The sequence below is a fragment of the Carcharodon carcharias genome, chromosome 18, assembly GCF_017639515.1.
Source record: "Carcharodon carcharias isolate sCarCar2 chromosome 18, sCarCar2.pri, whole genome shotgun sequence".
Lineage (NCBI taxonomy): Eukaryota > Metazoa > Chordata > Chondrichthyes > Lamniformes > Lamnidae > Carcharodon > Carcharodon carcharias.
In genome coordinates this window covers 24,075,914-24,364,271 of record NC_054484.1, presented here as the reverse complement: position 1 = coordinate 24,364,271, position 288,358 = coordinate 24,075,914, and the positions used below count along the sequence as shown (strand labels likewise).

The following is a 288,358-nucleotide window of genomic DNA, read 5'->3' as shown; positions in this document are numbered from 1 at the left end:
GCAGTACTCATCATGTTAATTCCACAGAGTAAAATGTAAGCAATCACTATGACGACAAGGAGGTAAATGGGCAGGGCCACAGCCCAGTATCTATGAAAAAAGTTAGCAGTGGGTTAAATCATAAATAAATGTACATTGTGATGTTAGAATTCTAAGAAGAAAATCTCTGCATATTTTGTTAAGAAAAATGTGAAATTATGAATTCTGGGAAGATGGGTTTTAACATTAAAATAGTTAATTTTATTACCAATTCATATCTGGTTTATTCCCATTTCCATATTTATACTTGCTATGGATTTCCAGAGAAACATATTTCAGGCAAAATAATAACAGAAGCTGAGACATTTCGAAACTACTAGTACATTTTCCTTCTTTTCACTTAGGAGAGTGGGAATGTTGATACATACCAAGAAGTAAAGAAAATAACTTGCACTTATATAACATCGTTCTTGTCCTCAGGATTTCCCAACACACTATCAGCCAGTTGAAGTGTTACCCTTGTTTGTGTACAGCAAGGTCCCAAACAGCAGTATGTGAAGCGGAAACAACTGTTCCCTCCCACACACAAATGTTATTGTTAATTTTGTGTTAAATTGCTGCTCAATGCTATGCTAAATAGAGATGAGACATTTTGATTTAATGTAATATATTTCTGCAGCTGTTTTAAACTATCTATGCTGGAAATTCCTAAGGGAAGAAAACCCTTATGAAAACACTTTTTAAAATAGTGGAGCCTGGGATCTTTCAGGTTCAGATACTCAATTAATAAATACACAAATATAGAGACAACCTTGAGAAAAATGTTCTACGCTTTAATGTGGAGCCCCAATTATTATTAATTTAATTTTCATTGATACTTACTTCTGTGGCCAGTAAGTGAGACCCACCGAGTGTAGCCAAGGTTCTGGAACATAGGCCCATACTAAATACAGAACTGTTAAATGGAAGAACAAATAAAAGCTATTGCAAAAAGAGAACAAGTGCCATGGTAACAGCCTGTTTCACCAACTGCTGCTTACTTAAGGTTTAAACAAATTTCATTCTGCATTGTTAAATGGTTTGTGTAATTTTAAATGACCATTAATTAGCACTATTAGCACCTGCATGACCACACCATGCTGGCTAAGGCCAAAGTTACATTCCAGACCTGTTTCAGTTCTATGAGGTTGCCAAACTAGACTTCAGACCCAAGCTGCTCTGATCCTAGAGATACCAAAAGAGCAAGCATTTCGTAAATGAACTGATTAAGCCTGCTCTTCTCTCAGGGTGCAATTGTACTACATTACAGTATTGATTTTGATTCATACCAATACTGCAAATATATATTAAATACAACCTGAATCCAGAATTAGTGATAGCATAAATCTGACCCAAATGAAATGAGAAAATTCCATTACAAGGGAGCAATTGGCACAATGGTTGTTATTAGTAATTGAGAGGCCCAGACTAATAAGTTTTTTCAGCAAGTTGGTGCCAGTAAAGTGACATCAACATATCAGATTATCATAAAAACTGGTTCAGTATTTTCCTTTAGTGAAGGAAATCTGCCATCCTTACCAATTCTGATCTAAATATAACTCCTGAACTATACCAATAATGTTGACTCTTAACATCCACCTAAAGTGGCCTAGCAAGCCGTCAGGAAGGCCTACCACCAACTTCAGCCCTCTGGGAATCAGGATGGGCAATAAAACTTTGGTCTTACAAGCAACAAAAAAAGGGCAACTAGATTTGCAATAACCAATTGCTATTCCTTAATCCCTGGAGGCATTAATGACGTTGGATCAGTCAGCATTGGTCTCAGCTGTGAAGCTCCTTATGGTCAAATAATCTGCCATGGTTATGAACACTTTTTTGGTAGAAGGGAAAGGGAAATCAAAGGGCAACTAATTGTACCCAACAAGGAATCAAACCCTTTGGAAAAGTTAGGGGAGAAATTGAAGACAAAAAAGTATACCACCTCACTCCTCCACTCCAGATCCTATTGGTATTAGTCATAAACTCCATCAGTACTTGTATTTTGCAGTCAGCTCATGCCAGATAAAGTATCTTGTAGAACAAAATCATTCCCGAACATTCTCCAGTTATAGCTTTTGCGTGAGTTATAGCTTTTTTAAGTCCGAGGTTTATTTCGCTAGGACCCTCTCTCAGGACTTACATGGTCAGCAGGAACTATTTTTATAACACTGACCAGAATTAAGACAGGGAGAGCAACAGCTTAAATTGAAACATGGGAACTATTCTCTGCTATTCATACCAGTACTAAAATGAAGGTATTTTAATTTAGTACACTTAATATTACTTACTGAATGCAAACTTTGAGGCGAGGAACAAGACAAATCCATAAATGGCTCTTTCAGGTAATGGTGAAGGGGAGTTTACCACCATTGTTCATTTCTGAGAAAGATGAGTTGGCTTTCACTGGGAACACTAAAATATCCTTTGGAGAGATCCTGGAACATCATAGGGGTGAACAGCTACAATGCAAATTAATTCATACATTATACTGGGATTCCTTACTTAACATTGTAGTTGTGTTCCTGAAAAGGGCGACTTTCAGCAAAACAGCATTAAGCGAATCAGATTTTTCCATAAGAACTAATGTATAAACTGGAGTTAGGTTCTTTTGAGAACATTTACAAAATATGGTAGATACAATATTTATTGCTGTGATTATGTGCAATAATAATCCAGTAAAAAAGCAGAAGTACAATTATGGCCACAGAATACTGCTTGTTTGCAAGCTTGCTTATTGCCACCAGAGAAAAAAATGATAGTGCAATGTTTTGTTGTTTATCTTACAAAGGCATAATAGCCTCTCTGTAACACCCTTCAAAAAATTCACTAAGTTTTAAGGTTTATGCTTAATATTCAATCCCAGCTTTTTAACTCTTATTGCAACTCGATACTCCTATTCCACGAGCCTCTACTGGGACCAACATCAGACTCAAAGCTTACAGGATCATCCACTTCCACACCAATATGTTTCATTTCCCAGATTAAACATCCCTAAGGCCACTTTGTGATTACATTTATTTTAAGAGCACATAGAGGCTGACAGTTTTATTTAACCCATCAGTCTGGATTCAATTCAAATCAAAATCACAGAAGTTGAAGCTTTTTCAGTATCCATTCTCTTCTTTCTTTTATTTAAATATATACAGCAGGTCGGTTTTGTTTTAATTCCTCCATTTTTTTTTTTCTCTCTAGGGCTATAAGACAAAAATAAGGCGATATGCTTCCCAAGACAAAACGATAGCAACGTCAATTCTATCATCATAATACCATGGGGCTGTTGATCCCCAGCTCAGTTGGCATGTTGACTTCAATTAACCATCCAGACGGCTGACAGAAGCCCAGCCTTCCTGTTAAAACAGCTGATCCCAATGGGAAACCATTTTAATAAATACCAGGAGCGCGCTGGACTGATTAAAACCTGGATTCCTCGAGCAGGTCTCAATGAATCTTCAAGGTAAACATCAGAAGTCCAACCTCCGGCAGACCCATTCATTCCGCCCCCTGCCCCAAGATTTTAAGTTGGCAAAATCTGAGACACCGAGTGCAATTGATGCAACATCCCCCACCCCCCCAACTTCTCCTCCCCTCCCCCCTTCAATTTCGGTTACAGATAACAATAAATTATTGATAAGTCATTGGCGACCCCCAACCTTATTCTGACAACCCGCTCCTCCCTCTCTCTGACTGAAGCTCTAACGGTCATTTCCGAATGGGCGGAACCAAATTCCTACATCGCCTCAACCTTGTTCACCCCCCACCTACAAATACTTCGGATTAGTGGACGGAGTGAGACCAGGCGCGCGTATTTGGAATCGGAGTCGGTTCCCCAGTATCAACGCCAGCAAAACGCCGCATACCAACATCAAAATTTGTCCCGCACCAACATGGCGGCGCTTCCGGCACAGCACGCATGCGCCAGCCTGCACCACCTCGCCCACCCCCACCCCCGTTACAGGTCTCAGTCGGCAGCTGGAATAGGCATATACAGTGGGTAGTGTGGAGCATTCCAAACTCTGCAGATACTGTACAGTGTGGAGCATTCCAAACTCTGCAGATACTGTACAGTGTGGAGCATTCCAAACTCTGCAGTTACTGTACAGTGTGGAGCAATCCAAACTCTAGGTACTGTACAGTGTGGAGCAATCCACACTCTGCAGATACTGTACAGTGTGGAGCAATCCAAACTCTGCAGGTACTGTACAGTGTGGAGCAATCCAAACTCTAGGTACTGTACAGTGTGGAGCAATCCACACTCTGCAGATACTGTACAGTGTGGAGCAATCCAAACTCTGCAGGTACTGTACAGTGTGGAGTAATCCAAACTCTGCAAATACTGTACAGTGTGGAGCAATCCAAACTCTGCAGATACTGTACAGTGTGGAGCAATCCAAACTCTACAGGTACTGTTCAGTGTGGAGCATTCCAAACTCTGCAGGTACTGTACAGTTGGAGCATTCCAAACACTGCAGGTACTGTTCAGTGTGGAGCATTCCAAATTCTGCAGGTACTGTACAGTGTGGAGCATTCCAAACTCTGCAGGTACTGTACAGTGTGGAGCAATCCAAACTCTGCAGGTACTGTACAGTGTGGAACATTCCAAACTCTGCAATTACTGTACAGTGTGGAGCATTCCAAACTCTGCAGGTACTGTACAGTGTGGAGCATTCCAAACTCTGCAGATACTGTACAGTGTGGAGCATTCCAAACTCTGCAGATACTGTACAGTGTGGAGCATTCCAAACTCTGCAGGTACTGTACAGTGTGGAGCAATCCAAACTGCGCAGGTACTCTACAGTGTGGAGCATTCCAAACTCTGCAGATACTGGACAGTGTGGAGCAATCCAAACTCTGCAGATACTGTACAGTGTGGAGCAATCCAAACTCTGCAGATACTGTACAGTGTGGAGTAATCCAAACTCTGCAGATACTGTACAGTGTGGAGCAATCCAAACTCTTCAGATACTGTACAGTGTGGAGAAATCCAAACTCTGCAGATACTGTACAGTGTGGAGCAATCCAAACACTGCAGGTACTGTACAGTGTGGAGCAATCCAAACTCTACAGGTACTGTACAGTGCGGAGCATTCCAAACTCTGCAGATACTGTACAGTGTGGAGCATTCCAAACTCTACAGGTACTGTACAGTGCGGAGCATTCCAAACTCTGCAGGTACTGTACAGTGTGGAGCATTCCAAACTCTGCAGGTACTGTACTGTGTGGAGCAACCCAAACTGCGCAGGTACTCTGCAGTGTGGAGCATTCCAAACTCTGCAGATACTGGACAGTGTGGAGCAATCCAAACTCTGCAGATACTGTACAGTGTGGAGTAATCCAAACGCTGCAGATACTGTACAGTGTGGAGTAATCCAAACTCTGCAGATACTGTACAGTGTGGAGCAATCCAAACTCTGCAGGTACTGTACAGTGTGGAGTAATCCAAACTCTGCAGGTACTGTACAGTGTGGAGCAATCCGCACTCTGCAGATACTGTACAGTGTGGAGCAATCCAAACTCTTCAGACACTGTACAGTGTGGAGCAATCCAAACTCTGCAGATACTGTACAGTGTGGAGCAATCCAAACTCTGCAGATACTGTACAGTGTGGAGTAATCCAAACGCTGCAGATACTGTACAGTGTGGAGCAATCAACGCTCTGCAGATACTGTACAGTGTGGAGCAATCCAAACTCTGCAGGTACTGTACAGTGTGGAGTAATCCAAACTCTGCAGGTACTGTACAGTGTGGAGCAATCCGCACTCTGCAGATACTGTACAGTGTGGAGCAATCCAAACTCTGCAGGTACTGTACAGTGTGGAGTAATCCAAACTCTGCAGGTACTGTACAGTGTGGAGCAATCCGCACTCTGCAGATACTGTACAGTGTGGAGCAATCCAAACTCTTCAGATACTGTACAGTGTGGAGCAATACAAACTCTGCAGATACTGTACAGTATGGAGAAATCCAAACTCTGCAGATACTGTACAGTGTGGAGCAATCCAAACTCTGCAGATACTGTACAGTGTGGAGCAATCATAACTCTACAGGTACTGTACAGTGTGGAGCATTCCAAACTCTGCAGGTACTGTACAGTTGGAGCATTCCAAACTCTGCAGGTACTGTACAGTGTGGAGCATTCCAAATTCTGCAGGTACTGTACAGTGTGGAGCATTCCAAACTCTGCAGGTACTGTACAGTGTGGAGCAATCCAAACTCTGCAGGTACTGTACAGTGTGGAGCATTCCAAACTCTGCAGGTACTGTACAGTGTGGAGCATTCCAAACTCTGCAGATACTGTACAGTGTGGAGCATTCCAAACTCTGCAGATACTGTACAGTGTGGAGCATTCCAAACTCTGCAGATACTGTACAGTGTGGAGCATTCCAAACTTTGCAGGTACTGTACAGTGTGGAGCATTCCAAACTCTGCAGATACTGTACAGTGTGGAGCATTCCAAACTCCGCAGATACTGTACAGTGTGGAGCATTCCAAACTCTGCAGGTACTGTACAGTGTGGAGCAATCCAAACTGCGCAGGTACTCTACAGTGTGGAGCATTCCAAACTCTGCAGATACTGTACAGTGTGGAGCAATCCAAACTCTGCAGATACTGTACAGTGTGGAGCAATCCAAACTCTGCAGATACTGTACAGTGTGGAGTAATCCAAACTCTGCAGATACTGTACAGTGTGGAGCAATCCACACTCTGCAGATAGTGTACAGTGTGGAGCAATCCAAACTCTGCAGGTACTGTACAGTGTGGAGTAATCCAAACTCTGCAGGTACTGTACAGTGTGGAGCAATCCAAACTCTGCAGGTACTGTACAGTGTGGAGCAATCCGCACTCTGCAGATACTGTACAGTGTGGAGCAATCCAAACTCTGCAGGTACTGTACAGTGTGGAGTAATCCAAACTCTGCAGGTACTGTACAGTGTGGAGCAATCCGCACTCTGCAGATACTGTACAGTGTGGAGCAATCCAAACTCTTCAGATACTGTACAGTGTGGAGAAATCCAAACTCTGCAGATACTGTACAGTGTGGAGCAATCCAAACACTGCAGGTACTGTACAGTGTGGAGCAATCCAAACTCTGCAGATACTGTACAGTGTGGAGCAATCCAAACTCTGCAGATACTGTACAGTGTGGAGCAATCATAACTCTACAGGTACTGTACAGTGTGGAGCATTCCAAACTCTGCAGGTACTGTACAGTTGGAGCATTCCAAACTCTGCAGGTACTGTACAGTGTGAAGCATTCCAATTTCTGCAGGTACTGTACAGTGTGGAGCATTCCAAACTCCGCAGATACTGTACAGTGTGGAGCATTCCAAACTCTGCAGGTACTGTACTGTGTGGAGCAACCCAAACTGCTCAGGTACTCTGCAGTGTGAAGCATTCCAAACTCTGCAGATACTGGACAGTGTGGAGCAATCCAAACTCTGCAGATACTGTACAGTGTGGAGCAATCCAAACTCTGCAGATACTGTACAGTGTGGAGTAATCCAAACTCTGCAGATACTGTACAGTGTGGAGCAATCCAAACTCTGCAGGTACTGTACAGTGTGGAGTAATCCAAACTCTGCAGGTACTGTACAGTGTGGAGCAATCCAAACTCTGCAGATACTGTACAGTGTGGAGTAATCCAAACGCTGCAGATACTGTACAGTGTGGAGCAATCAACGCTCTGCAGATACTGTACAGTGTGGAGCAATCCAAACTCTGCAGGTACTGTACAGTGTGGAGTAATCCAAACTCTGCAGGTACTGTACAGTGTGGAGCAATCCGCACTCTGCAGATACTGTACAGTGTGGAGCAATCCAAACTCTGCAGGTACTGTACAATGTGGAGTAATCCAAACTCTGCAGGTACTGTACAGTGTGGAGCAATCCGCACTCTGCAGATACTGTACAGTGTGGAGCAATCCAAACTCTTCAGATACTGTACAGTGTGGAGCAATACAAACTCTGCAGATACTGTACAGTATGGAGAAATCCAAACTCTGCAGATACTGTACAGTGTGGAGCAATCCAAACTCTGCAGATACTGTACAGTGTGGAGCAATCATAACTCTACAGGTACTGTACAGTGTGGAGCATTCCAAACTCTGCAGGTACTGTACAGTTGGAGCATTCCAAACTCTGCAGGTACTGTACAGTGTGGAGCATTCCAAATTCTGCAGGTACTGTACAGTGTGGAGCATTCCAAACTCTGCAGGTACTGTACAGTGTGGAGCAATCCAAACTCTGCAGGTACTGTACAGTGTGGAGCATTCCAAACTCTGCAGGTACTGTACAGTGTGGAGCATTCCAAACTCTGCAGATACTGTACAGTGTGGAGCATTCCAAACTCTGCAGATACTGTACAGTGTGGAGCATTCCAAACTCTGCAGGTACTGTACAGTGTGGAGCATTCCAAACTTTGCAGGTACTGTACAGTGTGGAGCATTCCAAACTCTGCAGATACTGTACAGTGTGGAGCATTCCAAACTCCGCAGATACTGTACAGTGTGGAGCATTCCAAACTCTGCAGGTACTGTACAGTGTGGAGCAATCCAAACTGCGCAGGTACTCTACAGTGTGGAGCATTCCAAACTCTGCAGATACTGTACAGTGTGGAGCAATCCAAACTCTGCAGATACTGTACAGTGTGGAGCAATCCAAACTCTGCAGATACTGTACAGTGTGGAGTAATCCAAACTCTGCAGATACTGTACAGTGTGGAGCAATCCACACTGTGCAGATACTGTACAGTGTGGAGCAATCCAAACTCTGCAGGTACTGTACAGTGTGGAGTAATCCAAACTCTGCAGGTACTGTACAGTGTGGAGCAATCCAAACTCTGCAGGTACTGTACAGTGTGGAGCAATCCGCACTCTGCAGATACTGTACAGTGTGGAGCAATCCAAACTCTGCAGGTACTGTACAGTGTGGAGTAATCCAAACTCTGCAGGTACTGTACAGTGTGGAGCAATCCGCACTCTGCAGATACTGTACAGTGTGGAGCAATCCAAACTCTTCAGATACTGTACAGTGTGGAGAAATCCAAACTCTGCAGATACTGTACAGTGTGGAGCAATCCAAACACTGCAGGCACTGTACAGTGTAGAGCAATCCAAACTCTGCAGATACTGTACAGTGTGGAGCAATCCAAACTCTGCAGATACTGTACAGTGTGGAGCAGTCCAAACTCTACAGGTACTGTACAGTGCGGAGCATTCCAAACTCTGCAGGTACTGTACAGTTGGAGCATTCCAAACTCTGCAGGTACTGTACAGTGTGAAGCATTCCAAATTCTGCAGGTACTGTACAGTGTGGAGCATTCCAAACTCTGCAGGTACTGTACTTTGTGGAGCAATCCAAACTCTGCAGGTACTGTACAGTGTGGAGCATTCCAAACTCTGCAGGTACTGTACAGTGTGGAGCATTCCAAACTCTGCAGATACTGTACAGTGTGGAGCATTCCAAACTCTGCAGATACTGTACAGTGTGGAGCATTCCAAACTCTGCAGTTACTGTACAGTGTGGAGCATTCCAAACTCTGCAGATACTGTACAGTGTGGAGCATTCCAAACTCTGCAGGTACTGTACAGTGTGGAGCATTCCAAACTCTGCAGATACTGTACAGTGTGGAGCATTCCAAACTCCGCAGATACTGTACAGTGTGGAGCATTCCAAACTCTGCAGGTACTGTACTGTGTGGAGCAATCCAAACTGCGCAGGTACTCTGCAGTGTGGAGCATTCCAAACTCTGCAGATACTGGACAGTGTGGAGCAATCCAAACTCTGCAGTTACTGTACAGTGTGGAGCAATCCAAACTCTGCAGATACTGTACAGTGTGGAGTAATCCAAACTCTGCAGATACTGTACAGTGTGGAGCAATCCAAACTCTGCAGGTACTGTACAGTGTGGAGTAATCCAAACTCTGCAGGTACTGTACAGTGTGGAGCAATCCGCACTCTGCAGATACTGTACAGTGTGGAGCAATCCAAACTCTGCAGATACTGTACAGTGTGGAGCCATCCAAACACTGCAGGTAATGTACAGTGTGGAGCAATCCAAACTCTGCAGATACTGTAAAGTGTGGAGCAATCCAAACTCTGCAGATACTGTACAGTGTGGAGTAATCCAAACGCTGCAGATACTGTACAGTGTGGAGCAATCAACGCTCTGCAGATACTGTACAGTGTGGAGCAATCCAAACTCTGCAGGTACTGTACAGTGTGGAGTAATCCAAACTCTGCAGGTACTGTAAAGTGTGGAGCAATCCGCACTCTGCAGATACTGTACAGTGTGGAGCAATCCAAACTCTGCAGGTACTGTACAGTGTGGAGTAATCCAAACTCTGCAGGTACTGTACAGTGTGGAGCAATCCGCACTCTGCAGATACTGTACAGTGTGGAGCAATCCAAACTCTTCAGATACTGTACAGTGTGGAGCAATACAAACTCTGCAGATACTGTACAGTGTGGAGAAATCCAAACTCTGCAGATACTGTACAGTGTGGAGCAATCCAAACACTGCAGATACTGTACAGTGTGGAGCAATCATAACTCTATAGGTACTGTACAGTGTGGAGCATTCCAAACACTGCAGGTACTGTACAGTTGGAGCATTCCAAACTCTGCAGGTACTGTACAGTGTGAAGCATTCCAAATTCTGCAGGTACTGTACAGTGTGGAGCATTCCAAACTCTGCAGGTACTGTACAGTGTGGAGCAATCCAAACTCTGCAGGTACTGTACAGTGTGGAGCATTCCAAACTCTGCAGGTACTGTACAGTGTGGAGCATTCCAAACTCTGCAGATACTGTACAGTGTGGAGCATTCCAAACTCTGCAGATACTGTACAGTGTGGAGCATTCCAAACTCTGCAGATACTGTACAGTGTGGAGCATTACAAACTTTGCAGGTACTGTACAGTGTGGAGCATTCCAAACTCTGCAGATACTGTACAGTGTGGAGCATTCCAAACTCCGCAGATACTGTACAGTGCCGAGCATTCCAAACTCTGCAGGTACTGTACAGTGTGGACCAATCCAAACTGCACAGGTACCCTACAGTGTGGAGCATTCCAAACTCTGCAGATACTGTACAGTGTGGAGCAATCCAAACTCTGCAGATACTGTACAGTGTGGAGCAATCCAAACTCTGCAGATACTGTACAGTGTGGAGTAATCCAAACTCTGCAGATACTGTACAGTGTGGAGCAATCCACACTCTGCAGATACTGTACAGTGTGGAGCAATCCAAACTCTGCCGGTACTGTACAGTGTGGAGTAATCCAAACTCTGCAGGTACTGTACAGTGTGGAGCAATCCAAACTCTGCAGGTACTGTACAGTGTGGAGCAATCCAAACTCTACAGGTACTGTACAGTGTGGAGCATTCCAAACTCTGCAGGTACTGCACAGTTGGAGCATTCCAAACTCTGCAGGTACTGTACAGTGTGGAGCATTCCAAATTCTGCAGGTACTGTACAGTGTGGAGCATTCCAAACTCTGCAGGTACTGTACAGTGTGGAGCAATCCAAACTCTGCAGGTACTGTACAGTGTGGAGCATTCCAAACTCTGCAGGTACTGTACAGTGTGGAGTAATCCAAACTCTGCAGCTACCGTAGAGTGTGGAGCAATCCACACTCTGGAGATACTGTACAGTGTGGAGCATTCCAAACTCCGCAGATACTGTACAGTGTGGAGTAATCCAAACTCTGCAGGTACTGTACAGTGTGGAGCAATCCAAACTCTGCAGATACTGTACAGTGTGGAGCAATCCAATCTCTTCAGATACTGTACAGTGTGGAGAAATCCAAACTCTGCAGATACTGTACAGTGTGGAGCAATCCAAACACTGCAGGTACTGTACAGTGTGGAGCAATCCAAACTCTGCAGATACTGTACAGTGTGGAGCAATCCAAACTCTGCAGATACTGTACAGTGTGGAGCAATCCAAACTCTACAGGTACTGTACAGTGCGGAGCATTCCAAACTCTGCAGGTACTGTACAGTGTGGACCAATCCAAACTGCGCAGGTACTCTACAGTGTGGAGCATTCCAAACTCTGCAGATACTGGACAGTGTGGAGCAATCCAAACTCTGCAGATACTGTACAGTGTGGAGCAATCCAAACTTTGCAGATACTGTACAGTGTGGAGTAATCCAAACTCTGCAGATACTGTACAGTGTGGAGCAATCCACACTCTGCAGATACTGTACAGTGTGGAGCAATCCAAACTCTGCAGGTACTGTACAGTGTGGAGTAATCCAAACTCTGCAGGTACTGTACAGTGTGGAGCAATCCAAACTCTGCAGGTACTGTACAGTGTGGAGCAATCCAAACTCTACAGGTACTGTACAGTGTGGAGCATTCCAAACTCTGCAGGTACTGCACAGTTGGAGCATTCCAAGCTCTGCAGGTACTGTACAGTGTGGAGCATTCCAAACTCTGCAGGTACTGTACAGTGTGGAGCATTCCAAACTCTGCAGGTACTGTACAGTGTGGAGCAATCCAAACTCTGCAGGTACTGTACAGTGTGGAGCATTCCAAACTCTGCAGATACTGTACAGTGTGGAGTAATCCAAACTCTGCAGCTACCGTAGAGTGTGGAGCAATCCACACTCTGGAGATACTGTACAGTGTGGAGCATTCCAAACTCCGCAGATACTGTACAGTGTGGAGTAATCCAAACTCTGCAGGTACTGTACAGTGTGGAGCAATCCAAACTCTGCAGATACTGTACAGTGTGGAGCAATCCAATCTCTTCAGATACTGTACAGTGTGGAGAAATCCAAACTCTGCAGATACTGTACAGTGTGGAGCAATCCAAACACTGCAGGTACTGTACAGTGTGGAGCAATCCAAACTCTGCAGATACTGTACAGTGTGGAGCAATCCAAACTCTGCAGATACTGTACAGTGTGGAGCAATCATAACTCTACAGGTACTGTACAGTGCGGAGCATTCCAAACTCTGCAGGTACTGTACAGTTGGAGCATTCCAAACTCTGCAGGTACTGTACAGTGTGAAGCATTCCAAATTCTGCAGGTACTGTACAGTGTGGAGCATTCCAAACTCTGCAGGTACTGTACAGTGTGGAGCATTCCAAACTCTGCAGATACTGTACAGTGTGGAGCATTCCAAACTCTGCAGATACTGTACAGTGTGGAGCATTCCAAACTCTGCAGTTACTGTACAGTGTGGAGCATTCCAAACACTGCAGATACTGTACAGTGTGGAGCATTCCAAACTCTGCAGGTACTGTACAGTGTGGAGCATTCCAAACTCTGCAGATACTGTACAGTGTGGAGCATTCCAAATTCCGCAGATACTGTACAGTGTGGAGCATTCCAAACTCTGCAGGTACTGTACAGTGTGGAGCCATCCAAACACTGCAGGTAATGTACAGTGTGGAGCAATCCAAACTCTGCAGATACTGTAAAGTGTGGAGCAATCCAAACTCTGCAGATACTGTACAGTGTGGAGTAATCCAAACGCTGCAGATACTGTACAGTGTGGAGCAATCAACGCTCTGCAGATACTGTACAGTGTGGAGCAATCCAAACTCTGCAGGTACTGTACAGTGTGGAGTAATCCAAACTCTGCAGGTACTGTAAAGTGTGGAGCAATCCGCACTCTGCAGATACTGTACAGTGTGGAGCAATCCAAACTCTGCAGGTACTGTACAGTGTGGAGTAATCCAAACTCTGCAGGTACTGTACAGTGTGGAGCAATCCGCACTCTGCAGATACTGTACAGTGTGGAGCAATCCAAACTCTTCAGACACTGTACAGTGTGGAGCAATACAAACTCTGCAGATACTGTACAGTGTGGAGCAATCCAAACTCTGCAGATACTGTACAGTGTGGAGCAATCCAAACTCTGCAGATACTGTACAGTGTGGAGCAATCATAACTCTACAGGTACTGTACAGTGTGGAGCATTCCAAACTCTGCAGGTACTGTACAGTTGGAGCATTCCAAACTCTGCAGGTACTGTACAGTGTGGAGCATTCCAAATTCTGCAGGTACTGTACAGTGTGGAGCATTCCAAACTCTGCAGGTACTGTACAGTGTGGAGCAATCCAAACTCTGCAGGTACTGTACAGTGTGGAGCATTCCAAACTCTGCAGGTACTGTACAGTGTGGAGCATTCCAAACTCTGCAGATACTGTACAGTGTGGAGCATTCCAAACTCTGCAGATACTGTACAGTGTGGAGCATTCCAAACTCTGCAGATACTGTACAGTGTGGAGCATTACAAACTTTGCAGGTACTGTACAGTGTGGAGCATTCCAAACTCTGCAGATACTGTACAGTGTGGAGCATTCCAAACTCCGCCGATACTGTACAGTGTGGAGCATTCCAAACTCTGCAGGTACTGTACAGTGTGGACCAATCCAAACTGCGCAGGTACTCTACAGTGTGGAGCATTCCAAACTCTGCAGATACTGGACAGTGTGGAGCAATCCAAACTCTGCAGATACTGTACAGTGTGGAGCAATCCAAACTTTGCAGATACTGTACAGTGTGGAGTAATCCAAACTCTGCAGATACTGTACAGTGTGGAGCAATCCACACTCTGCAGATACTGTACAGTGTGGAGCAATCCAAACTCTGCAGGTACTGTACAGTGTGGAGTAATCCAAACTCTGCAGGTACTGTACAGTGTGGAGCAATCCAAACTCTGCAGGTACTGTACAGTGTGGAGCAATCCAAACTCTACAGGTACTGTACAGTGTGGAGCATTCCAAATTCTTCAGGTACTGCACAGTTGGAGCATTCCAAGCTCTGCAGGTACTGTACAGTGTGGAGCATTCCAAACTCTGCAGATACTGTACAGTGTGGAGCATTCCAAACTCTGCAGGTACTGTACAGTGTGGAGCAATCCAAACTCTGCAGGTACTGTACAGTGTGGAGCAATCCAAACTCTGCAGATACTGTACAGTGTGGAGTAATCCAAACTCTGCAGCTACTGTAGAGTGTGGAGCAATCCACACTCTGGAGATACTGTACAGTGTGGAGCATTCCAAACTCCGCAGATACTGTACAGTGTGGAGTAATCCAAACTCTGCAGGTACTGTACAGTGTGGAGCAATCCAAACTCTGCAGATACTGTACAGTGTGGAGCAATCCAATCTCTTCAGATACTGTACAGTGTGGAGAAATCCAAACTCTGCAGGTACTGTACAGTGTGGAGCAATCCAAACACTGCAGGTACTGTACAGTGTGGAGCAATCCAAACTCTGCAGATACTGTACAGTGTGGAGCAATCCAAACTCTGCAGATACTGTACAGTGTGGAGCAATCCAAACTCTACAGGTACTGTACAGTGCGGAGCATTCCAAACTCTGCAGGTACTGTACAGTGTGGAGCAATCCAAACTGCGCAGGTACTCTACAGTGTGGAGCATTCCAAACTCTGCAGATACTGTACAGTGTGGAGCAATCCAAACTCTGCAGATACTGTACAGTGTGGAGCAATCCAAACTCTGCAGATACTGTACAGTGTGGAGTAATCCAAACTCTGCAGATACTGTACAGTGTGGAGCAATCCACACTCTGCAGATACTGTACAGTGTGGAGCAATCCAAACTCTGCAGGTACTGTACAGTGTGGAGTAATCCAAACTCTGCAGGTACTGTACAGTGTGGAGCAATCCAAACTCTGCAGGTACTGTACAGTGTGGAGCAATCCAAACTCTACAGGTACTGTACAGTGTGGAGCATTCCAAACTCTGCAGGTACTGTACAGTGTGGAGCATTCCAAGCTCTGCAGGTACTGTACAGTGTGGAGCATTCCAAACTCTGCAGGTACTGTACAGTGTGGAGCATTCCAAACTCTGCAGGTACTGTACAGTGTGGAGCAATCCAAACTCTGCAGGTACTGTACAGTGTGGAGCATTCCAAACTCTGCAGATACTGTACAGTGTGGAGTAATCCAAACTCTGCAGCTACCGTAGAGTGTGGAGCAATCCACACTCTGGAGATACTGTACAGTGTGGAGCATTCCAAACTCCGCAGATACTGTACAGTGTGGAGTAATCCAAACTCTGCAGGTACTGTACAGTGTGGAGCAATCCAAACTCTGCAGATACTGTACAGTGTGGAGCAATCCAATCTCTTCAGATACTGTACAGTGTGGAGAAATCCAAACTCTGCAGATACTGTACAGTGTGGAGCAATCCAAACACTGCAGGTACTGTACAGTGTGGAGCAATCCAAACTCTGCAGATACTGTACAGTGTGGAGCAATCCAAACTCTGCAGATACTGTACAGTGTGGAGCAATCCAAACTCTACAGGTACTGTACAGTGTGGAGCATTCCAAACTCTGCAGGTACTGTACAGTGTGGAGCATTCCAAACTCTGCAGGTACTGTACAGTGTGGAGCATTCCAAACTCTGCAGGTACTGTACAGTGTGGAGCATTCCAAACTCTGCAGGTACTGTACAGTGTGGAGCATTCCAAACTCTGCAGATACTGTACAGTGTGGAGCATTCCAAACTCTGCAGATACTGTACAGTGTGGAGCATTCCAAACTCTGCAGTTACTGTACAGTGTGGAGCATTCCAAACTCTGCAGATACTGTACAGTGTGGAGCATTCCAAACTCTGCAGGTACTGTACAGTGTGGAGCATTCCAAACTCTGCAGATACTGTACAGTGTGGAGCATTCCAAACTCCGCAGATACTGTACAGTGTGGAGCATTCCAAACTCTGCAGGTACTGTACAGTGTGGAGCAATCCAAACTGCGCAGGTACTCTACAGTGTGGAGCATTCCAAACTCTGCAGATACTGTACAGTGTGGAGCAATCCAAACTCTGCAGATACTGTACAGTGTGGAGCAATCCAAACTCTGCAGATACTGTACAGTGTGGAGCAATCCAAACTCTGCAGATACTGTACAGTGTGGAGCAATCCAAACTCTGCAGGTACTGTACAGTGTGGAGCAATCCAAACTCTGCAGGTACTGTACAGTGTGGAGCAATCCAAACTCTGCAGATACTGTACAGTGTGGAGCAATCCAAACTCTGCAGATACTGTACAGTGTGGAGCAATCCAAACTCTGCAGGTACTGTACAGTGTGGAGCAATCCAAACTCTGCAGATACTGTACAGTGTGGAGCAATCCGCACTCTGCAGATACTGTACAGTGTGGAGCAATCCAAACTCTGCAGATACTGTACAGTGTGGAGCAATCCAAACTCTGCAGATACTGTACAGTGTGGAGCAATCCAAACTCTACAGGTACTGTACAGTGTGGAGCAATCCAAACTCTGCAGGTACTGTACAGTGTGGAGCAATCCAACTCTGCAGATACTGTACAGTGTGGAGCAATCCAAACTCTGCAGGTACTGTACAGTGTGGAGCAATCCAAACTCTGCAGGTACTGTACAGTGTGGAGCAATCCAAACTCTGCAGATACTGTACAGTGTGGAGCAATCCAAACTCTGCAGATACTGTACAGTGTGGAGCAATCCAAACTCTGCAGATACTGTACAGTGTGGAGCAATCCAAACTCTGCAGATACTGTACAGTGTGGAGCAATCCAAACTCTGCAGATACTGTACAGTGTGGAGCAATCCAAACTCTGCAGGTACTGTACAGTGTGGAGCATTCCAAACTCTGCAGGTACTGTACAGTGTGGAGCATTCCAAACTCTGCAGGTACTGTACAGTGTGGAGCATTCCAAACTCTGCAGGTACTGTACAGTGTGGAGCATTCCAAACTCTGCAGGTACTGTACAGTGTGGAGCAATCCAAACTCTGCAGGTACTGTACAGTGTGGAGCATTCCAAACTCTGCAGGTACTGTACAGTGTGGAGCATTCCAAACTCTGCAGATACTGTACAGTGTGGAGCATTCCAAACTCTGCAGATACTGTACAGTGTGGAGCATTCCAAACTCTGCAGATACTGTACAGTGTGGAGCATTACAAACTCTGCAGGTACTGTACAGTGTGGAGCATTCCAAACTCTGCAGATACTGTACAGTGTGGAGCATTCCAAACTCCGCAGATACTGTACAGTGTGGAGCATTCCAAACTCTGCAGGTACTGTACAGTGTGGAGCAATCCAAACTGCGCAGGTACTGTACAGTGTGGAGCATTCCAAACTCTGCAGATACTGTACAGTGTGGAGCAATCCAAACTCTGCAGATACTGTACAGTGTGGAGCAATCCAAACTCTGCAGATACTGTACAGTGTGGAGTAATCCAAACTCTGCAGATACTGTACAGTGTGGAGCAATCCACACTCTGCAGATACTGTACAGTGTGGAGCAATCCAAACTCTGCAGGTACTGTACAGTGTGGAGCATTCCAAACTCCGCAGATACTGTACAGTGTGGAGCAATCCAAACTCTGCAGGTACTGTACAGTGTGGAGCAATCCAAACTCTGCAGGTACTGTACAGTGTGGAGCATTCCAAACTCTGCAGATACTGTACAGTGTGGAGCATTCCAAACTCTGCAGATACTGTACAGTGTGGAGCATTCCAAACTCTGCAGATACTGTACAGTGTGGAGCATTCCAAACTCTGCAGGTACTGTACAGTGTGGAGCATTCCAAACTCTGCAGATACTGTACAGTGTGGAGCATTCCAAACTCTGCAGATACTGTACAGTGTGGAGCATTCCAAACTCTGCAGGTACTGTACAGTGTGGAGCAATCCAAACTGCGCACGTACTGTACAGTGTGGAGCATTCCAAACTCTGCAGATACTGTACAGTGTGGAGCATTCCAAACTCCGCAGGTACTGTACAGTGTGGAGCAATCCAAACTCTGCAGGTACTGTACAGTGTGGAGCATTCCAAACTCTGCAGATACTGTACAGTGTGGAGCAATCCAAACTCTGCAGGTACTGTACAGTGTGGAGCAATCCAAACTCTGCAGGTACTGTACAGTGTGGAGCAATCCAAACTCTGCAGGTACTGTACAGTGTGGAGCAATCCAAACTCTGCAGGTACTGTACAGTGTGGAGCATTCCAAACTCTGCAGGTACTGTACAGTGTGGAGCATTCCAAACTCTGCAGGTACTGTACAGTGTGGAGCATTCCAAACTCTGCAGATACTGTACAGTGTGGAGCATTCCAAACTCTGCAGGTACTGTACAGTGTGGAGCATTCCAAACTCTGCAGGTACTGTACAGTGTGGAGCATTCCAAACTCTGCAGGTACTGTACAGTGTGGAGCAATCCAAACTCCGCAGGTACTGTACAGTGTGGAGCATTCCAAACTCTGCAGGTACTGTACAGTGTGGAGCAATCCAAACTCTGCAGATACTGTACAGTGTGGAGCAATCCAAACTCTGCAGATACTGTACAGTGTGGAGCAATCCAAACTCTGCAGATACTGTACAGTGTGGAGCAATCCAAACTCTGCAGATACTGTACAGTGTGGAGCAATCCAAACTCTGCAGGTACTGTACAGTGTGGAGTAATCCAAACTCTGCAGGTACTGTACAGTGTGGAGCAATCCGCACTCTGCAGATACTGTACAGTGTGGAGCAATCCAAACTCTGCAGATACTGTACAGTGTGGAGCAATCCAAACTCTGCAGATACTGTACAGTGTGGAGCAATCCAAACTCTGCAGATACTGTACAGTGTGGAGCAATCCAAACTCTGCAGGTACTGTACAGTGTGGAGCATTCCAAACTCTGCAGGTACTGTACAGTGTGGAGCATTCCAAACTCTGCAGGTACTGTACAGTGTGGAGCATTCCAAACTCTGCAGGTACTGTACAGTGTGGAGCATTCCAAACTCTGCAGGTACTGTACAGTGTGGAGCAATCCAAACTCTGCAGGTACTGTACAGTGTGGAGCATTCCAAACTCTGCAGGTACTGTACAGTGTGGAGCAATCCAAACTCTGCAGATACTGTACAGTGTGGAGCATTCCAAACTCTGCAGGTACTGTACAGTGTGGAGCATTCCAAACTCTGCAGATACTGTACAGTGTGGAGCATTCCAAACTCTGCAGGTACTGTACAGTGTGGAGCAATCCAAACTCTGCAGGTACTGTACAGTGTGGAGCATTCCAAACTCTGCAGATACTGTACAGTGTGGAGCAATCCAAACTCTGCAGATACTGTACAGTGTGGAGCAATCCAAACTCTGCAGATACTGTACAGTGTGGAGCAATCCACACTCTGCAGATACTGTACAGTGTGGAGCAATCCAAACTCTGCAGGTACTGTACAGTGTGGAGTAATCCAAACTCTGCAGGTACTGTACAGTGTGGAGCAATCCAAACTCTGCAGATACTGTACAGTGTGGAGCAATCCAAACTCTGCAGATACTGTACAGTGTGGAGCATTCCAAACTCTGCAGATACTGTACAGTGTGGAGCATTCCAAACTCTGCAGGTACTGTACAGTGTGGAGCAATCCAAACTCTGCAGATACTGTACAGTGTGGAGCAATCCAAACTCTGCAGATACTGTACAGTGTGGAGCAATCCAAACTCTGCAGATACTGTACAGTGTGGAGCAATCCAAACTCTGCAGATACTGTACAGTGTGGAGCAATCCAAACTCTGCAGGTACTGTACAGTGTGGAGCAATCCAAACTCTGCAGGTACTGTACAGTGTGGAGCAATCCAAACTCTGCAGATACTGTACAGTGTGGAGCAATCCAAACTCTGCAGATACTGTACAGTGTGGAGCATTCCAAACTCTGCAGGTACTGTACAGTGTGGAGCATTCCAAACTCTGCAGGTACTGTACAGTGTGGAGCAATCCAAACTGCGCAGGTACTGTACAGTGTGGAGCATTCCAAACTCTGCAGATACTGTACAGTGTGGAGCAATCCAAACTCTGCAGATACTGTACAGTGTGGAGCAATCCAAACTCTGCAGGTACTGTACAGTGTGGAGCAATCCAAACTCTGCAGATACTGTACAGTGTGGAGCAATCCAAACTCTGCAGATACTGTACAGTGTGGAGCATTCCAAACTCTGCAGATACTGTACAGTGTGGAGCAATCCAAACTCTGCAGGTACTGTACAGTGTGGAGCATTCCAAACTCTGCAGATACTGTACAGTGTGGAGCAATCCACACTCTGCAGATACTGTACAGTGTGGAGCATTCCAAACTCTGCAGATACTGTACAGTGTGGAGCATTCCAAACTCTGCAGATACTGTACAGTGTGGAGCAATCCACACTCTGCAGATACTGTACAGTGTGGAGCAATCCAAACACTGCAGATACTGTACAGTGTGGAGCAATCCAAACTCTGCAGATACTGTACAGTGTGGAGCAATCCAAACTCTGCAGATACTGTACAGTGTGGAGCAATCCAAACTCTGCAGATACTGTACAGTGTGGAGCATTCCAAACTCTGCAGATACTGTACAGTGTGGAGCATTCCAAACTCTGCAGGTACTGTACAGTGTGGAGCATTCCAAACTCTGCAGATACTGTACAGTGTGGAGCATTCCAAACTCTGCAGGTACTGTACAGTGTGGAGCATTCCAAACTCTGCAGGTACTGTACAGTGTGGAGCATTCCAAACTCTGCAGGTACTGTACAGTGTGGAGCAATCCAAACTCTGCAGGTACTGTACAGTGTGGAGCAATTCCAAACTCTGCAGATACTGTACAGTGTGGAGCATTCCAAACTCTGCAGATACTGTACAGTGTGGAGCATTCCAAACTCTGCAGATACTGTACAGTGTGGAGCAATCCAAACTCTGCAGATACTGTACAGTGTGGAGCAATCCAAACACTGCAGATACTGTACAGTGTGGAGCAATCCAAACTCTGCAGATACTGTACAGTGTGGAGCATTCCAAACTCTGCAGATACTGTACAGTGTGGAGCAATCCAAACTCTGCAGATACTGTACAGTGTGGAGCATTCCAAACTCCGCAGGTACTGTACAGTGTGGAGCAATCCAAACTCTGCAGGTACTGTACAGTGTGGAGCATTCCAAACTCTGCAGGTACTGTACAGTGTGGAGCAATCCAAACTCTGCAGGTACTGTACAGTGTGGAGCAATCCAAACTCTGCAGATACTGTACAGTGTGGAGCATTCCAAACTCTGCAGATACTGTACAGTGTGGAGCATTCCAAACTCTGCAGATACTGTACAGTGTGGAGCATTCCAAACTCTGCAGATACTGTACAGTGTGGAGCATTCCAAACTCTGCAGATACTGTACAGTGTGGAGCATTCCAAACTCTGCAGGTACTGTACAGTGTGGAGCATTCCAAACTCTGCAGATACTGTACAGTGTGGAGCATTCCAAACTCTGCAGATACTGTACAGTGTGGAGCATTCCAAACTCTGCAGGTACTGTACAGTGTGGAGCAATCCAAACTCCGCAGGTACTGTACAGTGTGGAGCATTCCAAACTCTGCAGATACTGTACAGTGTGGAGCAATCCAAACTCTGCAGATACTGTACAGTGTGGAGCATTCCAAACTCTGCAGATACTGTACAGTGTGGAGCAATCCAAACTCTGCAGATACTGTACAGTGTGGAGCATTCCAAACTCTGCAGATACTGTACAGTGTGGAGCAATCCAAACTCTGCAGGTACTGTACAGTGTGGAGCAATCCAAACTCTGCAGGTACTGTACAGTGTGGAGCAATCCAAACTCTGCAGATACTGTACAGTGTGGAGCAATCCAAACTCTGCAGGTACTGTACAGTGTGGAGCATTCCAAACTCTGCAGATACTGTACAGTGTGGAGCATTCCAAACTCTGCAGGTACTGTACAGTGTGGAGCATTCCAAACTCTGCAGATACTGTACAGTGTGGAGCATTCCAAACTCTGCAGGTACTGTACAGTGTGGAGCAATCCAAACTCCGCAGGTACTGTACAGTGTGGAGCATTCCAAACTCCGCAGGTACTGTACAGTGTGGAGCAATCCACACTCTGCAGATACTGTACAGTGTGGAGCAATCCAAACTCTGCAGACACTGTACAGTGTGGAGCAATCCAAACTCTGCAGATACTGTACAGTGTGGAGCAATCCAAACTCTGCAGGTACTGTACAGTGTGGAGCAATCCAAACTCTGCAGGTACTGTACAGTGTGGAGCATTCCAAACTCTGCAGATACTGTACAGTGTGGAGCATTCCAAACTCTGCAGATACTGTACAGTGTGGAGCAATCCAAACTCTGCAGATACTGTACAGTGTGGAGCATTCCAAACTCTGCAGATACTGTACAGTGTGGAGCATTCCAAACTCTGCAGGTACTGTACAGTGTGGAGCAATCCAAACTCTGCAGGTACTGTACAGTGTGGAGCAATCCAAACTCTGCAGGTACTGTACAGTGTGGAGCATTCCAAACTCTGCAGGTACTGTACAGTGTGGAGCATTCCAAACTCTGCAGATACTGTACAGTGTGGAGCAATCCAAACTCTGCAGATACTGTACAGTGTGGAGCATTCCAAACTCTGCAGATACTGTACAGTGTGGAGCATTCCAAACTCTGCAGGTACTGTACAGTGTGGAGCAATCCAAACTCTGCAGATACTGTACAGTGTGGAGCATTCCAAACTCTGCAGATACTGTACAGTGTGGAGCATTCCAAACTCCGCAGGTACTGTACAGTGTGGAGCAATCCAAACTCCGCAGGTACTGTACAGTGTGGAGCATTCCAAACTCTGCAGATACTGTACAGTGTGGAGCAATCCAAACTCTGCAGGTACTGTACAGTGTGGAGCAATCCAAACTCTGCAGGTACTGTACAGTGTGGAGCAATCCAAACTCTGCAGATACTGTACAGTGTGGAGCAATCCAAACTCTGCAGGTACTGTACAGTGTGGAGCAATCCAAACTCTGCAGGTACTGTACAGTGTGGAGCATTCCAAACTCTGCAGATACTGTACAGTGTGGAGCATTCCAAACTCTGCAGATACTGTACAGTGTGGAGCATTCCAAACTCTGCAGGTACTGTACAGTGTGGAGCATTCCAAACTCTGCAGATACTGTACAGTGTGGAGCATTCCAAACTCTGCAGGTACTGTACAGTGTGGAGCAATCCAAACTCTGCAGATACTGTACAGTGTGGAGCATTCCAAACTCTGCAGATACTGTACAGTGTGGAGCAATCCAAACTCTGCAGGTACTGTACAGTGTGGAGCATTCCAAACTCTGCAGGTACTGTACAGTGTGGAGCATTCCAAACTCTGCAGGTACTGTACAGTGTGGAGCATTCCAAACTCTGCAGGTACTGTACAGTGTGGAGCAATCCAAACTCTGCAGGTACTGTACAGTGTGGAGCATTCCAAACTCTGCAGGTACTGTACAGTGTGGAGCATTCCAAACTCTGCAGGTACTGTACAGTGTGGAGCAATCCAAACTCTGCAGGTACTGTACAGTGTGGAGCATTCCAAACTCTGCAGGACTGTACAGTGTGGAGCATTCCAAACTCTGCAGATACTGTACAGTGTGGAGCATTCCAAACTCCGCAGATACTGTACAGTGTGGAGCATTCCAAACTCTGCAGATACTGTACAGTGTGGAGCAATCCAAACTCTGCAGATACTGTACAGTGTGGAGCATTCCAAACTCTGCAGTACTGTACAGTGTGGAGCAATCCAAACTCTGCAGATACTGTACAGTGTGGAGCAATCCAAACTCTGCAGATACTGTACAGTGTGGAGCAATCCAAACTCTGCAGTACTGTACAGTGTGGAGCAATCCAAACTCTGCAGATACTGTACAGCGTGGAACAATCCAAACTCTGCAGATTCTGTACAGTGTGGAGCAATTCAAACTCTGCAGGTACTGTACAGTGTGGAGCAATCCAAACTCTGCAGGTACTGTACAGTGTGGAGCAATCCACGCTCTGCAGATACTGTACAGTGTGGAGCAATCCAAACTCTGCAGGTACTGTACAGTGTGGAGTAATCCAAACTCTGCAGATACTGTACAGTGTGGAGCAATCCAAACTCTGCAGATACTGTACAGTGTGGAGCAATCCAAACTCTGCAGGTACTGTACAGTGTGGAGCAATCCAAACTCTGCAGATACTGTACAGTGTGGAGCAATCCAAACTCTGCAGATACTGTACAGTGTGGAGCAATCCAAACTCTGCAGATACTGTACAGTGTGGAGCATTCCAAACTCCGCAGATACTGTACAGTGTGGAGTAATCCAAAATCCGCAGGTACTGTACAGTGTGGAGCATTCCAAACTCCACAGGTACTGTACAGTGTGGAGCAATCCAAACTCTGCAGGTACTGTACAGTGTGGATCAATCCACTATCTGCAGGAACTATACAGTGTGGAGCATTCCAAACTCTGCAGGTACTGTACAGTGTGGAGCAATCCAAACTCTGCAGATACTGTACAGTGTGGAGCAATCCAAACTCTGCAGATACTGTACAGTGTGGAGCATTCCAAACTCTGCAGATACTGTACAGTGTGGAGCAATCCAAACTCTGCAGGTACTGTACAGTGTGGATCATTCCAAACTCTGCAGGTACTGTACAGTGTGGAGCATTCCAAACTTTGCAGGTACTGTACAGTGTGGAGCATTCCAAACTCTGCAGATACTGTACAGTGTGGAGCATTCCAAACTCTGCAGGTACTGTACAGTGTGGAGCAATCCAAACTGCGCAGGTACTCTACAGTGTGGAGCATTCCAAACTCTGCAGATACTGTACAGTGTGGAGCAATCCAAACTCTGCAGATACTGTACAGAGTGGAGTAATCCAAACTCTGCAGATACTGTACAGTGTGGAGCAATCCAAACTCTGCAGATACTGTACAGTGTGGAGCAATCCAAACTCTGCAGATACTGTACAGTGTGGAGCAATCCAAACTCTGCAGGTACTGTACAGTGTGGAGCAATCCAAACTCTGCAGGTACTGTACAGTGTGGAGCAATCCAAACTCTGCAGGTACTGTACAGTGTGGAGCATTCCAAACTCTGCAGATACTGTACAGTGTGGAGCATTCCAAACTCTGCAGATACTGTACAGTGTGGAGCATTCCAAACTCTGCAGATACTGTACAGTGTGGAGCATTCCAAACTCTGCAGGTACTGTACAGTGTGGAGCATTCCAAACTCTGCAGATACTGTACAGTGTGGAGCATTCCAAACTCTGCAGATACTGTACAGTGTGGAGCAATCCAAACTCTGCAGTACTGTACAGTGTGGAGCAATCCAAACTCTGCAGATACTGTACAGTGTGGAGCATTCCAAACTCTGCAGGTACTGTACAGTGTGGAGCATTCGAAACTCTGCAGGTACTGTACAGTGTGGAGCATTCCAAACTCTGCAGGTACTGTACAGTGTGGAGCATTCCAAACTCTGCAGATACTGTACAGTGTGGAGCAATCCAAACTCCGCAGGTACTGTACAGTGTGGATCAATCCACACTTTGCAGGTACTATACAGTGTGGAGCAATCCAAACACTGCAGGTACTGTACAGTGTGGAGCAATCCAAACTCTGCAGATACTGTACAGTGTGGAGCAATCCAAACTCTGCAGATACTGTACAGTGTGGAGCATTCCAAACTCTGCAGATACTGTACAGTGTGGAGCATTCCAAACTCTGCAGGTACTGTACAGTGTGGAGCAATCCGAACTCTTCAGATACTGTACAGTGTGGAGCAATCCAAACTCTGCAGGTACTGTACAGTGTGGAGTAATCCAAACTCTGCAGGTACTGTACAGTGTGGAGCAATCCAAACTCTGCAGATACTGTACAGTGTGGAGCAATCCAAACTCTGCAGATACTGTACAGTGTGGAGCATTCCAAACTCTGCAGGTACTGTACAGTGTGGAGCAATCCAAACTCTGCAGGTACTGTACAGTGTGGAGCATTCCAAACTCTGCAGGTACTGTACAGTGTGGAGCATTCCAAACTCTGCAGGTACTGTACAGTGTGGAGCATTCCAAACTCTGCAGGTACTGTACAGTGTGGAGCAATCCAAACTCTGCAGGTACTGTACAGTGTGGAGCAATCCAAACTCTGCAGATACTGTACAGTGTGGAGCAATCCAAACTCTGCAGATACTGTACAGTGTGGAGCATTCCAAACTCCGCAGATACTGTACAGTGTGGAGCATTCCAAACTCAGCAGGTACTGTACAGTGTGGAGCATTCCAAACTCTGCAGGTACTGTACAGTGTGGAGCATTCCAAACTCTGCAGGTACTGTACAGTGTGGAGCATTCCAAACTCTGCAGGTACTGTACAGTGTGGAGCAATCCAAACTCTGCAGATACTGTACAGTGTGGAGCAATCCAAACTCTGCAGATACTGTACAGTGTGGAGCAATCCAAACTCTGCAGATACTGTACAGTGTGGAGCAATCCAAACTCTGCAGATACTGTACAGTGTGGAGCAATCCAAACTCTGCAGATACTGTACAGTGTGGAGCAATCCAAACTCTACAGGTACTGTACAGTGTGGAGCATTCCAAACTCTGCAGGTACTGTACAGTGTGGAGCAATCCAAACTCTGCAGATACTGTACAGTGTGGAGCAATCCAAACTCTGCAGATACTGTACAGTGTGGAGCAATCCAAACTCTGCAGATACTGTACAGTGTGGAGCAATCCAAACTCTGCAGATACTGTACAGTGTGGAGCAATCCAAACTCTGCAGATACTGTACAGTGTGGAGCATTCCAAACTCTGCAGATACTGTACAGTGTGGAGCATTCCAAACTCTGCAGATACTGTACAGTGTGGAGCAATCCAAACTCTGCAGGTACTGTACAGTGTGGAGCAATCCAAACTCTGCAGATACTGTACAGTGTGGAGCAATCCAAACTCTGCAGATACTGTACAGTGTGGAGCAATCCAAACTCTGCAGATACTGTACAGTGTGGAGCAATCCAAACTCTGCAGATACTGTACAGTGTGGAGCATTCCAAACTCTGCAGATACTGTACAGTGTGGAGCATTCCAAACTCCGCAGGTACTGTACAGTGTGGAGCAATCCAAACTCTGCAGGTACTGTACAGTGTGGAGCAATCCAAACTCTGCAGGTACTGTACAGTGTGGAGCAATCCAACTCTGCAGATACTGTACAGTGTGGAGCAATCCAAACTCTGCAGATACTGTACAGTGTGGAGCAATCCAAACTCTGCAGATACTGTACAGTGTGGAGCAATCCAAACTCTGCAGGTACTGTACAGTGTGGAACAATCCAAACTCTACAGGTACTGTACAGTGTGGAGCAATCCAAACTCTGCAGGTACTGTACAGTGTGGAGCATTCCAAACTCTGCAGATACTGTACAGTGTGGAGCATTCCAAACTCTGCAGATACTGTACAGTGTGGAGCATTCCAAACTCTGCAGGTACTGTACAGTGTGGAGCATTCCAAACTCTGCAGGTACTGTACAGTGTGGAGCATTCCAAACTCTGCAGATACTGTACAGTGTGGAGCAATCCAAACTCTGCAGATACTGTACAGTGTGGAGCATTCCAAACTCTGCAGGTACTGTACAGTGTGGAGCATTCCAAACTCTGCAGGTACTGTACAGTGTGGAGCATTCCAAACTCTGCAGGTACTGTACAGTGTGGAGCATTCCAAATTCTGCAGGTACTGTACAGTGTGGAGCATTCCAAACTCTGCAGGTACTGTACAGTGTGGAGCAATCCAAACTCTGCAGGTACTGTACAGTGTGGAGCATTCCAAACTCTGCAGGTACTGTACAGTGTGGAGCATTCCAAACTCTGCAGGTACTGTACAGTGTGGAGCATTCCAAACTCTGCAGATACTGTACAGTGTGGAGCATTCCAAACTCTGCAGGTACTGTACAGTGTGGAGCATTCCAAACTCTGCAGGTACTGTACAGTGTGGAGCAATCCAAACTCTGCAGATACTGTACAGTGTGGAGCAATCCAAACTCTGCAGATACTGTACAGTGTGGAGCAATCCAAACTCTGCAGATACTGTACAGTGTGGAGCAATCCAAACTCTGCAGGTACTGTACAGTGTGGAGCAATCCAAACTCTGCAGATACTGTACAGTGTGGAGCATTCCAAACTCTGCAGATACTGTACAGTGTGGAGCAATCCAAACTCTGCAGGTACTGTACAGTGTGGAGCATTCCAAACTCTGCAGATACTGTACAGTGTGGAGCAATCCAAACTCTGCAGATACTGTACAGTGTGGAGCAATCCAAACTCTGCAGATACTGTACAGTGTGGAGCAATCCAAACTCTGCAGGTACTGTACAGTGTGGAGCAATCCAAACTCTTCAGACACTGTACAGTGTGGAGCATTCCAAACTCCGCAGATACTGTACAGTGTGGAGCAATCCAAACTCTGCAGGTACTGTACAGTGTGGAGCATTCCAAACTCTGCAGGTACTGTACAGTGTGGAGCATTCCAAACTCTGCAGATACTGTACAGTGTGGAGCATTCCAAACTCTGCAGGTACTGTACAGTGTGGAGCAATCCAAACTCTGCAGGTACTGTACAGTGTGGAGCATTCCAAACTCTGCAGATACTGTACAGTGTGGAGCATTCCAAACTCTGCAGATACTGTACAGTGTGGAGCATTCCAAACTCTGCAGATACTGTACAGTGTGGAGCAATCCAAACTCTGCAGGTACTGTACAGTGTGGAGCAATCCAAACTCTGCAGATACTGTACAGTGTGGAGCAATCCGCACTCTGCAGATACTGTACAGTGTGGAGCATTCCAAACTCTGCAGATACTGTACAGTGTGGAGCATTCCAAACTCTGCAGATACTGTACAGTGTGGAGCAATCCACACTCTGCAGGTACTGTACAGTGTGGAGTAATCCAAACTCTGCAGATACTGTACAGTGTGGAGCAATCCAAACTCTTCAGACACTGTACAGTGTGGAGCATTCCAAACTCCGCAGATACTGTACAGTGTGGAGCATTCCAAACTCCGCAGGTACTGTACAGTGTGGAGCAATCCAAACTCTGCAGGTACTGTACAGTGTGGAGCAATCCAAACTCTGCAGGTACTGTACAGTGTGGAGCAATCCAAACTCTGCAGGTACTGTACAGTGTGGAGCATTCCAAACTCTGCAGATACTGTACAGTGTGGAGCATTCCAAACTCTGCAGATACTGTACAGTGTGGAGCATTCCAAACTCTGCAGGTACTGTACAGTGTGGAGCATTCCAAACTCTGCAGATACTGTACAGTGTGGAGCATTCCAAACTCTGCAGATACTGTACAGTGTGGAGCATTCCAAACTCTGCAGATACTGTACAGTGTGGAGCATTCCAAACTCTGCAGGTACTGTACAGTGTGGAGCAATCCAAACTCTGCAGGTACTGTACAGTGTGGAGCAATCCAAACTCTGCAGATACTGTACAGTGTGGAGCAATCCACACTCTGCAGATACTGTACAGTGTGGAGCAATCCAAACTCTGCCGGTACTGTACAGTGTGGAGTAATCCAAACTCTGCAGGTACTGTACAGTGTGGAGCAATCCAAACTCTGCAGATACTGTACAGTGTGGAGCAATCCAAACTCTGCAGATACTGTACAGTGTGGAGCAATCCAAACTCTGCAGGTACTGTACAGTGTGGAGTAATCCAAACTCTGCAGATACTGTACAGTGTGGAGCAATCCAAACTCTGCAGATACTGTACAGTGTGGAGCAATCCAAACTCTGCAGATACTGTACAGTGTGGAGCAATCCGCACTCTGCAGATACTGTACAGTGTGGAGCATTCCAAACTCTGCAGATACTGTACAGTGTGGAGCATTCCAAACTCTGCAGATACTGTACAGTGTGGAGCATTCCAAACTCTGCAGATACTGTACAGTGTGGAGCATTCCACCTCTGCAGATACTGTACAGTGTGGAGCATTCCAAACTCTGCAGATACTGTACAGTGTGGAGCATTCCAAACTCTGCAGATACTGTACAGTGTGGAGCATTCCAAACTCTGCAGGTACTGTACAGTGTGGAGCATTCCAAACTCCGCAGGTACTGTACAGTGTGGAGCAATCCAAACTCCGCAGGTACTGTACAGTGTGGAGCATTCCAAACTCCGCAGATACTGTACAGTGTGGAGCAATCCAAACTCTGCAGGATACTGTACAGTGTGGAGCAATCCAAACTCTGCAGATACTGTACAGTGTGGAGCAATCCAAACTCTGCAGGTACTGTACAGTGTGGAGCAATCCAAACTCTGCAGATACTGTACAGTGTGGAGCAATCCAAACTCTGCAGATACTGTACAGTGTGGAGCAATCCAAACTCTGCAGGTACTGTACAGTGTGGAGCAATCCAAACTCTGCAGGTACTGTACAGTGTGGAGCATTCCAAACTCTGCAGATACTGTACAGTGTGGAGCATTCCAAACTCTGCAGATACTGTACAGTGTGGAGCAATCCAAACTCTGCAGATACTGTACAGTGTGGAGCATTCCAAACTCTGCAGGTACTGTACAGTGTGGAGCATTCCAAACTCTGCAGATACTGTACAGTGTGGAGCAATCCAAACTCTGCAGATACTGTACAGTGTGGAGCAATCCAAACTCTGCAGATACTGTACAGTGTGGAGCAATCCAAACTCGGCAGATACTGTACAGTGTGGAGCAATCCACACTTTGCAGGTACTATACAGTGTGGAGCAATCCAAACACTGCAGGTACTGTACAGTGTGGAGCAATCCAAACTCTGCAGATACTGTACAGTGTGGAGCATTCCAAACTCTGCAGATACTGTACAGTGTGGAGCATTCCAAACTCTGCAGATACTGTACAGTGTGGAGCAATCCAAACTCTGCAGGTACTGTACAGTGTGGAGCATTCCAAACTCTGCAGATACTGTACAGTGTGGAGCAATCCAAACTCTGCAGGTACTGTACAGTGTGGAGCAATCCAAACTCTGCAGATACTGTACAGTGTGGAGCAATCCAAACTCTGCAGATACTGTACAGTGTGGAGCAATCCAAACTCTGCAGGTACTGTACAGTGTGGAGCAATCCAAACTCTGCAGATACTGTACAGTGTGGAGCATTCCAAACTCTGCAGATACTGTACAGTGTGGAGCATTCCAAACTCTGCAGGTACTGTACAGTGTGGAGCAATCCACACTCTGCAGATACTGTACAGTGTGGAGCAATCCAAACTCTGCAGACACAGTACAGTGTGGAGCAATCCAAACTCTGCAGATACTGTACAGTGTGGAGCAATCCAAACTCTGCAGATACTGTACAGTGTGGAGCATTCCAAACTCTGCAGGTACTGTACAGTGTGGAGCATTCCAAACTCTGCAGATACTGTACAGTGTGGAGCATTCCAAACTCTGCAGATACTGTACAGTGTGGAGCATTCCAAACTCTGCAGGTACTGTACAGTGTGGAGCAATCCAAACTCTGCAGATACTGTACAGTGTGGAGCAATCCAAACTCTGCAGATACTGTACAGTGTGGAGCAATCCAAACTCTGCAGATACTGTACAGTGTGGAGCATTCCAAACTCTGCAGGTACTGTACAGTGTGGAGCATTCCAAACTCTGCAGGTACTGTACAGTGTGGAGCATTCCAAACTCTTCAGATACTGTACAGTGTGGAGCAATCCAAACTCTGCAGGTACTGTACAGTGTGGAGTAATCCAAACTCTGCAGATACTGTACAGTGTGGAGCATTCCAAACTCTGCAGATACTGTACAGTGTGGAGCATTCCAAACTCTGCAGGTACTGTACAGTGTGGAGCATTCCAAACTCTGCAGATACTGTACAGTGTGGAGCATTCCAAACTCTGCAGATACTGTACAGTGTGGAGCAATCCAAACTGCGCAGGTACTGTACAGTGTGGAGCATTCCAAAATCTGCAGGTACTGTACAGTGTGGAGCAATCCAAACTCTGCAGATACTGTACAGTGTGGAGCATTCCAAACTCCGCAGGTACTGTACAGTGTGGAGCAATCCAATCTCTGCAGATACTGTACAGTGTGGAGCAATCCACACTCTGCAGATACTGTACAGTGTGGAGCAATCCAAACTCTGCAGATACTGTACAGTGTGGAGCAATCCAAACTCTGCAGGTACTGTACAGTGTGGAGTAATCCAAACTCTGCAGGTACTGTACAGTGTGGAGCAATCCAAACTCTGCAGATACTGTACAGTGTGGAGCATTCCAAACTCTGCAGATACTGTACAGTGTGGAGCAATCCAAACTCTGCAGATACTGTACAGTGTGGAGCAATCCAAACTCTGCAGATACTGTACAGTGTGGAGCATTCCAAACTCTGCAGATACTGTACAGTGTGGAGCATTCCAAACTCTGCAGATACTGTACAGTGTGGAGCATTCCAAACTCTGCAGATACTGTACAGTGTGGAGCATTCCAAACTCTGCAGATACTGTACAGTGTGGAGCATTCCAAACTCTGCAGATACTGTACAGTGTGGAGCAATCCACACTCTGCAGATACTGTACAGTGTGGAGCAATCCAAACACTGCAGATACTGTACAGTGTGGAGCATTCCAAACTCTGCAGATACTGTACAGTGTGGAGCAATCCAAACTCTGCAGATACTGTACAGTGTGGAGCAATCCAAACTCTGCAGATACTGTACAGTGTGGAGCAATCCAAACTCTGCAGGTACTGTACAGTGTGGAGCAATCCAAACTCTGCAGATACTGTACAGTGTGGAGCAATCCGCACTCTGCAGATACTGTACAGTGTGGAGCAATCCAAACTCTGCAGATACTGTACAGTGTGGAGCAATCCAAACTCTGCAGATACTGTACAGTGTGGAGCATTCCAAACTCTGCAGATACTGTACAGTGTGGAGCATTCCAAACTCTGCAGATACTGTACAGTGTGGAGCAATCCAAACTCTGCAGGTACTGTACAGTGTGGAGCAATCCAAACTCCGCAGGTACTGTACAGTGTGGAGCATTCCAAACTCTGCAGGTACTGTACAGTGTGGAGCAATCCAAACTCTGCAGATACTGTACAGTGTGGAGCAATCCAAACTCTGCAGACACTGTACAGTGTGGAGCATTCCAAACTCTGCAGATACTGTACAGTGTGGAGCAATCCAAACTCTGCAGATACTGTACAGTGTGGAGCAATCCAAACTCTGCAGATACTGTACAGTGTGGAGCATTCCAAACTCTGCAGGTACTGTACAGTGTGGAGCAATCCAAACAATGCAGGTACTGTACAGTGTGGAGCAATTCAAACTCTGCAGACACTGTACAGTGTGGAGCATTCCAAACTCTGCAGATACTGTACAGTGTGGAGCAATCCAAACTCTGCAGATACTGTACAGTGTGGAGCAATCCAAACTCTGCAGGTACTGTACAGTGTGGAGCATTCCAAACTCTGCAGATACTGTACAGTGTGGAGCATTCCAAACTCTGCAGATACTGTACAGTGTGGAGCAATCCAAACTCTGCAGGTACTGTACAGTGTGGAGCAATCCAAACTCTGCAGATACTGTACAGTGTGGAGCATTCCAAACTCTGCAGATACTGTACAGTGTGGAGCAATCCAAACTCTGCAGGTACTGTACAGTGTGGAGCAATCCAAACTCTGCAGATACTGTACAGTGTGGAGCATTCCAAACTCCGCAGGTACTGTACAGTGTGGAGCAATCCAAACTCTGCAGGTACTGTACAGTGTGGAGCAATCCAAACTCTGCAGGTACTGTACAGTGTGGAGCAATCCAAACTCTGCAGGTACTGTACAGTGTGGAGCAATCCAAACTCTGCAGGTACTGTACAGTGTGGAGCAATCCAAACTCTGCAGATACTGTACAGTGTGGAGCAATCCACACTCTGCAGATACTGTACAGTGTGGAGCATTCCAAACTCTGCAGGATACTGTACAGTGTGGAGCAATCCAAACTCTGCAGATACTGTACAGTGTGGAGCAATCCAAACTCTGCAGATACTGTACAGTGTGGAGCATTCCAAACTCTGCAGGTACTGTACAGTGTGGAGCATTCCAAACTCTGCAGATACTGTACAGTGTGGAGCAATCCAAACTCTGCAGTACTGTACAGTGTGGAGCATTCCAAACTCTGCAGGTACTGTACAGTGTGGAGCATTCCAAACTCTGCAGGTACTGTACAGTGTGGAGCATTCCAAAATCTGCAGGTACTGTACAGTGTGGAGCAATCCAAACTCTGCAGATACTGTACAGTGTGGAGCATTCCAAACTCCGCAGGTACTGTACAGTGTGGAGCAATCCAAACTCTGCAGGTACTGTACAGTGTGGAGCAATCCACGCTCTGCAGATACTGTACAGTGTGGAGTAATCCAAACTCTGCAGATACTGTACAGTGTGGAGCAATCCACACTCTGCAGATACTGTACAGTGTGGAGCAATCAAAACTCTGCAGGTACTGTACAGTGTGGAGCAATCCAAACTCTGCAGATACCGTACAGTGTGGAGCATTCCAAACTCTGCTGATACTGTACACTGTGGAGCATTCCAAACTCTGCAGATACTGTACAGTGTGGAGCATTCCAAACTCTGCAGGTACTGTACAGTGTGGAGCATTCCAAACTCTGCAGATACTGTACAGTGTGGAGCATTCCAAACTCTGCAGATACTGTACAGTGTGGAGCAATCCAAACTCTGCAGATACTGTACAGTGTGGAGCATTCCAAACTCTGCAGATACTGTACAGTGTGGAGCAATCCAAACTCTGCAGATACTGTACAGTGTGGAGCAATCCAAACTCTGCAGGTACTGTACAGTGTGGAGCAATCCAAACTCTGCAGGTACTGTACAGTGTGGAGCAATCCAAACTCTGCAGATACTGTACAGTGTGGAGCAATCCGCACTCTGCAGATACTGTACAGTGTGGAGCAATCCAAACTCTGCAGATACTGTACAGTGTGGAGCAATCCAAACTCTGCAGATACTGTACAGTGTGGAGCATTCCAAACTCTGCAGATACTGTACAGTGTGGAGCATTCCAAACTCTGCAGATACTGTACAGTGTGGAGCATTCCAAACTCTGCAGATACTGTACAGTGTGGAGCATTCCAAACTCTGCAGGTACTGTACAGTGTGGAGCATTCCAAACTCTGCAGGTACTGTACAGTGTGGAGCATTCCAAACTCTGCAGATACTGTACAGTGTGGAGCATTCCAAACTCCGCAGGTACTGTACAGTGTGGAGCATTCCAAACTCCGCAGGTACTGTACAGTGTGGAGCATTCCAAACTCTGCAGGTACTGTACAGTGTGGAGCAATCCAAACTCTGCAGATACTGTACAGTGTGGAGCAATCCAAACTCTGCAGATACTGTACAGTGTGGAGCATTCCAAACTCTGCAGGTACTGTACAGTGTGGAGCAATCCAAACTCTGCAGATACTGTACAGTGTGGAGCATTCCAAACTCTGCAGATACTGTACAGTGTGGAGCAATCCAAACTCTGCAGACACTGTACAGTGTGGAGCAATCCAAACTCTGCAGATACTGTACAGTGTGGAGCAATCCAAACTCTGCAGTACTGTACAGTGTGGAGCAATCCAAACTCTGCAGGTACTGTACAGTGTGGAGCAATCCAAACTCTGCAGATACTGTACAGTGTGGAGCAATCCAAACTCTGCAGATACTGTACAGTGTGGAGCAATCCAAACTCTGCAGATACTGTACAGTGTGGAGCAATCCAAACTCTGCAGATACTGTACAGTGTGGAGCAATCCAAACTCTGCAGATACTGTACAGTGTGGAGCAATCCAAACTCTGCAGATACTGTACAGTGTGGAGCAATCCAAACTCTGCAGATACTGTACAGTGTGGAGCATTCCAAACTCTGCAGGTACTGTACAGTGTGGAGCATTCCAAACTCTGCAGGTACTGTACAGTGTGGAGCAATCCAAACTCTGCAGATACTGTACAGTGTGGAGCATTCCAAACTCTGCAGATACTGTACAGTGTGGAGCAATCCAAACTCTGCAGATACTGTACAGTGTGGAGCATTCCAAACTCTGCAGGTACTGTACAGTGTGGAGCAATCCAAACTGCGCAGGTACTCTACAGTGTGGAGCATTCCAAACTCTGCAGATACTGTACAGTGTGGAGCAATCCAAACTCTGCAGATACTGTACAGTGTGGAGCAATCCAAACTCTGCAGATACTGTACAGTGTGGAGCAATCCAAACTCTGCAGATACTGTACAGTGTGGAGCAATCCAAACTCTGCAGGTACTGTACAGTGTGGAGCAATCCAAACTCTGCAGGTACTGTACAGTGTGGAGCATTCCAAACTCTGCAGGTACTGTACAGTGTGGAGCAATCCAAACTCTGCAGGTACTGTACAGTGTGGAGCAATCCAAACTCTGCAGGTACTGTACAGTGTGGAGCATTCCAAACTCTGCAGATACTGTACAGTGTGGAGCATTCCAAACTCTGCAGATACTGTACAGTGTGGAGCATTCCAAACTCTGCAGGTACTGTACAGTGTGGAGCATTCCAAACTCTGCAGATACTGTACAGTGTGGAGCATTCCAAACTCTGCAGATACTGTACAGTGTGGAGCAATCCACACTCTGCAGATACTGTACAGTGTGGAGCAATCCAAACTCTGCAGTACTGTACAGTGTGGAGCAATCCAAACTCTGCAGATACTGTACAGTGTGGAGTAATCCAAACTCTGCAGATACTGTACAGTGTGGAGCATTCCAAACTCTGCAGTTACTGTACAGTGTGGAGCATTCCAAACTCCGCAGGTACTGTACAGTGTTGAGCATTCCAAACTCTGCAGTTACTGTACAGTGTGGAGCATTCCTAACTCTGCAGGACTGTACAGTGTGGAGCATTCCAAACTCTGCAGATACTGTACAGTGTGGAGCAATCCGCACTCTGCAGATACTGTACAGTGTGGAGCATTCCAAACTCTGCAGATACTGTACAGTGTGGAGCATTCCAAACTCTGCAGATACTGTACAGTGTGGAGCAATCCAAACTCTGCAGATACTGTACAGTGTGGAGCAATCCAAACTCTGCAGGTACTGTACAGTGTGGAGCAATCCAAACTCTGCAGATACTGTACAGTGTGGAGCAATCCAAACTCTGCAGATACTGTACAGTGTGGAGCAATCCAAACTCTGCAGACACTGTACAGTGTGGAGCAATCCAAACTCTGCAGATACTGTACAGTGTGGAGCAATCCAAACTCTGCAGATACTGTACAGTGTGGAGCAATCCAAACTCTGCAGATACTGTACAGTGTGGAGCATTCCAAACTCTGCAGATACTGTACAGTGTGGAGCAATCCAAACTCTGCAGATACTGTACAGTGTGGAGCAATCCAAACTCTGCAGATACTGTACAGTGTGGAGCAATCCAAACTCTGCAGGATACTGTACAGTGTGGAGCTATCCAAACTCTGCAGGTACTGTACAGTGTGGAGCATTCCAAACTCTGCAGATACTGTACAGTGTGGAGCATTCCAAACTCTGCAGGTACTGTACAGTGTGGAGCATTCCAAACTCTGCAGATACTGTACAGTGTGGAGCATTCCAAACTCCGCAGGTACTGTACAGTGTGGAGCATTCCAAACTCTGCAGGTACTGTACAGTGTGGAGCATTCCAAACTCTGCAGATACTGTACAGTGTGGAGCATTCCAAACTCTGCAGGTACTGTACAGTGTGGAGCAATCCAAACTCCGCAGGTACTGTACAGTGTGGAGCAATCCAAACACTGCAGGTACTGTACAGTGTGGAGCAATCCAAACTCTGCAGATACTGTACAGTGTGGAGCAATCCAAACTCTGCAGATACTGTACAGTGTGGAGCAATCCAAACTCTGCAGATACTGTACAGTGTGGAGCAATCCAAACTCTGCAGATACTGTACAGTGTGGAGCAATCCAAACTCTTCAGATACTGTACAGTGTGGAGCAATCCAAACTCTGCAGATACTGTACAGTGTGGAGCAATCCAAACTCTGCAGATACTGTACAGTGTGGAGCATTCCAAACTCTGCAGGTACTGTACAGTGTGGAGCATTCCAAACTCTGCAGGTACTGTACAGTGTGGAGCAATCCAAACTCTGCAGATACTGTACAGTGTGGAGCAATCCAAACTCTGCAGATACTGTACAGTGTGGAGCAATCCAAACTCTGCAGATACTGTACAGTGTGGAGCAATCCAAACTCTGCAGATACTGTACAGTGTGGAGCAATCCAAACTCTTCAGACACTGTACAGTGTGGAGCATTCCAAACTCTGCAGATACTGTACAGTGTGGAGCATTCCAAACTGGCAGGTACTGTACAGTGTGGAGCAATCCAAACACTGCAGGTACTGTACAGTGTGGAGCAATCCAAACTCTGCAGATACTGTACAGTGTGGAGCATTCCAAACTCTGCAGATACTGTACAGTGTGGAGCAATCCAAACTCTGCAGATACTGTACAGTGTGGAGCAATCCAAACTCTGCAGATACTGTACAGTGTGGAGCAATCCAAACTCTGCAGATACTGTACAGTGTGGAGCAATCCAAACTCTGCAGATACTGTACAGTGTGGAGCATTCCAAACTCTGCAGATACTGTACAGTGTGGAGCATTCCAAACTCTGCAGATACTGTACAGTGTGGAGCAATCCACACTCTGCAGGTACTGTACAGTGTGGAGCAATCCAAACTCTGCAGATACTGTACAGTGTGGAGCAATCCAAACTCTGCAGATACTGTACAGTGTGGAGCAATCCAAACTCTTCAGATACTGTACAGTGTGGAGCAATCCAAACTCTGCAGATACTGTACAGTGTGGAGCAATCCAAACTCTGCAGTTACTGTACAGTGTGGAGCATTCCAAACTCTGCAGATACTGTACAGTGTGGAGCAATCCAAACTCTGCAGATACTGTACAGTGTGGAGCAATCCAAACTCTGCAGATACTGTACAGTGTGGAGCATTCCAAACTCTGCAGATACTGTACAGTGTGGAGCAATCCAAACTCTGCAGATACTGTACAGTGTGGAGTAATCCAAACTCTGCAGATACTGTACAGTGTGGAGCATTCCAAACTCTGCAGGTACTGTACAGTGTGGAGCAATCCAAACTCTGCAGATACTGTACAGTGTGGAGCAATCCAAACTCTGCAGGTACTGTACAGTGTGGAGCAATCCAAACTCTGCAGATACTGTACAGTGTGGAGCAATCCAAACTCTGCAGATACTGTACAGTGTGGAGCAATCCAAACTCTGCAGGTACTGTACAGTGTGGAGCAATCCAAACTCTGCAGATACTGTACAGTGTGGAGCAATCCAAACTCTGCAGATACTGTACAGTGTGGAGCATTCCAAACTCTGCAGATACTGTACAGTGTGGAGCATTCCAAACTCTGCAGGTACTGTACAGTGTGGAGCATTCCAAACTCTGCAGGTACTGTACAGTTGGAGCATTCCAAACTCTGCAGGTACTGTACAGTGTGGAGCAATCCAAACTCTTCAGATACTGTACAGTGTGGAGCAATCCAAACTCTGCAGATACTGTACAGTGTGGAGCATTCCAAACTCAGCAGGTACTGTACAGTGTGGAGCATTCCAAACTCTGCAGTTACTGTACAGTGTGGAGCATTCCAAACTCTGCAGATACTGTACAGTGTGGAGCAATCCACACTCTGCAGATACTGTACAGTGTGGAGCAATCCAAACTCTGCAGGTACTGTACAGTGTGGAGCAATCCACACTCTGCAGATACTGTACAGTGTGGAGCAATCCAAACTCTGCAGATACTGTACAGTGTGGAGCAATCCAAACTCTGCAGATACTGTACAGTGTGGAGCAATCCAAACTCTGCAGATACTGTACAGTGTGGAGCAATCCAAACTCTGCAGATACTGTACAGTGTTGAGCAATCCAAACTCTGCAGATACTGTACAGTGTGGCGTAATTCAAACTCAGCAGATACTGTACAGTGTGGAGCATTCCAAACTCTGCAGATACTGTACAGTGTGGAGCATTCCAAACTCTGCAGATACTGTACAGTGTGGAGCATTCCAAACTCTGCAGATACTGTACAGTGTGGAGCATTCCAAACTCTGCAGGTACTGTACAGTGTGGAGCAATCCAAACTCTGCAGATACTGTACAGTGTGGAGCAATCCAAACTCTGCAGATACTGTACAGTGTGGAGCATTCCAAACTCTGCAGGTACTGTACAGTGTGGAGCAATCCAAACTCTGCAGATACTGTACAGTGTGGAGCAATCCAAACTCTGCAGATACTGTACAGTGTGGAGCAATCCAAACTCTGCAGATACTGTACAGTGTGGAGCAATCCAAACTCTGCAGTACTGTACAGTGTGGAGCATTCCAAACTCTGCAGATACTGTACAGTGTGGAGCAATCCAAACTCTGCAGATACTGTACAGTGTGGAGCATTCCAAACTCTGCAGATACTGTACAGTGTGGAGCATTCCAAACTCTGCAGGTACTGTACAGTGTGGAGCATTCCAAACTCTGCAGATACTGTACAGTGTGGAGCATTCCAAACTCTGCAGATACTGTACAGTGTGGAGCAATCCAAACTCTGCAGGTACTGTACAGTGTGGAGCATTCCAAACTCTGCAGATACTGTACAGTGTGGAGCATTCCAAACTCTGCAGGTACTGTACAGTGTGGAGCAATCCAAACTCTGCAGATACTGTACAGTGTGGAGCAATCCAAACTCTGCAGATACTGTACAGTGTGGAGCATTCCAAACTCTGCAGATACTGTACAGTGTGGAGCAATCCGCACTCTGCAGATACTGTACAGTGTGGAGCATTCCAAACTCTGCAGATACTGTACAGTGTGGAGCATTCCAAACTCTGCAGATACTGTACAGTGTGGAGCAATCCACACTCTGCAGATACTGTACAGTGTGGAGCATTCCAAACTCTGCAGATACTGTACAGTGTGGAGCAATCCACACTCTGCAGATACTGTACAGTGTGGAGCAATCCAAACTGCGCAGGTACTGTACAGTTTGGAGCATTCCAAACTCTGCAGATACTGTACAGTGTGGAGCAATCCAAACTCTGCAGATACTGTACAGTGTGGAGCATTCCAAACTCCGCAGGTACTGTACAGTGTGGAGCAATCCACACTCTGCAGATACTGTACAGTGTGGAGCATTCCAAACTCTGCAGATACTGTACAGTGTGGAGCATTCCAAACTCTGCAGATACTGTACAGTGTGGAGCAATCCAAACTCTGCAGATACTGTACAGTGTGGAGCAATCCAAACTCTGCAGGTACTGTACAGTGTGGAGCAATCCAAACTCTGCAGGTACTGTACAGTGTGGAGCATTCCAAACTCTGCAGATACTGTACAGTGTGGAGCATTCCAAACTCTGCAGATACTGTACAGTGTGGAGCAATCCACACTCTGCAGATACTGTACAGTGTGGAGCAATCCAAACACTGCAGATACTGTACAGTGTGGAGCAATCCAAACTCTGCAGATACTGTACAGTGTGGAGCATTCCAAACTCTGCAGATACTGTACAGTGTGGAGCATTCCAAACTCTGCAGATACTGTACAGTGTGGAGCATTCCAAACTCTGCAGATACTGTACAGTGTGGAGCAATCCAAACTCTGCAGATACTGTACAGTGTGGAGCATTCCAAACTCTGCAGATACTGTACAGTGTGGAGCAATCCAAACTCTGCAGGTACTGTACAGTGTGGAGCAATCCAAACACTGCAGGTACTGTACAGTGTGGAGCAATCCAAACTCTGCAGATACTGTACAGTGTGGAGCAATCCAAACTCTGCAGATACTGTACAGTGTGGAGCAATCATAACTCTACAGGTACTGTACAGTGTGGAGCATTCCAAACTCTGCAGGTACTGTACAGTGTGGAGCAATCCAAACTCTGCAGATACTGTACAGTGTGGAGCAATCCAAACTCTGCAGATACTGTACAGTGTGGAGCATTCCAAACTCTGCAGATACTGTACAGTGTGGAGCAATCCAAACTCTGCAGGTACTGTACAGTGTGGAGCAATCCAAACTCTGCAGGTACTGTACAGTGTGGAGCAATCCAAACTCTGCAGATACTGTACAGTGTGGAGCATTCCAAACTCTGCAGATACTGTACAGTGTGGAGCATTCCAAACTCTGCAGATACTGTACAGTGTGGAGCATTCCAAACTCTGCAGATACTGTACAGTGTGGAGCAATCCAAACTCTGCAGATACTGTACAGTGTGGAGCATTCCAAACTCTGCAGATACTGTACAGTGTGGAGCATTCCAAACTCTGCAGATACTGTACAGTGTGGAGCATTCCAAACTCTGCAGGTACTGTACAGTGTGGAGCATTCCAAACTCTGCAGGTACTGTACAGTGTGGAGCAATCCAAACTCTGCAGATACTGTACAGTGTGGAGCATTCCAAACTCCGCAGGTACTGTACAGTGTGGAGCAATCCAAACTCTGCAGGTACTGTACAGTGTGGAGCAATCCAAACTCTGCAGGTACTGTACAGTGTGGAGCAATCCGCAGTCTGCAGATACTGTACAGTGTGGAGCAATCCAAACTCTTCAGACACTGTACAGTGTTGAGCATTCCAAACTCCGCAGATACTGTACAGTTTGGAGCATTCCAAACTCTGCAGGTACTGTACAGTGTGGAGCATTGCAAACTCTGCAGATACTGTACAGTGTGGAGCATTCCAAACTCTGCAGATACTGTACAGTGTGGAGCAATCCAAACTCTGCAGATACTGTACAGTGTGGAGCAATCCAAACTCTGCAGATACTGTACAGTGTGGAGCAATCCAAACTCTGCAGATACTGTACAGTGTGGAGCAATCCAAACTCTGCAGATACTGTACAGTGTGGAGCAATCCAAACTCTGCAGATACTGTACAGTGTGGAGCAATCCAAACTCTGCAGATACTGTACAGTGTGGAGCAATCCAAACTCTGCAGATACTGTACAGTGTGGAGCATTCCAAACTCTGCAGATACTGTACAGTGTGGAGCATTCCAAACTCTGCAGATACTGTACAGTGTGGAGCATTCCAAACTCTGCAGGTACTGTACAGTGTGGAGCATTCCAAACTCTGCAGGTACTGTACAGTGTGGAGCAATCCAAACTCTGCAGGTACTGTACAGTGTGGAGCAATCCAAACACTGCAGGTACTGTACAGTGTGGAGCAATCCAAACTCTGCAGATACTGTACAGTGTGGAGCAATCCAAACTCTGCAGATACTGTACAGTGTGGAGCATTCCAAACTCTGCAGATACTGTACAGTGTGGAGCAATCCAAACTCTGCAGGTACTGTACAGTGTGGAGCAATCCAAACTCTGCAGATACTGTACAGTGTGGAGCATTCCAAACTCTGCAGATACTGTACAGTGTGGAGCAATCCAAACTCTGCAGATACTGTACAGTGTGGAGCAATCCAAACTCTGCAGATACTGTACAGTGTGGAGCATTCCAAACTCTGCAGATACTGTACAGTGTGGAGCAATCCAAACTCTGCAGGTACTGTACAGTGTGGAGTAATCCAAACTCTGCAGGTACTGTACAGTGTGGAGCAATCCAAACTCTGCAGATACTGTACAGTGTGGAGCAATCCAAACTCTGCAGATACTGTACAGTGTGGAGCAATCCAAACTCTGCAGATACTGTACAGTGTGGAGCAATCCAAACTCTGCAGATACTGTACAGTGTGGAGCAATCCAAACTCTGCAGATACTGTACAGTGTGGAGCAATCCAAACTCTGCAGATACTGTACAGTGTGGAGCAATCCAAACTCTGCAGATACTGTACAGTGTGGAGCAATCCAAACTCTGCAGATACTGTACAGTGTGGAGCATTCCAAACTCTGCAGATACTGTACAGTGTGGAGCATTCCAAACTCTGCAGATACTGTACAGTGTGGAGCATTCCAAACTCTGCAGATACTGTACAGTGTGGAGCATTCCAAACTCTGCAGATACTGTACAGTGTGGAGCATTCCAAACTCTGCAGGTACTGTACAGTGTGGAGCAATCCAAACTCTGCAGATACTGTACAGTGTGGAGCAATCCACACTCTGCAGATACTGTACAGTGTGGAGCAATCCAAACTCTGCAGGTACTGTACAGTGTGGAGTAATCCAAACTCTGCAGATACTGTACAGTGTGGAGCAATCCAAACTCTGCAGATACTGTACAGTGTGGAGCAATCCACACTCTGCAGATACTGTACAGTGTGGAGCAATCCAAACTCTGCAGGTACTGTACAGTGTGGAGCAATCCAAACTCTGCAGATACTGTACAGTGTGGAGCAATCCAAACTCTGCAGATACTGTACAGTGTGGAGCAATCCAAACTCTGCAGATACTGTACAGTGTGGAGCAATCCAAACTCTGCAGGTACTGTACAGTGTGGAGCAATCCAAACTCTGCAGATACTGTACAGTGTGGAGCATTCCAAACTCTGCAGATACTGTACAGTGTGGAGCAATCCAAACTCTGCAGGTACTGTACAGTGTGGAGCATTCCAAACTCTGCAGGTACTGTACAGTGTGGAGCAATCTAAACTCTGCAGATACTGTACAGTGTGGAGCAATCCAAACTCTGCAGATACTGTACAGTGTGGAGCATTCCAAACTCTGCAGATACTGTACAGTGTGGAGCATTCCAAACTCTGCAGGTACTGTACAGTGTGGAGCATTCCAAACTCTGCAGGTACTGTACAGTGTGGAGCATTCCAAACTCTGCAGGTACTGTACAGTGTGGAGCATTCCAAACTCTGCAGATACTGTACAGTGTGGAGCAATCCAAACTCTGCAGGTACTGTACAGTGTGGAGCAATCCAAACTCTGCAGATACTGTACAGTGTGGAGCAATCCAAACTCTGCAGATACTGTACAGTGTGGAGCAATCCAAACTCTGCAGATACTGTACAGTGTGGAGCAATCCAAACTCTGCAGGTACTGTACAGTGTGGAGTAATCCAAACTCTGCAGGTACTGTACAGTGTGGAGCATTCCAAACTCTGCAGATACTGTACAGTGTGGAGCATTCCAAACTCTGCAGATACTGTACAGTGTGGAGCAATCCAAACTCTGCAGGTACTGTACAGTGTGGAGTAATCCAAACTCTGCAGGTACTGTACAGTGTGGTGTAATCCAAACTCTGCAGATACTGTACAGTGTGGAGCAATCCGCACTCTGCAGATACTGTACAGTGTGGAGCATTCCAAACTCTGCAGATACTGTACAGTGTGGAGCAATCCAAACTCTGCAGATACTGTACAGTGTGGAGCAATCCAAACTCTGCAGATACTGTACAGTGTGGAGCAATCCAAACTCTGCAGATACTGTACAGTGTGGAGCAATCCAAACTCTGCAGGTACTGTACAGTGTGGAGCATTCCAAACTCTGCAGATACTGTACAGTGTGGAGCAATCCAAACTCTGCAGGTACTGTACAGTGTGGAGCAATCCAAACTCTGCAGATACTGTACAGTGTGGAGCAATCCAAACTCTGCAGGTACTGTACAGTGTGGAGCAATCCAAACTCTGCAGGTACTGTACAGTGTGGAGCAATCCAAACTCTGCAGATACTGTACAGTGTGGAGCATTCCAAACTCTGCAGATACTGTACAGTGTGGAGCATTCCAAACTCTGCAGGTACTGTACAGTGTGGAGCAATCCAAACTCTGCAGGTACTGTACAGTGTGGAGCATTCCAAACTCTGCAGATACTGTACAGTGTGGAGCATTCCAAACTCTGCAGGTACTGTACAGTGTGGAGCAATCCAAACTCTGCAGATACTGTACAGTGTGGAGCATTCCAAACTCTGCAGGTACTGTACAGTGTGGAGCAATCCACACTCTGCAGATACTGTACAGTGTGGAGTAATCCAAACTCTGCAGATACTGTACAGTGTGGAGCAATCCAAACTCTGCAGATACTGTACAGTGTGGAGCATTCCAAACTCTGCAGATACTGTACAGTGTGGAGCATTCCAAACTGGCAGGTACTGTACAGTGTGGAGCAATCCAAACTCTGCAGATACTGTACAGTGTGGAGCAATCCAAACTCTGCAGACACTGTACAGTGTGGAGCAATCCAAACTCTGCAGATACTGTACAGTGTGGAGCAATCCAAACTCTGCAGATACTGTACAGTGTGGAGCATTCCAAACTCTGCAGGTACTGTACAGTGTGGAGCAATCCAAACTCTGCAGATACTGTACAGTGTGGAGCAATCCAAACTCTGCAGATACTGTACAGTGTGGAGCAATCCAAACTCTGCAGATACTGTACAGTGTGGAGCAATCCAAACTCTGCAGGTACTGTACAGTGTGGAGTAATCCAAACTCTGCAGATACTGTACAGTGTGGAGCATTCCAAACTCTGCAGATACTGTACAGTGTGGAGCAATCCAAACTCTGCAGATACTGTACAGTGTGGAGCAATCCACACTCTGCAGATACTGTACAGTGTGGAGCATTCCAAACTCTGCAGATACTGTACAGTGTGGAGCAATCCAAACTCTGCAGATACTGTACAGTGTGGAGCATTCCAAACTCTGCAGGTACTGTACAGTGTGGAGCAATCCAAACTCTGCAGATACTGTACAGTGTGGAGCAATCCAAACTCTGCAGATACTGTACAGTGTGGAGCATTCCAAACTCTGCAGATACTGTACAGTGTGGAGCATTCCAAACTCTGCAGATACTGTACAGTGTGGAGCATTCCAAACTCTGCAGGTACTGTATAGCGTGGAGCATTCCAAACTCTGCAGGTACTGTACAGTGTGGAGCATTCCAAACTCTGCAGGTACTGTACAGTGTGGAGCAATCCAAACTCTGCAGGTACTGTACAGTGTGGAGCAATCCAAACTCTGCAGATACTGTACAGTGTGGAGCAATCCAAACTCTGCAGGTACTGTACAGTGTGGAGCAATCCAAACTCTGCAGATACTGTACAGTGTGGAGCAATCCAAACTCTGCAGGTACTGTACAGTGTGGAGCATTCCAAACTCTGCAGATACTGTACAGTGTGGAGCATTCCAAACTCTGCAGATACTGTACAGTGTGGAGCATTCCAAACTCTGCAGATACTGTACAGTGTGGAGCAATCCAAACTCTGCAGATACTGTACAGTGTGGAGCATTCCAAACTCTGCAGATACTGTACAGTGTGGAGCAATCCACACTCTGCAGATACTGTACAGTGTGGAGCAATCCAAACTCTGCAGATACTGTACAGTGTGGAGCATTCCAAACTCTGCAGATACTGTACAGTGTGGAGCAATCCAAACACTGCAGGTACTGTACAGTGTGGAGCAATCCAAACTCTGCAGATACTGTACAGTGTGGAGCAATCCAAACTCTGCAGGTACTGTACAGTGTGGAGCATTCCAAACTCTGCAGGTACTGTACAGTGTGGAGCAATCCAAACTCTGCAGATACTGTACAGTGTGGAGCAATCCAAACTCTGCAGATACTGTACAGTGTGGAGCAATCCAAACTCTGCAGATACTGTACAGTGTGGAGCAATCCAAACACTGCAGATACTGTACAGTGTGGAGCAATCCAAACTCTGCAGATACTGTACAGTGTGGAGCATTCCAAACTCTGCAGATACTGTACAGTGTGGAGCATTCCAAACTCTGCAGGTACTGTACAGTGTGGAGCATTCCAAACTCTGCAGGTACTGTACAGTGTGGAGCATTCCAAACTCTGCAGGTACTGTACAGTGTGGAGCATTCCAAACTCTGCAGATACTGTACAGTGTGGAGCAATCCAAACTCTGCAGATACTGTACAGTGTGGAGCAATCCAAACTCTTCAGATACTGTACAGTGTGGAGCATTCCAAACTCTGCAGATACTGTACAGTGTGGAGCATTCCAAACTCTGCAGGTACTGTACAGTGTGGAGCATTCCAAACTCTGCAGATACTGTACAGTGTGGAGCAATCCAAACTCTGCAGATACTGTACAGTGTGGAGCATTCCAAACTCTGCAGATACTGTACAGTGTGGAGCAATCCAAACTCTGCAGGTACTGTACAGTGTGGAGCAATCCAAACTCTGCAGATACTGTACAGTGTGGAGCATTCCAAACTCTGCAGATACTGTACAGTGTGGAGCAATCCAAACTCTGCAGGTACTGTACAGTGTGGAGCATTCCAAACTCTGCAGGTACTGTACAGTGTGGAGCATTCCAAACTCTGCAGATACTGTACAGTGTGGAGCAATCCAAACTCTGCAGATACTGTACAGTGTGGAGCAATCCAAACTCTGCAGGTACTGTACAGTGTGGAGCATTCCAAACTCTGCAGGTACTGTACAGTGTGGAGCATTCCAAACTCTGCAGGTACTGTACAGTGTGGAGCAATCCAAACTCTGCAGATACTGTACAGTGTGGAGCATTCCAAACTCTGCAGATACTGTACAGTGTGGAGCATTCCAAACTCTGCAGATACTGTACAGTGTGGAGCATTCCAAACTCTGCAGATACTGTACAGTGTGGAGCATTCCAAACTCTGCAGGTACTGTACAGTGTGGAGCAATCCAAACTCTGCAGATACTGTACAGTGTGGAGCAATCCAAACTCTGCAGATACTGTACAGTGTGGAGCAATCCAAACTCTGCAGATACTGTACAGTGTGGAGCAATCCAAACTCTGCAGATACTGTACAGTGTGGAGCATTCCAAACTCTGCAGATACTGTACAGTGTGGAGCAATCCAAACTCTGCAGATACTGTACAGTGTGGAGCATTCCAAACTCTGCAGATACTGTACAGTGTGGAGCAATCCAAACTCTGCAGGTACTGTACAGTGTGGAGCAATCCAAACTGCGCAGGTACTGTACAGTGTGGAGCATTCCAAACTCTGCAGATACTGTACAGTGTGGAGCATTCCAAACTCTGCAGATACTGTACAGTGTGGAGCAATCCAAACTCTGCAGGTACTGTACAGTGTGGAGCAATCCAAACTCTGCAGGTACTGTACAGTGTGGAGCAATCCACACTCTGCAGATACTGTACAGTGTGGAGCAATCCAAACTCTGCAGATACTGTACAGTGTGGAGCAATCCAAACTCTGCAGATACTGTACAGTGTGGAGCAATCCAAACTCTGCAGATACTGTACAGTGTGGAGCAATCCAAACTCTGCAGGTACTGTACAGTGTGGAGTAATCCAAACTCTGCAGATACTGTACAGTGTGGAGCAATCCAAACTCTGCAGATACTGTACAGTGTGGAGCATTCCAAACTCTGCAGATACTGTACAGTGTGGAGCAATCCAAACTCTGCAGGTACTGTACAGTGTGGAGCAATCCGCACTCTGCAGATACTGTACAGTGTGGAGCAATCCAAACTCTGCAGATACTGTACAGTGTGGAGCAATCCAAACTCTGCAGATACTGTACAGTGTGGAGCATTCCAAACTCTGCAGGTACTGTACAGTGTGGAGCATTCCAAACTCTGCAGGTACTGTACAGTGTGGAGCATTCCAAACTCTGCAGGTACTGTACAGTGTGGAGCATTCCAAACTCTGCAGATACTGTACAGTGTGGAGCATTCCAAACTCTGCAGATACTGTACAGTGTGGAGCATTCCAAACTCTGCAGGTACTGTACAGTGTGGAGCATTCCAAACTCTGCAGATACTGTACAGTGTGGAGCATTCCAAACTCTGCAGATACTGTACAGTGTGGAGCAATCCAAACTCTGCAGGTACTGTACAGTGTGGAGCAATCCAAACTCTGCAGATACCGTACAGTGTGGAGCAATCCAAACTCTGCAGATACTGTACAGTGTGGAGCAATCCAAACTCTGCAGATACTGTACAGTGTGGAGCATTCCAAACTCTGCAGATACTGTACAGTGTGGAGCAATCCAAACTCTGCAGGTACTGTACAGTGTGGAGCATTCCAAACTCTGCAGGTACTGTACAGTGTGGAGCAATCCAAACTCTGCAGATACTGTACAGTGTGGAGCAATCCAAACTCTGCAGATACTGTACAGTGTGGAGCATTCCAAACTCTGCAGGTACTGTACAGTGTGGAGCAATCCTAACTCTGCAGGTACTGTACAGTGTGGAGCATTCCAAACTCTGCAGATACTGTACTGTGTGGAGCAATCCAAACTCTGCAGATACTGTACAGTGTGGAGCAATCCAAACTCTGCAGATACTGTACAGTGTGGAGCATTCCAAACTCTGCAGTACTGTACAGTGTGGAGCATTCCAAACTCTGCAGGTACTGTACAGTGTGGAGCATTCCAAACTCTGCAGGTACTGTACAGTGTGGAGCATTCCAAACTCTGCAGATACTGTACAGTGTGGAGCATTCCAAACTCTGCAGATACTGTACAGTGTGGAGCAATCCAAACACTGCAGGTACTGTACAGTGTGGAGCAATCCAAACTCTGCAGGTACTGTACAGTGTGGAGTATTCCAAACTCTGCAGATACTGTACTGTGTGGAGCAATCCGCACTCTGCAGATACTGTACAGTGTGGAGCAATCCAAACTCTGCAGATACTGTACAGTGTGGAGCAATCCAAACTCTGCAGGTACTGTACAGTGTGGAGCAATCCAAACTCTGCAGGTACTGTACAGTGTGGAGCAATCCAAACTCTGCAGGTACTGTACAGTGTGGAGCAATCCAAACTCTGCAGGTACTGTACAGTGTGGAGCATTCCAAACTCTGCAGATACTGTACAGTGTGGAGCATTCCAAACTCTGCAGATACTGTACAGTGTGGAGCATTCCAAACTCTGCAGATACTGTACAGTGTGGAGCATTCCAAACTCTGCAGATACTGTACAGTGTGGAGCATTGCAAACTCTGCAGATACTGTACAGTGTGGAGCATTCCAAACTCTGCAGATACTGTACACTGTGGAGCATTCCAAACTCTGCAGGTACTGTACAGTGTGGAGCAATCCAAACTCTGCAGATACTGTACAGTGTGGAGCATTCCAAACTCTGCAGATACTGTACAGTGTGGAGCATTCCAAACTCTGCAGGTACTGTACAGTGTGGAGCAATCCAAACTGCGCAGGTACTGTACAGTGTGGAGCATTCCAAACTCTGCAGATACTGTACAGTGTGGAGCAATCCAAACTCTGCAGATACTGTACAGTGTGGAGCAATCCAAACTCTGCAGATACTGTACAGTGTGGAGCAATCCAAACTCTGCAGATACTGTACAGTGTGGAGCAATCCAAACTCTGCAGATACTGTACAGTGTGGAGCATTCCAAACTCTGCAGATACTGTACAGTGTGGAGCATTCCAAACTCTGCAGATACTGTACAGTGTGGAGCATTCCAAACTCTGCAGATACTGTACAGTGTGGAGCAATCCAAACTCTGCAGGTACTGTACAGTGTGGAGCAATCCAAACTCTGCAGATACTGTACAGTGTGGAGCATTCCAAACTCTGCAGATACTGTACAGTGTGGAGCATTCCAAACTCTGCAGGTACTGTACAGTGTGGAGCAATCCAAACTGCGCAGGTACTCTACATTTTGGAGCATTCCAAACTCTGCAGATACTGTACAGTGTGGAGCAATCCAAACTCTGCAGATACTGTACAGTGTGGAGCATTCCAAATTCTGCAGGTACTGTACAGTGTGGAGCATTCCAAACTTTGCAGGTACTGTACAGTGTGGAGCATTCCAAACTCTGCAGATACTGTACAGTGTGGAGCATTCCAAACTCCGCAGATACTGTACAGTGTGGAGCAATCCAAACTCTGCAGATACTGTACAGTGTGGAGCATTCCAAACTCTGCAGGTACTGTACAGTGTGGAGCAATCCAAACACTGCAGGTACTGTACAGTGTGGAGCAATCCAAACTCTGCAGATACTGTACAGTGTGGAGCAATCCAAACTCTGCAGATACTGTACAGTGTGGAGCAATCCAAACTCTGCAGATACTGTACAGTGTGGAGCATTCCAAACTCTGCAGGTACTGTACAGTGTGGAGCATTCCAAACTCTGCAGGTACTGTACAGTGTGGAGCATTCCAAACTCTGCAGATACTGTACAGTGTGGAGCATTCCAAACTCTGCAGGTACTGTACAGTGTGGAGCAATCCAAACTCTGCAGATACTGTACAGTGTGGAGCATTCCAAACTCTGCAGATACTGTACAGTGTGGAGCAATCCAAACTCTGCAGATACTGTACAGTGTGGAGCATTCCAAACTCTGCAGATACTGTACAGTGTGGAGCATTCCAAACTCTGCAGGTACTGTACAGTGTGGAGCATTCCAAACTCTGCAGGTACTGTACAGTGTGGAGCAATCCAAACTCTGCAGATACTGTACAGTGTGGAGCAATCCAAACTCTTCAGACACTGTACAGTGTGGAGCATTCCAAACTCCGCAGATACTGTACAGTGTGGAGCATTCCAAACTCAGCAGGTACTGTACAGTGTGGAGCAATCCAAACACTGCAGGTACTGTACAGTGTGGAGCAATCCAAACTCTGCAGATACTGTACAGTGTGGAGCATTCCAAACTCTGCAGATACTGTACAGTGTGGAGCATTCCAAACTCTGCAGGTACTGTACAGTGTGGAGCATTCCAAACTCTGCAGGTACTGTACAGTGTGGAGCATTCCAAACTCTGCAGGTACTGTACAGTGTGGAGCAATCCAAACTCTGCAGGTACTGTACAGTGTGGAGCATTCCAAACTCTGCAGATACTGTACAGTGTGGAGCAATCCAAACTCTGCAGATACTGTACAGTGTGGAGCATTCCAAACTCTGCAGATACTGTACAGTGTGGAGCAATCCAAACTCCGCAGGTACTGTACAGTGTGGAGCATTCCAAACTCTGCAGATACTGTACAGTGTGGAGCAATCCAAACTCTGCAGGTACTGTACAGTGTGGAGCAATCCAAACTCTGCAGATACTGTACAGTGTGGAGCAATCCAAACTCTGCAGATACTGTACAGTGTGGAGCAATCCAAACTCTGCAGATACTGTACAGTGTGGAGCAATCCAAACTCTGCAGATACTGTACAGTGTGGAGCAATCCAAACTCTGCAGATACTGTACAGTGTGGAGCATTCCAAACTCTGCAGATACTGTACAGTGTGGAGCAATCCAAACTCTGCAGATACTGTACAGTGTGGAGCAATCCAAACTCTGCAGATACTGTACAGTGTGGAGCAATCCAAACTCTGCAGATACTGTACAGTGTGGAGCAATCCAAACTCTGCAGATACTGTACAGTGTGGAGCAATCCGCACTCTGCAGATACTGTACAGTGTGGAGCATTCCAAACTCTGCAGGTACTGTACAGTGTGGAGCATTCCAAACTCTGCAGATACTGTACAGTGTGGAGCATTCCAAACTCTGCAGATACTGTACAGTGTGGAGCATTCCAAACTCTGCAGATACTGTACAGTGTGGAGCAATCCAAACTCTGCAGGTACTGTACAGTGTGGAGCAATCCAAACTCTGCAGGTACTATACAGTGTGGAGCAATCCAAACTCTGCAGGTACTGTACAGTGTGGAGCAATCCAAACTCTGCAGATACTGTACAGTGTGGAGCAATCCAAACTCTTCAGACACTGTACAGTGTGGAGCATTCCAAACTCCGCAGATACTGTACAGTGTGGAGCATTCCAAACTCAGCAGGTACTGTACAGTGTGGAGCAATCCAAACACTGCAGGTACTGTACAGTGTGGAGCAATCCAAACTCTGCAGGTACTGTACAGTGTGGAGCAATCCAAACTCTGCAGATACTGTACAGTGTGGAGCAATCCAAACTCTGCAGATACTGTACAGTGTGGAGCAATCCAAACTCTGCAGGTACTGTACAGTGTGGAGCATTCCAAACTCTGCAGATACTGTACAGTGTGGAGCATTCCAAACTCTGCAGGTACTGTACAGTGTGGAGCATTCCAAACTCTGCAGATACTGTACAGTGTGGAGCAATCCAAACTCTGCAGATACTGTACAGTGTGGAGCAATCCAAACTCTGCAGATACTGTACAGTGTGGAGCAATCCAAACTCTGCAGGTACTGTACAGTGTGGAGCATTCCAAACTCTGCAGATACTGTACAGTGTGGAGCAATCCAAACTCTGCAGATACTGTACAGTGTGGAGCAATCCAAACTCTGCAGGTACTGTACAGTGTGGAGCATTCCAAACTCTGCAGATACTGTACAGTGTGGAGCATTCCAAACTCTGCAGATACTGTACAGTGTGGAGCATTCCAAACTCTGCAGGTACTGTACAGTGTGGAGCATTCCAAACTCTGCAGATACTGTACAGTGTGGAGCATTCCAAACTCTGCAGATACTGTACAGTGTGGAGCATTCCAAACTCTGCAGGTACTGTACAGTGTGGAGCAATCCAAACTCTGCAGGTACTGTACAGTGTGGAGCAATCCAAACTCTGCAGGTACTGTACAGTGTGGAGCAATCCAAACTCTGCAGATACTGTACAGTGTGGAGCAATCCGCACTCTGCAGATACTGTACAGTGTGGAGCAATCCAAACTCTGCAGATACTGTACAGTGTGGAGCAATCCAAACTCTGCAGATACTGTACAGTGTGGAGCAATCCACACTCTGCAGATACTGTACAGTGTGGAGCAATCCAAACTCTGCAGATACTGTACAGTGTGGAGCAATCCAAACTCTGCAGATACTGTACAGTGTGGAGCATTCCAAACTCTGCAGATACTGTACAGTGTGGAGCATTCCAAACTCTGCAGGTACTGTACAGTGTGGAGCATTCCAAACTCTGCAGGTACTGTACAGTGTGGAGCATTCCAAACTCTGCAGGTACTGTACAGTGTGGAGCATTCCAAACTCTGCAGATACTGTACAGTGTGGAGCATTCCAAACTCCGCAGGTACTGTACAGTGTGGAGCAATCCAAACTCCGCTAGTACTGTACAGTGTGGAGCAATCCAAACTCTGCAGATACTGTACAGTGTGGAGCATTCCAAACTCTGCAGATACTGTACAGTGTGGAGCATTCCAAACTCTGCAGATACTGTACAGTGTGGAGCATTCCAAACTCAGCAGGTACTGTACAGTGTGGAGCAATCCAAACACTGCAGGTACTGTACAGTGTGGAGCAATCCAAACTCTGCAGATACTGTACAGTGTGGAGCAATCCAAACTCTGCAGATACTGTACAGTGTGGAGCAATCATAACTCTACAGGTACTGTACAGTGTGGAGCATTCCAAACTCTGCAGATACTGTACAGTGTGGAGCAATCCAAACTCTGCAGATACTGTACAGTGTGGAGCAATCCAAACTCTGCAGGTACTGTACAGTGTGGAGCATTCCAAACTCTGCAGGTACTGTACAGTGTGGAGCAATCCAAACTCTGCAGATACTGTACAGTGTGGAGCAATCCAAACTCTGCAGATACTGTACAGTGTGGAGCATTCCAAACTCTGCAGATACTGTACAGTGTGGAGCATTCCAAACTCTGCAGATACTGTACAGTGTGGAGCATTCCAAACTCTGCAGGTACTGTACAGTGTGGAGCATTCCAAACTCTGCAGATACTGTACAGTGTGGAGCATTCCAAACTCTGCAGATACTGTACAGTGTGGAGCATTCCAAACTCTGCAGATACTGTACAGTGTGGAGCAATCCAAACTCTGCAGATACTGTACAGTGTGGAGCATTCCAAACTCTGCAGATACTGTACAGTGTGGAGCATTCCAAACTCTGCAGGTACTGTACAGTGTGGAGCATTCCAAACTCTGCAGGTACTGTACAGTGTGGAGCATTCCAAACTCTGCAGATACTGTACAGTGTGGAGCATTCCAAACTCTGCAGATACTGTACAGTGTGGAGCATTCCAAACTCTGCAGATACTGTACAGTGTGGAGCAATCCAAACTCTGCAGGTACTGTACAGTGTGGAGCATTCCAAACTCTGCAGATACTGTACAGTGTGGAGCATTCCAAACTCTGCAGGTACTGTACAGTGTGGAGCATTCCAAACTCTGCAGATACTGTACAGTGTGGAGCATTCCAAACTCCGCAGGTACTGTACAGTGTGGAGCAATCCAAACTGCGCAGGTACTGTACAGTGTGGAGCAATCCAAACTCTGCAGGTACTGTACAGTGTGGAGCAATCCAAACTCTGCAGATACTGTACAGTGTGGAGCAATCCAAACTCTGCAGATACTGTACAGTGTGGAGCATTCCAAACTCTGCAGATACTGTACAGTGTGGAGCATTCCAAACTCTGCAGGTACTGTACAGTGTGGAGCATTCCAAACTCTGCAGATACTGTACAGTGTGGAGCATTCCAAACTCTGCAGATACTGTACAGTGTGGAGCATTCCAAACTCTGCAGGTACTGTACAGTGTGGAGCAATCCAAACTCTTCAGATACTGTACAGTGTGGAGCAATCCACACTCTGCAGATACTGTACAGTGTGGAGCAATCCAAACTCTGCAGATACTGTACAGTGTGGAGCAATCCAAACTCTGCAGATACTGTACAGTGTGGAGCAATCCAAACTCTGCAGATACTGTACAGTGTGGAGCATTCCAAACTCTGCAGGTACTGTACAGTGTGGAGCAATCCAAACTCTGCAGATACTGTACAGTGTGGAGCATTCCAAACTCTGCAGATACTGTACAGTGTGGAGCATTCCAAACTCTGCAGATACTGTACAGTGTGGAGCAATCCGCACTCTGCAGATACTGTACAGTGTGGAGCATTCCAAACTCTGCAGATACTGTACAGTGTGGAGCATTCCAAACTCTGCAGATACTGTACAGTGTGGAGCAATCCACACTCTGCAGATACTGTACAGTGTGGAGCAATCCAAACACTGCAGATACTGTACAGTGTGGAGCATTCCAAACTCTGCAGGTACTGTACAGTGTGGAGCAATCCAAACTCTGCAGGTACTCTACAGTGTGGAGCATTCTAAACTCTGCAGATACTGTACAGTGTGGAGCAATCCAAACTCTGCAGATACTGTACAGTGTGGAGCAATCCAAACTCTGCAGATACTGTACAGTGTGGAGCAATCCAAACTCTGCAGATACTGTACAGTGTGGAGCAATCCAAACTCTGCAGGTACTGTACAGTGTGGAGCATTCCAAACTCTGCAGGTACTGTACAGTGTGGAGCAATCCAAACTCTGCAGGTACTGTACAGTGTGGAGCAATCCAAACTCTGCAGATACTGTACAGTGTGGAGCAATCCAAACTCTGCAGATACTGTACAGTGTGGAGCAATCCAAACTCTGCAGATACTGTACAGTGTGGAGCATTCCAAACTCTGCAGGTACTGTACAGTGTGGAGCATTCCAAACTCTGCAGATACTGTACAGTGTGGAGCAATCCAAACTCTGCAGATACTGTACAGTGTGGAGCATTCCAAACTCTGCAGATACTGTACAGTGTGGAGCATTCCAAACTCTGCAGATACTGTACAGTGTGGAGCATTCCAAACTCTGCAGGTACTGTACAGTGTGGAGCATTCCAAACTCTGCAGGTACTGTACAGTGTGGAGCATTCCAAACTCTGCAGGTACTGTACAGTGTGGAGCATTCCAAACTCTGCAGATACTGTACAGTGTGGAGCAATCCAAACTCTGCAGATACTGTACAGTGTGGAGCAATCCAAACTCTGCAGATACTGTACAGTGTGGAGCAATCCAAACTCTGCAGATACTGTACAGTGTGGAGCAATCCAAACTCTGCAGATACTGTACAGTGTGGAGCATTCCAAACTCTGCAGATACTGTACAGTGTGGAGCAATCCAAACTCTGCAGATACTGTACAGTGTGGAACATTCCAAACTCTGCAGGTACTGTACAGTGTGGAGCATTCCAAACTCTGCAGATACTGTACAGTGTGGAGCATTCCAAACTCTGCAGACACTGTACAGTGTGGAGCAATCCAAACTCTGCAGATACTGTACAGTGTGGAGCAATCCAAACTCTGCAGGTACTGTACAGTGTGGAGCATTCCAAACTCTGCAGATACTGTACAGTGTGGAGCATTCCAAACTCTGCAGGTACTGTACAGTGTGGAGCATTCCAAACTCTGCAGGTACTGTACAGTTGGAGCATTCCAAACTCTGCAGGTACTGTACAGTGTGGAGCAATCCAAACTCTTCAGATACTGTACAGTGTGGAGCAATCCAAACTCTGCAGGTACTGTACAGTGTGGAGTAATCCAAACTCTGCAGGTACTGTACAGTGTGCAGCAATCCAAACTCTGCAGATACTGTACAGTGTGGAGCAATCCAAACTCTGCAGATACTGTACAGTGTGGAGCATTCCAAACTCTGCAGATACTGTACAGTGTGGAGCATTCCAAACTCTGCAGATACTGTACAGTGTGGAGCATTCCAAACTCTGCAGGTACTGTACAGTGTGGAGCATTCCAAACTCCGCAGGTACTGTACAGTGTGGAGCAATCCACACTTTGCAGGTACTGTACAGTGTGGAGCAATCCAAACTCTGCAGGTACTGTACAGTGTGGAGCAATCCAAACTCTGCAGATACTGTACAGTGTGGAGCATTCCAAACTCTGCAGATACTGTACAGTGTGGAGCAATCCAAACTCTACAGGTACTGTACAGTGTGGAGCAATCCAAACTCTGCAGGTACTGTACAGTGTGGAGCATTCCAAACTCTGCAGATACTGTACAGTGTGGAGCATTCCAAACTCTGCAGATACTGTACAGTGTGGAGCAATCCACACTCTGCAGATACTGTACAGTGTGGAGCAATCCAAACTCTGCAGTACTGTACAGTGTGGAGCAATCCAAACTCTGCAGGTACTGTACAGTGTGGAGCAATCCAAACTCTGCAGGTACTGTACAGTGTGGAGCATTCCAAACTCTGCAGATACTGTACAGTGTGGAGCATTCCAAACTCTGCAGATACTGTACAGTGTGGAGCATTCCAAACTCTGCAGTTACTGTACAGTGTGGAGCATTCCAAACTCTGCAGGTACTGTACAGTGTGGAGCATTCCAAACTCTGCAGGTACTGTATAGTGTGGAGCATTCCAAACTCTGCAGACACTGTACAGTGTGGAGCAATCCAAACTCTGCAGATACTGTACAGTGTGGAGCAATCCATACTCTGCAGGTACTGTACAGTGTGGAGCAATCCAAACTCTGCAGGTACTGTACAGTGTGGAGCATTCCAAACTCTGCAGATACTGTACAGTGTGGAGCAATCCAAACTCTGCAGATACTGTACAGTGTGGAGCATTCCAAACTCTGCAGATACTGTACAGTGTGGAGCAATCCACACTCTGCAGATACTGTACAGTGTGGAGCAATCCAAACACTGCAGATACTGTACAGTGTGGAGCAATCCAAACTCTGCAGATACTGTACAGTGTGGAGCAATCCAAACTCTGCAGATACTGTACAGTGTGGAGCAATCCAAACTCTGCAGATACTGTACAGTGTGGAGCAATCCAAACTCTGCAGATACTGTACAGTGTGGAGCAATCCAAACTCTGCAGATACTGTACAGTGTGGAGCAATCCAAACTCTGCAGATACTGTACAGTGTGGAGCAATCCAAACTCTGCAGATACTGTACAGTGTGGAGCAATCCAAACTCTGCAGGTACTGTACAGTGTGGAGCAATCCAAACTCTGCAGGTACTGTACAGTGTGGAGCATTCCAAACTCTGCAGATACTGTACAGTGTGGAGCATTCCAAACTCTGCAGGTACTGTACAGTGTGGAGCATTCCAAACTCTGCAGGTACTGTACAGTGTGGAGCAATCCAAACTCTGCAGGTACTGTACAGTGTGGAGCATTCCAAACTCTGCAGGTACTGTACAGTGTGGAGCATTCCAAACTCTGCAGGTACTGTACAGTGTGGAGCATTCCAAACTCTGCAGATACTGTACAGTGTGGAGCAATCCAAACTCTGCAGATACTGTACAGTGTGGAGCAATCCAAACTCTGCAGGTACTGTACAGTGTGGAGCAATCCAAACTCTGCAGGTACTGTACAGTGTGGAGCAATCCAAACTCTGCAGATACTGTACAGTGTGGAGCAATCCAAACTCTGCAGTTACTGTACAGTGTGGAGCATTCCAAACTCTGCAGATACTGTACAGTGTGGAGCAATCCAAACTCTGCAGATACTGTACAGTGTGGAGCATTCCAAACTCTGCAGGTACTGTACAGTGTGGAGCAATCCAAACTCTGCAGATACTGTACAGTGTGGAGCATTCCAAACTCTGCAGATACTGTACAGTGTGGAGCAATCCAAACTCTGCAGGTACTGTACAGTGTGGAGCAATCCAAACTCTGCAGGTACTGTACAGTGTGGAGCAATCCAAACTCTGCAGATACTGTACAGTGTGGAGCAATCCAAACTCTGCAGATACTGTACAGTGTGGAGCAATCCAAACTCTGCAGGTACTGTACAGTGTGGAGAAATCCAAACTCTGCAGGTACTGTACAGTGTGGAGCAATCCGCACTCTGCAGATACTGTACAGTGTGGAGCAATCCAAACTCTGCAGATACTGTACAGTGTGGAGCATTCCAAACTCTGCAGATACTGTACAGTGTGGAGCATTCCAAACTCTGCAGGTACTGTACAGTGTGGAGCATTCCAAACTCTGCAGATACTGTACAGTGTGGAGCATTCCAAACTCTGCAGATACTGTACAGTGTGGAGCATTGCAAACTCTGCAGATACTGTACAGTGTGGAGCATTCCAAACTCTGCAGATACTGTACAGTGTGGAGCATTCCAAACTCTGCAGGTACTGTACAGTGTGGAGCAATCCAAACTCTGCAGATACTGTACAGTGTGGAGCATTCCAAACTCTGCAGATACTGTACAGTGTGGAGCAATCCAAACTCTGCAGATACTGTACAGTGTGGAGCAATCCAAACTCTGCAGATACTGTACAGTGTGGAGTAATCCAAACTCTGCAGATACTGTACAGTGTGGAGCAATCCAAACTCTGCAGACACTGTTCAGTGTGGAGCAATCCAAACTCTGCAGATACTGTACAGTGTGGAGCAATCCAAACTCTGCAGGTACTGTACAGTGTGGAGCAATCCAAACTCTGCAGATACTGTACAGTGTGGAGCATTCCAAACTCTGCAGTACTGTACAGTGTGGAGCATTCCAAACTCTGCAGGTACTGTACAGTGTGGAGCATTCCAAACTCTGCAGGTACTGTACAGTGTGGAGCATTCCAAACTCTGCAGATACTGTACAGTGTGGAGCATTCCAAACTCTGCAGATACTGTACAGTGTGGAGCAATCCAAACTCTGCAGGTACTGTACAGTGTGGAGCAATCCAAACTCTGCAGGTACTGTACAGTGTGGAGCATTCCAAACTCTGCAGATACTGTACAGTGTGGAGCATTCCAAACTCTGCAGATACTGTACAGTGTGGAGCATTCCAAACTCTGCAGATACTGTACAGTGTGGAGCATTCCAAACTCTGCAGGTACTGTACAGTGTGGAGCATTCCAAACTCTGCAGGTACTGTACAGTGTGGAGCATTCCAAACTCTGCAGATACTGTACAGTGTGGAGCAATCCAAACTCTGCAGATACTGTACAGTGTGGAGCAATCCAAACTCTGCAGATACTGTACAGTGTGGAGCATTCCAAACTCTGCAGATACTGTACAGTGTGGAGCAATCCAAACTCTGCAGATACTGTACAGTGTGGAGCAATCCAAACTCTGCAGGTACTGTACAGTGTGGAGCATTCCAAACTCTGCAGGTACTGTACAGTGTGGAGCATTCCAAACTCTGCAGGTACTGTACAGTGTGGAGCATTCCAAACTCTGCAGATACTGTACAGTGTGGAGCATTCCAAACTCTGCAGGTACTGTACAGTGTGGAGCATTCCAAACTCTGCAGATACTGTACAGTGTGGAGCATTCCAAACTCTGCAGATACTGTACAGTGTGGAGCATTCCAAACTCTGCAGGTACTGTACAGTGTGGAGCATTCCAAACTCTGCAGATACTGTACAGTGTGGAGCATTCCAAACTCTGCAGATACTGTACAGTGTGGAGCATTCCAAACTCTGCAGGTACTGTACAGTGTGGAGCAATCCAAACTCTGCAGATACTGTACAGTGTGGAGCATTCCAAACTCTGCAGATACTGTACAGTGTGGAGCAATCCAAACTCTGCAGGTACTGTACAGTGTGGAGCAATCCAAACTCTGCAGGTACTGTACAGTGTGGAGCAATCCAAACTCTGCAGGTACTGTACAGTGTGGAGCAATCCAAACTCTGCAGATACTGTACAGTGTGGAGCAATCCAAACTCTGCAGATACTGTACAGTGTGGAGCAATCATAACTCTACAGGTACTGTACAGTGTGGAGCAATCCAAACTCTGCAGATACTGTACAGTGTGGAGCAATCCAAACTCTGCAGATACTGTACAGTGTGGAGCATTCCAAACTCTGCAGATACTGTACAGTGTGGAGCATTCCAAACTCTGCAGATACTGTACAGTGTGGAGCAATCCAAACTCTGCAGACACTGTACAGTGTGGAGCAATCCAAACTCTGCAGATACTGTACAGTGTGGAGCAATCCGCACTCTGCAGATACTGTACAGTGTGGAGCAATACGCACTCTGCAGATACTGTACAGTGTGGAGCAATCCAAACTCTGCAGATACTGTACAGTGTGGAGCAATCCAAACTCTGCAGATACTGTACAGTGTGGAGCAATCCAAACTCTGCAGATACTGTACAGTGTGGAGCATTCCAAACTCTGCAGGTACTGTACAGTGTGGAGCATTCCAAACTCTGCAGATACTGTACAGTGTGGAGCATTCCAGACTCTGCAGATACTGTACAGTGTGGAGCATTGCAAACTCTGCAGATACTGTACAGTGTGGAGCATTCCAAACTCTGCAGATACTGTACAGTGTGGAGCAATCCAAACTCTGCAGATACTGTACAGTGTGGAGCAATCCAAACTCTGCAGGTACTGTACAGTGTGGAGCAATCCAAACTCTGCAGATACTGTACAGTGTGGAGCATTCCAAACTCTGCAGATACTGTACAGTGTGGAGCATTCCAAACTCTGCAGGTACTGTACAGTGTGGAGCATTCCAAACTCTGCAGGTACTGTACAGTGTGGAGCATTCCAAACTCTGCAGATACTGTACAGTGTGGAGCATTCCAAACTCCGCAGATACTGTACAGTGTGGAGCAATCCAAACTCCGCAGGTACTGTACAGTGTGGAGCATTCCAAACTCTGCAGATACTGTACAGTGTGGAGCAATCCAAACTCTGCAGATACTGTACAGTGTGGAGCATTCCAAACTCCGCAGGTACTGTACAGTGTGGAGCAATCCAAACTCTGCAGGTACTGTACAGTGTGGATCAATCCACACTCTGCAGGAACTATACAGTGTGGAGCAATCCAAACTCTGCAGGTACTGTACAGTGTGGAGTAATCCAAACTCTGCAGATACTGTACAGTGTGGAGCAATCCAAACTCTGCAGATACTGTACAGTGTGGAGCAATCCAAACTCTGCAGATACTGTACAGTGTGGAGTAATCCAAACTCTGCAGATACTGTACAGTGTGGAGCATTCCAAACTCTGCAGATACTGTACAGTGTGGAGCAATCCAAACTCTGCAGATACTGTACAGTGTGGAGCATTCCAAACTCTGCAGATACTGTACAGTGTGGAGCATTCCAAACTCTGCAGGTACTGTACAGTGTGGAGCATTCCAAACTCTGCAGATACTGTACAGTGTGGAGCAATCCAAACTCTGCAGATACTGTACAGTGTGGAGCAATCCAAACTCTGCAGGTACTGTACAGTGTGGAGCATTCCAAACTCTGCAGGTACTGTACAGTGTGGAGCAATCCAAACTCTTCAGATACTGTACAGTGTGGAGCAATCCACACTCTGCAGATACTGTACAGTGTGGAGCAATCCAAACTCTGCAGGTACTGTACAGTGTGGAGCAATCCAAACTCTGCAGGTACTGTACAGTGTGGAGCAATCCAAACTCTGCAGATACTGTACAGTGTGGAGCATTCCAAACTCTGCAGATACTGTACAGTGTGGAGCATTCCAAACTCTGCAGATACTGTACAGTGTGGAGCATTCCAAACTCTGCAGGTACTGTACAGTGTGGAGCATTCCAAACTCCGCAGGTACTGTACAGTGTGGAGCAATCCAAACTCTGCAGGTACTGTACAGTGTGGAGCAATCCAAACTCTGCAGATACTGTACAGTGTGGAGCAATCCAAACTCTGCAGGTACTGTACAGTGTGGAGCAATCCAAACTCTGCAGATACTGTACAGTGTGGAGCAATCCAAACTCTGCAGATACTGTACAGTGTGGAGCAATCCAAACTCTGCAGATACTGTACAGTGTGGAGCAATCCAAACTCTGCAGATACTGTACAGTGTGGAGCAATCCAAACTCTGCAGATACTGTACAGTGTGGAGCAATCCAAACTCTGCAGATACTGTACAGTGTGGAGCATTCCAAACTCTGCAGGTACTGTACAGTGTGGAGCATTCCAAACTCTGCAGATACTGTACAGTGTGGAGCATTCCAAACTCTGCAGATACTGTACAGTGTGGAGCATTCCAAACTCTGCAGGTACTGTACAGTGTGGAGCATTCCAAACTCTGCAGGTACTGTACAGTGTGGAGCATTCCAAACTCTGCAGATACTGTACAGTGTGGAGCATTCCAAACTCTGCAGATACTGTACAGTGTGGAGCAATCCAAACTCTGCAGATACTGTACAGTGTGGAGCAATCCAAACTCTGCAGATACTGTACAGTGTGGAGCAATCCAAACTCTGCAGATACTGTACAGTGTGGAGCAATCCAAACTCTGCAGATACTGTACAGTGTGGAGCAATCCAAACTCTGCAGATACTGTACAGTGTGGAGCAATCCACACTCTGCAGATACTGTACAGTGTGGAGCAATCCAAACTCTGCAGATACTGTACAGTGTGGAGCAATCCAAACTCTGCAGATACTGTACAGTGTGGAGCAATCCAAACTCTGCAGGTACTGTACAGTGTGGAGCAATCCAAACTCTGCAGATACTGTACAGTGTGGAGCAATCCAAACTCTGCAGATACTGTACAGTGTGGAGCAATCCAAACTGCGCAGGTACTGTACAGTGTGGAGCATTCCAAACTCTGCAGATACTGTACAGTGTGGAGCATTCCAAACTCTGCAGGTACTGTACAGTGTGGAGCAATCCAAACTCCGCAGGTACTGTACAGTGTGGAGCATTCCAAACTCTGCAGGTACTGTACAGTGTGGAGCAATCCAAACTCTGCAGATACTGTACAGTGTGGAGCAATCCAAACTCTGCAGATACTGTACAGTGTGGAGCAATCCAAACTCTGCAGGTACTGTACAGTGTGGAGCAATCCAAACTCTGCAGATACTGTACAGTGTGGAGCAATCCAAACTCTGCAGATACTGTACAGTGTGGAGCAATCCAAACTCTGCAGATACTGTACAGTGTGGAGCATTCCAAACTCTGCAGATACTGTACAGTGTGGAGCATTCCAAACTCTGCAGATACTGTACAGTGTGGAGCATTCCAAACTCTGCAGGTACTGTACAGTGTGGAGCAATCCAAACTCTGCAGGTACTGTACAGTGTGGAGCATTCCAAACTCTGCAGATACTGTACAGTGTGGAGCAATCCAAACTCTGCAGATACTGTACAGTGTGGAGCAATCATAACTCTACAGGTACTGTACAGTGTGGAGCATTCCAAACTCTGCAGGTACTGTACAGTTGGAGCATTCCAAACTCTGCAGGTACTGTACAGTGTGGAGCAATCCAAACTCTGCAGATACTGTACAGTGTGGAGCATTCCAAACTCTGCAGATACTGTACAGTGTGGAGCATTCCAAACTCTGCAGATACTGTACAGTGTGGAGCAATCCACACTCTGCAGATACTGTACAGTGTGGAGCAATCCAAACACTGCAGATACTGTACAGTGTGGAGCAATCCAAACTCTGCAGATACTGTACAGTGTGGAGCATTCCAAACTCTGCAGATACTGTACAGTGTGGAGTAATCCAAACTCTGCAGGTACTGTACAGTGTGGAGCAATCCAAACTCTGCAGATACTGTACAGTGTGGAGCAATCCAAACTCTGCAGGTACTGTACAGTGTGGAGCATTCCAAACTCTGCAGATACTGTACAGTGTGGAGCAATCCAAACTCTGCAGATACTGTACAGTGTGGAGCAATCCAAACTCTGCAGATACTGTACAGTGTGGAGCATTCCAAACTCTGCAGGTACTGTACAGTTGGAGCATTCCAAACTCTGCAGGTACTGTACAGTGTGGAGCAATCCAAACTCTTCAGATACTGTACAGTGTGGAGCAATCCAAACTCTGCAGGTACTGTACAGTGTGGAGCAATCCAAACTCTGCAGATACTGTACAGTGTGGAGCAATCCAAACTCTGCAGGTACTGTACAGTGTGGAGCAATACAAACTCTGCAGATACTGTACAGTGTGGAGCATTGCAAACTCTGCAGATACTGTACAGTGTGGAGCAATCCAAACTCTGCAGATACTGTACAGTGTGGAGCATTCCAAACTCTGCAGATACTGTACAGTGTGGAGCAATCCAAACTCTGCAGGTACTGTACAGTGTGGAGCAATCCAAACTCTGCAGATACTGTACAGTGTGGAGCATTCCAAACTCTGCAGATACTGTACAGTGTGGAGCAATCCACACTCTGCAGATACTGTACAGTGTGGAGCAATCCAAACACTGCAGGTACTGTACAGTGTGGAGCAATCCAAACTCTGCAGATACTGTACAGTGTGGAGCAATCCAAACTCTGCAGATACTGTACAGTGTGGAGCAATCATAATTCTACAGGTACTGTACAGTGTGGAGCATTCCAAACTCTGCAGGTACTGTACAGTGTGGAGCAATCCAAACTCTGCAGATACTGTACAGTGTGGAGCAATCCAAACTCTGCAGATACTGTACAGTGTGGAGCAATCCAAACTCTGCAGGTACTGTACAGTGTGGAGCATTCCAAACTCCGCAGGTACTGTACAGTGTGGAGCAATCCAAACTCTGCAGATACTGTACAGTGTGGAGCAATCCAAACTCTGCAGACACTGTACAGTGTGGAGCAATCCAAACTCTGCAGATACTGTACAGTGTGGAGCAATCCAAACTCTGCAGGTACTGTACAGTGTGGAGCAATCCAAACTCTGCAGATACTGTACAGTGTGGAGCAATCCAAACTCTGCAGATACTGTACAGTGTGGAGCAATCCAAACTCTGCAGATACTGTACAGTGTGGAGCAATCCAAACTCTACAGGTACTGTACAGTGTGGAGCATTCCAAACTCTGCAGGTACTGTACAGTGTGGAGCATTCCAAACTCTGCAGGTACTGTACAGTGTGGAGCATTCCAAACTCTGCAGATACTGTACAGTGTGGAGCATTCCAAACTCTGCAGGTACTGTACAGTGTGGAGCAATCCAAACTCTGCAGATACTGTACAGTGTGGAGCATTCCAAACTCTGCAGATACTGTACAGTGTGGAGCAATCCAAACTCTGCAGATACTGTACAGTGTGGAGCATTCCAAACTCTGCAGGTACTGTACAGTGTGGAGCATTCCAAACTCTGCAGGTACTGTACAGTGTGGAGCATTCCAAACTCTGCAGGTACTGTACAGTGTGGAGCATTCCAAACTCTGCAGATACTGTACAGTGTGGAGCATTCCAAACTCTGCAGGTACTGTACAGTGTGGAGCATTCCAAACTCTGCAGGTACTGTACAGTGTGGAGCATTCCAAACTCTGCAGATACTGTACAGTGTGGAGCATTCCAAACTCTGCAGATACTGTACAGTGTGGAGCATTCCAAACTCTGCAGATACTGTACAGTGTGGAGCATTCCAAACTCTGCAGATACTGTACAGTGTGGAGCAATCCAAACTCTGCAGATACTGTACAGTGTGGAGCAATCCAAACTCTGCAGGTACTGTACAGTGTGGAGCATTCCAAACTCTGCAGATACTGTACAGTGTGGAGCAATCCAAACTCTGCAGATACTGTACAGTGTGGAGCAATCCAAACTCTGCAGGTACTGTACAGTGTGGAGTAATCCAAACTCTGCAGATACTGTACAGTGTGGAGCAATCCAAACTCTGCAGATACTGTACAGTGTGGAGCAATCCAAACTCTGCAGGTACTGTACAGTGTGGAGCATTCCAAACTCTGCAGATACTGTACAGTGTGGAGCAATCCACACTCTGCAGATACTGTACAGTGTGGAGCAATCCAAACTCTGCAGGTGCTGCACAGTGTGGAGCAATCCAAACTCTGCAGATACTGTACAGTGTGGGAGTAATCCAAACTCTGCAGATACTGTACAGTGTGGAGCATTCCAAACTCTGCAGGTACTGTACAGTGTGGAGCAATCCAAACTCTGCAGATACTGTACAATGTGGAGCCATCCAAACTCTGCAGATACTGTACAGTGTGGAGCAATCCAAACTCTGCAGATACTGTACAGTGTGGAGCAATCCAAACACTGCAGATACTGTACAGTGTGGAGCAATCCAAACTCTGCAGATACTGTACAGTGTGGAGCATTCCAAACTTTGCAGGTACTGTACAGTGTGGAGCATTCCAAACTCTGCAGATACTGTACAGTGTGGAGCATTCCAAACTCCGCAGATACTGTACAGTGTGGAGCATTCCAAACTCTGCAGATACTGTACAGTGTGGAGCAATCCAAACTCTGCAGATACTGTACAGTGTGGAGCAATCCAAACTCTGCAGATACTGTACAGTGTGGAGCAATCCAAACTCTGCAGATACTGTACAGTGTGGAGCATTCCAAACTCTGCAGATACTGTACAGTGTGGAGCATTCCAAACTCTGCAGATACTGTACAGTGTGGAGCATTCCAAACTCTGCAGATACTGTACAGTGTGGAGCAATCCAAACTCTACAGGTACTGTACAGTGTGGAGCATTCCAAACTCTGCAGGTACTGTACAGTGTGGAGCATTCCAAACTCTGCAGATACTGTACAGTGTGGAGCATTCCAAACTCTGCAGATACTGTACAGTGTGGAGCATTCCAAACTCTGCAGATACTGTACAGTGTGGAGCAATCCAAACTCTGCAGGTACTGTACAGTGTGGAGAAATCCAAACTCTGCAGATACTGTACAGTGTGGAGCATTCCAAACTCTGCAGATACTGTACAGTGTGGAGCAATCCAAACTCTGCAGATACTGTACAGTGTGGAGCAATCCAAACTCTGCAGATACTGTACAGTGTGGAGCAATCCAAACTCTGCAGATACTGTACAGTGTGGAGCAATCCAAACTCTGCAGATACTGTACAGTGTGGAGCAATCCAAACTCTACAGGTACTGTACAGTGTGGAGCATTCCAAACTCTGCAGGTACTGTACAGTGTGGAGCATTCCAAACTCTGCAGATACTGTACAGTGTGGAGCATTCCAAACTCTGCAGGTACTGTACAGTGTGGAGCATTCCAAACTCTGCAGGTACTGTACAGTGTGGAGCATTCCAAACTCTGCAGATACTGTACAGTGTGGAGCATTCCAAACTCTGCAGGTACTGTACAGTGTGGAGCAATCCAAACTCTGCAGATACTGTACAGTGTGGAGCATTCCAAACTCTGCAGATACTGTACAGTGTGGAGCAATCCAAACTCTGCAGGTACTGTACAGTGTGGAGCAATCCAAACTCTGCAGATACTGTACAGTGTGGAGCATTCCAAACTCTGCAGATACTGTACAGTGTGGAGCATTCCAAACTCAGCAGGTACTGTACAGTGTGGAGCAATCCAAACACTGCAGGTACTGTACAGTGTGGAGCAATCCAAACTCTGCAGATACTGTACAGTGTGGAGCAATCCAAACTCTGCAGATACTGTACAGTGTGGAGCAATCCAAACTCTGCAGATACTGTACAGTGTGGAGCAATCCAAACTCTGCAGATACTGTACAGTGTGGAGCAATCCAAACTCTGCAGATACTGTACAGTGTGGAGCAATCCAAACTCTGCAGGTACTGTACAGTGTGGAGTAATCCAAACTCTGCAGATACTGTACAGTGTGGAGCATTCCAAACTCTGCAGATACTGTACAGTGTGGAGCATTCCAAACTCTGCAGATACTGTACAGTGTGGAGCAATCCAAACTCTGCAGGTACTGTACAGTGTGGAGCATTCCAAACTCTGCAGATACTGTACAGTGTGGAGCATTCCAAACTCTGCAGATACTGTACAGTGTGGAGCAATCCAAACTCTACAGGTACTGTACAGTGTGGAGCATTCCAAACTCTGCAGATACTGTACAGTGTGGAGCAATCCAAACTCTGCAGATACTGTACAGTGTGGAGCAATCCAAACTCTGCAGATACTGTACAGTGTGGAGCAATCCAAACTCTGCAGATACTGTACAGTGTGGAGCATTCCAAACTCTGCAGATACTGTACAGTGTGGAGCATTCCAAACTCTGCAGGTACTGTACAGTGTGGAGCATTCCAAACTCTGCAGATACTGTACAGTGTGGAGCATTCCAAACTCTGCAGATACTGTACAGTGTGGAGCATTCCAAACTCTGCAGATACTGTACAGTGTGGAGCATTCCAAACTCTGCAGGTACTGTACAGTGTGGAGCAATCCAAACTCCGCAGGTACTGTACAGTGTGGAGCAATCCAAACTCTGCAGGTACTGTACAGTGTGGAGCAATCCAAACTCTGCAGGTACTGTACAGTGTGGAGCAATCCAAACTCTGCAGATACTGTACAGTGTGGAGCAATCCAAACTCTGCAGGTACTGTACAGTGTGGAGCAATCCAAACTCTGCAGATACTGTACAGTGTGGAGCAATCCAAACTCTGCAGATACTGTACAGTGTGGAGCATTCCAAACTCTGCAGATACTGTACAGTGTGGAGCAATCCAAACTCTGCAGATACTGTACAGTGTGGAGCATTCCAAACTCTGCAGGTACTGTACAGTGTGGAGCATTCCAAACTCTGCAGATACTGTACAGTGTGGAGCATTCCAAACTCTGCAGATACTGTACAGTGTGGAGCATTCCAAACTCTGCAGGTACTGTACAGTGTGGAGCAATCCAAACTCCGCAGGTACTGTACAGTGTGGAGCATTCCAAACTCTGCAGGTACTGTACAGTGTGGAGCAATCCAAACTCTGCAGATACTGTACAGTGTGGAGCAATCCAAACTCTGCAGATACTGTACAGTGTGGAGCAATCCAAACTCTGCAGGTACTGTACAGTGTGGAGCAATCCAAACTCTGCAGATACTGTACAGTGTGGAGCATTCCAAACTCTGCAGATACTGTACAGTGTGGAGCAATCCAAACTCTGCAGATACTGTACAGTGTGGAGCATTCCAAACTCTGCAGATACTGTACAGTGTGGAGCATTCCAAACTCTGCAGGTACTGTACAGTGTGGAGCAATCCAAACTCTGCAGGTACTGTACAGTGTGGAGCATTCCAAACTCTGCAGATACTGTACAGTGTGGAGCATTCCAAACTCCGCAGATACTGTACAGTGTGGAGCATTCCAAACTCTGCAGGTACTGTACAGTGTGGAGCATTCCAAACTCTGCAGGTACTGTACAGTGTGGAGCATTCCAAACTCTGCAGATACTGTACAGTGTGGAGCATTCCAAACTCTGCAGATACTGTACAGTGTGGAGCATTCCAAACTCTGCAGGTACTGTACAGTGTGGAGCATTCCAAACTCTGCAGGTACTGTACAGTGTGGAGCATTCCAAACTCTGCAGATACTGTACAGTGTGGAGCATTCCAAACTCTGCAGATACTGTACAGTGTGGAGCAATCCAAACTCTGCAGGTACTGTACAGTGTGGAGCAATCCAAACTCTGCAGGTACTGTACAGTGTGGAGCAATCCAAACTCTGCAGGTACTGTACAGTGTGGAGCAATCCAAACTCTGCAGATACTGTACAGTGTGGAGCAATCCAAACTCTGCAGATACTGTACAGTGTGGAGCATTCCAAACTCTGCAGATACTGTACAGTGTGGAGCATTCCAAACTCTGCAGGTACTGTACAGTGTGGAGCAATCCAAACTCCGCAGGTACTGTACAGTGTGGAGCATTCCAAACTCTGCAGATACTGTACAGTGTGGAGCAATCCAAACTCTGCAGGTACTGTACAGTGTGGAGCAATCCAAACTCTGCAGATACTGTACAGTGTGGAGCATTCCAAACTCTGCAGATACTGTACAGTGTGGAGCATTCCAAACTCTGCAGTACTGTACAGTGTGGAGCATTCCAAACTCTGCAGGTACTGTACAGTGTGGAGCATTCCAAACTCTGCAGGTACTGTACAGTGTGGAGCATTCCAAACTCTGCAGGTACTGTACAGTGTGGAGCAATCCAAACTCTGCAGGTACTGTACAGTGTGGAGCAATCCAAACTCTGCAGATACTGTACAGTGTGGAGCATTCCAAACTCTGCAGGTACTGTACAGTGTGGAGCATTCCAAACTCTGCAGATACTGTACAGTGTGGAGCATTCCAAACTCTGCAGATACTGTACAGTGTGGAGCAATCCAAACTCTGCAGATACTGTACAGTGTGGAGCATTCCAAACTCTGCAGATACTGTACAGTGTGGAGCATTCCAAACTCTGCAGGTACTGTACAGTGTGGAGCAATCCAAACTCTGCAGATACTGTACAGTGTGGAGCAATCCAAACTCTGCAGATACTGTACAGTGTGGAGCATTCCAAACTCTGCAGATACTGTACAGTGTGGAGCAATCCAAACTCTACAGGTACTGTACAGTGTGGAGCATTCCAAACTCTGCAGATACTGTACAGTGTGGAGCAATCCAAACTCTGCAGATACTGTACAGTGTGGAGCATTCCAAACTCTGCAGATACTGTACAGTGTGGAGCATTCCAAACTCTGCAGGTACTGTACAGTGTGGAGCATTCCAAACTCTGCAGGTACTGTACAGTGTGGAGCATTCCAAACTCTGCAGATACTGTACAGTGTGGAGCAATCCAAACTCTGCAGATACTGTACAGTGTGGAGCAATCCAAACTCTGCAGATACTGTACAGTGTGGAGCATTCCAAACTCTGCAGATACTGTACAGTGTGGAGCATTCCAAACTCTGCAGGTACTGTACAGTGTGGAGCATTCCAAACTCTGCAGATACTGTACAGTGTGGAGCAATCCAAACTCTGCAGATACTGTACAGTGTGGAGCAATCCAAACTCTGCAGATACTGTACAGTGTGGAGCAATCCAAACTCTGCAGATACTGTACAGTGTGGAGCAATCCAAACTCTGCAGATACTGTACAGTGTGGAGCAATCCAAACTCTGCAGATACTGTACAGTGTGGAGCATTCCAAACTCTGCAGGTACTGTACAGTGTGGAGCAATCCAAACTCTGCAGATACTGTACAGTGTGGAGCAATCCAAACTCTGCAGATACTGTACAGTGTGGAGCAATCCAAACTCTGCAGATACTGTACAGTGTGGAGCAATCCAAACTCTGCAGGTACTGTACAGTGTGGAGCATTCCAAACTCTGCAGATACTGTACAGTGTGGAGCATTCCAAACTCTGCAGGTACTGTACAGTGTGGAGCATTCCAAACTCTGCAGGTACTGTACAGTGTGGAGCATTCCAAACTCCGCAGGTACTGTACAGTGTGGAGCAATCCAAACTCTGCAGGTACTGTACAGTGTGGAGCAATCCAAACTCTGCAGATACTGTACAGTGTGGAGCAATCCAAACTCTGCAGATACTGTACAGTGTGGAGCAATCCAAACTCTGCAGATACTGTACAGTGTGGAGCATTCCAAACTCTGCAGGTACTGTACAGTGTGGAGCAATCCAAACTCTGCAGGTACTGTACAGTGTGGAGCAATCCAAACTCTGCAGGTACTGTACAGTGTGGAGCAATCCAAACTCTGCAGATACTGTACAGTGTGGAGCAATCCAAACTCTGCAGGTACTGTACAGTGTGGAGTAATCCAAACTCTGCAGGTACTGTACAGTGTGGAGCAATCCAAACTCTGCAGATACTGTACAGTGTGGAGCAATCCAAACTCTGCAGATACTGTACAGTGTGGAGCAATCCAAACTCTGCAGATACTGTACAGTGTGGAGCAATCCAAACTCTGCAGATACTGTACAGTGTGGAGCATTCCAAACTCTGCAGGTACTGTACAGTGTGGAGCATTCCAAACTCTGCAGGTACTGTACAGTGTGGAGCATTCCAAACTCTGCAGATACTGTACAGTGTGGAGCAATCCAAACTCTGCAGATACTGTACAGTGTGGAGCATTCCAAACTCTGCAGATACTGTACAGTGTGGAGCATTCCAAACTCTGCAGATACTGTACAGTGTGGAGCATTCCAAACTCTGCAGGTACTGTACAGTGTGGAGCAATCCAAACTCTGCAGATACTGTACAGTGTGGAGCATTCCAAACTCCGCAGATACTGTACAGTGTGGAGCATTCCAAACTCAGCAGGTACTGTACAGTGTGGAGCAATCCAAACACTGCAGGTACTGTACAGTGTGGAGCAATCCAAACTCTGCAGATACTGTACAGTGTGGAGCAATCCAAACTCTGCAGATACTGTACAGTGTGGAGCAATCCAAACTCTGCAGGTACTGTACAGTGTGGAGCAATCCAAACTCTGCAGGTACTGTACAGTGTGGAGCATTCCAAACTCTGCAGGTACTGTACAGTGTGGAGCATTCCAAACTCTGCAGATACTGTACAGTGTGGAGCAATCCAAACTCTGCAGATACTGTACAGTGTGGAGCAATCCAAACTCTGCAGATACTGTACAGTGTGGAGCAATCCAAACTCTGCAGATACTGTACAGTGTGGAGCAATCCAAACTCTGCAGATACTGTACAGTGTGGAGCAATCCAAACTCTGCAGGTACTGTACAGTGTGGAGCAATCCAAACTCTGCAGGTACTGTACAGTGTGGAGCAATCCAAACTCTGCAGATACTGTACAGTGTGGAGCAATCCAAACTCTGCAGATACTGTACAGTGTGGAGCATTCCAAACTCTGCAGATACTGTACAGTGTGGAGCAATCCAAACTCTGCAGATACTGTACAGTGTGGAGCATTCCAAACTCTGCAGGTACTGTACAGTGTGGAGCATTCCAAACTCTGCAGATACTGTACAGTGTGGAGCAATCCAAACTCTGCAGATACTGTACAGTGTGGAGCAATCCAAACTCTGCAGATACTGTACAGTGTGGAGCATTCCAAACTCTGCAGGTACTGTACAGTGTGGAGCATTCCAAACTCTGCAGGTACTGTACAGTGTGGAGCATTCCAAACTCTGCAGATACTGTACAGTGTGGAGCAATCCAAACTCTGCAGATACTGTACAGTGTGGAGCATTCCAAACTCTGCAGGTACTGTACAGTGTGGAGCAATCCAAACTCTGCAGGTACTGTACAGTGTGGAGCATTCCAAACTCTGCAGGTACTGTACAGTGTGGAGCATTCCAAACTCTGCAGATACTGTACAGTGTGGAGCATTCCAAACTCTGCAGGTACTGTACAGTGTGGAGCATTCCAAACTCTGCAGATACTGTACAGTGTGGAGCAATCCAAACTCTGCAGGTACTGTACAGTGTGGAGCAATCCAAACTCTGCAGGTACTGTACAGTGTGGAGCAATCCAAACTCTGCAGATACTGTACAGTGTGGAGCATTCCAAACTCTGCAGGTACTGTACAGTGTGGAGCAATCCAAACACTGCAGGTACTGTACAGTGTGGAGCAATCCAAACTCTGCAGATACTGTACAGTGTGGAGCAATCCAAACTCTGCAGATACTGTACAGTGTGGAGCAATCATAACTCTACAGGTACTGTACAGTGTGGAGCATTCCAAACTCTGCAGGTACTGTACAGTGTGGAGCATTCCAAACTCTGCAGATACTGTACAGTGTGGAGCATTCCAAACTCTGCAGGTACTGTACAGTGTGGAGCATTCCAAACTCTGCAGGTACTGTACAGTGTGGAGCATTCCAAACTCTGCAGGTACTGTACAGTGTGGAGCATTCCAAACTCTGCAGGTACTGTACAGTGTGGAGCATTCCAAACTCTGCAGATACTGTACAGTGTGGAGCATTCCAAACTCCGCAGGTACTGTACAGTGTGGAGCAATCCAAACACAGCAGGTACTGTACAGTGTGGAGCAATCCAAACTCTGCAGATACTGTACAGTGTGGAGCAATCCAAACTCTGCAGATACTGTACAGTGTGGAGCAATCCAAACTCTGCAGATACTGTACAGTGTGGAGCAATCCAAACTCTGCAGGTACTGTACAGTGTGGAGCAATCCAAACTCTGCAGATACTGTACAGTGTGGAGCAATCCAAACTCTGCAGATACTGTACAGTGTGGAGCAATCCAAACTCTGCAGATACTGTACAGTGTGGAGCAATCCAAACTCTGCAGATACTGTACAGTGTGGAGCAATCCAAACTCTGCAGATACTGTACAGTGTGGAGCAATCCAAACTCTGCAGATACTGTACAGTGTGGAGCAATCCAAACTCTGCAGATACTGTACAGTGTGGAGCATTCCAAACTCTGCAGATACTGTACAGTGTGGAGCATTCCAAACTCTGCAGGTACTGTACAGTGTGGAGCATTCCAAACTCTGCAGGTACTGTACAGTGTGGAGCATTCCAAACTCTGCAGGTACTGTACAGTGTGGAGCAATCCAAACTCTGCAGATACTGTACAGTGTGGAGCATTCCAAACTCTGCAGGTACTGTACAGTGTGGAGCAATCCAAACTCTGCAGGTACTGTACAGTGTGGAGCAATCCAAACTCTGCAGGTACTGTACAGTGTGGAGCATTCCAAACTCTGCAGGTACTGTACAGTGTGGAGCAATCCAAACTCTGCAGGTACTGTACAGTGTGGAGCATTCCAAACTCTGCAGGTACTGTACAGTGTGGAGCAATCCAAACTCTGCAGATACTGTACAGTGTGGAGCAATCCAAACTCTGCAGGTACTGTACAGTGTGGAGCAATCCAAACTCTGCAGATACTGTACAGTGTGGAGCAATCCAAACTCTGCAGATACTGTACAGTGTGGAGCAATCCAAACTCTGCACAAACTGTACAGTGTGGAGCATTCCAAAATCTGCAGGTACTGTACAGTGTGGAGCATTCCAAACTCCGCAGATACTGTACACTGTGGAGCATTCCAAACTCAGCAGGTACTGTACAGTGTGGAGCAATCCAAACTCTGCAGGTACTGTACAGTGTGGAGCAATCCAAACTCTGCAGGTACTGTACAGTGTGGAGTATTCCAAACTCTGCAGATACTGTACAGTGTGGAGCATTCCAAACTCTGCAGATACTGTACAGTGTGGAGCATTCCAAACTCTGCAGGTACTGTACAGTGTGGAGCATTCCAAACTCTGCAGATACTGTACAGTGTGGAGCAATCCAAACTCTGCAGATACTGTACAGTGTGGAGCATTCCAAACTCTGCAGATACTGTACAGTGTGGAGCATTCCAAACTCTGCAGATACTGTACAGTGTGGAGCATTCCAAACTCTGCAGGTACTGTACAGTGTGGAGCAATCCAAACTCTGCAGGTACTGTACAGTGTGGAGCATTCCAAACTCTGCAGATACTGTACAGTGTGGAGCAATCCAAACTCTGCAGATACTGTACAGTGTGGAGCAATCCAAACTCTGCAGATACTGTACAGTGTGGAGCATTCCAAACTCTGCAGATACTGTACAGTGTGGAGCAATCCAAACTCTGCAGGTACTGTACAGTGTGGAGCAATCCAAACTCTGCAGATACTGTACAGTGTGGAGCATTCCAAACTCTGCAGATACTGTACAGTGTGGAGCATTCCAAACTCTGCAGGTACTGTACAGTGTGGAGCAATCCAAACTCTGCAGGTACTGTACAGTGTGGAGCATTCCAAACTCTGCAGGTACTGTACAGTGTGGAGCATTCCAAACTCTGCAGATACTGTACAGTGTGGAGCATTCCAAACTCTGCAGATACTGTACAGTGTGGAGCAATCCAAACTCTGCAGATACTGTACAGTGTGGAGCATTCCAAACTCCGCAGGTACTGTACAGTGTGGAGCAATCCAAACTCCGCAGGTACTGTACAGTGTGGAGCAATCCACACTCTGCAGATACTGTACAGTGTGGAGCAATCCAAACTCTGCAGATACTGTACAGTGTGGAGCAATCCAAACTCTGCAGGTACTGTACAGTGTGGAGCAATCCAAACTCTGCAGATACTGTACAGTGTGGAGCAATCCAAACTCTGCAGATACTGTACAGTGTGGAGCATTCCAAACTCTGCAGATACTGTACAGTGTGGAGCAATCCAAACTCTGCAGGTACTGTACAGTGTGGAGCAATCCGCACTCTGCAGATACTGTACAGTGTGGAGCAATCCAAACTCTGCAGATACTGTACAGTGTGGAGCAATCCAAACTCTGCAGATACTGTACAGTGTGGAGCAATCCAAACTCTACAGGTACTGTACAGTGTGGAGCATTCCAAACTCTGCAGATACTGTACAGTGTGGAGCATTCCAAACTCTGCAGATACTGTACAGTGTGGAGCATTCCAAACTCTGCAGGTACTGTACAGTGTGGAGCATTCCAAACTCTGCAGATACTGTACAGTGTGGAGCATTCCAAACTCTGCAGATACTGTACAGTGTGGAGCATTCCAAACTCTGCAGGTACTGTACAGTGTGGAGCAATCCAAACTGCGCAGGTACTGTACAGTGTGGAGCATTCCAAACTCTGCAGATACTGTACAGTGTGGAGCATTCCAAACTCTGCAGATACTGTACAGTGTGGAGCAATCCAAACTCTGCAGGTACTGTACAGTGTGGAGCATTCCAAACTCTGCAGATACTGTACAGTGTGGAGCAATCCAAACTCTGCAGGTACTGTACAGTGTGGAGCAATCCAAACTCTGCAGGTACTGTACAGTGTGGAGCAATCCAAACTCTGCAGATACTGTACAGTGTGGAGCAATCCAAACTCTGCAGATACTGTACAGTGTGGAGCAATCCAAACTCTGCAGATACTGTACAGTGTGGAGCATTCCAAACTCTGCAGATACTGTACAGTGTGGAGCATTCCAAACTCTGCAGATACTGTACAGTGTGGAGCATTCCAAACTCTGCAGATACTGTACAGTGTGGAGCAATCCACACTCTGCAGATACTGTACAGTGTGGAGCAATCCAAACACTGCAGATACTGTACAGTGTGGAGCAATCCAAACTCTGCAGATACTGTACAGTGTGGAGCATTCCAAACTCTGCAGATACTGTACAGTGTGGAGCATTCCAAACTCTGCAGGTACTGTACAGTGTGGAGCATTCCAAACTCTGCAGGTACTGTACAGTGTGGAGCATTCCAAACTCTGCAGATACTGTACAGTGTGGAGCATTCCAAACTCTGCAGATACTGTACAGTGTGGAGCAATCCAAACTCTGCAGATACTGTACAGTGTGGAGCATTCCAAACTCTGCAGGTACTGTACAGTGTGGAGCATTCCAAACTCTGCAGATACTGTACAGTGTGGAGCATTCCAAACTCTGCAGATACTGTACAGTGTGGAGCATTCCAAACTCTGCAGGTACTGTACAGTGTGGAGCAATCCAAACTCTGCAGATACTGTACAGTGTGGAGCATTCCAAACTCTGCAGATACTGTACAGTGTGGAGCATTCCAAACTCTGCAGGTACTGTACAGTGTGGAGCATTCCAAACTCTGCAGGTACTGTACAGTGTGGAGCATTCCAAACTCTGCAGGTACTGTACAGTGTGGAGCAATCCAAACTCTGCAGATACTGTACAGTGTGGAGCAATCCAAACTCTGCAGGTACTGTACAGTGTGGAGCATTCCAAACTCTGCAGGTACTGTACAGTGTGGAGCAATCCAAACTCTGCAGATACTGTACAGTGTGGAGCAATCCAAACTCTGCAGACACTGTACAGTGTGGAGCAATCCAAACTCTGCAGATACTGTACAGTGTGGAGCAATCCAAACTCTGCAGGTACTGTACAGTGTGGAGTAATCCAAACTCTGCAGATACTGTACAGTGTGGAGCAATCCGCACTCTGCAGATACTGTACAGTGTGGAGCATTCCAAACTCTGCAGATACTGTACAGTGTGGAGCATTCCAAACTCTGCAGATACTGTACAGTGTGGAGCAATCCAAACTCTGCAGGTACTGTACAGTGTGGAGCAATCCAAACTCTGCAGATACTGTACAGTGTGGAGCAATCCAAACTCTGCAGATACTGTACAGTGTGGAGCATTCCAAACTCTGCAGGTACTGTACAGTGTGGAGCATTCCAAACTCTGCAGGTACTGTACAGTGTGGAGCATTCCAAACTCTGCAGGTACTGTACAGTGTGGAGCATTCCAAACTCTGCAGATACTGTACAGTGTGGAGCATTCCAAACTCTGCAGATACTGTACAGTGTGGAGCAATCCAAACTCTGCAGATACTGTACAGTGTGGAGCATTCCAAACTCTGCAGGTACTGTACAGTGTGGAGCATTCCAAACTCTGCAGATACTGTACAGTGTGGAGCAATCCAAACTCTGCAGATACTGTACAGTGTGGAGCATTCCAAACTCTGCAGATACTGTACAGTGTGGAGCAATCCAAACTCTGCAGATACTGTACAGTGTGGAGCATTCCAAACTCTGCAGATACTGTACAGTGTGGAGCAATCCAAACTCTGCAGGTACTGTACAGTGTGGAGCAATCCAAACTCCGCAGGTACTGTACAGTGTGGAGCATTCCAAACTCCGCAGGTACTGTACAGTGTGGAGCAATCCACACTCTGCAGATACTGTACAGTGTGGAGCAATCCAAACTCTGCAGACACTGTACAGTGTGGAGCAATCCAAACTCTGCAGATACTGTACAGTGTGGAGCAATCCAAACTCTGCAGGTACTGTACAGTGTGGAGTAATCCAAACTCTGCAGATACTGTACAGTGTGGAGCAATCCGCACTCTGCAGATACTGTACAGTGTGGAGCATTCCAAACTCTGCAGATACTGTACAGTGTGGAGCATTCCAAACTCTGCAGATACTGTACAGTGTGGAGCAATCCAAACTCTGCAGATACTGTACAGTGTGGAGCAATCCAAACTCTGCAGATACTGTACAGTGTGGAGCAATCCAAACTCTGCAGGTACTGTACAGTGTGGAGCAATCCAAACTCTGCAGATACTGTACAGTGTGGAGCAATCCGCACTCTGCAGATACTGTACAGTGTGGAGCAATCCAAACTCTGCAGATACTGTACAGTGTGGAGCATTCCAAACTCCGCAGATACTGTACAGTGTGGAGCATTCCAAACTCAGCAGGTACTGTACAGTGTGGAGCAATCCAAACACTGCAGGTACTGTACAGTGTGGAGCAATCCAAACTCTGCAGATACTGTACAGTGTGGAGCAATCCAAACTCTGCAGATACTGTACAGTGTGGAGCAATCCAAACTCTGCAGATACTGTACAGTGTGGAGCAATCCAAACTCTACAGGTACTGTACAGTGTGGAGCATTCCAAACTCTGCAGGTACTGTACAGTGTGGAGCAATCCAAACTCTGCAGATACTGTACAGTGTGGAGCAATCCAAACTCTGCAGATACTGTACAGTGTGGAGCAATCCAAACTCTGCAGATACTGTACAGTGTGGAGCAATCCAAACTCTGCAGATACTGTACAGTGTGGAGCAATCCAAACTCTGCAGATACTGTACAGTGTGGAGCAATCCAAACTCTGCAGGTACTGTACAGTGTGGAGCAATCCAAACTCTGCAGGTACTGTACAGTGTGGAGCATTCCAAACTCTGCAGGTACTGTACAGTGTGGAGCAATCCAAACTCTGCAGGTACTGTACAGTGTGGAGCAATCCAAACTCTGCAGGTACTGTACAGTGTGGAGCATTCCAAACTCTGCAGGTACTGTACAGTGTGGAGCAATCCAAACTCTGCAGATACTGTACAGTGTGGAGCAATCCAAACTCTGCAGATACTGTACAGTGTGGAGCAATCCAAACTCTGCAGATACTGTACAGTGTGGAGCAATCCAAACTCTGCAGGTACTGTACAGTGTGGAGCAATCCGCACTCTGCAGATACTGTACAGTGTGGAGCAATCCAAACTCTTCAGATACTGTACAGTGTGGAGCATTCCAAACTCCGCAGATACTGTACAGTGTGGAGCATTCCAAACTCTGCAGGTACTGTACAGTGTGGAGCAATCCAAACTCTGCAGATACTGTACAGTGTGGAGCATTCCAAACTCTGCAGATACTGTACAGTGTGGAGCATTCCAAACTCAGCAGGTACTGTACAGTGTGGAGCATTCCAAACTCTGCAGGTACTGTACAGTGTGGAGCATTCCAAACTCTGCAGGTACTGTACAGTGTGGAGCATTCCAAACTCTGCAGATACTGTACAGTGTGGAGCATTCCAAACTCTGCAGATACTGTACAGTGTGGAGCAATCCAAACTCTGCAGGTACTGTACAGTGTGGAGCAATCCAAACTCTGCAGATACTGTACAGTGTGGAGTAATCCAAACTCTGCAGGTACTGTGCAGTGTGGAGTAATCCAAACTCTGCAGATACTGTACAGTGTGGAGAAATCCACACTCTGCAGATACTGTACAGTGTGGAGCAATCAAAACTCTGCAGGTACTGTACAGTGTGGAGCAATCCAAACTCTGCAGATACCGTACAGTGTGGAGCATTCCAAACTCTGCTGATACTGTACACTGTGGAGCATTCCAAACTCTGCAGATACTGTACAGTGTGGAGCATTCCAAACTCTGCAGGTACTGTATAGTGTGGAGCATTCCAAACTCTGCAGATACTGTACAGTGTGGAGCATTCCAAACTCTGCAGATACTGTACAGTGTGGAGCATTCCAAACTCTGCAGATACTGTACAGTGTGGAGCAATCCAAACTCCGCAGGTACTGTACAGTGTGGAGCATTCCAAACTCTGCAGGTACTGTACAGTGTGGAGCAATCCAAACTCTTCAGATACTGTACAGTGTGGAGCAATCCACACTCTGCAGATACTGTACAGTGTGGAGCAATCCAAACTCTGCAGGTACTGTACAGTGTGGAGTAATCCAAACTCTGCAGGTACTGTACAGTGTGGAGCAATCCCCACTCTGCAGATACTGTACAGTGTGGAGCATTCCAAACTCTGCAGATACTGTACAGTGTGGAGCAATCCAAACTCTGCAGATACTGTACAGTGTGGAGCATTCCAAACTCTGCAGATACTGTACAGTGTGGAGCAATCCAAACTCTGCAGATACTGTACAGTGTGGAGCAATCCAAACTCTGCAGATACTGTACAGTGTGGAGCATTCCAAACTCTGCAGATACTGTACAGTGTGGAGCAATCCAAACTCTGCAGATACTGTACAGTGTGGAGCAATCCAAACTCTGCAGATACTGTACAGTGTGGAGCAATCCAAACTCTGCAGATACTGTACAGTGTGGAGCAATCCAAACTCTGCAGATACTGTACAGTGTGGAGCAATCCAAACTCTGCAGGTACTGTACAGTGTGGAGTAATCCAAACTCTGCAGATACTGTACAGTGTGGAGCAATCCAAACTCTGCAGATACTGTACAGTGTGGAGCAATCCAAACTCTGCAGATACTGTACAGTGTGGAGCAATCCAAACTCTGCAGATACTGTACAGTGTGGAGCATTCCAAACTCTGCAGATACTGTACAGTGTGGAGCATTCCAAACTCTGCAGGTACTGTACAGTGTGGAGCATTCCAAACTCTGCAGGTACTGTACAGTGTGGAGCAATCCAAACACTGCAGGTACTGTACAGTGTGGAGCAATCCAAACTCTGCAGATACTGTACAGTGTGGAGCAATCCAAACTCTGCAGGTACTGTACAGTGTGGAGCATTCCAAACTCTGCAGATACTGTACAGTGTGGAGCATTCCAAACTCTGCAGGTACTGTACAGTGTGGAGCAATCCAAACTCTGCAGATACTGTACAGTGTGGAGCAATCCAAACTCTGCAGATACTGTACAGTGTGGAGCAATCCAAACTCTGCAGATACTGTACAGTGTGGAGCAATCCAAACTCTGCAGATACTGTACAGTGTGGAGCAATCCAAACTCTGCAGATACTGTACAGTGTGGAGCATTCCAAACTCTGCAGATACTGTACAGTGTGGAGCATTCCAAACTCTGCAGATACTGTACAGTGTGGAGCATTCCAAACTCTGCAGATACTGTACAGTGTGGAGCATTCCAAACTCTGCAGATACTGTACAGTGTGGAGCATTCCAAACTCTGCAGATACTGTACAGTGTGGAGCATTCCAAACTCTGCAGGTACTGTACAGTGTGGAGCATTCCAAACTCTGCAGGTACTGTACAGTGTGGAGCATTCCAAACTCTGCAGATACTGTACAGTGTGGAGCAATCCAAACTCTGCAGATACTGTACAGTGTGGAGCAATCCAAACTCTGCAGGTACTGTACAGTGTGGAGCAATCCAAACTCTGCAGGTACTGTACAGTGTGGAGCAATCCAAACTCTGCAGATACTGTACAGTGTGGAGCAATCCAAACTCTGCAGGTACTGTACAGTGTGGAGCAATCCAAACTCTGCAGATACTGTACAGTGTGGAGCAATCCAAACTCTGCAGGTACTGTACAGTGTGGAGCAATCCAAACTCTGCAGGTACTGTACAGTGTGGAGCAATCCAAACTCTGCAGATACTGTACAGTGTGGAGCAATCCAAACTCTGCAGGTACTGTACAGTGTGGTGTAATCCAAACTCTGCAGATACTGTACAGTGTGGAGCATTCCAAACTCTGCAGGTACTGTACAGTGTGGAGCATTCCAAACTCTGCAGGTACTGTACAGTGTGGAGCATTCCAAACTCTGCAGATACTGTACAGTGTGGAGCAATCCAAACTCTGCAGTTACTGTACAGTGTGGAGCATTCCAAACTCTGCAGGTACTGTACAGTGTGGAGCAATCCAAACTCTGCAGATACTGTACAGTGTGGAGCATTCCAAACTCTGCAGGTACTGTACAGTGTGGAGCATTCCAAACTCTGCAGGTACTGTACAGTGTGGAGCATTCCAAACTCTGCAGGTACTGTACAGTGTGGAGCAATCCAAACTCTGCAGATACTGTACAGTGTGGAGCAATCCAAACTCTGCAGATACTGTACAGTGTGGAGCATTCCAAACTCTGCAGGTACTGTACAGTGTGGAGCATTCCAAACTCTGCAGGTACTGTACAGTGTGGAGCAATCCAAACTCTGCAGATACTGTACAGTGTGGAGCATTCCAAACTCTGCAGATACTGTACAGTGTGGAGCATTCCAAACTCTGCAGGTACTGTACAGTGTGGAGCATTCCAAACTCTGCAGGTACTGTACAGTGTGGAGCATTCCAAACTCTGCAGGTACTGTACAGTGTGGAGCAATCCAAACTCTTCAGATACTGTACAGTGTGGAGCAATCCAAACTCTGCAGATACTGTACAGTGTGGAGCAATCCAAACTCTGCAGATACTGTACAGTGTGGAGCATTCCAAACTCTGCAGATACTGTACAGTGTGGAGCATTCCAAACTCTGCAGATACTGTACAGTGTGGAGCATTCCAAACTCTGCAGATACTGTACAGTGTGGAGCAATCCAAACTCTGCAGATACTGTACAGTGTGGAGCAATCCAAACTCTGCAGATACTGTACAGTGTGGAGCAATCCAAACTCTGCAGATACTGTACAGTGTGGAGCAATCCAAACTCTGCAGATACTGTACAGTGTGGAGTCAACTCTGCAGTACTGTACAGTGTGGAGCAATCCAAACTCTGCAGATACTGTACAGTGTGGAGCATTCCAACTCTGCAGATACTGTACAGTGTGGAGCATTCCAAACTCTGCAGATACTGTACAGTGTGGAGCATTCCAAACTCTGCAGATACTGTACAGTGTGGAGCATTCCAAACTCTGCAGATACTGTACAGTGTGGAGCATTCCAAACTCTGCAGATACTGTACAGTGTGGAGCATTCCAAACTCTGCAGGTACTGTACAGTGTGGAGCATTCCAAACTCTGCAGGTACTGTACAGTGTGGAGCATTCCAAACTCCGCAGATACTGTACAGTGTGGAGCATTCCAAACTCAGCAGGTACTGTACAGTGTGGAGCAATCCAAACTCTGCAGGTACTGTACAGTGTGGAGCAATCCAAACTCTGCAGATACTGTACAGTGTGGAGCAATCCAAACTCTGCAGGTACTGTACAGTGTGGAGCAATCCAAACTCTGCAGGTACTGTACAGTGTGGAGCAATCCAAACTCTGCAGATACTGTACAGTGTGGAGCAATCCAAACTCTGCAGATACTGTACAGTGTGGAGCAATCCAAACTCTGCAGATACTGTACAGTGTGGAGCATTCCAAACTCTGCAGATACTGTACAGTGTGGAGCATTCCAAACTCTGCAGATACTGTACAGTGTGGAGCATTCCAAACTCTGCAGATACTGTACAGTGTGGAGCATTCCAAACTCTGCAGGTACTGTACAGTGTGGAGCAATCCAAACTCTGCAGATACTGTACAGTGTGGAGCAATCCAAACTCTACAGTTACTGTACAGTGTGGAGCATTCCAAACTCTGCAGGTACTGTACAGTTGGAGCATTCCAAACTCTGCAGGTACTGTACAGTGTGGAGCAATCCAAACTCTTCAGATACTGTACAGTGTGGAGCAATCCAAACTCTGCAGGTACTGTACAGTGTGGAGTAATTCAAACTCTGCAGGTACTGTACAGTGTGCAGCAATCCAAACTCTGCAGATACTGTACAGTGTGCAGCAATCCAAACTCTGCAGGTACTGTACAGTGTGGAGCAATCCAAACTCTGCAGGTACTGTACAGTGTGGAGCAATCCAAACTCTGCAGATACTGTACAGTGTGGAGCAATCCAAACTCTGCAGATACTGTACAGTGTGGAGCAATCCAAACTCTGCAGATACTGTACAGTGTGGAGCAATCCAAACTCTGCAGATACTGTACAGTGTGGAGCAATCCAAACTCTGCAGGTACTGTACAGTGTGGAGCAATCCAAACTCTGCAGATACTGTACAGTGTGGAGCAATCCAAACTCTGCAGATACTGTACAGTGTGGAGCAATCCAAACTCTTCAGATACTGTACAGTGTGGAGCAATCCAAACTCTGCAGATACTGTACAGTGTGGAGCAATCCAAACTCTGCAGGTACTGTACAGTGTGGAGCAATCCAAACTCTGCAGGTACTGTACAGTGTGGAGCATTCCAAACTCTGCAGATACTGTACAGTGTGGAGCAATCCAAACTCTGCAGATACTGTACAGTGTGGAGCATTCCAAACTCTGCAGGTACTGTACAGTGTGGAGCATTCCAAACTCTGCAGGTACTGTACAGTGTGGAGCATTCCAAACTCTGCAGATACTGTACAGTGTGGAGCATTCCAAACTCTGCAGGTACTGTACAGTGTGGAGCAATCCAAACTGCGCAGATACTGTACAGTGTGGAGCATTCCAAACTCTGCAGATACTGTACAGTGTGGAGCATTCCAAACTCCGCAGGTACTGTACAGTGTGGAGCAATCCAAACTCTGCAGATACTGTACAGTGTGGAGCATTCCAAACTCTGCAGATACTGTACAGTGTGGAGCATTCCAAACTCTGCAGATACTGTACAGTGTGGAGCAATCCAAACTCTGCAGGTACTGTACAGTGTGGAGCAATCCAAACTCTGCAGATACTGTACAGTGTGGAGCAATCCAAACTCTGCAGATACTGTACAGTGTGGAGCATTCCAAACTCTGCAGATACTGTACAGTGTGGAGCATTCCAAACTCAGCAGGTACTGTACAGTGTGGAGCAATCCAAACTCTGCAGATACTGTACAGTGTGGAGCAATCCAAACTCTGCAGACACTGTACAGTGTGGAGCATTCCAAACTCTGCAGATACTGTACAGTGTGGAGCAATCCAAACTCTGCAGGTACTGTACAGTGTGGAGCAATTCAAACTCTGCAGGTACTGTACAGTGTGGAGCAATCCAAACTCTGCAGATACTGTACAGTGTGGAGCAATCCAAACTCTTCAGATACTGTACAGTGTGGAGCATTCCAAACTCTGCAGATACTGTACAGTGTGGAGCATTCCAAACTCTGCAGGTACTGTACAGTGTGGAGCAATCCAAACTCTGCAGATACTGTACAGTGTGGAGCAATCCAAACTCTGCAGATACTGTACAGTGTGGAGCATTCCAAACTCTGCAGATACTGTACAGTGTGGAGCATTCCAAACTCTGCAGATACTGTACAGTGTGGAGCATTCCAAACTCTGCAGGTACTGTACAGTGTGGAGCATTCCAAACTCCGCAGGTACTGTACAGTGTGGAGCATTCCAAACTCTGCAGATACTGTACAGTGTGGAGCAATCCAAACTCTGCAGATACTGTACAGTGTGGAGCAATCCAAACTCTGCAGGTACTGTACAGTGTGGAGCAATCCAAACTCTGCAGATACTGTACAGTGTGGAGCATTCCAAACTCTGCAGATACTGTACAGTGTGGAGCATTCCAAACTCTGCAGATACTGTACAGTGTGGAGCATTCCAAACTCTGCAGGTACTGTACAGTGTGGAGCAATCCAAACTCTGCAGATACTGTACAGTGTGGAGCAATCCAAACTCTGCAGATACTGTACAGTGTGGAGCATTCCAAACTCTGCAGGTACTGTACAGTGTGGAGCATTCCAAACTCTGCAGGTACTGTACAGTGTGGAGCATTCCAAACTCTGCAGATACTGTACAGTGTGGAGCATTCCAAACTCTGCAGATACTGTACAGTGTGGAGCATTCCAAACTCTGCAGGTACTGTACAGTGTGGAGCAATCCAAACTGAGCAGGTACTGTACAGTGTGGAGCATTCCAAACTCTGCAGATACTGTACAGTGTGGAGCAATCCAAACTCTGCAGATACTGTACAGTGTGGAGCAATCCAAACTCTGCAGATACTGTACAGTGTGGAGCAATCCAAACTCTGCAGATACTGTACAGTGTGGAGCAATCCAAACTCTGCAGGTACTGTACAGTGTGGAGCAATCCAAACTCTGCAGGTACTGTACAGTGTGGAGCATTCCAAACTCTGCAGATACTGTACAGTGTGGAGCATTCCAAACTCTGCAGATACTGTACAGTGTGGAGCATTCCAAACTCTGCAGGTACTGTACAGTGTGGAGCATTCCAAACTCTGCAGATACTGTACAGTGTGGAGCATTCCAAACTCTGCAGATACTGTACAGTGTGGAGCATTCCAAACTCTGCAGGTACTGTACAGTGTGGAGCAATCCGCACTCTGCAGATACTGTACAGTGTGGAGCAATCCAAACTCTGCAGATACTGTACAGTGTGGAGCATTCCAAACTCTGCAGATACTGTACAGTGTGGAGCATTCCAAACTCTGCAGGTACTGTACAGTGTGGAGCATTCCAAACTCCGCAGGTACTGTACAGTGTGGAGCAATCCAAACTCTGCAGATACTGTACAGTGTGGAGCAATCCAAACTCTGCAGATACTGTACAGTGTGGAGCAATCCAAACTCTGCAGATACTGTACAGTGTGGAGCAATCCAAACTCTGCAGGTACTGTACAGTGTGGAGCAATCCAAACTCTGCAGATACTGTACAGTGTGGAGCAATCCAAACTCTGCAGATACTGTACAGTGTGGAGCATTCCAAACTCTGCAGATACTGTACAGTGTGGAGCATTCCAAACTCTGCAGATACTGTACAGTGTGGAGCAATCCAAACTCTGCAGATACTGTACAGTGTGGAGCATTCCAAACTCTGCAGATACTGTACAGTGTGGAGCAATCCAAACTCTGCAGATACTGTACAGTGTGGAGCATTCCAAACTCTGCAGGTACTGTACAGTGTGGAGCAATCCAAACTGCGCAGGTACTGTACAGTGTGGAGCATTCCAAACTCTGCAGATACTGTACAGTGTGGAGCATTCCAAACTCTGCAGATACTGTACAGTGTGGAGCATTGCAAACTCTGCAGATACTGTACAGTGTGGAGCATTCCAAACTCTGCAGATACTGTACAGTGTGGAGCATTCCAAACTCTGCAGGTACTGTACAGTGTGGAGCATTCCAAACTCTGCAGATACTGTACAGTGTGGAGCATTCCAAACTCTGCAGATACTGTACAGTGTGGAGCATTCCAAACTCTGCAGGTACTGTACAGTGTGGAGCAATCCAAACTCTGCAGGTACTGTACAGTGTGGAGCATTCCAAACTCTGCAGATACTGTACAGTGTGGAGCATTCCAAACTCTGCAGGTACTGTACAGTGTGGAGCAATCCAAACTCTGCAGGTACTGTACAGTGTGGAGCATTCCAAACTCCGCAGGTACTGTACAGTGTGGAGCAATCCAAACTCTGCAGATACTGTACAGTGTGGAGCAATCCAAACTCTGCAGATACTGTACAGTGTGGAGCAATCCAAACTCTGCAGATACTGTACAGTGTGGAGCAATCCAAACTCTGCAGGTACTGTACAGTGTGGAGTAATCCAAACTCTGCAGATACTGTACAGTGTGGAGCAATCCACACTCTGCAGATACTGTACAGTGTGGAGCATTCCAAACTCTGCAGATACTGTACAGTGTGGAGCATTCCAAACTCTGCAGGTACTGTACAGTGTGGAGCATTCCAAACTCTGCAGGTACTGTACAGTGTGGAGCAATCCAAACTCTGCAGATACTGTACAGTGTGGAGCATTCCAAACTCTGCAGATACTGTACAGTGTGGAGCAATCCAAACTCTGCAGATACTGTACAGTGTGGAGCAATCCAAACTCTGCAGGTACTGTACAGTGTGGAGCATTCCAAACTCTGCAGATACTGTACAGTGTGGAGCATTCCAAACTCTGCAGATACTGTACAGTGTGGAGCATTCCAAACTCTGCAGATACTGTACAGTGTGGAGCATTCCAAACTCTGCAGATACTGTACAGTGTGGAGCATTCCAAACTCTGCAGGTACTGTACAGTGTGGAGCAATCCAAACTCTGCAGATACTGTACAGTGTGGAGCAATCCAAACTCTGCAGGTACTGTACAGTGTGGAGTAATTCAAACTCTGCAGGTACTGTACAGTGTGCAGCAATCCGCACTCTGCAGATACTGTACAGTGTACCCTGACCTTCCCCTCTCCGACGCTGAATGTTCAGTGCTTAGCAAAGGACCTAGTTTCATACCCTTACGCCCTCATCTCAATGAATTTCGGGCTCGGCACGATGCTGAACTCTTCTTCCGCCGTCTTCGTCTCCGGGCGTACTTCGGGCAGGAGTCCTCTCCCCATTCAACGGATCCTTTTACCCACCTCCAATATTCTCCCTCCACCTGGACCCATCCATCTGGATTCTTACCTTCTCTTGATCTTTTCATTGAGAACTGTCAGCGCGACATTAGTCGTCTCAATTTCTCTGCTCCTCTCACCCATTCTAATCTCCCTCTCACTGAACTTACTGCATTCCGTTCTCTCAGGTCCAACCCTGACATTGTCATCAAACCCGCTGACAAGGGTGGTGCTGCTGTTGTCAGGTGCACTGACCTCTACCTCGTGGAGGCTGAGCGTCAACTCGCAGACACTTCCTCCTACCTCTCCCTGTACCATGACCCCACCACTGAACATCAAGCCATTGTTTCCAGGACTGTCACTGACCTCATCTCCTCTGGGGATCTTCCTCCCACAGCTTCCAACCTGATGGTCCCCCAACCTCGGACGCCCCGCTTCTACCTCCTACCCAAAATCCACAAACAGAACTGTCCCGGTAGACCGATCTTGTCAGCTTGCTCCTGCCCCATGGAACTCATTTCTCGTTATCTTGACTCCCTTCTCTCTCCCCTTGTCCAGTCCCTTCCCACCTATATCCGTGATTCCTCTGACACCTTACGTCACATCAACAATTTCCAGTTCCCTGGCCCCAACCGCTTCCTCTTCACCATGGACGTCCAATCCCTCTACACCTCCATCCCCCACCAGGATGGTCTGAGGGCCTTTAGCTTCTTCCTCGAAAAGAGGCCCAAACAATCCCCATCCACCACTACTCTCCTCCGTCTGGCTGAACTTGTTCTCACAATGAACAATTTCTCCTTCAACTCCTCTCACTTCCTCCAAATAAAAGGTGTGGCTATGGGTACCGGCATGGGCCCCAGCTATGCCTGTCTCCTTATGGGGTATGTGGAACATTCCTTGTTCCAGTCCTACTCCGGCCCCCTTCCACAACTCTTTCTCTGGTACATCGATGATTACTTCGGTGCTCCTTCATGCTCTCGTCGGGACTTGGAAAAATTTATTAATTTGGCTTCCAATCTCCACCCCTCCGTCATTTTCACGTGGTCCATCTCTGACACATCCCTTCCCTTCCTTGACCTCTCTGTCTCAATCACTGGTGATAGACTGTCCACCAATATCCATTACAAGCCTACCGACTTCCACAGCTACCCCGACTACAGCTCCACACACCCCGCTTTCTGTAAGGACTCCATCCCATTCTCTCAGTTCCTTCGCCTCCGTCGCATCTGTTCCGATGATGCTACCTTCAAAAACAGCTCCTCTGACATGTTCTCCTTCTTCCTTAACCGAAGTTTTCCATCCACGGTCGTTGACAGGGCCCTCAACTGTGTCCGGCCCATCTCCCGCGCATCCGTCCTCACGCCTTCTCCTCCCTCCCAGAAACATGATAGGGTCCCCCTTGTCCTTACTTATCAGCCTCCACATTCAAAGGATCATCCTCCACCATTTCCGCCAACTCCAGCATGATGCCACCACCAAACACATCTTCCCTTCACTCCCCCCTGTCGGCATACCGTAGGGATCGTTCCCTCCGGGACACCCTGGTCCACTCCCCCATCACCCCCTACTCCTCAACCCCCACCTATGGCACCTCCCCATTCCCACGCAAAAGATGTAACACCTGCCCCTTCACTTCCTCTCTCCTCATCGTCCAAGGGCCCAAACACTCCTTTCAAGTGAAGCAACATTTCACTTGCATTTCCCCCAACTTAGTCTACTATATTCATTGCTCCCAATGTGGTCTCCTCTACAATGGAGAGACCAAACGTAAACTGGGCGACCGCTTTGCAGAACACCTGCGGTCTGTCCGCAAGAATGACCCAAACCTCCCTGTCGCTTGCCATTTTAACACTCCACCCTGCTCTCTTGCCCACATGTCTGTCCTTGGCCTGCTGCATTGTTCCAGTGAAGCCCAATGCAAACTGGAGGAACAGCACCTCATCTTCCAACTAGGCACTTTTAAGCCTTCCAGACTGAATATTAAATTCAACAACTTTAGGTCTTGAGCTCCCTCCTCCATCCCCACTCCCTTTCTGTTTCTTCCCCCTTCTTTTTGTTTTTTTTCCAATAATTTATATAGATTTTTCTTTTCCCACCTATTTCCATTATTTTTAAATCTTTTATGCCCCCCACCCCCACTAGAGCTACACCTTGAGTGCCCTACCATCCATTCTTAATTAGCACATTCGTTTAGATAATATCACCAACTTCAACACCTCTGTGTTCCTTTGTCTGTGACATCTTTTGATGATCTGCTCCTATCACTGCTTGCTTGTCCCTACAACACCCCCCCCCCCCCCTCCACTTCTCCCTCCCACCTTAAACCAGCTTATATTTCACCCCTCTCCTTGTAAAGAAAAATCAGTTCTGTTGAAGGGTCATGAGGACTCGAAACGTCAATTCATTTCTTCTCCGCCGACGCTGCCAGACCTGCTGAGTTTTTCCAGGTAATTCTGTTTTTGTTTAGGACTCCGGGAGACTTGTTCTTCGGGTAATGTTTTCTGATCTTCTAAATCCACATTAATAGGATTTAGTCTAATATCACATCCAAAGAACATCACACCCAATGTATCTAGCCCCCGGTGAGGCGCGGAAATACCAGCCGAGACTCATGCGACTAACTGGAAGTCGAAGCCATAACTTTCTGTCTCCAAAGCTGGAAGCTCACCAAAACAGAAGGTACGGAGCGAGAGGGGAGTAGGATAATCTATTAATGAAAAGACTTTTGATATCCAGGTTACCGCCCTAGAAACATCCAATCACCCTATGCAGAATCCCACATATGACACCCAATTCTCAGAATTGTCATCTTGTTCCAGTTCCTACTCATTGACGTTGACATACAAGATGTGATTCCTTTTAGAAGTTTGACTAATTTCAAATAATCTGCGATATCAGTGGCCGTTTGCTAAAACTACAATTTGAATACTCCCACTGTATGGGCAGCACTGCTCTCGCCTTCAAAGAGCATTGTCTTCGAGAGAACCTCTTGCAATTCTGACAATTACGCAATGTGTGCAACGGACAGAACCGAAGCTGCTGCTGGGCTGGGGCGGGGGGAGAGGGTGTAATAAGTAGCGGTCAAGTTGTTCAAGTGAAGGTGGGACGAGCCATGTCTGGAGTCCAATTGTACATCTCTAGCGTGTCAGCATCGAGAGAGGTAAATGTGGCGCAGGGCGATGGACACAAGCAGCCTTCAGGCGGCGGCATAGCTCGTTACCAAACCAAACTTTCACCAAGTGTCAGTTTAATATTCTAGAAATATTGTTAATATAATTAATTTATTCGAAATACCTTGGGTATGAATTCTGATAGAATTATTTATATATAATTAATTATTCGGTGTAACCAGCTCCCTATTTAAGTATATATATATATATATATAAAATCAAGATTTCCCAATTTTAGTCATTGGAGATCATTCATGATCGTTTTGGAGACTATTATATCTCATAAAATGTTGTGAGTGATCGCTAAGATAGTGAAGAGAAGCACGAATTACATTCGTAAGATATTTCGACGCAAAATCATTTGAAAGCAGCTCCCCAGATCCGGTGGAACTTTCCCGCATTTAAAACTAAACAAAGGCTCTGGTGAAAGGTCATGAGGACTCGAAACGTCAACTCTTTTCTTCTCTGCCGATGCTGCCAGACCTGAGTTTTTCCAGGTAATTCTGTTTTTGTAAAGGCTCTGGGATCTCTGGCAGTTAATGAAAGCCCGCGCTTTAACATATAACACCCCATTGTCTCAGTCCACCACATTGACACACCTACTATTATTTCAAATACTGGCAGACTTCACCCATTCTTGGGTAAGTGGAACCTGTGGCGCACTGACCCATCAAACCTAGAAATCCCGCTTCTGATTCCTAATCTGTGAGGCTCATCGATTTCAGCCGGAGCAAGATGATAGGCCTGTCCGGAGGCAGCAAGGGATTCTGTCCCGATTTCTGTCCAGACTTTCAGCACATTTGGGCAATCACACTTGTGTCACTCTTTGAAAGAGCTATCCAATATTTTCCACTCCCTTCTCTTTTCACAATGTCCAGCAAAGGTTTCCCTTTCAACTATTTGCCCAGTCCCCTTTTAAAAGTGATTATTGAATCTGCAGACAGTGCAATCCAGCTGACAACTCGCTTAATATTTTTTTCCCCACTTGTTGCCTCTAGTTCTTTTGCTACTTACCGCAAATCTCAGTTGTCTGGGTTACCCTTCTCCTTATTTACTGTATCCAAACCCTTCATGATATTAAATATTCTCTGCTGCTGTAAGGAGAACAATTCCACTTTCTCTAGTCTCTTCGTGTAACAGGCATTTCAGCCCTGATACCATTCTAGTAAATCTTCACTGCACCCTCTAAGGCCTTGAAATCCTTCCTAACGTCTGGTGCCCAAAATTATGTCACCTAGCCAGTATTTTATATAGGTTTAGCATAACTTTCTTGCTTTTGTACTCTTTGTGCTAGAAATTCATCTCAGTCGGTGACATGGAACAAGTGGTATCAGATCTGCTGCCTATTATATGCAGTGCCTGATATTCAGTTACATTGCAGTCAGTAGAACTAAATATCAGGAGTTGTATAGAACAGGTGGCCGGATCATATATTGCCTGTGACAAATTTCTTCTAGCCTGTTGTCTATAAATTAGACCAATGATTTTGTATCCCTTTTTAATCAGCCTTCTCAACATGCCCTGCCACATTGAAAGACTAGTGTCCGTAAATGCTCTAGGTGTCATTCTTACCACCAAAATGAATCATTTGACAATTCTCCATGTTAATTTTCATCTGCAATAGGTCTGATCATTTCACCAGCTTGTCTATGTCCTCCTAATATCTGTTTCTATCCTCTTCATTGTTCACTACTTTTCTGAGTATTGTCATCTGCAAACTTTAATAGTATGTGCTGTAACCACAAATCCAGGTCATTTATATCAAAAAGGAGCAGTGATTTCAATATTGGCAACAAAGGAACACCATTGCGCTCTTGACTCCTGTTTAAAAAATAACAATTCACTGTGGTTCTGAGCCAACTTAGTGTCCATGCAGCAACTGCCTTTGTTACCTAGTTCAATTTGCTAATGCCTATTACAGTGGTACATCTTCAATCAGAAGTGCAGACTGGATAATCCTTATCAACATCCTACTGAAATCCCTACCCATCACAGATGCCAGTCTTGTCATTTCAATTCACTCCACCTGATTTCAAGAAACAACTGAATGCATTGGATATAGCAAAGGCTTTAACTACTTCCAAACCATAGTGCTGAAGACTTGTGCTCCAGAACTAGCCATTCTGCTATCCAAGTTGTTCCAGAACAACTATAACACTAGTATCTACCTGGCCAAATGGAAAATTGCCCAGGTATGTCTTGTCCTCAAGAAAGACAAATCCAAACCAGCCAATTACTGCCCCATCAGTCTACTCTCGATCATCAGAAAGCTGGTGGAAAGGATTTTTTTTAAATTAGTGCTATCAAGCAGTACTTACTCCCCAATAACCTGCTCAGCTTGGGTTCCACCAGGACCACTTGACTCCATATCTCATTATAGCCTTGTTCCAAACATGGACAAAAGCGCTTAATTCCAGAGGTGAGCTTACAGTGACTGTCCTTGACATCAAGGCATCACATCATTGGCTCTCTTGAATTGAGGATGACGTTGACTCCAGGTTGCAAGCTTTTGCCATGGGTCTTCAAGTAACTGAACAGGCCAATTCTCAACTTACAGGTCTCTGAGCACAAGGCAGGATGTCACACGAAGTAGTGGGATCCTGAGTGGGCAGGGTTTGTTTCCTTCTCTGCCACCACTCTGCCTCATCATTAAGACAATATGACTCAAAGCGTGATGGAGCTTAATGGGCAAGTTGTTGCTGTTCTGAATGACTGATAGCAAGCTGTTCCAGTCATTAATGTCAATGCTGCCACTCTTCAAGGAGAGATTCCGAGTGACTTTAAAGGGTTTTCTTCGTCCTCTCCTGGACCGTTGGTCATTTGAGAGTTGAGAAAACAGGACCTGGCAAACTATGGTAGCAAACATTCGACAACAAAGACCTTCACAAGTCAACAAAAGTCCTAGTATGCAGACCAGTTGTTGTCACACTCTCCTACTGCAATTTTTTAATTCATTCATGGGATGTAGCTGTTGCTGGCTAGGCCAGCAGTTATTGCCCATCCCTAATTAGAGAAGGCGCTGATGAGTTGCCTTCTTGAACCACTGCAGTCATGTGGTGTAGGTACACCCACAGTGCTGAAAATTGTTTACAGCCATCCAGGCACACTGTCCAGTCCATCAAAGTTGATTTTGTAGGAATATTGGCTGAATGCTAGAAGGAAACTAGCATTTGTTCGATGGTCCACCCATTGAATCCAGAGGATGTGGCAAAGGCATTGCTGTTGGAATTTCTCTAGTGCCCTTGTGTTGCTAATACACAGTCCAGGTCTCACTACCTCCCTAACAGCACTGTGGTTGTACCTATACCACATGGACTGCAGCAGTTCAAGAAGGCAGCTCATCACCACCTTCTCAAGGGTAATTAGGAATAGGCAATAAATGCTGGCCTTGCCAGTGACACCTACATCCCAAGAATAATTTTTTAAAAATTGCAGTAGGAGGGTGTGACAACAACTGGTCTGCATACTAGGACTTTTGTTGACTTGTGATGGTCTTTGTTGTCAAATGTTTGCTGCCATAGTTTGTAGAAGGCTGAGCTGGTGCAGCTAATCAGGTGCTGGATCACATCAATGGTGGCCTTTTGAGAGGTGGTTGCCAAGGTATGGGAAGCGATTGATGTATCCCGGAATCTCTCCTTCAACATATATGGGAGGTGGAATATTTGACTGACCGGTTGATATGTATTTTGTTTTGGCGATAATCACAGAGAGGCTGAGTTTCTTGTATGCAGGATTGCAGAAGTTGAGAGTGGCTTGTAAATCTGGTGTGAAGTGGGCAATGACACTGCAGTCATCTGCGAACTGTAAATCATGTATATCTATGGTGGTCAGTTTAATTGTGGCACAGAGAACATCAAGGCAGCATTTAACTGAAAGCAGCATCAAGGATCTCTTGGAAAATTGAAGTCAATGAACATCAAGGGGAAATTTCTCCATGGGTTTACTTATACCTAGCAGAAAGGAAGGTGGTTATGTTTGTTGGAGGCCAATTATCTCAGCCTTAGAACGTTGCTGCAAGAGTTTCTCAGCAGCTCATCAATATTCTTCCTTCCATCATAAGGTCAGAAGTGGGGATGTTTGCTGATGATTGCATAGTGTTCAGTTTCATTCGCAACTTCTCAGACACTGAAGCAGTGTGTATCCATATGCAGCAAGACCTAGACAACGTTCAAGCTTGGGTTGTAATTAACAAGTTTAATATGTGCCACAAAAGTGCCAGGCAATGACCATCTCTAAAAAGGAGGAGAAAAACAATCTCTCCTTGAATCACTGAATCCCCCTTCAATATTCTGGGGTTACCTTTGACCAGAAACATGACAGGATCAGCCACATAAACACCGTAGCTACAAAGAGGTCAAACAGGAAATTCTGCAGGGACTAACTCATCTCCCAACTTCCCAAAAGCCTTTCCATCATCTATAAAAAAACACATCAGGAGTGAGATGGAACACTCTCCATTTGCCTGGATGTGTGCAGTTCCAACAACACTTAAGAAGTTCCACTCCATCCAAGACAAAGCAGCCCATTTAACTGGCACTTCATCCACCACCAGCAGTGCATCTGGGCTGCAGTATGCATCATCTACAAAATGCACTGCAGCAATTTGCCAATGCTACTTCAACACCACCTTACAAACCTGTGACCTCTACTACCTAGAAGGGCAGCAGGTACATGGGAACACCACCATGTACAAGTTCCCCATGAGTCACACAACATCCTGGCTTGGAAGTATATTGCCTTACTTTCATTATCACTGGGTCAAAATTCTTGAATCTCCTCCCTAACAGCGCTTTGGGAGTAAATACACGACATGGACTTCTGTGGGGTTTTTTTGATTCATTCTTTCATCGTTTATGTGCGACACTGGCAAGGCCAAAATCTGTTGCCCATCTCTAACTGTCCCTGAACTGAGTGACTTGCTAGGCCATTTCAGAGGGCAGTTAAGTGTCAACCACATTGCTGTGTGTCCGGAGTCACATGTAGGCCAGACCAAGTAAGGATGGCAGATTTCCTTCCTTAAAGGACATTAGTGAACCAGATGGGTTTTTACAACAATTATTTTTATGACCAGCTTCTAATTCCAGGTTTTATTAATTGAATTTAAATTCCACCACCTGCTGTGGTGGGATATGAACCCACGTCCCAGAGCATTAGTCTGGGCCTCTGGATTACTAGTCCGCTACACCACCATCTCCACTGAAGGTTCAAGAAGGTGGCTACCAGCTTCCTGAGGGCAATTAAGGGTGTATAATAGATGCTGGCCTTGCCAATAATATTCACATCCCATAAACAAATAAAAATAAGTTTTAGCAGATCCCTTTTGAAAGTCCATCTAATCAATCTTTTACTTGATCACAGTCCAATTAGTCAAACATGACTATGTTAACTCTCCACAGATGCTGCTTGATCTGTTGAGCAATTTCAGCATTTTCAATTTTTCTTTCAAATTTCCAGCATCTGCTGTGTTTTGCTTTTGCATATTATATTAGTCAAACATGATTTGTCTTTAACATACCCATGCTGGTTTTCATTCCAAACCCATATTTTTCCAAGGGTCAATTAATTTTATCTTGGATTAATGACTTTAAAGCAGGTCCCCACCACTAACATTGGACTATTTAACCCGCAATTTCCAGGTTCATCCCTCTCCCTCTTTTGAACAGGGGTATAACATTTGCCAGTCCTCTGGCATTGCTCCCATATCTAAGGTGGATTGGAAGATTATGACCAGAACCTCTGCCATTTCCATTCTTGCTTCCCGCAATGACCTAGGGTACATCCCATCTGGACCAGGTGGCCTGTCTACTTTAAGCACTGCCAATCCTTCAAGTACCTCTTCCTCCTCATCTATTTTTATCCTATTGAATTTTTACACAGGGAGGTCAAGTCCATGTCTCTGAGCCAGAAGCTCTGGGTTTAAGTTGCACTCCAGGACTTGACAGTCACGGAAGTTCCATTCATAATGTGGCCAAACAGGTTAATTATCAACCTGCAAATCCTTCCAAGCAGGTGATGAGGGGAGTGTCTCTTGGTAAGCTATACTTGATGTAGAGTGTGCCCCTCAAGCAATAGCTGCTGGTGACAAGCTACCGACCTGTTCCAAGAAAAACTAGTTATGGAAACAGATATTAGCATGTGTCTTGTCTGCCTCATGCACCCCTAGGTGTGGGAAGGGACTGAAGAATTTTTCTACTACTTTCTCCTTCAATGTCATTGGCAGCATCCTCTTCTTTAGTGAAGACAGGTACAAGGTACTCATTTAATAACTTGACCACCTCTGCCTCCATAAGGTCATCTCTTTGATTTCTAATCAGCTCCATCCTTTGACTACCATTTTGCTATTTTCACAATAATAAAACACTTTTGGGTTCCCTTTTGTTACCCACCAATCTATTCTCATACAAATTCTCCCTGTATTTCTTATTTCCTTCAGTTCTGCCCTGTATTTTTTGCATGCAATTTGTTCTTTGCTGTATTATGAACACAGCATTTATCACAAGTTTCCTTGCAGCTGAAGTGGGCGTATGTGGACATCAGATTAGAAATGTAGGCCCTTGTCTTCTCAACTCCAAACTGCAAGAGCCTGCTGACACTTGCTCTCCAGGTTTTGACCTCTCAACAGAAGATTAACTGGTAAAATACATGGCTGATTGTGGAAAAATGTGTCAGCCTTGATGTTTTTTCCTAATAGTGACCTGTAAAATTTGCTATAAATGCATAAGTTCACAAAAATAAGATTCTGTCTGACAATCAGCTTGAAATATCTCAAAACCTGTCACCCAGTAAATCCCACATCATTCATCAGAAACAAGTGGGAAACATACTCCAGCATGTCCAACAGTTCACATTTATCTGCGTTGAATATCATCTGTCCACTTGCAAAATCTATCTTGATCTTCCTGCTTTGCTTCACTAGATTTAATTGCATACACTCCCCCATTCTCCACAAGTTCATATCATCTGTGAATTTGTCCATTTTGCACTGTATATCTGAATCTAAATCACATATTTAGTGAGAAAGAGTCAAAGACCCCATCAGCAGTCTTGATATCACTCCAGGTTTTTCTCTACTAGCAAGCATCTCCTATCAGTAGTTGCCACAAAAGTTTTTTTTTTAAAAGTGGAGCATTACTACAGCAACTGCGTATGAATGCAAGTAGGTTTAGAAGTGGTGGGGTGGTGAGAGGTAGTGGTTGTTGGAAGGCAATAGAAATTGTTTTTGTTTTTTCCTCATAACCCTGACAACATTCATTGCCAATCAGACCATTTCCATACATCCATAATTCTGAACCTATTACTGAAACATTTGTGTTCCCCACGTCCACCATGATAAACCATTGGTAACTAAAAAGGGAGTAATTTATCTACAAACACTATAGTCCCTGCGGTTTAACATACATACGTTGTTGCTTTCTTTGACATGGGATATTCTCCCATTGACTGGTTCAAAATATTCCTTTCTTCAATAAAAAGATATAAGTTTTGTGGGCTGCTCCCAATGTGGTCTAGTCTAGTTACAGGGCCTAGCAGAATAAATCCTGGGCAGGCTGTCTTCCACATGGACCCTTGAGGCAGTAACACAATATTTAGAGCCAATATTAGAAACAAGACAACATAATCCTCGCAAACTTTTTTTGCCTGCCAAGAGCTGACTTATTTGTTTTTAATTATGATGTACTTGCTTGTGATGGTTATTGTTTCCCAGAAACCAGCCATTATACCCACTCTTTGAACAGATGTCAGAACTGTCTAATGGTTTTCTTGCCTTCCTGCATATAAATAGGGATATGTACTATCAATAGATTGTCACTGGCAGCAGATGCATGGTAATTCCTACCCACTTTTGGGAAAGATGAGCTCTATACCCTTAATTGTGATTGGGCTCCAGTTCACCACAGATCCAAACTGCAGTGGCTGGAGGCACAGAAAACAACTATGTCTTTTCACTGTCCCTCCAACAAGGTCAAGAGAGAATTGGTGCAAAAAAGGCCAGATGGGGTAGAGGTACCAGCTTCCCTTTGTTTTGAAATACAAATGTGAACCAGTTGGATTTTTACAATAATCCAGTACTTCTAAGTGGCAACATTTTTCTGGTGTCAGCCACAAATTTACCAGAATGACTGCATTCAATTTTATAATTATGGTGAGTTTTTGAGCTCGAGCAAAAAGGTTACTGCCACAATGCTACCATATTCTCAGTCACATCTACAACTGGCTAACCATCAGCCTCTCACATGGCAACACTACAACACACTAGCTAAATGTATCAAAACGATCCTCATTTTAAATCAGCTTGCATTGGAAAGAGGCAAAAAGGCTCAGTGGATAATTGCATCTGCCAGTGTTGTGCTGAGTTATTCTCACCAGGAAGATCCCATGTTTGGTTCTCCCATCAGGCTGAGCTCCAACAGATTTGAATTCAATATTGCATATGTTAAGACTACATAAAACTTGCAGCATATCCGAGATGTATTTTGTACTAGTGACGCCAGAGATAGCACTCCAGGAAATCTTGCTCCATAACAAGCCCATCTGCCTTGAATTACATTTTTAAGGGTTTATGGTCCAGTACAGAATTTAAATACTTTAATACTGCTAGTGAGAAGCTGTATACAAGAGCAACTTCTGGCTGACAAGTGCCAAAGATGGCTTTCTATTTTAGTTCTTAGTGGATTCTTCGCTGTTCCTAGGTCAGGTCTCAACAGTCAGAAGTGGAAAGGGTTTTGGAAGTAAAAAGAATAAAATACAAACGGATCGATATCTCAGTCAGTGAAACACTTCTGGAAGAAATGAGAAGCAGGGCAGGCAACCCGATTGCTCTTCCACCACAAATATTCAATGATAACAGCTATTGTGGGGTAAGAGATCTTTAATTTGGCATTATGACCAGTGAAATAGAACATAATTTTCATTAAAATCATACGTTTAATGTTGGATAAAATATCAGATCTCAGCTTAACATTCTCCAGTCAATTTGTCATCCATCAGGAGGTGGTAGTAGAGAAATTGACAGGATGAAAAGACTTAAAAGATTGGCAGAATTCAAAGCAGAAAAGTCACCAGGTCCAGATAGATATTGAGAAAAGTAGGTGTTGAGATTGTGGAGACTCTGGCTGCAAAGTACCAATCCTCCTTAGATGCCAGAAGATTGGAGGATTACAAATGTTACACTCTTATCCCTCATTTTTTTTGATAGAACTGGTTATTGCAGGTCAGTCAGCCCAGTGTTAGTGGAGGAGTTTCATATGTGTTAAGTTTGCAGATGACACAAAACTCAGAAATGGTGAGGATGGTAGCTACAAAAACATGTAAGCATGATGGTCTGCTGACCTAAAGTTAAAACTTTTAAGCACATCACCTAGCTCTGCCCTAATCACTCAATTGATTAAGTATTTCACCTAGATCGTAATGGAACCACATACAGCAAGAATGCTTCAAGCTCAATTACTGGTCTATGCTATTAGCTGATCTTCACAATTGACCTCAACCTTCTTGATGGGAAGAAAAAAACCAAACATGTTTCAGTCCTTAAGTGACTCCTGTTTAAAGATGTATGTGTTTTAATGTCACTTGAGGCCAGATTAAACTTAGCTCTAATATTCACAGTTCTTGAATGTCCTGCAGATGTCCATTACTTAAGCATATAACAAATGGTTACACTGTCAAAGTGAAAACAGGCCCATATTATCAGCTTCAGATTTTGGGGACAGTGCCTTTCATCGAGAATAGGTCAATGAAAATACAGTTGACTGCTATGTGCTATAAACCGTGGGAGGGAACTGTGGAAGGCTGAGTTTTATTTATCTTTCATATTATGAAGTTTATGAATTGATGTGTTTTAAAGCTGCTCCAACAGATTAACTATTATGGCTTAAAATGGTGCTGTACAAACACATGTGGGCATTATTCTACCAGCTGAGAAACACACATTTGTAATTCATCCCCCTACTGGTACATCTGTTAGGCATTTTCACACATACTTCACTACCAATTTGTGGCAGGTTGCTGATGAAGCACCAATTGGAATAGAGATATTGCTGGGCAGGAACAAACAGGATTGTACCTCGGGTCATATGAGGGAGTGTCACTACCAGCTATGGAAATCTTCACATGTCCTTGTCCCTTTGTCTATTACAAAACTCTGGATCCTTGGCAAACAAAAGGTTCTGGTAGCCAGAGCCCCCATATGTATCAATAGATAGCACTGTCTCTCCCTCCCAGAGTCCACCACACCACATCACCCAATTGACAAGCAGTGAAATGTTTATTTGAATAATTTATAAAGTATCATAGCTTATATAAACTAAAATGAATTTAATTCACAAATCTTTAAACAAAAACCTCTGTAGGATTACTGGCAGTTTTATGATGCTGTGGAAAATGAAGAGATTGATCACTTCTTAAAATTGGAACAGAAAGAGCAACATGGCTGTGAACTTTCAACAGACTCCAATCAAAATTTTACTGCAGAAAGCTGATTCCATGGATGCAGTGCTGCTCATTTGTGATCCTTCCCTGCTATATATTTTGAGAGTTGTGATAAAACAGTGTATTTTAAATCACAAAAGTTGGTCTTTAGCTGTAACTGATAACCAGTTAAAAACTGCAGCAATTGTTTTTTAAAAATGTAGAAAGGTGGTAAAGTTCTGATGGCAGCACTGGACTCTCAAAAGATTTAAAATGCAGATCCTTTTGCTTTTTTTTTACAATGGTACTCCTAAATTCAGATGTTTGAGTTGCAGACCAGGCAGTGAGGGAGAAAAAAAGACATACATTAAGGTAAGGCACAAAGAAGTCCATGACTCAGAAAATCCTGTCTTTCAGTTTGGAGAAAAGCAATCGACTTACATTTATAAAGTGACTTTAAAGTAGTAAAATAGGCCAAGGTGCTTTGCAGGAGAATAACCAGGCAAACATTAGCATCAAACTTAAACAGGAATCAGGGCAGCTGGCCAAATGCTTGATCAATGAGGTGGTAAGTTTTAAGCAATGTCTTAAAAAGAGACAGAGGGGTGAAGAGGTTTGGAGAGGACTTTACAGAGCTTAGACAGCTGGAGCATGGCCATCGATGGAGCAGCAAAGGAAATGGGGATGCACAAGAGGCCAGAGTTGGAGGATCAAAGCTCTGAGGGCTGTAGGAGCCCTCCCAAACAGCAAGTTTAAGAAGGGCTTTATTAAGAGTCACATGCAAGGAATAATGTACATTTTACCAGTAGCAATAGCAGTTGGGCTGCGGTTCTGGAGTGCTTGTTAAACACTGGTACCATCTTTAGTAGGATTGGCGATGGCTTAGGGAGACAGTATGCCAATAATCCATTAAGAAAGAAGAATGGGAAACTGAATTAATAAGATTATTGAGAAATAAGAGGCTTTGGTTCTCTGTTTTTTCATGCATAAAAGATACAGCAGCTTCAGATGAGACAAAGATGTGTGGGTAAACTCAAAAGCTCCTGTCCGAGTTGCGCCACTCTGCCATTAGCTTTGCAAGAAAGGCATTGCAATGCCTGTCTTCACTGCTGAAAAGTTTTGGAGTTGCTGTATTTGCATGGTAGATATTAACTATACTCATGACATGAAGTTGAATTTTGCCCATTTCCATCTAAGTACCCTTTTAATGACGTGATGTGTCAATTACTACCACTAAACCTCCCTGGCACTGAAAATTAACTTTTACAAACGTAGAGTCTCATTCCTTCAAGTTTTAATCTTGCTGGAGATTTTTTTAAAGTGAAATTTAAACCATTTTTTACTTTTCCTTCCCATTTCTCTCTCTCAATTCTATTGTTCTTTGCCTCTCTGTACCCAATTTGGCATTAAATTCATCCGCTTTAAATTACAACTCCTTCCCAGTCCTTGCAGTTTATTTCACAGTTCTCCAATCGGATTCGTTAGGTGATGCACAGTTGCTTTCCCTGTTCACTCAAGTTCCAGAAGCCCAGTTTCCCTCACTGCATTATCAACTCTCACTCTCAGCATCTAACATGTAAAAAAAAAAATTAATTAAATTTAAATGTGCAGGGGCATGTCTCGCTAATGGCAGACACTGGTAGATGCCTTGCAACAGCAACTAATATCTTTGAACACAGATAATAGAGCTTTAAGAACTAAATCTACAAGTTAGATCTTGTGGACAAACAGAAATATCAGCTATGATTTTCAACCTGATTTGCAGAAAAAAAACCATAAAAAAGGAGAAAAATGCATCTTCCTTAAAACCGATTAGAAATGCTGTTCCAAAATAATGTACTAGAGAAATAGTTCTTGTTCTTGTAAAGGTTGCATGCAATCATCTATAAATAACTGCATGATTCACCAAGATTTAATTAAGACTATCAAGTTGCAGTGGTATTACTGGCATGAATCCTCTACACTGTGAACAAATAATAGCCTGGTGATTTTACCATGCCAGAGATTGCATCTGCACAAGGGAAGGCAGAAATCTAAAACAACTGCTACTAGTTCAATACCCACCCCAGAAATGCTTATAAAAACAGATTCACATTCCTGCTCTACCAAAGATCAGTTAGCTCCCTGTCCTATGATATTATTTACCTTCATTTGTGAAAAGCATTAGATTTCTTTTGTGTGCATTTTCAAGGCTGTTAAAGTTCCCCTTATGGCTCAGTGGGTGAAGGTAATTCTTTATGCAAAATTGAGAATCGAGGCAGGATATGGAGTTTGGCGAGCGGGGGGGGGGGGGGGGGGGCCCCACGCCAATGTGTAAAATGACGCAGGATAACGCCGGGCGGAACTGCTGTCACCCCGCGTCATTTCAATTTTCAGGTCAGCGGGGGCGCAGCCGAATCAGCTGTGCGCCTGCCGACCTGTCAATGGCCAATTGAGGCCATTTAAAAACTAATTGAAGTACTTAAAGGACCTGCCCGTCCAACCATAAGGCTGGCGGGCAGGCCGGGAGCCCTAGTGGGCTTCAGAAGAAGCATGAAACTTCATCCACGGGCGGGAGGGTGCTTCATGAGGGTTTTTAAAAATTTAATAGAAGTTTAATGAAAAGTGATGGATATGTCCCAACTCATGTGACAGTGTCATGAGGGGACATCAGGGAAATTTTATTTTTCTATATTTCATACTTTTGAATTTGGCGCTGATCTCCCTGAGGTAGCACTTAGCCTCAGGGAGATGAGTGCGCTCTTTCGTGCGCATGCGCAAAAGAGCGCACGCTCAGCTTAGGGAATTCCACCCGCCCCCCCCACCCGCCCACACAGGGAGTGCATAGCGCTTCCTGGCAGACGTCATGATGGGCGGGCATTAATTGGCCAGCCCACGTAAAATGGCAGCGCGTCCCCAGTCAGGGGCGCCGATCGGAGGCGCGTCCACTCCTGAACTTCCCCCTCGGCCGGGGGGGGGTGTGGGTGTGTGTGTGTGTGTGTGTGTGTGCAAATTTTCCTCCGGTGTTCATAGGTTTCATTCCCACGATATGCTAAAGTAAACAGCCTCTATCACGGCAGCACTGGTTTGCTACAATTAGCCTCATCACCTTAGGTCAACGAATGGAAAGATCTACCAGTGTGTTCTTGCATCCAACTGCTATCCAGAGACTCTTATTTGTATGCTTGATATTGCCTGAAGACCAGAACGGGCACCGCTGTGATAATCTCTATGTAAAATATTCTGACCACATTTACATATTAGGAACTGTTACTACAATTTAATAGGCCTTGGGACATACCATGTTAATTTAGATTACAGAAAATGTGTGTTTTACCGGCAGCGAAAGCCAAATTTCACACGTGGTACGGAATGTATTATAAATGGATATTTGAGTTGCTCTAAATGGATCGCGACGTGAAATTGGAACAGGGATAGCTGGAAGAAAGAGTGTATGGAGGGGCTAATTGAAATTTGAAACTGAATGATCAAAATGTTAAATGTCCATCATTTTTCCTTTGCTACAATTTGCATAGAGAGAATATTACCTGAATCCAGAGATCGAGCCTTTTGTCACCAAGTGGATGGTCATCTGAAAACATCCTGTAGGTCAGGATCTCTTCACACAAGCACACTGCCCCATAATGACCCCAGTGAAGTAAGGCTATTGAAAAATGCTGACATCTGTAACTTGTTATGCAAGTATTTTAAAAAAACACACATACAAAGACACACTGATGGGTACAACATAAATATAATTGTTGGGTGCAAGGGAATTCATAAAGCTTTGAGTGATCACATTTTTTTGGTGATAGCACTGAAGGAACAGGACTTTATTATTACAGCTGTTAGACATGGGCAGTAAAGAGTATTTTGGCTAAATTCCAGAAGAAGCTAACGGGGTAGAATCATTAACTGTGCGAGGGTTGTTCCACCAGTTCAAATTAGCAGGTCTTCCAGCCCTATACCTCCCACAAGGAGCACACTTTTAATACTGCACCTTTTAGTTACATTCCATTATGGAAAGAGGTAATGTAATGTGGTCTACTTTCTATACATAGCAAATGGTACTGAGATTCAATAAGGGCCAAAAATCCTATCCATGCTGTAAGTTCCTAAAAAACACTGAAAGCAACCAAATTCTTTCAGTTGTGACTATTTAAAGAATGTAGCCATAGCACTGGATGTCTCTTGCTTTTAATTTGCTTTTAAAAGATAGTGGCTGCATTCCCATCAATTTTAGAAGGCCTCACAGGTCATTATTTTGAAAATTGAGATGAAGAGCCATTTGCCCCGGAATCATGGAGAAAACCCGAGAGACATGAGGTGTTGCATTACAGGGCTAATTCACGTTTGCGTTGCTGCTGTTCAGGATCCTTTACATTTAGAGACTAAACTGACACAAAAAGGCACAAGAGACACGAATCAAGGGACAATTCTAACTTTCACTGCTGGGCAGTAAATGCAGTCTTGTGGATGCAACCCGCTTGATTTCCTTTTCTATTTAACTTCAACGCAATGGACAAGTAAGCAAGAGGCACAACCAGTGGCTGATCCACAATGCCATATTTATTGTCCAGCAATGAAAGTTAAAACCAAGTTTAAACACTATCCACCATGACACTGTCACCTTTAATATTAGACAAGGGGAAAACAAGTAGGCAACACAGGCAATCATATACCTTGGGGATTCAAATTTACACACTTATCCTTCCTTTAATGTAAACTGACAAAAAAAAACTTTTGGTAAGAATATAGGGTGAGACATTTACCTCATATACTGAAAGGAGTCCTTTTCTCAAATAAGCAGACTGACATTTACAACTCCTGCATGAGTATCACTACAGTACTACACGCTAAACACCATGAAACAGAGAACAGCCCAGCTGTCTGCTTTAAGACAGAATGTGCACCTGATAATCTAGACCCAGAATAAACACTATCCAAATCTGGGGATGGACATTTGAATGCCTAAGAAAATAAGAGATGAAAATTTTCCATTGGATGGTGCAAGTTTAACCTAACTATTTTCTTCTGTTTAAAAAGTTGATGTAACACCAAAATGCTCTATTAAAATACATCATTAAGAGGAAAAGGAAAATAAGGAGATTTTTAAAAAAGAACTTCACCGCATCGTTTATCAGTAATTACTCTCTCCAACATTCACAGCAATTGATTTTCAGTGAAGGGAACAGTGGCAAAAATTAATAGGAAACAGAGGCAACTTGGCATAATTAAGGAGGAGGCAAAACTTTGCAAAAATTGGCAGTTCTTATCCTGGAGGCAAACTTTGATCTAAGGCTTTCACTGGCAGCTCCAAGGACAAAAGTTTCGGGTGTTAAAGAATTTAACAATGCCATGTTGTCACGAGTGCTTAGATCAGCTTCCAAAAACCTAATTTTGCTTCTACAAAGCTCACTGGCTCCAAGCATAACAGCAGCTAATCATCTACAAACAGAAAGAAAAGGTTGATTGCGGCTCAATATTTGCAAAAATAGGAGATGTTTGAAGGCTACTCCTCTGTTGAAATCCATGTTTTCTTTGAATTGAAGAACTTCTTGGGCAGTGCCAATGTTTTTACTGAGGTTATTATGGGTGGTGCAATGTTCCTGGGTCAAGTTCTTACACTTGCTTTTGCTCCGCAAGGGCTTCTGCTTCCTGAAAAAAAAAGGGGGAAAAGCAGAAAGAGGGGATTAATGAAAGGCCACCACTGAATCACAGAAATCAGTGTAGTTTCTCCCAAGGTCAACGTGCTGTGCAGTAAACTCTTCAATAAATGTGAAATGTATACTCCCAGTAAAGCTGGAATTAAAATCTAATCTAACAGAGAGCAGTTCATAATTTGAGAGCAAACACTTTTGGTTGTTTTACATAGCAACAGTAGTGGCCATTTTTAGATTTCACATTTAATTAGATCCAAATATCCAGCCTAGTTGACATATTGCTTGGCTCTGGGTGCAGTGGGAAGGATAAAAAGGAGGCAACATCCTCTGACCAGATGCTCACTCCAAGTAAAAAGTTCCTCATTGGTGTTAGATCACTATTATAAGGCCACAAAAATTTCTAGTCTTCAAAGTTGGAAGTAAAAAAACATTTCATGAGATGTTGCATTTCACACAAAGGTTTTACATTATCCATTTTAACTTTCTTGTGGTGACCGAGTTTAAACAGTGTCACTTTTCACAGTAAAATACATCGTTGAGAGGAAATCATAAGATTTTTGGCTTATGGTGATAAAAAGTGACATTGAATAATTTACCTAAAAGGCAAAAGACTTCAGCCACAAGTCAATAGTGACAGCTTCTCAAGACAGATTAAAACAGTCATTAAGCAGATAAGGCGGCTGAAGAACAAAGTTCTGTTATTCAGTACTAAAAACCTACTTCACTGAAACCTTGGAAATGAAACTGAGAAAAGAACACAACATTTTTCAAATTAATGTACAAACTTCAGTCAGTTGAGTGCAGACGTAATATGCAATACAAGCGTAACACACCATGCAAGGCCCAATTTAATGCTTTACACAGTAAGAGGTTCTTCAAATATCAAAGTGATGTTAAATGAAGAGAAATAGACGTACAGCCAAACAGCCATGTGCAATTAATTCCAAGTGGTCCATTCCAGTAGACTAGTCCAGATATGATGCAACTTAATGTAAATAGCTCACCTACAGTACAACTTTCAGAATAAAATAGAATTCTTCAAATGGAGGATGCTTGGGGAAATTATATATTTTACATATTATTACTGACTAATCAGATCACTATTCATGTTATAGTGATATACCACCCACTGAGGATAGTTATGTCTCAAGCCCAAAAAGCAGCAGTGTCAACAGGCACGATGTTAATTCTGTATGCTTAGTCTGAATCAGGATTAGGTGGTCAGGTGAGCATTCTCTCTCATTACCTTAAACCCTTGCAGATGAAATCATATAAAAGCAAAATCATATTTTTAAGATTCATCCACTTCATCCTCATCCTAATCAATAAGAAATAAAGAAAAAGAGAAGGAAAATGAGCACAAGCAAACAGATTGTAGTAAAACTAGTGGAACATAAAACAATAACAAAGGAGAGCATAGTTACCAACACTATCCATTCATATCAGCTGAGTCACTTAGATGTTTAGGCAAAGATTCAACAATTTTTATAATCTAATGATTCGCTATCTTTTTAAAATTTAGACTCACCTCCCTGTAAAAATTTTAGCCATTTAAAATAAGCTTTTTAAAAAACACAAAAGAATTGATGGATCTTTCTGAATGCAAGGTTACATCATCTAAAAAGTTATCAAGCCACCTTTAAAGTTAATGAAATTTCCATTTGTCATAAACTAATAATTATTCAACTTGTATTGTGGAAAATATTTTAGTGAATAATCAGGTCACACAAAGGTTTAGCACGTCAAATTAGCTTGTTTAGGTGCATTTACAACCAGTCACTCTTAGGCATGGTGAGAAAGAGGCTGCTCATATATAAACTGCTCTTATATTAAAGTACCTCAGTCACTGGTTCTTCTTCATCCTCCTCCTAAACATATTAAAAAAACGAGTGGGTGTGGAGGGAAAGAGAGAAAGGAGGGACAAAGCTTAATGAAAAAGGGAAAAATAGCAATATAGAAGAAAAAAATGCAGAAAACATCCCACAACAGAACCAAAGGACTGAAGAGGTGAAGAATAATGGTGAAGTAGTAATGGATGAAGCTGTAGCAAAAGGAAATAATGGATGTGGTTAGAATATTTGGAAATTCCAATTATTCTCATTAGGAAGAGACTGATACCTCAAACACCTACTTCCATCTTTTTTTCCCCAAAGGCATGTTCAACCTTTCCATGTTGAAAACAGGGAAGGGCAGGACTGAGCATGGATGAGTGTTTACAATGTTCAATTGTTCAAATTTCCTTTTTTTTTCAGACTGGACGGTTTATTGGCAACGGCTCATGTTTTAATTTTGAAGAGCCGTTATTCAGGGATGTTTAGAGCTCAGTCACGCTATCAACTTATTAAGTTTGTTAGCTGCCAATGTGGAAAAGAGTTACCCAATAATCAACAGCAGGCAATCCCTAGCTACCCCAGAATTGTAAAACCAATAATTGCTATCCAAGTACATTTATGCCATTTTTTTGTGATACTGGCAGTGGGGGCCACTAACGGGGGTGCAGGATCCATTATTGTAATAGAAAAGTTTAAGATATTTGTAGTTTAAAGTTTGATTTATATATAATTTTCTCCCTCTCTCAAATAGTGCAAACTGTCTGCTTAGATATGGTTCCAAACCCAGCTAGTATCCTTTCCTTCGTGACCATGATTCATGTGCGACTCTTGCCAATGGGTGTTGACACATTGTTCAAGCAAGACAGGCATCAGAGCAGAGTCTGAATGTGCCATTTGTTGATATGTACTTTGTGGGATTTATTGGTGAGCAATTAAAAAGAACCTTATATGATTTTTCTCTCATCAGTTCAGGATTGCTGAGCCCAACTCCAGCAACGTAACAGCCAACTGCCTGAGATCAGCTGAAATCAAACCTCAATCTTTGCTAGTCTGTACAGAGTAGCAGTTAAATGTATATGGTTGTGGAATCAGAGGATTTAAAATTATACTTCTAATTCTAAACTCGCTCCATTGTAGAATCCTGCTTACATACCCTAGGATCCTGCTGGGGTAAAAGGAGTTGATGATGGACATTTCAAAGGATTTTCCTTTGTAATCAATGACTGGTCACTTTACTCATTGTTGACATGTTCAATGGCCAACTCAGGAATGAAAATTTAGGATTTGGAATAAACATCCTTCCTACTAAGCCAAAAATAAAGTATGCTCTTACTCCTCCTGCATCTTCGCACTGTTGAAATGAAGACTCTGTAGTGATCTATTCCAACTCTCTTTTGGAGTGGCTCAGTCTTTTCTTCCTGAGGCAACCTAATACCCAAGTTTGTCATCACCTGCCATCTACTCCATGATTTACCTCAACTTCTCGCCTGTTATCAACCTTAGCAACAGTCAGCACCATGAACCCTAGTCTATCCAGTAGGTAAAGCCCATCACAAGCATTAAGGCTTTTAAGTGAACTGCCTGCACAAAAACTGTTTTCAAAAGTATACTTCATGCGAATCCATGCAACAATGTGATTGTCAGACTGTTGATTGTAAATACTCTTTCCCTTAAAGAAGTAATCATAATTTTGCTTATATCCAAGACACTTGTGACTAGAAGAGCCATTTATAGACATGGCACAATCCCACAAATGCACCAAATTTCTCGACAGCCTGGATGTTATCTGGCAACAGTCAATTCCAGTTCAAAAAAGTCAATAATTGGTCAATGAAGAATATGACAATGAAATGGAAACAACGAAATGGAAACACTACAAAAAAAAAGGATGATTAGTTAGCATGAGATGACAAAGACTGATGAGCCATTGTAACAGATTATCTACCTCAGTTACAGGCTGCTCTTCTTCATCCTAAACAAGGAAATGAAATTATAAAACAAAAGGAGTTGGCTAATTACAAATAAAAAGTGTGAAATATGTTGGTTAGTTATAATGAGAAATCGGCAAAATGATATGTAATCTGTACAAAACTAATGAGAACAACTTCAAGCAGTTTGAATCTGAAATGCCAGGACATGCAGGAAAACTGCAATTGTTACAAAAGATTATCAATTAGTTTCTGAATCACCAATGGCTTTTAGATGCCTAAAGAATCTATTGATCGAACCTCTGTAACTGGCTCCACTTCTTCTTTTTCCTAGTAAAATTATAAATAAAAACACAAGAAAAAAAAACAAGGATGATATGGGCAAGTTAAGTGTAAAAGCACACAACCTCTTAAGAACTTTCTGACCTGCTCTAACTCCCACTATGGCTCAACATCTACTCCATTCATCTAATTATTCTTTTTCCTGTCAACATTATTTACTTAGGAAAGGCCAAATACACACGCTTTTTTTTGTTAAACGTGCGTGGCAGATACAAGTTACTGCTGGTGCAGAGCTCATGGGAATACAGTTGGGAGTGGGGAGTGAGGAGGGAACAACATGGTGATTCTAAAATGCGAAGCCAGGAAAGAAATGGGAGGAGAATGCAATCTAGGTCAAGAAAATTTTGAACTGGGGAGAGAAGATAAAAAAAAGTTCCCCAACTCTACCCAAACAATAATTTGTATTGGAAGCGTTTCCCCCTTACATTTTACTATCAATATATTACAGCATCACACACATTTATAATTTGTTCCAATAAATCCTTAGGAAAAGAAAAACACACTACTGGCCCAACCTTTGATTCTGGTTGTTCCTCTTCTTTTGCCTGGCAAAGTCATGAAAACAAACAGATGAGACAGAAGAGTGGGAGACAGGCAAACCTCTGCATTCTTGTAATTAAACCAACGCTTTAAGAACCGATTGCTCACTTGAGACGATCATGGTTATTTCTATTGAATGGAAAGAGTAATTTCCTGTGACATTGCTCAGAGGTAGTCTGGGATCTAGGAACATGCTTAAAGTAGTTCGCTGTTAACATAACCCATTCCTGTGGGACCCCTGCTCAGGTATTCCCTGTGGGGAACTGATCGAAGCCCTGGACCCCCTCTGTGGAACTAACTCCCTGACTTTTCCCCTTCGTCCCTCCCCACCTGCCCACATCTGCTCTTCTTGCTTCACCTTTTAAGAGCTTTATTAAAGCCCACCTTTGCAATGAACCTTATGGTCACCTCTCCTAACTCTTCCACCATGGCCTAACGTCCACAGCCTTTTTACTTTTCTCTCTCGTAAAGCATCTAAAAATGTTTTTCTACATAAATACAAGTTGTTGTTTTACAAATGCTGCAGTACAAGCACTACACACTAAGTACCGCTCTTTCCCCCTCATTCGCCTTCAGGACTAGTGTCCTTAGTGAAGGAAATTGGAATCAACAAAGAAACTAAAGTAGAAAACATGTATTTTTTAATACAATTTCAATAACAAGAGGTTTCAAATATGTTAGAAGTTTAGAAGAAGCATATCTGTTGAGTAGAAAGATGAACACTATAAATATTAACATGTTAGATTAATGGATAATGTGTTAGTCATGTGCCCAAAATGGTGAAGTATTCATTCCACACCATCTTAAAAGGTAAGAGTCAATACAAACACACAAACTAATGCAATATGGCAGACAGAGCAACTCTTTGATACTGGTACAGTGTCTCAAAAGCTTGGGACTGAGGCAGTGCAGGATTTCAGAGTTTGCTCTATTTCAGGTTATGGATGGTTTGGTTCAGGTCAAGCCAGGTTGGGTGGGGTTAAGGGTCGCTCACTCATGGGAGCAGACTGGCACATAAGCGGTGAAGGGGATACAAGTCAGGTGACATACCACACCAATGGAGTGCCTAGCCAAATTGTCTAGGCAAGTTCTTTATAACTTCACTCAATTAAAATTGATGTATGGCACATTCTAAAAATGTCCAGTTTTCAGACAAATGTAGTTTTTGGACAGCCAGATTTGAGACACAGTAACTGTACAATGGAAGCCTACACTCAACCTGCCACCATTATGGCCCTTCTACACACTACATACTACGATTGTGATTGAAAAGAGTTATGTGTTGATCCTAGAACTCTAACAATAAACATATTCATTTGGTTAAATATTAGCACTTGGTGCTTTTATTGGAGAGAGATCTTCCTTTTGTGTTTTCTCACTAACATGCAATGACGCAGTCTGGTCTTTTCCAGGGGTGTTAAGACAAGGAGGAACAAGCCACTATGGTGTTTTCGGCATGTTAAATCCTTTTTAACTCTTCACTTGATTTAAGGAGCAAGAAAGTGAAGTTGACAAGCTATAACAATTCCCTCTGACAATACAGTTACAAGAAAGCTCCAAAGTTATCCAGGCATTTTGGGCAATACAGATCAAATTATACTAACTGCATTTGGAAGCAGTCAAAAACAGCAAATTTACCATCGCCCAATATAATGACCAGAACTACCCACCAGCCCCCCACCCGAGTATGGCATCCTAGGAGCTTTTCAGTGAATGAGAAATCTACATAAGGAGCTTGGCAAGTTCAATACTTTTGCCAATAAACCAGGTTCACAACTCCAGAAAAAACATAGCATCAAAAGCATTATGCTCCAGAAGTACAACTTACTTTAAATATTATATTCAGGTTAACTTACATTCCTGATTAGAGAAAGAACAATATTCTATAACACTATCTCCCAGTCTTACAAATCTTACCTCAACTTTAAAATTAAAAATCAATGTTCATACTTCCTCCCAATCCTATTTAAAATGCCTAATCTGATCAACTGGATAGCTGTAATTAGACTGATTGCTGGCTTGAACATTAGGTGCTTATTAAGTGACCTGTGAGTTATTAGTTTGCCTTGTTAATTGAAATGGTTTAAAGTAAGGATTAACACGGAGAACAAAATGATTAAGCCACTCAAATGAAAAGAAAGGACCGTTTACAGGTTTGTGAAATTCTCTTACAGCCTCTGCTGGTTCAATAGCTTGATGAACAGATTCCTCAACTTTCACAGCTTCATTCTCACCAATGTTTTCCTGCACACATCAACATCAATGTTCAAAGGAAAGCAAAGTGCAAAAGAAAAAATAATCTACCAGGTTCTAGAAGTTTGGATAAAAAAAAAAACAAAACTAGAAGCTGGAAATTCAAAACAAAACAGAGAATGCTGTAAACACTCAGCAATAGCGGAGGAGAAAACAGATATGACATTTCATCAGTACTGGAAGCTATTACTAATGAACACCATTCAAAAAGGAACAAAACCAAATGGATGAAAATTGGTGCACATACAGAATATAAAGTGGTTGAGTGGAAAAAACAGGAGATGGTTAAATGTCGGAGGTGATATTAGCATGAACACATATCTCTTCCTTTGATGTAAGGAGCAAAAAAAAATCTCATCCTATTACTCTCTTCTCTCGTGCTATTACTATATTCCCACAAGACAACAATCGATGTTGGATCAATTATTAATTTTAAATCTGAGATCGACAGATTATTGGTAACCAAAATAAGTACAAAGCACAAAGTTAGGCTGCATATCAGCCATGAGCTCACTGATTGGAAAAATAGGCTTTCGGAGCTAAATGGTCTACAGGTGCTGTGAGCTGATGTGAGCATGAGACACTGGCTTACCTTCCCTTCACAGATGCACCCTGGGACACAAGTGCTCCAGTATTTTCCATTTTTGTTTCTAGCAGTTATGATGCAGTTTGACAAAAGGTTAAAAGCTAACAGAATTGATATTCAGGAATGGTTATCAGATAGTAATTTTATCAAGGGGTTTAGATACGAGTTTCAAATTAAAAGGATGAGAGATGTAGCACTATTACCTGAACCCCCAAACCAAACTTACTACCTTGAAGTTACTGCATTGAAATGATTGCGTACATGTATTTTATGCCAATTGAAAGTGAAATGTAAGTGATAGAAATGGCAACAGAAGTCACATTTCTTCAATAAATGTTATGGTCCACCTTTGGCACGTTGTAACGGTCTACAAATAAAAGTTCTACCAAAAGGTCCTTTGATGGCAGCTACAAAGTATTTAAGTTACAAAACGCCTGAAGCAATTCAGGCTACTATACAAAATAGTATACTGCACTATACAATTATTTTGTGGGCCACAAAATATTGAGATTAGAATTGAACAGTCCAGTACAATACTTTAATGTTGAACTGTATTAACACAGAACTAATTTTTGACAATCCTTCACTTCATTTACTACTGCTCCCAAGGAACTCGCTCTCTTTACAGCTGTTAATTGTTTGTCTATGAGACATCCGTTGTAGCTTAAACCTCCTTACGTCAAAAAAGAAATCAAACTTGAATTATTTTAAATTTATATTGACCCAGGACTGTGCTTGCACAACTTGATGACTTCCACCCACACACAAAATTATAAGTCAAAGTGAAAAACAGAATTAAAGAGTTGAAAAAAAAGCAGGCACAAAAACATACACCACACGCACACAAAAAGCAACGCAAGCAAATACATAATTACATTTATATCTGTTGACTGTTCAAAATGATTATGCAACATTTCAATATTTTCTTCAAGCTGATCTTCTGCAGCTATATGCAAATGCTGCTCATTGCCCTACCAAAGTGAAAAATCAAGATAAGAGAAAACAGTTGCATCATGCGAAGATGTTGCAGACAAGATAAATAATTGAGACAGAGAGCAGGAGAGCAGTATTCTTTTCTGTTAACCAAGCTAAAAATGATTAGAGACAAAAAAATGCACATAGCATCCTGGCCTTTTCTGTATTCCAGTTTTTACAAATGTCTATGATTAGGGTAATTGAAAATTTAGTTTTACTGATTATCACTGATAATTCCACATTTCTTTTGTGGCATGGTGATTTGGTTAAATCCAGTTTCCCCAATTTGAAATACACAAGCTTTCTTAATTTCCCAGCATGTTCTTACCAAAAATTGCAGCTGGAGATTGCACAGGATTTACAAACCAGAAAGGATAATCCCTGAACTTACTCACGTTGATATTTGTCCGGTGTGTAAGCAATAATCCTATCCTATGTACCTGTTTCCAAATTCCTATACTTCTCTTTCCTTCGATCACCCATCTTAAAAGTTCACATTGTCTCTATTCTAGGAGTGTACCCACAGCCTCAGAAGCCACAAAGGTCTTTCATGTTCTCTCCTGAATCTTCTACATTTAAATGTTTCATCTCTTATACACTTTCCCATTTTAGACACCTCAATCAACGGAAGGGATCCATTTCTACCTACTTTATCCCTGCATAAATTTTAAACACCTGCAACAAGTCGCCCTTTAATCATCTCTGATGGGGAAAACTATTGATGTGATCTTGTAGCTCAGAAGCATTCAGCATATTGTGCCAATGTCATCCCTCTGAAAGAACTATCCAATCAGCCCCATTTCCTTATTCTTTCCCCACAGACCTGCAAGTTTTTCCTGTTCAAGAATACATACAATTCTCTTCTGAAAGCTGCTGGTGAATTTGCTTCCAAAATGCTTTTGGGTAGTGCATTCCAGATCAGAACTTGCTGCGTAAAATAAAATTTACATTTCCCCTCTGAGTTTTTTTGCTGACCGTTTTATGCTGGTATCCTCTGGTTGCCAACACACTTGAGTGGAAACAATTTCTCCTTCATAAGCTTGAACACCCCCATTAAATGATCCTTTCAGCTCTGCTCCAAAACAACCCCACCTTCTCTAGTTTCTACAGGTCAGAAATTCCTCACCCGTGGCACATCTCCACTGCACTCTGCAAGTTCTTGATACCTTTCTGAAAATTAAGTGGTCAAAATTGGACATAATACAAGTGGAGACCCAACCAGTGACTCATAGAAAAGGGTTAGCATAACTTTCGTTCTTTTTTAATCATTTCCCTTTTTGTAATAACAAAGAACAACAGTGATCAGCTCTTAATCAAAGATCTCGGATAGCTTCTCTTTTTAGCAGCTTTATTAACTTGCCCTGCCACCTTCAAACATTGGTGTATGTAAATTTCCAGGGACAGAACATAACCCTCGACGGGCAGACAGCTGCCCTACCTGACTGAGCGTAAAATAATGCGTGATGACGTCGGGCGAGGGTCCCGACATCGCTGCGCACTCACGCGATATTTCAGTCAGTGGGCACGCGCCGGAATCTGCAGCGACAATTAAAAGGCCTATTAAGGCCATTAAAATTATAATTGAAAAGAATTTTTTGCTGCCTGTCCAACCTTACCAGTATTGGACATAATACTAGTGGAGACCCAACCAGTGACTCACAGAAAAGGGTTAGCATAACTTTCGTTCTTTTTTAATCATTTCCCTTTTTGTAATACCAAAGAACAACAGTGATCAGCTCTTAATCAAAGATCTCGTATAGCTTCTCTTTTTAGCTTCTCTTTTGTGGTGCAGGCAGGCAAAAAGGCCAAGCGGCCTTTGCATTTTTTAGGAAATCTCATCCACGGGCGGGATGAGGTTTCCAACAGCAAGTAAAAATAGAATTAAAATTTTAACATTTCGTTAATAATATGTCCTCCCTGCTCATGTGACAGAGACAACTCACCTAATTGCACCCCTCGTAACCCTGCAAATTGTTTATCTTCTCTTTTGAAGGCCTCACTTGAACCTGCCTGCACCACACCCTCAGGCAAGGCATTCCAGGTCCTAAACATCGGCTGCATAAAAAACTTTTGCCTCATGTCACCGTTGTTTCTTTTGCCAATCACCCACCGTAAATACGTGCCCTCCAATTCTCAATCCTTCAGCCAATGGGAACAGTTTCACCCCATTTACTCCATCCAGGCTCTCATGATTTTGAGCACCTCTATCAAATCTCCTCTTCTCCGAGGACAATAACCCCAACTTTTCAAACCTATCCATGTAACGGAAGCTTATCATCCCTAGAATCACCTAGTGAATCTTTTCCACATTATAACACTTCCTAAACCGTGGTGCCCAGAACTGGGCACAATATTCTGGTTGAGGCTGAAGCAGTATTTTACACAGATTTCCTTATTCTTGTACTCTTTGCTCCTATTTATAAAGCCCAGGATCCTATATGTTTTATAAACCATTTTCTCAACCTTCCCTGACACCTTTAATTACTTGTGCACTTATAAGCCCAGATCCCTCTGCTCCTGCATCCTCTTTAGAACTGTACCCTTGTACTTATTGTCTTTCCTTGTTCTTCTTACCAAAATGAAGAACTTCACACTTCTCTGCATTAACTTTCGTCTGCAATTCCACCAGCCCATCTCCTCTAAGTTTATCACTATCGTCCTCACAGTTCACAATGCTTCCAAGTTTTGTGTCATTGCAAACTTTGAAATTGTGCCCTGTACACTCAAGTCTAACTCATGAATACACACCAAGAAAAGCAGGGGTCCTTACACTGACCACTGGGGAGCCCCACTGTATACCTTGCTTCAGTTCAAAAAGCACCATTCATAACTACTGTTTCTTGTGTCTCAGCCAATTTCATATCCATGCTACCACTGTCCCTTTCATCCCATGGATTCTAACTGTGCTGACAAGCCAGTTATGTGACACTTCATCAAACTTCTTTTGGAAGCATGCACACTTGTTCACTTTGGCAGGAATAATGGAGAAGTGGTATATTATTTAAATGCGGAGAGATTGCAGAATTTGGTGGTATGGGGAGATTTGGGGGGTCCTGGTACATGAATCACAAAGTTAATATGCAGGTACAACAAGTTATTAGGAATGTTAATGGAATATTGTTGTTTATTGCAAGGGGAATGGAATATAAAAGCAGGAAAAGTTTTACTGCAGCTGTACAGGGAATTGGTGAGACCACATCTGGAATACTGTGTAAAGTTTTAGTCTCCTTATTTGAAAAAAAAAATAGCCAATTGCATTAGCAGCTCAGAGAAGGTTCACTCAACTCATTCCTGGGATGAAGGGGTTGGTCTTATGAAGAAAGGTTGAACAGGTTGGGCCGTTACCCTTTGGAGTTTAGAAGAATGAGAGGTGGTCTTATTGAAGCATAAGATCCTGAGGGGACTTGATTGGGTGGATATTGGAAGGATGTTTCTCTTGCGGAAGAGACTAAAACTAGGGGACATAATTTAAGAATAAGATGGCGCCCTTTAAAGACTGTGATAAGGAGAAAGTTTTCTTCTCAGAGGGTCATTAGTACGTGGAATTCCCTTCCCCAGAAGGCAGTGGAGGCTGGGTCTGTGAATTTATTCAAGCTGAGTTAGATTTTTGATCGAAGAGGGAGTCAAGGGGTTATGGGGGCAGACAGGAAAGTAGAGTTGAAACCAGATCATTCACAATCTTATTGTATGGTGGAGCAGGCTCGACCGGCTAAATGGCCTACTCCTACCTTCCTACATCAACCACATTACCCTCATCAACCTTCTCTATTGCCTCATCAAAAAAACTCAAGTGAGTTAGACATAAATTGCTCAAAAAATTCATGTTGGTTTTCCTTAATTAATCCACGCTTGGTGAAGCAACTGTTAATTTTGTCCCAGATTATGTTTCTAAAAGCTTTCCCACTACTAAGGGAAACTGACTGCCCTGTAACTGCTGGGCTCATCTTTACACACTTTTTTGAACAAGGGTTTAACATTTGCAATTCTTCAGTCTTCTGCCACCACCCTGTATCTAAACAGTAACATATCAGCTCCGCAATACAAATAACAACATGGTTACAACATGATCATTGTGAGAAAACTGATGTTTGTAAAAACTGGAAACTTGAGCTGCAACATTGCTTCAGTTGGACAAGTTTACAGTTCAAATAACACCTCCATTTTGCTCTATCAATTGTCCCATATGGTTAGTAGTTGTAAAACATGTCGTAAACAGATCCAAATTCTGTCCTATTACTATGTGCCAACCAAGAAGCAATTATGCAGCTCCTGAACAGAGTTCTAACCAGAAAATGATCTGCATTGCGTACTTCAAAAGCACCAAAGAAACACACTGACAGTTGGATAAGTGTTAATTCAAATGAGGAAGTGGAGCAAGACAGAAAACATAAAAGAGAAAGAAATTTAAGGCTTAATTACTAAGTCTCCTTTATCACTTTCTGGAACTTCGCCGTTCTGGATGATTATAGCCTGATGTGCTTCCTGTAGCGGAGCAAAAGCAAACAAAGGAAACCCAGAATTGTATATAAACTATTAACTAGCAGGCAAGAGGAAAATATTTCATTGAACTCCCCCGTCTCAGATTCAGTGTAATAAAAACGACAAAACTGACATTTAGTAAGTTTGAGTGTTGGTCATCGTCCATTAAGAATTTAAGTCTTCATAAGGTTCAGAAACCAATTTTTTTGAAATTGCCCCTCATGTTTTAGATTAGACCAAAAAAAAGCATATCAATGAAGAAGCATTTATCTTAAGCTATGTACAAAATACCTACAACAGGACTCAAAAGCCCAACTCTTCCAATACACTGTATCTGAAATATGATTATAATGTGCAAGGTAAACATGAAAGCAAAAAATAAACATGGCATTATAAAAGTCATTTATCTATCTTACACATTGCAAAAATAGCATTCCTACATATGCTGTTAACAGCAATATGCAAGAGCTTGCATTGTGTAATCCAACATTTTGACCTGAATTAATTGCTAAAACTCTTTCTAGTTACTACATTCAAGAAATTGATTAAAACAACATGTGCCTTGTGAAGATAGTAACATTACTCTCATTTCTGGAATCTAGGCTCAAATGCAGTTCAGACTAATGGGATGAAAGTGACTTCTTTTGCTTGCTACCAAGTGAATTGTATTGGGTAATTCTCAACTTAGTTCCTGGTGGTTGTTGGCCCAGTGTATGTACTGGCACTTTGCTGGCAATCTCACTCAGGCAGGTCATAAAAATGACCGGCACTCTAAATAGAAAAGTGTTATACTGGTGCAGAAGATGGCTCTCTTCTGAGGCTGGGCTTAAGGTGGAGATAGAAAAAGCTTACTTTTGCATCCAACCACCCTGTCACCAAATGGAAGTAATCAATGCTCACACCAGGTTCCCACAACTAAAATAGCATTGCTTCTCCTAGCCCCCAAATCACACATGATGAACAGAGAAAGTGCATGGGGCAAAAAAAAAAAAGAAAACCGGATTAAAGAAAGCAATCTTTTTTTTCCTCCTACAAATTGGACAAATAAAAACATAAAACTTTGGTCTCCATTTTTAAGAACATATAAATGAATGAGTGGTACAGTGCACTCTGGCCCCTGGAGTCTTGATGTAGGGGGAATGCCAATTTCATTCCAGAAACCTGTACATCATTCTGTAGTGTGTCTACTGTCGATTTTATAGAGAAATATCTGATATTCGCCCTTTTTAATTTCCCCTGCTCCAACCATTTCACAGGTTGACTTTTCATTTGTTTATAGCCTGGGAGTAGGGTTCCCACTGGTTGGAAAGCACAGAAATCCTTTATAAGTAAAAGTGTATAACTCTCAAAAAATAGATTTAAAGCTTTTGGGCTGGGAGTTTCCATTAGGTTGTGTTATTTTAATTCAGTACAATTTGCCCAAAATAGGCCAACGGTATCAACATTGCTGAGAAAACACTAACAATAAATTGGGAGCAACTGATAACCAGAACTGTACTTGACCAGCCACATCAACAATGGCGACAGGAGCAGGGCAGAAATTGACTATTTTGCTTCCTGATCCTGCAAGCTTTAACCACATTCTACAAGGTCCAAGTCACGAGTGTGATGGAATACTCATCATTCACCTGGATGGCTAAAGCCTCAATAACACTCATGAAATTTAGCGCACTCCAGAACAGAGAAGTTAATTTTGATTGGTGTCCCTACCATCAGATTCAACATTCACCCCCTCCTTCTATCAATGGCACACTGTGGCTACAAAATATACAATTTAGAAGTTACAATGCAGCAACTTACCAAGCCCACCTTTACCATAAGAACATATCCAAGCTCCCTTCCAAGCAACCACACCAACCTAATCTGTACACAAATTGCACCTTTCACCATAGTTGAATCAAAATCCTAGAAATTCCTACTCCACAATTGTAGGAGCAACTGTGTATCATGCAGTAACTCTAGTAAAAGGCCAAACACCACAAACTAAGGATCATCAATAAACTTAGATTTGCTAGCATTTTCCACATCTGGAGAGCAAACATAAAAAGCCAGCTCTGTGCTTAGGGTGAGACCACCAGTTAGTACCCAGAGATACAAAAAAAAAAGATGCTGCAGACTTGAACACACCAAGTACTTAGCAGAATACTCAAACTAAATCCACAATAGAACCCTTGGAGCTGGCAGAGATTAAAATGTCATCCCATCAGTCTGTTTAGTTCTCACCTCAAGTCTCAGGGGTGCAAGGAGATGTACTAACCCACTTTCTTCCCAATCCACTCAGGAAGGATTATTTTAATATTTAAAATGTTATAATTTTACTAACATTAAAAATTTAAACTTACTTTATCTAGAGATGAATGCGTATGGTGTTATCAGATAGGCAATGGATTTTTTAAAAATCTCAAACTGTACACAAGTGAAATGCAAGGGCATACCTTTGAACCAGGTGGTGGTGCCAGGCCAAGAAATGTATAAACTCCATTATCTTCCTTGGCATTGAAGAAAGCCTCAAAGTCCTACAGTGTCAAGATAATCAATGACTTAAAAATCTGGAACATGTTTGCATTGCATCAACAAAGAGGCATTTAGATAACACTGGAAATGTCAATAAAAGATCATTACAATAAGATCTGATGTGCAAGTCTCAGGAAGAAACCAGAAAATCATTCTTCATTTAAAAAAAAAATCTTAGTCTTTTGTTCACATTTTTTCTTCACAATAATGCCCAATTTGATGGACCCAGATGAATGACACCTAATAACAGCAAATAACAAAGTCCCTATATCTTTGCAAGGTAGGCCTAAATTTAGAGGTTTCAGAGGCAATTGCCTTGAGTAAGTTTTAATGTCAGGCTTGCCAGGGGAGGCAGGAAGTATGCTTGAAATGGCATGGCTCCGTTACACAAGGCCTTGCTTTTTACTAAAAATTGGGTGGTGTCAAAATTGCTTCTGGTAATCAAGCAGGTTTCAATGCTAAAGGTTCAATAGCAGCCTGCATCAATTGGATGAATGGTAATAAAGTATCACAAATATGCTATAGCCAAGTAAGAGGGCATGCATACAGTAATGATAAAGTCATAATACTACTACAATTATAACAATAATTAACCACACCAATCTCATTTGGAGCTTAGGAGTTAAAAATAATCAGAGGGATGTGACATGGGAAATAATAGGCTTGCACACATCACCATCTCACGACCAACTATCCTCTAGCTCAGGAATAATTGTTAACAGAAATGCAATCATATATAAGAGATGGGGGTGGAAGAACATGAACTCTAAAACTTTTATCAGAAGGAAAATATCGGTTTAAAAACAAACTCACCCCACAATAGAGTTCATCGTTGAAGATTTGTGGAGGGAGAGGAATGCCATTTTGTGGGCGCTTTTCTCCTGGAACATTTTCCCGCATCCACTTTCTGTTATCTTCATTTGCTGCTATGTCCATTTCTTTAAAGTCAATTTTGTTGGCTTCTAGGAAACCCAGAACATCCTGCTGTTTCTTCTTGATCTGTGAACAGGATCACTGTTGAGTTGTGTACGTGGAAATAAGCCAAATGAGGCAATAAATAAAGCCGAGGAAGAGGTGACAGACCTATTATAATTTTGCTTATTAATCTTATAATGTAAATACATGAATTCCACGAGCAGTTTATTGCTGGATGGCCATTCCTTCCAATAGCACAGTTAAGGATTTGTTAAATGCATTGTACATATAGATGGTGAATGAGACGTCAGTTAAAGGACACTAGATATACATTTCAATTTACCCAACCACTTTCTCAACTGAAGCAATGATAGTTGGTGATTACATGCAATCCAAATAACCTATTGCCAAATACCCAATACCGATGAGTACGTTTAATGAGGGGTGTTGCGGGGTAGGGGTTGGGGGGGAGGGGTGAGGAAGGTGGGGGATGGTAGTGGAGATTCGGTCCCAGTTTTCCAGGTTTCCCTAACATGATGCAGAATTTTGATTTCACACAGTATGCAATTTACTTTAGTATGAGACCTCCACCTGGAAGTCAACCCATATAACAAGCTTGACTTCTAGTCAGGCGGGGAGTACTCTGAGGCAAATCACAGTTAAGGAGCCTGAAGCTACTAGCGGGAGCAATTCTAGGGAGGAAGAGAAACTTGTTGGGCTTTGAGGAGGCATGGGGTGTTTAGGGGGAGAACCTCAGGTTCTCCAGGCCCTCAGCAGTGCTGTGAGGGCACTTAGCTTTTCCCCCAAAGGTGTCCTCACCACCCTTGAGTTGCTTGGTTTCCTGCTAGGGTTAAACCTGGAAACCTGGACCAAGAGCTGGAAAGTAGGTTCAGGCTGAGTAGCTCATTTTCAGCTAGCAGAGACATGATGGGCTAAGTGATCTCCTTGTGTGCCATATTTTTTTCTGTGCTTCAATGGATGCAAATCACATTAAAGTGAGGCTTCCACATCTGGTAACAGGTTAGGTATCACCAGTGTCATCTCTGCTAAACACTGAAGTGAGTGAATTGGAAGCTGGATGGATTGGATTTCAGATTTTAAAAGGGCTTCACATCTTATCTGACCCCAACCAATCAGTTTTGCACTGGGAGGTTAACTCTCACCAAAGTGTCTGAAAGGCAATTGTTTTTTTGAATGCCTACCATCAACAGTACCCTACATAAATCTCCCAACTTTGCAGCAAACCCCAAGTGTCAGACTCATTTCCACTCCCACTATTGAACTTAAAAATTATGCTCATCAAAACAGGCATTACACTTTCCACAGACCATAAATCCTATTCACAAAACCTGAACTAGAATACAGTGCTAGCGACATCTTGATCAGGTGGTGAGAATTATAAATAATTTTAAAGTTTTGGAATGTACAGGTAAATTAAAGATTAAGGAAGGCACGACCAGAAATTTAGCATGGTAGCAAACTGTGTAGTAAAGAGAGAATGACAGTTACATTTTACAAAATCTTGAAAGAGGAGGTGTACAAAACAAAGAACATGATTAAATATAAAACAGATAAGAAACATCAAGTCTTTAAAGAATTGCCATAAGTTAAGAGAATTCTAAAGTTTCTTATATTAGCACAAATGGTCACGACTAAATGGTCACAAGGTTTTGAAGGAAACCTTTAAATTTCCATTCAGAAATTCTCCAAAAGGAAGAACTAGGGAAAAAAAATAAGTCAGCAAGCTCAGATGAACAATAAATAAGTCAGAAAACTCAGATCAACAATAATTTTGACCTCCATTGTATATTTTAGGAAAGGGACAATCAGGGGCACAAACAGGAAATCTTTAATGACTACTTCTTGCTTTTATGAAAACTGTTAGTTATCAGATTTAATACAATAATTAACACATCTCAAAAAGCTCGAGTCAAAATAGACTTTGAGACTTGAGTGGACCTGCTTTTTGTACTCGTAAGGTCATTGGTTTACAGCAACTGAACAAGCCAAATTCAGTTTCGACTACAAGAGGTTCCAGTTTTATTAGTGTTCTGGAAAGCAAATTCTGAGGATTTATTATTAGTCCTAAATATATTTGACGACTAAATGTGTAATTTTTTTGTTTATAAAGATTAGGATTTTCATCACAGGTTTGAGGATCGCCTTTCGCAATTTGCATCTTTATGGAGAATAAAAATGCCATCAGCAGTCTTGGTTAATATTTATGTCGGAGCTAAAAGTGAGAAATTTAAGCAAATTTAAGTCTATAATTCTCTACAGTGTTGGCGGGATTCAGTTGATTGTATTCTCATCTGTGAATTAGGAATTGTTGGCTCAATGTATAAACTGGTAATTCAGAGAAAAGTGAACATGTGCAATTTTACTGCAGTTGCCAATATTTGAACAAGATACTGAAGGCCAGTTATCTGCTTCGCTTGACATGGGGACATTAAAGATCCCATGGCACTATCCAAAGAGAAGCAGAGAGCTCTCATCATAACCGAGTCATATTCTTTTCTCAGTTAGCACCACCAGAAAAACTGATGACCTAGTCATGCTACTTATGCAATCTTGCTGTGTGCAAAATGGCTGCTGAATTTACCAAGTCAATATTCAGCACATTTATAATTAACTTATTTTTTTATTCATTCATGGGATGTGGACATTGCTGGTTGTGCAAGCATTTATACCCATCCCTAATTGCCCTTGAGAAGGTGGTGGTGAGCTGCCTTCTTGAACCGCTGCAATCCATGGAATGGCAATATATTTCCAAATCAGGATGGTGAGTGGCTTGGTGGTGGTGTTCCCATGCATCTGCTGCCTTTGTCCTTCTAGATGGTAGCAGTCGTAGGTTTAGAAGGTGCTACCTAAGGAGCCCTGGTGAGTTCCTGCAGTGCATCTTGCAGATGTTACACACTGCTGCCACTTTGCGACAGTGGTGGAGGGAGTGAATGCTTGTGGATGGGGTTCCAATCAAGTGGGTTGCTTTGCCCGGAATGCTGTTGAGCTTCTTGAGCATTGAGGGAGCCGCACTCATCCAGGTAAGTGGAGTGTATTCCATCACACTCCTGACTTGTGCCTTCTGGATGGTGGACAGGCTTTGGGGAGTCAGGAAGTGAGTTACTTGCTGCAGGATTCGTAGCCTCTGACCTGTTGTAGTCTCAGTATTTATATGGCTAGTCCAGTTCAATTTCTAGTCAATGATGGTTCCCACAATGTTGATAGTGGGGGATTCAGCAATGGTAATGCTATTGAATGTCAAGGGGCAATGGTTAGATTCTCTCTCATTGGAGATGGTCATTGCCTGGCACTTGTTTGACGTGAATGTTACTTGCCACTTGTCAGCCCAAGCCTGGAAATTGTCCAGGTCTGGCTGCATTTGGACATGGACTGCTTCAGATCTGAGGAGTTGCAAATGATGCTGGACATTGTGCAATCATCAGCGAACATCCCCACTTCTGACCTAATGATAGAAGGAAGGTCATTGATGAAGCAGCTGAAGGTAGTAAACCTGAGGAACTCCTGCAGTGATGTCCAGGAACTGAGATGATTGATCTCCAACAACCACAACCATCTTCCTTTGTGCTAGGTATGACTCCAACCAGCAGAGAGTACCCCAGAGAGTACCCCCTCTCACAACCCCGATTCCCATTGACTCCAGTTTTGCTAGGGCTCCTTGATGCCACACTTGGCCAAATTCTGCCTTGATATTAAGAACAGCCACTCTCACCTCGCTGATGAACTCCATTCTGATGGAGAGTCACACGGACTCGAAACGTTGACTGTCTTCCTCTCCACAGATGCTGTCAGATCTACTGAGTTTTTCCAGGTATTTTTGTTCTTGTTTCAGATTTCCAGCATCCTCAGTATTTTGCTTTTATCACTCTCACCTCACCTCTGGCATTCAGCTCTTTTGTCCATATTTGAACTAAGGCTGTAATGAGGTCAGGAGCTGAGTGACGCTGGTGGAACGCAAACTGAGTGTCAGTGAGCAGGTTATTGCTAAGCAACTGCCGCTTGATAGCACTGTTGACGACCCCTTTCATCACTTTGCTGATGATCGAGAATAGAATGATGGGGCGGTAATTGGCCGGATTAGATTTGTCCTTTTTGTGTATAGGACATCCCTGGGCAATTTTCCACATAGCCAGGTAGATGCCAGTGTTGTAGGAACAGCTTGGCTATGGGCGTGGCAAGTTCTGGAGCATGAGTCTTCAGTACTATTGCTGGAACAGTGTCCAGGCCCATAGCCTTTGCAGTATCCAGTGTCTTCAGCCATTTTTTGATATCACTTGGAGTGAATGGAATTGGCTGAAGACTGGCATCTGTGATGTTGGGGACCTCCGGAGGAGGCCGAGATGGATCGTCCACTCGGTACTTCCGGCTCATGATTGTTGCAAATGCTTCAGCCTTACTTTTGTACTAATGTGTTGGGCTCCTCCATCATTGAGGATGGGGATATTCATGGAGCCCGCTCCTCCAGTGAGCTGTTTAACTGTCCACCACCATTCATGACTGGATGTGGTGGGTCTGCAGAGCTTAGTTCTGATCCGTTGGTTGTGAGATTGCTTAGCTCTGCCCATCACTTGCTGCTTACGCTATTTGGCACACAAGTAGTCCTGCACTGTAGCTTCACCAGGTTGACACATCATTTTTAGGTATGCCTGGTGGTGCTCCTGGTATGCCCTTCTGCACTCTTCATTGAACCTGGGTTGATCCCCTGGCTTGCTGGTAATGGTAGAGTGGGGGATATGCTGGGCCATGAGGTTACAGATTTTGGTTGAGTACAATTCTGTTGCTGTTGATGGGTGCCCAGTCTTAAGTTGCTAGATCTGTTCAAAATCAATCCAATTTAGCACGGTGGTAGTGCCATACAACACGATGGAGGGCAGCCTCAATGGGAAGACCGAACTTCCGCTCCATAAGGGCTGTGCAGTGGTCACTTCTACTGATACTGTCATAGGCAGGCAGAACTGCGGTAGGCAGATTGGTGAGGATGAGATCAAGTATGTTTTTCCCTCTTGTTGGTTCCCTTACCACCTGCCGCAGACCCAGTCTAGCAGCTATGCCCTTTAGAGCTTGGCCAGCTCAGTTAGTAGTTGTGCTACCGAGCCAATCTTGGTGATAGATATTGATGTCCCCCATCCAGTGTACATTCTTTACCCTCATTACCCTCCCAAGTGGTGTTCAACATGGAGGAGTGCTGATTCATCAGCTGAGGATAGCAGAAGCAATCCACTTAGGAGAGTTACTGACCAATGTGAAAGGCACTGTAAAATTTCAACTGTTCCTTCTTTATTTCAAGAACCTCTCTGGTAATTCCACTACAATAAATTGATCCACAATACTCACTACAACTGTTTAACAGTTTAGGATTAAGCCTCAAGAGACTTGAGTCTACTGAATTGGAATTTCTAGAATAACAGATAAGAGTAGCTCTGTTAATGGATGACATTAGTATAATGGTAAGAGATGTCCTTAGCTCTAAAGATCAAGACGTAGAATCTGTTTGAGTAGAGATAAATAGAGAAAGGTAAGAAGTCACTTGAGAGAGTAGCTTATTGGCCCCCTAACAGTAACTAGATTGTAGGACGCTATACAGGAGGAAATAATGGGGGCTTATAAGAAAGGCACAGCAATATGCATAGGTGATTTCCATCTACATATAGACTGGATGATCAGACTGGCAATGGTAGCCTGGAAGATGGGTTCATGAGTGTTTTCAGGACAATTTCTTAGAGCAGCACCTTCTGGAGCCAACCAGAGAGCAGGCTGTTCTAGGCTTGGTAATGTGCAATGAGATGGGATTTAATTAATGACCTCATATTACAGGAGCCTCTAGGTAGCAGTATGATTGAACTTTGCATTGAGTTTGAGGAAGGAAGACTGGTTCTAAGACTAGTGTTTTAAGCTTAATTAAAGGCAATTAAAAGGGTATCAAGACAGGGCTGGCTAAAGTGAACAGAGGAATTAAGTTAGGGGGTACGTCAGTAAGGATGCAGTGGCAGACATTTGAGATATTTCCTAACTCAGCAAAAATTATGTTCCAGTGAGAAAAGACTCTAGGAGAAGGATGAACCATCTGTGGCTAACTAAGGACGTTAAAGATAGAATAAAGATCAAATTGAAATAAAAAGCATACACTTCTGCAAAGGTTAGTGGTAGGTCAGAAGATTGGACAGAATTTAAAAGCCAGCAAAGCATGCCTAAAAATATAACAAGGGGGAAATTAGTATATTAGAGTAGGAAAGCTAGCTAGTAATATAAGAATAGATACTAAGAGTTTCTAAAAGTATTTAAAAAAGTAAAAAAGTAAGTCTTGGTCCTCTAAGACTGTGTGAGTCTGGGGAATTAATAATGGAAAATAAGGAAATGGCAGAAGCATTGAACAGATCTTTTGTGTCTGGCTTCACGGTAGAAGATAGAAATAACAGCCCAAAAATACTTATAAGTCAAAAGGTTAAAGGAAGGGAGGAACTTAAATCATTTACAATCACTAGGGAAAGGGTACTGAGAAAACTATTAGAACTAAAGGCTGACAAGACCCCAGGACCTGATGGAATTCATCCTAGGGTCTTAAGAGAAATGGCAGTGGAGATAGTAAATGCATTGGCAGTAATTTTTTTCAAAATTCCCTAGATTTTGGAAAGGTCCTATCTGATTGCAAAGTAGCAAATGTGACTCTTCTATTCAAGAAAGAAAGGCAACAGAAAGCAGGAAACTACAGGCCAGTTAACCTAACGTCTGTCACAGGGAAATTGCTAGTATCTATTATTAAGAAGGTTATAGCAAGGCACTTATACAATCTTAATGTAATCAGGCAGAGTCAGTATGGTTTAGTGAAAGAGAAATCATGTGTGACCAATTTATTAGCATTCTTTGAGTTTGTAACAAGCAACATGGATAAAAGAGAACCTGTAGATGTGGTATACTTAGATTTCCAAAAGGCATTTGATAAGTTGCCACATCAAAGGTTACTACACAAAGTAAGAGCTCCAGGTGTAAGGGGTAACATATTAGCATGGATAGAGAAACAGAAGCAGAGAATAAGGATGAATGGGTCATTTTCAGATTGGAAAGATGTTTTACAAGTGGAGTGCCACAGGAATCAGTGCTATGGCCTCAACGACTTATGTTCTATATAAATGACTTGGATGAAGGGACTGAATGCATGATTGCTAAATTTGCTGATGACGCAAAGACAGGTAAGGAAGTAAGGACAAAGCAGTCTGCTTGGTTGGCACTCCATTCACTACCTTCACCACTGACTCCCTCCACCACTGATGCATAATGGTAGAAGTGTGTACAATCTACAAGATGCACCACAGCAACTCACCGAGGCTCCTTTGACAGCACCTTCCAAACCTACGATCTGACCACCTAGAAGAACAAGGGCAGTGGATGCATGGGAACATCACCACCTGGAAGTTCCCTTCCAAGCCACACACCATCCTGACTTGGAAATATATTGCCGTTCCTTCACTGTCGCTGGATCACAATCCTAGAACCCTCCTAACAGCATTGCGGGGGTACCTGCACCACATGGACTGCAGCGGTTCAAAATGGCGGCTCACCACCACCTTCTCAAGAACAATTAGGGATGGGCAACAAATGCAGGTTTAGCCAGAGATGCCCACATCCCATGAAAGAACTTTTTTTTTTTAAATTGTGAACTGTACATGAGGACATAGATGAGTTAAGTGAATGGAAAAAAAAAATTGGCAAATGAGTATCATGTGGGAAATTGTGGACTTGTACATTTTAACAGGAAGAATAGAGAAGCATAATATTTAAATGGAGAAAGATTGCAGAATTCTGAGGTACAGAGGGATCTGGGTGTCATGGTACATGAATCACAAGAAGTTAGTATGCAGGTACAGCAAGTTATTAGGAAGGCAAATGGATTGTTCTCATTTATTGCAAGGGGATTGGAATATAAAAGTAGAAAAGTTGTATTACAGTTGCACTGGGCATTGGTGAGGCCATATATGGAGTACCTAGGTACAATTTTGGTCTCCTTACTTGAGAATATAATTGCAATAGCAGTTCAGAGAAGGTTCACTCGACTGATTTCTGCGATGAACGGGTTACCTTATGAGGAAAGTTTGGACAAGTTGGGCCTGTATCCGTTGGATGTTAGAAGAATGAGAGGTGATCTTATTGAAAAACATAAGATCCTCAGGGAAGTTGACTGGGTGGATACTGAGAGGTTGTGCGAGACTAGAACTAGGGGACATAGTTTAAAAATAGAGGGTTTCCCATTTAACACTGATATGAATAGAAATTTTTCTTCTCAAGTCTGTGGCATTCTCTTCCCCAGGGAGCAGTGGAGGCAGGGTCAGTGAATATTTTTAAGGCTGAATTAGACAGATTCTCAATTGCCAAGGGAGTCAAAGGGTATCAGCCATGATCTTATCTCATGGTGGAGCAGACCTGAGGGTCTGAACAGCCTATTTGTGCTCCTAATGCGTATGCTCGTACAACTATTCTTTGTTATGCAATCAATACCAAAACTAACCTATTTACAAATTCATCCTGACATTCGCATCCTCATCCCAACCTCACAAATTCTTAAAACGGTCATAAAGATCTAACTTGTATAATATGCCCACTTCCATATACTTTATATAAAAATGCTCCAGACTCAATCACTGAGTTTGCACTAAACTGGGTGGGCAGGGCCATTTAACTTTGCAATTTTTTTTAGATTCAATGAGGTCATGCAAAAAAAATCTAATTACATGCTCTTGGAATAAAGACAGCCACACAAGGTAATGGTAGATTGTTCTATATTCGCCACCCAGTAAATCTTAATGAACTTGTCACTATCCATATATTTTCCCCATTATTTAAGTTCCAGGAAAATTCAGTTCATTTGCACATCACAGCTATATATAAAAAAACTGCAAATGGAAGTCTACTTTAATTTCCTGCACAATTCAGAAAAGCATTGAGCAACATACCAGCTGTATCTGTAACACAAGAATGCAAGTCAGCTCGTCTCCTTGTCAAAATGTAACATGCCCACAGCAGAAGAATCTCTTGTGAACCACTGCTGACACCCCAACCCCCCCACCGGCAGTGAAACATGAGCTACTGTATGAGGAGAAATGGCATTCTAACCTACTGCCCTGCACTTCAAGTTGAGTACTTACACATTGCATCTATAGGATATTATAATCAGCAAAGTACTACTGAAGTAATTTCACAAGCTTTAAAACATCTAAATTGTTGGCCCCTTTTGCACTATCAAGATTATCACAACGGTAGAGTTTGAGATTACACTGTACCAAAGACCCATATAGATTTGGACGTTTTGCTTCACAGAAGTATTTTTCTTGCACAAAACACAAATCAGCTTTAACAAATTAGCTTCCTGTATTATGAAATAAAATAAAAATTGATTAATTGATTAGTTTTCACTCTACATTGGCCTGGATTTAAAAAAAACACTACCTCTCCCAGTCACACAAAAGCTGCAGATACTATTTTTATATGACACAAAACTATTATAGTTGTATCAACTTCTTGAGGGCAGCTCTCAAAACCACTGCAATGAAAGAAGATGAACTTAATCTTTGGCTTTACCAAGCTCCATCTAGCAAACACAGCTAAAAAGTAGCTATTCCCATAATACAGGCAAGTGCACAAGGCCCATTCATAAGAACTTAGTATGAGGGATATTGACCTGCAGGATAGCCCATCGTTGCTTTGGGCTCACAAATAAAATGCACAAAAGCTTTTCAACTTCAAGTCAGTTGATGTATCTGCTTATGCCTATCTTTAAGCCTATATATCTAAGTTCTAAAAATTAACATAGCAAATTAACATCCATAACTCATTTTTTAAACCAGGAAAATAACTATCAAAGCTACATAGTAATAAACTACATTTATCTTATGGTCACTAATGTTTTGAGAATTAAAACTTACAGAAGAAGGAGTTAATAACATTTTAAGATCAGAGTTTTTTTTAATTAATAAGACAGGACAACCAGTTACTCTTAATAAAAATACTATGGAGCTCTCAGTTCAATTCAGTGGTGGTCTTTCACGTCTGAATCAGACGATTGTGACTTCAAGCCCCAGATCAGAATCTGAGTTCATAATCTAACTTCCGCACTGCACTGGAGAAGTGCTACGTTGTCAAAGGTGGCGCTTTCTGATGACATATTACACAAAGATCTTGCCTACCCTGTTCAAATGGAAATAGGACTATTGAAAGAAGAGCAGGGAATTTAATAACGTGTAAATTGTTGGTTTCCTACAGAAAGAGACAGATACCTTACTTAAAACCAAAAAACACAGGCAAAATAGTAGTTTTAGTGACATAAAAGATATTTCTTGATCTTCGTATCAACGTATTTTACAAATGATAAATGGGATGTTTCTACTTCCAGTTAAAGACACCATTCTAATACAGTACTTGAACTAGAGACCCAATAGTAACGCAGATCATTAAGCACCAAAGGAGGCAGGGGGAACAGCATCTTTGGGGATTAAGGGCTATGTAAACTGAAAGAACTTTAGTATATGATAATTAAACAAGGCATTTGAAACTGACAGGAAGCCAGGAAGCCACAATTTCAGGAAGTGGCTATAGCAAGCCCAGAAAATAGAACACAGCCTTGCAAAGAACAAACCAATATTTTACTTGAACCTCCATCTACTTTGTTTCATGCTTAAATTTATGCTATAGCCCTAAAAGACTGGATAAAGAATAGTGCAAGATGTCACCTAATTCATTTATTGGGATTTCCACTTAAGAGCCACAAAATGCCAAACATGTCTCTTCAGCATTATAAAACATTACACGCTTCACCTTGGAAGGAGTAATTTGATAAGGAGCATGACACTAGGAAGTTCTGAGGAACAAAGGGACCTTGGCGTGAGTGTCCATAGATCTGTGAAGGCAGAGGGGCATGTTAGTGGGGTGGTGAAAAAGGCAAATGGGACACTTGCCTTTATCAATCGATTACAAAAGTAGGGAGGTCATGTTAGAGTTGTATAGAACCTTGGTGAGGCCATAGCTGGAGTACTGTGTGCAGTTCTGGTCGCCACATTATAGGAAGGATGAAATTGCACTGGAGGCGGTGCAGAGGAGATTCACCAGGATGTTGCCTGGGATGAAACATTTAAGTTATGAAGAAAGATTGGATAGACTTGGGTTGTTTTCGTTGAGCAGAGAAGACTGAGGGGCGACCTGATCGAGGTGTACAAGATCATGAGGGGCAAGGACAGGATGGATAGGGAGCAGTTGTTCCCTTTAGTTGAAGGGTCAGTCACGAGGGGACACAAGTTCAAGGTGAGGGGCAGGAGGTTTAGTGGGGGATGAGAGGGGAAACTTTTTTTGCGCTGCCTGGGAGGGTGGTAAAGGCAGGTTGCCTCACATCCTTTAAAAAGTACCTGGATGAGCAATTGGCACATCATAACATTCAAGGCTATGGGCCAAGTGCTGGCAAATGGGATTAGGTAGGTAGGTCAGGTGTTTCTCACGTGTCGGTGCAGACTCGATGGACCAAAGGGCCTCTTCTGCATTGTGTGATCTGGGGCACAACTTCCAAACTCCATGCTTAAAATGCAACAAAAGGTCTAACACTGACTGGCAATATCTGGCAGATTGAAATTCAGAGAGCATCATTAAAGCTAAAACACAATCAATGCTTTTACCTTCCTACCACAAGGAGTGGTTGAAGCCAATAATATAGATGCATTTAAAAGGGAGGCTTTTAAAAGGGAGAATGGAATAGTGGTTAATGCTGATAGAATTAGGTGAGGAAAGACGGGAAGAGCGGCGCATTGATGCTGGCTTGGACTGATTGGGCTGAATGGCCTGTTTCAGAGCTGTATACCCTATGTAATTTTACTTTACAGCAGGATGATCACAAAGTATTCCAATAGCGAACATTAAAGCTGCAAGGGTAGATTGGAAGGCAGGGAGTACAAAGGTTTCATACCTTCAGACCTTGAAAGTATAACAGTTCGATACCTTGAAAGCCTCAATCTGTACAAATCACGACAAATACTGCCACACCTGACACTGCCAAAACTGGTCTGAAGGGATCCATCAAGGAGGTATATGGGAGAGGTAATTGTCCCTAATTAAACCAATAAATTGCACAAATTGTTGGCCGGGTTTTATATGATAGTAGTAACTGAACTCCAAAAGTACCACCTGGACCCCTCCCTCTGGATTCTTACCTTCTCTTGATCTTTTCATTGAGAACTGTGGCGTGACATTAGTTGTCTCAATTTCTCTGCTCCTCTCACCCACTCTAACCTGTCTCTCTCTGAACTTGCTGCACTCCGTTCTCTCAGATCCAACCCTGACATCTGTTCTGATGATGCACTTTCAAAAACAGTTCCTCTGACATGTCTTCCTTCTTCCTCAACCGAGGTTTTCCACCCACGGTGCTTGACAGGGCCCTCAACCGTGTCCGGCCCATCTCCCTCGCATCCCCCCTCACACCTTCCTCTCCCTCCCAGAACCATGATAGGGTCCCCCTTGTCCTCACTTATCACCCCACCAGCCTCCACATACAAAGGATCATCCTCCACCATTTCCGCCAACTCCAGCATGATGCCACCACCAAACACATCTTCCCTTCACCCATCTGGCAGCATTCCACAGGGATCGTTCCCTCCATGACACCCTGGTCCACTCCACCATCACCCCCTACACCTCAACCCCCTCCCACGGCACCTTCCCATGCAACCGCAGAAGATGCAACACCTGCCCCTTTACTTCCCCTCTCCTCACCGTCAAAGGTCCCAAACACTCCTTTCAGGTGAAGTAGCATTTCAGTTGCACTTCCCTCAATTTAGTCTACTGCATTCGTTGCTCCCAATGCGGTTTCCACTACATTGGAGAGACCAAACGCAGACTGGGTGACCGCTTTGCAGAACACCTTCGGTCTGTCCACAAGCGTGACCCAGACCTCCCTGTCGCTTGCCATTTCAATACTCCACCATGCTCTCATGCCCACATGTCCGTCCTTGGCTTGCTGCAATGTTCCAGTGAAGCTCAACGCAAACTGGAGGAACAGCACCTCATCTTCCAACTAGGCACTTTACAGCCTTCCAGACTGAATATTGAGTTCAACAATTTTAGCTCATGAACTCTCTCCTCCATCCCTACCCCCTTTCCGATCCCCCCTTTTTTTTCCAATAATTTATATAGATTTTTCTTTTCCCACCTATTTCCATTATTTTTAAATATATTTCCATCCATTGTTTTATCGCTACCTTTTAGCTTATTTTGATCCCTTCCCTTCACCCCACCCCCACTAGGGCTATCTGTACCTTGCTTGTCCTGCTTTTTACCCTTAATTAGCACATTCCTTAGATAATATCATCACCTTCAACACCTCTTTGTCCTTTTGTCTATGACATCTTTTGGCTATCTCCACCAATCACTGGCCCTCTATCCAGCTCTACCTATCACACCCCCCACCCCCCTTAAAGCAGCTTATATTTCACCTCTTTTCTATTTTTACTTAGTTCTGTTGAAAAGTCATACGGACTCAAAACTTTAACAGTGTTCCTCTCCGCAGATGCTGCCAGACCTGCTGAGTTTTTCCAGGTATTTTTATTTTTGATTTGGATTTCCAGCTTCCGCAGTTTTTAGCTTTTATCCAAAAGTACTTGATTGGCTGTAAAGTTCTTTGGAGTGTTGAGCTTATTAAAGGTGTTATGTAAATTGCGTCTACCTGCCTGGAGTTAAAATTGAGCCCACAGTTTTCTGATTTGAGCTTAGAATGAAACAGAACAGACCTGAAACAAACTGGCATTTCGGAACTTGGTTCTGTGGGGATTAGGAATCTGCAAGTGGATTCATAAAAGTCATTAGATTTCTGAATTGCTCTGTATTTGCTGACTACCATGTGACTTTTATTGCTATGTACAAACACATTGCAGCTAGAGATCTGTCCTGATAGCATTGTTTGCATTTTGATGGCTGGCATTGTCTTTTGGTAGTTAAGGCCACGATGTTCCCTGGAGTGTGTTAATATTTGCATGATATTCCCAGTAACATGTAAACACTGGAACGATGTAATCGCTTGCTGATCAGGTGCCAAAATGGCAACTGAGCTAATAGTATGAGGGAGCAGCTCATCAAAATATACTCAAAGCAACTTTTCATGATTGTTACTGTAGAATGAAGCTTTCTGGTGGAACCATTAAATGTTAACAGAACAAGGTCAGGGTGGCTTTCACAAGCCCCCTATATCAATCCAAGTCTTCTGCTTGCTCCCTATATCTATAACTTTTCCTCTTCAAGCAACTCTCCAATTCAATTCAAGTATGCGCATCTATGTTCGCTGTTGGATTAACAACACCTATCCCCCCAGAGGTGCAGAGTGGCATAAGGATTTGCGATTGGTCTTCCCAAACTAGACAGCGAGACCCATCATGTCCATATAGACCCAGCATGTCCATACAGACCCAGCATCCAAAAATCTGTAGTTCAGCAGAAGAAAGGAATGGTGCTAAATTGGAGTAGGAAGGGGAGTCAGGAGTACAGTGGGTGGCAATATTAGGCACCTTGGCTTGTGCATTATCTAAAATATCTTAAGCTTCTCTTGCTGATAGGCAGGGAGTTCCTTCGTGACACTTCAGCTTACATCAGCAGATTGAGGTAGAATCATAGTGCAGCCTGATTCTGATTCTTCCCATCAGCAACAATACCAACACAGCCACGACAAAGCAGTACCGTACTCACCTTGCCTCAAAAATGCAGAACAATACCTCAAATCCAGGAAATTGCTCAAACTCTTCACCTGTTACTGCAACAAAAACAGAATTACCTGGAAAAACTCAGCAGGGCTGGCAGCATCGGCGGAGGAGAAAAGAGTTGAAGAAAAGAGTTGTTTTTACACCAGTTACTGCAACAGTTTGACTTTAATGACATGTTGGAGCCCTCAAAGTAAAGCTGGAGAATTTGGATAAGACATAAGAACTAGGAGCAGGAGTAGGCAGTTCAGCCCCTTGAGCCTGCCCCGCTATTCAATATCATGGCTGATCTCATTTCAGCCTCAACCCCAATTTCCCACCATTTCCCCATAACCTTCCAACCTGTTACTAATTAAAAACCTGTCCATCTTCTCAAATTTATTCGGCACCCTGGCATCCACTGGTCTGAGGTAATGAATTCCACAGATTCACGACCCTTTGAGAAAAGTAAATCCTCCTCATCTCGGATTTAAATCTACCACCCCTTAGCATAAAACTATGGCCTCTGGTTCAAGACAATCACATAGAATTTAAATGCACAAAAATGAGTCATTTATCCCAATAGGTTCGTGCTATTATTTATGCTCCACACAAGCCTCCTCCCACCTTACTTCATGTCACCCTTTCTCCCTCAAATACTTGTCTACTGGCCCCTTAAAAGATTTTGCGACTATTTGTCTCAAAACACTCCATGTGTTAAGAAATTTCACATTCTAATCACTCTGTCAATAAGTTATTTACAAATGGAAGACAGCAGATTTCCTTCTCTAAAGGACATTAGTGAACCAGATGGGTTTTTACAACAATCAACAATGGCTTCATGGTCATCATTAAACTTTTAATTCCAGATTTTTATCGAATTCAAATTCCACCATCTGCCATGGTGGGATTCAAACCCGGCTCCCCAGATTGCCAGTCCAGAGACAATACCACCACACCACCGCCTCTCCGGCACGTTTCACAATTGTACATAAGCGAACGTGCAACCGGTGAGCTGCACTACTCTCAGGACTTTGAGGTTTATTTGGCCTTCGGGCAGCACTGGCAGTCATCAGCGCCAGGCTTCGCAGGCAGCACCACATCACTTTTAGGGGGCTCACGGGCAGGTCTCTACCTACCAGACGAGCTGTAAGGCGGGGTGGCTATTCAACGACTACAGGGCGAGGGCTTTTTTGACAAAGGTAAGTGGTGGCCTCAGGCAAGGGAAGAGGCTGTAGGGTGAGGGCAGAACGGGAGAAGGGGGGTATCCCAGGGTGTGTGTAGGGGGGCAGATGTTGATCTGTGCAAGTGGCCTCAGGATGGTGAGGGCTGAGGAGACAGTCTTCAGAGGAGATGAGGCCAGATGGAAAAGTGAGGGTGTGTATGAGAGAGTGAATGGTGATGGCCCTTGAGCTGGCAGTGAGATGCCAGTGAATGTGTGATGGCCTTGTGACTGAGAGAGTTTAGAGTGATGAGATGGTTGCCTTACCCAGGCAGCACAGATGAGATCATTCACCCGTTTTCTCCAATGGATGGCTGATCTCATGTGCAGCTGGGGCACTGACCACCTCTGCCACCGCCTCCCAAGCCCGAGCGGTGAGATTGATGGGCCTCCTGTGGCCAGAGCAGGGGTACAGGCCATTGTGATGGGATTCCAATGGCATTCAGAAATCCAGAAGGCGTCCCAGGGATGTGTCACTGAATCGGGGTCGGGGGGGGTGCACTCTTCTTGAATTTTTTTGGGGCCATGTCTTCACCGGAGCTGTTGTGGGCTGCAAGCATTGAGAAGTGTGCACGCGTGGCTGCAGTTCAGAACTGCACCCTGTGAGGAAGCAGCAAGGCAACTGTGTGATGCACAAATTGGAGGCCGCCTGCCAGTGAGACAGTGTGTTTCCTGTGGCTGCATAATTAATGAGGCTGGAATGGGGCAATACGGTGCGAAAACCCACTATTGTGCCCAGCAGGCAAAACCACTTTTTCCCCGCCTGCTGCCACATTCTGTGCAAATCTGGGAGGATTCTGCCCTGAGGACATAGTTGGTCTGCCTCTTCCCTTTGACTGCTGAAACACACTGTAGACTTTCAGCATCATTCATACTTAGTATGGTAACTATGTTTACATTACAACGAAAGAAGAAAGCTCCCACTTAAATTGCTATTATAGCAATTTACGAGAACAACTAATTCCTTACCAGATTGGTAAGAAGTGCAGCAGTCAAGAAGTTCCTCTGTCCAAGTCAAAGCATTGCGAGAACAATAGCAACATAGTATGGAGGAGAAGAAAAATGCATTATTTATGCTTGCCATTGTTGACTGTTTTGAGTGTTGCAAAAGATCCACAAAGCAGTTGATCTTCTATTTGTAAGGAATATTTTCGCTGATACTATTCCCCAAGTATTAACCACTAATACTCTCTACCTCCTTTCACAAATCAGTTGAATATATTTAACATTAATATTTCTGTAAAAGCTTTGACTATTGATGACACCATTTATCATGGAATAGTTTAACATATGAAGAGAACCTGCCCTGTAGTTATTGAGTCTGTGGATAAGTGAATAAGTATCAGGAGTATAAACCTTCTAGTATTTCAGCACTCTTACAAAATCAGACTTGGAAACTAATGTCAAGTTATATTGTCCTGCCATTAAACAGTATATACAGAGCTGAAAGCCAAAGCAATTAAGTTTAAAATATGAAAATGGAATGGTTCCAAGCACTTAAGCTGTGATTGCAGCAACTGCCAAGAAAGACTCAAGAAATGTCTGCCTGTTCCTCCAACAAACTGGTAGCATGTGTAGTACAGGCACTCTCTGAAATAAAAACAAAAAAACTGCGGATGCTGGAAATCCAAAACAAAAACAGAATTACCTGGAAAAACTCAGCAGGTCCGGCAGCATCGGCGGAGAAGAAAAGAGTTGACGTTTCGAGTCCTCATGACCCTTCGACAGAACTTGAGTTCGAGTCCAGGAAAGAGCTGAAATATAAGCTGGTTTAAGGTGTGTGTGTGGGGGGCGGAGAGATAGAGAGACAGAGAGGTGGAGGGGGTTGGTGTGGTTGTAGCGACAAACAAGCAGTGATAGAAGCAGAATATCAAAAGATGTCAACAACAATAGTACAATAGAACACATAGGTGTTAAAGATAAAGTTGGTGATATTATCTAAACGAATGTGCTAATTAAGAATGGATGGTAGGGCACTCAAGGTATAGCTCTAGTAGGTTTTTTTTTTTATTTTATATAATGGAAATAGGTGGGAAAAGGAAAATCTTTATAATTTATTGGGAAAAAAAAAAGAGAAGGGGGAAACAGAAAGGGGGTGGGGATGGGGGAGGGGACTCACGACCTAAAGTTGTTGAATTCAATATTCAGTCCGGAAGGCTGTAAAGTCCCTAGTCGGAAGATGAGGTGTTGTTCCTCCAGTTTGCGTTGGGCTTCACTGGAACAATGCAGCAAGCCAAGGACAGACATGTGGGCAAGAGAGCAGGGTGGAGTGTTAAAATGGCAAGCGACAGGGAGGTTTGGGTCATTCTTGCGGACAGACCGCAGGTGTTCTGCAAAGCGGTCGCCCAGTTTACGTTTGGTCTCTCCAATGTAGAGGAGACCACATTGGGAGCAACGAATGCAGTAGACTAAGTTGGGGGAAATGCAAGTGAAATGCTGCTTCACTTGAAAGGAGTGTTTGGGTCCTTGGACGGTGAGGAGAGAGGAAGTGAAGGGGCAGGTGTTGCATCTTTTGCGTGGGCAAGGGGTTGTGCCATAGGAGGGGGTTGAGGAGTAGGGGGTGATGGAGAGACCATCACCAGCTCCACTATTTTAACTAGAGCGACTGTGTGTGTGTGTGTGTGTGTGTGTGTGTGTGTGTGTGTGTGTGTGTGCGTGCGCACACACGTGTGCACGATGACGTAGATTGTAAAAGAAAAGTTTTACTGTACAGAAATTTTGTTGCTATGCATTGCAATAGCAATGTGACTCTTTGCATCCAATAGCTCCTAACGCATTTATTTTGCCATATTTTTGTGCCCATCTCTCAATAGCGACTTCAGTACATCAATCCCCTGCTTTCCCTTTGGCTGTTGGTTTTCAGTGTCCATAAGACATGCTAGACTCTATTTTGTTGCACTCGACTGGCAATATGCATACATTTTTACTGTAAATCTCCACTCTGTAGGGAAGCACCACTATGAATAATACATCTAGAAGCATTTCATTTTTATGCTAAAATCAAGCACCTCAAAATTCACAAGAACATTTTTCACTTGAACAAGGAGGACTTACATTTATATAGCACCTTTTCACATTTCTCAGAAGCATCTCCAAGTGTTTCACGTATGATGAATTTTCTGAAACTCCATAACCATTATGTAGAGAAAAGTAGCAATAGCTTTGTTTAATGAGATAAACAATTAGTGCATTTTTTTGGCGGGTATTGTGTAGAAACAACCCGGTCATCTTCGCAGAGTCATCAAATCAAACTAAGAGCACCAGAATAAACAAATTTGACTATAATTAACACAAAGGATACCACTTCCAAAATTGCCACTGGCGTGTTTGCCTAGATTATGTGCTCAACTTGTGCTGCTTGACCACATGAGAGAAAGCATGCATGAGGCAGAGGTTACATTATTAGTACTTCTGCTGTGTAAATGTAAATATATCCTAAAACTTCAATGCATGGCCCGAAACTGGTCCATCTTCATTAGTGGCACATTTGTTTTAAGTTTGCACATTTGATTCTCCACAGACATCTATGAAAACGCAGGCAGAAATATCTGATATCGTAATGAGTTACCATTAAATGACAAGTTACTTTTTTGGACTGAAAGGGCGCTTTCCTCTATATTAGCTAAATAGACGCAGAAAAAATGTCCACGTGGGTGGCAGTATGCCGAACTAGTTAACTAAGCCAAACTGCTGAATCTTTAGGCATGTCTTAAACCATGCTCTGCAAATAAATGCAGTGCTGCAAATGGCAGTGCACTTTTTTTATTTGGAAACTAATAACCTTCTAATATTATACAACTGAGTCAGGCTCAAGCACTTTGTGACAAGAGACATGTAAATCAAACTACAGCGAGACATTAATAACTTGAACAGAAAGAGGCCAAGATTGTGGTGGGCTTTGTAAAGTAAATTGAACTCATTAGGTTAGGGAACCAGAAATTAATGAAGCTTAGCTTGGACAGTGGTAATGAGAGAGTGCGCATCTGAACTCAGGTTGCAGAGTTCTGGATAAATTGAAATTTGTAAAACATGACAGTTGGTTGGGAGGCTGATTAGAAGGGCATTAAGAAGTCAATCTTTAATCGATGAAGGCACAGATGGATGAATGAATGCAGCCAATTTGATCTCATCATTCCAGAATAGCTTCTGCTCTCTACAGCTTTTTAACATCTACCTCAAAAGGCAGAACCTTGGCATTACATCCTGTGCATAAGACAATGGGCCAGAATTTGCTGCCAAAGTAAGGGCGAATTTAATTTGCAAATTATGAACGTGTAAAGCACTCAGCAAACTGGGGAGAGAAAGAGAAGCACCTTGAATTCTAAACGGCCACAAGTTGCTGGATGATTGGGGCCGCTTCACTGTTAATCTTGCAAAAATAGCAGCTTGTCCTCAACAGAGATTATGTTTAGTTATAAAGGGCATTGGTGAGACCACATCTGGAGTACTGTGTACAGTGTGGGTCTCTTTATTTAAAGGATAGGAATGCATTGGAAACAGTCAGGGAAGGTTTACTAGACAAATACCTGGAATGGGTGGGTTATCTTATAAGGAAAGGTTGGACAGGCTAGGCTTGCATCCGCTGGATTTTTGAAGAGTAAGGCATCTTGTTTGAAACATAAGGGGTCTTGACAAGGTGGATGTGGGAAAGAAGTGGGAGAATCTAGAACTGGGGTCACTATTTAAAAATAAGGCATCATCCATTTAAGACAGCGATGAGGAGAACTTTTCTCTGCGGATAGTGGGAATTTGGAACTCTCTTCCTCAAATGGCAGTGGAAGCAGACTTTGAATATTTTTAAGGCAAAGGCAGATAGATTCTTGATAATCAAAGGGGTGAAAGCTAATTGGGGGTAGGCAGGGTGGAGTTAAGTTTACAATCAGATCAGCCATGACCTTATTGAATGACGGAGCAGGCTCGAGGGGCCAAATAGCCTACCTACTCCTGCTCCTAATTTGTATGTTTGTATAAGTTTTATGTTTTTATACTGTCACCAAGCTCTCCAACCAAGACAGAGAACCACTGAAACTGCAGAGGCCCTAGTCCAGCAAGTAGCAAATTGTTGTTAGAGATTTTTAAAATGTTAAATTTTATAATTTTTTTCTTAATTTTCCTCCCTTCATGAAACCTTTACCTCACTTTATTTCTTTTTCTGTAACTGCTTTGACTCTAATTTACCCCATTTCCTTGGTTTCTTCCTCAATCCTGAAATCACACTGGTTAAGGAGATAAACTGTCCCCTCATTCACTAACCTCCCAGGTGCCCCTTATTAATTCGCACTTCCACCAATCCAAAAACAAAATACTGCAATGCTGGAAATGTAGCAGAAAATATGTTTTCAAGTTGAAGGGGAGGGAATAAAGTCTGACTAAAAGGGCATGCTAGGAGATCTCCCACTCCAGAAAATTCAGGGCCAATTCCAGTGCAGCACTGGAACAGCTTAAAATATGGGTTCATATGCTGGGCTGGACTCTGAAGAAACATGAATGTGATCAACATGCAATAGACCACTAATTCCTACCCATTGCCTGGCTCACCTTCTTGAAACCACACTATTCTAGCTTGATTCCTTTGTTCCCCAATGAAATCAGTTCATCCCGAAAAAACGTGTATCTCAAGTGAACAATTACCTGCTCGTAAGTATGGCTCCACATTCTGTCCCCTCCTATTTATTGTCTATACACGGCCATTTGGTAATATTATCTGTAAGCATAGGATCAGGTTTCATATGTATGTTAAATGATACCCAGCTAAATTCCTTGCCTTCACCATTGACTCCAAAGCTATCTGGTTCTAGTTGACTAACATCAAGGTCTGGATGAGTCACAATTGACAAAAACGAAGTCATCCTTTCCGGTTTCTGCCAGCATCCATGACCCTTTACATCTGTCCTATCAACTTACTCAGCTGCTCACTCTTGCTAGCTCGGATGGCCCACAATGTCCACATCCAGTTTAATCTTGAGCTAATCTTTGTCTGTTGGAAACTAACTTTTTTCTACCACAGCAACATTTCCTATTTGCATTCCTTCCTTCCTCTGTCATAAAAATCCCAATCTGTCTTAAAGACTGATTTATTTTCTAACCAGCCTCATTGTATCTATTGTTTACAAAATTCAATTGATCCAAAACTCTGAAACCCTGGCTCAGATCATGCACTCCCATTCGCACTCTCCATGCTAAGCCTTAAGATTGTTAGTGAAAAGGGAACTAGTAAGTTTCTTGCCCTTGCTTAAAAAAATCCCACCACAGCCCTGAAAAACTCAGCAGGCCTGGCATTTTGTTTTTATTTTATGTATTCTCTGACTCTGGATCACAAAGTTCCAATTCGATTCCACCTCTCATTAGCCAAGACTGCAGTAAAACTGACAACAGCTAGTATGGCAGACTTGCAAAGCAAAACCCGATCCTGCTTTCACCGAACATACATTTGAGCACTTTGCAACAGAGGCCACTGAACAGGATTCAGACGTAGGAACTCTGGCAGATCATTTTTCTGCTCCCTGGCTCAGAGTATTAAGATCAATTCTAGCAAGGCAAACTCCTGCCCCTGAAACCAGCTAATTTAGCAGCGAATCAAGCCTGGGACTTTCTGGTCTATATGACATAGTGCCAGGTAGAAAATGTAATGCATTTAAACCACAAACCCATTGAAGGAAATATGAGAAATATTTTCTTAAATCTCATCATAACTGAATTTTGAAACAACTCAACTTTTACCTGGTGTCTCTGGGTACCATATCAAAATACCACAATGAACCACACTGAAAACTACAAACAACCAAAGGAAAAAAGACTATTGTTTAGTAGTATTTCTCTTCCCCTCCAAAAATACTTCTTCAAACTTCATTCTTGCAATTTGGCACCACTAACAAGGTCTGCAATTATTGCAGAATGCTTGTCACCATTAAGCAGGTGGTTGAGAACCACCTCTTTGAACCATAACTTGACTAAAAATATTCCCAGGTTGTTATCTTTACCCAAGAGAAAATGGGTCTCAAGGGTGAAAAATAAAATATAAATAGGAATGCTAGATGATGCACTTTTAAACATGTAAGCAGGCCAATCACTACGCAGTAGTCAGGCCTCAGCTACAGTCCTTCATAAAATAGATACAGATGAGGTACGCCATTGGGCCCATTTTACAATAGCCATCCAGCAAGACAGGCAATGATCACAGTTCCAAGAATACATGAGATAACAGCAGGTTTCCCTTTTGAGGGGGAAGTAAGTGGAACTCTGCTTATTAGAGCAATGCTGTGCAATTTGCAAAACCACACAATGTTAGCAAATATACTACATAATTAGTATATGTATTAGTATTTAGTAAAATTAGTTAGAAAGCAGCAACTGGATCTTTTCCTTTGCATGTGGATGGCATCTAGCTTTTAATTGTTTAACAACTGGGGTGCAAAATATCAGAACACTATCCTTCCTAAAAAAAAAAGATTCAGGTGAAGATTTAAGTTGAAATGTACCACAGTTGTAAAATCAACTAGTTGTACAAACTTTAGGTGTCAATATGTTTTCACTCCTCAGTCAACATCACAAAAGACAGATCTTGTGACATGATAGACATGATGATCATTATTACATGTTAGTTTGACAGAGTTTGCTGTGCACAAACTGACTGTCACATTTCAGTGTTATAACAGTGACTACGTTTCAAAAAGTACTTCGTTGGCCGTAAAGCACTTTGGGATGTCCTGTCTCTCACCCCCTCCGCTGCCCCGCCTAATCTATGACATGCTTCTACTTCTTTAACCAAGTCCCTGTCCTAATAACCCATTTTGCAGCACAGAGTCAAATTTTGCTTGATGTCTATTCCATGAAGTGCCTTGGAATGTTTTACTATAATGACAGCACTATATAAAATACAAGTTGTTCTAGGATTATACCACTTGGCATGCCACACTTCCTTGTAGATGACCAAAGGGGTGCTGAAGGAGTTGTGTGTGCAGGTGCATAGTTCCAGGACAGATGCAAGTTAAAAATAGGAAATCAGGATAAATTTCATCTAAAAAGTGCTCTCTAATACGATCAGTTGTAAAGGTTATTGAGAAGCTTTTCTTAGCATTGGTCAGCATGACAAATGCAGTTAATTTAACTATCCTATTGCCTTTTTAAGTTCTGGCTTTCATCATATAAATACCATGGGAGAATGGAGGTGGTGCTATGAATGCACAAATTATACATGTGCGACACCATTTATACATACTTTTACAGTGGATACCTGAACAGTGATCAGTAGTGAAAACCATGGTTGATATTTCCCCTCCATAGCTCAGGTGCACTGAGAACATGCGAGGAGGGAACAAAACTTCTGTTGACTATGAAAACTAGATTACATCTGCCCAAGAATAGCATGAGTAAACAAAACGAAGCTTCCCACTCTCTTGCTCTTCCGCTCAATAACCAGTTTATACGGTGGGCACCTTCTGATCAATTTCATAGTTAAAAAGTACAACTCCTGTAAAATTTAGAAGCACTTTTTCTGCAACCGATTCCAAGAAGCATAATCAAAAGGAACTTTAGCCTTAGCCCTTTACTTACAGGTTCTGTTCTTTAATCCATTAACTAAAGAGGCTTAATAAAACGATATTTTAAGAAAGATAGAATTTAACTTGAAAAATTTAGACTATTTTTTGCCTCCTTTCAAAGTTTTGCCCCTCCTTTTTCTTATGCCATTGCCTTTGTTGGGATGCAGCTTTACTGATGGTCACTATCCAGGAACTTGCCACTCTTAAATGTAACTAGCGAAAGTTGCCAGGCCAATTTACCAAAAGGGCAATAGGGCGAGCTTCAATTAGCTTTTAGAAACATACGCGCATAGATTTTCAAAGCCAGTTACCAGTCAATAATCAGGTACAGGAACCCTTGCTGGTGTTTCCCTGCCTGAGTCAGAGTACCACCATTCCCCCACCTCCATCATCCAGGCTGAGATCAATTAACTCAGCAGAGACTAGGAGGAGCATCACAGCTAAGGCCACATTAATACAGATACCCTGCCAACACGGATCTCTGGACAGCAATTAAGACCAGCAACCCCAAAAAACAAGTTTCTCTTCCCTAGCCCTGGAGGGCTGACGTCTTTCAAAACGCTCGCACATTCAACTTCGCTCAATCAACTTAGTGATCAGTGACTGAAATCGATACCTTGCAGTTCTGTACAGCTCAGTTACCCTATTGTCTTAACCATGGTGGAAACCCAAAACTTGTAATCTGCAATATAGTAAATACAGCTCGCGCCCTGCTACACCAAACTGTTAAAATGAGTGAAATACTTTCTACACGAAAACAAAATTAAATGATTTTAATTATTTATTACTAAATTTTTTTTTACGAGTAAGTTTAAGTTCTGGAAAATTCTGTGTGCACTGTGTGGGTAAGTGTGTGTGTGTGTGTGTGACTGCTGTTCTGGGTCTGGTATGCGTTATCAGCTGTACTGGATATAAAAAGAAACGCTGCTGCGCGGTGCATGGAGAAGGAGACGAAACTTAAATAAGCCTCACTTACCGCGGTGGAACCGGACTGGCTTGCAATAAAGACTTTGATAACCATGATTTCTCTCAGCGATTGACCCCAGAAAAAAGAGCAAAAAAAAAAGACGAGGCAAGAATGTCTGCAATGATCCCCGACCTTCTCAGCTCCCACCCATGCACAAAAAGCAGCTTCAGCGCACCACAAGGCAGCACAGTTGCGCAAAAGCCAGCGAAGTCCGCCTGGGAGACCTAAGGCCCACCCCTCTAACGCGCATTGATTGGCTACGAGGGGCTTCAATGGCGCTGCACCAATGGTAGGAGGGCTCATGATTGGTCGATCGACCCGTCAATCATTATACCCTCCCCGGGTGTGAGTGGCGCACCCTCCCTACATGGCAAGTGAACGGGACGAACCAATGAGATTGTAGGACGGCAAACTGCAGCGGTTTAGTTTGCACATGTTTAGAAGTTAAACATTAATTTTAATCATTTTAAATGCCTGTATTTTGTCCTTGCATAGTGAAAACTAAAATACAGAGTACTCAACTATTTACCTTATCGATAGAAAATAGCAGCAGCAATTTCCTTTCCACTCCGTAAATGGGGCTTGTGTGGGAATGGTCAGATTGACAAGTCAAGATATATGAAAAATAAATCCGCCACTGCTAAATATGCAAACTATAAACAAAAATTACTGTATTTTTACAGCAGGTGAGCTAGTTGACCAGGAAGGTTAGCTATAAACTGAGGTGGAAAGAGAAAATGCCACAGAGAACTTGTAGATCAATAAAATTGTTAAAATGGAGATTGTAAAGGTGCAGGATGTATAGATAACTACTTCACATTTTAGGGCACTGTAGACAGCTAAAGAAGCTTGACACCATCCAGGACAAAGCAGTTGCTTGATTGGCACCCCATCCACAAACATACATTCTCTCTACCACTGACACACAGTGGCAGCAGTGTGTACCATCTACAAGATGCACTGCAGGAACTCACCCAGGGTCCTTAGGCAGCACCTTCCAAACCCACGACCACTATCATGTAGAAGGACAAGGGCAGCAGAAATGCGCACACCACTACCTGGAGGATCCCCCCCCCAATGGGGCTAAGGACCGATACATCCCCTGGACCTGATGGGTTGCATCGCAGGATATTAAAGGAAGTAGCTACAGAGATAGTGGATGCACTGGTAGTAATCTTCCAAGTACCCTTAGATTTTGGAAAAGTCTCAGAGGATTGGAAAACTGCCACATTTACTCAAAAGGGAGTGAGACAAAAACAGGTAACTATAGGCCAAAATAAAAGCAAAATACTGGGATGCTGGAAATCTGAAACAAAAACAAAAATTGCTGGAAAAACTCAGCAGGTCTGACAGCATCTGTGGAGAGAAAGACAGAGTTAACATTTTGAGTCCAGATGACTCTACTTCAGAACTAAAGAGAAGTAGAAATGTGGTGAAATATATACTGTTTAAGGCGGGGTGGGACAGGTGAAGCTGAATAGGAGACCAGCGATAGGTGGAGGCAAAGGAAAGATTGCAAAAGATGTCATAAACAAAAGGTCGAAGGAGTATTGATGGTGGTGACACTGGCTAAAGGAGGTGCTAATGGAGACATTAAGAGTAGAAAGTAGGATGAGCAAGTGACAGATGGCCCTAGTAAGGTTGAGGTGGGGTGGGGGGAGGGGATGATGTGGGAGAAAAGGTCAAAACAGGCTAAAAGGTGGGGATAAAACAATGAATGGAAATACATTTTAAAAATAATAATAGAAATAGGTGGGGAAAAAATGTGTATATACAAAAATTTAAAAGTAAATATTTGAAAAGGGGATCAAAAAGGGGTGAGGATGGAGGAAAGAATTCATGATCTGAAGTTGTTGAACTCAATGTTAAGTCTGGAAGGCTGGAAAGTGCCTAACCGGAAGATGAGGTGCTGTTCCTCCAGTTTTCATTGAGCTTCACTAGAACTTTGCAACAGGCCAAGGACAGACATGTGGGCATGAGAGCAGGGTGGTGTGTTGAAATGGCAAGCAACAGGAAGGTCTGGGTGATGCCTGCGGACAGGCCAAAGGTGTTCTGCAAAGCGGTCACCCAGTCTGCGTTTGGTCTCTCCAACGTAGAGGAGACCACATTGGGAGCAGTGAATGCAGTAGACTAAATTGAGGGAAGTGCAAGTGAAATGCTGCTTCACTTGAAAGGAGTGTTTGGGCCCTTGGACGGTGAGGAGGGAGGAAGTAAAGGGGCAGGTGTTGCACCTTCTGTGGTTGCAATGGGAAGGTGCCTTGGGAGGGGGTTGAGATGTAGGGGGTTGAGGTGTAGGGGGTGATGGAGGAGTGGACCAGGGTGTCCCGGAGGGAACAGTCCCAACAGAATGCCGACGGGGGGGGCGGGCGGTGGGGGGGGGTGGGGGGGGGGTGTGTGTGTGGGGGGTGTTGGTGAAGGGAAGATGTGTTGGTGGTGGCATCATGCTGGAGTTGGCAGAAATGGCGGAGGATGATCCTTTGAATGCGGAGGCTGGTGGGGTGATAAGTGAGGACAAGGGGGACCCTATCATGGTTCTGGGAGGGAGAGGAAGGTATGAGGGTGGATGCGGGAGATGGGCCAGATGTGGTTGAGGGCCCTGTCAACCACCGTGGGTGGAAAACCTCGGTTAAGGAAGAAGGAAGACATGTCAGAGGAACTGTTTTGGAAATTGGCATCATCAGAACAGATGCGACAGAGGCAAAGGAACTGAGAGAATGGGATGGAGTCCTTACAGGAAGCAGGGTGTGAGGAGCTGTAGTTGAGGAAGCTGTGGGAGTTGGTAGGCTTGTAATGAATATTGGTGGACAGTCTATCACCAGAAATTGAGACAGAGAGGTCAAGGAAGAGAAGGGAAGTGTCAGTGATGGACCATGTGAAAATGATGGAGGGATGGAAATTGGAAGCAAAATTAATAAATTTTTCCAGGTCCAGAGCATGAAGCGGCACCGAAGCAGTCATCGATGTACCAGAGAAAGAGTTGTGGGAGGGGGCCTGAGTAGGACTGGAACAAGGAATGTTCCACATACCCCATAAAGAGACAGGCATAACTGGGGCCCATATGGGTACCCATGGCCACACCTTTTATTTGGAGGAAGTGAGACAAGTTTAAGGAGAAGTTGTTCAGTGAGAGAACAAGTTCAGCCAGACGGAGGAGAGTGGTGGTGGATGGGGATTGTTCGGGCCGCTGTTCGAGGAAGAAGCGGAGAGCCCTCAGACTATTCCGGTGGGGGATGGAAGTTTAGAGGGATTGGACATCCATGGTGAAGAGGAGGCGATTGGAGCCAGGGAACTGGAAATTGTTGATATGATGTAGGGCGTCAGAGGAATCATGGATGTAGGTGGGAAGAAACTGGACAAGGGGAGAGAGAATGGAGTCAAGATAGCAAGAAATGAGTTCCATACGGCAGGAACAGGCTGAGACGATGGGTCTGCCGGGATAGTCCTGTTTGTGGATTTTGCTTAGGTGGTAGAAGCTGGTAGAAGGAGGTAGAAGTGGTGTACTGTTGATGGCTGAGTTGGTGAGAGAGAGTGCGTGGAAGACAGCTTGAGTGCATGTGGTGACCTAGGCAAGGGGAACCTTGGATGGAGAGTTCGAAACCCTGGAGATGAACCCTTGCGGAAGGCATCTGAGAGAAAGTGTTGGTTTGGGAGAAGATTTCAAAGCGAGTTCTTAGACAGTGAGATTGGAATCCCTCATGTGAAAGATGGAGTTCAGTGAGACTGGTTGGCTCAGTGTGACAAGCGTCTGAGGGGAGTTGAGAGATCCATCACTCCTGGTTGAGGCGGCATCTGTCACTTGGTTTCAGAGTGTGGTCTATCTGACCACAGGGTGCCTATTGGTATGTGGACTGTGTACTTACTGTTGACATTAAAGTATAAGATTGCTTTTGTAACTTGTATTATCCTTACAAATCTATCTTTTCTTGTTGAATCAATATTTTTTTGTTAGAAGTTCATCAGCTGACTTTGGTGACTCTGTTCAGGAGCTTCTCTCCATGTATCTAAACAAACAAATAAAAATTAGGATCTATCAAGCTGGGTTCCACCCTGGGATCAGGCTTGTCCAGGGGTAACCTCAGCTGGTGATCGTATCAACATTCACTTCCCTCATGCAAGACATTAATATATATTGTAAATAATTTGTGGCCCCAGCACTGATCCCTGTGGATATCCACTAGTTACAGGTTGCCATCCTGAAAATGCCCCCCTTATCCCAATTCTCTGTCTTGTATTATTTAGCCAATCTGCTATCCATGCTAATATACTACCCCCAACACCATAGGCTCTTATCTTGTTAAGTATCCTTATGTCGGTACCTTATCGAATGTCTTTCGGAAATCCAAATATAATACATCCACTGGTTCCCCTTTATCTATCCTGTTTGTTACCTCCTCAAAGAATTCTAATAAATTGTCAGGCATGATTTCCCCTTTATGAAGCCTTGCTGAGTCTGCTTGATTATATTATGTATCTCTAAATGCTTTACCATTTCATCCTTTATAATAGACTCTAACATTTTCCCAATGACAGATGTTAAGCTAACTGGCCTATAGTTAAGCCCATGGTATTTGACAGGGCCCTCAACCATGTCCGACCCATCTCCCGCATCTCTGCTCTTGCACCTTCCCCTTCTTCCCAGAGCCATGATAGGGTCCCCCTTGTCCTCACTTTTCACCCCACCAGGCTTTTAACACACCACCCTGCTCTCATGCCCACATGTTCATCTTTGGCCTGCTGCGATGTTCCAGTGAAGCTCAACGCAAACTGGAAGAACAGCATCTCATCTTCCAACTAGGCACTTTCCAGCCTTCCGGACTTAACATTGAGTTCAACAACTTCAGATCATGAACTCTCTCCTCCATCCCCACCCCCTTTCTGATCCCCCCTTTTCCAATAATTTATATATTTTTAACATATATATATATTTTTCTTTTCCCACCTACTTCTATTTCTATTATTTTTAAATGTATTTCCATTCATTGTTTTATCTCTACCTTTTAGCCCATTTCGATCCCTTCCCCCTACCGCACCCCCACTAGGGCTATCTGTAATTTTCTCGTCCTGCTTTCTACCCTTAATGTCACCATTAGCACATTCCATAGCTAATATCACCACCACCCTTTGTCCTCTTGTCTATGACATCTTTGGCAATCTCTTCTTTGCCTCCATCCATCACTGGCCCACTATCCAGCTCTACCTGTCTCACCCCCATCAACCAGCTTATATTTCATCTCATTTCTATTTTTCCTTAGTTCTGATGAAGAGTCATATGTACTCAAAACGTTAACTGTATTCCTCTCCTCAGATGCTATCAGGCCTGCTGAATTTTTCCAGCTTTTTTTGTTTTTGTTTCAGATTTCCAGCATCCGCAGTATTTTGCTTTTTATTATAACAGAACAACACTGTTTCCCATGCCCATAGCAAAGAGTTACAGACCTTCAGCCATCTCTTTGGACTTTCTTGCCTCTTGCAAACTGTTCTCACTTTAAATGCCCCCCTTATCCCAACTCTGTCTTCAAATAGTTAGCCAATCCTGATTTCTGCAGCTTTTGTCTCTTTAAATCTGAAGTTTGGAGTCTTTCTCTCTGCCCCTCACTCTTAACTTCACTTAACAAGACCTTTTACACCCCCACTGGATTTTTAGGGTTTTCCTTTGGTGAATCTGTTAAGTAGCCACTCTCCACGTAGCTAAATAAATAATTAAAAGTTAGGATCTATCAAGCTGGGTTCCACCCTGGGATCAGGCTTGTCCAGGGGTAACCTCAGCTGGGATCGTATCAACATTCACTTCCCTCATTCAAGAAATTTATATATTGTAAATAATTGTGGCCCCAGCACTGATCCCTGTGACTCTCCATTAGTTACAGATTGCCATCCTGAAAATGCCCCTCTTATCCCAACTCTCTGTCTTCTATTAGTTAGCCAATTCTGCTTTCTGCAGCTTTTGTCTCTTTAAATCTGAAGCTTGGAGCCTTTCTCTCTGCCCCTTGCTCCTAACTTCACTTTTCCCCTCTTCGACTCCCCCTGGATTTTTGGGGTTTTCCTTATCTTGGGATTGGCTATCTGCCCCCTTTGCTCCACTCTCTCCTCGAAGTGATGGGTGAACAGGACATGATGCAAGTTAGGATACATGTTGCAGAGTTTTGGATGAGTTGAAGTTTATTGAGGTGGGAGGTCAGTGAGGAGAGCATTGAAAGGTCACACCTAGAGGTAACAAAGGCATGGTGAAGGTTTCAACAGAAGCTGAGTTGAGCCAAGGGCAAGACAGCAAAATATCAATTTAATTGGAGGAATTTTCTGCTCTTCTGGGCATCAGACAAGCCAAGTGACATTTCAGAGGCAGTGGAGTTGCTGAGACAGCTAGTACACATGTCAAACCTGATGTGGTTTTAGATGACATCACTCTGGAGCACTTTTTGGAAGAGACAAATGTTTGATCCCTGGGGTAATGAAAGGCAACAGTGCTGGAGCAGAAAATCATTGAGGCGATTCAGTGTCTATAATTGGATAAATAGGAATGGAACCAGATGAAGGTAGTCCCATCCAGCTGGACAATTGAGGAGAGGTGTTGGAGAAGGATGGTGGTCGACAATGTCAAAGGATGGGAACTAGCTGACAAGTATGAGGAGGGATACTTCACCATGGTCACAGTCACATAGGATGTCATTGTGACTTTGATGAGCTCTGTTTCGGATTGTATGTGCATCTGCTGAAATGTTTGTGCAGAAGAGCTGAGATAGAAAGACTTGCATTTTATGGATGGCTCAGAGCACTTTACAACCAATGAAATACTTTTGAGTTGTAGTCACCATTGTAATATAGGAAATGTGGCAGCCAGTTCAAGCTCAGCACACTCCCACAAGCAACAATGTGATCACGACCAGATAATCTGTTTTTGTGATGTTAGTTGATGGATAAATACTGGCCAGAATAACTCCCCTGCTTTTCTTCAAAATAGTGCCACAGGATCTTTTACATCCACCTCAGAGTTCGGTTTACCTTCTCGCCTGAAAGATAACACCACCAAAAGTGCTACATCTCCCCTGAGTACTACACTGGAGCATCAGCCTAGACTGTTGTGCTCAAGTCCTGGAGTGGGCATTGAACCCACAACCTTCTGACTTAGAAGCAAGAGTGCTACCAACTGAGCATGGTTGAAACTGGGATGTATTGTAGCATAAGTTCAAGTAGCTTCAGATCAATGAACTTTGACTTCACAGTGCAAGTTGCTCAAATATTAATCAGAAAAGTGTATGTCTACTCAAAGCAGGGAGTTGGCAACTATGAGAGAATGCTCAAGTGCAGTGCTATGCTATCTGAAAGTTTTTCTGCCTTAATCTGGAATAAAATGCATGCAGTTCAGTCAGAATCTATGCAGATAAGGGCCATCAAAGCCATTGTTGGAGAACTTTAGCCTGCATCAGACATTTTTCTCTTTGGGCAGAATTTTACGACAGTGGGATTTTATGTTCCCGCTGTCGACAATGGTGTTTATAAACGGCCTGCCGCATTTTACAGCCCTGTCCCTGCCAAAACAGGGCCGTAGAATTTTGCCCTTTGTTCTTGTTTTGTGGGCAAAAAGGCTGCATTTATTTTCCATCCCTAGTTTCCCTGAGAAGGTGGTGGTGGACCTCCTCCTTGAACCACTGCATTTCTTGTGGTACTGTTTTTCCACCATGACTAGGCAAGGAATTTCAGATCGCGACCTAGTGGCAATGATGGAATGGTGCTATACGTCCAAGTCATGATGACTTGGAGGGCAAGTTGTTCTCATGACATTGCTGCTCTTGTCCTTCTCAGTAGTAGATGAGGGTCTGAGAAGTACTGTTGTAAGCTTGTCAACCTGCTGCCCCTCAAGCTGTGGAAATCCTATACCACATACTCAACATGTCAGTGATAGATGGGGTTGGATAACAATGTAAGAGGCAGGGCTGTTGATCAAGCAGATTGCTTTGTCTTGAGTAATATCGAACTTCGTGAGCGCTGTGTGACTGCGTAAGGAGTCAAGGTAAAGGAGGAGTATTCAATCACAACCTTGAGTTGAGCCTTATAGATTGTGGAAAGGCACTTAGGGAGTCAGGGGCTAATTAACTCATCACACAGTATCCAGTCTCCGTCCTCCTCTTGTAGTCACATTGTTCATATGGCTGATTCAGTTAAGATTCTGGTCACTAGTGAGAATCACTCCCATCCCACCCACTTTTAAAAAATGTATTATTTCATGGGATGTGGGTGTCACTGGCAAGGCCAGCATTTGTGGTCCATCCCCAATTGTTCTTGAACCGAGAGGCTTGCTAGGCTATTTTAGAAGGTGGTTAAGAGTCAACTGCATTGCTGTGGTCTGGAATTACATATAGGCCAAACCAGGTAAGGATGGCAGCTTTCCTTCCCTAAAGAGCATTAGTGAACCAGATGCATTTTTATGACAATCGATTCATGGTTAATATTACTGAGACTAGCTTTCAATACCAGATTTATTAATTGAATTTAAATGCCACCAGCTGCCATGGTGGGATTTGAACCCAAGTTCCCAGGGCATTAAGCTGGGCCTCTGGAATACTACTTCAGTGTCTCCCCCACCCACTGGAGTCAATCCTATCACAAAGAAAGATAATTGTGTTTGTTTGAAGCCAGTCATCTCAGCTCCAGGACATCGTGCAGAAGTTCCTCAGGGTAGTGTCCTAGGCCCAACCATCTTCAGCCTTTCCATCAATGACCTTCACTCCCACATAAGCTCAGAAATGGAGATGTTTAGTGATTGTTGCAGGGTTCAGATCTATTCTCAGATACTGAAACAGTCCGTGTCCATATGCAGCAAGACCTGGACAACATCCAGGTTTGAGTTGATAAGTGGCGAGTAACATTCGCACTACACAAGTGCCAGGCAATGACCATCTCCAACAAGAGAAAATCGAAGTATCTCCCCATGACATTCAATGGCATTACCATTGTTGAATCCCTCACGACCAATATCCTGGGGTTACCATCAAGCAGGAACTGAACTGGACTAGCCACATAAATACTATGGCTACAAGAGCAGGTCAGAGACTGGGAATTCTGTGGCGAGTAACTAACCTCCTGGCTCCCTAAAACCCGTCCACCACCTGCAAGGTAATAGTCAGGAGTGTGATGGAATACTCTCCACTTGCCTGAATTAGTGCAGCTCCAACAACAATCAAGAAGCTCGGCACCACCCAGGACAAAGCAGCTGCCCTTATCAGCACTCCATCTGAAACATTAATTCCCTCCACCACTGGCAAGCAGTGTTAGCAGCATGTACCATCTATAAACAGCCCTACAGAAATTCACCAAGCCTCTGTTGACTGAATCACAGAATTTTTACAGTGAGCAGCTTCCAAACGCACAATCTCTACCACCTAAAAAGACAAGGACACCAGACACCTGGGAACACCACCACCTAGAAGTTACTTGTACCTGGTTAGCAATAACCTGCTCATTGATGCACAGTTTAGGTTCCGTCAGGGCTATTTAATTCCTGACCTCATTACAGCCTTGGTTCAAACATGGACAAAAGAGCCGAACTCCAGAGGTGAGGTGAGAGTGACTGCCCTTGACATCAAGGCAGTATCCGACCGAGTGTGGCATCAAGGAGCCCTAACAAAACTGGAGTCAATGAGAATCAGGGGGAAAACTCTCCGCTGGTTGAAGTCATACCTAGCACAGAGGAAGATGGTTGTGATTGTTGGAGGTCAGTCATCTCAGCTCCAGGCTCCAGGACATCACTGCAGGAGCTCCTAAGGGTAGCGTTCTCGGCACGACCATCTTCAGTTGCTTCATCAATGACCTTCCTTGCATCACAAGGTTAGAAGTGGGAATGTTCGCTGAGGATTGCACAATGATCAGCACCATTCACGACTCCTCAGATACTGATGCAGTTCATGTCCAAATGCAGCAAGATCCAGACAATATCCAGGCTTGGGCTGACAAGTGGCAAGTAACATTCATGCCACACAAGTGCTAGGCAATGACCATCTCCAACAGAGACAATCTAACCATCACCCCTTGACGTTCAAGGGCATTACCATCACTGAATCAATATTCTGGGGGTTACCAATGACCATAAACTGAACTGGACTAGCCATATAAATACTGTGGCTACAAGAGCAGGTCAGAAGCTAGGAATCCTGTGACAAGTAACTCACCTCCTGACTCCCCAAAGCCTGTCCACCATCTACAGGGCACAAATCAGGAGTGTGATGGAATACTCCCCACTTGTCTGGATGAGTGCAGCTCCAAGATCACTTAAGAAGCTTGACACCATCCAGCACAAAGCAGCCCACTGGATTGGCACCACATCCACAAACATTCACTCCGATGCACAGTAGCAGCAGTGTGTACCATCTACAAGATGCATTGCAGGAATTCACCAAGACAGCACCTTCCAAACCCACGACCACTACCATCTAAAAGAACAAGGGCAGCAGATAGATGGGAACATCACTACCTGGAAGTTCTCCTCCAAGTCACTTACCATCCTGACTTGGAAATATAACGCCGCTCCTTCACTGTCGCTGAGTCAAAATCTTGCAACTCCCTCCCTAACAACACTAAGTGTACCTACACCATATGGACTCCAGCAGTTCAAGAAGGCAGCTTACTGCCACCTTCTCAAGGGCAACTAGGGATGGGCAATAAATGCTGGCACAGCCAGCAAAGTCCACATCCTGTGAATGAATTAAAAAAACACTTATCAGCCCAAATCTGAGTGTTGTCTGCATCCTGCTGCAGGCTGGTATGACCTGCTTTAATTAGAGGGATTATGGAAAGATCAGAATGGTGTAGAATTGGCAGTGAACAGTCCTATTCCAAGGATAAGATGGGCCTAAGCAACAGCTAGGAATTGTCAAAAGTAGGTTTACAGCTAAGTTTTGAACAGCCTTCTCAAAGTGATGAGGCAGATAGAAAAGCAGAGGGGTTTAGGAAGTGCTTTCCAGACCTCTAGGGAAATACTTGTTCATCGTACTGTCAGTAGAACTGGAGGAAAGATGGTCACGTCCCACCACACCGAACCCACCCCCCCCCCCCCCTTCTCTGACCTACATTGGTGTTGCTGATCCAACAACAGCTCAAATTTTACATTACCATCTGTGTGTTCTCATCGCTCCATGACCTCCTCCTTCCAGATACCAGAAACCTTCTGCAGTCCAACAACCCTCCTATATTTCTGCTTTCTTCCAGTGCTGAACTCTGATGAATCCCTGATTTCCTTTGCCCGATGATTGGTAGTTGCCTGGGCCCTAAGCTCTGGAATTCCTTCCCTAAACCTCTGCGCATTTTTACCTCGCTCTTCCATTATGGCACTTCTTAATGTTTCCAATCATGTTAGACAAAATTTTGGTCACCTTACCCTAATATTTTCTTATGTGATCAGGCACCAAATTTTGTCTGATTACATTCCAGTGAAATGCCTTCGGACATTTTACAACGTTACAGTCGCTACATCAACGCAGGTGGTTGTTGCTGTTGTGCTGGGTGTTTTGGATCCAGAGCCACTCCTTCTGTGTTGTAACCATTGTCGGATTCTAAGCGTAACTGATGTTTACAATAGCTTACCTTGAGCACCAGACACCAATCCCAGTGCTACATATATATAGGCTTGCAGTAAAGTCTCTTTTTTGGTTCCTTGAGTGAAGAAGAAATTAATTGCAATTTCCTGGAGGCAACATTAGGCGCATGTGCATTGAGCGCCGCTTCGCCCGTTTCCAGGGCGATGAATCTAAATATTTGATGCTGTATCCATTCGATTCCCACGAACTATTGTTGCGCAGTTTGTTACATTTCAATGGAATTCACTCTTCGAGTTCGCCTCACTGCCAGTACATGTCCTATGGATGTGTCGTGTTTCCTTCAGCGGCGTCTCATAATAAGCCGGTAAGTCATATTTATGACTCGCTTCTATCTAGTGAAAGGTGTGAGATGGATTCCATCAGAGGATCATCTCCCTGTGATACATCCCGCTGCATTGTCCGGATGTTGCTTGTGTTTGTATTGCTTTGTGAATAGATTCCTGGAAGGGGCATTTTTCGAAAGTTGTTTGTTGCAAATCTCATTGTGACACACATGGCCATCTTTCAAAGAGGGAAGTTTATCTTCAGAAAACCCTTTATTTTAAAAATAACATCAAACCTCAAAAAGAATGACCATCAGTGTAAATGATTGTTTCCATCATTTTTGTTTGAATGATGTGTGTTGATGTCAGAAGTAAGAAACTGATAGGAAGAAGGTTACTGTCCGACAATGTAAATGAGTGGAATAAATACTGAAAAGATAAGGATGGGCGGTTGGACATCCACTGATGTCTTTTCCAGTGACAGGCATGTTCCTGATGACATCAGCATTTAAATAAAAACAAACAACAGAAATGAGCAGAAGGTTGCTCCCATTGCTTCCTCCCGAAAAAAGAGTTGCTGTATATTTTACAATAGTTACGGTTGATCTTAACGATTTCATTTTTCAAAAGGATATCTATTAAATGGGTGATTTCACATTTAGTATCTTAATTTATCATATAATTATGTTCAGCTAAATGCTCTCGATTTCATGTTGGATATGTGGAATATTATGCTGACAGGAGGGTCTGTGACCAGAGGACACCATAAGATCTCTGGCAAGAAAAGAATTTCTTTTTTTTTTGCAGTGAATTGTTATGACTGGGAATGCACCCCTTGAAAGGGTGGTGATATAGATTCAATAGTAACTTTCAAAAAGGAATTTGATATATAATTGAGAGGGGAATAGAACTAATTGAATAACTCTGTGAAACAACTGGCACAAGTACAATAGACTGAATGGCCTCCTTTGTGTTGTATCATTCAACAATTCTTATGCAGTGTTACCATATATTTCAATGTGTTCGTCATTAATAGTTGTATCTTTCCTCCAGTCTTTGCTCCTGAAGGTGTGCAAGCGCCAGCACATATTTACAAAATGACTGTACCATACCTTAGTAGACATTTTGTATGTATGAACCTGGTCAGGCAGAACATTTGATTATCAGGGATAGGCAACTGTAGCAGATCTGATTCCACAAATGTGCTCATCAGGGGCCGCTTGATAATGATGAGGAGTGGGAGCCTGACTTAATATTGTCCTTCCCTAGCTTCAGGAAGGCCAAATGCAGCATTCCAACAGCTGCTTGGCCTCAGATCAACTAACTCAGCACAGGCAATGCATCAAATCCCTGACATTCTGGCTAAGCATAATACCATTTACTCACTAACCAGGGAAAAGAGCCTCATATTAATTGTAAACAGTGGGACCCACAAAGTAATTTCTACTAGGTTTGATCAGGAAACTCATTTTAAATTGGGGCCTAGTTGAACCTAAGAACATAAAAAAGGCACGGGGCAAGAAAGATCATGGAGGCTCATTGCTCTAGACAAGGTAAATTTTATTGTGTTACTTTAAAAGTATGTTCCAAATAAACTGTAAGGAAACATCTGAAACCGAAATTTAGTATTTTAATATTGTAACAGCTGTAGATTTCTGTCAGGTGGGATTTATGTTGACCAAATTTTTCAGTAAATACTTTTTTCAATTGTTTGGTGAAATGGTATTTTCTAGGTGAGACTTTGAACACAGGGCAACGCCCCCAGGATGTGCAAAATGCACCTTAACCCATATGTAAATGAGGGGCCCATTACCTGATCCAGGACCCCCTGGGTAAATTATCCAGCTCTCAGTAGAACTGGGCCTGCTCTGCTCAGGAATCTTACAAATAACTGCAATTAATGAGCAGCCACAAACACAATCAGTAATTTTTTATTTAAAGGTTTGATATGGAGTTAGGAGAGTCTTGCTTTACCTGGCTTCACAGCACTCCTGAGGGCACATCATAGTTCCCCTTTCATTGCCATCTTCTCCCCCCCCAAACTTACCTCAGGGTTGCTGATGACGAGTCAAACAAAACAAGACTCGTTCTCTTGAATAGGAAAAGTGGAGGCACAACAGGTGCCAGCAGTTCTCCCAAATATTGAAGTGAGGCTCAGGGCTTAATTTCTAGTGTGCCTCAGGCCTCGAGGTTGATGTGTGGGAGCTGTCTGTAAACCATTACTTTGAGAAGCCAAGAACAGACCATGACCAATTTCTACTGCTCTGTGTTCCTTCATTTTCACTCAGTTTGCTATTTTCCAGTTTTGCTATTTAGCTATCATATTTTGCAAAACCTTGCTTCCATTTCTTATATTCCCCCATCGTATTCCACCAAAAATATTCTCCCCACTCACTTAGCAGCAAAAGAAAGTTTCTAATCTATCCCTCTATATATCCTAAAAGTTAACTCAGTACTCTTAAGAGTATAACTAAGATAAAAATGCTTTTTCTCTAAGATTACTTCATTCTTGTATAGTGAAAACATTCAAGCTAGCTTCATTAGGCATCTCTGCTGTTGGGCCCCTGGCCTCCCCAACTACCACAGGCCTTTAATTTGATTGTTAGCTGTTAGCTTTACAATCACCTGTAACACACAATCCACCACTGTATTTAATGAGCATCTGTGTTATAATGTCCAGTATGCACATAATCCTCTACAGTTTACTATGACACAATAGCAGGAAGTATATGATCATCTGGATCTTAAAGCCAAACCACAATATGCATCAGAAAAGAAAGACTAAATATTAAGAAAGGCACAAGCATTTTGTTCTATCTTTTGTAAAAACAATGCAGATTACGAGGCCAAAAATTTCCTCATGTGGAGGATAAATGTCAACATGGAATGGTTGGGCTGGATGATCTGTTTCTGTCTTGTAACTTCTTTGTATGTATTCAAGAACTATCCAGGACCAATGCCATGAGAAGTTTATTAATGTAAAGAAGATTTTCTTTCAACAAATTAATACAATGGTACACGTTGAGTGATGCAGTATGCTTGAGCACTGATACACTTTGCTTCCAGTAACTGATCATGTGACCAATCAGCCTGGGAGATAAACAAAAGTAAAGAAGGGTCAACAGGAAGTTAATTATAGGGAGGAGTAGATCGTGTCTGCAGCTTTTTGCACCTTGTTGGGTTGGATTGGGTTGCAGCTGTTTTGACAGATTAATGGATGTTTGGGTTCTCATCTAAGCCTCTTATGCATTTTGGCTGAGAACCCAGACATCCATTAGAGCATTTAAACGTCTGAGCCTCAGGGAAATGTTGCTTGATTGACAGCTCTTGCTCTGTGATCCATTCTATCAATTGCATACTGTTTATACACATAAGATAAAGAGGTTTCAAGCTTGAAGTTTCTGTTATTGATGCTTAAATGGTCTGGATGATACACGTTTATTGGGCTGTAGTGAAATGTGTTTTATTTAAGAAAGTGGAAAGTTATGAATGAATGAACTTTTAAAAACATTTTTCACATATACTATTGTCACTATACAGTTCATTGGTTCTCTATAGTGTGTATAATGGGTAAATGGACATGGAATGCCATGGCTTAGCACGTAGGGTATGAGGGGATCCGGGAGTGGGTGGAGGGGCATGGCTTGGCTTGGAGGATATGAGGGACCTTGGGGAGGTGGGTAGAGGAGAATGATGGCATTGGGGCATGAGGAGCCATGGGGGTGGGGGGAGGGGCATAGCTTGGCATGGGGGCATGAGAGGCCATGGGAGATGGCTGAAGGCCTTACCTTAGCAGGGGAGGAGAATCTTCTGAACTCACCTCTTAAAAGGTTCGCTCATGCAGACTAGAGTTCATGACTCCTCTGAGGATTTGAGAACCTTGACTCTTTAAAAGCCTGGCTCAACACCATGAGAATTGCAGGGGACTAGAACATGCCTAGCTCTGCAATGGAACCGGCCAGGTGTGAACTCATGACCCACAGCAGCCTACACTCTTAACCTGCATTGGTGAAAATAGGAAACCCTGGGAATGGGGTCAGGAATCCTGGAACCAGGTCCCAGCTGCCATTTTTACATCTCCACGGAGTCTCTCTGACTCCTTGAAAATCCAGCCTTTGCATACTAAAGAACTCTATTAGCAGTTAATTGGTCTTCTAGGGATGGTCATCCTGAGAGGTGAGAGAGAGAGAGAGAGAGAGAGCTCTAGATACATGACTAGTTAAGTAACATGAGAAGCAGGAGACAGCTGCTCTGGTGGCTAAGCTTAAGATGCTAGTGAGGCTTGTGTTGAACTCGGAGTCTACAACCATGGGACAGTTGTAGAAGGTTTGAAGGGAAAACTTTACCGGAAGGCTCAAGAAATCTCAACCCTTATACAATTTTTTTGAAACAGCACTAGGACCAAGTGATTAATCTTTCAATTTCTGATAAGTATCTGATTTGAGTTTTGTGGGAGCACATGTTAAATGGGTGTAGAAGGAAATATGAGTCAAGAAGTTTGGTTTAGAATTTAAATAAACTGTGTTCATTGCACTTTTAATATCTTTAATGTAACTGACTAGTTAAGATAGAGTGAAATTATTAGTATTCTTGTTATTTCATTTTTGTGTAGAATTAGAATTAGTATTGTGTAGAATTCCATTCTTTTGTTTTAAACTCTGAACCTTGTGGTTTCATTCTTTTTGTAAATACCTGGGTTTTTAGATTTCCCAAAAAAAACTTACTGTCTTTACTGAGATCATAACAATACACTAATGATTCCTTACACGCTGAATTCCTCTTACATCATGAGAGGAAAGCACCTTATTAATACTAAACAGAACAAAAATCAGAGGGTAATAATCCCTTCTTTGCCCCTTTTAATGAAATTGGCAGAGGCTTGTGAACAAGATCATCGAATTTAGGAAATGGAATGATGTCCAAAAAACGGAAAGAATAATTAGGATTAAAAGTAAATCGTTGGGAAAAAAGCAGGCAATGTCAGAGTGGTACAACGACTCGCGCCTTGGAACAATAATATTCTGCAGTACAGAATGGTGGGATGGGGCTGGTATCGAAGGCTTGGTCATGAGTCTTGGCTATATTATTATGAGAAGGAATTAAATTGAGGATAAGCTTGTCACCACAAGAAAGGTGAGTCAGATAATCATCCCAGGTCTCACATACATTTTAGAAGCCGGTCACATAACAGCATTATTGAAGACTTGAGCTAAGGCTCCTTGTCTATCTGTGTCTATCTGTGCTTATAACCAAGTCCTGTGTGGGACTCAGGGAGAAGAAGAGAGACAGGAATAACTGTACTATACTACATAATAAACTTGTTAACAAAATTAGAGCATTTGGAATAAAGAGCTAATATAGGCACGATGAGTCGAACAACATCCTCTGTGATGTATAATTGTATGATTCTATGGAAATACAAATGAATAAATAAAATAAGTGCGCCATACGAATAAAAACTGAAAATGCTAAACTATGCAACAGAGAATGGTGAATCAACATTTTGCGAAAGATAGTCTGATTTGTTTTCTCTTTCTGATTCTGACCAACCTGCTGTGTCTCTCTAGGATTTTCTACTTTTATTTCAGATCTCCAACATTTGCAGTTTATCTTTTTATCCCTGCAGAAGCTGCACATGATACTATACCTTTCAGAACAACACTCATTATAGAAGATTTGACAGCAATCAATGGCCCAATGTGAACACAAAGATGCAAAGAAGTTATATTCCTGATCATGGCCAGTGAAAAGAGTTTGCAAGACAGTTTTTCAGATTATTCCCCAAGAAGACACGGGGAAGACTCAACTTCAAGCAGCAGCATTTCCAGTAACAAGATAAAGAACAGCACCAAAAGTAACAAGTGTCAAAGAAACAGTGCATGCACGGAGTACTCTGAGGATTTCGAAGATCACAGCAGTATTCCAGCGTCATTCAAAGAAGAGAGTGTCAGAAGCAAATACCAAGCAATAAAGAAAGAAAGTATTAAGAAAAGCAATAACCAAAGCAATCAGAAAAGAGGTAAATTACTATTCCCCACTCATTAAATAACATTAATGCTGTAAGATTACTGAAATTAGAAATAACATCTCAAAGATCTATCAAAAGAAGCATACCAGTGATGGGAGATGCCGATTAGGCATCTTAGCAAATTGGAATGGCAACACTAGAGATTTCTCAAATGTGAGTTCCTGACTTTGGCTTATATCAGCAGGAAGAGGTGCCAAACTAGGCCAAATATTTTGCAACAGAGAGGGAGGCAGAAAAAAATTAACAGGTGGTTGACTGTTCCTGTACACTTATAACCCAGTTGGTCCCATCCATATAATTCACTATACCACAGACTGTGTGGTATACATATATACTTTACACAGAGTGTGTAAAAGGCAGTTGGAAACATTCAGTTGCAGTATGCTCAACCTGTGCATATTGAAAAGTTATCTCTGCTAGTACAACTCTACATGAAATTAGTAAGAAATATAATTTGTACCCCTCCACCCTGACAAAATAGACCAAACATCCTGGGTCTGATCTGAGTTGCTCAGTTGATACTGTAGTTGATTGAAATTGGGAGTGGTATGGACACTGTACTGGGCTTCATTGTCCCAAGTTTTCCAGAAAGAAAGTGTGTTTAGGAACGATGGGGAGGAGTGGGGCGTGGGGGAGGTTGGTGGTGGGAGGACAAAATCGTGAGTTCATTCATACTCACAATCCAATGATCCCTGGAGGAATATATATACACAAATACATTAAGGATAATTCTGATCATCTAGTTTCAGCAAATTTAATACCTTATTCAGAAATACAAATTTTAGCCTCTACCTCCTCTTATTTTGATATGTCGCTTTGTTTGCTTACTACGATTAATGTGTGCCAAATACATGCAAACAATCTGTTGACTGAATGCCAAACGTGTTGAGATTGACCTCTGGTCCCTTTAATTCAAGCTACCCAGAGGCCACAATAATACTCTAATCTTTATACATCTTCTACAACACACCTACATTTCGTCACAGGATATGATGTAGCCACAGCACCTTGTGCTATTCTCTTTGTCTAAAAAATGGTAGAAACCAGTTTTGTCTAATTCTGCAGTACAGATATTAGGCCATATCCCTTAATGTTTCTTTGTTCATTACTTGCCATTAAGCAATAACTGGATCCCCTCTGGCAAAGACAGGATTGAAATTGACTTACTTTTAAAAGTTTAAGTTAAGCATTTTATTTATCTACAACTAGCTTCCCTTCTGCTAACTATTTCAGTTCTTAGTGCCCTGTGGTAACTTCAGTTTTGGTATTACAATTAATCTTAGCAACTTTAGGCTAGGGATGAATAAAACAACCAAATCTGTGCTATTGATCGCTAGTGACCCCTTCTGGAAAGTGGATAGATGTGAACAACAAATGAGAACAGGTCTCTCTCTGTGATGTGCAACATTGGCAAATAGTATGCCAATGCCCACATAAGAAGGCTGATCATTTGGTTGAAATACCGGGTGGCCTCTGGTGCCCATGGATCTTACCCCAGTAGGTGTAAGGGCCTTCAGGAAAGGAAAAGAGCTCAGAAAGAATGGCTCTCTGTGGTACTAGAGAGATTCCAGTTGCAGTGAAACAGTATAGAATGTGAGTCAGTGTCTTAAGGAAAAGGTTGGGGGAGCAAAATTACTAAATAATATAAAGTGAGTTCTGTGGAGTGATTAACATAATAGCAACCTCCAAACAATGATAAAATGCCGTATACATTGGAAGCAAAGCTTGTTTAGTTCATAACCTCAAGAAACAATTAATTATCGATTAATCACTCCTACGCATTCATTACCTAATATAAGCTACACACTGTGGAGCTGGTGGGGGAGTTTTTCTATTTTGTTTTGCAGTGGTGTATTTCACATCAGGCATTGACCAAGCAGTTTATACTCAATTACATCACCATTGAAAAATGAAAATTGTGATGTAATTACTTCAAAGTTATTGGAGTTTAATCTGCTGTAATCCACTCAGAGATATCATGGATGACTATTATCTTATACGTCGGTGGTTCTCCTGTGAGATTACTTATGGTAAGTCAGAGAACCTGCTGTTATAAAGACAATGGAGATATTATTATGTAACAGACTATATACTGCTTTGCTGCTGAGGTGTGCTGTGTTTGTCTAGCTTGTCCCTTTAAAATCACAAAGTCAAACTACAATGAACAGACATGACTTGAGGTCAGTTAAATACAAATTCCTATTAAATACATCCTAAGGTTAATTTGAGGCTAACTGCTCACTTTTTAAGCTGCTGCTTGCTACTTGTTAGGGCCGCTATTGCTCAGCTGTGAATTGCTGTAGTTTTATGCTATTTGAGTCAATCAGGTGCAAGTTTGATATAGACTATATCCACTTTCAGCTGCAATGGATTAACTAGACTTAAAGAAGAGTGATATCCTCACCCCACCCCCACAAAAAAAAACAAATAGGTTTGTGTCCAGTGGGATGTAAAAATGTAAAAGATCTGAAATCTGAACCAACCCAACCTGTCTCGAACCCTCCCACTTCCACTATTAACTGAGGCTGAAGGGGGGAAAGGTGACCAACCTGCTCCCAGTTTGTGGGCTCTAAACACCTTAATGCGTGCCTCAGATGTGAGCTTTAAAGCTGGCCAATTGAGTTTCCCAGCTGAAAGGAGGTGAGGCATTGCTACTGTTTTCCTTTGGAGGACCGACCAAGCAAACCTGTTCCCCACTGTTCATGATCAGACAACCTCTATCTCTCCACAGTGATTGGGACCTCCCAACACTCCCATCCACACTATACCTCATCTCACCCCCTCGTGACCTTTACATCAAGCGGCACCTGCTCCTGGCTTCTGCAGTGTTTTAGACAGCACTTCAATTGTCTGATTTAAACCATTTTATGACTGAGATTTCGGTTAAGCCTTCTATGTATCTACAGCTAGCTTTCCTTCTGTTAATTATACTAGTTCTCATCATAATGTGGTAACCCCAGTTGTGACATTACAATTAATCTCAGCAACCCTAGGATAGGGGCAGGGAAAACAAGCAGCAAAGTTCCTGCTCTTGATCATTAATGGTGCCTTCTGAAAAGTGTACAGCTGTGACCTGAAAGGAGATATATTTAGTTTGGTTATTTATTTCCCTGGCGTGGTGCTTTTCTGAGTGTCCGCTCACATATGCCTTGCTTCTGAGACCTTAGGGAATGGCCTGTATGTGCCCTGGAGTTGCTTCATTCACTTAAATGGGAACAGATATTTTGGACAAGGTTTAGTTGGCAGGGAATAGCTAATGACAGCTTTTTCTGGCTTGAATTCTGGACTGGGGTCCAGACTGGTCCGGAGCAATGGTTCCCATGGCAACACATGTAAATGGCAACAGAAAACAAACAACTAGAACAATTTTATCTATTTTCAGAAAGCAGATGCCAAACCCTATGTTGCTTTTGATATTACAACTGGGGAGTACTTTGCCCTGAGCCTGGCTTTCCTTTTCCCTTAACCTCTTTCCCACTGTAAAATTAGAAGGTACAGATCCATAAGTAGCAGGTTAATGGTTAGACTGATATACTGATATCTGTATGCAGATGAACCCAGTGGTAAATATAGCCTTCAATGTAGATGCACATTTATGTTTTGTATCATTCAGTATAATTACAGGGCCTTGTTTCACCTTTTCTTTGCCTCCCCAGCACAAACTAAACCAACAGTTAAAATGCTGCAACATTTGAACCAATCTACATTTAAGAATAAGTCACAGAACTTTACCAAAATGAACACTGGTGGGCAAGATTTTGATTCAGTGACTCGCCACATATTGTCAGCCAGACTGCATAAAACTAAAGAGTTGAAGAATGAGGTGTGTGACCTTCAGAGGGAACTAGAAAACGCCAGGCTGGAGAACAGACTGCTCAGACAGCTTCAGTACCGACACATGAAGGCACTGGTCATGTTCGAGAATGAGCAGAACAACCTACCCCAGCTATTAGTCAGGCATGAGGGTGAAGTACGAATGTTGAAAGAAATGCTGCGAAAGTCAAAGGAGCAAGACCGGAACGTGTCAAAGCAACTGAAAGAGGCAGAGTCAGAGTTATGGAAAACGAAGAACTCTCTGGTGAAGCTAAAAGTGCTCTGTGACAAGAAGAACTTGGGAGAACGGGACGAGCTGACCTGGAAACTAACAAATCTCACAAAACAACTTGAGCTCGATCAGCAAAGGATCCAGGTGAGCTGTTAATAATAATTGATTGGCAGACATAAATAAGTGACAAAATGTGCCTGGTCATAAGTGGTGTCTAATGACACCTCCCACTTCACTGTGTCGTCAGTACAATTCTACACTGGCTGAAATGTCATTGTCAGCAAACGCGGCTGACCTTAGTATCCTAATAGACTGCAAGCTGAACTATCAAATGTATATCTTCTTCGTAATACTTCCACCCTGTAACAATGCCCACCTCTAGCCTACCTCAGCCCAACACAGCTGAAACCCTCCGCCATTCCTTGAGAACGCCAAATTCGATTCTGCTGCCTGACTTTCACCCACCCTCCATAAACATCAGTTCATCCAAAACTCTGCTACCCGGAACTTATCCCGATGGTTTTAAAGCTTCCTTGGTTGAAATGGATTTGGTTTAAAATGAGTTAGTAACCACGGACCCCCAACCCCAACTAAATTATAATACTATATAATACCCATAATAACTGGGTGAATTTGTAACTTTGGGTTTAAGCAGTGGTAGTGCTTAAATATTTAGAAGGCTCATGTCTTTTCAACAGGCTGAACTCACTTGGTGCCCACCACCAGCCTTGGTAATTGCAGGATTACCTGGGTATCTTCCTGCCACTTCCTTCCTGCCAGCTGTCACACATTTGAGCACTGCTTTACTAGATCATGCCCACCACCACCACCCCCCCCCACCCCCTCAACCCCCCTCCCCTGGCTAGAATTACATGATTTACAACTAGATCTTATGTTCCTTTTTGGCTGTAATTTAAAACCTGATTATTTTAATCCTGTCTTTTTAAAAAAAAATTTTAAAGAAAATCATGCGTTGCTTTCTGATGATTCTAAATTGTGCATGATCAAGAATGAACATCAAGCTGCCTGTTAGTAAAAAAGGATAGCTGATCATTTATGACATACTAATGCACTAATCAATTCAGCCAACCCTTTTACAAGTTCATTGCCTGGAGCCAGGGGCAAATTGGGGTGGATTTGACTGTCTGCAGCTAGTATTGTAACTGGTCCTGCCTGGCTCTGGGAAATTGAGCTGATTAGGAAATGGAAGAGCAGACCTTCAAGCTGAGGGACAAGATTAGTTTCACAAAAATCATGCTCCTGCAGTATTATCAGTCCAGCAAGGTCTTTGGGATAAGGGCTGATTAGCTTGGTTGGTTAGCACACAATGCTCAATAACACTAACAGTGAGGGTTCAATCTCTGTACTAGCTGAGGTAGTTCTTGGTGCCTGTCTTATCTACTTGCCCCACTCAGTGATTTATGGACCCCCCTCCGCCCACTGGAAAGTCTACATGGAGTCCCGGGGGTCCAGGCACCCCAGTTTGAGAAACACTGTCCTTTCCCACACCAATTCCACATACCAACCACCCCAGTCCTCACTGACTCTCTATTGGCTCCCAATCCTCAAATTTAACAATTTCATGCTTCCATTTAAATCCCTTTATGACACGGACACTCTCTACCTCTGTAACTTCCCCTGAAATCTCTGTTCCTTTAAATAGACCTTTATGTATCTGCCTCCGTTCATCCCATCATTGAAGGCTTAATCTTCAGCTGCCTAGGCAATGGGTTATGAAATTCCCTCCCTAAAACCTTCCTGCTCTTCACCTTCTCTTTCTTTAAGACAACCAACCCTCACCCACCCCAGCCTCACCACATTCCCACACCACTAAAACTCTCTTTTTTGGTCATCCTCTTATTACCACCTTTGGATCAGCATCTATTTTTTATTCTCTTCCATCTCCCTGAAGTGCCTTGTGATATATTTTCCTGTGTTTTTTTATTTGTTTGCTGGATATGGGCATTGTTGGCTTGGCCAGCATTTATTGCCCATCCATAATTGCCATTGAGAAGCTGATGGTGAGCTGCCTTCTTGAATTGCTGCAATGCTTGTGATGTAGGTACAACGACATTGCTGCTAATGAGGGAATTCCAGGAATTTGATCAAGCGACAGTGAAGGAACAACAATATGTTTCCAGGTCAGGATGGTGTGTGTCTTGGAAGGGAGCTTGCAGGCGGTGGTGTTCCTGTTCTCCTGCTGCACTTGTTTTTCCATGTAGTAGAGGTCACAGGTATGCAAGGTGCTGTAAAGGAGCTTTGGTAAGTTGCTGCAGTGCATCTTGTTGAGTGTAGACTTATGCTACTGAGCACCAGTGGTAGAGGGAGTGAATGTTTAAGTTAGTGGATGGGTTGCCAATCAAACGGGCTACCTTGCCCTGGATGGTGTTGAGCTTCATGAATGTTGTTGAAGCTGCACTTAACCAGGCAAGTGGAGAGTATTCCATCACAGTCCTAATTTATAATAGGTAGTGAAAGAGCATAGGGGAGACAGGAGGTGAGTTACTTGTTGCAGATTATCCAGCATCTGACCTGCTCTTACAACAACAGTATTTATGTTGCTGGTGTGGTTAATAGTGAACTTCAGAATATTGATGCTGGGGGATTCAACAATGGTAATGTCATTGAATGTCAAGGGAGATGGTTAGATTCTCTCTTGTTGGAGAAACTATGTTGAAGAAGCTACATGAAACCAAGTTTTCATTATTGACATTAAAATAGGGACAGTAGCAGAGATAGAGGATGACAATAAAGATTCCCAAAAGAAATTAATTTGGTTATGCACTTAGGAAGATGAACAACAACTGAAATTTAACACTTAACAATATAAGGTATTGCATATAGATTAAAATAAATGCTGATCATTGTATACAATGAATGGGATTAATTTAGCACAGGGATATTTTGAAAGGTATCGAGAAGAGATAGTAAACACATCACTTTCACTGTTCAAATGATATGGCAAAATAACTAAATAAAAATGATAATTCTGGATATTTAGGCAGAACAGGAACAATGTACTATCTTTCCCCCACCCCAACAACCCCCTCTCTCCCTCCCCATGTAGTGCTGGCTGTCAAGTGTTATTCAAGTGAGCAGGAGCTGAAATTGGGTTGGGACTTGAAACATTGATGCCACCAATTTCTGTGCCCTTACAGATGTTCCCATGTAATTTCTCCGGACATGGAAGTGCCTACCAAAGTGTGAGCAGGCATGCCCCTCATTTGCATCTTAGAAATGCCCCTGCTCCTTTTGCTGTTGAAATCCCAACTCCTGCATTTGTTATCTCTAAACTTGAATATTCCAACACTCTGCTGGCTGGCCTCCCATCTTCTTCCCTTTAAAAAGTAGAGCTCATCCAAATCTCTGCTGCTCATGTCCTAACTCTCACAAAGTCCTGTTCACCCATTACCTCTGTGCTCACTGATCTACATTGGCTCCCAGTCCAGCAAAGCTTTAATTTTAAAACTTTCACCCTTGTTTTTTAATCCTTTTGTAAGCATGCTTCATTGTGCCTCTGTAACCTCCTCCAGCCCCACAACCCTCCGAGATCTCTGCTGTCTTCCAATTCTGGTCTTTTGTGCATCTCTGATTTTAATCGCTTCACCATTACCAGACATACCTTCAGCTGCCCAGGCCCTGAACCCTGCATTCCCTCCCTAAAGCAATCTTCCCCTCTACCTCTGTCTCTCCTCCATTAAGACTCTTCTTAAAAATCTATCTCTCCAACCATGTCTTTCATCACCAGTTATGATATCTCCTAATGTGGCTCACTGTCAAATTTTGTTCAATAATGCTCCCGTGAGCCATTTTGGGATATTTTAGTATGTTAAAGGCACTATATAAATACAAGTTTCTTGTTGTTGCTGTTGCTTACAGAGAGGGCTTAACATTTAAATGGGCTGCCAGCGAGTGTGATTGATTGAATGGTGGGCGGAGGGGGCGCAAACAATGCACTGTCTTGCCCCCACCTTGCCCTGGTCAGATTAGGTCAGCAAGCAACAAAGCTCCACCTTTCTGCACGCCCTGTTATTGGATCATCCTTTAAACTGCTGCAGGCACCAAACTCATGCTGCAGGAGCAACTTTTTCACTCACCCCGCATGTGAGCTTTGTGATGCTGGCAGAGACACTGCTGTCAAAATAATTTGCGAGAGGTCCACTCCCTGCAAGACTGCGCAGGAACTGTCACGCTGCAGCCAGGTCCTGGGATGTCTGGGTGCCGGTGGTGTTTGCAGCTGTTCTGGCCGACTCCTGCCAGTGTTACTCTAGGAGTCCAGAAATAGCTGTGCATTTCCAGCACTAGGCTATCTTTCTCTGAGTTAAGTTTTTGAACACTTGATTTGTAAAGCCCAGGAGAGCTGGGCATGTATACTCTGAATTGTTTCAGTAGCGTGGTCTGCGAAATTGGACACAGGTTGAGCTCCAGTGTGCTAATTGAAGGGGCACTAAATGCATTGAGTACTGCATACCACTGGATAATGGCTGGCAGCTTTAGTTTGTTTTAATAATCCTCATATACACAACTCGCCTCTAAAAGCCTGAAAATCTTTAATTGTACAGTCATAATTTGTTGCAGCAATTGAATGTATCGCTTTGATTTTAGTTGAGCAGAATAATCTTATTTTCATTTGCTCATTTTAATGTGTAACCTTTGAAATCGCAGAGCCATAATAAATAGCAATTACCAAAAATCAGTAATTATAGTTAATTGAAAATGGCATTGGGACAAACTTATGCAAATATATACAGAGTGCACAGCAACACACTGGGCCTTGGGTCCACTGATCTACTACACCAGATCCACTCTGGAGAAAGATCTGATGGTTCACATTTTCCATGAATTACTGAGCCAACATCTGGTTTCAGATATGATGCCAATGTCAATCAGCAACTTACTAGTTATCCACCCACCAGGGTTGCTGGAATGTGTATTGTGCCACTGGCACCTCTTCAGCACAACTCCAAAGTGTGTCTTGTGCTTTCAGTTCCCTGGGATTGAAAGGGGAAAAGTGCTGATGGCACAGACACAGTGAGCTTTATATCTTCTTTCTATGCTTGTAAAAGTCAATCTTTCTATGGTTCCCCATTATTGATTTTTATTCAGTCGATGTTGTACAAAGACTGATAGTACAGATGGCAAACGAAGACAGGATTGGGCTTGCCTGTCCCATAATAGGAAAGGCTGCCTACGCTTAAGAAAGGAGTGCTTTGCATTTGTGTAGTGCCTTTCATAATCTCAGCTGCTTCAAAGTTATGTCTGATGTTCAGTCAGTTCTGTAGGCAAACACAGTAACCAATTTACCCACAGAAAGAGCTTACAAACTGCAATCAAAGAAATGTTCTTGGTATTGGTTGAGGTGCTGGACGGGACACTGAGGGAACACCCTTGCTTTTTTTTGAATAGTACCATTGGATCTGACATATATACCTGAGCAGGCAAACAGACATCAGTTTACTGTGTTGTCTGAAATATAGTTTGGTCATACTGGGTTTCTCACACGCTGGAAACTGTAGGCATATCTGGTACTGCTCACAGCCTCTGCAACTTCCAGCCATATCTGTTTAGTCTGAGTGTCAGGCCACTTTCTCATCCTCAGGAAGCAGCATGTCCAGCTCTGACCACCTCCAGCATGATCACCAGGGAAGAGTCAGTGAATCCAGTGGGCACTTTCCCACAACTTCCTTCCATTTATTTGCCACCACAAGCGCTCACAATCAGGGTTTCCTCCAGCCATTTTGAACCCTGATGGGGCCTCTCTAAATAGAGAACCTTTCAAAAACAAGTGTGGATTGTCATCTCGCCCACACTCTGTGATTGTCAGGAAACCGAGAAATGGGATGCTGAAGATATGGCAGAATTAAAGAGCCGTGGCAAAGCCCTCTTCAACTGAAAATGGGTCACTACCAGCCTCTCCGCAACATGTGGTTCTGTACAGATAAAATTCCACCCAATGTATTTGTACACAACTCAGGCTCTACCGAATTGTCAAATAAATCAACACCAATATTGCTGTGTGTGCTGAAGGAACAGAAAATCACCCTTCCCATAACAATAATTAAGTAATCAGTTTTCACCATCTTTATTTCATTAGCATTTACGAAAAAAATAAAGTGTGGTAAGTTTTAGTGCTTCTTAAGGTCATCAATTACAATGTTACATAGATTGGAATATTTTATAATTTTATTTTGTCCTTAATAATTGTCCTTAATAAACACTCCCAGGCTATTATATAGAATGCATTGCATGCATGGTAAAGGTGCTCCTGTCTACTCTCACACTTCCACCCCAACCTCATAAGAGCAACTCAGTTGTACTCCTGTGAATTTTTCCATTTACACACTAGCTGTTCTAATGCGCCTCTTTTGGTGTACACATTTTTCATTATTCATTAATTATAAAAGTAAAGTAGGTATGGATGCAAAATGGGATTCCCTTATTGGAAATGGTGTTGATCACAATAAAGTACACCCCTCCAAGGTTACCAACTAGGTACCAGATTATTTGTTGTGGACTCTCAACAGGTTTGAGATTTGTCAAATGCACTTTGTTCAGTGTTTGTATAGCCTCCTAGAGACATTCATCTCATCAATTTGTAATGGATTCCCTGAAGTGAAAGTACAGTGCTTTAGTGAAAAAGTGCTTAATCCCTTTTACTCTGCTATTTTATATTCTTAAATAATAAATTATTTGTTGCCTAATACCTTCAAGAATCATTTTAGAGAGGACAATGCTTTCCATAACTTCCAGATTGTGGGATGTGGAGTTGGATCTTAAGCCTCTGCTTTCTTTTTCAATTCTTGATGAAATGTGAGCATCATTGACAAGGCCAGAATTTATTGCCCATTCCCAATTCTCCTTGAGGAGGCGATGGTGAGCTGCCTTCTTGAACAACTACAGACTATACGGTGTAGGTACACCCACAGTGCTGTCAGGGGGGGAGTTTCAAGATTTTAGCTCAGTAACAGTGAAAAAATGGCTATATAGTTACAAGTCAGGATTGTGTGTGCATTGGAGATGGACTTTCAAGTTGTGGTGTTCCCATGCTCTTGCTATCTTGTCTTTCTAGGCAGTAGAGGTCACAGGTTTAAAGGGTGTTGTTAAAGGAGCCTTGGCAAGTTGCTGCCGTGCATCTTGTAGATGGTACATGGTGCAGCCATAGTGTGTCAGTGATGGAGGGAGTGAATGTTTAAGGTGGTGGACAGGGTGCCAATCAAGCGGGCTGTTTTGTGCTTTATGGTATCGAGCTTCTTGAATGTTCTTAGAGCTACATTTATTCAGGCATGCTAAAAGGAAATTAGGAACATTTTACATTTTAGTTAGGAGATGAACCCTACCAACCCTCCTCCCTCCCCCTCCCCCCAATATTTGTAAGCATGATTCAATTTCAGTGTGTTGAATATGTAATCCCTTCTTCCTGTTTCTCCTCCTCCACTACAACTAAAATATATCAGCTATGTTTCTGAATCTTTTGTTAGAACTTGTTCACCTTAAAAGAGTCCTGTATCTTTTGTCATCACCAGGTGTTGTTCTGAATATTCCCATGTATACAGATTCCTGAGCTTTTTATTTACATTTTTGTCGAGGTTTACATAGGGATTTTTTTCCTAAGAGAGTTTTCAAGTAATAATGAAAACAGGCAACATTGATACCAAGAGATTTAGTTATCTTACACATTCTGAACCGCGACAATGCATTCTAGTCAATCATGCCATGCCATACAGTCATTACTTTGTCATGTGGCAGCACCAAAAATAGACATTGTGCCATTAGAAACATCCAGGTTCAATTTCTGGTTGGTGCTGAGTTGGCTGATCACAGATGGGACATCGATAAAGGCACTAAAATTGGTTTGATCACTTCGTCTTGGGAAAGTTTCCAGCTCCTGATTGCTATGTATTAATAGCTACTGGAAAATGTGGATAAGTGGGCATTGGGTGAAGATAGATTTGGGTCAGTTGTGAGGTCTTTGGTTGAGATGCCCCCATGGTAAAATAATCAACATTTAAACTGTGCATATGGATAGCTCAATTGACCATGGTGTCGAAGGGTTGCTGGCGCCTGTGGAATCATTCCACTTGATGAGTCTGCATCTTCAGGAAAGGAAGGGATGTATGAACACAAAGTGTTGTCTTCAATGGCAATTATCCCATGATTTTCCTGCAGGTGCTTATTTTGTTCACTGTGTCTTTAGGACCTGGAGAAAATTCTGGAATTAAAAGGTAAAAGTTTCAATCATCAGCTGGCTGCAGAACACAGAAAGACACAGGAGGCCCTTGACCTGATAAAGAAGCTAGAATTGGAGCAACGCACTCTGAACCAAATGCTGACGGTATTGCTTTAACTGACCCATTGTAACACCATTGGTTTGTTTAAGACTTCAACAATGAAAAAGTGAAACATAATGTTAAATCAGAAAAAACATTTTAGGTAAATGAAGATCTAGGATATCAATCCCAGACAAATTAAGTTTATAAAAAAAAAGGAGGCCTGATGTTGGTACAGTGGAAAGCAAAGTTAATTAATTTGTGTCTTTCATTTTTCTAAAAAGAAACCAATTCCTGCCTCCACCCCCACCAAAACCCCCTCCCCTGACCCCAGCCTCCCCCACCCCCTTTACTGACTCAGGAAGTTTCCAGCAACCCTTCGATGCCTTGCCTAAGTGACTATTTTTCACAAGTGTACCTAGATAGTGAGTGTTGGTGGGGTGATTTCTATGTTGGGCATCACAGCCAAACCTCATCCAACGTCCAGTAGGAATTACTGGAAAACGTTCGGGAGGAACTCTGATCCTTCTCTTTTCAAGCACTGTGATGCAGAGGTGGCTTCAGTAATGCATCCTTGAAATTACAAATAACGTTAACTGAACACATTAGCAAGAAATGACTCAGAATGACTTTTCAGTAGCAGCATATATGGGAATCCATAACCTTCCTGAACTATAATAACATTAAACCCATGATGTTGAAATCCCATAAGTCACGTCGTGTACTATTTGAGTGCAATCCTACTTTTAAGAAAAAGTATTTTTTTAAATTAAAACCAGTTTGAAGACAAAGTAAGTTAGGTCTTTGAAGGTGGGTTTCTCTTGGGCATTTACGTAGCACACCTCTCTGAGGCCTTAATGTTCCCCAGGGTCAGGTGTACAGAGAAGCACAGTGATAGGTCAATACTATCTGTCTCTGTTCAGTGTGGCATCACAGAAACGGATTGGCTTGCAGAGTGAATGTCTCCATCTGCCTCATCTAGCAAGTTGAAAATTAGCAGGCTTGCAATCAGGGTGGAGGCACCATTTCTTTATTGCCATTCCCCGCACCCCCCTCAAAAAGTCAACTATTTTTAGGAGAATAAAACGCAACTAAATTTATTTTCATGTTGTTAGCACTAATAAGTTATACTCCTTTTTGAAACGTTCTGTCCTGACCGCACTATGGCCAGGGTGTTTGATCCATGGGAAGTATTACAGGTAAATCTAATCCCTGTTCTCAACTGACATCCACACTATGTATTTTATGGCAGGGCCACTGGGTCACAGCTAGAAGCGGGAACTACTACAATTCTTTCCTGCATCCTAGAGATAGTGAAGCTAATTTTAGTATTCGAAGACTGTGCTATCTGATATCGAGCAACTCAGCATTAACCAGAGATAAAAGCCTGGCACTTCTGCTCTGTGGGGTTCAGTATCACACTATGCAGTGCCTTTAACATTGAAGGTGATCCACGTGGTCCTTTTTCATTTGTAAACATGTACTTGTTGCTGTTGCAGCATAATTTGTCAGCCATGTGATTTTTTTGTGTTTGACTGAATCCCGTTCAATCGAAAACTTTAGTCATTATTTTAGCCTCAAGTCATTTAAGATCAAGTTACCTAATGTCTTCCCTGTTTCACAATGTTTTGTTAATTGCTTCATATTAAACCATCAAAACCCTCAGTAAACTACCAGTAACAAAGCAATATTATGTGCTTATTGAATGAAGGTACTTTTAGATACGGGGGTAGAAAGACTTTCTGATTGTGTGTGTGTGTAAGTGTGTGTGTGTGTGTGTATGTAAGTGTGTATACGTATGTGTATGTGTGTGTGTGTTTGTACATGTGCGTAGGTGGGTGCGCATAACTGCACCAATATACAAAAGGGATAATGGATGTGCTGCTCTTCCATGCCCAAGGGCGAATAAACTTGCCTGTCCCTGTTCATTTATGTAAAGAAAAACAAAGGTACATTTCTTAAAGTTCTGAGCAAGGGAATTTTGGCACATTGATTGATACCTCTTGGGGATCCAGATTGCTTGCCAGGCTTGGGCCTGAGCAGAGCCCACACATGCCCTTGTGGAGACAGTTATGCTTCATGTCGCTGGGTGCACAAGCCCCCAGTATTATCTCAAATCCTCATTGTGAAAGCAGCAGCTAAAACTCTTTGTTTATGGAGCCCCACTACCCCACCCACAGTCCATCATTTGCCTTTTAAGGACAGATGGAAGTTTCACCCCTTACAAGTTAAATCAGAAACTCTTGGAAACACTGTAAAGCTGTGTAACTAGTTCCTGCAGTTCCCTCGGGGGTTGAGTCACTCTCCCACCACAGTTACACCTGAGGGTGGTAACTTTGAGCAATTTCAGGGCTTCAGTGCCAAGTAAACTAGCTGCCCATAGAGCCTATTGTAGCCAATCTCCACACTGTCTTAACATGGCAATATTATGGAACAACATTTTTCTAACTTGTATGAATACACCTAGACTAATCTACCATTGTTTATGGGCGATGTTTTGGGGATATTTCCCTACGCTTAAACCTGATGTAAAGTCTTCCTGATTTTGGGGAAAAAATATGGTTCAAGTACTTCAACAGCCTCAGCCCAGTTGTCGATTGCAAGGGTGCAACTGAAGCCTGGAGTCACAGGGGCAATAACAGAAGGAGTGTTTATGGAATTTCTCCGGCCCTTTTCACAAACCTCTGTTTGTTTTGGATTCACCCAAAATACCAGGAATGAGAGTGGGACTGCAGTGTAGCATAGACTTTCTTCATACCATACTATAATGTGGAATTATAGCTGGAATTGAAACAAAGAATTCATATCAACAAAGCTACTTAAGAAGAGTACACATCAAACAATGTTTCATTTGGTTAAGGGGACCTATCAGTATAGTATTTAAAAGGTCATTACTGATACTGAGATATAAGGAGGCAGCAGTGTTGTTTTAGTTGACTAAATGAGAAAAGTATCCATTCACTAAAGTATTTGCATGTTGGTCAACTATGCTCAAAGTAATTACTGAACAATTAGAACTGAGTTTTGAGATGAGGAAATGAGGCTACAAATATAATTTAAAATACTTCTGGGACTAAAACAACACTTTTTGAACAGAAACCAAAACAAAAATACCTGGAAAAACTCAGCAGGTCTGACAGCATCTGCGGAGAGGAACACAGTTAATGTTTTGAGTCCGTATGACTCTTCACCAGTTCTGTTGAAGAGTCATACGGACTCGAAAGGTTAACCGTGCTCCTCTCCGCAGATGCTGTCAGACCTGCTGAGTTTTTCCAGGTATTGTTGTTTTTGTTTCGGTTTTCCAGCATCCGCAGTTTTTTGCTTTTAACTTTTTGAACAGGTGTGGGAAACAGAAATGAACAAATTAAGTCACATCTCAGTTTCATTCCAGCCCCAGGTAATGTTGTCTCCATAGTTTTTGTCCCTTGGTGAATCAGCTTCCGAGTTACGTAGACCGGGAAGACTCCAGGTTTAGTTGCTGATGGACGCTGAGGGACAGCAGTAAGCTCCAAAAGCTGACCTCAGCATTCATGAAGCACTAAAGGGGGACAATCAGCTAGGAACAACTAATAAAACGGTTGTAAGTGGAATAATGACTTGCCAAAGGCAGTGTAGATACTATTCAGGGTTCTTTACTCAGTTACAGTTCCACTCGATATAGTTGCTTTCTGATTCCATGCCCAAATGACCATTATTTATGTTGCAAATCTTGCTAATGATTGTTAGCAGGCTGTTTATCATGATACCACCACAGCCGAAATCTCGTTCCCTCCTCAATGTTCATGCAGGTACACACCAAACAGGAGTTTCTAATTGGTAAACAGGCGCACGAGCTTTGGTCAGCTTCCCATCCCCAATCTGGTAGGCCCTCTCTACCATTGCTCCAATCTGTGATCAGCTAACTCAGCACATGCAGGGGTCAAACCTGGGTCTTCCTGATTTCAATGGGGCAGTTTTGCTGAGGCACCAAGGGACAACTGAAATATTAGGTGCAAATTTAGAATTAGGCTTGTTACTGAATACTCTCTTGCACTTCATATATAAACTGGTTATTTTCTCCGACATCATTCCTTGAGAGGAGTGCTGGGAAGCTTCCTGATTGTTTATCCCACCTTCTCGCTCAGGAAGCATCTGCACTCTGCTCTCCTCACCCTGGTACAAGGTCAGGAATCCTGCAAAACACATCATTGGCACAAATTTGTATGCAGCCATAGTGATTATCCCAGAAAGGAAAAAAAACATGTTCTGGAATTTCTGCTTATTCCCACTCCGCCCTGTAACTGTACCAGGTCCCCATTTGTGTGGGTAAACAGGGTTTCCAATTCATTCCTGGTGCAATTACGAGGAAAGAGTGCTTTGAATAATAACTAACTAGGATTCTCAGACTAAACTGCCAGGCTGTAATGATGTGACTGTGCGTGCTGTAACTTTTCTGCTGTTCGGGACTCTTCACACTGTGCACCATTCCCTTTCTGAACAACTTGCTCCCAGCTCTCTATCAATTATATTCAGTAAAGCAGCTAGCCAAGGCATGAGAGTCTTCCAAGTTGACACTGGAGGGAGAAGCCTGTGTTGGCTTGTCCCCTGTTATCTTTTCTCACTTTATACAGGCAGTAAAAGTCTGAGCCAACAACTGTAAATTGCCCTTAAGTACACACAGAGGTCCTACTTTAAGAATGCATGCTCATGACAAGTCTCACCCACAAGGGCTATGTATCAGGAAATCTCAGGTGTGCTCCCTACAATTTTCCATTATTAAAACTAATGCGTGGAAAATCATGGTGAGAATACTTGCAAAGTTTTTACTGTGTACTATGGCCAGCAGGTATTAATGTGATTTTATAAACTCAGCCCTATAAAGTAAACAGGTAATTCTACTTTCTCCTCTCAATGCAGGTCATGTGTGATTACAAAAACAATTTTCCACCTACTATTCTCATGTCAAGCTGAGGTACAGTCCCGTGGGGATCAGCAGATTACTGGAATCTTGCCTATGTGGTTATACTTCATGGGCTCGATTTCACGCTCCCCCATTGGCAGGTTTGAAGACGGGGGTGGTGGTGGGGAAAGGGGGAGGAGGCATATGCGATCCAGCAGGCGGCCTGTCCACCAGGGGCCAATTGAGACACTTAAATGGGCAATTAGTTCCTACCTAAGGGCCTCACCCTGCTGCAGCCGGAACAGCAGAATTTAATCACCAGCAGGTTCCTCTCCCTCGAGGTGCCCTCCCCACCCCCCACCCACCCGAGTTTCCTTTCCCCCTTGGCCTTTCCTCCCACCTCTTGTCCCTCAGGCTCAGCAGGGCTTGCCAGCATGGCACCCAGGGAAACCCCTGGCTCACTTGCTGGGCTGGATCCAGCACCACACATCTCCTGTCTCCCTGGCTGCAGTACTGGCAGTTGTCACAGCTTCTGGTGGCGCTGCCGGTACTGGAGAGCTGCCGGCCTCTCATTGGCTGCAAGCTCTCGGAGGTGGGACTTGCTGTTCCTGAGGGGTGAAAGTCCTGCCTCACCTCTCTTCATTGACAGCGGGGCTTTTTAGATTAGGGTGTTGGGGTGCAGGGCAGGAATTGAGGCAGACTGTAAAATTCAGCCTATATGTGAGAGGTGATGGGGGTATGGGACTGTAATCCAGCCCTATCACTCAATGTCCACACATCTGGAAGTTTCAGCAAGAGGCACCGTACGGTAATCAGCAGTAAAAACTCTGGCCAGTTTTTTTCCACTTCATGCCATGGGATTCTGTTGCCAATACTGAATTTCCTGAACCAACTCAGGACAGCCCAAGGGCTGAATCTGGCATTTTCCGAGTCTATGGCCAGGATTTTCCAGCCCCTCACACCAGCGGGATCTTCTGGTCCCACCGATGTGAATAGAGGTTTCAATGGCTCGCTGGACCTGCCGGAGGGAAACCCACTGCTTTGGGGTGGGGGGGAGGAGGGAGGGAGGGAGGGGTGAGTTGGGGGGGTTGGAAAATTCTGTATGTATCATAACAAGTTGACACAATGAATAATTGGGGTGACTATTTCCATACAGAGAACATTCTTCATTCTCATCTCCATCTTTTCATCTGTGTCCTCCTGTTAACAAGAATTAAATTTCTTTTTTTTTCCCTTCATGCCATTACACAGTGCAAGGAAAAAAATAAATCCTTAATGCATTTATATATATTGGACAAATCCACAGCAGACAGTTCTGATGGATTTTGCTCCTGATTAACTGTAGTATAAGGACTTGCTCTGGACTAAATGTTATTAGTTACATTATCACCAGAGACCATCATGTAAAAATTGCTGTCAACTTCACAAACAAAACCCAGCCAATTGGTATAGAAGCTAATAGTTTTTGACAGCTCTGCAACATCAGCAAATGCAGCACACACTGTTTACACCAACCATTTGAATGCGTTCCCACAGGCCTGTAACATTGTGTGGGAGTTAACTGACTAAAATCTCTACTGTCTGGCTTGGAGTCATGTAGTCTCAGGCACGACAATCTGAAGTGCCAGTGTGACATCTCGTCACCCCAATTCTTCGAGGCTGTTCTGACTCGTTAACCTGCAATGATGTGAAAGGGTAACTAGTTCCTGATGTCGTATGTGTTTCGGGAGTTATGAGATACTTTTCATATGAGTACCAATTCCATTCTTTGGTTGGCCCACTATAACATACTTTTGAAACCGGCAAAACTTGGCATTTGGGAAAAACCCAAGTGCAAAAGTCAATCAAGGTAGATTTTCTTTTAGGTTTCTGAACCAAACTGCAATAATAAATGCTCATGTTTTTCCAACACACTCTTCACTCAAACAGTAAGGTTTGTTTCTTATGAAACATTCCTTTCCCACAGTCTCCTCAGACCTGTAGGGCAGGATGACAGCCCATGCTTAGATCTTGGCTTGTGTGGAGTTGCAGCTATCCCTCAATTTAAATGAAAACAGAATAGATTGGCTTGCTCTCAAAACCCCCAGCTCTCTTGTGAGCAAGCCAACCTTCTATCACTTACGCATACTGCCTTCCATGATAGCTCAATTAAAGTCAGGAACTCTGCAGAAAATCAGAGACACAGACATCCTGCTATCCAGAGACTCTTTGAACTTCATTAAAACTCATTCTCTGCTATGCAGCGTGTGGAGTTTCCTGTTAGATGACTTTTCATATGGGTGATTGTCCTGTGCATATTTCTGACAATAATTCTTCATATTTCTTAGGAAAAAGAAAGGCAGCTCGGAGTTAAAAATATCTATGCTAATCGGATGCTGCGGGATCATTCAAAGAACAACATGTCATCACCAAGACATAAAGGTAGTCTAGGTGTATTCACACAATTTAGAACAATGTTGTTCCATAATATTCTGTCAATGGCTTCAGATTCCAAACTCTGTTGTGCTTCAGAGCTACTGTTAGATATATCGCAGAACCAGAGTTGGTGTGGTTCTATGGCAGAAAGCTATGGGTTCAAATCCACTCTAGGGCCTCAATATTAAATCTCCATAATAGGTGGGAGAAGGTTACATGAACATATTTAATAGCAGGTGTAGGCCATTTGTCCTCTCAAGCCTGCTCTGCCATTTGATAAAATCATGGCTGATCTGATTGTGGACTCAACTCCACTTTTCTGTCTACCCCCTTACACCCTTCAACTCCCGTCAATCAAGAATCTATCCAACACAGCCTTAAAAATATTTAATGACCCAGCCTCAACTGCTCTCTGGGGAAGAGAATTCTACAGATCAATGACCCTCAGGGGAAATATTTCTCCTCGTCTGTCTTAAATGGGAGACCACTTGTTTTTAAACTGTGTCGTGCCTCCCCTCCCCCCCCCCCCCCCCCCCCCCCCCCCCCCCCAAATTTCTAGTCTCTCCCACAAGGGGAAACATCCTCTCAGCATCCAACCTGTCAATTCCCCTCAGGATCTTATATGTTTCAGTAAGATCGTCTCTCATTCTCTCAAACTCCAATGGATAGAGGCCCAATGTATCCAACTTTTCCTCATAAGATAAACCCTTCATCCCAGGAATCAGTTCAGTGAACTGTCTCTGAACTGCTTCTAGTGCAATTATATCCATTCCAGAGGCTGGGAAATGGGAAATAAGAAAAGAAAATACAACAGGTCAGGCAGTATCTGTGGAGAGAGAAACGGAGTTCACATTTGAGGTTTGTAAAATTTCATCAGAACCTTTATGCGAACCATGGTCTCTCTTCACTACCTTGGGATGATGGACGCTATTCAGCCACCACAGCTGTCATCACCAAGCTGTAATCAGAAACCCTAGACTCTCCAAATTGTTAGGGACCGTCCCTGTCAACCTGACTGTATGCCAGGCAGGAAATGAAGGAGGAAATGTTAATGAGGTCTTTTTATTATTATCAGCAGAAGGTCTGGCTCCCTCAGATCTTGGGGTTATAGACGCGATACCACGCTCCTCTGCCACCCCGAGAAATTCGTAGCTTATGACATGACCAGATAATCTAGGCAAATGCTTCGATGAGGGAATGGCAAGCTATTTGAGATGTCACTTTCCTAATGAGACATTAAATCAAGGCTCTGTCTGCCTGTTCTTGTGGTTTCTATTAGAGATCCCTTGATAATCTATTTGTAACAGATTGTGTTGTGTTCATTTTCTTTATTTTAACATTGAACATTTAAAATGTTTATGTAACCAGTTAAAATAAGAATCCCCTCTTTGAACAGGCCCCTGTGACACTGAACTTGTCGGCTTCAATCACTAGGTGTCATTTTAGCTCCACTGTATCCCGATCACTATATCCTTTGACACAATGAATAATGCCAAAAGAGATCTACTAGTATATGAAGAAGAGTTTGGTGACCTTCTTACTGTGTTCACATTGGCTGCCTCCTTTGCCTACTTAGTAAGCCACTGCATTTCAGAATAGTTCATTGCACGTGAAGTGCTTTGGGAAGACTTGTTGCAAAACTGGGAGAACTGTTCTACAGACTAGTCAAGTTTCCGACATAGTCATACTTTCAGAATCATGCCTTTCAGCAAATGTTCAAGACTCCTGCATCACCATCCCTGGACAGACCCATTAGAAATGGCAGCAAATAATTGGGAGGGAGTGGCCCTGGGAATCCTCAGCATTGACTCTGGACACATTGAAGTCTCATGGCGCCAGGTCAGTTGCTGAATCAGTATTCCTCCATGTTGAAGACAGATGTAGGTCCCTTACAGTCTGAAACAGGAGAATTTATAATAGCAAACAAGGAAATGGCAGTGCAATTAAGCAACTACTTTACTTCTATTTTCATGTAGGAAGGCACAAATAACTTCCCAGAAGTACTTGGGAACTAAGGAAATTAGTATTATTAAAACAATAGTGCTGGAGAAATTAATGGGACTGAAAGCCAATAAATCCCCAGGGCCTGATAATCTACATCCCAGGATACTAAAGGAAGTGGCCATGGAAATAGTGGATGTGTTGGTTGTCATCATCTTCCAAAATTCTGTAGATTCTGGAACAGTCCTGCCAGATTGGAGGATGGCAAAAGTAACCCCACTATTTAAAAAAGGGAGAGAGAAAACAGCAAATTACAGACCAGTTAGCCTAACCTCAGTAGTAGGGGAAATGCTAGTATCTATCATAAAGGACATGATAACAGGACACTTAAAAAATATCAACAGGATTAGATAAAGTCAGCATGGATTTATGAAAGGAAAATCATATTTGACAAACCAACTGGAGCTCTTTGAGGATGTAACTAGCAGAATAGATAAGGGAGAACCAGTGGATGTGGTATATTTGGATTTTCAGAAAGCTTTTGACAAAGTCCCGCAAAAGAGGTTAGTGTGTAAAATTAAAGCACATGAGATTGGGGATAATTTATTGGCATGGAGTGAGAATTGGTTGGCAGATAGGAATGGAGTAGCAGGCGGTGGTTAGTGGGGTACCATAGGGATCAGTGCTTGGGCCCCAGCTATTCACAATATATATTAATGATTTGGATGAGAGAACCAAATGTAATATTTCCAAGTTTGCTGACGACATGAAACTTGGTGGGAATGTGAGCAATGAGGAGGGTGTTAAGAGGTTTCAAAGCAACTTAAACAGATTGAGTGAGTGGGCAAATACATGGTAGATACAGTATAACACGGATAAGTGTGAAGTTATCCACTTTGGTAGGAAAAACAGAATGGCAGAGTATTATTTAAATGATGATAGATTGGGAAATGTTGCTGTACAAAGGGACCTGGATGTCCTTGTACATCAATCACTGAAAGCAAGCATGCAGCTGCAGCAAGAAGTTAAGAAGGCAAATGGTATGTTGGCCTTCATTGCGAAAGGACTTGAGTACAGGAGCAAGAATGTCTTATTGCAGCTGTACAGGGCCTTGGTGAGACCACACCTGGAGTATTGTGTGCAGTTTTGGTCTCCTTACCTAAGAAAGGATATACTTGCCATAGAGGGAGTACAGCGAAGGTTCACTAGACCGATTCCTGAGATGGCAGGATTGTCGTATGAGGAGAGATTGGTTCGATTAGGCCTGTATTCAGTGGAGTTTCGAAGGATGAGAAGGGATCTCATTGAAACATAAAATTCTGAGAGGGATGGACAGACTGGGTGCAGGCATGAGGTTTCCTCTGCCTGCAGGAGGGGGGGAGGGGAGGGGGGGTTCTAGAACAAGGGGTCACAGTCTCAGGATATGAGGCAGGCCATTTAGGACTGAGCTGAGGAAAAACTTCTTCACTCAGAGGGATGCAAACCTATGGAATTCTCTACCACAGAGGCTGTGGAGGCCAAGTCGCTGAATATATTCAAGGAGGAAATAGATTTCTGGACTCATGGGATCTGGGGAGAGAAGAGTATAGCGCTGAGATAGAAAATCATCCATGATCACATTGAATGGCTGTGCAGGCTCGATGGGCTGAATGACCTACTCCTGATCCTATATTTTATGTTTTTGAAAGCAATATGCTGCATTGAATGCAGAGGTGAGCCTATTGTCTAACCCATTGCACTCTCCAACATCCTGTACAACATGTGCAATAATTTATTTGCAGTACCCTTTCTATGAACAAATTCATTAAAAAATATATGGGAAGTTAAGTGACCATGAAACAGGAAGGAATAGAAAAGGCAACAAAACCAATTGGACAAGCTTTTTTAATGCCAAACCAGACTCAGAATTTTATATATGAAGTGAAGAATCACTAATAGCTGCTGCATTATTTAGCTGTGAAGCTACAAATTGAGCAGAAGGGGGTGCCATTGTACCATTACAAAACAAAGGCACATAGGCAGAGAGAAAAAATACATTTTAATTTAATTCTAAGAATGCAAATGGCCCCAGTCCCATCAATTCCCCCATCTTAGGTGTCCGTGAATACATGTCAGTGTGATTGATTATTAACTATTCTCATTTTAATACCTTAGCACAGAGCATACATATGCACAAGTGTAAAGTGTATCTACAGTGTGTGTCAGTGTGTATTTACAGCAATCTGTAAAAAAGCTCACCTGTCTCCATTCTCCCCAGATCATCAAGTCAAGTTATTCCACCTAAATAATTAATTGTTCTTATTTTCTTCTAATCACAATAACACAGAATCAATGTTCTTCACCTGAATGAAACCCTGTCCCTCTGCGAAATGCTGTACTGTAGTGGCCCAGCTAAGAATCTAAACTGATCGCAACAGGCAGATTAAAATTACTGGTACCACTCAAATGTGCAGCGACCTGCAGGAAAGCCAAGCAGGTATAGCTCATAACATCTCCATGCTTGGTATTATAATTACCTAGGTAAATGTATTTGTGGAAAGCACACAACCTAGAAGGAGGCATTCAATGGAATGCAAAAATGGACACTGAGAAGGAATTGAGAGGTTTGGGGAGGTGGCTGAAGCCACGATTAAAGAGAAAGGCCTTTGGAACTGTTTTAAAGGTAAGGAGAGAAGAAGCGACTGAGAGATGATTGAGAGGAGAATTCCAGAATGAAGCACTGTGATCTCTCAAGGCTTTAACACTGATGATAGTGTGAAGGAAATCCGCTCTGGAATTGGTGATTCACCCTGACCAGACCTGCACTGTGCCGGGCAGGAAGATCTCTGACAGCCTCGTGCTGCTCAGGGATACGATTGCCTATGTACAGGACAGGGGTGTGGACACCTGCCTCATCAGCCTGGATAAGGAGAAGGCCTTTGACAGAATATCGCACACCTACATGGTGGATGTGCTCTCCAAAATGGGGTTTGGGGAGGGAATTCGCAATTGGATCCAACTGCTCTACGCTAACATCAGTAGTGCAGTCTCAATCAATGGGTGGGAATCAGATAGCTTTCCTATTAAATCTGGAGTCAGGCAGGGCTGCCCTCTCTCCCCTGTCCTGTTTGTGTGTTACATAGAACCCTTTGCTGAGTCCATCAGGAAGGATCCGGGCATAAGAGGAGTGACGATCCCAGGTAGTGGAGGCACTCAGATCAAAGTCTCGCTGTACATGGATGATGTTGCCGTTTTCTGCTCGGATCTGCTGTCGGTGCACAGACTGATCCACATCCGTGACCAGTTCGAACTGGCCTCAGGAGCCAAGGTAAATCGTGGGAAGAGCGAGGCCATGTTCTTTGGGAAATGGGCTGACCGATCCTTTGTCCCCTTCACTGTCAGGGCTGATGGCCTGAAGGTGCTGGGGATATGGTCCAGAGGGACCAGGGCACGTGTTAGAAACTGGAAGGAGCGAGTGTCTATGGTGAAAAGGAAACTGGGCATGTGGGAGCGACGCTCCCTCTCCTTTGCGGGTAAGAACCTGGTCATCAGGTGTGAGGCACTCTCGCTGTTGCTGTACGTGGCGCAGGTCTGGCCCATTCCTCACTCCTGTGTGGTGGCGATCACCCGAGCCATCTTCCGCTTTATCTGGAGGTCAAAAATGGATCGTGTCCGCAGGGACACGATGTACAAGCCTCTAGATAAAGGGGGAAAAAACGTGCCCAACATTGCCCTCATACTGATGGCCACCTTTGTGTGCGGCTGCATCAAGCGGTACGTAGACCCTCAGTATGCAAACACCAAGTGTCACTACATGCTGAGGTTCTACCTGTCCCTGGTGTTGCGAAGGATGGGTCTGGCCACGATGCCGCGGAATGCTCCAAGTAGTTGGACCATGCCGTACCACCTGTCCCTCGTGGGAAAATTTATGCAGAGAAACAGCTTTGACCACAAGTCCGTCAGGCAGTGGTCGGCACGTAACGTCTTAAAGGCCCTGAGGGAAAAGGAGAGGGTGGATCCTGTGGGATGGTTCCCTGAGCAGACTGACAAAGTCATTTGGCAGAATGCCTCATCACCAGAACTTTCCAACAAACACCAAGATGTAGCTTGGCTGGTGGTGAGAAAGGGCCTCCCTGTAAGATCCTTCCTACACGCCAGGAGTCTCACCCCCTCTGCACGTTGCCCTTGAGGTGGCTGTGGTGGGGAAGAGACCGTTGTTCACCTCCTTGTAGATTGTGTCTTTGCGAAGAAGGTCTGGAGAGAGATGCAGTGGTTTCTGTCGAGGTTCATCCCGAGCAGTTCTGTGACAGAGGACTTTGTGCTCTACGGGCTGTTCCCAGGGACACACACCGAGACAAACATCAACTGCAGCTGGAGGATCATCAACTCGGTGAAAGACGCTCTTTGGTCTGCCCGAAACTTGTTGGTTTTCCAGCGCAAAGAGTTGTCTCCGACCGAGTGTTGCAGACTGGCACATTCCAAGGTCCAGGACTACGTGCTGAGGGACACAGTTAAGCTTGGGGCACCCGCCACAAAGGCACAATGGGGAAGGGTCGCTGCCTAAGACCTTTCTGCCACAGTGCACCGAGGGACTGGAAACTGTTTAGAGCCCCTCAGGCTGTACAGCTTAAAATGAATGTCTGCCAATGATTGTAATATTCATTGTTTGTACTGATACACCTTGTGATTCATGTCGTAAAAGTTGAACCCGATTGTATTTTTGTAATGGTGATTTTGAAATGGTTCGAAATGTTTTTGAAGATTTATGAATAAAATATATTTTTGCAACAAAAAAAAAGATAGTGTGAAGGAAGGTTCAGACTCAGAAGTGTGACTGCTGAGAGCTGGAAATTATAGGAGTGGAGCATCTCGCGGTGAAAGTCGTGAATTGGATTTTTAAAATCAAAAAAGTCATATTTTTGCACCGCAAATCGCTGGAAATTTGTATTGATAAATGTGCGATAAGATCAGGGCAACTGTGGCCACCTGTACATTGGGTCCTAAGGTTTCGTTGTCAGCTGCCTTTCGATTTGAGGATGACGTCTACTCAGGGTCACAAGTTTCTGCCACGGGTCTTCATGTGACTGAACAGACCGATTCTTGACCCACAGATCTTTGGGCAGGAGGGGCAGTATGTCTCACGAGGTAGTGGGATCCGGAGTGCAGGATTTGCTTCCTTTTTTTTCCCTTCTTTGCAGCCGTTCTGCCTCATCATTAAAGCGTTTGGACTCAAAGTGTGATGCAGCTTGATGGACAAGTCGTCGTCATTTTGAACGATTGGTAGCAAGCTCCCAGTCGCGCTTCAAGGGAAGCTTCAGAATATCTTTGTAATGTTTTCTTTGACCTCCCCTGGAATGCCAGTTGAGAGAACAGGACCTGGTGGGGCCATCCAGACACAGTAACCTGTGCGTCGTGACTGACTTTGCAGGAGTTTTACCTGAATGCTTGTGGAGCTGGCTTCAAGAAGGATACTAATGCATGTTCCAACGGGGTATATCTCCTTAACCAATGAGACTTAAGGATAGGGAAAGAAACAAATTGAATAACAGTAATGGACTCGGGGTGAATTAGACTCAAATTAGATGTAGAAAGAAAATGAATTAAGAGAGACAGGGAGAAAGAGACACAAAGGAAACATTAAAAAATTAAAATACTTGAAATTTAAAACTTTAGAAACCTCTCTCTCTTCAGGTACCCTGCTGTACAGAGGTGACAGTAGCCATGGACTTCCATTCGTTGATCCATGTTATACTTGGCAAGTTATTGCAGTGGTTTGCTGTTGCCTTCTGCAGGTTCTGGCTGACCAGGAGATGCTTCCTCTCTTACTGCCTGCCATAGGTGTTATTGGAAAGATTTGCAGGTTGATAATCAAGCTAATTGCCTGTGTTATGAATGCACCTTCTGTGACTAGCAAGTCCTGGAGTGGGACTTGAACCCAGAGCTGCTGGCTCTACCATGGACGCTACCATTGTGCCACAAGACACACCCCACAAAAAAACCTCCAGGATTAATTAACTACCTTCGGGGGTGGTACTCTACCCTTTCATTGTTCCTGCTCGATCTGCAGGGTTGAGTGGCATGTCAGAACCATAAATCACGCCACTTTGCAGCCTTAGCAAGCCATGTTACACCTGAAAAATGGGTGTTACATGGCACAGTGTCTAGACCCTAGCATCCATTTGGCATGTACCGGGAATGCCATTGCTGAGATCAAGCCCTGGAGGATTACAGGGTCAACTTCATGCTCTATCATTGACAGGTATGCTGAGGCATCAATACAGCATCCCCGATTGTCATTGAATGTTTCACAATTTTATATGTAGACCACGACTGAGATAATTCAACTTGGAAATCTTTCAGTGAAAAGAATGAATCTTGGAAGACCAAGGAATTATAACTTATGTGACTTTAGAATGATGTGCCTCTGTTAAAGGATGATGGAAAACATATCGGGCTGGATTTTCATCCTCGAGGTGGGTAACGGGAGTTGGGAAAATTCCTGGCTCTGCCTGCTCTCGGGACAAAGTGCCCAGGAGGACAGGGATTTTCATTGTGTGGGGAACGGGTGCAGGCTGGAATCGGGCCAGCTGACCCAGGACAGAGTTCGGAGGCTGCCGCAGGGGCTGCTAGGTGCGGAGGAAGGCTGTTTAAAAGGCCCACCCTAGTGCTGTGCCACAATTATAATAAAAACAGAAAGGCTCTCCAGACCTCACCCCTCACACCCCCTCACCCTGCCATTCCCCATGCTCCATCCTTGTCACTTTGTGCCCTCACACACCCCCATGTCCCGTCATGAACCCCATGGCAAACAATGCCCCCCAAACAACCCTATGATTCCCCCATTCCAAGCTATGGCACTTCCATACCCATTCGCCCATTGTTCACTGTATAGAAGCAATGAGTGCTATAGTGACAGTAGGATGTGTAAAAAAAAAAGCTTTAAAACAGGTATTCATTGATAACTTTCCTTTTTACTGCAGCCCAATGAAAGTGTCAATCATCCAGACCCTTTAAAGTATCAATAGCAGAAACTTCAAGCACTGGAATCCTCTTTATGGTGTGTAAATAAACATTGTGAAATTAACCATAGATCAGAGGGCCAGAACTGTCAATCAAGCAATGTTTTCCCTGGGCTCAGGTGTTTCAACAGGCTAATGGATTTCTGGTCTCTCAGCCAAGCCTCATATATATATATATATATATAGGCAATGGGTAATGATTCCTTTCATTCTGAAACAGACAAACTATCATAGAACCATAGAAAGGTTACAGCACAGAAGGAGGCCATTCGGCCCATTTTGTCCATGCCAGCCAGAGGACACCCAGATACTCTTTCTAATCCCACCTTCCCGCACTCAGCCCATAGTCCTGCAGCTTACAGCACTTAAGGTGCAGATCCAGATACTTTTTAAAAGAGTTTAGAGTTTCTGCCTCTATCACCAACTTGGGCAGTGAATTCCAGACACCCACTACCCTCTGCGTAAAAAAGCTCTTCCTCATGTCCCCCCTGCTGCCACTTATCTTGAATCTATGTCCCCTGGTTCTAGAATTCTCCACCAAGGGAAAAAATTTTATCCTGTCAACTCTATCTATTCCCCTCATAATTTTGTACACCTCAGTCAAGTCACCTCTCAGCCTTCTTCGTTCCAAGGAAAATAACCCCAACCTATCCAATCTCTCCTCGTAGCTACACTTTTCTAACCCTAGCAACATTCTTGTAAACCTCCTCTGTACTCTCTACAGAGCTATTACATCCTTCCTGTAATGTGGTGACCAGAACTGCACATAATACTCCAGTTGTGGCCTCACCAGTGTTTTATACAATTCCAACATTATATCCTTACTTTTATATTCTATACCTCTGCCAATGAAGGAGAGCATTCCATATGCCTTCTTTACAACCTTGTCTACTTGAACTGCTGCCTTCAGGGACCTGTGTACTTGTACACCAAGATCTCTGACTTCATCTAACCCTCTCAATATATTCTGATTTATTGTGTAATCCCTGTAACTGTTTGACCTCCCTAAATGTATGACTTCACACTTCTCTCTGTTAAAATCCATCTGCCACTTTACCGCCCACTCCACCAACCCATCTATATCGTTTTGGAGATTATGGCTATCCTCTACACTATCCACTATTCGGCCAATCTTTGTGTCATCTGCAAATTTCCCAATCATGCCCCCGATGTTCACGTCCAAATCGTTAATATATAACACAAACAGCAAGGATGCCAACACCGAGCCCTGTGGAACACCACTTGAGACAACTTTCCATTCGCAAGGGCATCCATCGACCATTACCCTTTGTTTCCTGTTACAAAGCCAACTTTTTATCCAGTTTGTCACATTACCCTGAATCCCATGGGCTTTTACTTTTCTGACCAATCTGCCATGTGGGAGCTTGTCAAATGCCTTGCTAAAATCCATGTGCACAACATCCACTGCACTACCTTTATCAACCCTTCTTGTCACTTCCTAGAAGAATACAATCAAATTTGTGAGGTAAGACCTTCCTTTAACAAATCCATGCTGACCATCCCTGACTAGTTCATGCCTTTCCATATGACAGTTAATCCTATCACTCAGGATTGATTCTACTAATTTGCTCACCACTGATGTAAGACTAACTGGTCTATAATTGTTTGGCATTTCCTTTGATCCCTTTTTAAACAATGGAACTATGTTTGCATTTCTCCAATCCTCCAGTACCTCCCCTGTATCTAGTGAAGATTGGAAAATTATCCTCAGAGCATCTGCTATCTCCTCCCTGACTTCCTTCAGCAGCCTTGGAAACAATCCATCTGTCCCTGGTGACTTATCAACTTTCAAGGATTTCAACACTTTGAGTACTTCTTCTCTATTTATGACTATCCCATCCAACATCTCGCAGTGTTCCTCCTGGACTACTATATCTACATCCTCCCTTTCCTTTGTAAACACGAAGACAATCATCTGGATATCATCAGTGAATCTTATACTGATTTATAAAATACACGTTGTGAGAGTAGCCATTACTGAATGGAAATTCACAAGGATTCAGAAATTCAATGAATAGTAGTCAAATATGTTGATGATATCAAATTTGGAGGGACAGTGGAATGGGAGGAAGCAACACTAAAATTTGAGTAAGTTGGCAAAAATAGACACACAACATATCAATAGCAGGTGAAATCCATAGCAGGAAAATACAAAATTTCCACACAGGATGAGAAAATCAGGCACTTAAATGGTGCTGGAATAGTTAAGGATGAGATAGTAAGAGACCTAGAAGTCGAAATAGACTCAATGCAAAGCATGTCTAATATATGCAGAGTGGCAACCAACAAATCCAAAACAGCTAAATAGAAATCAGATGGAATTGTAATCCATTTGCACAATGATCTGATCAGACTACCTCCAATGTTGCATTCAGTCCTGGTTGCCATGACACAAGAACATATTCCAGGAATGGGAGTAGTGCAGAGAAGAGCCGTGAAGGTAATCCCTGGTGTTGGGATTAGGAGTAAAGATTCTGCATTGTTAATTCCAAATTTCCAGTAAAAATATACGTAACATGATGGGGGAAATAATTAATTCCATTCACTCTTGGAAAGGAGACATCTGAAAGGTGACCTTTAAAAGAGGTATAAAGGAAGAAAACTTAGAATTAGATAGCACCTTTCACAGCCAATTAAATATTTTTTGAAGTTTAGTCGCTGCTGAAATATAGAGAAATGCAGCAGCCAATTTGACCACAGCAAGCTCCCCAGAAAAATAACAATGAGATACGTAACCAGGTAATTTGTTTAAATTATTTGGGTTGAGGGATCAATGTTGGCCAGAAAAACTTCCCCACTCGCATTGTGTCTCATCTGAAAGGCAGCACCTCCACAGCATTTACTCACCACTCTACTGAAGTATCGGCCTAGATTATGTGCTTAAGTTTCTGCCTGCTGATGCCTTTGCCTAGGATAGTAAATGCTACTAGGAAGGTAAATCAAGAAGCTTGAAATTAAAACGTGAGTACTGAAATTCAACAAACTAGTTCGAGATAATTTTAGGGCTTTTTTTCCCCCAAGAAATGTTTCTCTACAAAAAGAGATCAACACTTTGAATAAGTTTTCAAGGAGAATAGTGGAAGAAAAATCTATAGATGTAGTTAAAAACAATGAGTCAAATGGTCTTCCCCATCAGCAATTATCTTGTGATCTTGTGAAGTAACGTACAACTAGATTGAGGATTCAGCTTCAAGTCAATAAACCCTTACTGCAATACTTTATTTCTTAAAGGTCCCTCTAGACCACCAATGTATTTAACCCCCCACCCCCCAGCTGCAGCAAAGCATCACTTCATTGCATCAGTTTAAATGTTTTCAACATCAGGACCTAGAAATTCGATAGCACTCAAAAACTTGGATTTTAGAAACAGGAGCAATGCAAAGTCCCTTCATTTTCAATAGATAAACCTCAACTACCTGCCATAGTCCTCAATCACCTCTACAGGTACTCAGGAAAACATCTTATTGTCTCCTGAACCCATCTATGCTGTCCACTTTATGCCTTCCCTGGTAACTAGCCCACAATTATTGTACCAGTTGACTGGAAAAGTTCTTTCTGATTTACTAGTAAATAATATACTTCTCTGCTCTAAATTCAGAATATTTACCTTGTGTGCCTAGGTTAACAAGGGTGGGTCGTCGGAGCCCAGGATCAAATTCTATTGTTCCAAATTATTCCACTTAGTTTCCCTTATGAATACTTGTCCATTAGTGCCATTTAATTGGCTTTTATTTGTATTCCATTTTTTTAAAAAATTGTTACTATTTTTAGCATTCACTGTGATATTCTTTCTTCCCAATGCACAGTTGTATTCTGTAAAATGACACAAGTATACTGGTACTGCAATCTTCCACCAAGCTCAGCTGCACATCAAGCAAAATTGAATGACGGTAGCACTGTTCAAATGTGATGTGGTGGAATAAAAGCTAATACGTATAAATTTCACTGTCATCCGGCCTTTGATGGGTTCTATAGGGTTTCTGCAGTTGTATTTATTGTTTCCTTTTGTCACACAGCTGAAAATGTGGCCAAAGCAATACAGACAGAAGAATGTTTTTCTCCCATCAGCTCCTTTTCTCCTCATAATGTTCTTCCAAATTTAGAAAAGAAGACTGTCCATAGTGAGGTAAATTTTTCAATGATTTTCTGTTTCAACCACCCTTTAGCTATAATATGCCCTTTGGCTTGTCCATTGACCGATACAAAATGTATTTCCATAATAGCTACACTATAAATCTATAGAATCACTTATTATTTCCAGTAGATTATGGATAATCACAGTGATAGTTATGCTGATACATTGTCGGTTGCAACCGAGTTATACAGAATTGGAAGGTCCCTGGTTTGTGCTGAGTTAACTGATCTTAGTGAGATTATAGTAGGGCCCGACAAATTGGGTAAAAGGAGGGAGGGGGATGAAATCAAGTTGAGTTATTGTTGCTGATTTCTATCTCTTCATTCCTGCAGGAACGTGTGTATACATGTGTGTGCATATGGGTACCAATTGTTGCTGGAATAAGACCCCTATCCCCAACAGGTTGAATAACCCATAGACACTCACTGTTTAGGCTTGAACATAAAAGTAAAGATGCTATGTTTCAGTTATGCAGGCCAATGGTGAGACCGCACCTCGAATACTGTGTGCAGTTTTGGTCTCCTTATTTAAGGAAGGATGTAAATGCATTGGAGGCGGTTAAGAGGAAATTTACTGGATTGATACCGGGAATGAGTGGGTTGTTTTATGAGGAAAGGTTGGACAGACTGGGTTGTTTTCCACTGGAGTTTAGGAGAGCAAGAGGTGATTTGATTGAAGTGTACCTGATCCTGAACGGCCTTGACAAGATGGACGTTGAAAGGATGTTTCCTCTTGTGGGTGAGTCCAGATTAAAATTAGGGGTCACCCTTTTAGGACAGAAATTGGAACTATTTTCTCCCAGGGAGTTGTGCGACTTTGGAACTCTGCCTCAGAAGGTGGTGGAGGCGGGGTCATCGAATATTTCTAAGGCAGAGGTAGATAGATTCTTGTTAGGCAGGCAAGGGAATCAAAGATTATTGAGGGTAATTGGGAATGTGGAAATCGAAACATGAGAATATCAACCATGATCTTATTGAATGGCGGAGCAGGCTTGAGGGGCCGAATGGCCTCCTCCTGTTCCTATTTCTTACATTCTTATACTTGAGTTATCAAAGGATGCAAGATTCCCAGCATGAAACTGTGCCTTTAAGTAAGGAACTTGTTTACCTCAAGTTAAATGGCACACTGATGTGGGAGCATTCTGTGTGTTCTTTTTGTACTTTTACTTGAAGGTACTACCTAACAGCTGTTCTGTATGTTCACCTTACTGTGAACTAAAGCAGCTTAACAATTTGAATCTGGCCTCGTCTCACCAAGCGTTTGCTTAGTCCACCCTCATTGAGATTGAAAATGTACACACACAAAAGAAACAAATATCCAGTCCAGCTCACAAGGAGATCTGAAGGTCAACAAAGCAGAAATAGCACAATCTAAAAATATTGACCAGGTCAAAAGAGGCAGAGGCAGAAATGATGCATTTAGTGGCAGAAGAAAAAAACATGAGATAAGTAGAGAGAAACAGAGAGAGAGAGAGAGAGAGAGAGAGAGATAGAAAGATAGATGTTTAGATAGATAGATATAGGGAAAAATCTCAACTAAAGGATTGAGAGATTAAGTTGAGGAAGCAGGAGTTTCAGCTGGAGCTTATACAGGGAGAAGAACAACACAATTGGGAAGAATAGAGGGAAAGAGAGCAATGCAAATTGCAAGAAGAGAAGCAAGGATATAAATTCGAGGTCAGTGAGGACAAAGATTGCCGGCATGAGATGGAGGAGAGGAAGAGCCAATATGAGCCCAAAGGGTAGGATCAGCAGACACTCACAGAACCTCGGGACTACCAAATCTTATTGCAAATTTTTAAGAAGGGGGAATAATATTGAAAAATGAATGGGCCAGCGGACTCATGACATTACTGAGCAGCAAAGTATTTTCTCACATAAAATTCTGCTGATAGTTCACACTCTGATATTATAAAGTGCGCCATTTCCAGGGCTTATGATTTAACATTTCAGTCATGTCTAATCTGGTCTTCATCCCACACATGTAATTTGGATAGAAAACAGTCATTGGGAATCCTGTTAAATGTTGTTGTCCTTCGCCTGAGTGACACTGAAGCAAACTGTAGCATCCCTTACAACTACTGTCTGGTCTGCACTGAGCCATCAGGCAACACCTCACCTGAGTACATTTTTCGTTATCATTGCAATGTTTGTACAGGCTAACACTGAATAAAATGCTTCAGTGTGGAAATTGCTCTGTTTTGCATCATAATTTTTGTTTTCTCTCTTACCTTTAATTGAAGCGGGGCTCCAGAGGAGAGTGGTAGCAGCTGTGTGGTGCCTGGTCATATGATGAAGCTCAAGACAGCTGAAATTAATCCCACGATAAAAGTGGTGTCATAATGCTGTTATCACGCTGCCCTAGAGACCACAATCTTCAGAGATATATCAAAGTCTTTTTTTAAAACTCACTATTTTACAATGTAATAGAAGGAAACACCAAATGAAGCTGATGATGAAGCATCAAGAAGACAACTCAGAAAGGAAAACAGCGAAATGGATTTTGAGGTGGAGAGATTAAGAAAAGGTGAGTCTTTGGTTTATGTTACTGTAGGTAATCAATTATATGAGATGGCTTGAGAGGCAACTACATGTAATATTTCTTTAAAATCTGAGCTCCAAAATGCTGCGCCACAGAGAGTGCTTTTTCCTAAAGATCTCTACTCAGGATCTCACTTTGTGCTCCTGATGATCTGTGGAGAGAAACTGAACTGAGACTTGATACTTCACCACGGGAAGAGGAGAGGTCAGGGCTGGGAGTGAGGAGAGTGGGAAGAGAGTAACACTGGGGTTCTCTTGCAAATTCTGGGCAAAAGATCCACTATCTGGCCAGGTACAATGTACATCCAGAAGAAACAGGAACTCTCTCTTTGGGAAATAAAGGTGTAATGAAGATTAAGTCGCACCTTTTGAACAGGTGAAAAGATCTTGTATTGGTGTAACTGTTAATCACATTGGTATTTATAGTCTTCGCTAATGCTGAACATATGAATAATTAAAAACATATGTTAGTGGGGTTTTCAACTTTTGTATTCTGAGGTTTGCTTTACTGACGATGAAAGTTCATTCAAAACATTAATAGTCAGCGACATCATCGGTCAGAAGTGAGTGAAGAAATTCGGCTTTTTTAAAAAAAGAAACTTTTTTTGTCTGGTTATTGTATGGCAATTTCTGGAAAGCTCATTCTAAGGTCAGACTACCCCATCAAAAGACCAGAAGGATCGCACCCTAGAAACCAATTATTACTCTTCAGGACACATTACAAATATTCAGCTGCTATAATTTTTATTGGTCAGTTTATGGTAAGAAAGGACACGGATTGGGTGATGAAGTGGCTCAGCATAACTGTCCTTCAGCTCTGGTATCTGGGCTCACCCTGCCTCAGATTGGCGGAGTGACAGCCTCATCTTGTTGCCTTCTGTAATTTGGGTAGTGTGAATGTGATCACTAGTAGGCTTGGCCTCATATCTGCAAAAGGAAAAAATCCTGATTTTCCACTAATTCGTAATCTTACTTTGAGGAGCTAGAAGAATGGGTATTGTGAGGAATGGAAATGTCATGGTGATGTGGTATGGGCTGCTGTTCTGATGTTGGGCAGAGGAAGGAAGGAAGGAGGGGAGGAAAGAAAGTTCATTTGTTTGGCACCTAATCACTTCTTCTGGATATCCGATAGCAGTTTAAAACTGATTAACTATTTTTTTGCAGTGCAATCACCATTGTTATGTCAGCAAATGCTAATCAGCTCACAGGAAAGAGGTAATGCATGAATGGCTGGATTCTCTTTTTCTCTTTTAGGTGGTGTTATCTGAGGGAGAAACCAAGCCAGCTCCCTGCTGTTCTTTATCCACAAAAGAAACAGTGCGTTTCTGATGCTATTTCAGTTTAATTCTTCCTTTCTCACCTCCATCAATGCAGCAACTCTGCCCACTCTGGAACTGTTCTGAAGGTGACACTATGTGCTCACATTAGTAGTAGGTTTGAACCAGTAATGAGCCACCCAATTTAGATGCAAAAATGACACTGAGCTAAGAATAGCAGGAGCCTTATTCTGCAGCGTTTTTGCTTCCTCCCCCAAACTCCATTCCCTAGCTATTGGATCCAACCCTCTCGTTGGCAACAGTCTGAAATTAAAACAGTCTGTTGCAACCTTGGTGTCACATTTGACTCCGAGCTGAGCATCCAACCTCATATACAAGCCATCGCTAAGACCATCTATTTCCACCTCCCTAACATCTTCCGCTTTCACCTCTGTCTCAGCTCCTCTGCTGCTGAAACTCTCATCCAAGCCTTTGTTACTTATAGGTTTGACTATTCAAACACACTGCTGGTTGGTCTCCTCTTTGTGAACTTAAGGTCATTTAAAACTCTGCTGCCCATTCACATCAGGTTCTGTTCACCTATCACCCATGTGCTCACTGACCCGCATTGTCTCCCTGTCAAGAAACTTTTAGATTTTAAAATTCTCAGTGTTGTTTTCAAATCCCTTCATGGCCTTGTCCTACCCTATCTTTCTAATCTTCTCCAGCCCTACAACCCACAGAGACATCGACACTCATCTAATTCTGGCCTCTTGAGCATTCCTGAGTTAAATGTCTCCTTCAGTTGCCTAGGCCCTAAGCTCTGGAATTTCCTCCCTACACCTTTCTGCCTTTCTACCTCTCTTTCCTTCTTTAGGACATTGCTTAAAATCTACCTCTTTTGCCAAGCTTACAGTTATCTGACCTAGTACCTCCTTATGTAGTTCAGTATTATGTTTTGTTTTATAATGCTCCTGTGAATTGCCTTAGGATGTCGTATTATGTTAAAAGTGCTATATAAATATAGGTTGTTGTTGTAAGCTGCTGTTGCATCAAACCTATGGTATATCTGATATGGGCATGCTTGTTTTTAACTTGACTCTCAAAAATGGGCATATGTCTGTCCTCTTGGTGTGATATCCTTCTCATGATAAGCAGAAAAGAACATGCTACGTGTGGGAAACAGGGAGGGGAGGTAGTGGCATAATGGTCTAGTCACTGGACTAGTATTCCAGAGACCTGTATTCGAATCCCACCACAAATAGTGAAATTTGAATTCAATAAAAAAAAAACAATCTGGAATTAAAAGTCTAATGATGACCATCTTGTTCACTAATGTCCTTTAGGGAAGGAAATCTGCCATCCTTTCCTCCAGACCCACAGAGTGGCTGACTCTTAAATGCCCTCTACACCAGGGCAATTAGGGATGGGCATTAATTGCTGGCCTACATCCCATGAACAGTAATGGAAATTATTTTACAAGACACAGTAGCAAAAAAGATTTTAGAACACATTTTTAGCCATAGAGTTCAATTTTTAGTCAGGGTTCAATTTTGTGTCTGTGGGTGAAAATCACAGTATGGCAACAAAAACTAGAAAATTATTCTGCCTGAAACACATTAATATGATGAATGTTCATCGGAGCAGGTTTGCTATTCTGGGTGTCAGCACTGAGAATGCTGCATGGACAAAAAACTGCTTATGATTACAAATTGAGAGAAATCTTTCTTCTTGGCCAACATGGATTACCTGGCAAACCTCATTGGTCAGATTTGCACCAGGACGAACAAGTGGTAAAACCTTGCTTTGAACAAAGACTCAGAGACAAACTCAGCATTCTCCAATCAACTGTAGACAAACAATGATATCTAATGTGTCCTCTTGCTCCAGATGTGTTCAACTCTGCATTTTGCCAAAGTATGTGGTCAAAGCAAAAGGGAAAAATCAGAGATAATAGGCTTGATCTGAAATCCAGGGTTTGGAACCCAACGCCAAGATCATTGTTTGGTTCCCTATCCTGTGCCATATCCTGGAGGCATCAGGACACTGGCACACCACCTGAAAGCGCAATTTACAAAGTGTGCCCACACCAGACTCACCCCACAGCCTATTGAAAATCAAACCCCAATGTACCCAGGACTGTGAAGGTGCAAATGCAAAATAATATCAATGTTTCAAATTCTGAGTCTGAGAAAACGGGCAGATTTCATCTTTAACAAGATGCTTTTTCTGGGAAAAAAACCCTTCAGGTGCCTTTATGAGTAAATACACATACCTCCGCCACACTGGTCAGCAAGATAACTAACTGGTTGCTGTCAAATCAACTGAAATGGAAGAAAACAAGATCAGGAAGGGCTCCTTCTCCTGATCACATAGGGGTCAATAGAGTATGGTGGGGTTGGAAGGGAGGGTGAGGAAAGGATGACAGAGACATTAGGGCCAATAGGGTATGGTGGGGTTGGAAGTGGGGGGGGGGGGGGGGGGGGGGGGGTGAGGGAAGGATGACAGAGACATGGGGTCAATAGGGTATGGTGGGGTTGGAGGGCGGGTGGGGGAAAGATGACGGAAACATGGGGGTTAATGGGAAATGGTGGGTTGGGGCGGGAGGGAACAGTGGCAGGCAGAGGGGAGACCAAGGGTGGCGAAGCTGGAGCCTGACATGGAAGACTAGAGCACAGACTCAGAAGGGGGTGGATGGGAATTGAACTGTAAGAATGGGAGGGGATGCATGCAGACTTGGAATAGGAATGGTTAAGAGGGGAGTGGGGGTGGGTGGCATTGTGGTAGTGTGGCACAAGAAGGATGGGTTGCATAGAGACTCATGGAGGGTGGGGGAGTGAGGAGAGAGACTCTGTTGTGATCAGTCATGAGCGAACGGGAGGGCTCATTGAAGGATAGTCATAGTCCATAGTCAGGGACCAAGAGGTTGGAGTGAGTAATTAAAGGCAGTCCTGGGGCTTTGTGCATCTCCTAGTCAGGGTGAGGTGTTAAAGGCAGTCCTAGATCTTTGTGGGCCATGTTACAGGGCTATGCATGTCATAGTGCTGCTCCAGTGAGAGCCAAGTCCTGTATGCTCAGTTGGATAAGGCACATCTTGATGTGCAGGGCATATTCGGTGGCATTGGGCTTGTCTGGCACAGTGCTGGGCTGCAGATGGGATGGTCAATGTTAGGGGGAAGCATCCAAAGCCTGTATATGGGGAAAACGTAATAAAGGCTAGGGGGGTGTGTACTCAAAGCTCTCCTGGGTGACTCTCCTCTGTATGTGACCATCAAACAGCCTCTAGTTGGGGAGTGGGGAAGTCCACATGGGGCATAGGGACATCAATAGTAATGGGTTCAGTGGGAAGGGCAGGAATGTCCACCACAATAACAATGGGATCCAGAGTTACTGGAGGGAGGTCTACCTGCATACTGAGGTTCCAGGAAAATTGGAGCGACCTGAATGCTGACAAGGAGATGGTCAAATCTGGTCTCAAAATAAAAATGGAGCACCACCATTTTGAAACCACAAAGTTATTGCACAGTTTAAATTGTAAACAATTCTGCATCGGAGGGGCCTGAGGCAGTGTGGGAGGAGCCCATGGCTGGACTAAAGGGGCCCTTTCAGGGGGCACCCCCAAACTGTTTAGAGCCACAACGTTGACATAGAGTCAGGGCTGAGAGAAAAGAGGATGATTTCCTTGAGAAGGTGTAATTGAAGCCACTGCCTTTTGGTCTGCTTTAACAAGAAACTGCAGGGTTCATTGGCTACACAATACAGTTTCTCCATTTGAGCATTAACAGAGAGGCATGTGAGAATGGAAAATGCAGGCAACTGTTAAGAAAGCACAGCTGTTGAATATCTGCCAGATCCTCAATGGAAGCCTCTAATGTGCTTTCTCCAGCTGGTATGGATAATGGGCCAAAGAGCATCCAGTCAATGCTGAAGTGCAAGTTGAGCTTAATAATTTAACCAGATCAGAGATTGCAGGAGTGCCTTTGGTAAGGTGGCACATTTCATGAATGAGTTCAAACTCTCCAAAGCTCTGTGGGATTCAGATGTCAAGTATCAGGGTTGGTATCTTGCTCACCTAAATCTGTGAGTGTGCGCATTAGCCACAAGGCTGTATCAGTGAAGAGCAAATAGCGCAGACACAGCTCTAGGACATGACAGTGGCTTTCTGGTCACGATTGGGAGATCTATTACAGTTGCCCATTACTCATTAATCTTCTGGATCTATCTGTCCACAGGGTGAAGGAGGATTGAATAATAGAGCCTGTGCTCAATGCTGCCTTCTTGATGGTCGTGATCTGATTGAGGAAGAGAAGGGCCCAGCCCCACCTAGCGCAGCTTCGAGAGGAGGCCCAGCCTGAGGCCCATGGCCCAGGGGAGCCCCAACAAGAACCAGAGGATGAGGAGCTTAGCCGCATCCCATGGAGGCGACTTGCACGAACCAGAGTCTACCAAAGACGACTTTCCACCTGGAGATGAGTGAAGGACAATGCCATGCATATCTGCGCTTGTCAAGAGATGTAGTGAATCATATCTGTCCCGTTCTGTGGGAGTATCTAATGCCTCATTGAGTGGGAGGACATCCCCTGCCAGTGTCCCTGAAGCTCAGTTTTTTTGCTTACGGTTCATTCCAGGGATCCACAGGGGAGCTATGCAGTATCTCACTGTCCTCAGCACATAAATATATTAACGAGGTGACAGATGCCCTCCACAGTATGTGAAGTTCAAACTCGATGAAGCTAGCCAAGCTGCTAGATTTCTGAGGTTTGCAGCTATCTCAGGCTTCCCTAGAGTACAGGGTGTGATTGGCTGCACACGTGTGGCTTTGAGAGCTCCATGGCAGCACCCCTGATGTTCATTAACAGGAAAGGGTTCCATTCCCTGAATGGTCAACTTATGTGCAGTCATCAGGAGCACGTAATGCACGTTTGTGCCAGATACCCTGTGAGTTCCAATGACTCATAAATCCTGAGTCACTCCCAGGTGCCTCACATGTTTAAAGGTCTCAGCAATTACAGGGGTACCCGGTCAAATGAAGCGCCCGTGCATTGTCCTTACAGTTACTCAGAGGCGCATAAGGCAACATGATCCAGCACTGAGCAGATCATTGGCATCCTGAAGGCCTTCTGATGTTTGGACCGCTCAAGTGGGGCTCTGCAGTACGCTCCAGAGAGCATGTCCTGCATCATCATGCTCTTTTGCACCCTTCACAACCTAGCACTTCAAAGAAGGGATCCCTTGCTAAAGGGAGACATGGAGGAGGCTGACGGCTCCTCAGACGATGGACTGCAGGAAGGGCAGAAACCTGTATTAGGAGATGCGGGTCTGTTTCCATGTGAGGATGCCATTGAAGAAGCACGATGTGGAAGATGTGTCCATGCCACACTGATAGCCACATGATTCCAGGAGGATTAAGAACAGGCCAACAGTATCCAGCCACATTTCTTCTGTCCCTTAGTGCCATGTTAGTGTACTGAAAGGCCTTTACAACCAGTAACATCAGGAGCAAGGTCAGCATTCGGACTTGCACCTTCAACCCCTGTGATTCACCAATCTTTGGAAAAGTCAGCGGTGGACCCTGTATCCATGCACTCTGGGAAATGAAAGTCAACACACCAACGCAAACACTGTGACAAAGGACTTGATGCAGTCATTACCACCTTAATGAGAAACTTTTAGTGGACACTGAAATACGTGTATGGTTGGAGAGGTTTTGTGCTTTTCCACCACCAATGAAGACAGCCATCTCATATTTGGAAACAAGTACAGCTAAACCTCCAAGGCTATTGAACACACCAATTCCATTTTCTCTTGTAAGGAGTATGGTTGCTAATGCATTTTGCAAACATTTTGAGAAAAGAATTTGACACATCTCCTGGACATAACATAAGGGTAGAGTAAATATCACAATCAGCTACACATCACATTAATGTGAGGCTCACAAAGGGAAGTGAACACTGAGTGGGGCTGTGGCTCACCCTCCAATAAGAGGGTGCTTAGATGCACCTGCAAGACACTTTCAAATGACAAGGCCATTCTCATGAACAGAAAATGTATTTACAAAGACGCATGATATATACAATGATTGAACACCCATGACCCAGAAGTGATGTCAAAGTTTCTTAATTTTTCTAATCCTACTACTACATCTTGGTGCATCCTTGACATTCACAGCAGCGGTGGAGGCAACCTTCTGACTGCTACGCCCTGTTGCCTTTGATAACTTTGGCAGGCATCCTCTAGAGGGCTGAGACGCAGTCCTGCTTTGGGTCTCCTGCTGTGGGGCAGGTGCACTCTCCTCGGCCTGTACAGCTGGAGGTGATGGGGTCACAGGCAGAGGGGATTGGGATTGCCCGGACAGTCTCAGAGTCTCCTGGGTGGATGGCCCTGGGGTCTCCAGCTGCTGGTCCTCTTCCCTGTGAGTGCCCAAGAGCCCCTGCCTGAGGAGAAGGGTTTCCTGGAGGGAGGTCATGGTGTCCCATCGTTCCCCACCTTGCCTAGCCATAGATGGATCCCACCAATGCCTATAGCAATGGAGTGAAGGTTGGAGCCCATATCCGGTAGGATCTGCTGGACTAAAGTCTCCAAGGTGGCTGCCGCCCTTCCCATGGAGACCTCAAGGTGCTTGCATGTCAGAGCCACAACTTCAGACAGAACGCGGACCGACTCCTCCATCCTTCGCTCTAGCCTGTTGACTGCCTTTCGCAACTCTACCTGATGTTCCGCCACCTGTCTTTGCATCTCCAGCATGTTTGTGATAGCCATTTCCAGAAGCTCATCATCTGATTTGGTCTCAGTGGGTGTCAGATTTCCAGCAGGCCTTGAGTGCCAGAGATCTGGGCTGTCACTGGCTCAGACTGCTGTGGAACAGTATCAGTGAGGTGTTCTCCAGAAAGTGATCCCGAGCCTAATCTAGAAGTATGAGCCACCAAGGTGTTGTCTCTGTGCTGATGGAGAGTGCAGGTGAATACAGTGATGGCTTTCTTCAAATGGATCCTCATCATCATCCTCCTCTGCAATGGGCTGGGGGCAGGGGCTTATGTTGGCTGTGCAGGTCTGTCTGGTCCTGCTGCTGCCTGTAAAAGACAGAAGGTAGATATATTTCATGAACAGGCTAAATGCAATATTGCATGTCGCTCACTGAGAATGTCAGAATGTGATCAACTCATGGAGGGCTCACCCGTACTGGCTGGCTGATCTTGCCTTCCTCACAGGAGCGATTTCTGTCCTCTCCTGCCAAATCGGCGGTATCCTTCTCAAATTTGGAGAGCTCCTGTATGTCGGCCGTCCCTCCCCCAGCCTGGGATCTCTCTCTCGTGTTGTGAGCAAGCGTGGCCTGGATGAAGACAAATGGATGGAATGTGATGAGAAGAGATGGAGGAGAGGTTGGGAAGCATGCATGCCTCCTGTGTGTGCTGAGTCCTCCCTCGTAAGGACCAAGGATGGAGTTTGTGCAGCATGATAGATGAGATGCTGGTGATGTTAGAGTGTTCGTGAGACAATTAACGCAGATGTCTCCCCCGCTATTATTGTGTGAGATCCCTGAGCAGTGTAACCCTTTAAGTGCATGATGCCATGAGAGTGTGAGATTGGAGTGAACTGAAGGTTGACTTACCTTGATGGAACGGGTAAGATCATTCATCCTCTTCCTACACTGGATGGAGTTTCTCGGGCAGGTTTCTGATGAGCTGACTTCCCTTGCAACCGCCTCCCGGGCCAGCAGGGTGAGGCTGGTGGGCCTCCTCGAGCCACCCCTCAGGTAGAGGACATCCCGGTGCCAGCAGACTCTGCAGAGGAGGGCCTCAAGCGAGTCATCACTGAAACTCGGACCAGCTTTTCCCTTGGGTGCAGCCATATTGAAATGTTTCCTCTACACAGCTGGGCTTAAGAGGATGAATCTGTGTATTTGGGTGGTATTTAAATATGGTGCCCGGACCTTCGAGCCCATTAGGTAACGGCAAGGCAGACAAATCAGTGCCTGCCGCACCATGTGATTCGGAGAACTACTACCCCATGCGTAGTTGATGAGAGCTTCCGAGCGTAAAATTGGGTTAGTTCCTGTCACGCTGCCCAACCCTGGGTGTAATGCAGGAAGACTAGCTTTGTATATTTACTTACCATTAGAAAATCTAACATCCAAGAAGAGCCATCATTTATCAAATTATTTTTAAAAATGTAAGTTTTATTCTGTGCTTGTGAATGGGCAAGACAGCCACAAGAACCACTTTTGTTGAATAGACTGATACAGGCAGACAATCTTAATGCCTTCACGTAAAAAGCCAAGGCAGGCAGAGGAAGTCATAATGAGCACAGCAAAATAATTCATTCATAGTTTTAAAAAACTAGTAGAGCCCAGGCAGGAAGGTCCTGCTATGGAGCATTGGAAACATACATTACTTCATATTGGTTATATCAAATTGATTTGGAAGTTTGTATTATAGAACCGCTGTTTTTTTTAAAATTACTAATACATACAAAAGCACATAACAGAATATCAACATTTCATTTTCTGTTGGCTTGTACAAGAGAGGGAGTAATTGTATCCCGCAGCAATCCCCTTCTACATTCAAGTTCAAACTGGTAATTCTGGTATTAATGCAAATTCCCACTCCAAATTTAAATTTTGTTTCCATCAACTTCACCCATCAACTTCTAAGCAGGGTATTCATAACACTAAGGCCTTAGGCACGTTTCTTTATGTCTAAATGACTATACCAGACAAGCTTTTTTTTTCTACATGCATAACCATCAACTCATCTTGAGCGGCCGAGAACACAAAAGTAAAGACCTGCACTTTTCCACACACTACCTTGTAACAAGAGCTAAATATTAAAACAAAGACTTGCATTTATATAGCATCTTTCACAACCTCAAGCATTCCAAAGCTCTTTACAGTTCAGGAAGCACTTTTGAAGTGTAGTCACTATTGTAACACAGGAATTACACCAACTGATTTGTGCACAGCAAGCACCCATGAACAGCAATGTGATTATGCCAGATAAACAATTTTAGGTAAAATCAGAAAATTCTGGATGTTGTGACTCCATCGCCAGTTTATGATGACTTGTGAATCACTTGAACGTTTGTTGCCGGATAACCGAGTTGGTACTTTAGATGGAGTAAAAACATAAAAACTGCGGATGCTGGAAATCCAAAACAAAAACAAAATTACCTGGAAAAACTCAGCAGGTCTGGCAGCATCGGCGGAGAAGAAAAGAGTTGACGTTTCGAGTCCTCATGACCCTTCGACAGAACTAGTTCTGTTTTTGCTTTAGATAGAGTAGTTCTGCAGACACTTCTTAGGTGGAACACATTCTGTTTATTTACAAGGTACTCAGCAGCTGCACATGTGTTTCTACACTAAACACAATCTACATACTTCTGCTGCTCACTTGCAGATTGCTGACTTCCATCTAACCACTAGCTAACTACTGAGTTAGCCCACAGTACTCCTCTATTGGTTACACATTGTCATGTGATTTTCCATTATCCTTCTTAAAGGTATACTACACATTAGATAAAACCAAAGTTACCACATCCCTCCCCTTTACTTGGAAACATGTTTTTACGTTTAAATTACAATCGTTTCAAAATAGCAAATTATTACACTGATAAGTAATTTACAAATTCTGTCTTTCTGGGGGTTTCCTTTAGACGTGTAGAATGTGTGAGCTCTACAACTTCAGATGCTTTGTTAGGAATCTCATTTTCTGGAGTTGTCTGAACATCAGGTTCTTCAGCAGGTACCTGCAAATCTGTTTCCTCAACTCTTGTAGGTACAACAGACACTTCAGACACATCTGTGTTAGGTTGAGTTCTCTCAATAGGAAACATTGACTCGGTCGTGAATACTGGTGGAAACATTTCTTGATAATTTGTTTCTCTCCTTCCTCAAATGATCCACATGTCTCCGTATGACTCAGCCTTCTGCCTTCATGTGGTAAGATAGAGTTCAGTCACTGCACTTACTTCATCCAGTAACCACTTTGGTCCTTCTCCAAAGTTCTTCGCATAGACCTGCTCTCCCACAGTAAACTTCCTCTCACAACTATGCCAGTCATGTCCACTTTTCAAACTTCCTTGACTCCTTTCCACATCCCCCCCCCCCCCCCCAAATTTGGCATTATTAAACTCAATCTCGTCCCGGGGCGGTGTTCCATTAACAATTCCGCAGGTGTGACACCCGTTGTTGCATGAGGGTAGCCCTATAATGAAAAAGAAAATGTGCAAGCTTGGTTGCTAGGGAATCTCCAGTTAACTTTTTCATGCCAGACTTGAACGTTTGAACTGCTCTTTCAGCCAGTCCGTTCAAAGAAGGGTGGTACAGCGAAGTTATTACATGAGCTATACCATTGAGGCTGATAAACTGTCGAAACTCAGCACTCGTAAATGCTGTGCTGTTATCAGATACGATCACTTCTGGTATTCCATTAATTACAAAACTTTGACGAGGTTTCTCAATTGTAGCAGAAGATGTTGGTGACTTCACCTCATAGATGTCCATCCATTTTGAGTGGGCATCAACAATGAGCAGAAACATTGTTCCCATGAAAGGTCCCACATTGTCAATGTGTAATTGTACCCATGGTCTTCCTGGCCACTTGCAAAGGTGTTACAGAGCTGTTGAAGGTAACTTTTGTAATTGTTGATGCTATACACAATTCTTCACTAAACTCTCTATTTCTCCATCCATTCCAGGCCACCGTAGATAGCTGCATGCTATGGTCTTCATTTGGGATATTCCTGAATATGCACTTTGTAGTTCAATTAACAATGGCTTTCTTCCCTTTGGACAAACTAACACTCATGCTCCCCACAATAAGATGCCATCCTGGATGGTTATTTCATGTCTTCTGTTAAAGTATGGTTTCATATTGTCAGATACAGGTTCTTGTGACCAACCATAAAGCACTTGTTCTTGTATTTGAGATAGGACTGGGTCCCTACTTGTCCAGTCTCTAATCTGTCTAGTACATACCGGCGATGAATCTAAGAAATTTAACAATAACAAGAGTTCTTGTGGAATTGAGACATCTATATCATTTTCTTGTAAAGGTAAATGACTAAGTGCATCGGCATTTACAATTTTATTTCCAGGCTTATGTACAAAAGTGTACGCGTATGCTGCCAGGATTAGGGCTCAAAGTTGTATTCTAGCTGTATATGGGTGGTATAGCCTTGTCCTCTTTGAACAATCCTAGCAATGGCTTGTGGTCAGAAACGATAGTAAAATGATAGTCGTGTATGTACTGCTGAAATCTCTTGACACTAAAGATGATTGACAGGCCTTTTTCTATCTGTGAGTATCCCTTCTCTGCTGAGATGAGCGTTCTTGACACATATCTTATAGGCCGTTTCATGCCATCGTCCATCCGATCGAAGAACACTGCTCCCACTCTGTAGGGAAATGTGTCACATGTCAACATCAATCTTTCTTATGGTCAAAATATACTAATAGGTTGGATGAGTGCAATAATTGTTTCTTTCTGGGGCGCCTCCCAAGACCAACATTGGTTCTTTTTGAGTAGAGAATGCAGGGGGGCCAGCACTGTAGACAAATTGAGTAAGAACTGCCCATAATAATTGATCATTCCCAAGAATGATTTGAGCTCTGACGTGTTCGTTGGCACGTGTGCCTCTCTTATGGCTCTCATTTTCTCCTCAACCAGGTGGAGGCCCTGTGAATCTACCCGGTGACCCAAGTAGATTACCTCCCTCACACAAAAACAGAAAATGCTGGAAAAATTCAGCAGGTCTAACAGCATCCGTGGAGAGAGAAAAACAGTTAACATTTCGAGTCTGTATGACTCTGAAGAACTGTTTTTTTCGCTCCACAGATGTTGTTAGACCTGCTGAGTTTTTCCAGCTTTTTCTGTTTTTGTTTCAGATTTCCAGTGTCTGCAGTATTTTGCTTTTATTTTAGATTATCTCCCTTGCTTGGAATGTGCACATTTTTTTAAAACGCACTCCAGCTTTCAAGAAACATTTTAAGACTTCTTCTAAGTTTGCCAAATGTTCCTTTTCAGTGAGTCCTGTCACCAATACATCGTCTAAATAAACTAAATATGGGGCAGTCCCTGCAGCAAACTTTCCATCGTTCTCTGGAAGATGGCGCAAGCTGAGGAGGCATCAAAAGGCAAATGGATATATCGGTACAACACCTTGTGGGTATTAATGGTGACAAATTCCTGGGATGCCTTCTCTAACTCTAATTGCTGATAAGCATGACTCATATCAAGCTTCATGTAGGTGGTTCCACCTGTCAGCTTAGCATAGAGTTCTTCCATTTTTGGTATAGGATGTCTGTCCCACTTAGCCACTTTGTTAACTGTCATTTCGTAGTCTCCACAAATTCAAACACTTTGGTTGGGTTTAAGTACAGGGACTATTGGTGCTGCTCACTCTGAGAACTGCACAAGTTGTGTAAGGCCCAGTTTCTCTAATCTGTCCAGTTGGATGTCGACCTTTTCCCCGCAGTGCATAAGGTACTGGTCTTGCCTTCATGAATCAGGGGGCTGCCTCTGAGTTCACATGACTTTTTGCTTGCAGCCCTTGGATCTTCCAAAGTTCGTCCTTGAAGACTGAAGCGTATTTTTGTAGTAGCTCTGGTAACCCACTTGCTCTTGGCTGGAAAATTTCAGCCCATTCTAATTTAATCCTCTTTAGCCAGCTTCATCCCAGAACACTTGGCCCTTCACCTGCTATCACCATCAATGGTAGCTTTGCTGATTGGCTTCTGTAATGGACAGTAACTCTACTTATACCTTTGACTTGGATGTCTTCTCCCGTGTATGTCCTTAATGTGGCATCAGTTTCTTCTAAATTTAATTTAAGTTCACTATAATTCAGGTATTTGAAGGTGTGTTCACCAATTACTGTAGTGGAAACTCCTGTGTCCACCTCCATATGAACAGGTCTGCCATTCACTTTTACTGTTACATAAATTGGTTCAGTTTGCCCTACCTTCAAATTAAATAATGAACAAATATCTGAATTTGTTGCTTCAGGCTCTTCTACACGGTAAATCTCACAAGGTTCTCTCTTTTACTTGAAAGTCTGCCTGCTTCTTTCCTTATACTGTCTTGTTATGTGTCAGTTTCAATGACAATAAAAACAATTTTTTTTAAACTGCCGATCGTTACTAGTCTGACTATTTCCACTTCTGTTGCCATTATTCCTTATCTTCGCTGCTGATTCATTTATTTTTGTTTTTCTGCCAGCGGTGGCTGTTTCCTGTTCCTCGGCAGAGACTTGCATTTTCGTGCCCTTTTCGGCTGGGGCTTCCCTCCCGATGAGGGGGGGCGGCATCATTTTGTGCTCCCAGTCTGGCTTTCAAATCCATTACTGCACTTTCCATGGCCAGCGTGATCTCTAGCGCCTTCTTAAAATCCAAATTCGTCTCAGACAGTAATCTCTTCTGAACCGTGTCCTCATTCACACCACACAATAAATGATCTCTCATCATATCGTTTAAAGATGTACCAAACTTACAATGTTCCGTTAACTGTTTCAAACTTGCCACATAACAAGCAGCTGTCTCCCCCGGGGCTCTATTCCTTGAAGTAAACTTGAAATGTTGCATCGTTATCGAGGTCTTCAGCTGGTAATGACCCTTCACAAGGTCCACCAATTCATAAACATTTTTTGAATCTGGGGCACTGGCTGCCATCAAAATTCGAATTAAGTCGTGGGCTTTATTCCCACATGTAGATAAAAGGATCGCCTGCCTCTTCTCTTCCCCCGTGATCTCATTTGTTTGAAAATAGAACACAAGGCGCTCAATATAATGAGACAAATCGTCTGTGGCTGGATCGAAGGATCAATTCTCCTGAATTGTGGCCTGCTTTGAGGGTATTGCTTTGACAATTTGAAAGGAAACTTTTACTTACTCCGATTGTGCAAGGTACAGCCCGATTTTGATTCTTTTGATTTTACTCTCAACGCTAGTTTGTTGTATCTTTCTTCTATCCTCTCTTTTTCCTACTTTCTCCTTGTTGCAAGTTTGCTGGGTCTTCACTTTATCCTCGTCACCAGTTTATTGTGACTCCCTCGCCAGTTTATGGTGATTTGTAAATCACACTTCCACGCTTGTCGAGTTGGTACTTTCCGCAGACAATCCTCAGGTGGAACGCTTTCTGTTTATTTACAAGGTGCTCAGCAGCTACACTTGTGTGTTTCTACACCAAACTCCATCTACATATTTCTGCTGCTCACTTGTAGACTACTGGCTTCCAATTAAATGCTGACTAACTACTGAGTTAGCCCATACTATTCCTCTATTGGTTACACAAGGTCATGTGATCTTCCATTATAATGTCTTTTTTAAAGGTATACTACACATTACATTAAACCATAGTTACCACACTGGAAAGACACAGGTGGTCAGGCAGATATGTGGAGAGAGAAACAGGTGCTGCTTGACCTGATGAGTATTTCCAGCATTTTCTGTTTTTATTTCAGATTTTCAGCATTGGCAATATTCTGCTGTTCGACTAAACTATTTTAGGTGTTTGTGCAGAGATAGATGTTGGCCAGGACACTCCCCTGCTCTTCTTCAAAATAGTGCGATGGAATTGTTTAAGCCCACTTGGCAGGGAAAGCAGGGCCTAGGTAGTCTGATCCAAAACATAACCAATCTGTTGCTAAATTTGAAAGTTTTGTGAAATCGTCTCTCGTCTTCAAACCACGAGGAAAGCTTACATCATTGCCATGTTTTAACTTTTTTTAACCTTTTTGAGGGTTGCCATAAGGCTACCCAGATTTAAACTCTCAGTATAGAGGTAGGACACCTCAACAAATGCTACGGTAACTTATAAAATGCATAACTATGTCATAGATATTTGGCATGCAGCATGCACATGCCTGCTTATTCCTGAAGGGAATTGTCTAATTATGAAGTCAGGCACAGATTTACTGGGATTCTTCCAAAAGTTTGCACATTAATCAATGTATGTAATTAGAAGGCGTATGACATTTGGCAATCTGGATTGAAAAGTTAATTGTCATCTCAAAATGCTGGTAGTTAGCATATACGTAAGCATCAAAGACCTACTGTCTGCACATTACTATTTCCACATCTGTAACATTGCTTGCCACTGCTCCTGCCTCAGCTCTTCTGTTGCTGAAACCTTCATTTATTCCTTTGTTACTTATTAGTTTAACTATTCCAATGCTCTCCTGGCATAAACTTGAACTCATCCAAAAGCCTGCTGCCCATATTGTAACTTGCACCAAGTTCCATTCATCTATTACCCCTGTGCGCATTGACCTACATTGGCAATGCCTCGGTTTTAAAATTCCCATCCTTGTATTTAATCCATCCATGGCCTTGCTCTTCCCTATCTCTGTGCTCCCCTCCAGTCCCACAACCCTCTGAAATATCTGTTTCCCGAATTCTGTCCTTGGGCACACCCGTGACTTCCTCCCTGGCGACCGTGCCTTCAGCTGTTTAATCTCTGGAATTCCCTCTCCAAACCTTTCTTCCTCTCCCTCCTTTGAGACGGTCCTAAAAACTTACCTCTTTGACCAAGCTTTTGGTCACCTATACTTTATTTGATAACAAATTGTGTTTGACAACACTCCTGAGAATCACCCTTAGGCATTTTAATATGTTCATGGGCATTAACCGTAACTTATTGCTGTTGTTGTGATTGCCAAGCACTTAGGTTATTTGAAAGGCAGGACTGGAGTCAGTCAGGAGCAATCAGCTTGGATGGAGAGCAAGACAAAGGGTTATTAGAATGAACTAATATCAGTTGTTGAGAGGCGCTGGCTGCTGCAACAATGCTAGGTTAGGGGACATGGTTAGAACCTATGAACCTGATATAATCCCTATCCAACCACAGTTTACAGGGTGACTGAACAGTTGAAATCAGTTAAAGCTGCTTACTAACATTGTTCTGTACACAAACTTATTGATTCTGATTTTTTTTTTTAAAACGGATCCAACAGACTCCATTCAAAATACACTCACCAGAAACCAAGCTGATGAACATATTTCATTTGGGTCCCATTATGTTATTGCAACTCTGATGCTGCTTTAATGCAGTGAAACCTTACTGACCGATAGGACTGGAGCAAAATTCACTGGGACCGTCACCTGCACTGACTTGAATTAAATGGATCGCTGCGCTTTTCTGATACTGCAGAGTTTCAGTTTGTTTGTTTGTCTAACTCATACTGCCTGAGCATTTTCAGCCATTTTCCCTTCTTCATTCTGGATGGATAAACAGTCAGAGGAGGAGCAGCTGCAGCAGTAGAAGCAGCAGACTTCATCAGCCTCAGCAAGCAGGATAAGCAGCAGCTGAGCCTGTTGGGGCAGGTCAGAGGGCCTACAGGATCTATAGGCTTGAAGTTCCTTTCCTGGAGATGTCAGGAGACTGAGCTCCTCCAGGCATGTCACCCTAGATTCTTGCAGCCTCCTGTAGCAGGATCCCACTGCCCTCATCCTTTTCAGCCAAATCTCCTGCCAGGCTTCCACTTCCCACCTCCCCCCCCACTCCTTCCTTGGAAGCAGATGCAGCCTGCTGAATGGACGCGTAGAGAGGGGACGGGAGCAATGGGCAGGAAAGCCTTCCCCTCCAAGGGGACTTACAGCTTCGCCCCTCAATTTTTATCTTGATCCACAGCTCCTAGGGTGTGTCCATTTTGAGGCGTTCTTGCCTCAACAGCGCCCACATCTCCCAGGCGGCAAATGCAGAGATGGCCAATTATGAGACTGCCTCCTGGAAGGTTCTGATCTCGCTGCTGGTAAGTGGTGGATTGAGACCCCCATTTGGTCCTGACATTGGGGCCCTAAAGCCAGTAGTAAAATCCAATCCATTAACTCTGTTTATTTCTCCACAAATACCAGGCCTGTTGAGTATTTCCAGCATTTTCAGTTTTTATTTCAGATTACCAGCATTTGCAGTATTTAGCTTTAGTATCTCATGTGCCGTAGTGTGAAATTTTGTCGAATACCCGGTCAAATGTCTTGGAATAATTTACTACATTAAGGGCCATAGACATGCAAGATGGTGCCTTTGCTTCTAGGTTTCACGTTCTTCAACACCCTTGACTTGGTTCAGAACATGTATTTTTGTCTAAATGTACATACATAGTAGAAGCGTAATTTTATTAGGCACTTAATCCTATATCTATAGGTCAGCCCCAAATTATTCCCCGATCACATGCACGAGCATATATTCCGTTTCTACATCTCAATTAGCAGCATTCTGGATAACTGGTAACTGGGAACAATGTGATGTGAACCTGTTTGACTCGTCCTCCCAGCTTTCTCACCTTCCCTTGTTTAGTTTGCCACAATAAAGCCTATCTAATCTCATTGTACCAATATTATTATTTTCTTCTACTTCCTTTCTTCTCCTCGCTTCTACTTTCCAATTTTAGAGGTCGGAGCAACTTAAAACAAAATGTTTTTGGTTTTATTTCAACATCTGCAAAAGTTGTGTGAATGGGGCAACTGAATGGGACTGAACTTTCAGAGAGCTAACATAGGCTCAATGGTCTCCTTCAGTGCTGTAAAATTCTATAACTCCATGGCGGCTGTTTTTTTTTAAATGATAGAAACCCAGTAGAATGAAGACCAACATAAAATCGATGGGTACCAGTAAATATACATGGCAGTCCACAGAGGAGCACATCGAAACAATCAACACTACCATTTCAGAGGGATACAGTCTGACTGCTAAATGTTCAGTCTTTTGGGAAGGGAACTGCAGTTATCTGTTTCTTAAGAATAGCTTGTCGTTAAACTTATTTATTTGGTTTTGCTTTTATTTTCACTCCCAAAGGTATTGAATTTTGTTACGGTACACTTCCATTGACAGCTATTCAGTAGCTTGCCAAATGAAGACCAATTGAGTGTGAGCAGGCTGAGCTTCATTCCATCCATAACTAACTTCCATACCCATAATTTCCAGCGATGGTCATGAGAAAAGGGGAAATGTTAAAAAAAAAGTGACAAAGATCTCAAAGTACGCACGGGGTTTGGAATACAAAACTTGGTTTGGTTTCCACACCTTAGGCATGGATACAGCAAGGATTTACCAGAATGATACCAAGGCTCAAAGGGCTAAGTTATGAGAACAGGTTGCATAAACTTGATTTATATTACCTTGAGTTTAAAAGGTTGTGGTCCTTAAAGTGATAAAGGGATTCAATCAGGTAGTGCAGAGCTTCTATTTCCTCAGTTGAGGGAATCCAAAACAGGGGAAAATAATCTTAAAATCACATATGGGCCATTTATGGGTGAAGTCAAAAAGTACATTTGCCGCAAAAAAGTGTAGTGACTAACTACAATACTTTTCCCCACCCCTACCACCATAGCACCCTCCAAAAGGCTGTGGAGTCTCGGTCAATTGAAATTTTCAGTGCCGAGATTGGTAGATTTTTGTTAGGTAAAGGTATTAAAGGGTTTGGAGCAAAGACATGTAAATGAAGCTGAGGTGCAAATCAATAATGATCGAACAGAACGGCAGTGCTCAAGGAGCTGAATGGCTTAGATCTGTTCCTATGTTGTATTAAAAAAAAATTAAAAATCAACTATCATTGAGCATAAAATTTCCCCATAAAATCACAGGTCACTTTCTTCAGTGTGTCATTAGACATCTTACATTATCTGTCCTGTGCCAAATGCCATAGACATATTAGGTCATTCACTTCCATTCAGAAAATCTGCATGAATTTTTTTTTCTCTTTAGAATACGAACAGGCAGAAAGGAGGTGGAAGGAGATGGCGGAGAATGACATCTTAGAAAACCTGGAAAGGGAAAAAAGAGAAAAACAGGAGAAGGAAAGAGCTGCTCTGAGAGAGGTCTCTGAAAGGAAAGAGACTGGAGAACAGGAGCAAGACGTCAAGGAAAGAGAGCAGCAAAAAACTGAGGAGATCAAAGATGCAAATGAATTACGACTGGACAATATCAAGGATATAGGTGAAACATTTGCGCTGAATGACAGCCCCAATAAAACTTCTAGACTCAGAAGGCGCTACAGGTTCACAGAACAAATTGAAAATCTCCACCAAGGGCTTCCTGTTTGCAAAATATCTTATGCGACCCATATTGGTAGCAAAAAAAGACAAGACAGTAAGGAGTTTCTGGACTTAAGCTCTTCATTCAATGGTTACGAGCCATCTTTTGCGAAGCTGTGCAATCAACCAAATGAACTGAGGCACCAAGTTGGGGACGGGCCCAGTGAAAAATCTGAAAATTGTCTTCCATCAGCCTCAAGAAACGATGCAAAAGACAGCCTCATGGAAAAATTTTTTAGATCAGGTAGTACTTTAGAAAATAAACCCACCAAAGACGATGAAGCTAAAGCCACAGACAGACTAAAACAGATGCAGAGAAATAAGCAGGCAAGTCGAATTCAGGTTACTAACAAAAATAGATTAAATGTTCTGGATCCTGACTTGCTGCCTGTGAGCGTTTTAGAGTCATCCACAGATGAAAGTGAAAAACTGGTTTTACAATCTTTAAATAAATAAAATAAAAATACAAACTCTTAAGTTTTATTAAATTTAGGATTGTTGAAACTCCCTTCTCTCCAGAAGCTAAGATAAACGGAAACAATTACCAAACTGCAGATTTTTTGCATGAATGCTCAGGGTAAAAAACAAGTTTCCATTAATATCTACATTTTGATATTTGCATTTTTCCAAGCAGTAAATGCTGAAATGTTTTACAACTAACACTTAACATTGTTTTTATCACTGGGCAGCTCAGAAACCCATTTGAAATGATGTTGCTATTTTACTACAGATAGTGCTTTGAGATAAGTACCTTGTATAGCTGGCAAGCCTGAGTTATACTATTAGCTCTGTATCACTCTTTGTCAGTTAAATGATTCAAGATCAACGAAGAAACTTATACAAAGGTCAGTTTGTTGCCAATATTAATCAGTTTAAAAGTGAAGTTTAAATGTTGCCAAGCAATTAAATTGGTCACCCAGTACACTTTTAAAAGTTTGCTTCACAACAGCTGCAGGTCAAGCAGTGACTGATTAAATAAACCATACCGTCCTAACAGATTTTATTTGGCTAATTGCATTCAATTTACATCAATGAGAAGCCATGATCCTCTGCATTAATATAAACTGTGCAGTATAACTTGTTCTAATTATACGCTCAAATGTTTACTGGGAAGCACTGATTCAGCCATGAATATTGTAGTATAAGGGTCTGGCACATAAAGGGTTAATGTGTGACTGAGTACATTAGCACCCACACAGTGATGTAAGAGAACACATGACCTGCACCTAGATATCGGTGTCATGTTGGACAGAGCTATGTGTAGAAGCAAGCACGGAGACAGCTCCTAGCATGGACTTTTACTGTACCTATGAATATAGTTTCTAGTAGTTAATAAATACTTACTGTTGAACTACCCAAGACTATGAATGTCTTAATAAGACCTACTAAACTAAGCTCAACACTTTACAACATGATGGCAGTGAACGGAACAATTAAAAACCTCAGAGAGACAGAAGAAAATTAAAATCCTGGGAAACTGAAGGAAAAATATCCAAGAAGCATTCTGACCTGAAGAAAAGCTCAAGAAGCGAAGGCACAGAAGGAAATCACCAGAGAAAAGCTCCAAAGAAAGGCTCGGAAGCTGAAAGCAGAAACCAAATTCCTCACTGCAGCAGAAGACTCCATCCAATTCTGTGAAAGTCCAGCTTCAATATCCAGAGTGTGCAAAGTCAGCAGACCTAGCAGGGGTGAGCTATAAATTTAAAATTCTGGGACAACACAAGTACCGAAAAAAGTTAAATACTGCAGCGTCCGGAAATTGCCATTTAAGTTTCAGTCCGAGTCAGCATCTGAACATGTGGCAGCCGACTTGATCTGAACAAAAAAAATATACATTAAAAATTAATTGCAACTAAGAACCCAGCAAAAGCCAAGAGTGGACGCTTCCAAGACCCGAGAACATTGCACTAAAGCTGGGAAGACTCTAACCAGTCAATCCAGGCATTGTTGAGAAAATTTAAATACTGAGATCACAAATGCCATATCCGCCACCCACCCCCAAAAGGCACAGGAAAACCCTTTGTGAAGAAGCATATAGCAATGCCATCTTGAGTTTTCAGAAACCTCTTTAAGCTGCACCTGCAGTTTAACCATTTTAACTATGGACTCTTCCAGACCATTTTGGACTCATGCAAGGGCCAAACCTAACACAAAACTGATTTTTTAAAAAAATTAAAGTACACCAGGTCTAAGTAGGAAATCCTAAGTAATCCAGATTAATGCATTTTTATTCTCATCAGTGAATCTGCTGATGAAGTAATCCTAATGCAATGCATTGATGAAGCCTCAGCCAGCTTCAATAAAATATTAAAAGCTTTTGACAAATACATTAACCTTCAAGCTGTGGAGTGCACAGAGCTTAAAAAGAGGGATAGAAAACCCCAAGTAGAGCTACGAAAGGGTGGATAATTGGTCAGGGATAGACATGTGAGTTTCAGAAAACTTTGGTACTGAACTTGAGTATTGTTGAAAAAAAGAGACATGTCAAAGCTTTTCATCTTGCACACATCAGGACACTCCACAAGAATACCAATATAAGAGGAAATCATCAATTTATATTCTATATGAAGAAAGTGCTGATTGGTTGGCAGTTTGACCCCGATTGGCCGAGGCATTGCCTAAGGAATGAGTCAGCAAACGGCTGTCAGTCTCAGTCACTAAAAGCTTCAACATATCAGAAAATAGTTAAAGGCTTTCCCCTACTAGTGTTTGGAAGACTTAAGTTGCTGCTGCCAGTTGCTGTAATGATCGGTCTCCCAACAAATTTCATTGAGTTTCTAGGTGTTGCTTGGGTGTATAAACTCCAAATCCTGACAAGTCCAGTACCCAGCTTCCATTCTGCTCTTGTAGCCAGGGTGTTGAGATAAGCTTCTGTAAAATAATAACCCCTAGAATGTTAATGGGACGATACTTGGCCCTGATACTCTTTCGAGTACAAACCTGTTTCCATCTGTTTCAGATGAAGTTACATGTTTCACAGTTTGCCATTGTGAGATTTGAACTCTTGATCTCAGGGTTACAAACCCAGTACCATAACCACTTGGCTATTTAGGCCAAGCGATAGTAAATTGTTCTTCCAGTCTCACTGATTAACAAGGTCCCTGTTTCGAGGCACCTGCAGGGTAGTTAATTAGGCAACTAGTTAGAACAGGTTCAATTACCAACAGTGGCTGACTCATCTCACTAGAATTTGAGCTAGTATAAACGCAGGAGGTTTAGTACATGCAGAAAATAAGTTGCATGAAAGTACAGCTGGAGACTGAGTGGTTAAATCCAGAAATCTTGTAAGTGAGAGAGAGGGTGCTGCTCTTGCCTTTTACAAGAAAGGAGGGGTCCAAGAGCTGGAGCAGAGAACAGCGAGACCCAAGAGCTGAAGCCCAGATGCATTAAGTGGGTGTGCAGGTAGGTAAGTGATATTTAAGTTTTTTTCCCCTCTAAACTGGGGCAGCATTTAAAATGGTCTTGTGGCACAGTGGGTAGATTCCCTGGCACTGAGAGCTCCACGTTCAAGTCTCACTCCAGGACTGGATGGCCACAGAAGGTGCATTCGTAACATGGCCAAACAGTTGATGATCAACCTGTAAAATAAACCCTTCCAATATGCTTATGGCAGGTGTCAAGAGCAGGACAATCTTCTAGTCGGCCATATTTGATGTGAAGTGGCACCTCTCCAACTATAGTCTCTGGTGACAGGCTAGCGACCTATTCCAGGAAAAACTTGCTACGGAAACAAGCTATGGATGTAAGCACATGCTTTGTCTGCCTCTTGCACCACTAGGTTTGGGAAGAGAAGGGGCAGGCAGCAGTGTAGTGGAATTGTCACTGGACTAGTAATCCGGACACCCAGGATAATGCTTTGGGGTCCTGGGTTCGAATCCCACCATGAAAGATGGTGAAATTTGAATTCAATAAAATAAATCTGGAATTAAAAGTCTAACGACGACCATGAAACCATTCTCGATTGTCATAAAAATCCCAATTTGGTTTACTAATGTCCTTTAGGGAAGGAAATCTGCAGTCCTTACCTAGTCTGGTCTACATATGTCTCCAGACCCACAGCAATCCATTTGACTCTTACCTACCCTCTGAAATGGCCTAGCGAGCTACTCAGTTCTCAAGGGTAATTAAGGATGGGCAATAAATGAATTAAAAAAAACAACAATTTTTGTGACCATAACCATGATAGAATTCTTCATTAGGATGGAAAGTGAAGTAGTCCGATCTGAAACTAGGGTCCTAAATCTAAACCAAAGAAACTACGAAGGTATGAGGTGAGTTGGCTAAGAGATTGGGGAACTTCATTAAAAGGCATGATGGTGCACAGGCAATAGATAATAATTAAGGAACGAATGTATACATTGCAACAGTTATACATTCCTTTCTGGCTCAAAAACACAACAGGAGAAGCAGCCCATCTATGGTTAACAAAAGAAATTAAGGATATTAGATCCAAAGAGGAGTCATAAAGTTGCTACAAAAGGTAGCAAGCTTGAGGATTGGGAGCAGTTTAGAATTCAGCAAAAGATTGATTAAGAGGGGAAGAATAGAGTATAAGAGTAAACTTGCAAGGAACATAAAAGTGAACTGTAAAAAGAAAAAGATTAGTGAAGACAAATCTAAGTCCCTTATAGTCTGAAACAGAAGAATTTATATTAGAGAACAAGGAAATGGCAGAGCAATTAAACAACTATTTTAGTTCCATCTTTACGGAGGAAGACACAAATAACTTCCCAAAAGGGAACCAACGGGTCTAGTGAGGAGGAATTATTGAAGGAAATTACTAAAATAGTGGAGTAATTAACAGGACTGAAAGCTGGTAAATACCCAGGGTTTGATCAGTTACATCCCAGGGTATCAAAGGTGGCGGTCATGGAAATAGTGGATGTATTGGTTGTCATCTTCCATAATTTTGTAGATTCTGGAACAGTCTCAGCAGATTGAAGGGTGGCAAATGTAACCCCACTAATTAAAAAAGGAGGGAGGGAGAAAGCAATGAATTGCAGACCAGTTGTAGGGTGGTAGGGAAACTGCTAGAGTCTATTATGAAGCATATGATAACAGGACACATCGAAAATATCAACGGGATTAGACAAAGTCAGCATGGATTTATGGAAGGGAAATCATGTTTGACAAACCTAATGGAGTTAGAACAGATAAGGGAGAACGAATGGATGTGGTGTATTTGGATTTTCAGGAGGCTTTTGTTAAGTTCCACATAAGGAGTTAGTGCATAAAATTAAAGCACATGGGAGTGGGGTAATATATTGGCATGGATTAAGAATTGGTTAGCAGACAGGAAACGGTAGGAATAACTGGGTCTTTTTCGGAGTGGCAGGCGATGACTAGTGGGGTACCGCAGGGATCAGTGCTCGTGCCCCAGTTATTCACAATACTTATCAATGATTTGGATGAGGGAACCAAATATAATATTTCCAAGTTTGCTGACGACACAAAACTTGGTTGGAATGTGAGCGACAAGGAAGGTGTTAAAAGGCTCAAGGCGATTTAGAAAGGTTGAGAGAGTGGCAGATGCAGTGAATGTGAAATTATCCATTTCGGTTGGAAAAACAGAATGGAAGAACAGAGTATTATTTAAATAATGATAGATTGGGAAATGTTGATGTACATATGGACCTGGGTGTCCTTGTACACCAATCACTGAAAGCAGGCAGTTAAGGTGGCAAATGGTTATGTTGGCCTTCATTGTGAGAGGACTTGAGTACAGGAGCAAGGTTGTGTTACTGCAGCTGTACATGGCCTTGGCGAAGCCACACCTGGAGTATTGCGTGCAGTTTTAGTTTCCTTACCTAAGAAAGAATGCAGCAAGGTTTCACCAGACTGACTCCTGGGATGGCAGGATTGTCATACGAGGAGAGATTGAGTTGACTAGGCCTGTATTCAGTGGAGTTTAGAAGGGCGAGAGGAGATCTCATTGAAACGTATAAAATTCTGAGAGGGACGGACAGACTGGGTGCAGGGATGATGTTTCCTCTGGCTGGGGGGCCTAGAACAAGGGGTCACAGTCTCAGGATACAGGGTAGGCCATTTAGGACTGAGACGAGGAGAAACTTCTTCACTCAGGAGGGTGGTGAACCTATGGAATTCTCTAACTCAGGAGGCTGTGGAGGCCAAGTCACTGAATATATTCAAGGAGGAGGGATAGATTTCTGGACTTTAAAGGTGTTAAGGGGTATGGCGATAGAGTGGGATGATGGCATTGAGATAGAGGATCAGCTATAATCATATTGAATGGTGGAGCAGGCTTGAAGGGCCAAATGACCTACTGCTGCTCTTATTTTCTATGTTTCGATGTCTATGCTTCTAAAGGTGATATTTTAAATCAACTAGTGGCTCAAGTGGTCTAGTAGGGGTTACTGCTGTTCATGTACAAAAAACCCTAATATATTAAACGAAACAATAAAAGCCATGCCTGAGTAGTAGAGCAGGGATGAAAGAACAAAAGACACAAGGTTCAATTGTTTTAGTCACTTCACTAGTTTAAGGCACCATTTGCATGCAACGTGTCATGTCATTCTAGATTCCGGAAGCATGTGACAACTATTTAGAACTGAAAAATTAAGTTTGTCACTTCTGTCTATGACTTAGTTGCTACGTGATTTATATCAAATTCTTCTGTTAATCTTTTCAACATTGAAGCCTCAGCACAAGAAAAGGTATTTTTGCAAGAGTGGAGGGGGGAGTGAAGGGGAAAGACTGTCTCTCTCAATCATGCCTCATGCAAATAAAAAATCAAGGCTCTAGCTTTAATGGCCATGTGGACCTTCCACTTTCATATCTATCTGGACATCTTTTATGTACAATAGTCCATGGCCATTCATCCAGGTTTAATTCCTAATTTTTGTTCACAATTATAAACCCCAACAGAAGCTTCGGTAAGTAACAAGCAACAATTGGACTAGAATTTTTTGGGGGGAAAATTAGTGCTGTCCTTTTAATCAGTTTAATTAAAAGAGCATTCAAACAGGACATTAGAGTATGGTGGGTAGCAACAAAAATGTCAAGGAGTTGCAACATTGGAATTTAAATACATACAATACAATGCCCTATTATACTAGTGCAGAGGCATACTCAGTCAATATAATTGTAGTTTGTGTTCTCTAATGGTAGCCTTCCCTCCTTTTTGCTATGAGTATCCCACTCAGCCTAGTTATGCATGGTCTTCTGCTCAAAGCAAACCAAAATTTTCTTAGTAATTTTCTTATGTATAGCAAATTTTCAAAGCTGAAGAGCTAAAACAGAAAAAAAACACCATCATTGCAGCATGCATGCAGGGCTACGCACCAATGTGTGAAATTATTGTCTCAGGCCTGGCAAATATGCAAGTGCAGCAATAATAAATACATTGACTGGGAGGGACAGGGTGGAACATGAGGAGAAGCTGGCAGTGGAGAGCACAATACAAAACATGTAGCCAAGGATGGGTAATGTTACTTAGCATTTTATATATTTCTGCACTCAAGGCAAGAGCTGTCCCGCAGGGGGGCATTTGGCAAATATTGCAAGGTGAGGGGATGGGCACGGGGAGAAACGCCAAAGTTCAGATTCCACAAAAGCAAAAATTATAAACTCAACTTGAAAAGTGTAGAAATGGAGGAAATTTTTGTGTAGTGGATTAACAGTGCCTTTTTACAACTTGCTGACATTGATGTGATCAAAGTCTTTAGCTGCTTTTGTGTCACTGGATTCTGATGCCTGGTCTCATTGCAGCTGACAGCTAACGTAAATTAAACTCACCATCTTGGTTATAGCTGATGACCAGGGAGACACATTTGTTGTTTTTAAATTTCTGGGACTTTTTCCACTACTGTTGGTCTAGCTGGCCTCAATAAGCAATAGAGGGCACAGCTGTCGTGCCATCAGAATTTAGATATACATATTGATTTTGTGTGACTTGTTGGGTCAAAAACGGTCAGCTGCCTGAGACTTCATATAATCTGGGTCAGCGTCTTTTCCTTACCCTACTGAATTGCGGGTGAATGAAGGACATCCGAGAGTTTGCCGATACGGCACGGCAACACCACCACCTCAACCAACTGCATTGTCACAGATGCTGATCACTTGATAACTCTTTGGCCTTTGTCAATCAGAAGGCAGTCCATATTCGGGCATGACACACATTTTAATGATGGCACGAAGTGATCAGAAGAATAGGGCCAAATAAAGACTCCATCAGCATCCGTTGTCAGCTTCACATCCTTGACTCCATGTTTTGGTAGGCAGAGTCACCAATCATATAGCAATGCCAGCTTGTGAAAACGTTCACCAATTTCTCTTTTTTTATATAGAGAAAAGTAGCCAAGGACAGAAAGGAAACAAGCAGCTGTTGACAGCTTCCCAACCTGAAGCCTTTAATCCTCCTCTGAAGGAAATGAGGCTGGATCATTGGATGCCAGTCCACCGATGTCATGGAAACGGACAACCCACGTCTTTATTGCTGCTATGTTTTCATCTCCCATTGAATTGGATAGACCTGGGCACTATGACAGTTCAAGGCCACCTCATATTAAATTGAGATTGTACCTGGAGCTAGATAACTGCAAAGGAAAACTGTATTCTAAGCACAACTATTCATTGATGAATGCATGAAACACCTTGTAAGGTGTGATGGGTAGTATGGAAGGTCTTGTGCAGAACCCATCCATATAGGAAAGGAATGGCATTAAATAGAGGGACAGTACCATTAACTGGAATAGAATAAATAAATACTGTGGCTACTTCTGCAACTAGAGTATCAATCTCCACGGGCAGGATCTTCCGGTCAGCGAGCCTGGGGCCCACTTACCGACGTGTAAAATGACACAGGATGATGTCGGGAGGAACTCCTGATGTCACCCCTCGTCATTTCCATTTTCAGGTCGGCGGGGGCACAGCCGAGTCAGCTGCGCACCTGCCGACCTGGCAATGGCCTATTGAGGCCATTGAAAAAGTAATTAAGGTCTTGAATGGACCTGTCCGTCCAATCTTAAGGTTGGCGGGCAGGCTGGGAGCCCTGGTGGACTTCAGAAAAAGCATGAAACCTCATCCACGGGCGGGATGAGGTTTCATGAGGGGATTTAGATCTTTAAAAAAGGTTTCAATAAAACTTAAGGACATGTCCCAACTCATATGACAGTGTCACGTGAGGGGACATGGCAGGGAAAATTTTTTAAACATGTTTAATGAAAGTTTTAAATCGAAGCTGATCTCCCTGAGGCAGCACTTAGCCTTAGGGAGATCTGTGCGCTCCTTGGTGCACATGCATGAAAGAGTGCACTCCCAGCTGATGGAATCGTCCCTCCCCCCACCTGCACAGGGAGCGCATAGCATTTCCTTATGGACGTCACACTGAGCGGGCCTTAATTGGCCCGCCCACGTAAAATGGTGGCGTGCCCCTGATTGCCAATCAGTGGCGCACCCGCCCGTGCCTGCACCTTCTCTCCCCCTCCAACTGGGGGGGGGGGGGAGGGGGGATATTTTTCCCCATGTTTAGTGTTCTCAGCATACTAATTCAATGAAAGCCCCTTATTCACAAATGCCATTACTTCATAATTCCATCTATGTGAAGAAACCTCATTAAAAAGGGTGTTAAACAAAATTGTGACAGTTTAAAAACTAATTTTTAGATAGTCTCAGGTGGGACATAATTAGCCAAATTGTTTCAAATTTCTCCTTTGAATTATAGATCAATAAAACCAATGTCACTGCTGCACGTTCACTATAGACATTATGAAAGACTCATAAAATCAACATATGGTAAGGAACAATCAATGTTTATTAACAGGCATTACATCTAAATCAGGCACAATGTAACTAATAATACAAAAGACTTATAGATTTGCTTCTACCACCTCTTAAGTGTATGGTGCAGTCATATTCAACTAACCATTTTGTTCCCCCAGTCAATTTATAAAATTAATTTATTTCATTCCTCTGACCTTACTCCTCACTGGCTCCCATATAAAATACGCCCTGAAGATCACCGAGTACTGTTGGGAAAGGTACGGAAAAGTAATCTTCCTTTCAAATTTGCCCTGTGAATCATACCAAGATCAGGAATGCAGTAGATTGGGAGGGGCATTAAACTGGTGTCCTCATTTGAGGCATTACATACTGCAGCTCCAATGCACTGCACCACTGAAAGAGGAGTCCTACATTTATTGACTTCTTGGAACAAGACACTCTGAGGCAACAAACACTAAGGACATTCTCTTGCAGCCACTGTATTGTCTGTTAAGACTACAGGTGGAGAATGGCCAATTGGGTAAGGTACCCTAAGGGAACCCCCACTGCCCAAGGAAAGTGTACTTTATCATGAAGTTGACTTCAAGAGGGGAGGAAATGGCTCTGGCAAGAGAAAAAAAAATCAACAGTACTTGCTAGTTTAGCAAGATCCTGGAGACAGTCTTCTTTTCAAACAATGCAGTGTTAACAAATACTGGTGAAGACTGAAAGAGAAGAAATACATTAATGTGCACCATGTTCAACTCCAAACAACACAAACATTGAAACAAACATGGTCACTTGAAACAAGTAAGAAATTCTGTTAGAAAAATGAAGGCAGTTAGAAATCAGTAAAGACTGCTTCTTAAATGCTTAGAGAAAGCTAAAAATTAACATTTACATCAGCATATCCTTTAAACCATTTTTTTCTCTCAGGTTAAAGATTGACAGTAGCTTCAAGGGCAAAAAAAAACCCTTGATATTTATAATACAATGACAAGCTGTTTCCAACTGTTGATAGTACCAGGACTAGGGGGTATGGGTTTAAGGTTTTGGGCAAGAGATACAGGGAGAATATGGAGAAAACACAGGCTGCTAGTAGGACTTGCTGCCAAGAGGTTGGTAGAAGCAGATATGGTTATTTCAGAAGAAAATTGGATGGTTACTTGCAGGAAAGAAACTTGCAGGCTAGGGGATTAGGATTGACTGGTGTGCTCTAGAAAGAGCCATCATGGACTTGACTGACCAATTGGCCTCCTCCTATGCAGTATAACTATGAAGCTATCTATATCCCCTGGTTTCAAAGTAAAAGTCACACCCAACAGAAAAGAGAATTGCGTGAATTACAGATTTCTTAAATCTCACCCTCCTGGAATCTTGCAAATGATTGCACTTGAGACTTCACAAAATGACCAATTTGTCATCTAGAGGCTGCCACAGCAATACTGGTTCCATCTATCAATTCTGTGCCATTGCACTTGGGTCTTCCTTGCATAGGTACAATTACTTTTCACTGTGCAATTTGTAATTAGCGCATAATCTCAATAGGAGTTATTCTGGGAAGTACTAATGGAGACCTGAAGGGAATAATGAAAGCAAAAAGTCATCCCTCAGCCTCTGAGCACAGAGGACCTAGCAACAACATTAGAACAGCGTTAAGGAGCAAGAGCTCTTCCAATTCCCTCAGGCTAGGACAGAAAAAAAAAGCACTGATTTTTTTTCTCTACTAAACTACAGCTTTGCAACTCTCTATGGTTCCCACTAATACGTGTGTAGAAGATCAGAAACACCACTCTCAATTTTCTGAAAAACTGTACATCATCTATTGCTGATTTGAACAAATCCTTTTTTAAAAAAGGGAACCCAAAATTAACTCAGTTGAATCAATTATTTTCTTACAAGAATATTTACATTGCTCTTAAAGTAAAAACTCCTGCCCGAAAGACCTCTCACTTATCAGTATCTCTAAGTTATTCTTTCAGGTTTTCAAAAACATCTGTTCAAGCAAAATTGAACTGCCCGCTATAACACATTCACAACACTGCACAAGATTTACTGTGTACAGTGCTTACTGTTCTGTGCTAGGCTTCCTGCAGTTTGGATGTTTCCCTTCACTTATCTACTCTTCCCTGTCGGTCATGACATTTCACCTTGGGATAGGATTCCAAGGATATTAGTGGCATGAACACCTGGTGAGCTGTTTTCATGCTTATACCAAGATGGTGATTTTCAGTGGGCTATTTTTGCCAGGAAAGCTACTCCTACCCACCTTGTTTCATCCCATTCTCACCCAATATCCTCTCACCTTTCCACCTAAAACACCTGACAACTATCGGATGTGTAACACATCTAATTTCTCCACTCCAGAGACAAGTTCTGGCACCTCATTCTTTTTATGACCAAAATTGCTAATTACAAGCTTTCCACCTCAAGCTTTGCTAATGGTGTTAATCCACTATTCAGGTTCTGTTCCAGTTCTTATTTTAATTACTTAGCTTCCTGTCAGCACTGGACATTGTATTTGGTGTTTAAAACTGAAACGCAAAGTTACCCTTTGAAACTAATTGCTATGAGATGCGAACCTATGATCAAATGACTATAACACAACTCCTTGGCTGCAGCTCCTTCACAAAACCAAAGGAACTTAACATCAGAGTATGAACTGGTACACGCAGACCACCAAAAATGTAATTTGGCATCACCACTTATGACTCGTGCTTTTCCAGGCACTAAAAAAAAAAGTTGAGATTGTCATTCACAACTATTCTTAAAGACCACCATCCAATTTCAAAACAACCAAAACCCGCCAATTCTATTAAATTGGTCTCCAAAATCTACGTGCTTAACAAAATTTAATTACCTGATTCTTCTTCACCATCCCCATTTAAATCGATGTAATTTAAAAAAAAAATTACCTTACAAACTGGCTTTGCAAGCAATTTTGAAACCACAAAGAAAGTTTTTTTTTTAAAAAAAGCTGAATCGAAGGGGAGCTACCAAAGTAATAAATAAAATATGGGTTCCCAGGGTCACATTTCAGGTCAACGGCTGTAACACAACAGCCACAACTTTATTGCAGACCAGGAGCCAGCAGGTAATTCCAACTCCACCTGCAAAGAAAAACAAAGCACGTTAGATATGCGTCTTAATACAAAGTCCTGTGTTTTATAATGAGTGCAGCAATTTATTTACCATCACTAAAACGTGAAGCATGATCAGTGCTGCCATCTGTAAACCACAGGGAAAGCATACGCACAATACAAAGCTAGCAAGGAAAACTAAAATCTTCTTGCTCATTCCTCCCTCCTATCACAAGAAAGACGTACATGACAAACCGATTCTCAGCAACATACAGTCAATGAACTACTCCAAAATGAGTTGATTATATATTTACTTGGAAATGGGTTTGAAGGTTCTCATATACACACAAATGATCAAATATTTACAGGATATTTCTGCGCTGCTGGAATCATGAAGACATAAGGCAACAGGACAGAGTTGAATAATGGAGAAACAAGGATAGTTTGGAAACTTAGATATTCTGGATTTTTGCTCAATAACCTTTAGAGCTCAGAAACATTTTACAAAACTTTCCTTTAGGCAGTGTTGCTGTGATATCAGAATAGGTCATATTGCACATGGTAGTAGAAGGTGAGAGACTGTTGGGATGACTCACTTTTCTGTATTCTTCTCATTGAACGGGTTGTGACGTTCATAAAATTATCATAAGGGAGAGAGGGGCACGCAGACACGAGACTACACCCAACTGCGACTTGGTTGAGTGAGTGAGTGAGTTGTTGGGAATTCGGTCTGGTAGGATAAGAGGTGCTTCGTTTTCTATTTTTTTTCAGCCTCCAGTAGCTGCTGAGTTTCCTTCCTCATCTCCAAGCTAGATGAATAAAATTTTATGTTGCTTTATCCATGTAAATTATTAACTAATTGACTAAGTAAATTTGAACAGAAAGAGCAGGGCTGGTGGTATGCTGTTACTGCAATGCGTGGGAACCTGTACAATGCATGCAATCCCGGAGAACCACATCCAAGTGTCTGCAGCTTAGGCAGCTTTGGCCCCAAGTTGTTTAGCTGGAATCTGATTTGTAGATATTGCGAGGTATCAGGGAGGGAGAAGTGTTACCTGGACACTTTGTTCCAGGTGGCAGTCACTCCCCTTAGTTGAGGGGACCAACCTGAGTTGGTCAATGGTCAGGGACAGGAGGGTGTGACTGAGTCAGGCAGGTAAGGAAGGCCAACATGTAGTGATAGAGAAGCCTTAGTCCTTGATTTTGTCCAACAGGTACGAGGGGCTTGCTACCTGTATGGATGAGAAGGACAGTAAGGTGGATGAGTGGGCTGACGATGGCACCATGGTGAAGTATACCATTCAGGTGGCGGGAGCGAAGAGGAATGTGGTAGTGATAGGAGACAGTCGGGACCGAGTCCAGCTGGCTGTATTGCCTGCCATGTGCCTAATAATCTCCAATTACCTGAGCCACAAACAAACTGGTATCGGGTAAATAAGATTAGAAAATTAAAATTGATATGGGAGAAATGGGTTTTGATTCCTGAGGCACTGGCACCAGTATTTGGGAAAGTGGGAGCTGTACAGTTGGGACGGTCTTCATCTCAATCATGCTGGGACCAGTGATAAAAACAAAAAACTGCAGATGCTGGAAATCCAAAACAAAAAATAAAAAATACCTGGAAAAACTCAGCAGGTCTGGCAGCATCGACGGAGAAGAGTACAGTTGACGTTTCGAGTCCTCATGACCCTTCAGCAGAACTGTTCTGTTGAAGGGTCATGAGGACTCGAAACGTCAACTGTACTCTTCTCCGCCGATGCTGCCAGACTTGCTGAGTTTTTCCAGGTATTTCTAATTTTTTGTGTTGATGCTGGGACCAGTGTTCTGGCGAGTCATAACTAGGGCAGTGGAAAGGGCTTTAAATGCAATAGTGGGGTGAAGGAAGATATGATAAACTAAAGAGAGAGGAGAAGGTAAGACAGCAGGATAGCAATGAGGGAAATGGTTATCAGAATGTGACAGGAAGGGACAGAGTGGACAAACATAAGAGTGCTCCAGCAGTTAAGGCTAGAGATGGTGAAACTAATCCAACAGAATTAAAGGCACTCTATCTGAATGCATGTAGCATTCGCAACAAGGTAGATGAACTGACGGCACAAATAACAGTAAACAGGTATGATCTAATTGCCATTACAGAGACATGACTGCAGGATGACCAAGGCCGGGAACTGAAAATTCTAGGGCATTCAGCATTTAGAAGGATAGGCAAAAAGGAAAAGGAGTCACACTGTTAATAAAGTATGGGATCAGTACATTAGAGGGAGAGAGAGAGGATCTTAGATCAGAAGATCAAGATGTAGAATCACTTAGGGTGAAGCTAAGAAACAGCAAGGGGTAGGAAACTTTGGTAGGAGTTGTTTATATGCCACCGAATAGCAGTAGTAAGTAGGGCACGATATGAATCGGGAAATTAAGAGGTTCACGTAACAAGAGTAATATAGAAACTATGAGGGATTTCAATCTACATATAGACTGGGTAAAACTAATTAGCACCAATGTTGAGGACATTGAATTCCTGGAATGTACATGCAATGGTTTTCTAGAACAGCATGTTGAGGAACCAACTAGAGAATGATCCAGTATTGTGCAATAAGAAAAGCCTAATTAATAATTTTGATGTAAAGGAGCCTTTAGGGAAGAGTAACCATAATGTGATGGAATTTTACATGAAGTTTGAAAGTGGTGTAGTTCAATCTGAAACTAGGGTCTTTAATCTGAACAAAGGAAGCTACGAAGGTATGAAGGACTAGTTGGTTGAGATAGACTGGGGAACTAAAAGGTATGACAGTAGACATGGAATTGCTAGCATTTAAATAATTAATACATGGTTTGTAACAATTTAAATTCTTTTAAGGTACAATAAGCCAGTAGAAAAAGTGATCCAACCATGGCTAACAAGTGAATTTAAAGATTCTATTAGATCAAAGGAAGTGGCATATAAAATTGCCAAAAAAATAGTAAGCCTGAGGATTGGGAGCATTTTAAAATTCAACAAAAGAGAACAAAGAAATTGATAGAGAAAAAATAGAATATGAAATTAAACTAGCAAGGAACATAAAAAGACTGTAAAAGCTTCTACAGCTATATAAAAAGGAAAAAGTTAGGAAAGACAAATGTGGGCCCAAAACACGCAGACAAGGGAGAATTTATAATGCGTAATAAGGAAATGGCAAAGAACTAAACAAATACTAAGTGCCTGTCCTCACGGAGGAAGATACAAAAATCCTCCCTGAAATACTGGGGAGCTGAGGGACTAAAGAGATTGAGGATCCGAAAGAAATTAGTATTAGTAAAAATGTAGTGTTGGAGAAATTAATGGGGCTGAGAGTTGATAAATCCCCTGGACCTGGTGATCTACATCCCAGAGTATTAAAGAGGGGCTGTAGTGATAGTGGATGCATTGGGGATCCTTCAAAATTATACAGATTTTGGAACAGTGCCTACAGATTGCAAGGTAGCAAATGTGACCCTATTTTAAGGGGGAGAAAAAAACAGGGAACTACAAACCTGTTAAACTGACATCAGTAGTAGGGAAAATGCCAGAATCTGTTCAAGGATGTGATAACTGGGCACTCAGAAAATAATGGAGATTGGGCAGATTCAACATGAATTTATGAAAGGGAAATCATGTCTAACAAACCTATTGGAGTTTTTTGAGAATGTTACTAGCAGAATAGATAAGGGAGAACCAGTGGATGTGGTGTATTTGGATTTTCAGAAGGCGTCGATAAGATCCCCCAAGAGAGGCGAGGAAAATTAGAGCACATGGGATTGGGGGAAATATACTGGCATGGATTGAGGATTGATTGACGGATAGAAAACAAGAGAGAGCAGGGCTAAACAGATCATTCTCAGGTTAGAAGGCTGTGACTAGTGGGGTACAGCAAGGATCAGTGCTTGGAGGCCCAGCTATTCACAATCTATATCAATGATTTGGATGTGGGGGCCAAATGTAATATTTCTAAATTTGCTGATGACACAAAACTAGGTGGGAATGAGAGTTGTGAGAAGGATGCAAAGAGACTTCAAGGAGATTTTAGACAGGCTAAGTGAGTGTATTCCATCTGCCATGTTCTTGTCCAATGTGGAAAATGTGAAGTTATCCACTTCGGTAGGAAAAACAGAAATGCAGAATATTTCTTAAATAGGGAGAGATTGGGAAATACTGATGTTTAGAGAGACCTGGGTGTTCTTGTTCTTAAGTGACTGAAAACTAACATGCAGGAATGATACGCAATTAGGAAGATAAATGGTACGTTAGCCTTTATTGCAAGGGGATTTGAGTACAGGAGTAAGGAAGTCTTGCTGCAGTTGTATACAGCCTTGGTGAGGCCAGACCTGGAGTAGTGTGCACAGTTTTGGTCTCATTACCAAAAGAATATACTGGCCATAGAGGGAGTGCAATAAGGGTTCACCAGAATAATCCCTGGGATGGCAGGAGAGTCCTATGAGGAAAGATTGAGGAGGCTGGTCCTATATTCTCAAAAATTAGAATGAGATGTGATTTCATTGAAGTGTACAAAATCCTTACAGTGCTTAATAGGGTAGATACAGGAAGGTTGTTTCCCCTGGTTGGAGGGCCTAGAACTAGGGGACAGTCTCAGAATAAGAGGTAGGCTATTTAAGATCGAGATGAGGAGGAATTTCTTCAGTCAGAGGGTGGTGAATTTTTGTAACTCTCTACCTCAGAGGGCTGTGGAGGCTCAGTCATTCAGTCTATTCAAAGCAGAGGTCAATAGATTTCGAGATACCAATGACACCAAGGGATACTGGGATAGTGCAGGAAGATGGCATTGAGGTAGAAGATCAGCCATGATCTAATTAAATGGCAGAGAAGGCTCAAAGGGCTGATGGTCTACTCCTGCTCCTATATTTCTATAAATCTCATTTTCGCCCAGCATCTCTGTTCGTAGCCACCAGAGTTTGACTGTTGGAGTTAAACTTGTTGCTGAATTTCTACTGATCTTGTTGCAATGGATTTTGCTTTGGTCAGCCAGGTGTCTAGTGTATAAAAACTATCCTGGTGCAAGTTTTCAAATCAAAGCTACCAAAGAGAGTTCAGATTTACCAGGTTATGAGTGCACAAGTAGGATAATGACAAGCTCAATTGTCCCCACCAAGGTTGCTAACCTTCAATAATTTGCACTGATATTTGGAAAAGTTACTTAGACGGGAGGCAGCTGTGTGAATGGAGCAATGTAGAAGAGCTAATCATGGGAAGAGAGAAAAAGAGACAATAAAAGAAGTAAAAGGCACTAGCTCACCAGAAATCTGATCTTTTAAACAAAGACAATTAAATGGAACTATTCGTAATCATACACCACCTTCTACTCCAGTCGGGAAAGCTACCATCCGCTCCAAAGGTGCCATCCATTTTCGTGGGAGCACGGCAACAGGTTCGGAATAATATTTCAGTATCAGGGAAATCATTAAAACTGCCTGAAAGAAAAGCACAATACAATCATTTACACAATGGGAATTTCAGCAAAGAATAACGTAATTTCCATGCTTCCTCCTCTAACTCAAGCATTTTTCAAATGCTCAACATTAAAGACCTCTCAAACTATTGCATAGCTTTACCTGCAACCAGTTTTGTGTCAGCCATTAAATAATTATGGATCTCCTGTGATTCAAATCACAGGATTATGCAGTTCTGTATCAATAGTGATTCTATTAAATGAGGGCGGGTGTATTTAAGTGACCCTTGCGAAAAGTGTATACTATGCACAAAGCTTTCAATACATCATAAATGTATCTGTCCTCCAATTTCCCATCTCCAAAAGGGAAAAATTTTGAACTCCTTTATTTTCTGAACTAGAGCATTGCCTTCCAATTCCAATTTCTGCTCTTACTTTTGTCTCAGCTTCTACACACATCCAGGAATTTCCTTCCCATTCCCAAATGTCTCCCATAACCTTCCCTAAGGATTGCACCTATTTTCTTCTGTGGTTTTTGTGAATAAACCCAGGCTTGACTCTATCCTTCTATTTCAATATCTCACAATACATTCCATGAACATGCAGCACAGCAAGTTAACCTATGTCCCTTTTGCCAGGCTATAGTCTGGATCTGAATGACAAAAGTCTTTTCTCTGCCAGCAGAAATGTGAAATGAGCCTGGGCAGTCTGACAGGACTGGAGTCACGATCTTAGACTGCAAATCGAAGCTTCCCACACTGACGTTCTCAAAGAAAGTGGATGGCTGATGTAAAAAGCAATATCATATTGATGCAGCAAGGCTTTTTGTCAGCAATATACCTCAATCCCAAATGTTAAGATAAGCATGATACATATAAAACTCTGCATCTGGGGGTGCTCAATGCTGACACTCAAAATGAAGGAGTCTAATGAGTAACAAAAAAGTTAAATTTCTCGATCACATTCCTTAAATGAGCACAAATTCACACTCAGACTTGAATTTATATAGCTCTTTATGTTGCAGAAACATCTCAAATAATTACTTTGAAGCGTAGAAACTTGGGGACAGCCATTTTCCCCACAGCAAGATCTGACTAATAGCACTGAGGTGGCTAATTTAGACAAAATAGTTTTAAGAAATCCAAAATTCTACATGTATTTTTAAAAATGCACACTTACCTGAACAATATAAAATACAATATTCACCACCCACTTGATCTTCGCTAACTGTGCCGTCCTTGTTTTCACTATAAAAAAAAAGACACTCTGCTCAGTACAGCTTGTCAGACAATTGACAGAAGATAATCTAATTTTACTTCATGCTAGTCAGGTCCTAATTAGTGCAAGCCGGAAGCCGTCATTTTACAAGAACAAAAAAGAGAAATGAAGGTCATTAAGTTACTGTTCATGGAAAAAGACATTCTCCATTGTAGCATTTAATTTTATTTCCTCAGCTGCTTAATCAGAATTAGCTACTCCCTCATAGTTGGGATATCATCTGTAAATTTGGCCAATTTCCATCGAGTGGAATGCACTGCTTGAAAGGATGGAGGAAGCAGATTTAATAGCAACTTTCAGAATTGGATGAATATCTAGAAACGAAGACATTGCAGGGCTATGGTAAAAGAGTGGGATTAATTAAGTAGCTCTTTCAAAGAGCATATGGGCCAAATGGCATCCTTTTGTGCTGCAAGATGCAATGCTGCTCTGAGTTTGAATACTGTAAATTAAAAACACTAGAACAATAACACAAGAAAACCAATGAGTGTATGAGAGCAAAGGCAAGAGATCGCGAGAGCAAATAGAAAAAGAAATTGGTCACTTAAGTGCCAGTAAACGTCAATCAAGCATGATGCTGGTTTTGCTCAAGGTTCGAATATGAGAGGTCACTGGCTATGGTGATTTGCAACAGATAACCTATGTGGTTTTTCTTCCTCTCTGGCACAGAATATTAAAATCTAGTTGTAGCACATGGTGCTTTTGACCTACCACAGAACTGGAAACTATTAGAGAGCTGCCGTTCCTCAAGCTTTTAAAATGGCATATTATGCTGCCTTCTAGAATGGGTCACACTTGAAAGTATAATGGACTTTTAAAAAAAGTAAACTCAGTTTCTCTCTCCACTGATGCTGCCAGACCTGAGTATTTCCAGCAGTTTCTGTTTTTATTTCAGATTTCCAGCATCAGCAGCAGTTTGCCTTTGCTCAGAAAAACTTTATTTTTGGTAAAAAAAAATGTGCCACCTCAGTAGCTTGAAAGAAAAATCTCAAGGCAAGAGCAGAGAATTGAGCCTAGCTGAGTTAAATTGATCTCAGCAAGGGCAATAGTATAGGTTATATAATTAGCTGCAACTGGATTCCGGGCGATTGTGGAAGGGATGGTGTTGGAAATGTTCCTGATCATTATATGTAGAGACACCCTGAAAATTAAAAAGTGTGCACACTGGGAAAGGAGATGGCTTAGACTCGCATAAGATATCTTCCACAGCCTTTTGGCACCAAACTTTATGGCCCCCGCATGAATAATGAGCAATTGAACCGAGCATCAGAGGGTAACTGTAGAGCTACACCCCTGAGGGAGTTGACGATTTCAGAAAAATAGGGAGGTGGGGGAAAGAGAGAGAGGGGAGAATAATATTGCTTTTAAGATGTAAAGAGCTCCCCAGGCTCAGTTGGTGATGGGGAGAGAACAGTTGCATCCTGGAGAAGCAAGAGCTGGGGAAAAAAAGTCATTCAGACCAATCTCATTTTGCAGCATAATTTTCCACTTCCCCTTCCTTGTTCAAGTGTCAACATTTGGTGGTTGGCGAGTGGGGTAAAGAGACAACACATCTTTTTGTTTCCCCATAACTCAAAAAGCAGCAGTATTTTGCTTTGGCCTGCTGCAGTCTTACTAAAGAGAGAGAAATAGGTTCCTCAGTACCGTGAGTTTTCAGCTTATCGGTCATTTTGTTGATCTTGCGCTCCAGCCGTGCATATCTAGCAAACTCATCCATCATGCTGATCGTTGCTAACTCCTGCTTCATGTTTCCAATTTCAATTCTCATTTGGAGCTCAGTCTCTCCATCTTTCTGTAGAAGTTTGGCTATCTGAAAAAGACAAGCATTCATTAGAAAGAGGGAGCATCATAATGGCCGGGATGCGAGTAGTACGCACATGATCTAGACCCACCACTCTGCAGGCCGTACCATTAAACATTTAATTTTCTCACCAAAGTAGCCAATCATCTATTTCCCTACTGGCAGAATAAAAGAGTCTTCAACCAGGCTTCTTTCAATCACTCAGAACAATTGTTTGTTATAAAATGAAACTTCTTTTTAACAAGTTGCAAGTACTGATTAATACACAATTGTAATCGGGAAGTGTAACTATACATCTCTTCCTAAAGAATTCCCCCAGAACACACACACAGACAAACAAATGACAAACAGACTCTCTCTGCAGAGATGGGCCTTAGAGAACGGGCATTATAAAATAGAGCATAAAGTATGAAGGGTCTCGACACTGCTGACCTGGTGCAAGAATATACAGGGCTGGAGCGCAAGATCAGCAAAATGACCGATAAACTGAAAGCTGGACATCTGGAAGTTCTCACCAACTGGTCTCACCCTTGCAGGTCCAAATGCAGACCATTTACACTCGGATGAGGGTTCTCTGGCTACAGATCGATAGCCACACGCAAGGCAGAGAGAGAGCACTCACAAGTGAGCCAGTTAGGGTAGCCCTCCTTCCTCAGCTTGTTCCCTAATAAAACTGCCTTCAAAACCAGCAAGTCTTTTTTTCTCTCTCTCCCATGTGATTTCCAGCAATTTACCAATCTTTACATTTTTAGTTTTTCCCCCATCAGTCAAAATGATCACTGTTCAAAACAAACAACCAGGTCTTCCTCAAGTATCATTAAGGTCAGGTGACTTCTTGGAAAAGGCCTGCTTGCTGACAGTTCCAAGCTCAACTTAAGACTTTTTAAAAAAAACATCGCAGATCAGCATCCAAACTTCCAGATCATGCCAAATCCTTCCATTTTGTAAAGGAAAAATTCAGTCAAGAGTTATGATTCTAATGGCATGTTTAGTAACATACCATTTATAATCTCTGTGCATTTGATTAAACACTCTTTACGAGAGTCCTATCAAAATGCAAAATAGGATGACAGTAAAATCCAGAGAAGAGTTGTTCCTCTCTCATCTAGTTCCTCGTGTTGGGGTGTAGGCATGAACTGATCTGGTGATTGGCTCTTGGTAAGTAATTCACTACTAATTCAAATCATGGAGGCTATTTGTAGTTGAATGGCCATATTCTAATGAGGGCAGTTAGTAATAAAGTGATGAGTTTCAAGTTCCATTACCTCAATTACACATTATGCAGTGTAATGTTTAATAAATGATTTGCACCCAGGACATCAGGACCAAACACCATAAACCAAACATGATGGAAGTAATGTTATCTACATTTGGGATACAAGGTGAACCGTACCAAAGAGACCACAGCTGCAGTGCTCCTGTTCCCTTGAACATAACCAATCTACACCAAAGGGTGGGATTTACTGGTCCTGCCATTGGCAGAACCAGAAATTCCTGCCAAAGTCAACAGATTTCTGGCTCATCTCCAAATTTTCCAGGCTCACCCACGCCAATTCCCACCGCTGGCAGGGCTGGAAAATCCAAGCCCAAGTATTTGAATCCTAGAATCATGGAAATTTGCAGCACAGGAGGAGGTCCATCAGCTTATAGGCCTGAAGAAGAGCTATCCCCAGCTTTCGAACTCTCGGTCTGTAGCCTTGAAGGTAATGGCACTTCAAGTGAATATCTAAGTATTATGTTTTTTATATATAAAAAGAGTTTCTGCCTCTACCACCCTTTCAGGCAGTCAGTTCCAGGCCCCACACCACCTTCTGGTGGAAAAAATTGTCAACTTTCCTCTAATCCTTCTACCAGTTACTTTAAATCTATTCCCACTAGTTACTGACCTCTGTGCTAAGGGAAAGGGGTCCCTCCAACCACCTCAATTTTATACATCTCAGTTAAATCACCCCTTCAAAGAAAATAATCCTGATGCATCCAATCTTTCCTCGTAGCCAAAATTCTCCAGTTCTGGCAACATGCTCGTATATCTCCTCTGTACCCACTCCGGCACATTCACACCCTCCCTGTAATGTGGTGACCAGAATTGTGAAATGCCCACCTATAGAGAAACTGGTGTTTAACACCTCAACACACCCCTCACTCAAACCACACAGTTAGATGAGACAGGATCAGACTTGGCCGTAACAGTACTCCATCAAGCCAAAGAGTAACAACAATTTGTATAGCATCTTTAACGTAATAAAACATCCCAAAGCGTTTCAGAGGCAATCCGGAACAAAATACAAAACAGAACCACACAGGATATTAAAGGCAGATAACCATACGTTTGGTCAAAAAAGGTAGGTTTTAAGCACTGTCTTGAAGGAAGAAAGCAAGGTTGAGAGATTTAGGGAGGGAATTCCAGAGCTTAGGGCCTTGGTAGTTGAACGAAATCCACTGATGGATTAACAGGACTTGCGTGAGGAAGGACATGGGTAGCAAAGTTTAAGGTGACCTCAAGATTAGAGGGTAAAATGTGAGAGGCCAGTCTAGAAGAAAAAAAAGGCATGGATGAGGATTGTAGCAGCAGAATAGCCAAGGCAGGGCAGAAACAGGTAATGTTAATGAGTTGGAAATAGGCACCTATTGATGGCACAGATATTTGGTTGAAAGCTCATCTCTTGCCAATATTCACTATTTAGGTTTATTTAAAGATTGGCCTCTTGGGCAGGGTTAAAATATTTGCAAGCATCTTCAGCCAAAAGTGCTGAGTGGATGATCCTACTCAGCCTGATCTCCCCACCATCTGTCTGCCTTCAGCAGAATTCAGTTCAGTTCACAAAGTGGCAGACACTGACAACATCCTGCTGGTAGCCTTGAAGACCTGCACACCAGAGTTAATCACTCGCCAAGCTAAGCTGTTCTAGTATGGCTGTGACACTGTCATTTACCTGACAGACACAAGTGGAAAATTGCCCAGATAGTCATATCAAGACAAATTTATCCCAGCCAACCTCCCAATCAACAATAAAGTGATGGGTCATGAATAGCCTTAAACAATAGCTATTCATCAATTAGAATTCCTACAGAACTATTCAGCTCCGTACTTCACCAATGTTGATCTGGACATCGACGCAAGAGTCGAAAGTCAGAGGAAAGGTTGCCCTTAACATCAAGGAAGCATTCACTATTGAGGCCTTCCAAAACTGAACCGGGGGAAAAAAAACCTCCAATGGTTAGAGTCAAACCTAGCAAAAAAGGTTACCAGAGACCAGATATTATTGCAGGAGATCCTCAAGGGAGCTTCCCTAATCTAATCATTTTGGGCTTCATTGCTGATAACACTAGTATTCAGTTTACGTTCACAATACCTCAGATAATGAAGCTGTCCAAGACAGTTTACAACAGGACCTGGATATCCAGATTTGGGATGAGAAGCACCAGGTAATATTTACACTACATAAATGAGGGGTAACGGCCATGTCAAAAAAAGAGAAAAGCCCAACCAGCAACCCTGCCCTCGACTTTCAAAGCTACCATCGCTGAGGCACCTGCCATCAACATCCTGACGGTTAACAACGAGCAAAATCCGAACTGGACCAGCCACATCAACTATGTGGCTGTAAGGGCAGGACACAGGCTGGGTACTCTAATAAGTGCCTCATAAGTGACTGTTACAGCCTCTCCACCATCTAGAAGGCCCAAGTCAAGAGTAAGATGTAATACTCACCTAGATGAATGCAATCACAACACTTCAAAAGTTCACTACCATCTAGAAAAGAGCAGCTTGTTCAATTTGTGTCCCTCCCTCTGGATATCCACCCCTCTATCACTGGCACAGTTTGGATGCAATATGGATAACCTACAGGGTGCACTGTTGCAACTCACCTGTGTTACTTTGACCCCTCCCCTGTAGTCTCGACCATCAAGAATAACAAGTGCAGAATCATCACCTCCAGGTCAAGCGCCATATCTTGGATTGTTATTCTTCCATCACTACTGGATTAGAAGCCTGGAATTCCCTGTGGTAACTCCACTGTGGTAGCACTGTCACCACAACATAGATGACCGCAAATGTTACCTGGTTCACATCCCAAATACAAACAGAACAGAACTTGGAGCTGCCAATGCCCTTTGAAACATACCCAAACATTAATCACAGCTCCAGGACTAAACTTCAAAAGGGGCAAAAAAAAATCACCCCAAGCTCCTCACTTTAATTAACTTAGTGGAAGTTAAATGCCTGGATCCATAGACATTGGCTCACATTAATAGTTCCTCACAAACTTGAGCGGTTTGATGGGGAATCAGATGTCACAGGGTAAGAGAATCCACAGTATTCCCATATACTTTCCAGTGTCTGACTAGTGGCACAGTTAACAATAAGATGATAAGTAATACTAACTGGGTCCTTCTTGAACACTTCCTAATGGATAGTTTAAGAACAGCACTGAGAAGTGAAGGAGCTGTCATTTGATAAAAGAATTAATTGACAAACCCCAAGGTGACAATTTTTAAAAAAAATTTGAACACTCATTTTGATGATAACCTTTAATTAAATCACAAAATATATCACTAAGAATTTAAAATATAAAATCGGTTACGACAGCGGTATTTTTAAACTTCAAGCTGACTTTACCAAAGCCACCTTTGTCTACAAGGTCATTGCATAGTTTTCCTAAGAACTTGGGTCAGTTGAAAAACAAATCTTAGGATTGGGTTCCAACAACAAATGGGAAAAGACCTAGTTGTCGAGAGCTGGATTTGAAAGTTAAATCATCCTCAATCCAATTTACTCATGCAAGATTAATTTTACACGTGGACCAGATTTATACCATCCCGCATCAGGAGAAGATGCAAACTCACTCGTTTCGGAAAGGTCAACAGTAATTTAGCTTTGGTGCACAATCTTATTTATAAACAACAAACTTTAAGGAACTTGAGATGTTATCCCCAGACATCAATGGTGATGTTTTCTCCACAACTAAAATTACACTTCCTAGATATGCAGTCCTTCAACCACTAAGTTTCAGTCTATAAAGCTGCCAATTTAAATCTCAGTTGAAGCAATTCTATTTGATGAAACGCATGGATTCAGCAACTCAAAAAGGTATAGTTTCAGGTCAATGAGGTGCGAAGCTTTTCTTCCATTTTGTTCCCAGGAGCCAACGGTTTCTAGAAAATTGCCAGCAAAACTGGCAAAATATATCACATAACTAAACTGAAAGCAAGTGCAGATGCAGCTCACACGAATAAAATGGTTGCAGCAATGAATAAAAAGGAAAACACTAGTTAATGACTGATTGTAACATTAAAAAAATTGAGGTAATCTGAAAAACAACCTGCATTTATACAACACCTTTACCATTGCAGAGAATCCCATGATGCTTCACAGGAATGTTATCAAACAAAATATGACACTGAGCTACATAAGGAGATATCAGGACAGGTGATCAAAAGATTGGTTACAGAGATACAGAATGGGGTGAAGCCAAGAAGGGATTTGAAAATAAGGATGATAATTTTAAAATCGAGGCTCCCAGTCTGGCAATGCCAAGGTAGGTCAACTAACACAGGGTCGATGGGACTTTGTGTGAGTTAGGATACCAGCAGAGTTTTCAATGGGATCAAGATTATGGAAGATACAAGGTGAGGGTTTCAGCAACAGGTGAGCGGAGGTAGAGATGTGTAATCACGGAGGTGGATGTAGGCAGTCTTGGTCACAGAGAGGACATGGGCTCAGAAGCTTACCTCAAAGTCAAATAGGAGTTCATATCATATTGGACCCACAAGGGCTCAATTACATCTTTGGCTGAATGTTTTATTTTTCACATGTACTGTGATCATACAGGTTAATGAGAAAAATCTAGAAACAATTTTACATAGGGAGTGCTTTTAAAAAATGCCAGCAATGGAATCTTGATAGGTGTAGAATTAAATTTAATGGTTATATTCAATTGGGAGTTCATAACTCTACACTGATTCCACAAAGTCAACTCAAGTCTAAGAAAATAATAAGGGCTAGCAAACTTACACAAAATAAAACACACAATTTCACACTACAACCCTCCAACCCTAAAATTTGGAGTAGAGAGGGATGGACGTCACTTTCATCATCACTGTCTTCCTGCAAAAGGCATGGGGAGTTCAACAAGTTGAAAGCATAACGGTGAATATCTGTACCACCATCCACAGTGGCAGAACCACCACCTGAATCTATCTCCACTTGGGTAGATTATATATGTGTAATATACTAACTGGCCAACAGTGACGTACTCAGCAGTGTTTAGGGTTTCAATAGCAAGTATTATGGGTAGATCCCTTTGTGTTCCATGCAGAGACAATTTTTCTGGGATAATGACAGCTGGTGGAATGTAAAGGGTTTATGCGGATGGTAAAGATTAAGACAGCCCAAAATGCTAATCTGGCTATACTATGTACTGCTGGACATACAAAGAATATCGAGCATAAACACCATAGCACATCAGCTCTTTTGAGTCCACATATAACAGTATATTTTGGTACAATACAAAATCAGAATATTGCTGCTCTGATTTTAAATAGTCAGCATTAGAAATTTTCAAAATCATTAGAAATGCTATAGATACTCTGCTGCGTGGGGAGGTGCAAGAGTGAAAATAGGAGAAGAGAACAGAAGAGGTCTTATGGTGACCCTCCTGGGACTAAACGATTAAACCCCCACAAACAGTCAGAGAGAGATAAAAGAGAAAATATGCAGGCAAATTGTCGGGAAGTATACAACAAAAAGACAGTAATGAGAGATTTCAATTACTCTAAAATTAACTGATAGAATCAGTGTAAGGGGTATAGAAACCGCAGAATTCTTAAAATGCATTGGGACAAACTTTTTTCAGAAAGTACATAGCAAGCCTAATGAGGAGAAGGGACAGCTTTGGATTGATTTTAGGAAATGAAGTTGGCTGTGTGTAAGGGGTATCAGTGGGAGAGCATTTTAGTGACAGTGATCATAATTCAGTTAGATTTAGCACTCTTATGGAAAAGGATTAAAAAAAGACCAATAATAAAACTTTTAAATTGGGGAAAAGGCCAATTTTACTAAGGTGAAGCGTGAATTGGCAAAAGTGGACTGGAAACAGCCGCTTGAAGACAAATCAATGTCAAAGCAGCAGGAGGCTTTCAAAGGAGATACAGGGTTCAGAATAAATATGTTCCCACAAAGAAAAAAAATGAGACACTCCCAAATCTAGACCACCCCACACCCCACACCCCCCACCCCCAAACTCCCCTATGAATGTCAAAGAGCATATGGCATAGGATAAGGCAGAGAAGAAAAGCTTTCCAATACTGCAGAAAGCCCAGAGGAGTACAGAGCTGGGAGGTTATTTTAGAACTGTATAAAACACTCATTAGGCCACAGCCAGAGTACCGCGTACAGTTCTGATCACCACACAAGGATAATCATTCTAGAAAGGATACAGAGGAGATTACAATAATGTTGCCTGGAATGGCAAATCTTAGTCATAAAGAAAGATTGGTTAGGCTGGAAACTAAGGGGAGATTTAATTGAGGTGGATAGAATTATGAGGGGCCAGGAAAGGAAAGATCTGTTTTCCTTAGCAGACAGCTCAATAACTAACAGGCTAATATTTAAAGTAATTAGCAGAAGACTAGAAGGGAGTTGAGGCTGTTTTCCACCCAGAGGGTGGTACTGGGGGGTCTGAAAAATCACCACGTTGAAAAGATACCTGCATGTGCACTTGAAACGTGATAACTTACAGGGCTACGGACCAAGAGTTGGAAAGTGGGGTTAGGCTACAGCTACTGTTCTGGCTGGCTTAGACATGATGAGCTAAATAGCCTCCTTCTGCATCATAAATTTTCTACAGTGCAAGATGGTCAGACACACAGACAGATTGCTGGTACTTGATCATCTCACCAGAAAATGACAGGTAAATGTTTACCTTATATCCATAATCAGCCTTCACAGTAAAGGACGAGGATAAAATACCAGAGACAATAAGAGGGACTGTGATTTAATATAATTTTTAAAAATTGGTGACCTGGAGGTGAGCTGCCTTCTTGAACCGCTGCAGTCCAAGTGGTATAGGTGCACCCACAGTGTTGTTAGAAAGGGGGTTCCAGGATTTTGACCCAGCAACAGTGAAGGACGGTGATATATTTCCAAGTCAGGATGGTGAGTGACTTGGAGGCAGTGGTGTTCCCACCTATCTACTGCCCTTGTCCTTCAAGATGGTAGTAGTCGTGGGTTTGGAAGGTGCTGTCTAAGGAACCTTGGTGAATTCCTGCAGTGCATCTTGTAGATGGTATACACTGCTGCTACTGTGTGTCGGTGGTGGAGGGAGTGAACGTTTGTGGATGTGGTACCAATCAAGCGGGCTTTGTCCTGGACAATGTTAAGCTTCTTGAGTGTTGTGGGAGCTGCACTCATCCAGGCAAATGGGAAGTTTTCCATCACACTCTTGACTTGTGCCTTGTAAATTGTAGACAGGCTTAGGGGAGTCAGTCAGTGGGTTACTCGCCACAGGATTCCCAGCCTCTGACCTGCTCTTGAAGCCACAGTATTTATATGGCTAGTCCAGTTCAGTTTCTCATCAATGGCAACCCCCAGGATGTTGATAGTGGGGGATTCTGTGATGGTAATCCCATTGAACATCAAGGGGTGATGGTTAGATACTCTCTTGTTGGAGATGGTCATTGCTTGGCACTTGTGTGGCACGAATGTTACTTGCCACTTGTCAGCCCAAGCCTGGATATTGCCCAGGTCTTGCTGCATTTGTACATGGACTGCTTCAGTATCGTGAATTGTGAACATTTTGCAATCATCAGTGAACATCCCCACTTCTGACCTATGATGGAAGGACGGTCATTGATGAAGCAGCTGAAGATGGTTGGGCCGAGGACACTACCGAGTAACTCCTGCAGTGATGTCCTGGAGCTGGAGTTGACTAACCTCCAACAACCCCAACCATCTTCCTTTGTGATAGGTATGACTCCAACCCCCCGATACCCATCGACTCCAGTTTTGTTAGGGCTCTTTGATGCCACACTCGGTTGAATGCAGGCTCGATGTCAAGGACAGTCACTCTCACCTCACCTTGGGAGTTGAGTTCTTTTATCCATGTTTGAATCAAGGCTGTAACGAGGTCAGGAACTGAGTGGCCCTGGTGAAACCCAAACTGTGCGTCAGTGAGCAGATTATTGCTAAGCAAGTGCCATTTGATAGCATTGTTGATGCCTGAGCATTTGGATAAACATAAACTTGGAGAGCCTGCATGGATCTGTAAAGGCTATGTTGTGTCTAACAAATCTAGTTAACTTTTTTGAGGCATAAGTAATGTGGTTGATAAAGAAAGAAATGTGTATGGATGTTACTTATATGGACTTTCAGAAGGCATTCAACAAGGTTCCACATAAGAGATTTAAAAAATTGACAGGCATGGAATTGGAGGCAACCAACTGGATTGAAGAGGAGGTAGAAGTCAGAGAGCAGGGAAAACAGGTACATACTCAAATCGGCAGGATGTGAATAGGGCTATTTCCAACCATCTGTATGGAGGCTGCAGCTTTCCACTATATTTATAAATGACTTGAAAAAGCAATAGAGACATTCACACAAATTCATGCTACATGACTTCTAGGCAATGATCATCCCCAGGAAGATTCTAACTACTTCCTCTTAACATTCAATAGCATTACCATCACCATCTTAGGGATGTAGAGGTGGGGGAGGGGGTGGTATTGTGGTGTCCGTGCGTCACTATTGACCAGAAACTCAACTGAACCAGACATATAAGTACTGCTGCTACAAAAGTAGGTCAAAGGTTGTGTATTCTGCAATGAGTGACTCACCTCCTGACACCCCAAAGCCTTTCCACCAACTACAAGGAGTGTGATGGAATGGTCTACACTTGCAAGGATGAGTGCAGCTCTAACAACACTCTGCTCAACACCCTCCAGGACAATGCAGCCTGGTTGATTGACACCCACCCACCAACGTAAACATTTATTCCCTACATCACCAGTGCACAGTGGCAGCAGTGGGTACCATCTACAAGAGGCACCGTAGCAACTTGCTAAGTGCTTCCCAAACCTGCTACCCCTCCCACCTGGAAGGACAAGGACAGCAGACCTGCAAGTTCCATCCAAGTCATTCACCATCCTGACTTTGAAATATATTGTATTTCATTGTCCCTGGGTTAAAATCCTGGAACTCCCTGTCTGACAGCACTGTGGGAGTACCTTCTACAGGCAGATTGCAGAGGCTCATGAAGGTGGCTAGCCAACACTTTCTCAAGGGCAATTACAGATGGGCAAAAAATGCAAGCCTTGCCAGTGATGTTATATCTCATGAATGAAAAAAAAAGTAAGTAGCATAGATGGGAGCAGGAAGTTGAAATGGAGACATTAATAAATGAAGTGAGGGGGCAAAGCTGTGAAAGATTGACTTCAATGTGGGAAAGTGAGATGTCATCCACTTCGGAACCAAGATAGATAGATCAGGGCATTTTCTCAACAATGGAAAGCTAGGAACTGTGGATGAGCAGAGATTAGGGGCCCCAAGTACAAAACATAATCAATAAGGATTATTGAGTAAAAGCAAAATACTGCGGATGCTGGAAATATGAAATAAAAACAGAAAACGCTGGAAAAACTCAGGTCTGACAGCGTCTGTGGAAAGAGAAACAGAGTTAACGTTCCGAGTCTGTACGAGCCTTCTTCAGAGCTAAGCATCAGCTGATTTGATAGCTTCTTTCGATATACCCTCTCCAGAACAAGGGGGCATGACTTAAAAATTAGAACTAGGCCGTTCAGGATTGAATTCAGGCTTCTTCACACGAAGGTCAACAGGAATCTGAAATTTCCCCCCCACCAAAAAAGCAGTCTCTTTCAAAATTGAGATGGCTAGACTTTTATTAGGCAAGGACATTAAGGGAAACAGACCCAAGGTGTGCGAATAGAATCATGTTGCATACTAGCCATGATCTTATTCGTTCATGGGATGTGGGCATTGCCCATTTACTGCCCATCCTCAACTGCCCATGTTCAGAGGGCATTTAAGAGTCAACCATATTGCTGGGCCATGTAGACCAGACTGGGTAAGGACAGCAGATTTCCAAATGGACATTAATGAACCAGGTGGGTTTTATGACAATCGGCAATGGTTTCACAGTCATCATTAGACTTTTAGTTCCAGAATTTTATTGGATTCAAATTCCACCATCTGCTGTGGTGGGATTCGAACCCAGGTCCTCAGACCAGGTTACCAGTCTAGTGACAATACCACTAAGCCACTGCCTTCCCCCGATCTGATTGAACAGCAGAACAGAACGGGCTCCTGTTCCTATGTTCCTTCCTATGGACACTCCATGCAACACTAGCCTCCTGCAGTAAAGCATTCCTCTGACAAAATTCCTAATTTCTGCCATTATTCTTGCCTTTGTTACCTCTGGTCTCAATGCGCTCCTGCCCAGCCCACAACCTTGCATCCTCCATAAACTTGGGTTCATCCAAAACTCTGCTGCCCTATCCTAACTCACATCAAGTGTGATCGTTGGGCTATACTGGCTCCAGATCCACATTACCTCAATTTTTAAATTCTCACTCTTGTTTTCAAATCTCCCCACAGCCTTGCTCCTCTCTCTCAGATTAACCAACAGCTGCACCAAATAGCTCCCAAGGCTTCTTCAAACCCTAGCTGCTCAGGGCCTGCTAACAGCAGCACCCTTTCATAAAACCATAGAAAAGTTATGGTGCAGAAAAAGAGGCCATTCAGCCCATTGTGTTTGCACCAGCCAGCGAAAAAAAAAGAAATGAGATGCTCATTTTTAACCCCACTTTCCAGCATCACGTCCATAGCCTTGCGGGTTATAGCACTTCAGGTGCAGATCCAGGTACCTTTGAAATGAGTTGAGTGTTTCAGCCTCAACCACCAGTGTGAACAGTGAATTCCAGATGCCCACTACCCTCCGGATATAAAGGTTTTTCCTCATGTCCCTTCTAATCCTTCTATCAAACAGCTTAAATCTATGCCCCCTGGTAATTGACCTCCCAGCTAGGGGAAACAGGTTTACCCCATTTAGGCCCCTCAATTCTGTGCACTTCCATTAGGTCACCTCTCAATCTCCTCTATTCAAAAGGAAAACAGCCCTAGCCTATCCAATCTTTCATCCAAGCTGCAATTTTCAAGCCCTGATAACATTCTTGTAAATCTCCTCTACACTTTCTCCAGGGCAATTATGTCTTTCCTGTAACGTGGCGACCAGAACTGAATACAAAATTTCAGCTGTGGCCTAACCAGTATGTTATACAGTTCCTTCATTACATCCCTGCTTTTGTATTCAATACCTCATCTAATAAAGGAAAGCTTTCCATATGTTTTCTTGACCACATTATCCACCTGTCCTGCCACCTTCAAGGACATTTGGACATGCACTCCAAGGTGTCTCACTTCCTCAACTACTCTCAATATCCTCCTGTTTATGGAGTAATCCCTTGCTTTGTTTGCCCTCCCCAGCTGCATTACCCACACTTTTCCGGATTGAATTCCATTTGCCACTTTTACACCCACTTAACCAAACCATTGATATGAATCTGGAAACAATAGCTATCCTCTTCACTATCAGCCAATTTTTCTGTCATCTGCAAATTTCCCAAATATGCCTCCCACATTTAAGTCCAAATTGTTAAGATATAAAACAAATAGCAAGGGCCCCAACACAACTCTGTGGAACACCACAGGAAACCGCTTTCGATTCCCAAAAACATCCTTCGACCATTACCATTTGTTTCCTGCCGCTGAGCCAATTTTGGATCCAACTTGCCACCTGCCTCTGGATCCCATGGGATCTCAATTTTTTGACCAGTCTGCCAAATGGGACCTTGTCAAATGCCTTAAAATCCATGTAGACAACATCCATTGCACTACCCTCATCAATCCTCCTGGTCACTTCCTCAAAAAACTCAATTAAGTTAGTAAGACACAATCTTCCCCTAACAAAACCATGCTGACTATCCCTGATCAATCCCTGCCTGAGTGACAGTTCATCCTGCCTCAAAATTGATTCAAATAATTTGCCCACCAGCAAAGTCAGACTGACTAGCCTGTAATTTTCTAGCCTATCCCTTGAACTCTTTAAATATTGGTACAATGCTCGCAGACCTCTAATCCTCTGGTACCTCACCTGTATCTAGTAAGGATTGGAAAATGATCCACAAAGCATCCACTATTTCCTCCCTGGCTTCCTTCAACAACCTGGGATACAAACCATCTGGCCCTGGTGATTTATCCATCTTCAAGGATATTTGTCCCTCCAGTACCTCCCCTCTCATTATGCTTATTGTATATAATATTTCACACTCCTCCTCTTGAACTAGAATGTCTGCATCACCCCTCTCCTTAGTGAAGACAGAGACATAGTACTCATTGAGAACCCTGCCCACATCTTCAGCATAAACGTATAAGTTACGATGTACATCTCTGATTGGCCCTATCCTTTTTTTAGTTATTCTCTTGCTCTTAATGTACTGGTAAAATATATTTGGGTTTTCTTTGATTTTACCTGCCAATATTTTTCACATCCTCTCTTGGCTTTCCTAGTTTCCTTTTTTACGTCACTCTTGTATTTCCTATACTCCTCTACACTTTCTACAGTTTAAGCTTTCTGTGATTGTCATAAGCTTTCCTTTCCTGCTTTATCCTACCCTGTATGCTTCTGGATAACCACGGGGCTCTAGATTTGGCAGTGCCACCCTTTTTCTTTGTGGGGACATGTCTACACTGTGCCCATAGAATCTCGCGTTTGAATGCCTCCCACCGATTTGACATCATTTCCCTTCTAATAGCTGTACCCAATCCACTTTCGCCAGTTCACCTCTCAGCTTTGTAAAATTTGTCTTCCCCCAATTTAGAACTTTTACTCCTGCTCTATCGCTGTCCTTTTCCATAATGATGCTAAATCTAATCATATTATGGTCACTATCTCCAAAAAGGTCTGCCAATGCTACTTCATCCACTTGCCCAGCTTAATTTCCCAAGACTAAATCTAGAAATCCGCCCCTCTTGTTGAGCTTGCTACGTGTTGGCTGAAAAAGTTCTCTTGAATGCAGTTCAAGAATTGTGCACTCTTCATATTGTTTGTATCCCAAACGATATTAGGTTAGTTGACATCCCCAGCTATTACTGCCCCACTGTTTTTGCACTCAAATTTGTTTATATATTTGCTCTTCTAACTCCCTTCCAATATTTGGGGGTCTATGGTACACTCCGAGCAGTGTGGCTGCCCCTTTTTTTTTTTTTCGGAGCTCGACCCATTCGACCTCATTTTATAAAAAGCAAAACACTGCTGATGCTGGAAATCGGAAATAAAAACAGAAAATGCTGGAAAAACTCAGGTCTGACAGCATCTGTGGAGAGAGAAGTAAAGTTAACGCTTTGAGTCTGTATGACCCTTCTTCAGGGCTCATTTGATACCTTATTTAGTATATCATTCCTCTTCACAGCTGTAATTGGTTCTTTAGCCAATAATGCTACACCCCCCCCCCCCAACTTTTTTTTTTAAAATCACCCCCTCTATCCTGCCTGAAAACACTAAATCCAGGGATGTTGAGCTGCCATTTTTGCCCCTCTTTAAGCCAAGTTTCTGTTATAGCAATACCATGTTGTCCTGCATCTATCTGTGCCCTCAGCTCATTAGCTTTATTTGCTATACTCCTTGCATTTATATATACACCTTTTAACACTGCCAAATTCCTGTGCTGCACATTTTTTAACCTGTGCTTCTTCTGCCTTTCTTCTTGTCACTAGTTCTCCACCTCCTGTTCCCTGCTCTGAATTTGCCCTGAGGTTCCCAGCCCCCTGCCAATCTAGTTTAAACCCCCCCACCCAACAGCACCAGCAAATCTCCATGAGGATATTCATTCCATTCCTGCTGCCGTGTAGACTGCCCAGCTTGTACAGGTCCCAACTTCTCCAGAACCAGTCCTAATGCCTCAGAAATCTGATGCCCTCCCTCCTAGACCAGCTTTCCAGCCACGAGTTCAATCGCTCAATTCTCCTATTTCTATACTCACTTGCACGGGGACTGGGAGTAATCCTGAAAATTACTGAATTAGAGGTACTACTTTTCAATTTCCTTCCTAGCTCCCTGAGATCTGCTTTCCTACCCAAGTCATTGGTACCAACATGGACCATGAACTCTAGCTGATAACCACCCCCCAGAAGAATATCTTGCAGCCGTTACGTGACATCCTTGACCCTGGCACCTGAGAGGCAACATACCATTCTAGAGTCATGTCTACAGCCACAGAAACGCCTGTCTGCTCACCTTATTAACAAATCCCCTAACACTACTGTTCTTCCTCCTCCCCTCCTGTACAGCAGAGCCGCCTGTGATGCCACAAACCTGGCTCTCACTGCACTCTAAGGAACCAATGCCCTCACCAGTATCCAAAATGGAAAACCAATTGTAAGCAGGATCCCTGCACCACCTGTCTAATTCTCTTGGACCGCCTGGCGCACACCCATTCCCTTTCTGCCTCCAGGCTCCAAGCCGTGGTGTGGCCACCTCTCATGTGTTATCCACTTAGCCTCGTGAGTGCATCACTGTGACTCCAGCTGCCACTGAACTCCAAAACCCAGAGCTCAAGGTTTTGCAGCAGGTGACACTTCCTTCGCATGATCGTAAAGACACTACATAAATGCAAGTCTTTCTTTTCAATCACTTCATTTTTATATTCAATGCCTCAGAAACTACATCTTATTTCCCTTGTTATAGTTTTTCTACCTTAGACCTGCATATCTGCACTCCTGGATATGTACAAGAATATTATTGTTTAAAATACACTTCTTTTAGCCTTTTTCTTGAAAAAGACTGAAGAACATTTACCAAATTAGAATCGGGTTGGAAGTAGCAAAATAAGTCAAAGATAATTTGCTGGTATTAGAAATTAGCAATCTGTTCGTGGAATTTTTTTTCCATCAAAATCACTTTCTGCCTCAACTGATAAAGAGGTTTGGCTTTCAGGTCAGGGAGGCTGATTAAAACCCTAGGAATATCCGTACTCACTTCTTGGGAAAGGCCAGGGCAGAATGGTATCCTTGCTCACATGGTCAGACCTTTGTTTTCCCCAACTACACAGTGACCAGAGCACAATACCTCAACTATATCAATGCTACACCTTTTGGCTTCAAATTGTAAACCCTGCTTTGCGTATGCCAGGATGGTATGGGAGAGAATTATGCAACCAAATATGACAATGTCATCAAATGAATGCTCCTACATAATCCCCAATCCTTGTCAGAATGGAAACCAGGACTTGGCAATATCTTCTACATTCTGAAAGGCATGGCTATAAACACCGAGCCCCAATAGCACAGCAAATTCAGAATGAATGGGCTCTGTGCATAATGACACCTGCCAAGAACCTCTGGTCAGCTCTGAATTTGCCAGATACTTAACATTTCCTACCACTTTAAGGATCTGTTTCACGAGGCTTACCATAGGCACAGGGACGTGTCAGGTAATTTAGGATCCATTAATCAATGTTCCCCGCTTGTTCATAATTTATCCATGTTCCAGAATAATGGTGAATCTAGTTTATATAGTTTTCTCTTAATATGGAAAAATATATTGGACATGAGAAGTCAAAATTAAGTGAACAGAATAAAAATAAAGGCTGGAATTAACAGGACATCTTGTTGCATCATAAAGACAATCCCTCGAGCTTCAGACAATGAATTAAGGTGCAGTGACAACTGTCACTGAACAGCCACTTTTGTACACAACAGCATTCTGCTAACAGGAAATGAAAACCAGAAGACACACTGACCAGAAAAATTCTCACCTTATCAAATTGTTCCATGAGAACTTTTAACATCCATCTGAACCGTTGGAATGGATTTAACTTCTCACCTCAATGTCTCATTCATTAGAACAACATTTTTTTAGTACTGCAATGCAGTGTCTTCCAAGATTGATGCTGAGCCCAGCCCAGTGCAGTACTGAAGAATTGCTGTACAGTTGGTGTGGTCTTTCAAGCAAGATACTAAACCAAACCTGCGACCGCCTCTCTGGTAGGTGTCAAAGATCCAAAGCACGGCTCAAAGAGCAGCAGAAATCTCAGGCCATCTAACTGCTTAAACATTATGCATTTGAATGAGGAGATCTGAGACTATTTCTTAGCAAGAAAACTTGAATACGATTCCACTAAATACCGAAGAAACCCCGAAATAAATATTGAAAATGGTGGAAATATTTCAGCGGCCCAGGCAGCCTCTGTGGAGAGGGAAATGGTTAATGTTTCAGATTGATGGGTTTTTGGCAGAACTGTTTCTTTAACCAATTCCAGGGTCAGATTTATGTGGTTTCATACCTAAGTAATTCTTTAAAGCAGTTTGGTACTAATCATATGATATGCACCATTTCCCTTATCTAATCTAGCAACTACACAAATAGCATCCCAATTTCTGCAAGTGACAACTTAAAGCTAAGAAACCACTGCAAAAACACCGCACAAAATAATGCAGTTTTGTACACAGGGTCTACAAGAGAGTCTCCTGTTGGAGGACATTACTAAACAAAGACAGACAACCAAGCCAAATTAAATCATGATCAAAGTCAAATGCCAATCAAGGTTGATAAAGGTGATTTCATGCAGCACCCACCAATTACAGAAAAATAAGATGACATGTGAGCATTTAGAATGAAGAGGTTACTGCAGATGCTACATATAGTTTTGCAAAGTAGAGATTGTGTATGATAAATTTGTGGTCAAGTGTTTTTGAAGATGTGATTAGCATGTTGGTTGAAGGAGACCCAGTAGGTAGCGATTATTTGGATTTCCAAAAGGCTTTTGATAAAATGTCATGAGGGACAGAAAGGAAATTAAGTCACAAAATACAGGCATTGAAATGGAAATATGAATCACTGAAAAGTTGGCTGGTTAGCTGAAGGGCCACAAGTAAATTTTAAAAAAGGTGTTTAAACTTTGGTTGAGACATAATTTCCTCCAATTAAATATCTGGAAAGCAAATCCCATTGTTTTTGGCTCCCATCACATCTGTACAAAAACCACTGATTCTCGTCCATTTCCCTGGTCACCGTTTTAGGTGGAACCAAAACATTTACAACCTGATTTGACTTGAAATAAGTATTCAGCCCGACAAATTATTTATCATAGACTGCCTCCTACCACCTCCATAACAACCTTCCCTACCTCAGCTTGGCTGTTGCAAAAACCCTCATACATGCCTTCGTTACCTCCAGCCAGAAACACGCCAATGGTGCCCTGGTCATACTCCCATCCTCCATACACCAATTCATCCAAAATTCTGCTGCCTTCATCATAACCCACACCAAATTCTATTCATCAATCACTCCTCTAATACATATATTGACTCCCAGTTCCCTAACGCCAAGTTTAAAATTATCATTGTGTTTAAATTCCTTGTCTCATCCCTCCCATCTCTGTAATCTTCACCAGTCCTACAACTCTCCAAAAGCTCCAACGTACTGTACATCTTGAATTCCCTTTGCCCCACCATTGAAGGGTGTGTCCTCAGCCAACTAGGCCCCAAGCTCTGAAAATCCCTCCCTAAATCTCTTTCTTCCTCTCTTCCTTTGAGACCAGCCTTAAAACTCTTTGACCAAACTTTTGGTCCCCCTTAATATTTCTGTCGGCTTAGTGAGTTTTGGCCGATTATGCTTATGTGAAGCACCTTGGGACATTTTCCATATAAAGTCACTACATAAATGCAAGCTGTTGTTCTCATACATCATGAGTGCTGTGTTCTAAGTTTCATTAATGATTGCATTAAAATTGCAGAGCCATATGCTGGAAGAGAACACACCACAAAATGAATTTGGATAGATTGGGGAAATAGACCCCAAGATTGTCCATATCAAATGACATTTGCTAATCTACAAGAATGCACATAATAAAGGCAAGCATGTAACAAGAGTGAATGCTGGGTAAAGATCTGTAAATGATCATTGCTGCCTTAAGGTTAAAAGTGTCAGGAGATCAGAGCCAAAATCAAACAGGGCTCTGGGCTGTAATATGATTCATTACAAAACTATAACATTATACAGACTCCTCTTAAGTTATTTGAATTTTTTTCAACACTCTCACTTCAATATGTTATTTACATTGTCTAATTCAAATTATTGGAGAATTTGATTTTTTTTTAAATGCCAGAAAGACTGGAGTCAATGACATTAGTTTCAGTATTACCACATTTGGAATACTGAATCCAGCTTTGGTTCTCCACCACCTCAAAGTTCATTGCAATCAAGAGTCAAAGATGGAAACAATCACTGAATTGTTGTTACAACACAGAATTCGGCACATTATGTCTGTGTGGGTTATCCATTGGAGGAATTTACCTAGTGCCAGTTCCCACCATAGAAGTCACTTTTCCCCCATTAACTATTCTTACTCTGGATTGTTCTTTGTCCTTTTCCATAGCCAGCCTAAACTTTATGATACAATGATCACTGTCCCCTAAATATTTCCCTACTGCCACTCAATCCACTTGGCCCACCTCATTCCCAAGAACCAGGTTGAGCAGTGCAACCTTTCTTATTTGACTGGAAACTGTGGAAAATTCTCCTGAACACGCTCAAGGAACTCTTGCCCCTCTTTGCCCTTTACACTATTATCCCAGCCTATGATCAGATCATCAAAGTTACCCCATTATATCTACTCTATAGTTCTTGCTCCTCTCTAATTTCCTTGCAAATTTGTTCCTCTACATTTTTCCCCACTAGTCAGTGGCCTGGTTACACCAAGCAATATAATTGTTGAGCTCCTTAGCTCTAGCCAGATTCTGTCCTTGACTCCTCTGGGACATACTCTCTCTCCAGCTCTGCAATGGTCTCCTTAATCAGTACTGCCACCCCTTCCCTATCTTTTCTGAACATATTGTATCCAGGAACATTTAATACTCAGTCCTGCTCTTATTTGAGCCAGTTCTCTTATAAGCCACATCATATTTCTATGTGTTATCTGTATCTATAACTCACCTATCTTATTTTAGGCAGATGCTTTCCTTGCAATCAGTGAGCTATAGACTTGGGTTTGTACTCTCTCGCATGTGCACTCACTGGACAATTAGGCAACAATATGTTCTAATATTTATTTAATGCATTGAAATTATAGAAGTAAACAGTGTGTAAAATTAGGTGCCAATCAGATGGGGAAGCAGAAGGCAAGGTTGGCAACGTCCAGAAATTTTACTTTTCCAGAGGGTGGTCAAAGCTGTGGAGCATGCTGGAGGAGATGGTGGAGATCAGTTCCCAGCAGTCTATTACAAATTGGTGTAATCGTAGACACTAGCTCCAGTTCAATGGTACCAGTCACTCCTATAAGTGATCTGAGCATTTTACTTTTACTGGGTATTGGCTTAACATTGCCCTTTAACTTACACTCCTGAGTTACAATACTGTACAGCTAAAGGGCCCCTTGTAATTTTAGTTAGGATATTAGTTTCTTGATGAGATGAAGTTTAATAATAGATGTTTGAGCTGTATTATTTCAAAACAATTGAACATTACTGCGCTGCAGTAATGGTCAGGTTTCTTTTAGCGAAACATCTGTACACAGTCTAATGTTGAAAACAGTGAGTGGTCTAAGAAGTCAAAAGGTATTAGACAGGCAGGTGGTACTATTAAGTATAGTGCTACTGACTAAGGATTGAAATTCAGGGGCAGAACTAATAATTGCACAATAGGCCCTCACTCAACACAAAAACCCAAAACATCAGCCTTTATGTATAAAATGATACTACCAAGAAACCATCACTTTTCCAAGGGATGGAGGTGGCAGTAGCAAAGGCAGCATTTATTACCCATCTCTAATTGCCTTTGTAAAGGCAGCATGAGCCTCCTTCATGAACCACGGAGTTCATACATGTTCCCATGTGTCTGCAGGCCTTGTCCTTCTAGGTGGTAAAGGTCATGGGCTTGGAAGAAGCTGGTCGGAGAATACTTGGTGAGTTGCTACAGCGAGTCTTTTGGATGCTACACACTGGAAGGAGGGAATGTTCAGGGTGATGGATAGAGATATCAATCTAGTGGGCTTTGTCCTACATGGTAATAAAAGGAAAATACTGCAGATGCTGGAGATCTGAAATAAAAGCAAAAAAGTGCTGGAAAAACTTAGCAGGTCTGGCAGCATCTGTAGAGAGAGAAACAAAATTAACATTTGATTCCAATATGGCTCTTCTTCAGAACTCTTTTTCAATTTTCTTCTGAACAAGAGCGCATAAATAAGGCAATTGTTAAAAGACAACATGAGAATAAAATGTTACACAAGGACTGGTTAGAATTTTCAATGCACTGCTTGATAGCAGTGGAAACAGTTTCAATACTAGTTTTCAAACTATTCCATGAATCAATAAGATGTCAGCTAGTTACAATGTTAACTACCTACCATTTCAAAAAGTTTGTGAATACAGTACATTTTTTTGAAAAAAAGTTAGCAATCCTTTTCCCCGCCAATTCCATTCCTACAGACAGATGACAAACAGGATAGTCTTTCAAAAAGGCATGAGATGGATTTCTGGAAAATGAAGTGACCACAACATATAGAAGAGCAAGTAATTCTGGAAAATTGTTCAGTCTGACATTGAAACTTGGGAGCAGAGGGATTTTTTTTTTTAGGACTCCTGAATTAGTTACACATCTCCAGCTTCTTCCTCTCAGGAGACAGCTGAAGGACTAACAAGTTGCTTGACAGGCATGAAATCAGCCAAAGGATAGGGCTAACACATATGGCATCAATGGCCTTCTCTCATTGTGGATTCATAAATGCAGACAGTTATACTAACAGTTTTCTAATTTACTGCTTTATGAAGGCAAACTAAATCAGGCTTTAAATATAATCCAATGAACACTTTGAATACACAGTACCAAGTGGTCATTAACCAGTTCTGATACAATGTAAAATACAGAGAGAGGTCCTATGATCACTCAGTTAAGTTTAAAACTGGTTACTTCCCATTACCTGGTAGCATCCACAGTTGCTTTGGCACAACTGTTATTAGAATTTGACCACCTGATTAACATGTCAGTGTTTGCTCTGACTGGCTGAATTTCACAAGAAACTAAATGTCAACCCAAGTTTTCCCATTCCAGAATATAAATGATCCAGATAAAAAAATAAATGCAGCACCATAGATTTCCAACAGCAGAATTCATCAGTGGCAATGTTTCAAGAGAATGAAAATGACTGTTACACTTTAAAAGAAAACCCCAGTGGACTAACATTCCTGTTACCCTATCAAGCCACCATTTGCAACAGTTAGGCTGAGCCACAGAATGTTAGGGCACGCCTGTAGTGAAGGCAGTACTTAGAAAGCTGAGGGGGATACAGCTGACTCACAAGTAGAACAGCCACTTTGATGCATTGGTCAAAACAGAAAAACTACTGTGGACTGCTTTGAAGTATCTTCTTTAGGAATGTGCAAATCTCAAAACAATTCTCTGACCCAGATCCAGCTCCTTCAATAATCTTACAATCTTCACAAAAGTTTTAGTAGCACACTATTTTTATACTACATCCTCTTGCAATCTGAAAACAAATCTGAAAAAATATTCACCTCATTAAATAAACATTCAGCTGAGTCCACTGAAGACCCCGAAATGTTACAACAGATGGCAGCCAGCTATGCCTCCCCATCAATGTCACCAGGCATATGGTGGGACTTGTCCTATCCCTTCCTACATGCCATTAGTAGACTGAACATTTCTGGGGAGGGAAGCAAATTAGCATCTATATATTTTGAAGATACAATACACTTTCTGAAAAAAAACTATCCTACATGATCACATATTTCTGCCACACAACTATTAATTTCAAAATGCAGCAAAGAAAAATGGCTTCAAAAAGTTTTCTGAATAAAGTTAACACACTTATCAGGTAACTGAAACCTTGATCCTTTTCCCAAAATTACTACCAGGAATCTTGCGTTCTGGACCTTCAGGTACTTGTAAAATGCAATTTTGTGTTACGGGCGCATCTTACACCACTTCTCAATTAAATTCAAGTAGAGGCATACACCAAGTTTAGGAACAAAAAATATTACGTGTCAACATGTTCAGCAGGACAAACATGCCCCACACAATGTTTGACACCTATTGTGCTACGAGATCTGTTTTTGCATAAAATTATGAAAGTCTTCATTCAACGATGTTAAACCATTTTTCCCTCTTTTGGAAGCAGATTACTGTCATACTATTGTCAGTTTTACTGTGTATGCTTGAATTTTCACCAAATAAAAAAGCTATGACAAATTATATAGTTTTATGCCGTCATTTCATCCTAACACTTGAATTACTTTTGTTGGGGGGGGGGGGGAAGAAATAGGATGCAGAGGAAAAATTAGCAGTTTGTCCTCCTAGTTGAATAATTTTGATTGTGAAAATGGTTGAAGCCAATTACAAATTCAGTTGACTTAAGCTTAGAGTTACAATCCTTATTTCACTTTTAAAAACAGATCAGGTGAATTTGCTCTTCAGAAATTTTCACTTTCCAGTGATTGTCAATTTTAAATAAGCATAAAATTGCCAGACTCTTCCTACTTTGGATGTTTGAAGAAATTGATTTAAGTTTGCCTCCAGATTCAATCTGTGCTTTCAAGTGACAATATTGCACATACTCATTTAAACAACATCTGAACCCATAGAATTGATTAAAACTAAACAGGCAGAACATTTTAATTATGTCATTACATTATCCACCATTTAAAGTCTTAATTTCTGAAAATATTAGCTGCTCAGTTTAACACAATACCTTGTGTTAAACTGAACATATATATTTGATATATTTATATGGTAATTACCGTCTGGATTTTCTATAAAAACAATTTTAAATGTTGTACTTCCAGTTTTTGTGATCAGCTTTATCCCTCTTCCCTAACCTACAAAATAAGTAAAGCCACAAAATAGACCCACAATAAGAGCGAGTTATACAAAATTTCAGTCTTCAGAGAGTAGATATGGCCTTCCATCAAGACACGTTTCTCAGGCTATTGGTAGGGACTCACCAATCCAAGGCAAACCCCTTCGTTTTGGGCTTAACTTAATAGGTCACAAGAATCATTAATTTTAGTTTACGGACACACCTTTCCCTACAAATCTTACTCATTCCAAATAATCCTAGCTCCATTTATATAAATCACCAGCGACTCGGGTGCTGTTCAAAAGGAACTCGTCGCTAATTTTGCTTGGAATGCATTTTATTTTATTTTTTGTACGGAACAGCAAACTATTAACATCATAAAAAGGTTCCTTCCAAAACTTGACTATGTTTTCCGCTTCTGGTTAAATATTTTTCTTCACTGCAATGTCAGTAGAGGAGGTAGGAGGAGGTTGAGAGGAGGGGGGGTTGACATTATAATTTGAAATGGTGGTACATTGCATTGAAGAAATAACCTGACCGCTATCGTTGGTCTAGGCTTGCAAAAGGATACTTACAAGTAAGGAGAGGGTCGGCAGCAGCATCTTGAACAGACTGCATAGCAGAACTGAACCAAGCACTAACAACCACGCATAGCTCTCCGCCATGTTGCTAATATTTAACCCCACCCCAAAAAAAAGACACGACAAGAGCGGAGTTAAACTCCAGTCATTCCTCTCAAATGGACATCAACAGCAACCCCCCCCCCTCCCAAACCCAACCACTAATTTAAAGGACTTTGCCTTGTCAATTGGTCGATTTAAGTGTGAGATAACTAGAGAGAGAGATGGGATACAATGGATTTGAAATCAGTGGAGATTTTTTTTTAAATTAAGAGAAACGGATAGGTTTCATGGTGCCTTTGTTGAAGGCAGCAAAAAACCCCCCCAATCTCCATATGAGAGGACAGACAGCTCCAATCAGCAAAGCTCCCTTCACTGTACGCCCGCCTCGCAACCGAACATGAAAAAGGCTGGGGAAGGGAGGGGGGGGTTGATGGTGGTGATGGTGGTGGAGGGGAAGGAGGAGGAGGAGGAGGAGAGATGGGGGTGGGGCGGGGCTGCAGCATGATTGAAGGCGCGCCAACACCAATCGGGTTGCTCGTTATGGTTTGAATGCCTGCTAATAAGCCGGGGCGGCCAATCAGCGGCGGGAGCCCATTGTCACGTTCGTTGACATTGAGTAAAGGAACGAATCTGGTTCGAACTAGTTGGTTTGGATGTATTAACGTTCCATAGTTGTATTGTAACAAGGTAGTTGTATAGGATTCGGGGGGCTGCCTGCACAACTTGAATGTTTCAGGACTGCAATCTGTTTGCCTTCGCGTTTTTTTTTTATTTTCCTCCGCCGGCCGCCCCCCCCCCTCCCCCCCTTACCTAAATTTTAATTTTTCGTTATAACATTTTATTTTATTAAAGAAAAAGCTTTCCAAACATGCCTAAGAAGGCGGTGAGTAGTTTTAATTTCGTTTTTTTTTCCTTTAAAGAGGGAATAAGCGGATTTTCCAAAAAAGAGAGGGGGGGTGTGTGAAAGAAATTGCGAGTGTTTTGACTTTTGCGCGTAATTGTATTCAGAATTCTGCGGTGTTTTCGGGCAAGGAATTTAATGGCGCATCGTATTTTTTTAAAATTTCCTGTTGTGGTGAAGTAAATCGGATTGTTTTTTTAAAAAACAAAAAAAATCTGGAGCGATCTGTTTGGTAAAGGAGCACGCCGCAAAAAAAAAAGCGCTTGCAAGAATTCTGTGATTCTGTGGAAGGTCAAAATCTTTTCAGTAAATGACTTAAACGGTGCGTTATTACCTCCCCGCACCAAAAATGTTTTCCTCCCCGTACCTTTTTTTTAGGCGGGCTTTTCCCGCAGACAAAGGGGGAGGGGAGGAGAGGAGGAGGAGGAGAGGAGGAGGGGGGAGGGGGGTTGGTAGGTAGTTGTAAAGAGCCATGTTGCTTTTAGGCTGTCGCTGCTCCACTCTGTAAACTGGCAGCTCCATTCAGAATCTCGAATGTTCTGTATAACCATTTAGAGTGGCGAGAATGCAACACGGAGTTCTGAAGTTCGTCCAGCAGGTTACAAATAGGCGGGAAGGATTTGCATTACGTCCCTTGCTGCGCTCTACATCCTCCCTCCGACGCGTCTGTTGCCTAGATCTTAGGGACTCTGTACTGTTTGCAAACACTTCAGCAGTACCATCCTTGTCCTGAAGGCTTTCTCTTCCTTTCCCTCCGTGACGTTGTTGTTGAGCTATTAAATTATTTATTTATTAACTGCCATATCTTTTATTTAACAGGCCTCTGATACAGTAATAGACAAAGTAAGATGCATTTTTATTACATTGCTGGCAAGATCGTACAGTTTTAGTCCATATGTTTGGTAGTTGGAGTTACAAAAGTCTGATGTGCCTTGTCTTAGATTGTAGTTATGCAACAGGCTTGATGTGTTTTGAAACATTAAAAGCTCATTACCTGCATACTATAAATATCTAGTTAAAATGACTAAAGGAGCTATCTAATCACCTTTACAAACGTCATAAGACTAATTTGAAATTATTTTATTTTGAAGCAATGTCATTGCCTCCTTCACCACTACTGAAAATATAAATTGCTTTGCTAGTTTTTTTCAGTTAAAGTGAAGTTATGCTGCCTTTCTTGTGTATGTGCTGCATTAATGCTGTTACTAAGAAAGTAAAAGTTGCCCAGAATCGATGGATTCTTGGCAGCTTCAATTTGACAACTGCATTTCCCCATAGTTGTTAAGCTCAGTTGCAGCAGAGACGTATTGATGTGTGTGTGCAAGTGACATATAAGTGCAAGTGTCAATCTTTGGGGAGAATGTGTATTTCTATTTTATAAACTTAGTAATGTTTTGTTCTCTTATAGTCCCTACCACAAAGTTCCATGCAATTGAGGAAGGTATGTTGTAAAGCAGATGTTCTTTTTTTTTCAATTCAAGTTAAGCTTTTTTTTTAAATGTGGCTGACTATTATCCTCTAACTTCTCAGAGACGTACAAAACCACCCAATGAAAACCCAAAAAAGAAACCGGCTGCTCAGGTGAGTTTTAGTTGTTTTTTCTAAATTCTGAAACATCTTTTTTCTGAAACAAGCCCTAGAACTGCTTTTCTTCTGCAGAAAAAAACCAAGGCCAGAGCAGCAAAAGCAAATCCCCCACAGGCTAATCAAGAAGCCACTGATGATTCTGTACCCGCAGAAAACGGTGAACGGAAAAACGACGAGGTAAATAAATTAATCAAAATGATCATATGAATTTTTGTTTACTTTGGATATTAATGCAAATTCATATTTTGCAGGCACCTGCTGCTGGAGAGAACGAAGCCAAGTCAGAATAACATCTGTCTTGTCCCTTATCTTTGGTCGATGTACCTCTTGTACAATTCAGAGGAATATTTTTATCAACTATTTTGTAAATGCAAGGTTTTAGTAGTTCAATAATAGGCAACACAATTTGAAATAGGAGGGAATCCCAGCACAACTACACCTGTTCTTCCTTCCGCCGCCACCCATTTTACATCTAAAGATGTTCATGTCTGTAAATGTTAATTTTTTTATATTAAAGATAAAAGAATTGTGTACTGGATGTTACAAGGATTTTACCATGAAATCCACAAACACACTATTGATATATATTAGTGAGTTTGAAAGCTTTGAAAGTCACTTTTTAATCCAGATATGACGTAACATTCCATGGGTGGAGACAGTTTGTTAACATGACTGTTGTGGACATTTAAGGGAAAAAAGTTTTAATTTTGGCTTTTTTGAAAAGATTCTAGACTCATTTGTATGTTAAACAACCTAAATGTTAGGTAACTTGTGTTCCCATTGTTTGAAATTTTAATAGATAACTTTGCCTAATAAAACCTGCTTTAGTCATGGATTTCCCTCAATCTGTGGCAATGTTGTCTTGGCTATATCTGTGATAGTGTTTCTTGGATTTCTCTTTTTTCTTCTGTGAAACTGCTGTGAATGGGTTCAGTAAGATAGTTTTGGGGGTTTATAGTGTGACTTGTCAGCAGTGTGAATAGGTGAAGTTGCCTACAGAAAAAGACTGACCACCATGGGTGCATAACAGGAGTGTTATACATATTTGGTCGATGTTTTGTCCCATAGTTACTGACATTGTTTTCAAAAACATCATGCTGAAAAGTCACTGGAACTTTAGAATTATGGTATTAACATTAAACTTACATGTATTGGAGGCATTCAGTTTCTATTTCGGTACAGGTTCTGTGTAGGATTGTACAGACTGTTCATAGCTGTATCTGTGTAATGGTGAATTTAAAAAAAAAATCAATAAAATACATGGCTTAAGTGTGGACTTTGTGGATTTTTAGGTTATGGAAATGGGCTGCTCTTTTTTCCAAAAACATTTATATTTGAGTTGGGTGTGGAACAATGATTTTAAGATAAGAAAAATAACTATTTACAATAATCTGCATTTAATAGAGCACTATTAAAATACTAAAAGGTTTCGAGGCACTTCATGGGAGCATTATTAAAGAATATTTGAAACTGAGCAACACCAGGAGATGTCAAAATGGTTGACCAAAGGCTTTGTCAAAGAGTTGGGTTTTAAAGCAATTCTTACAGGAGGATGGAGAGATTTGAGGAAGAAATTACATAGTTTAGGGCCTAGATAACTGGAAGCAGAGCTATCACTGGTAGCTTGAAGGTAATTGGGATGTAGAAGAGGCCAGCGTTGCAGGAACACAGTTTGTGGAGGGTTGTAGAAGTGGAGAACATTACTGAGCTTGGGAGGGGCTTGGCCACGGAGGGATTTGAACACTAGGATGTGAATTTTGAATTCAAGACACTTACACTGGCTCCCAGTTCATGCCAACAAGCACAAGTTTTGGATGAGCAGGACTTGTTGGCAAGTTCAGATACAGGCAACAGTTTCAAATAAGCTGAGGTTAATGGAGGGTGCAAGATTGGAGGCAAAGTCTAAACTAAGGGAATAAGTAATGTAGTTAAACATCTGATGAAAGTAGTTCAGTGAGGGATGAAAGTTTGCCTGGGTTGTGTGTGAAACAACTGAATGTCCCATATCAGCAATCCTATACTTAATACATGCGCACAAAGTAAAAGGATACCAGTGCAGTAGGGGTTTGTGTGGAAATTGAGATCTTAAGCATGTTTGGCCAAAACAGAACTTTATTTTCACACTGATATGGGAAGAAATTCATCACCAAAGTTGGAAGAAATGTCGCATGCAAATTCCAAGATCTACCTTGTACCTTTATACAAGTCTTGTGCAATCTTAAAGACTTAGTGATAGATTTGATACTATCCAATGTGGAAGTAATTGATGTGCTTTGGTGTTTTTAGTGGTAATTCTTGCAATCTTTATTTTTTCAATTGTGAAATGCTGAGTTCTCTTAGACTGATCTGGAGGGTTATAGTTCACAAATCTTAACATACATGAACTTGCAATTCATGTTTGTATCTTTCGTAATTTTCACTGATTTGAGATTATCTTGGCATGGTATTCCGTTTAGATTTCAGTTACCTCGGTAATCAGTAGAAGCTAAAGCATGCTGAAGAATATATAGAGGGTGAAACTACAAATTTGCTTTAAGACATTTATTAATACTGGGCAAGTTGTTCATTTGCACTAACAGCTCTCTTGTGTCTCAATTCTGTATGAACCCAATAGAAAGCAATAGTTGATAGAGCATGATAGGTGTCCAGACTTGTTCTTGAATGCTTTCCTACATTACACTTCTAAAGTGTAAAGTGACTATACTTTAAAAGTCTTAATTGACTGTAAAGTACTTAGGATGTCTAGTTCTGGAAGGCACTATATGAAGGCAAATCTTTGACTTTCATACAGGAATCATTGGCAAGCAATCAGGAGGGGGACTGAAGTGCATGAGTTTAAAATGAACTAGTTATCATTGGTTGGAAACAATTTGTTCAAGGAAGTTTTAATAAAACAAACAAAATTGTCTTCAGACTAACTCAAAACAAATGTGAAGGCTTGACAATTGGCTTCAAGCTTTGAGGAAGAACCAATTCTGTTCAGATTTGATAATTTTTAGTGTAGCAGGAATTCTCAACAACTTGCTTTGAGGCTGTTCAATTACATGAGATGGTTCAACCATATCAGTTCAGTTAAGTCATCAGCTGGAACCTGAAGTGAAAAAGAACATATTAGTTTTGGTTCCCAGTTAGCCTTCATTTTCTAATTCCAGTCTCCATGCAATAGTGTATAGATTACACAACAGATTGAGATGCAGTTTACAGTAATTTTTAAAATTTCTGCTACATCTTTGCTTGTTTCTCTTTTGCCCCATAAATCAATGTGCTCGATACAAGGCTGATGTGATGTGGGACTGCTTTTCGAATATATGGGAACAGTGCTGTGCAAACGAAAGATCCTGTAAACTGCAATTATTTACAGAAAGCTTTTCTGTTCATTACCCGAGGCTTACTGTCAGAGCCTTATCTAGATTTCAAGGCCAGTTTTTAAAAAAAAAATCCCTTTGCGGCTGTTGGGAGCTGAAACTCACCCATGACAGCAATCTAAGCCTAAGTATCATGGTAAGCGATGCTGATTGCTTTTATCTATGGAGTCAGCTTTCACAAACATGCTGATGAGACCCAGCTTTAATGTTTTTAATTCATTCTTGGGACATGAGCATTCTTGCCAACATTTGCCCTTGAGAAGGTAGGTGGGTCACCTTGAACCATGTAGCCCATGTGGTGAAGCTACTCAATGCTGTTTGGTAGGGAGTTCCAAGGTTTTGACTTGGGTGATGAAACAATGGCAATCTGTCCAACTCAGAATGGTGAGTGACAGAGGTGGTCCATACACCAGTTGTACTCTAGAGCTGCTGCTGACGAAGTCTGGTTGCTGTGTTGCATGTTTTTAATCAACATGAATCATTTATTGGTGTTAGTTGGAAGCCCTGTTACTTCCCACTTTTGAGTTGCAAAAAATGCTACATTTTTTGGCTTAAAATAAATCTGTTTGAAACAGGTATGTCTTTTATTCTGGAAAAACTAGTGACCACCCTTATTAGCAACTAAAACTTAAGCAGAATGGTATTTTCAAGGAACTTGTCCCTATCTCATGCTGTCAGACATATACTCTTCCAATTTCCTACTGGAGACAGCCCTCTGGAATCTGCCAGCCCTCTGGAATCTGCCAATCTGCAATCCACTATATTCTTTTAAGTCCCCAGGTTTGTTATTATGCATTCTCGGTATTTGTTGCCCTGAGAATGAAGTAGTAAATTGCCTACTTGAAGAAATTTGATAAAGTTAAATGATTTATTAGGCTGCTACAGAGACCAGTTAAAAGTCGATCATGTTGGTGTAGAACTGGAGTCATACAGGCCACACCATGTAAGGACACCAGGTTTCTTTCTATAAAGAACACTAGAGAACCACAGGGCTTTAGACAATAATTTGATGGCTTTGTCGTCTTTTATTGTATTGATAGATTTTAGATTGTTCTAACAATTCAACTTCTCAAACTGTTCTGGTGGAATTTAAACTCATTCTTTGGATTATTAATCTAGTAACAGCTGCTACACTTTTGCACCTACAAAAGATTAATGGCCCCACATGTCTTTCATAATGTTTACAAACAAAACGACCCCCACCCCTGTGCTATCCATCCTACGTCTATTCATCTACTACTAAAGCTAGACTATCCCAGCAATATTGCTAACTACAGTGGATCCTTGTACTGCTAAATAGTCAAAGTCAGTACTGTTAGTTCTGACATGCATTGTATATGAACATGGCATGACATGCTTACTGTTAAAAAATGGACTATTCTCCCAACTCGCCATAACCAATGTTATTAGAGATCATATATATGTTTGCATCTGATATATGTCGTCTATTGCAATTTAAGAATCATACTTCGAAGTACTTTTAACTGGCTCAAATTATATCCATAATATAGTTGATTACAGAACTTGTATAACATACTTCCTTTTTCTATATGAATATAACAAGACATAATGCTTCATTTACACTCAAAGATATTTTTTATTTGTTCATGGCATATGGGTGTTGGTGGCAAGGCCAGTATTTAGTGTTCATCCATAATTGTCCTTGAGAAGGTAGTTACGAACTGCAGTGGTTCACATGGCAATAGTTAGATGGGGAGTTCAAGGATTTTGGCATAACGATGAAAGAAGGTTAAAGTATTTCCATGACAGGATGGTCTATTGACTTGGAGAGAAATTTGTAGATGGTGTTCCCATGTGACAGTTGCCCTTGCCCTTCGAGGCGGTAGAGGTCGCAGGATAGAAGGTGCTGTTAGAGTAGCTTTGGGAAGTTGCTTCATTGTATCTTGTAGATGAAAAACACAAGCCATGTTGGGGCAGCACTGGAGGGAGTGATAATAGTCAAGCAGGCTGCTTTGTCCTGGATGTTCGAACTTGAGTTGTTGGAGATGCACTCATCCAGGCAAGTAGAGACAATTCCATCTGACTTGTGTCTTGTAGGTGGTGGAAAGGCTTTGGGGATTTAGGTGATGCTTCACTTTCTGTAGAATTCCCAATCTCTGAGCTTCTCTTTTGGCCACAGTGTTTATGCTACTGCTCCAATTAAGTTTCTGGTGAATGATATCCAGGATTATGATGGCAAGGGATGCAGCAATGATAAGCCTTTTAAATATCATGGGAAGGTGGTTAAATTTTCTCATTGGGGATGTCCACTCTTGTCTGAATACAGAGCCTGAAGCAAGATCAGTGACAAAAGTTTACCTGTCCTGACAAAAGATTACTGACTCCCTAAAGTGTTTCCAGCTCCACACAAGGAATGTGGATTCTCTTTGCAGTCAAAATGACTGATATAGATTGGGGAGAATTTATCCTTTGCTTCTAGGTAATAAATACCATCCCATGTTACTCCTTGCTCAATTTTCTTTTCCATTTTTGGGTGAGGCACCTAACTGGTTGCTCTTTCATTAACATCCATTCTTTGTCTGATGATAAATGTTAAAATTATCCTGAGTGTATTTTTCATTTCTCAAAGATTTTTGTAAAAGATGTATCTACTATATATCAATTTGGTAGAGCATACATTTTATTGAAACACCATTGTAACTTGCAGTTATGCCTGTAGGTAGCAGTGCAAAATGTGTTTTCAAAACTAAAGATGTCCTAGTTCTATCATAAAATTGTTCAGGCCCAAGTTACATACAATAAACATTATCGCTGAGGTTGGGAATGCTACAGTAAGTGATGTGCCACCTAAGTACCAAAGCCTTTCAACCATATATAAGACAAGTCAGAAATGGGATTGGAATACTGTACTTGCTGAACAATCCTGAGTGTGCTAATAGTTACACTAACAACCAATTTAAGATAATCAGTCAAACTCAAAGTGGCACTTGCTAGAAGTGACATTTGTATACAGCGACCCGTTCTCTGCAAACAAAAGGAGTATGTTCAAGCCTTGCGCCTCTTTGAATTACCTAGAAACTTTTTTGGGGTGGGTAGGGGCCATATAGTTCCCCATGCTTTCTTCATGGCAATGCCTCAGCCACTCACCATCGCCTTGCCAATCACTCAGTACCCTTTTCTCCTGTAGTATAAATTGTGATCATTTGAAATCTGGCATTCTTGCATTGGTCCTGATGAGTGCAAGATGAAAAGCTTTGGCAACATGTCTTCTTTCAATAATATTCAAGAAATTATTCAATAATAACTGCACTGGCCACTGGGTTTTCAAAAGTCGTTTGCAAAATACTTTCTGAAATTTTTGTCGACCATTTTTTTCTCAGTAACTGAAATATACAATGTTCAAAATAATGGTTTAATCAAAATAAAACATTGCATAGTTGATAATACTCACTTTTTCTGTCAAATTATCCCTGGCTTTTTTTAATGCATTCATTAACATTTTTGCTTGGAGGCTTCTGTCTTTTCCAAAAACCTGGACCTTTACTTGGCACACTGCTTGACTGACAATGAGCAGAAATTTCCTTCAATTAGATACTTGAAAGATTAATGATATTGTCTTTGGTCCCTGCAATTAGCTTTGTTTCCTGGACTATGATTAGTGGCCGAAGAAGACTAACCATGATGTCCTCTTCGAGTAGAGCTTCCAACCCCATATTCTCAATCATCAAGATCCCCTACTTAGACCACTGCAACATACCTGTCTCTGCCCCTGCCTGAATTCATCTGCTGCTGAACCCCTCATCCTCGTCTTTGTTACCTCTAAACTCTATACTGTTCCAATACTCTTCAGGCCAGCCTTCCACCATGTATCCTCCAACTCTTTGTTTCAGAGGTAAAACCTACCTCTTTGGTCTAGCTTTTGGTCACTTGTTCTGATAATAACTTTATGTAGCTGTCAAATTGTTGTCAATAATTGCTCCTGTGAAGCATCTTCCAGAGTTTTACTACAATAAACGGGCTATACAAATGCAAATTATTGTTGATAGTTTTGTCTATAGCCATGACTGCATGCTGAATTTGAATTGTGTAGTATGAACATGTGCAGCGTGCTTTAAGAATGTATCAGTACCATTTATTTGTGTACTTTTCTTTAACTTTCTAGCATGTTTTCTTCAAAACAAGAGACATTTCAAACCTCCATTGAGATAAAATAGAATTGTTTTGAGAGTGTGTGAATGTGTTTATATCTTAAAGGAGGAAAACCGAGCCATTTACTAATTACTGACGCTTACACATCAGTCACAGAATTTCTGTTCGATACACTTTCTGAATTTATTACGTAGAGATGGTGAGAGCATGGATTCAGAAAAAGATTGAGAAATAGTGGATAGACGGAGAGAGAGAAAGCAAGAGAGAAGGGAAGTGTCTTAACATTTTCAACAAAAAAGCAATTGAATTTGTGTCCTCTGTGTTTTTGTTGACAGAATGCTGGTTGCTTGCATTATAAAATTCTTGCACTTTGAGATCATGACAAATAGGGAGAGAGATTCATGCAGATGCAGGAAAAGGCACTGACATAGTTTGCATTGAAATAATTATATTGATGGTCAGCTGTGACTCTTGAGTCCCAAGGTTCCAGGTTGAATTCCCACTCAAGGACTTGAATGATAAAGGCTCATACTCCAGTGCGGTATTGAATGAGTACTGCACTGTTGGAGGTGCCATCTTTTGGATGAGACAGTAAACTGAGGCCCCATTTCCCTGCTTGGGTTGATATAAAAGATCCCATGGCATTATCTTGGGGGGGAAAAAAGTGGAGTTATCGCTCGTGTCCTGGTCAACATTTAACCCCTCAACACCACAAAAGTAGATTATGGTCTTTGTCACATTGTTGTTTGTGGGAGTTTGCTGTGTTTCCTACATTACAACAGTGGGGTATCCATCAAAAAGTACTTTATTGGCTGTAAAGCGCTTTGGGAAGTCTGGTGGTCGAGAACATAACTATATAAATACATGTCTTTTTCTCTTTAAATCTGCGTACTAAATTACTTCCATTTCACTTGAACAGTGCTCCTGGGGCAGGAATTTCCTAGGAGCTCTTTCTTCTTGCTCTGCCTCGATAATTTTGCTGCAAATACAGTGGAAACCATGATTATATGTGGGTCAGCTCTGAGGAAATTATTAGCCTTAGTCTTGACTTTGCATTTGCCATGCTCTAGGAGATCAACTAAACAGTTCTCAGACAATAAATAGTGCAGATATCTGATATGTCACAGCTACAAAAGTTCTTTTTCCTTTTGTGGAGGTAAAGACAACACTAGGGTATAGTTCCACAACATTAATAGCTCTCAATTATTCATGTTTGGCTGCAGGTTATTGCCTGTTCCAGGTGTCACTGAGCTAGTTCCCACCCAACATTCAGACACTTGCACTTTCTAACTAGATTGCGGTTCAGAACAGGCTAGTGTACCTACAAGGGAAATAGGATAGCGATAGGAAACTTTAAAAAATATTCAGTCCTGCAATGGCTATACAGTATCAGGCCTGGAGTATGGGAGGCATTACCTCATTAACCGTTGATGAGAAGAGTTAAGGAATTTAGTAGATCAGTCAAGACTATGAAGGGAGATATCAATATGAGTAGGCTTATGGATGCAGTGGGAAGAGATAAGACATGTAATACTCACATGTCTGAAATGTCCAGAGTGTGATAAATAGTCTTAAGAAATCTCAAAGATGCACAACAAATTCAATACTAAATGAGCTTAAGTGGGAACAGGACATACACAGCATGTTGACATGGTACTGACTTTTTCTTATGTAATTAAACTTGTAAAAGGTACAACACGGGGAACTCGTGGGTAACTTCAGTTTGGTCATACTTTAGCGTAAGCAGTCAGGACGACATGTGTGCAACTTTGTCATAACATTTAAATTTGTGCCTATATCTCATATTCACTGCTTGCAAGGCGTTGTATTACATTATGTCATTGAATTGATTCAATGAAGAGTATTAACCAAATTTTGTCAGTTTCCTAGTTATCAATCAATGGATGTACGATAATCTCTTGTACAGTAATACCTCTACATATAAGCAATAAGGGTATATGTCCAGATCCTGTATCTAAACCCAACACAGCTGCAGTCTTCTGCCCTATATCTGTTAGCATGACACCAGTCAGTTAGCTGGAAAGTTTTGGGCTGGATTTTCGCAGAGCCTTTGAACTTGATTCCAGATTCCTACCCCCATTCCTGCCATCCCTAATTATTGCTGGCATAGGAGCAGAATGTGGGCTCACATTCCTGACCTGGCTGGCTCTGTTGCGGGAATAAGCATCTCATAGTGCCCTGCAATTTTTGTGGAGTTGGGTCAGTTTCTCAGGGACTTGTGGTTCATAGCCCCTCAGGGGAGTCGTGAACCAAAGTCTGGATGTGAGAATCTTTTGAAAAAGAACAAAAGGTCTTACATGTCAATTCATGCACAACCCATCCCCAATGGCCCTTCATACCCACCCATGTCCCCCACCCATCCCCAGTGGTCCCTCCATGCCAACTCCAGTACTTCCATGCCCATTCACCCAGTATGCACGCGACAGAACCAATGAACCCTATATTAACAACATGAACATACAAAATATGAGCAGGGGTAGTCAATTCGGCCCCTCAAGCCTGCTCCGCCATTCAATAAGATCGTGGCTGATCTGTTTCTGTTTGTGTTTCAAATTCGACATTCCCATCTACCCTGATAACCTTTGTAACAAAAATGTATCTACCTCCACCTTAAAAATATTCAATGACCCAACCTCCACCACCTCCTGAGGCAGAATTTCAAAGTTGCACAGCCCTCAGAGAAAAAAATTTCTCCTTATCTCTGTCCTAAAAGGGCAACCCCTAATTTTAAAACAGTGCCCCCTAGTTCTAGACTCCCCCACAAGAGGAAACATCCTTTCCAAGTCCACCTTGTCAATACCATTCAGGATCTTATATATTTCAATCCAGTCACCCCTCACTCTTCTAAACTCCAGTGGAAAGAAGCCCAGTCTGTCTAACCTTTCCCCACAAGACAAACCACTCATTCCAGTTATCAATCTAGTAAACCTCCCCTGAACTGCCTCCAAAGCAATTACATTGTTTCTTAAATAAGGAGACCAAAATTGCACATAATATTCAAGATGTGGTCTCACCAATGTGCCTTATATCTGAATCATAATGTCCTTACTTGTATGGAAATCTGAAAGGTCTGAAGGTGGATAAATCACCTGGACCAGATGGATTACACCCCAGAGTTCTGAAGGAGAAAGCTGAGGAGATAGTGGAGGTGTTAGTGGCGATCTTTCAGGAATCACTGGAGTCAGGGAGGGTGCCAGAGAACTGGAAAATTGTTAATGTAACCCCCCTGTTTAAGAAGGGAGTGAAGCAAAATTACAGGTCAATTAGCCTGACCTCGGTCGTTGGTAAGATTTTAGAGTCCATTATTAAGGATGGGATTTCAGAATACTTGGAAGTGCATGGTAAAATCAGGCAAAGTCAGCATGGTTTCATCAAGGGGAGGTCATGCCTGACAAATCTGTTAGAATTCTTTGAGGAGGTAACGAGTAGGTTAGACAAAAGAGAGCCAATGGATGTTATCTACTTGGACTTCCAGAAGGCCTTTGACAAGGTGCCGCACAGGAGGCTGCTCAGTAAGATAAGAGCCCATGGTGTTAGAGGCAAGGTACTAGCATGGATAGAAGATTGGCTGTCTGGCAGGAGGCAGAGAGTGGGGATAAGGGGGTCCTTCTCAGGATGGCGGCCAGTGACTAGTGGCGGTCAGTGTTGGGACCACAACTTTTCACTTTATACATTAATGATCTAGATGAAAGAACTGAGAGCATCCTGGCTAAGTTTGCAGATGATACAAAGATAGGTGGAGAGACAGGTAGTATTGAGGAGGCGGGGTGGCTGCAGAAGGATTTGGACAGGTTAGGAGAATGGGCAAGGAAATGGCAGATGGAATACAACGTGGGGAAGTGTGAGGTCATGTACTTTGGTAGGAAGAATAGAGGCATAGGCTATTTTCTAAATGGGGAGAGAATTCAGAAATCTGGAGTGCAAAGGGACTTGGGAGTCCTAGTCCAGGATTCTCTTAAGGTTAACTTGCAGGTTGAGTTGGTAGTTAGGAAGGCAAATGCAATGTTGGCATTTATTTCGAGAGGACTAGAATATAAAAGCAGGGATGTGCTGTTGAGGCTTTATAAGGCTCTGGTCAGATCACATTTAGAATACTGTGAGCAATTTTGGGCCCTGTATCTCAGGAAGGATGTGCTGGCTCTGGAGAAGGTCCAGAGGAGGTTCATGAGAACGATCCCAGGAATGAAAGGCTTAACATATGAGGAACGTTTGAGGACTCTGGGTCTATACTCGATGGAGCTTAGAAGGATGAGGGGGGATTTGATTGAAACCTACTGAATACTGAAAAGCCTGGATAGAGTGGACATGAGGAAGATGTTTCCATTAGTAGGAGAGACTAGGACCCGAGGGCACAGCCTCAGAGTAAAGGGAAGACCTTTTAGAACAGAGATGTGGAGAAACTTCTTTAGCCAGAGAGTGGTGAATCAATGGAATTCATTGCCACAGAAGGCTGTGGAGGCCAGGTCATTGAGTATATTTAAGACCGAGATAGATAGGTTCTTGATTGATAAGGGGATCAAAGGTTACAGGGAGAAGGTGGGAAAATGGGGTTGAGAAACTTATCAGCCATGATTGAATGGCAGAGCAGACTCGATGGGCTGAATGGCCTAATTTCTGCTCCTATGTCTTATGGTCTTATGTTCAATTCTTCTCATAATAAAGGTTAGCATCCCATTAGCCTTCTTAATTACTTGCTGTACCTGTATACGAAGCTTTTGTGAGTCATGCACTAGAACACCTAGATCCCTCTGCACCTCGGAATTCTGCAGCCGTTCTCCGTTTAATTAATACTCTGGCCGGAATTTTCCAGCCCTTCACAGTGCCAGGATCTTCCAATCTCGCTGATGTGAACGGACATTTCAATGGCTTGCTGGCCCTGCCGCGCGGGGTTGGGGTGCTGGAAAATTCTGGCCTCTGCTTTTTTATTCTTCCCGCCAATGTGAACAACTTCACCTTTTCCCACATTATACTCAATTGCCAAATTTTTGCCCGCCCAATCAACCTATCTATCCGTCTGCAGCCTCCTTATGTCCTCTTCACAACATACTTTCCTACCTATCTTTGTATCATCTGCAAGTTTAGCTACCATGCCTTCACTCGCTTCATCTAAGTCATTGTATAAATTGTAAGAAGTTGAGGCTACAGCAAAGGCCCCTGCAGGACTCCACTCGTCACATTCTGCCAATCAGAAAAAGACTCATTTATGAATACTTTCTGTTTTCTGCCAGCTAGCCAATCTTCTATCCATGCTAATGTGTTACCTGCTACACCATGAACTTTTATTTTCCACAATAGCCTTTGATGGGGAACCTTATCAAATGCCTTCTGGAAATCCAAGCTTGGCATGTCTACAGGTCCCCTTTATCCACAGTGCATGTTACTCCTTCAAAGAATTCCAATAAATTGGTTAAACATGATTTCCCTTTCAGAAAACCATGCTGACTCTTCCCGATTACCTTGAGTTTCTCTATGTACCCAGCTATAACTTCCTTAATGATCAATTCTAACATCTTCCCCATGACAGACGTCAAGCTAACTGGCCTCCTGTTTTTTGCCTCCCTCCCTTCTTGAATAGAGGGATTATATTTGATACTCTCAAGTCTAGATTTCCAGAATCTAGTGAATTTTGGAAAATTAACACCAATGCATCTAATACTTCATTAGCCACCTCGTTTAAGACCCTAGGATGACGTCCACCAGGACCCAGAGACTTGTCAGCCCGCAGCTCCATCAGTTTGCTCAGTACCACTTCCATAGTGATTGTAATTTCACTAAGTCCCCTCTCACCTTCCACCTCTTGATTTACAGCTAATACTGGAATGTTTTTTGTATCTTCTGTGGTGA

The 288,358-nt window shown here is 43.2% G+C and overlaps 6 protein-coding genes across 27 annotated transcripts in view; 3 read left to right on the top strand and 3 right to left on the bottom strand.

Moving 5' to 3' along the window:
* The window catches only part of LOC121290714 (phosphatidylinositol glycan anchor biosynthesis, class P), a 7,295-nt gene extending 3,367 nt beyond the window's left edge, over positions 1 to 3,928 (bottom strand). Inside the window, exons 1-4 of one of the 5 annotated variants that reach the window (XM_041211543.1) lie at positions 3,876 to 3,928; positions 2,307 to 2,477; positions 862 to 934; positions 1 to 90 (exon numbers count right to left, since the gene is read on the bottom strand). The exon at positions 1 to 90 is cut by the window's left edge and continues 29 nt beyond it. In XM_041211543.1, the coding sequence (XP_041067477.1) occupies positions 1 to 90; positions 862 to 934; positions 2,307 to 2,388 (245 nt within the window). In that variant the 5' untranslated portion in view covers positions 2,389 to 2,477; positions 3,876 to 3,928. The other 4 variants (XM_041211545.1, XM_041211544.1, XM_041211546.1 and 1 more) reach the window with 4 other exon arrangements.
* A 91,489-nt stretch (positions 3,929 to 95,417) lies between these two features.
* On the top strand, positions 95,418 to 105,953 carry LOC121290417 (SH3 domain-binding glutamic acid-rich-like protein 3). The gene is made up of 3 exons (XM_041210857.1): positions 95,418 to 95,465; positions 104,166 to 104,333; positions 105,825 to 105,953. Exons 1-3 carry the CDS (start codon positions 95,418 to 95,420, stop codon positions 105,951 to 105,953), a joined length of 345 nt encoding a protein of 114 aa, XP_041066791.1.
* A 3,643-nt stretch (positions 105,954 to 109,596) lies between these two features.
* sh3bgr (SH3 domain binding glutamate-rich protein) lies at positions 109,597 to 153,556 on the bottom strand. Of its 18 annotated transcripts, XM_041211707.1 has the most exons (13): positions 153,338 to 153,551; positions 146,876 to 146,981; positions 127,787 to 127,972; positions 126,895 to 126,975; positions 124,400 to 124,462; positions 119,881 to 119,976; positions 118,339 to 118,410; positions 116,142 to 116,171; positions 115,585 to 115,614; positions 115,302 to 115,328; positions 113,363 to 113,392; positions 112,771 to 112,842; positions 109,597 to 111,519 (listed from the first exon to the last, which is right to left on the bottom strand). In XM_041211707.1, exons 2-12 carry the CDS (start codon positions 146,909 to 146,911, stop codon positions 112,816 to 112,818), a joined length of 678 nt encoding a protein of 225 aa, XP_041067641.1. In that variant the 5' UTR covers positions 146,912 to 146,981; positions 153,338 to 153,551; the 3' UTR covers positions 109,597 to 111,519; positions 112,771 to 112,815. The 18 variants fall into 18 exon arrangements, with proteins under 18 accessions (XP_041067641.1, XP_041067640.1, XP_041067656.1 ...); XM_041211706.1 differs by lacking the exon at positions 146,876 to 146,981 and having other exon boundaries at positions 153,338 to 153,556; XM_041211722.1 differs by lacking the exon at positions 146,876 to 146,981 and having other exon boundaries at positions 127,787 to 127,987.
* Positions 153,557 to 165,155: 11,599 nt separating this feature from the next.
* LOC121290416 (lebercilin-like protein) lies at positions 165,156 to 227,184 on the top strand. The gene is made up of 6 exons (XM_041210856.1): positions 165,156 to 165,220; positions 170,806 to 171,198; positions 174,864 to 175,396; positions 183,447 to 183,584; positions 190,726 to 190,819; positions 226,400 to 227,184. Exons 2-6 carry the CDS (start codon positions 170,916 to 170,918, stop codon positions 227,182 to 227,184), a joined length of 1,833 nt encoding a protein of 610 aa, XP_041066790.1. The 5' UTR covers positions 165,156 to 165,220; positions 170,806 to 170,915.
* A 9,298-nt stretch (positions 227,185 to 236,482) lies between these two features.
* Positions 236,483 to 272,628, bottom strand: get1 (guided entry of tail-anchored proteins factor 1). The gene is made up of 5 exons (XM_041211725.1): positions 272,483 to 272,628; positions 247,868 to 248,033; positions 246,125 to 246,192; positions 244,853 to 244,967; positions 236,483 to 239,558 (listed from the first exon to the last, which is right to left on the bottom strand). The coding sequence occupies exons 1-5, from the start codon at positions 272,570 to 272,572 to the stop codon at positions 239,485 to 239,487; spliced, it is 513 nt and encodes a 170-aa protein (XP_041067659.1). The 5' UTR covers positions 272,573 to 272,628; the 3' UTR covers positions 236,483 to 239,484.
* A 591-nt stretch (positions 272,629 to 273,219) lies between these two features.
* Positions 273,220 to 276,287, top strand: LOC121290322 (non-histone chromosomal protein HMG-14-like). Its single transcript, XM_041210638.1, has 6 exons — positions 273,220 to 273,413; positions 274,251 to 274,274; positions 274,840 to 274,872; positions 274,962 to 275,012; positions 275,091 to 275,195; positions 275,270 to 276,287. Exons 1-6 carry the CDS (start codon positions 273,399 to 273,401, stop codon positions 275,306 to 275,308), a joined length of 267 nt encoding a protein of 88 aa, XP_041066572.1. The 5' UTR covers positions 273,220 to 273,398; the 3' UTR covers positions 275,309 to 276,287.
* Positions 276,288 to 288,358: the final 12,071 nt, after the last annotated feature.

Excerpts from the sequence above, each read along its gene's own strand:
- LOC121290417 (XM_041210857.1), top strand. The coding sequence starts at position 95,418 with ATGTCTGGAGTCCAATTGTACATCTCTAGCGTGTCAGCATCGAGAGAG. Across the intron at positions 95,466-104,165 it reads GCGTGTCAGCATCGAGAGAG|GTCAGGTCTCAACAGTCAGA; the intron begins GTAAATGTGGCG and ends CGCTGTTCCTAG. Across the intron at positions 104,334-105,824 it reads ATGATAACAGCTATTGTGGG|GATTACTGGCAGTTTTATGA; the intron begins GTAAGAGATCTT and ends AAACCTCTGTAG.
- get1 (XM_041211725.1), bottom strand. The coding sequence starts at position 272,572 with ATGGCGGAGAGCTATGCGTGGTTGTTAGTGCTTGGTTCAGTTCTGCTA. Across the intron at positions 248,034-272,482 it reads TGCCGACCCTCTCCTTACTT|ATAGCCAAACTTCTACAGAA; the intron begins GTAAGTATCCTT and ends TGTCTTTTTCAG. Across the intron at positions 239,559-244,852 it reads TTTCCCGACTGGAGTAGAAG|GTGGAGTTGGAATTACCTGC; the intron begins GTGGTGTATGAT and ends TTTTCTTTGCAG.
- LOC121290416 (XM_041210856.1), top strand. The coding sequence starts at position 170,916 with ATGGCCAGTGAAAAGAGTTTGCAAGACAGTTTTTCAGATTATTCCCCA. Across the intron at positions 175,397-183,446 it reads TCGATCAGCAAAGGATCCAG|GACCTGGAGAAAATTCTGGA; the intron begins GTGAGCTGTTAA and ends CTGTGTCTTTAG. Across the intron at positions 190,820-226,399 it reads GTCATCACCAAGACATAAAG|AATACGAACAGGCAGAAAGG; the intron begins GTAGTCTAGGTG and ends TTTTCTCTTTAG.
- LOC121290322 (XM_041210638.1), top strand. Across the intron at positions 274,275-274,839 it reads CTGATACAGTAATAGACAAA|TCCCTACCACAAAGTTCCAT; the intron begins GTAAGATGCATT and ends GTTCTCTTATAG. Across the intron at positions 275,013-275,090 it reads AAAAGAAACCGGCTGCTCAG|AAAAAAACCAAGGCCAGAGC; the intron begins GTGAGTTTTAGT and ends TTTCTTCTGCAG.
- sh3bgr (XM_041211706.1), bottom strand. The coding sequence starts at position 153,382 with ATGGTTATCAAAGTCTTTATTGCAAGCCAGTCCGGTTCCACCGCG. Across the intron at positions 113,393-115,301 it reads AAGAGCAGCCTGTAACTGAG|GAGGAGGATGAAGAAGAACC; the intron begins GTAGATAATCTG and ends TAATATGTTTAG. Across the intron at positions 112,843-113,362 it reads AAGAAGAACCAGTGACTGAG|GATGAGGATGAAGTGGATGA; the intron begins GTACTTTAATAT and ends CTTATTGATTAG.